Raw genomic sequence first — 220605 nt, 5'->3', positions numbered from 1 at the left:
GACTTGTCCTGGGGAGACCCCGGTCAGGGCGCGAAGCTCGTTAGCTAATGAGCTGCTGCCATCCTGGCCCGGGAGCAGTGAGTTATTGCTCCTCTATGGGATGGCAAAACCAGGGCTGTGATGTCCATCAAGACAATGGGCTCTAAGTCATCCCACTGGGATGGACCCATGGGGGACACCCCAACCCCCCATGAACATCACCTTTGGGAGCAGACCCCAAAACCTGCCCCATTTGGGTGGAAATCCCAAACTGGTCCCAAAGGGGAGACCCAAGGGGAGCCCCCTCCTGCCTCAATGGTGGCAGGAAGCCTGGACACGTTCCTGCAATGCATCCCAGGGACAAGCGGGCATTTTGGGGTACAACGGAGCTATTTGGCAATGCCCCAGCAAGGTCTTGATGCCAGCAGCTATTTTGCCCCTGGGTAGCAGCACAAGGGCTGGTGGGGGAGATCCCATCTCTGTCAGACCCCCTGGCACGATGCCTGTGCACCCCAATGCTCCCATTGTGTTGATACCAGCGTGTCCAGCATCACACATGGAGGGGATGTGCCAGGCTGGGGTTTGAGCTCACAGCAGAGATGGGAGAGTCCAATTAAGGGAAAAGCATGACTTGGCTTCTAATGGTCATTTAATTAGCAGAGAATTTCTGGCAAGGGAAGTGCCGAAGCACAGGGAGAGCAAGGGATCAGGATGGGAGAGATAGGGAGGGGACACTGCAGGACCTCAGGGGCTCCACAACAGCCCAGCCCAGCAAACCCCAGCCCCGGTCCCTCTCCTGCATTAATGGTGCCAGATCAGCAGCACCCAGTGCTGCCCACACCTCCTTGCCAAGGGCAAGGGAAGTCTGCCCATCTTGCCCTGTGCTCTTCAGGCATGGGTGTTTGTACCAGGCTGGGAAATGGGAGCTGGAGGCAGCATAGACAAGGTGGGTGAGTGATGGAGCAAGGATGCTCCAGTAGCAGCAAGTGGCTGCTGAGACATCACCCACACAGGGACATGTTCCCCTGTGCCCTCACCCCAGTATGAGCAAGCACCACTGGGCAGATCCTGCTGCCCACTGAGGGAAACTGAGGCACAAGACATGGGCAGCAGCATTGCCAAAGAGAAACCCCATGAGCAGGGATGAGCTGCCCGGCACAGAGGTGCACCACATCCTTCATCCGAGCTCAGAGCAGTGCCAGGACCCTACCTGAGCTAATGGCACAGCCACCAGTGCCCTCTGGGCCCTGGGTGCTGCTCCCCCACCATCCCACCAGCCGGGCTCCATCAGCATCCCTGGAATGAGACCAGAGCCCCCACCTCGCTCTGCTCCTGCCTCCCATCACCAGCACCCAGCTCCTCTAATGAGAGATAATGATGTGCTGGGGCCTGATGCTCCCCTGGGAGTGGAGTGACCGGGGGTCACCAGGGCAGAGCCTCACACAGGTGCTGTAAGAATGCAATGAGCTCCCCAGACAGTGGCGAGCGCATCTCCTGCACGTCCCCATGGGGTCACATCCAGCATCCCCACCCTCGCCCCGAGCTGGGGGTCCATGATGGGCTCTGGCCTCACTGCACCACATGCTGAGCTCTGGCTCCTCATCCTCAGCCTGGAGGAAGGGGACTCAGCCATGGGTTCCAAAGGGGAAACCTTGTGAAATGAAAGATCAGAAACTAAACGCAAGGAACGTTTTCAAGGCTGATGCTCGCCTTTGCCAGGGGACCCGCTCTCCTGTCGCAGCGGCAGCGCTATTTACAGTCAGCCCGAGTTAAAAGCAGTATTAAAAGCAGCCTTCATTCATCACTGGGGTACCAGATTAATGGCTTCTGATGCTCCCAAGGCAAAAAGCCCATCCCGCCAGGCTGCACAAAGGCCAATGCACCCACAGGGCTGGGATGCAACAAGCTGGGGAGGAGGTGATCCCATCCTGCCCTCCCTGCTCCCAAGCATCACCCCAGCAGCAAAGGGAGGACACAAGGATGCTGGTGCTGGAACAGGCACTCCCCACCGAGCCAACCGGTGTTCGGGTGCCAGCAGCCAAGGGGCTTCAGCACCCTTGGAAACAGCATCTGGAGATGCTGCAGAACACGGTCCCCTGAGCAGCGGGGATGCAACCATCCCCAAGGACACCAGAGCATCCCATGTGGAACCACCAGGCCCACCGCAACAGCAGCCAGCACCAACAGCCCACCCGTGGTGCCAGCGGCCAAAACCCCCTCCCAGTAAAAGGGGACATCCAGGATGCTGGGGGAGCCGTGCCCTGCTCCGCTGTTCAGACCAGCACAGCTAAATAGGGCAGCAGATGGTGATGGCTGAGTTATCCTGGCACTTCCAAGGCACCACACGGCCGAGAGCACCCGAGTCCTGCCTGCAGGGTGGGCACTGCCCTGCCTGCAGTGCTGCCTGCTGCCCACACGCCCCAGCGACTGCTCCTGATCAATAGTGGGGGAGAGAAGGAGCAGCCAACGAGCTCCTGGGGAAGAGCCAGAAGCTGCTCCAGGAGAGCTGAGGTGAGGTGGATCGATCCGAGACAGAGGCTGGGAGGGCACAGTCCTGAGCTCAGCCTACACGGGCTGCACGAGCAGACGTGAGCCAGGAGGTGCCCGTTCCAGGCAGGTGCTGCAGCCCCCAGTGAGATCTCCAAAGCACCCAGCCAAGCACAAGGAGGTGATGGGCTGGTGTCAGAAATGCAGCCAACACCAGCGATGCTCAGCCTTCAGCATCCTCCCTGCCAGCAGGGCTCAGCCCTGGGACTAGCTGTCTCTGGGAGTGATGCTGGGGGCTGCTTGACCGGCTCCAAGGCACAGAGAGCCTGGGGTGCAGAGCGTGATCCTATGTCCACAGGGCCACCCATCCTGGTGGCATCTGGAGTGAGAAAGCAGATGGAGGAGGCACAATGATGATGGCATCGGAGGGGACAACGGACCACGCACAGGCTTTCACTGCGATGCTTCCAACCATCAAGGCTGGGACACCAGGAAGTGACTCCCATGGATAAACCTTGTGCAGACGGAGAAAAGCCACCGCAAGATTGGGAGCCCAGCCAGAGCAATGGGCCCAGCCCATTGCACAAGGACGGGGTGCACAAGCACAGAGCACGTGCTTGTGCATCCAGGAAAGGCTTATCCCAGCCCTGGAATAGCGCAGAGATCTGCAAAGCACTGCAGCTCCCGGTGCCAGCACCCGCTCATGGAGCAGCACCAGCAGCCACCGTCCCACCCCTCTCCCCCCGAGGGTCCTAGGATCAGCCCCACACAATGGGGGTCTCTGAGAAGGCAGTGGCAGAGCCTGGCCCCGGCACAGTGCGGTCGCTGCGGCACAAGGCAGCGGCACAGGGCTCGTGTTTGGGCAGCAGCAGGCACTGAGTGACTGCCTCTTCCCAGGCTTTGGTCCCAAGAGAACACTGCCTGCATCTCCTGGGAGCAGAGTGAGACACTGTCAGAGCCCTGCAGGGCATCCCTGTGCATGCAAGTCCATGCATGGAACTGAAATTTGGGTTTGTTTTCCCCCTGGAACCATCTGCTCAAAGCTGGTGGGAGCAGTGGTGCTGCCTCAGGGATCCCCAGTGCCGGCAGCCCTCGGTCCCAGCGTGTCCAGAGCCAGACCAGTTTGTGTTGGAAAGAACCTTAAAGCTCCTCCAGCTCCACCCCCTGCCACGGGCAGGGACCCCTTCCATAGAGCAGCTTGCTCCAAGCCCCTGTGTCCAACCTGGCCTTGAACACTGCCAGGGATGGGGCAGCCACAGCTTCTCTGGGCACCCTGTGCCAGCGCCTCAGCACCCTCACAGGGAAGAGCTTCTGCCTAAGAGCTCATCTCAGTCTCCCCTCTGGCAGGTTAAAGCCATTCCCCTTGGCCTGTCCCTACATCCCTTGTCCCAAGCCCCTCTCCATGTTTCCTGCAGCCCCTTCAGGCACTGGAGCTGCTCTCAAGTCTCCCCTTCAGGAGCCTTCTCTTCTCCAGGCTGCCCCAGCCCAGCTCTCTCAGCCTGGCTCCAGAGCAGAGCTGCTCCAGCCCTTGCAGCATCTCCATGGCCTCCTCCGGCCTCTCTCCAACAGCTCCACGTCCCTCTTGTGCTGCTGCCCCAGAGCTGGATCAGGACTGCAGGGGGGTTCTCCCCAGAGCACAGCAGAGGGGCAGGATCCCCTCCCTGCCCTGTGCTCACGCAGTCACACAGCTGCCTGTGCTGGAGGAGCAGGGTGTGCATCCAGAGCCCAGCACAGCCACATGCAGCACTGGGGCCAGCTGTGGTTCCCCTCTCCCAAGCCCCAGCACAGGGGCTGCAGCACGAGCAGAACCACCCTTAGGTGACAGGGAGCATCCAGCCCCATGGTCCAACCAGCAGCACAATCCAGGGGACCCACGATTCCTCCTTCAGGCACCGGAGCAGATGGAGCATCTGGGTAGCAATGGAGCGGGTGGCCCCAGGGAACACTGGGATCCTGCATCCCAGGGCTGGCAGAGACGAGCCAGCGCCATTCCTGACTGTAGGATTATACCGGTATGGAGCATCTCAGATTCCAGCCACATGCTGCCTAATTTACAGTTTAATTAATAAATGGGGAATTATGCAGAGTTTATCCAATACTTTTGGACGCGTGATGTTATCAAAATCCCATTACTGACGAAGGAAGGCATGAGGAGCAAAATTAGCTCTGGCATCTGAAACGCTTCAGTCGATGTGATAACACAATTATTGGGGCTAATAATCAAAGCTTGCTTTGGGGAACGCAGGCTCCGGGAGGAGCTGAGCCGAGGGCAGCTGCAGCCGGTGCAGGGAAGAGCTGGGGAACCGCTGGGCTTCCACCCCAGGGGGAAAGGCTGGATGCAGCCAAGGGCAGAAGCATTGTGCCAGGCTGCACTTACCAGCTGGTCTGGACACTGGCACAGGCAGGCGCCGGTGGGGAGCAGAGCCAGGCCCAGCACCGAGCCCCTACCAAGAGGCAAGAGTAAACCAGGAGGTTTGAAGAGCAGCGGGCACTGTTCCTGTCTCTGTGCTTTGGGCATCGATCCTGCTGGAGGACATCACGGCTGCTGCTCACAGCTCTCCTGCGCAGCCCGGAGAAGGAGAAACTCAAGTCATCATTAGGAGCTGCAGTCATCCGGCTCCCAGAGCTGGGGCTTTGCCAAAACCACCGTGAGCTGGAGGAAGAGCTCCCAGCCCTCGGGGCGAGCTGGACTCCTGCCTTGCTTCGGTGGCCTTTAGCTCAAGCCCAGTGTCTCTCTCTCCAGAGCTCATGGAACAGGAGGCAGCTCCCCTGGGAGCACCCAGCAGCAAACGCTGCCACTGCGCCATCCCAACGGGCACAGCTTCGTGCCGGCAACCCGCCTGCAGAAAGGCAGCTACCTGCAACCCCCCCTCCCCTACCAGATAGATAAGGATATATACATCTATATCTGAGGATATATACGTCTATACATACAAGGATCTACGTGGATACATTCCTATGTCCTCCCTCCTCCCATGACTTGGGGCGCACCAGGCACTGTGCAGCAAAGGGATGCAGAGCTGGGGCTGCCACTGGCAATGCAGTGCAGCTGATGCTGGCTCAGTGCTGCTGCTACCTCCAGGGTAACGGGCAGCAAGGGATGTGTCCTTGCCCTGCAGAATCAGGGGCACCGGGGCTCTGGGACAGCTCATAGCAAACAGGGCACTAGTGCTCAGCACGGGGGGGCTGGGGGAGCTGGGGTCAGTAATGGGATAAGATCAGACCTGGTTCTGAGCTTCACCCAGATACAAGAAGAGGACAAATCATTGCCCCACGAGAGCTTTGGGACTGACTGGTGGGGGGCAGTGAGGCGTTTTGCTGTGTTGTGCTCTTCCTGAGTAGCGCAATTGACATCCCACTGCCACTGCTGGCCTCGATGACCTTGGCTGCATCCCCGCTGCCCCACTCCAGAGCACACAGACCACACAAGCCACGCTTCTTCCCACCAAAACCCTGCAGCCTAACGCACCCAGAGGTGCAGAGCAGCAGCGACCCCGAGGGTGCCCCGCAGCCCCCAGCAGCATGCAGCCAGGTGCTGCAGCAGCGAGCAGTAATGCAGCAGTAATGCAGCAGGCAGGAGATGCTCCGCACGGCGTGCACCAGTGACACTGCTGCAGCAGCACCTCAGTGTGCGCTAGATGGGAGAGCCCTCACGCCAGGACTGAAGTTTTTGCTGCAGCAGAGGAGCAGGCGGGGAGTCCTTCAGCTCCCTGATGCTGTCACGGCGCAGGGGGACTTTGCTGCAGGACACCCTGCAGTGGGTAGCATCCCACAGTGGGGGACATGCTGCGGTAGGTGACACCCTGCCATAGGTGACATCCCGCAGCAAGGGACACCCTGCAGTATGTGACACCCTGCCATAGGTGACATCCCACAGCAGGGGACACCCTGCAGTATGTGACACCCTGCCATAGGTGACATCCCACACTGCCCCAGCCACGATCAGACAGAGGGAGGACAGGAGAGCTCTGGGGACACACGGAGGCACCGGCACAGTTGGGGTCCCCCTCTTCCCCATGCCACAGTCACCTCGCAGCACTGTCTGGCTCCTGCGCAGGCTGCAGAGCTCTGTCGGGACCACTCCTCAGGAGGAGGCTGCAGGGGAGCAGCAAAGTGCTGGGCACCCCGAGGCTGCTGCACCCCGAGGCTGACACCCGGCGCTGGGGAGACACCCCCCCTTCCCCCCCGCACACCGCTGCACCCCGACGGCTCGCAGCAAGCACAGGAAGGGATGGAGGATCCCGGAGCTGCTGCAACCTCGGCGGGGAAATTCAGCCCGGAGCAGGGACAGCCCGGAGCTGGCTCCCGGCCAGGCCGCTACGGCGGAGCCGCTGGTGCAGAGCGGAGAGCCCGGCCCGAGCCGCTGCCGGGGGGACCGGGCACCGGGCAGCGTTCCTCGCCCCGCACCGGGGACAGCCCCGCGCCCCCGACACCCCCAGGGCAGCACCCCAAGGGCAACGCGTTCGGCTCCGTCTCACGCAGGGGTGCGGAGCTGGAGCATCCACCCGGCGGCTCGGCTCTGCACCCCGGGGGAAGCCCCGCACCCAGGGCGGGTCAACACCCCTTGGAGTCCCCCGCAAGGGCCCTGCACCCGCCTCCATCCCCACCGGCTCCGTCCCCGCTGCCTTCGGAGCGCAGCACCCCACGGGCAGCCCCAGGGCTCGCGTCCCGGGAGGGGACTCCGCGGGTAAGCGCCGGTCCCCGCCCCGCTCCCGGCACCGGGACACGGCGGGGAGGTCGCTGCCAACCGAGCGAGCCCCAGCCCAGCGGCTCCCACCGCGACGATCGCACCCCGGGACCGGCGCCGTCCCGCAGAGTCCGCACCGCTGCGGCAGCGAGAGAAAGTTCGGCGGGAGTGCGGGGGGGGCACTTACCGGGCGGTGCGGGGCGATGCGATGCGGGCAGCGCGGGCGGAGCGGGGCGCGATGCGGTGCGGTACGCGCGGTGCAGACGGTGCGGGCAGGGCGGTGGGAGCGGAGCGGGCAGGGCGGTGCTGGCGGTCGCTACGATGCGGTCGGTGCTGTCGGTGCGGTCGGTGCGGGGCGGCGGGGACCAGCGCGGCGCTGCGGCAGCCCCGGCCCCTCCGGGCTCGCGTGCGGCGGCTCCGCGTAGCTCCGCCCCCCCCCCCCCCCCGCCACGAGGCCCCGCCCTCCGCGGTGTCCTCGCACCGGTCACTCGGTACCGGTCGCTCGGACACTTCCAGGGGTGTCCAGAGGAGGCCACGGGGATGCTGCGGGGGCTGGAGCAGCTCTGCTCTGGAGCCAGGCTGAGAGAGCTGGGCTGGGGCAGCCTGGAGAAGAGAAGGCTCCTGAAGGGGAGACCTGAGAGCAGCTCCAGTGCCTGAAGGGGCTGCAGGAAAGCTGGAGAGGGGCTTGGGACAAGGGATGTAGGGACAGGCCAAGGGGAATGGCTTGAACCTGCCAGAGGGGAGACTGAGATGAGCTCTTAGGCAGAAGCTCTTCCCTGTGAGGGTGCTGAGGCGCTGGCACAGGGTGCCCAGAGAAGCTGTGGCTGCCCCATCCCTGGCAGTGTTCAAGGCCAGGTTGGACACAGGGGCTTGGAGCAAGTTGCTCTATGGAAGGGGTCCCTGGCCACTGGATGAGCTTTGAGGTCCTTTCCAACACAAAGCAGGCTGTGGGTCTATGAAAAAGGGCTGCACTTCCCGGGGAAGGGAGGTGTTGGCAAAAGGCTGTGGGTCACCTTGGGAGCTGCTGCTGTACCTAGGCTGGGTGCTGTAGCCAGGCGCTGTACCCGAGGGATGCTGTGCCTGATGGCTTGGGGTGCAGGTGCACGCGGTGAGGGAAGCAGCAGGTCCTACTTTTGGTCCTGGTGCTGTACGTACATGGTGGCCGTACCCACTGTGTCTGCTGCTGTGGGGTCCCTGTGCCCTTTCTCATCCCTCCCAGACCCATGAGTACAGGGCCATGGAGTGAGCATGCACAACATATCCCTCGGAACAAGGAGCCGTGGGTCCCCAAAGCCGGTCCCGTGCTCCCGGTTCAATGATTGCACTCACAGAACTCACCCTTGAACAGGAGCTCAGAGCCGATGGGAAGTGCCCTCTCCTGGCCTTGCATTCGCCACTGCAGCTTGTTACAGCTCAACACCATCCTGTGAGGAACTCATTGCTCCCGGAGCATCTGTCCCCGCTCCAGTATCGCTCTTGGGAGTGGAAAACAGCTCTGAGCCACCCTGGGAGGACGGGATCTCCCTTCCCTCCGCTGCTGTTGGCAGCCTCATCCTCCCCTCATGTCCTGCTGTGGGGCAGAGCCCCCTATCACTGCTCCAGGAACAGTCTCACCTCCGTCCCCCGGTGCTGAAGGTGGCATCTGTCACTGTAGCCCTCTCAAAGAGGAGGTGGGGACCCACCGTGGCAAGGTGAAAGGGGCTCAGGGGGTCCCACTCACCCTCTGCACACACAGGTACAACCTGCCCCCCCCAGGGACCCCCCAGCTTTCAGCATCTCCCAGATCCACCAGGAGCATTTCTGCACCCTCCAGACCCAACAGGAGCACAGAGAAGGGTTCCCCATCCCAAACCCACTCCCAGCATCTCACGAAAGAGCCACGATTTCCACCCAGGAGCATTTCCAAGCCCCGCACCTGGATTTTGGAGGCCAGCAGTGACTGCACAGGCACAACCATCCCATCCCTCCCCGCTCAGGGCTAGGCCGGACACAGGACCAGGAGCCAGGTGGAACAGGAGACAACTTTATTGAATCCAATGGTGTTAGACAGACGACCGAGAAGAGACATGCCAGTTGGTGCGGGCAGCGTGGGCAGCAGGAGCTGACTTGGTGCAGGGCTGGATTTGTTGCTGTCTTTCGGAATATCCTCAAAGCCTTTTCCTGGCTTCCTTTTAGACTTCTTTGAAAGGTTCTTGGAAGTAAAAAGAAGGAGCGGTGGGTTAAGAGTCCAGATGGTGTTTGTTCCCTATGATTGTTCCCGCAGCTATGTACAACGTGGGGTCGGGTCTCAACATCAGGTAGAAAATGGAGCAAGTTTACAAACGTGGAGGATGCGAGGGGAAAGCAAAGACAGGCGAGAGCAGTAGAAATCTGGACCAAAATCTTAAAGAGAAATTTAAAAAGTGCTATAAAACCCCTGGGCAGGAATACCATGCAGTTAGGAAACACAAACCCCGGTCAGTTACACAGATCATCTAAAACAGGAATTTGTCCTTTTCATCTTTTATTTAATTAAAAAAAGGCTGTTTGTTTTGAATAGAAAAAAGCTAAAATTGTAAGGTTCGGGCCACCAGGCAGCAGCAACTCGAGGGGGCAGGAGGGTGAGGTGCTGGCATCTCCCTGCTCCAGCCCCTCAGGAAGGCTCCTGGTGCACCCAGGGGCCATGGGCACCTTTGGAGGTGGCAGCACCCTCGGGGGCAGCAGGCACCATTGGGAGCAATGGGAGCCCTTGGGCACGTTGGGTACCCTTGGGGCAGCAGGCACCTTGGGGGTGACTGGCTCCTATGGGGGTGACAGGCACCCCCGGGGACAACAGGCACCTTTGGGGCTGGCAGGGGGATGAGTTGGTGCAACCCTTGGATGTGTTCCCCTGGGGACAGAGGGGCTCAGCCCATAGATGGGGCAGCACCGAGGGATGCTCAGTCCCCAGCTGCTGCACTGGGGGACACAGGGTGCTCAGCGTGAGGCAGGAGGAATCGACTGGGGCACGGTGCCATTGCCCTCACCCTTCCCTGCCCCTTGGGGATTGCTCCTGTACCACGGCCTCTGGGAAAGATGGGGCAAACCTGCAGGAGAGGGGCTGGGGGACATCCAGCAGCGCAGCCCCAGGTGAGCCAGTGATGGGGACAGTTTGGTCCATGTGGTTGTGGCTTTTCGGAGGTGTCAGGAAATAAAGTGGGGCTCTCCCCTGATGGGACCCTCAGGGCACGGCCCTGCCCAAGCAGGGGGCAGCCCCAAAGGTTTTTCTGCCCCATTCAAAGGCTTTCCATGCCCTTTCTTGCCCCAGGGAGGGCGAGAGGGGCTGGAGGGGAGAGCCGGGTCCTCAGCGCCAGCCTCGAGCGACTGCAGAGCCGGTGCCTCGTACAATCAGAACAGAAGTGAGCACAGCACAGTTATCACAGAGTACAAAAATGAAATCAAACCAAACCGGAGGAGGAAAGAGGCTCAGGGCCGGGCCCCACCAGCTCACGCAGGGCTTTGGGCTCCAGACCTATTTACAGCGAGTCCTTAGCCCACAGCAGCAACACAAGAGAAGGCGAACAGAGAGCCCAAGCGTCCAAGCCAGCGAGGGGAGAGGACATCCCACCCTGTGCAAGGGGCCGGGCTGGCGGCCCCGGGCAGCGCGGGGAGGCTGCCGGACAGACGGACAAGTGAGCACCACGGGGCGCATGGCGAGGCGCCCCGGCCGAGAGCACCAAGGGCAGAGGTGGCGGCTGCCACCGGCAGCAAGGCCGGGCCGTGGAGGAGATGTTGGGGTTTGGATGGGGTCCGGGGGGGGCTGAGGCTGCCCCGTGCCCAGCCTGGCAGGGCACAGGGACAGGATGGGCTTGGAGAACCAGCCCTGGGGTCACCTCTCTCCCCAAAAGGCTCTGCAGGGTGCGGGAGCCCAGCTGGGCAGCAGCAGAGAGGAGCGGGGGGATGCAGAGCTGAGCTGGGCTCAGGGATGGAGGTGCTGGCACAGCAGAGCATCCACTAGAGAGGTGAGCATTGGGTGCTGAAGGCAGCAGCTCCAGCTTAGCCATGCTCAAACCAGTGCCAGCACTCCTGTCCCATGCCAGCCAAGCCAGCTTTGGGGACAGCCATAGGGCACTGCAGCCAGGGCAGGCTGCAATAGCACCAGCCTGAAAGCCCATGTGCCCCCTTCCCGCATGGCCGGAGATTAAGGCACCACGGCAGCACCGGGGCTGATCCCCTCCGTGCCAGGCGCCTCCTGTGACACTGCACGGCAGGGCCAAGAGGACACGTGGCATCCCCGGAGCATAACATGGGGCACAGAGAGAGCCTGCCAGGGCCTTGGGGGGCCAGGGACACGAGGGACTGCACCAGCACCATGGGGACAGCAGCCAGGTTGTGCCCCCCCATGGCTGCCCAGGGAGGGGAGAGCAGCACCCGCTCCATGCCCCAGGTCCCTTGGGGATGGGATGCCCATGGGACCCTGGCCTGGTGGGAGACCCCATCCCCAGGGCCAGACCCTGCCTTGTGCTTTTGGGGAGCGGGGAGGCACCAGGCGAGGGGCTGCTCCGGAAGCATCCCACTGCCCCTGGCTGCCATGTCCCATCTCAGCCAAGCTGTGAGGCCTCGGGAGGTGGGTTCAGGGACTGGAGATTGTCCAGTGAGCACCAGTTTTGTGACAGAGGTGGTTTGAGTAGTGGAACCGGTAGCTGCAAAAGAATCCAAAGGGAAAGGGAGCTGCTTACAGGGAAGCGACGGGCACTGAGCCACAGGCTCCGGGCCGGGAGAGCAAAGAACCAGAACAAAAAAAGGGACCAAAGCAAAGTCTGGACTCGGCCAAAGGAAGATGGGACTGGGGGCGGGGGGGGGGGGACACACCAAATAAAATAACCAGGGTTTATTGGGCTGTCCTGGCCGCGGCGGCGCCATGGGGGGGTGAAACAGGGCACGGATGCGGCGCTTGCCCTCGGGTACCCAGGGCCGGGTGGATGGAGCGGGAGCCCCCCCCCTCCTGTCCTGTGGCCGCACGCTGCCCTGCGCCCCAGCTTCAGCTCCCGCGGGGGGCCTGCCCCACACGGAGCCCTCCCTGCGGCTCCCGGCCCCAGAGCCGAGAGCAGGCAAGAGACAGAACAAACCCAATGAGAAACCAGGATCCTCCTGCCCCCGGGCCGGGAGCGGGGATGCGCCTCGCGCCCTCCGGACCCAGCTCCCCCACGCACCAGCCCCGCGCTCCCGCACACCAAAGGGAAGGGAGAGCAGCCCGGCGGGAGCGGGGGCCGGCACGTCCCGGCCTCACAGAGTCGACTGCAGGTCGGGGTCCACCATGGTCTCACGGTCTGGAGACTCGATGTAGTTGGCGGCTTCCTGGAGCTTCAGCAGCATGGCCATCTGCGGGGACAGGAGCGCCACGGGGACAAGATGAGCCCTGGGGAAGCCGAGGCCACCTCACCCCCCCGTGCGAAGCAGCCACCCCAAGATGTGCCTTCAGAGGTGATGGAAAGCCTGGAGATGCTGCAAAATCCCTCCCAGACACCAGGATCTGGCCTTGGGCGCAGCCAGGATGCTCAAGGCAGTGTGGGGAGAAAGGCCCTGCCTTGCTGGCATCATGGGCAGCAGCCTCGCGGGGTGACACACGTGGGCCAGCCCCGGTCTGTGCGTGTGGACACGCCGCCTCATGGAGCACGATGCTGTGCCCATTCATTGGCACACCACAATGCGCCTCAGTGCGCAGCGTGCCTCCATCCCATCCCGCACCCTCTGCCCCTCACAGGAGGACAAAATGTTCCTGCATCCCCAGATCAGGCTTTTTACACTGAAAAATAACTGGCAAAGCGAAATTCCACCCAGCTCTCCCCTCTCCACCAGCCCATGCTGCAGTGCCTGGTGCAGCAGGGCTGCACCATAGAATGGTTGAGTATAAAGGGACCTTAAAGCTTCTCCAGCTCCAACCCCTGCCACGGGCAGGGACCCCTTCCATAGAGTAGCTTGCTCCAAGCCCCTGTGTCCAACCTGCCCTTGAACACTGCCAGGGATGGGGCAGCCACAGCTTCTCTGGGCACCCTGTGCCAGCGCCTCAGCACCCTCACAGGGAAGAGCTTCTGCCTTAGATCCAGCCTGAACTTGCTCTGTTTCAGTTTGAACCCATCACCACCTCTGCAACCCCTACAGTCCCTGATGAAGAGAACCGAGCGTACCAGAGGGTCCGAGTCCAGGGAGCTGGGCGTCGTGTCCTTGACAGTGCGCTCCTCGGGAGGGGAAACGGTGCTGTGGGGCCCGATGGTGGGGGGGGGCAGGTGGTACAGCTTGGACTGGTCCTGCTGCGCTGACGGCCAGGGCAGGGTGTCCCGCACCCACTCCACGGGGTCCTCCCAGGCTGCCTTCTGCCCATGGACCTGCAGGCAAGGAGCAAGTGGCACCTCAAGACCCCCCCCATCCCCAGGACAGTGCCCTGCTGCAGCCACAGGGCAGGGGCTGACAGAGATGCCACCTCTGCCCAAAACCCCAGTGCCTCCCCTCTCCCTGCACCATCAGACTCCCGCATCAGCATGTCCCCCAGCACATCTGGTTTGCATCCTCATGTGCTCTGAGTACCTTGAGCCCATCTTTTGCTCCCTCCTGCAGGTAAGGGATGATGGAGTTGTTCCACAGGTCGATGAACCAGGTCCGGAAATCCTCAATTCCAATGGGGCACGACAGGAAGAAGCAGGGACCTACAGGGAAAATGTGACCTGGGTCCCCTGCTCCAGCCACTGACACCAAGCCTGGCTGCACGGGGCGCCCTGGGGCTCCATCACCTCCTGGAAGCCACATCTGGACAGCATCTGCCTCACACCCAAGCAAGCTCCAAGGCAAGTTATGGGGCTGCCAAGCTCAATCTACCCCCAGAAAACACGGTGAAGCAACGGGAGACCTGCCTGGGAAAGCACAGCTCCTCCGTGCCCAAGGAAAGGTGCCGGTACAGCAGGAGCCATGGGCTCCCATGGGGCAAGGGAGCAAATGCCACCCAGGGAAGAGCGCGCATCACCCACCGGCTGCTGGTGATGTGGGATTGGGGATTGGGGAAGGTTTTGCCCCAGCCCCTGATGCTCCCAACAGCGCAGGGCAGGAGGTGGCCGGGCCGTACCGATGAGGAAGTCGGAGGTGCTGTGTTTCTCCAGGAAGGTGTGCAAGTGGTACCAGAGCTTGGGCACCCAGTCCAGCACGCGCAGCAGCTCCTCCTTGTTGGCGTTGACATCCGTGTCCGACTCCAGCAGCTTCCGCCGCAGGTAGCGCACCAGGAAGCCGTTGGCCGGCTCCACGTTGTTTGAGAAGGTCAGCATCCTATGGGGAAGACCTGGGTATTCAGGGCTGGGTGCCCGCTCCCGCTGCCCTGCTGCCCATCACTTTCAGGGGACCCCCAGCACCCCCATGCTGCACGTGCCCACAGATGGAATGGCAGGGCCAGACCTGCAGCTTGGTCCTCATCGGGGTCTCCACTCACAAGACGAGCCCCCAGGACTACCCAGGGCCTCTGCCCACCCCAACCCCATAGGGATGGTCCCCGGGGATGTAAGATTCTTACCTGAAGCTGAGATGGAGGCCGTGGTTTGGAGTCATCTTCACAGGCTGGTTGGTGGTCCCAATAATGTAGGGGCTGAGGGAGTGACAGAGAGAGACAGGACCCATGAGGAAAAGTCCCCAGCATCACCCCACCTGTGGCAGGGTTGAACCAAGCCCTGCAGCCAAGACAGCCTCATCTCCATGGTCCAGGTTTCTTCCTGAGGGCAGTAGGCACCATGTACATGCCCAGGAGACTGTGTCGGAGTGGGATGCAGCAGGATGCAGGGGTGCAGTGGGATACAGCAGGATGCAGGGGTGCAGTGGGACGCAGGGATGCACTGGGATGCAACAGGATGCACCGGTGCAGTGGGATGCAGCAGGATGCAGGGGTGCAGTGGGATGCAGCAGGATGCACCGGTGCAGTGGGATGCAGCAGGATGCAGGGGTGCAGTGGGCTGCAACAGGATGCAGGGGTGCAGAGGGGTACAGCAGGATGCTGGGAGGCACTGGGATGCAACAGGATGCAGGGATGCAGTGGGATTCAGCAGCATGTAGGGTTGCAGTGGGGTACAGAAGGATGCAGGGGTGCAGTGGGATGCAGGAGTGCAGTGGGATTCAGCAGGATGCAGTGGGATACAGCAGGATGCAAGGATGCAGTGGGATGCAGCAGGATGCAGTGGGATACAGCAGGATGCAGTGGGATTCAGCAGGATGCAGTGGGATTCAGCAGGATGCAAGGATGCAGCAGGATGCAGCACGATGCAGTGGGATGCAGCAGGATGCAAGGATGCAGTGGGATGCAGCAGGATGCAAGGATGCAGTGGGATACAGCAGGATGCAGTGGGATACAGCAGGATGCAAGGATGCAGCAGGATGCAGGAGGATGCAGGAGGGCTCTCACCATTTGTGGTACTTGCAGGTGAGTGCGCCATTGACGAGCTCACTGATGGAGCCCGCCTCGCTGAGGTCATCCAGGAGGATCACCAGCGGCACGTCCGCCGTGCCCGTCTCCCGGTCGATCTGGTTGGCCAGGTTGGAGAGGTACAGCTGCAGGTCCTGCAACAAAGCGGGCTGGGTGTCACACGCGGGGCCGCGGCACGGGCAGCAGCGACCGCAGCCCCAGCCCTGCCTGCTGCGTGCCCTCACCTTGCAGGACTGCTGGTGCATGTTGAAGGTGCTGACGATGCCCTCGGTGACGTCCCGACCCGAGCGCTCCACCAGGTACTCGGCCAGGCGGTTGGTCAGGTAGGTCTTGCCGGTGCCGCTGGGGCCCGAGAGGATGAGGCGCCGGTGCTTCAGCAGGAGGCTGATGTAATGCTGCATCATGGGCTTGGGGATGAGCGTCTCGAACACCAGGCTGTCCACACACTTCTCCTTCAAGCCTGCAAGCGGGGGGGGGGGGGTTGAGGGTCCTGCTCGCACCCCACAGCGCCACAAGGCAGAGGGAAGATAGGACAGGGATGGATGCTCTCCACCATACTGACCCTTGAGCGTCACCACGATGCTGGTCAGGCCCCGGCGGCACAGCGGCAGCTCTGGGGGCTCCGTGTCCAGCACCCGCTTGATGTGGCTGATGCTGTACCCATAGACAGACTCGGTGCTGAGCCCCAGCGTGGAAGCAGGATCCATCTTGGTGATGTAATCCTACAGGGACAAGGACAGGGCTGTCAGGGAGCAAGTGGTGCTCAAGCAGCTCCAGGAGACCCTCGTAAGGACGTGGGCCAGGGAGCATCAGGCATGGTGGAGCAGGGTAAAAGGACGGCTCTCAAAAGGGGTCCTCATGCTCCTACCTTGAAGACCTGGCAGACAGCTTCATCCAGCATCTTCCAGTCCACCTTCCCGCTCACCTTGGTCCAGCCCAGGAAAAACTCCTGCTGCTTGAGGTCCTAGGAGCCAAGACCGAGGTGCGCGGAGTTAGAGCACCACATCCAGCCCCGGAGAGGCATTTCTGCCCCTTGTCCCAGGCCACGGCTCCCCACAGAGCCCACACCTACCCCCTTGATGATGTGCTGGGGTGGCATGCGCACCACGATCCGCAGCATCAGCTCGTCCTTCTGGGTGCCGGCGCTGACGGCGTCCATGGGGGACACATCTGGGGGCAGAGCAGTGAGCGCTCGTGGGGAGACCCCCACCACCCTGCTCAGCTGAGCCAGACCCTGCTGCAGCTGATTGCGGTGCCGGCACCACCGCATTCCCATGCACGGCTCCCTCCTCCTCCGGGAGAGCAGCAGCACATTCCCACCCATCCACACGTCTTTGCGGCCTCCCCTGGCTGCCAGCAGCTCTGTCCCCCCCTACCTGAGTCCCCCAGGCTGGGGCTGAAGGCATGGCCAAGGGTGAGACCCAGGGAACGCCGCGGTGAGGAGGAGGCCGATGAGCTCGTGACATGGCCGGGAACGGAGCCTGGCACCGCCGAGGGTCCCGGAGCCACTTTGAGCCGGTCGTTCTCAGCCTTCAGGAGATCCACCTCCAGCTGGGGAGAACCAGCACGGCGTGAGGAGCAGCATCCCGGGGCACACAGCGCCTGCAGCCACCCCGGTCCTCCCTGCACGCTCCTCACCTGCATGTTGTGCATGGTCTCCCGGAGCTGCTCCAGCTGGTGGGCTGAGTTGAGGGCTTCCAGGCGGATGTCCGTCAGCTTCATCTCCTTCTCCCACAGCTCCGACCGCAGCTCCGACACCTCCTTCTTCTCGGGCTCGCCCTCCCCATGGGCCTGGAAAAGCCTGGACCAAGAGAGAGACAAGAGTGGTGCACATGTCCAGGGCAGGAGCCTGCAGCCCCTGTGCCCAGCCCTGCCCGGCCCCACATACTCCGTTGTGTCGATGCCCACGGAGGAGGATGTGGAGGATTTGATGGAGGGCGAGGCGGTCTCCGTGGAGCCGTGCTGCAGCTTGGGGGAAGAGGGGGCCGACGAGTCCGGCGTGGCGATCTCCTCGATGTCGGAGTAGGACGAGGCTGATTTTGGTCCCTTCTTGATGCTGAAGGCTTTGTTGAAGGAGCTGCGCAGCTATGGGAGACGAAAACGCTTTTGTTAGAGACAGCCCCACAGCACAGCAGCTTTGCAAGTCCTGCCCTGGAACCCCCAACTGCTCAGGACCCACAGACAGCCTGAACTGGGACCAGTAACCCCACATCCATCACCGAGCAGCACCGTGCCCTGTCGCTGACCTGGGGAAGGCACCGGCCTAACCCCACTCTGCTGGCAGAGCTGACGGACCGGGGTGCACCTCTGCTTGTGCAGCGTTCCGGCCCCACAGAGGGGGGCCCATGTCCTGGCCAGGCTCCCCCCAGCCCTGCTCCCCACCATCAGGGTGTTCAGGCACTGCACCAGCACCCTGGTCCCTCGGGAAGGGCCGGCTCCATCCTCACATTCACACAACCATCCCAGCAAGGGGTGTTTATAGGGACACCCCCCCTGCACCAGCCACTGCAGAGCTGGGGTCCTGGTGCAAAGGGACAACTTCAGCCCCACAGCACCCCCGTCTGCCCTCAGGGTGCCTCTGGAAGCACAGAGGGGCAGCCAGCCCTCCCCGAGATGTCCCTGGGGTGCTGGCCGGGCATGCAGCATGCACAGAGCACACAGCACAGGGGTGAGCAGCACAGCGAGGGCAGGAGGGTGATGGACACTGCACAGGGGGAGCAGCAGGATGGGCACCCTGGGCTCACACCGTGCCCCCCGGAGGGCCAGGGTCTGCTCCGAGGGGAGGAAGAGAAAGAGGGGGTGAAAACAGTCAGGATGTGGCCCGGTTCCCACAGGCACCAGGCAGGCTGCTCTAGGGTGCACCCAAAAGCAAAGCGATGCATTTCAGAGTGAAAACACAAAACCAGATGGGTGCCAGGCTGTACTGACAGCAGAACTGGGGAGCACCGGGACCCATGTGGGTCCCCCAGTGAGGATAACGCCACTTGGTGCCAGATCAGGCCAGCTCTGGCAATGCAGAGATGGGCAGCACCACAGGCAGGGCTGCAGAGAGGTCCTGATCCCAAAAGATCCAGCTCCCGGTAGTCAGGAGCGTGCCTGCCCTCCCCAGGCAAGAAGGGGACTGTCCCCACCCCGGGACACATCCCCATCCCAGCCCCAAAGGAAGCAGCCAAGGTGCAGCTGGGTCCCGGGGCAGCCCATGCAGGGGTCAGAGGCAGTGGGATGGATGGGATGCGCGGCGTCAATGAGCACCGTCCCGCGGGATGGAGCGCGGCCCCGGCCGGGCGGTGGAGGGGACAGTGCAGGACTTACCTCGTACACCTGGAAAAAAAGGGTTGAGGTCAGCATAGGGGGAGAGAAACAGAACAAAGCGAGACTTAATCACACGTCCAGCTCGGAGCTGCCCGGTGTGGGGTCGGGGCTGCCGGCCCCCCAATAGCCAGAGCCTGCACGGGCACGAGGGGGACATGTGGGAAAGACCAAAGGAGCAGGCATGCGGGGCTGGAGAACTCCAGAGGGGCTGGGGAAGTCCTGGCCAACACATCAAGACACAGATCCACAGATCCAGCACTGTCCCCAGGGGACAGAGGGGACCAACATCACAACGCCAAGGTAGCCAAGAGCAGGCAGTCTGTGGGGCTGACCCCAGCCAGACCCTGCCAAGCGCCATCCCTCCCGCCAGCACCCCATCCAACCCACCCAGCTCTTCTTCTTCTTCTTCTTGGCGTCGGCGTCCTTGCTGCTGCCGATGCTGGAGTGGCTGGTGATGCTGTTGAGGCTGGAGATGCTGTCAGAGGAGTTCTGCCGCTTGATACGCAGCTCTGTGGCCAGCAAGAGAAGCAGGAGAGATGGGGACAGGAGCTATCAGCAAACTGCATGTGCCCCAACACCAGAGCCACCCGCACCCTCCTCCCTGTGCCCCTTCCCTTCTCCCACCCAAACACCTTCTGAGCTCTCAGAGCCTCACCTTTGGGGGTGACATCAGTGCCATTCAGGGCACCCTGGATCACAGCTTGGGCCTCTGAGTTCTTCTTCTTCAGGAAGTCAATGGTCTCCCGCAGGTCCAGCAGCTCCGTGTCCTGGCGGGAGCAGACGGGAGCCATGGAGCACATCCCAACCGCGGAGCACCCACATCAGGGTGCTGGGCAGTGCTGCAGCAGGTCCACCCGAGTCCAGCACCCCCCCAGCCCCACGGGCACCCTCCAGCACCACCACTGCCTCCCGACGCCCACAGGGCACCCCACCAAGCACCCACCTTCTCTTCAGCGGTCTCAGCCAAGTGCCGCAGGCGGGATGTCATGCTCACCAGGCTCTGCTCAAAAGCCGCTACCAGGTTGGCCTGGGAGAAGGGGAGAGCAATGGGTGAGCAGCGATGCCCGGTGCAGAGGGGTAACCACGGCCGGGCCCTGCGCTGGGGACTCACGTTGGCCGAGAGCTGGGACGTCAGCGTGGCCACCTTCTCCTGCGAGGACTCCAGCTCGCGGCGCAGCTTGCGGATTTGCTGCGGGGAAACAGAGCGCAGGGGGTGAGGGCCCGGGCGCTGCCCCCCTCTCGCCCTGCGGCGGGCACGGAGCGGAGCGCGGGGCTCACCTCGGACTGCATCTTCTCCTCAGCCTGGCAGCGTGAGAGCAGAGAGAGACAGAGGCAGGCAGTCAGAGGGCAGCAGGCACGCACAGGCTGGGCGCGAAGCAGAGGCATGCACAGAGCCCTCCCCTGCCCGCCCCGGGCCCCCCCCAGCCATGCACGAAGCGCAGCGCAGAGGCGGCTCTTACAGAGGAGTAGGTGGAGGACGCGCTGGAGGCCAGGGACAGCACCGATCCGTGAACTGCAACAGAACAAAACCCGGGTCAGCGTGGCCCTGGCCAGCAGCGTCCCGGGGCTGCGGGTGCAGGACACAGCAGGGTGCAGGGGATGGAGCTCCTGGTGCAGGGGGGGGTCTGCAGGGGGCAAGAGGGTACAGGGGACGTGGGAGGGCAGCAGCTCGGCACTGCCCGTGCTGCTGTGAGCTCCCTGGGTCTGCGGTGTGCAGAGCATCCTCCTCCTGCACTCTCCCCTCTCGCTGCTTCGGTGCCCACCTCCCCAGTGCCACAACACCCGGTGCCGACACGGACACCAGGCACCCACAGAGGTCAGGTGCCAGTGCAGGGTCCACCAGGCTGCTGTCCCCTGCTCTGACACTGAGGACAGGATGCATCAACCCACCCGAGATTGCTCCAGCAGCACCAGGAGGAAGGGACAAGGGTGCGGGGAGCCCCAGCATCACCCCGGGAGGCCCCTCTGCCTAGGCAGGGTGCAGCTCACTCTCACCATCGTCCACAGGGTCCCGGAAGGAGCCCGAGCGGATCATGCCCTTGGGCTTGTCAGCCAGGGAGAGGGTGCTGCCCATCTGGGATGTGCTGTACAGCTCGAAGGTGGAGTCGTGGGTAGGGATGCTGTTGGAGCGGGTGATCCGCGGGGTTGCGGTGGCAGTGGGGCTCACTGCAAGGAGAAGGTGGGGAGAGGCAGGGTCAGAGTCGCACCAGGAAACTGGGACTGGGACGGGAAGCAAGGGCTGGGAGCAATCCATGAGAGCTGGGATGCAGAGAGGAAGCAGGGATGGCTGTACCAAAGCAGGGAAGGGCTGGGGGAAAGCTAAAACACAGATTTACACTGGGAAGACCCGGCCACCACCACCAAGGGCTGAGAAACAAACCCATCACCCCAGGGCAAAGCAGGCATCACCATGCCAGAGCCCATCACCTGCACATGCAAGAGGGCAGCACCTCATCACACCGCAACCCCAACCCATCTGCCTGGACCCCCCAAACCCTCCAGGAACATATAGGTTCCTGGGCACCCTCAGAGAAGCTGGGAGCTGTGGCCAGAGCCCTGAGGGTAGATGAGGTGCCCTGAAGCGGAGGTGATGGACACCCCTGGCCCCAACCCTGCACCTCAGTGAGCCAAAAGCACCAGGTGCTGGGTGTTAGGGCTGCTGGGGCGGGGGGTTGAGGAGAAAAGCAGCACCCATCAGCCAGTCCCACATGGGGCGATGGGGACGGGGGATATGGGGAGGGCACTGACCGATGCTGGTGAGCGGCCCCTTCCCAACCAGCGCCATGGGGAGGGATGGGGGTGAGGGCAGTTCCTGCTGATCGTCTGCCTCGGGCAGCCCGCTGCTGATGGCATGGGAATGGCGCCGCTCCTTGGCCTCCTCCTGGGAGTGGAGCTGGTACCTGCAGAGCAGAGCCATGGTGAGGGGGACCAGCACTGCCCTGGCTCCTGCCCGCTGCGGTGCAGCCCCCCCCCCCCGAAACCTCCACATGGGCCCTCCCCAGCACCATCCACAAGTGATACAGGCTCTTTTACCTCAACCCTTTCTTGGGCAGCGTGTTCCTGTCGCGGTTGGCACTGGAAGGGAAGGAAAGAGCAGTGACATCCCTGTGCGGACAAGGCAAGGTGCCACAGGGGCTGAGCTGCGGGGACAGGGAGCTGCTCCCCAGCAATGAGACAGGAAAAGCCTCCGGAGCAGACAGAGGTCATGGCAGGATGGCAGCGAGGGACCCGAGCCCACAGAGGTGCCCTGGCAGCCCCATGCCCTCCCTGCATCCTTACCTGTCCAGATGTGCGAGCCGGGGGCTCCCGCTCCAGCCCAGCTCTCCTGCCTCTTCCTCTTCCTCCGTGCTGGCGGGGGGAGCAGCAGCAGGGGCTGGGGTGGTGGTGCTGCCCCCGGAGAAGGCACTGGGCAGGCTCATGGGCATCTGCAGGGATTCCATGCTGCGGTGCAGGCTGGAGAGCTTGGGGTACATCCTGCCCTCCTTGGGGACGCTGAAGCCGCCCATGAGCTCCAGGCCCTGGGAGAAGCTGGCCGAGTTGATGTTGAGGATGGGCGCAGGACTGGGGCTGAAGCAGGGCGCAAGGTGCCCGCTGCCCGGGTGCAGGTCCTGCAGCTTGGCCGAGTGCGGCGGAGGCAGCTCGCTGGAGGAGGGCAAGTCCAGGCTGTTGGAGTTGACCTTGTCCAGGTTGGCCAACGACGGAGGCTTCGCGTAGGTCTTGGCAGCCGCTCTGGAGGGGGAAAACGGGCGAGGAAGCGGGTGAGGCTCTGGTGCTGGGCATGGATGAGCACTTGGGCACAGCCATGCCAGGCACGGGCTGCCCTTAGCGGCGTCAGGGTCATACCTGAGAGGTGTGGGGGGCAGCTCGGCCACCTTGGCCGCGGGTGGGACGTTGCCCTGCGCTTTCGGGGTGCTCTCAGGCGAGCCAACGCTCTTCAGCGTCCCGCACTCGGAGTCAAGCGCCACTGCCTTGGCCTTGGCCTTCTCCTTCTCACGGTCCGTCTGGTTCACGGGTGCTGGGGTGCCACGGCCGGTGCCGACCTTGGACGGCTCCTTGAGCCGTGACACTGAGATGCTGCCCTGCTTGGTGCTCAGCAGGCTGGGATCGATGCTGCTGCTGACCGGGCGGTTGGCACCGCGGCCACCGGTCACACTCATGGAGCTGGACTTGGCGGGCCGGGGCAGGCTGCGGTACTGGATGTTGGACCGAGCGCCGGGGGCCAGGAAGCCGGGCTCGGCTGCGTTGGAGACGTCCAGGCTCGTTTTCCTCCCGCTGACCGGCTTGACGGGGATGCTGGAGCTCTTCTGGATCTTGCCGAGCGTGGCCGAGCCCCCAGCCTGCATGACGGTGGCTGTGCCAGTGGCAGGAGCTGGTTTCTTGTAGCCAAAGGAGCTGGAGGCCGAGGGGCGCGTGAGACCCGAGGGTGGTTTCTTGGCATCAGCGGCGCGGTCACGGCCGGCATCAGAGGAGGAACGCTGCAGGCCTGTGCTCTTCACAGACAGCTTGCTCTTGTCCGTGGCTTTGGTCTCAGGCTTGCCTGCTGGGGACAAAAGCACAGGTTAGAGTCTTAGAAACCTTTGGGAGTGAACTGGGACAGTGGCATCAGTGACACCATCAAGGAGTCAGGGCAGAGGCATAGCCAGGCCCCCCCCATGCACCCAGCCAGCCTGCAGCCTGGTGCATGGCCACATTGCCATGGGGCAGGCACAGCCCTGGGCAAGCAGCACTTAGCGTGGAGCCAGACCCACAACCTGCCTGCAGGGATGGGCAACCCTGGACCCTCTCCAGACCCCATCCCTGAGCGCAGCCTCAGGGCACCCCACGGCCAAAGTGCTTGGGGAAGTCCATGAAGGCACCACCCAACCCTCTCCCCATCACTGGAGCTGGACCCTGCCCGACCTGGGCCTCACCTGCTACTTTGAGGGTGCTCTGCGCTGTGTGTGTGATGGGAGACGTCACAGCCACCGGAGGGGTCTTGCCCTTCTTGAGGGAGCCCGGCGTGCCCAGGCTGACGGGCTTCTTCAGCTCCCCACCCTTGGACCCCTCCTCGCCACCCTCCGAGGGCTCCCGCCGCCACTTGGAGGATCCGTGCTCCATCTTGAGGCTGCTGCTGTCGTAGTCCAGCTTCTTGGGCACCTTGTCCTCACCCTCGCAGTACCAGCTCAGCCCGCTCTCGGCCAGAGACCGCTTCTCTGAGTCCGTGCGTAGCTGTGGGCAGAGCGGGGTCAGTCTTGGCACCCACCCGCACCCATCACCAGGGAGCACCGATGCACTGGATATCCTCTGGTCTGGCACCCACCCGCACCCATCACCAGGGAGCACCGATGCACCAGACACCCTGTGCCCTGGCACCCACCCGCACCCATCACCAGGGAGCACCGATGCACCAGACACCCTGTGCCCTGGCACCCACCCACACCCACTGCCAGGGAGCACCGATGCACCGGGCACCCTGTGCCCTGGCACCCTCCATCCTCTCTTTCCCATAGAGGTGGTGTGGGCACCACGCCGGGTCTGGGTACCACAGGAACCTACCGCTATGGCCGAGTTCCTGCGCGAGGCGGTGGGAGTGGAGGGCAGGGAGTTGAGCGAGGAGCTGGCGTTGAACTCCTCGGAGCTGAGGTTGTCAGAGGCATCGCTGAGGCCGCTGCTGATGGAGCTGCTCTCGTCCCAGCTGCGAGGGCAGAGCCAGCGTCAGAGCCCCCTGCACGGGATCCCCTGGCACAAACTGCAGCCCCCTCGGCAGGCTCAGCCCAGTGCCCCGCTGGCACACCACACAAGTGAGCCCACATCTCCCCGTTATGGCCCCTGGGGGGTTTGCTGGGGGATGGAGGGTACCTGTGCCCCATGGGACATGCCCATTCCCAAACAGCAGGGCCACAGAGGAGCAGGAGGAGCCCAGCAAGCACCAAAGCCGCAGCAGCCGGTGAAGCATAGTGTCACCCAAGCGATGCTGTGACCCTCCTGAGCTGGGGACAGGACAACGTGGCAGAGGAGAAGGTGCCTGCATGTGCCTCTGCCACCCAGGGTGCCACGGCACAAGCAACAGGCACCACCGCTCCCTCCAGGGTACCATCCGATGACATGGATGATGGCATCCGAACCTCAGGATGGAGCTACACGGGCAGCTCCAGCACCCTCCAACACTCTCATGCATCCTGCTTTTCCCAGACACAGGGGACTGGTGCAAGCCAGGATGGACACAGCCCCTGCATCCCCACGGCAGCTTTTGGGACACAGCCCTGCAGGCACTGCTGCCCAGGCAGGGATTTAATCCCAACCACGCTCCCAGGACATGCTCCTGGGCCACCCAGCTCCAGGCATGCCCCACCATCAACCCCTGTGCTGGGGGTGACTTCTCACCACAACAGAAATCCCACCCCAGAGCACAAAGCAAAGCGCCTCTCCCGGGTCACCATCACCCTTGGAGCAGGAAGCACTGGGAGCAAGGCCAGGCTTCAGGGAGCTGCGTCCTGCAGGCACATGGCTGGGACCAGACGTGGTGCTGGGTCTCTTCAGCCTGGTTTTGAGTCCTGGCAGGAGAAACCCCACTCTCCCAGCCTCGCATGGGAAGCTGCTGCTGTCATGAAACAAGGTCAGGAAGGGACCCCAGACCCTCCTCAGCAACCCTATGCCAAGAAGGGTCAACACGGAAGGTCACAGGTAACATCCCAAAAGCACTCAAGCCATGGGGTGAGGCCTGGGGTCTGCTGTGGGGTGTCACTGGCTCCCATGAGACACACGACTGGCACAGAGGGGTCCCCAGAACTGGCACAGCAAGGACAGCCTCAACTCAGCTACTCACAGCACCAACAGCAAGCACAAGCTCTGGAGCACAGCCGACCCCAGCACCCCCACCAGACCCTAACCAGTCCTACTCCATGCTCTACAAGCCCCATATTACACTGACCCATTCCCCCCCTCCCTGCAGCCGGCACCGCACCAAACCAGCTATGGGCAGCAGCGGGCACACACTGCCTGGCCCAGGAGGGATACTCCAGGAGGGATGCCCCAGGAGGGATGCCCCCGGAAGGATGCTGCAGGAGGGATGCTCCAGGAGGAATGCCCCCGGAGGGATGCTGCAGGAGGGATGCTGCAGGGGGGATGCTGCAGGGGGAATGCCCCCGGAGGGATGCCCCTGGAAGGATGCTGCAGGAGGGATGCTCCAGGAGGGATGCCCCCGGAAGGATGCTGCAGGAGGGATGCCCCCGGAGGGACGCCCCCGGAGGGATGCCCCGGAGGGATGCTGCAGGAGGGATGCCCCCGGAGGGACGCCCCCGGAGGGATGCCCCGGAGGGATGCTGCAGGAGGGATGCCCCCGGAAGGATGCTGCAGGAGGGATGCCCCCGGAGGGATGCTGCAGGAGGGATGCTCCAGGAGGAATGCCCCCGGAGGGATGCTCAAGCACAGCGCGACCATGCCGCGGCGCTCCCCGACACCCGGAATCCTCCCGCCAGGCGGGTCCCGGCGCGGCCCCGGCGATGCGCACCCGGACCGGGGGAAGCGGGGCCGCTCCGCTCCCCTCGCAGCCGAGTCCCGGCGCCCAGGGCGCTGCAGGTGCGAGGTGGGGGGAGCCGCCCCGATGCTGCGGTGCCGGGCGGTGCCGCGCTGCCCGGGTCCCGTCCCCCCCCCCCCTCGCCGCGGCTCGGCCGAGACAAAGCAGCTCCCGCGGTGTGGACCCGGGGCGCGGGGCTTTGTCTGCCGGGACCGGGCTGCGCTGCGCGCTCGGTACCTGCTGGCCAGGCGCGGGGCGCGGCGCGGTCTCCCCACCCGCAGCATGGTGCTGCCCGCGGCGGCGCGGCCCCGACAGCGGGAACGGGAACGGGAACGGGAGCGGCGGCGGGACCGCCCCGTGCTGCCCGCGCCTTAAAGCGGCCGCAGCCCCGGCCCGGCTCCCCCCCCACCCCCGCCCCTGGTGCTGTCCCCCAGCCCCGCCCCGACCCCGCCGGGATGGGCCCGGACCAGGCTCCCTGCGCTCCCCCCTTCCCCTCCCTTGGCCGTGGCCCCCTACCCAGCTCCAGTGCCCCCCAGCCCACCACCCCTGCCCACGGTGCCCCCCAGCCTCAGCCCAGCACCCGCAGTCCCCAAACCCACCCCCGGGCTTCACAGGCAGCAGCAGTGCCCCCCAGCCCATCCACAATGCAGCCCCAGTGCCCCACTCCCAGCCCCAGTGCTCCCCAAACCCCCCACCCCAAAAGCACTACCCCGGCTGTGGGTCCCACAGGGGTCTGCTCCTGCCCGGCCCCACGGCGGGCTGCTCGGCGGCTCCCTACGCCTCATTGCTCCCCAAAAGCCCCTTTTTGTCCTTTTTATCTGTGTCAGAGCCAGAGCTGTGCCCCACTGCCGGGATGGGGGCGCGGGGGTCACCTTCACCAGCCCCACCGCGGCAGACAGAGTTAACTGCAGCCTGGGCAAAACAGACTCTGTCCCTGCGGGCTGGGAAATCAGCGGTTCCTTCCTCGAGCCTTCCTCGGCAACGCCTCTTGGCTCCCTCCTCGCTGCCCCGTGCTTGCCCCAGCGAGGCGAGACTCTGCAGCGTGGCACGGCCGGGATGCGACCATCCCCGTGCCTACTGAGCAGCCACTGCCCGCACCCACTGACACACGGCAGCGGCTCCCGGCCCTCGGCTGGGGCTCACAGTGCGGGACCCCAGGCTGGCAGCCAGCCCTGCGGTGGGGCAAAGGCTCCCCGTCGGTGTGCACCAGCACAGCACGTCCAGCATCGTATCCCTGTGGTCCCTTTGCCCTGGCACGACACCGGATTTATCCCCTCCTTCCCCTGCTCCTGGCATGGGGAGCCCAGGGTGGGATGGGGAGCTGGCGTGGCACGGCATAATGGATCCCAGGAAAGGCAGCTTTCAGCCTACCAGAGCCAGCAGAATGGTGGAGATGATGGCAGAGCATTGCTGCTGGCCACAGCAGCTCTCCCCAGGAGCAGCACCAGCACAGCCCCATGGCAGAGGAGCACCCACAGCCCATTGGTTGCTGCTGGAGCCACCCAGGTCTCCCAGCTTCACCCATCTCACACTGGCACCCACACCTTCCCACCAGCACCGGTCGGGGCTCTCGGCACTCGTGTCCCTGCCAAATCCCCACCATGGATTGAAGCAAACCCCCCACCCCGGGCTGCCCTGGCCCTTTCCTCCTGCTCTGCCTGGTGGCTGCAGGGGCAGGAAATAGGGGCCTTGCACCGGGAGGTCTCCACGCCCCACATCAGTGGGTCACGGGCACCAGGGCAGCTCTGCTGAGGTGCCACCAGTGTCCCCCATGCTGCTCTGGCAGGATCGGTGTGGAAGGCACGGCACAGCGGGGGCTCTGCCCTCCCCCCTTCTCCTCCACTTAATGGGGCAGAAAAACCAATTAGCTCCATAAATCACCAACGGGGGGTTGGGGACACCCTGCAGGCGCGGGCAGGGGGGCTCTGTCCCCCCCACATCCATCTTAGCGCATCACGACACCATGCTCCTGCCCTCCTGGCTCCCTTAGGATCCCCCCTGCACAGCCCCCATGCCCCTGTCACCCGGGGTACCCTGATCCCGGGTGCTTCCTGCCTGCATTTCCTGCACTGGGATCTGGCATCCTTCACTCAGAGGAGCCGGGGGCTGCAGAGACTTTGTAGGTGGGGAAACTGAGGCAGGGAAGAGAGCGGGGGGGTCGGATCCACGGGAGCTCACCCAGCAGGAGAGGATCAGCATCACATCCCAGGAGTCACCCGGTGCCCTATCACTGCAACGCAGAGGGGTGCCCTGGGGTGTCAAACAGCACCCACAGCATGAGATCAGCCACAGACCCTGCCACGGCCCTGGCCACCATGAGAGGGAACAACGCGGGGTCACCCCTGATCCCCCCCCCCCTCCAGCTGCTCCGGGCAGGCTGACACAAGGATGGTCCCGGAGCAGCGCCGGGTGGGGAGCGCTGTGACTCATCCCGCTTGCGAAATCCCTCTTTTCCCCATGTCTGGACACGCCGGTGGCCCCGGACAGCTCGGCCACAGCGGCCGGCACGTGGCTAAAGCAGGACTTGAGCCCACCGGGCGGTGCTGGGTGTCAGATCAGACCCCCCCCCCCCCCCCGGGCACATGGGTCTGCTCCATGTCCACATCCAGCCATGGAGGGCAGCAGCTTCCCAAACCCTGGGTCAGTGCTGGCCCCTCCGAGCCTCCCAGCCCTGAAATCCCCTTCCCAAACGTTCCCCATGTGGCTGTTGCCAGAGCTGGGGCTCAGCGCTGGGCACCTCCAGCCAAACCCCAGAGGAAGAAGCAGCACCGAGGAAGGGCACTTCAACCCTCCAAGGCCCGGCTGGACGGGGCTTGGAGCACCCTGCTCTAGTGGAAGGGGTCCCTGCCCGCGGCAGGGGTTGGAGCTGGAGGAGCTTTAAGGTCCCTTCAACCCAAACCATTCCATGGTTCAATGGCAGCGGTGCCCAGCAGGGTTATGGGGCCCCTTCCCGAGTCCATCCCCTTTCCCCCGCAGGAGCCCTGCCATGGGGTGCAGTGCAGCCCCGCATCCCTCCTGCCCCCCCCAGGGCAGGGGCCCCGCGCACACGGCAGGACACGTGCAGGGCCACGGCCGTGCCCCACGGGATGTCCCCGCTGAGGAATGAGCTCACGGGCGGGCCGGGGTCAGGCTGGACCGGCTGCAGGCGAGCGCCAGCGCCAATCCTGCTCGGAGCAGGAGAAGGGGGCGGCCGCTCCCCTGGCGCCCGCGGGGAGCTGAGCCAAACATCTGCTGCTCACAGAGCTCAAGGAGCTCCGAGGACGCGGGAGCCAGGCCAGCCGGAGCCAGCTCCACAGCATCCCTCCCGCAGGAACGCTGTTGGCAGCCCCCAGCTCCTCCAGTGCGGTCCCCAGCACCCGGCAGCGGCAGCACCATGGTGGCACAGGATGGTGCCGTGAGCTGGGCACACGTGTCCGCCCCTGAACCATGCAGCGCTCCACAGTCCCGATGCCAAAGGCTCCAGTTCCTGCCCCTGAACAGAGGCAGCTGCCCTCATAGGGGTGCGGATGCTGCCGGCACTGTGGCGGGATGCAATGGGATGCAATGGGACACAATGTAATGCAGTGGGACGCAACGGGACACAATGGGATCCAATGGGATGCAACACTACCTCCCTTTCCATCCAAAAAAAAACCCGAGGCCCCAAATCACAGGGTTGCACAAGGGCTTCCCCATGGCCCTGAACACCCCAGGGGACGTGCGCAGCCTCAGGGATCAGCTCCGAGCGATGCTCAAGGCCCTGCAGCACACGTGGATCATCTGCACTCCTGCAGCACCGCAGCAAAAAGGCGCTGACTCAGCAGCCAACCCCACTCGCTCCCTCTCTGCTCCCCCGGCTCTGTACTTAGGGATGGCAGGATCTGGCCCAGCAGCCCCTCTGCTTTGCCGGGGGGGAGGATGAGTCCTGCCTGAGTGTCCCCATGGGATTCTGCCACCATGGGGTACCTGAGCTACCCCAGTTTATCCCTGGGGAGCTGCCAGCCCACAGCATCACCTTGGGCCACACGGCTGAGCTGAGGTTTCATGTCCCCATAGGTCACCTTGTGCACCAGAGCCAGGGAAGGGTGATCTCCTCCTCTTCTGCCCACCCAGAGTGGCTCTGCCCTGGACCGAGGGATGCTGCAGCACAGCCAAGGCCACAGAGCAGGTCCCTTCAGCCCCCCTGTGCCCTGCACTGCTGGAAACATGAGGGGCACCTCGGGGAGATGCTTGGACCCTGCTGAGCCCTTTGCACTGGGGTCTGATGGACTCCCCTGGGGACATCCCAAGCAGCATCACCGCTTGTGGGGCAGCACCTGGGGAACGGGACCGGAGTCAACAGCGGCCAAGGAAGGGAGCAAAGGTATTTCAGTGCCAGCGAAACAGCCCAGGGCTGGGTGCTGCCCAGGCCCCAAGGATGGGCAGGACAGGGCAGGAGAGCAGCAGCACCCCAGCAAATGCTGCTGTTGAGCAGTGCTCGCTGCCTGCACCAGGCCCTTCAGACACCACAGTGCCACAGCGGTGCACACAGGATGCAGTGACAGCAGGAACAAAGGATGGGTCTTGCTGCCGAACAGGCAGAGCAAAGCCAGAGCCTTCCAGCCACCAACGCCAGCAGCAGGCTGCTGGAGGAGGGGACCCACTGCTGCCATCCCGATAGATGCAGGCAGGTGGGCACAGCGGGGCAAGGAGCCAGGAGCCAAACATTCACAGACACAGAAATGCTCCTGAGGACTGGGCTGTCCCGAGCTGCTCCCTGCCCTCACCACCACACCTGCCCATGCCACCCCTCTGCCGTCTCGGCTGGGCTCACCCCAACCACCCCCTGCCAAATCCACCCCGATACCGCACACCTCGACCTACCTCGGCCCTCTCTGCTTCCAGGCTGCTTCCCCAGGGAGCTCTGGGGATGCCGGGCCCCATCGCACGAGCCCAGTCTCCGAGGGGATGTGCCACCTTGTCCTCCTCGCTGGCTCTGACCTACTGCCCCACAAGCCGGGTGTGCGCCGGCGCGGTGCTGGGATGTGCTGCCCCACGGCCGGGGCTCGGGGCTGATGGTCCCATCTGCAGCACCCAGCTCCTGCCCGGTGCATTAGCGGCACCGGGAGATGGGGCCTGGGGCAGAATCTGCTTTCTAGGTCAGAGCCAGTGAGGGGGATGGATGAGGGGCTGCACGGATGAGGGGATGTGCTGGATGAGGGGCTGCAAGGATGAGGGGCTGCATGGAGGAGGGGATGTGCTGGATGAAGGGCTGCATGGATGAGGGGATGTGCTGGATGAGAAGATGTGCTGGATGAAGGGCTGCATGGATGAGGGGATGTGCTGGATGAGGGGCTGCAAGGATGAGGGGCTGCATGGAGGAGGGGATGTGCTGGATGAAGGGCTGCATGGATGAGGGGATGTGCTGGATGAGGGGCTGCATGGATGAGAGGATGTGCTGGATGAGGGGCTGCATGGATGAGAGGATGTGCTGGATGAGGGGATGTGCTGGATGAGGGGCTGCAAGGATGAGGGGCTGCATGGAGGAGGGGATGTGCTGGATGAGGGGCTGCATGGATGAGAGGATGTGCTGGATGAGGGGATGTGCTGGATGAGGGGCTGCATGGATGCGAGGATGTGCTGGATGAGGGGATGTGCTGGATGAGAGGATGTGCTGGATGAAGGGCTGCATGGATGAGGGGATGTGCTGGATGAGGGGATGTGCTGGATGAGAGGATGTGCTGGATGAGGGGCTGCATGGATGAGGGGATGTGCTGGATAAGGGGATGTGCTGGATGAGGGGATGTGCTGGATGAGAGGATGTGCTGGATGAGGGGCTGCATGGAGGAGGGGATGTGCTGGATGAGGGGCTGGGCTGGATGGATGGATGGATGATGAGGGTCTGCGTGGATGAGATGCGCTGGATGAGAGGATGTGCTGGATAAAGGGATGTGCTGGATGAGGGGCTGCATGGATGCGGGGCTGTCTGGATGATGAGGAGCTGTGCCGGGTGAAGGGCTGGATGGATAAGGAGGGGCTGCACTGGATGAGTGCTCCTGGACAAGGCACCTCCTCGCCCTGGCCAGTGCTGAGACAAAGGGATGGGATGTCCCTGCTCCCCTGCCCTGGCTCTGCACCCAGTGCCCAGGCTCTGCCCTCACTCTGCCTGCGCTCTGCCCGCCCAGTGCTGACAGAGGCAAAGGGATGCTCCAGCTCTCCCCTCCCAGCACTGCCTCTGCAGCCAAGGGCACACCAAGGTTACTCGCATGCATGAGCAGCTCTGAGACAAGACAAGGCGGAAGACAGGGAGCAGCAGAGCCCTTCATCCCCACAGCCAGATGCGGCCACACAGGGCAGCCCAAAGCCACCCCAGTGCCCAGCACACCCTGGAGCCCAGTGCCCGGTGGCAGAAGGTGGTGATGTGCAATGGGTTATAGCCCCCAGGAGGGGTCCATGCTGAGCCAGCACAGGGCACCCCTGCTCACAAACACAGGGCAGCCCCCCAGAGTAACCCTGTGTGCTCATGGGGAGGATGGGTTTTATGCTTGACACTGTCACCCCCGAGCTGGAGCATTGCAGGGGTCAGCACAGGCACCCCACGGTGTGTGCCCAGTGCACCCGTGGGCCTGGGGAGTGCTGGCTCCCAGGATGGGTGTGAAGCCATGGGCTGTGCTCTGTCCTGCAACCAGCTGATGTGACTACAGCCACCCCAGGAGGGCTGGAGCAGCAAATACCTCCTCCTGCTCTGGGACAGCTCAAATGCCTGTGCTCAAACAGGAAACCTCCAGCATGCTGCAACCCTGGACCCTGGCCAGAGCCGAGGGCACCTCAACAGTGCAGAGGGAGCTGAACACATCTGGGAGGAAACAGCAAACTCTGGATGTGCTGGGTTGTGCCCAACTGGCAGGAGATGGCCCTGGCCCCACAGAGTCCCTGATCACAGAGCACCCTGCTCCACCATGGTGCCACCCATCCACAGTGCCAGAGGGGAGACCGAGATGAGATCTTAGGCAGGGACAAGATCCACCCTGCCAGGTTGGCCATGATCTATGTGCTCCATTCATCCATCCATCCATCCATCCGTGCCCGAGGTGCCACCCACCCACAGTGCCAGAGGGGAGAATGAAATGAGATCTTAGGCAGGGACAAGATCCACCCTGCCAGGTTGGTCATGATCTATGTGCTCCATCCATCCATCTATCCGTCTGTCCATCCATCCATCATCCATCCATCATCCATCCATCATCCATCCATCCAACCATCCATCACGCATGCATCCATCCATCCATCTATCCACCCATCCATCATCCATCCATCTATCCATCCATCCACCCATCTATCCATCCATCCATCCATCCATCCATCATGCATCCATCCATTCATCCATCATCCATCCATCATCCATCCATCCATCTATCCACCCATCCATTCATCCATCCATCCATCCATCCATCCATCCATCCACCCACCCATCCATCCATCATCCATCCATCCATCTGTCCATCCACCCGTCCATTTATTCATCCATCCATCCACCCATCCATCCATCCATCCATCCATCCATCCATCCGTCCGCCCATCCATCCATCCACCCATCCATTCATTCATCCATCCATCCATCCATCCATCCATCCATCCATCCATCCATTCATCCATCCATCCATTCATCCATCCATCATCCATCCATCCATTCACCCATCATCCATCCATCCATCCATCCATCATCCATCCATCCATCCATCCATCCATCATCCATCCATCCATCATCCATCCATCCATCCATCCATCCATCCACTCATCCATCCATCCATTCATCCATCCATCCATCCATCATCCATCCATGCATCCATCATCCATCCATGCATCCATCATCCATCCATCCATCCATCCATCCATCCATCAATCCATCATCCATCCATCCATCCACCCATCCATCCATCCATCCACCCATCCATCCATCCATCCATCATCCATCCATCCACCCACCCACCCATCCATCCATCCATCCATCATCCATCCATCCATCCATCCATCCATCCATCATCCATCCATCCATCATCCATCCATCCATCCATCCATCCATCCACTCATCCATCCATCCATGCATCCATCATCCATCCATCCATCCATCCATCCATCAATCCATCATCCATCCATCCATCCACCCATCCATCCATCCATCCACCCATCCATCCATCCATCCATCATCCATCCATCCACCCATCCATCCATCCACCCATCCATCCATCCATCCATCCACCCATCCATCCATCCATCCATCCATCCATCCATCATCCATCCATCCATCCATCCATCCATCCATTCATCCATCCATCCATCCATCCATCCATCCATCATCCATCCATCCATCCATCCATCCATCCATCATCCATCCATCCATTCACCCATCATCCATCCATCCATCCATCCATCCATCCATCATCCATCCGTCCACTCATCCATCCATCCATCCATCCATCATCCATCCATGCATCCATCATCCATCCATGCATCCATCATCCATCCATCCATCCATCCATCCATCCATCCATCCACCCATCCATCCATCCACCCATCCATTCATCCCTCCATCCATCATCCATCCATCCATCCATCCACCCAGCCATCCATCCTTGCTGTGCCTGCTGCCCCTCCACTGCCAGCCAACCAGGAGGTGGAGAATCCAGCCCCGGCGCAGACACTCACCCCGTGGTGATGTCGTCATCCTCCGTCAGTGTCTTCCCCATCAGGTCACTGTCGCTCATGTAGCCCGACTTCAGCTCCACGTCGTCGGTGTCCAGCGCCTCGACCAGCTCCAGGCGGGAGATGTGGCTCAGCTTGCTGGGGCTGCGCATGGGCATGGTGTGCGAGTAGTGCGCCCGCTCGCCGTGCATGTACCAGCCCGGGGTGCCCTCGGAGCGGCACGTGCCCCCCACCGACGGCGCGTCCCCTGCCTGCAGGCGCGGGCTCGACTGCCCATAGCGCCAGGACAGCGGCGAGGAGCGGTTGGAGAGGCTGGAGACGCTGCGCGCGTTGGCCTCGTCGCTGTCGTAGCACGTCATCTCCAGCGAGCTACAAGGGTGCAGGGGGGTCAGGGCAGGGCATGGCTGGAGGCTCCCAGTGGGAGCAGGGACACTGTCCTGGACACCCTCCATCTAATAACAGGGTGCCCAGAGAAGCTGTGGCTGCCCCATCGCTGGCAGTGTTCAAGGCCAGGGGCTTGGAGCAAGCTGCTCTAGTGCAAGGTGTCCCTGCCCATGGCAGGGGTTGGAGCTGGAGGAGCCTTAAGGTCCCTTCCATCACAAACCAGTCTGTGGGTCTACAGCAATGCTTTAGCAGCAGTTACTCCAACAATCACTTTGACCTAAGTGGAAATCCCAGTCATGCTCCCCCATGCTCAGGCTGCTCTCCCTCGACCATTCCCCACCAGCACTTCAACATCTGCACCCCAGTATCACCCCAGACCCAGGACAGGACAAACTGGAGTGGTGGCACACTGACCCCTGGAGATGTGGCAGCGGATGCTGTGAGCAAAAAGATGACAAGGGCCAAACCAGGACCAGATCCCTGCACCAGCACCCCACACTGAACCCCTGCAAGTGAACCCCCATGTCTGGGCAGGGGGTGCAGCCTGAGATGGGGCTCCCCAGCCCCACAGAGCTGCTCTCCAGCCTGCCCAGAGCCACGAGTGCTTCAGGAATGGGGAGCCAGTTACTCCCCACACCCCTCGGGGTGTATTTTGGGCACACAGCAAGTTAGGGGGGGGAGCGATGCTGAGACTAAATTTAGACACCAAAAGTGATGAGTACTTGGGAACCCACAGCTTTCTCCTTGGCTCCAAACGTTACCATCAACGAGCTATTCCCCAGCCTGAATTAAATGTTCCTGCAGGGGCACTGAAAGCCAAACCCCGGCTGCAGAATCTAAAGCAGGGAACTACATAACCCCCCCAGGAAGTTTGCTAAAGCAGAACTCAAAGGGTTTCGTGTTGGGCAGCAGCACAAAGGCTGTTTGAGGAAGTTCTGCCCGCAGCTCGGAGCACATGTGAGCCATTGACCTCGGGCAGGACTAAAGGAAGCCCCTGAGGAAGCTCGTGCCAGGAGCACGGTGATGTCTTTCAGGAACAAAGTTGTGTCCTAGGAGAAAACAGCAAAGGCTGAGCCGCAGCCGATGGATGGGGGAATACGGAGAGGAGAACAAGAGGAGTTTTGAGGAATAATTTCTGGGAGGAACAAAGAAAGAGCCCAAAGCAGCTACAGGGACACCAGTGATGCCAGCTGACGTCCGTACCGCATGCACTTGCAGGGAGCGTTCCCGAGAGCAGAGTTAGTGGGCACGTGTGCAATTACAACGTGCCGGGGAAGAGCTGACCCAGCTTTGGTAAAGGATGCTCCTGGAGGGATGCAGGGAGCGAGCTGCGAGCAGGGTACCAGCGGTGGGGATGAGAGCCCCACCAAAGGCAGGTTAAGCTTCCAAACAAACTCAGCTGCCATGGGATAAGAGGGAAGATTCTCACATATTCAGGAGCTGCACGAGGGACAGAAGGCAGGGGCAGGCATCTCTGGCCTATCCAAAGTTGGTTTTCTCTGTGGCTGAGGCCTCCACCATGCACTGTTCTCATAACTCATCGGGAAAAGGAAGTGATGGCCAAGAGTCAAAACCCACCAGTGACGGCTCAGTGAATCCCCTGAATTTAATATCCTCATCCCACTTCCCTAAGGCCGGGGCTGATGGGGGATCTGCACAGGAGCCAAACACTGGGGCGAGACCACAGCAGGTGAGGTTTGACACAGAGGAATGAGAAGTGAACCCAAAGGGAACCCAAAGTGAACCCAAATCAGCCGACTCGGTGTGAGCAGCCCAGCTCCTGCACCGAGCAAAGGGACGGCAGAGCTGTGATGGGTAACTCCAGGATAAGGCCAGCCTGGGGAATGCCACCGTGAACAGATCGGAAGGGATTCAGGAAGTGCAGCAAGGACGAGCAAGGTCTGGCTGAGCTCCTGCGTTCAGAAGAACTAAATCACGGGAGCTACTTCACCTGATGGAGGGGACACGGGGGGGGGTCGCTAACGATGGGTGAAGGGGTTGGGGGGAGCTTCTGCTTCCTGCCCTTTACAGCAGAGAAACGAGGATCGAAGGAGACCGCGAGGTGGCAACAGACACCGGGAGAAGGATGCTCCGCGCATCCGCGGCTTCCACCCGAGAGCCGCTCCGCCGAGCCCTGCCTGCGCCATGCGGAGATGCCCCCTCCCCACACGCTGCTCCCCACCCCCGGCGCTGCAGGGTCCGGGCCCTTCATCCGGGATGAGGATGCTGGAGCCGGGGTGCAGCCCCCAGCACGTTCAGAGCACAGCAGAAACGCTGCACTGGGCTCCAGTGGGAGACCGGGGGGGAACAGTCCCAGGCATGCGTCAGAGAGCTCGGAACAGGGGTAGATGCTCTGTTGGGGTTCACCGGCCGATCCCAGCCCCTGGGGTGCTGCTAGCCCCGGTGTGGGCAGGGCACCCCACTCTGCCCATGGGCTGCAGGGCTTTTGTTCAGCTCTGTCTCCATCATCCCCTTGACACAGTGGAAGTGAGTCACAGATGGGGATGGAGGCTATGGTCCAAACCTGGGCAGGCACAGGGGATACGATACCTGCACCCCATACAGGGACACCCGACCATGGGGAACAGACCTCACCCCCTGCACAGGGCCTGGGGGCTCCTCTCAGCATCACCCCACAGCCCCACAGCACATGAGGCTGTGTTGAGCCCAGAGCTCTGCCAGAGATGGGGCTCTACCGCAGCCCCACACACGACACCCCATGGATTTGGGGGCACCTCTCCAGCCCCCATGTGTAGGCACCCAGGCTATGGACACAGCCGCTTCACCCCATCCCTGCCCCTCACCTTCTGCTGCCCCAGGAAGGACACTGGTTGTGGGGAAGGGGTGGTGGGGGTCTGGCACTGGGGCCTCACCTGTGAGACACCTGAGAGCCCCTCAGGCTGGACATGGTCTCCTCCAGGTTCTGCCGAAGGTCCAGCACGTTCTGCACCGTCCTCTTCCTCTGGGATTCGGGGTCTGCGGAGAGACAAGGGGTGAATGGCTCCTGTGCCCCTCTGCCCGTGCTGTGCGCACCAGCTCCTGCTCTGCCCACTGGAGGGGACGGGGCAGGGACCAGGCTGGAGCTGCACCACCACGAAATGCCACCCAACGGGGGCTGCGCTGTGATGGGGATGCCTGGTCCAGAAAGGACAAGCTGGTGGGGACCAAGGGGGCCACAGGAGCCACACAGGGAACAGCTACAGCCAGGTACACCTGAAGCTGCCCCATCCCCAGGCTCTGCTCACCCACCGGCCCGGGCACAAGCACCTCAAACCACTGAAGCAGCTCTGATTTATGCATGACCCTGGAAAGCGGTGACAAGCGGTAACAGCCCGATGAGACAGGTTAAATCAAGCAGGTTAAAGCCCGCTGTAGATGATGGTAAGAGGGTTGCTGAGCCCCCAGGGAAGCCAATGCAGCCAGCACACACCAGGACAACCAACCCTGAGTGTACGCGGTCACCCTGGTCCAGCTCCCAAAACAAGGCTTAGCAACAGGTTAAGTCATGAGCTCCTTACTAAACCTTCACGCAGGAGGAGTTAATCACAGGCACAGAGCACAGAATGGTGCCCCAAGCAATGGGGGCCTATAGGGATGCCAACAGAACACCCACCGGTGTCCCCTGCAGCGAGGACCCCCAGGGGACCCAAGAAGCAGCATCCAAAGGAGCTGCTCGTCCACCTCTTGCTCACATCCCCACCGCGCTGGGGTCAGTGCTGGGTCCAGCACAGGAAGGGGCCGAGGGGGGGGGTCTTGGGGCTGAGCCGAAACCGGAGCCGCTGGGAGAGGCCGGAGTGTGGGAACAGCGGGAGCGCGCTGGATTCCTCCCCGCAGCGATTTAGCGCGCTTGCTGCAGCCAGATGTTCCCAGCTGCTGGAGCGGGAGCAGCAGGGACGGCTCAGCCTGAGCGTGCCGGGGTCCGGGGACCCCGCGCCTGGGCCAGGTCAGTTCCCGCAGTGTCTCCATCCCCGCTCCAGCTCCCGCAGGCTCCATCCTGCTGTCACGGAAGGAAGGGGGGGCTGGCTCCGGCCCTGCGCTCCCCCAGCCCCAGGACGCTGTCCCCAAGCCCTGTGCAGGGAGCTCACAGGCAGCTCTCCCAGTCCCTGCCCTGCTCCTTTCTGAACTGAGCTCTCAGCGCTCTCTTCAACATGAGTTAACAGGATACGGCCCCGCTTCACGCATGGGGAAACTGGGACAGGCAACCCCGGGCACGCCATTGCCTGATGCTGTGTTGGGTAGCGTGCGCTGGCACAGCAAACAGGCACCGTGCCCGTGTGCTGCCCATCACCCCATCTCTGGCCTCGCACAACTGGGAAGCAGCAGGTACCACCAGCAGGGCGGGATGCGGGGCTGGAGGCAGACAAGGAGGAGGAAGCTGAGCTCAGGGCCAGGCGCTGCAGGGCTGACAGTGCCGAGCAGCACAGAGCCAGGGCTGGAGGAGACCGGGGAGCTCCAGGTCGTGCCACGTCCAGCCCTTCCCATCCCCTCCAAGAGCTCCTGCACCGCGGGCGCTGCCGACGTGGCCAAGGACGTCAAGGAACGAGGGAATCATCAACTCCAAACGCCTCGTGACAGCTCATTTCAAAGGAGCATGTGGCCAACAGCTCCCGCTGGGGCCAGGCAGAGCCGCGGCCACGGGACATGTGTGCCTCATGTGCCTTGGCACTGAAACCACGTGTGTGTATGTGTGTATGTATGTGTATATGTGTATGTGTGTGTGTATGTGTGTGTGCATGTGCGTGTGTGTATGTGCATGTATATGTGTATTTGCATGTATGTGCATGTGCATGTGTGTGTATGTGTATGTGCGTGTATGTGCATGTGTATATGTGTATGTGCATGTGTGTGTGCATGTGTGTGCATGTGTATACGTGTATGTGCGTGTGCATGTCTGTGTGTATGTGCATGTGCGTGTGTATGAGTGTGTGCACATGTGTGTATGTGTGTGTGCGCATGTGTATATGTGTATGTGCGTATGCGTATGTGCGTATGTGTGTGTGTATGTGCATGTGTGTGTGTGTGCGTGTGTGTATGTGTATGTGTATACATGTATGCATGTGTGTATGTGTATGTGTGTGTATGTGCATGTGCAGGTGCATGTGTATATGTGTATGTGCGTATGTGTGTGTGTATGTGCATGTGCGTGTACGTGTGTGTATGTGTATGTATGTGCATATGCATGTGTGTATGTGCATGTGTATGTGCATGTGTATGTGTGTATGTGTATATGTATGTACATGTGTACGTGTATGTGTACATACATGTATGTGTATGTGCATGTGCATGTGTATGTGCATGTGCATGTGTATGTGCATGTGTGTGTATGTGTATATGTATGCACATGTGTATGTGTATGTGCATGTGTATGTGTGTGTATGTGTATATGTATTTGCATGCGTATGTGCATGTGTATGTGTGTGTGTGTGTATGTGTACATGTACGTGTATGTGTACATGCATGTGTATGTGTATGTGCATGTATGTGCATGTGTACATGTACATGTACGTGCATGTGTATGTGTGTGTGCATGTGTACATGTACGTATATGTGTATGTGTACATGTACGTGCATGTGTATGTGTGCGTGCTGCCCAAGCCCCTCTTTGCATCAGGCACAGTTCATGTGGGGGCCACACGATGGCAAAGCCCTGCAGAAGGGGGGGGGGGGGGTGCATGCACACCCCTGTGCCCCTGCACGAACGCATGCAGGCGTGAGGACAGCGGCAGCCGACGCCAGCCCCGACACGTCCGTGCCCATGTTCACACGCGTGGCACCAGCACTCGGGTGGTCTCGCCCCCCACCACCCAACCGGTCCCATTTGCTTAGAGCAGCCTCCCGGTGACCCAGGACGGGGTTTGAACAGCAACCAGGAACGTGCTCCCAAAGGCCCCGCGGCGCTCCCGAGGCAGGGAATCGGGCCCCCATCGCACAGTAGCTCAATGAATTCCCCCCCCAAGCCGGGACACGTTGTTAACCCTTGCTCAATCCCTTCCAGCACACTGAAAGGCACCAATAAAGCACAATAAAAACCATCCCCTCGGGCCATGGGATGCCTCCAGCTCCAGAAGCCCCCTGCAGACACACGCTCCCCACGCCAGCGCCCTCAGCCCCTGCTCCCAGGGTTGATGCGAGACCCCCGGAGCCTGGCCCAGCCCCACTGAGCCCTGCAGGTTCCCAGCTACGCTCTGCGCCTGCGATGCGGTTACCGGCAGAGTCTTTCCATATGGAGTGAAACGGCTTCATCCGGCATTCCAGCCCCCCCCCTTCCAGCTCTGATCCACGCTCCCGGATGGTCGGGCAGGGGGATGGTCACAACCTGCAGTCCTTCTCTTTGTGGTTTCATCAACTCCCGTCCTCCCCACAGCAGCCTCCACACGGGCTAAACAAGGAGCAGCGATGGGGCTCTGCACGGTGCCTGCCCGACCCGTTGCGTTTCCTTCCACCACTGGCCTTGTTTTCCAGCCCATCCCTGCCATCCCTGTGTGCTCCAAGGGATGTACCAGGACGCCCCCAAACCACCCCTCTCCCTCCAGAGATGCCCCATGGGCAGAGCACATCCTCCCAGCTCAGTGGGAGCTCACTCATTTCACCCCTTCCTGCAAACCTCCTGCCCCACACCATCAGAAGGCAGCAGGTTCATTAGCACTCGGGTGTTAATTGCTCCCAGGCTTTCAGCTGAGGAGACCAAGCAGCAGGAGCTGGGGCAGGCGATGGGTTTCATGGTCCAACCCCTCCCAAGGAGCATCAATCCCTGTGGGGCACAGCGAGGGAAGAAGAGGGGTTCCCCAATGGCCCCAGGTCTCATTGCTGGACCCTCCTGGAACAGGGCTCTGCAGGAGGCTCCAAAGGTGGCTGCAGCAGGAAGGAAGCTCCCTCCCTGCCTGCACCCGCTGTCCCCATCACCGCAGCCACGCCATCCCCAGCAGGGACAGCCCCACACCCTCCATGGGGACAGCAGCTCCCCACTGCGGGGTGAGAGCAGAGAGGATGAGCAGCGGTGACAGGCAGGGACTTGTGCTGAATCAGCACTTGTGGGGCGATGGCTGCTGGTGACAAGGGGGGGCGGAGGGACCTGGAGCCTGGACCCGCTCTGGCTCCAGCCAGCCAAGCCTTTAAAAGGGATTCAGACTTTCTCAGGCTAAAGCAGCCATAAATCCACTTAATTGGGTCTCTCCCATACACACGTTTCCAAGCGGAGAGATCCAGACCGGGCCTCCAGCCCATTTGAGGGTTATTCTCTCAATGGATGCTGCGCTTGGCCTCAAACCACCCCACCTGCACATCCAGACCCCAGCTCCCCTTTCAGCAGCAGGAGCCTCGAGCTGCTCCATGTCCCCTGCATCCCACCTCCATGACCCCCTGCTCCTCTGCACTGATGAACCTCGAGAGCCCAAAATCCCTGCCCCAGGCAGACCCTGTACATCCCTGTACCACGGCTGCCTCCAACGCTGGTCCTGCAAAGTGCTGGAAGAGTTGGGAGCATCCCAACACCCCTGTCCCACTGCGGGTCTCCTGAATAACCTGGAGGAACACCCTGTGTCCCTTGGGAAGGAGGGAGCTCGGATCCTCAGGCTGGAACTGTGCCCGAGGATCTGACCTCTAAACACCAGCACACACGGAGCACGGTGACACCAACACCCAGGCTAACAGCCCCACAGCCTCAACATCACCAGCGCTCACTGCACGTGGGGTCTGTCCTACGCCAGGGCCCTGCACAGTGGGGCCAGGCTGCACACACTGCGCTCCGTGCCTCAGATTCCCCTCGGGGCTCTGCATTATGAGGGGTGCACCCCAATGCCCACCTTTAACGCAGCCACCAACAGGCTCTGACACTGCAGACCCCACGCTAAAAACACCCAATAGAAGCCAGAAAGTGGCAGGGGGGGGAGCAATAACCCCCCCAAAACCCAACACAACCCCTTGGCGAAGCAGAAGGAAGCAGCTTGGAGGCCCCGGAGCAGGCGGTGGCAGCGGGTTCACCCTCCCCACGCGTCACCAGGCGCAGGTTGGACATTGTGGAAATGCAGAATTCCAGATGGCTCTTTTTGGGTGGGTTTTTTTCTCCTCCTTGCCTCATTTCCAAGGCAACAAGACCCGCTGTCATCTGCTGGTTGCCATAGAGATTTCACCTGATTCTGCTTCAGCGGAAGAGAAAGCCCGGCTCGCCCGCTGCTGAGCCGCAACCGCCTTCGAACTTGCTGGGAAGAGCAGAGATAAATGGGGCTTTATACGGCAGAGGCAATGGGCTGATTCAGAGGATCAAAGGAAGGAACTGCGGGTTTCTGTAGCACAAATCAGCCCTTCACTTAACTGCTTCGGTGCCCTCCAGATGTGCCCTATATCTGGCGACATCGCCAGCCCCCACTCCGGGCTCTGCTGATGGAGGAAGGGATGGGGGCACACGGGGAACCCTGCACCCGCTTCTGCCAGGGTCTGCAGGACCCCTGCAGGGATCCCATAGCGTGATGGAGGCCGGTCCCTTCCAACCCCAACCATTCCATGACTGTGATTACTGCGGAGGATGCTCCATGTACCCCGTGTGGCTGTGTCCATGGCCCAGCTGCAGAGCGCAGCTCCCAGTCCTTCCCCCCAGACCCACGCTCATCCCATGGTCCCGTCACGGATTCACAACACACAACGGGATGCACAGGACCAGGCACAGCACCACGGCACCTCCAGCCATGGGCACCCTCCCCTTCCTTCTCCAGTGGGTTTGGGAATAAAGACACCAGTGGAAACCAGCACTGTGGGGATGCACAGGCTGTCCATGAACAGGGCGGCCGCCCAAGCTTGAGTATGGGGAGACACGATCCAAGAGCTCCCTGGTCTGCAATGGCACCCTTGGACTCATAGTCAGATGCCCCAAACCTGCAGATCTGATCAAGGGAGCCAGCTCACCCCACCCGGGGCTCCCTGTTACTGAGGAGGATGCCTTGGGAGAAGACCCTGGGCACTGGGAGGATGCTCGCTCACTGGGTACCACAGTCCCTGTGCTCGTCCCTCCCTGCTGCTCCCCACCAAGCACCCAGGCCTGGCTCAAAGGGTGATTTTCAGACTCAGGAGCACATCCCCTCCCCAGTCCATGTCCCCGTACCAGGGCTGGTCAGGGCAGCTCTTGGCTCAAGCTGGCTCCGTTCTGCAGGGAGAACAGTCATTAGCAGAGCCAAACTCCCCATTCCCAGCCAGAATAGAGCCACGCTTGGGGAAGCTTTATATTCCCAGAGACAAACAACTCACATTTGCTTTTTAACTGTTGGAATTGCACCCACTGGGACGGGGCGAACAGGGAGCCTTTTGTCCCCCTCGCCTTGTGACTGTGATCTTTGTGCAGAGCAATGCGTTGCAAACACAATTCTCCCCGGCCTCAGCTGGGCTCTGGTAGACACTTGGTCTGTCTGTCCATCACCAAAGAGCCCTCATGTGCCTCCAGCAGGACTGCAAAATGTCCTCCCTGGCTCCCCTGCCAGCCGCAGCCGGCAGAGCTGCTTCTCAGAGCCATCAGGATGGACCCAAAGCACAGCCAGCACGGGGGGCTCTGCACCTTGACCAGGAGCAGGGTGGGAAACCAAAGGTGCAGGAGGCTGCGGGCAGCAGAGCTGCTCGCTCAGGTCACAGCTCTCCCTGAGCATGGAAAGCCCCAGCACGGCAGCAGCACAAGGACCAGGCCATGGTGAACCCTTGGGGAAGGTGCTCCAGTCACCTCCTGCGCAGGTGCCCAGCTCCTGAGGGGCTGGCAAGGCTCCCACCGAGCTGCCACCCTGGGCAGGAGCAAGGATGTGTCCTCAGGGACCAGCAGCAGCACCCAGGGGTGAGCATCCTTCACTCCAGAAGAATGAGACCCCCGGGGCTCTGCTTTCCTAAAGCCCCAGCTGCAAGAAGGGGCTCAGCGCTGTGAGCTCACCCTGGGCTCTCTGCAAAGCCCATGAAGGTCTGGCCACAACGAGGACCAGACCCCAGGGATGCTCGGGAGCCATCGCAGGAGGCAGTAGCCAAAAGCACCCCGCGATGAGCCAGGAGGCAGAGCACCTCAGGCTGCCCCAGCTCCAACCAGCTCCAGGCTCCTCGTTACTGGATCTATTGTTGCAGCTCCCGCGGGAGGAGGGAAGGCTCCGAGGCTATTTTTGCTTCCATCTGGGGAACCATCTCCCTCCATCGTACGCAGCCACGATGCTAATTTTTTAGGCTGATGATTAATTGATGTCAGGCTCATTACGGGGCCAACGGCTCCCTCTTCCCCAGGAGCAGCAAGGACGGGGTGGGTGGAGGGGGGGACGGGACACATGCTTTGACAGATGTCGTTCGAGCCGTGCGTGAGTGACGTCCTCACAACGGAGAAAATAGGAGCCATTACCATGGAAAGCCCTGGAAATGGGAAGGGAAGTGCCTGCACGGGACCCCAGCGCCCTTCCCCACACATCCTCTAATCAGCCCTTCACGCTCTGCTCTGAAGGTTACCAGGGCTTTGCTCAATGGCCATTGTGCAAGCCCAGGGGGGTGGAATCTCCCGCCCGGGACCCACAGGAGGGGCAGGTGCCACATTCACACTGGCACCGGCATCACCAGGATCCCTCCGGGATCAGGGTGTCCCCCCTTACCTGCAGTCCCTGGCACTGGGGTGCCCGGGGGTGCTGCTCCAGGTGGGCACAGGACCATGGTGGCAGCATCTGCAATAGGAACCCCAGGCAGGGCACAGCACAGATTTAGGGTCCCTTCAGGCTGCCCTGGGGATGCTCACCCCAAGGCAAACCCCCTCTCCCAAAGACACAGTGCACAGTGCGGGGAAGGGGGGGGGGGGGGTGACACCCTCACATCCTGCACTCCCCCCCCAGGACCTCCTGCATCCCTCGGTGGGACCCACCAATGGGAAAGGGTTCTCTTGAGCAGCGGTCACGTTTTCCCCACTAAAGGTGGTTCGCAGAGAAGGAAGACCCCGCGTCCTTCGGGAAACCTGGGTGTGCCGCAGGAGGGAAGGGGATGCTCAGCATCAGAAAGCTCTGGGCCACCTCCATGGGGCCACCACGCTCCTCCCCGGAACCCCAAAGCTCACAGCAGCCCTGCCCAGGCACCCTGTGGGGCTGGGGGGACGGCATGGAGGAGTGCTCCTCACCCCAAATCCATCACCCCCATTACAGTGAGCAGAGGGACTCCTCAGGATTCAGCGCACAGAATGCGGACCCTGTGAGCTCAGCTTTTACTGCAGGGATGGGCAGGGTGGAAAAGGCATCAGCACCCACAGAAGGGATTTCCATGGAGCCCCCAGACTCTCCACCGTGTACCAGCTCCCACGCGCCCACCAACACCAAGGGCTGAGCGACGTGGGGTGACGGTGGCTGCAAGACCCCGCACACCAGCTCACTCCAGACCCCCAGAACCCCTCAAGCACCCGGGAAGCAGGAGTTACACCCCCAGCCTGGACAGTTTGGGATCCTCCCCCCCTGAGCTGCAATGAACGCCCTTCCCAAAGCGCCTGTCCCACAGGTAGCATCCTCCCAGGGATGTGACCCGGCTGAGGTTTCTCCCCACTAAAGCCCCTCTCGCCTGCGCCCCGCGAGCCATGGGAAGCAGCGCTGCGATGTGCTCTGAGCTCTTCTCCCCACATTTGTTTTGGGGGCCTGTCCAAGCACTGAGGCTGCAGAGCCCAGAGCCGCGACCGCTGCGGGAAGAGCGGAGCCAACGCTACAGCCTGGAGGGAAGCATCAGCCAAAAGTCATTCCAACAAGGAAGTGATTTGTCTTCTTCTGGCTACGCAGCAGCACGGTCATGCACCGAGCGAGCGGCCACCGGGCCGGCAATGGGGAATGCTCCCACCAGGAGCCCGAGATAGCCCAGAGCAGGGGGGAAAGGATGGGGAAAGAAACGCCATGTGCCCCCCCCCGCATCGCTCGCTCCAAGCCAAGGCATCGCATCCAACAACAGTCCTGAATGTGAACTGCACACAATGAGCTCCAGCGAGTAATTAATCCCTTCAGGAACGCTGTAAGTGATTGCAGACAGTTCACCAAGGAAAAAAAAACCATTGGAAAGTCATTGCAGACATTACCATAAGCTGTTTCCTTCCCCGCTCCGAACGACATCCAGCAAGATGCGCCTGGAGAGCTGCGCTCCGCAGGTCAGAGGTGATGGATTTAAGCTGCTTTCCTCCCAACACCCAAGCTACCTGCCAAGCCGACGCTGTGAGGAACCAGCCCAGCCCCAGCCGGAGCAGCTCGTCCCCCAGCATCCCCCATGCTGGTGGCTCACAGCAGGGATGGTCTCCATCCCCACGCTCCCTCTGTCCTCCTTCACCCACTCCAACATTTGTCCTCCAGCCGGACAGCAAAGAGCCAGGCGGCTCCGGTTTGGACTGAGTTCTGCCCCATTGCACCCCACACCTCTGCTCAGTGCCCTGCAGGACAGGCACATCTGCCCTCATACAAAGCCATTGCATGCAGGTGACCAACGCTACCATCCCCATGGACACACAGACAAGGGGGGGTCTGTCCCCACACCCAGAGACCCCATCCTGCAAGGGAGGAACGGAAGGGCGCAGCAGCTGCCTTTTGCTTCATAATTCCATGGTGTTTCTCAACCCACAGCCTCTCCCCGTGAAGCTGGGGTGCATCACGCAGCAAGGGAAAGGTTTTTTCCCCTGTCATTAAAGCGCCTTCAAATTAGTTGGGATTTTAAAACTAAGAACACACCCTAAGCTTCCCCTTGGAACCGCTCTGGGTTTGGGAACAGACTCTTCCCCCCTCCCATGCCCTCCCCTGGGATTTCCCCCTCTCCTCACCATGTTTTTGTTTAAAACTCCACCAGGCCACAGAGAAAACCCAGGGCAGGAGAAGAGGGAAGGGAAACAACAGAAGAAGGCGTTAGAAACTGGGGCTCTTGCAAACCCCCCTCGGCGCAGGGGGAGGCAGAGCTCGGAGCTGCCTTCCTCCTCCTGGAAGGTGAGAGGCGCTGGGAACGACGAGGGAATAGCAGATATTCCCCAACCACCCGCACAGGATGCGGCCTCTGCAGAGCCCTGAAGAGCTCATCACAGGGCTCTTGCTCCACTGAGCCAAGCGCCAGAGCGTGTCCGGCCACGGTGCGGCTCCGAGATGGACACAGGTTGATGGCAGGCACATCCCACGTGGATGTAGGGAAAGATTCGGACATACCCAGACACCGTCGCTCCATGCCAAAGTTACTCCCTACACCAGTGTGCTGTGCTCAGCAGCCAAACGTGGGGTGCTGCTAAGGGGCAGGGACATCCTGCATCCCTGAGCACCCCACAATGTCCCCCAGGTAGGGACTGCCCCTACCAAGGCTGATCCCACTCCACAGCCAAAGCCTCCCCGCTACAACATGGATCTTAAGGAGAAGCTGCACTGGACTCTCCACACAGGATATGTGCAATGTCTGCTTGCGAGGGAGAACACCCCACAAGGGGATGAGAAGCTATATGGAAATGGAAGATCATTACCATGATCTCCTTGGAAACATCCCATCGGAGCAAGTTTTCCTTCCTCCTCCTTCTCCTCTCTCCCCATGTGCATGAATTCTGGCACCCCATGCACTGCTTGGCATTGCCTCAGCGCTGTGGGTCCAAGACGCAGGCGTCTCATTTCTAAAGCCATTGTCTAAGATGTGCTATTGAGCTGCAAAACATGGATGGCTTGGGATGGAAACCAGGCATCTCCTGCGCTACAAAAAAAGAAGCTGGATTTGGTTTGGCTTTGAAGCCACAGAGAGCCTCAACCGAACAGAAACTGCTTTCTTTCCACAAAGGGAACCAGAGCCTTGGCAACGGAACGAGTCGGCACCTCTGCCCCTGAGCGCAGCGAGGAGCAGCCCAGGAGCAGAGCAAAGGCTGTGGGGAGCAGCACGGCATCCAAACGCGCTCCACTCGGGAACGCGAGGCCGGAAACGCTGCTTTGTGCATTTACTGTTGATCCCGAGCTCTGGGCTCCTCTCCTCACGTGCTGCAAGGTCCTCCCCCAGCCTGTGCCAGCAGCCAGCTTCCAGCAGCCCCAAAGCTTCACCACCTTTAGCACAATGCCTGTTTGCTCAGGAAATCACCCCGGAACGTTCAGCGCTTGCTATTTGCCTTCACAAGCGGAGCGGGAAGCAAAGATCTCCTGCCCCCAGGTTACTGAACTTCCCCCATCACTAAGAAGGGACCCGATGGGGAGCAGGCTCTCACCTCCGGCCACAGAGCTGCTTGCGAAGGGGATTTTGGAGCAGCTTTCAAACCCCAACCTCTGCACAGCCCCCAAAGCATCTCACAGGCTCCAGGAAGAGATTCCCTCCCTCATCCCCCCATGCTGCTTTATGAGCGGGGCTGTTCCTCTCCCTTTGCAGGAACCGGCCACATGTTCTCCATCTGGGAGCAGATGCCCACGAGCCAATAAGCTCAGCTTGGAAAACTCACTGCAAATAGCACAAAGTCTCTGAGCACTCTGCAGCCCGGGGCCGGATGATGCCTGTGAATGCTCCGGCAGCACCGGGACACGGCTGGCACAGCACAGACAACCACAGCCCAAGGGGCTCGGAGAGATGAGCATGAGATGGCTGAAGATGCTGCTGCCTCTTCCGGATTGCACTTGGGAATGGGGGCTGCCAGGCTTGGAGCAACCCGCTCCAGTGGAAGGCGTCCCTGCCCCTGGCAGGGGATGGACCCGGGTGAGCTTTAAGACCCTGACTCTACGAACCCCGCGCTGCGGAGCAGGTTTGGGCTGTGCCCTGGCTGCTGCTGTTCCCTGGGCAGCCGGGATGCAGCCAGCTTTTGGGAGCATTTAAGCACTTGACAGTGGGAGACAGGAGCCCAGGCAGTGACAGAGGCACCCACAAACACCCCAGGGTGAACACTCAAACACGCAGATGCTCTGCGAGCCCCCGGGGCACAAAGACTCCAGGCTGCAGCTGGGAGTCGGGCAAATGCTGGTGCTTCCCCTCGGCCAGCAGGTCCACAACACGCTCCCCAGTCCGAGCAGGACCCTATCTCCATGCCAAGCCCACATGCATGGTATTGGGACAGCATCTCCCACCACCAGGAGCCAGCGGGTCCTTTGCGCAGCAGCACCTCTGCTCCCAGAGCCCACCCCGAGGTGCAGCGGGTGGCCAATCCCACGGGAAGGGTTTTGTTATGGGTTGAAATGAAGCCGGGGTCTCTGGCAGATGCAGGGCAGTGACTGGAGAAGCCCATGGGCTTTTCCCACTGACTCCACATTGAGCTTCCCCTGCCCTGATCGGATGCAGTGGGATGGGAAAGGAAAACACCAAGCACCGACATAGGGAGACTCCATCCCTCAATTCACTCCCACCTTCGGGCCAGCAGCAGCATCACTCCCAGCAGAGCCTGGCTGTCGGGCTCACAGCAGTGACTCCCAGGATGCTGTCTGTGTCCTCCCTGATGGACTGGGGAGGAAGGAAGTCCTCTTGCTTTTGCTCTGCACATTGGGAGCCAAAGAATCATGGAACCGTCTGTGTTGGAAGGGACCTCAAAGCTCCTCCAGTCCCAACCCCCTGCCATGGGGCTCCAAGCCCTGACAGCACCCATTCCCAACCACAATCTGCCCCCCCCACACACACACAGCAGTGCTCCCCCCCTCCGAGCCTGCCAAAACACCACTGCCAGGCTGGTCCAGCATGAACTCGCCCTGGCAAAGCTGCCTCCAGCCTCTGAACCATCACGGCTGGGATAAGCCTCAGGATGTGGGAACCGGCTGGGGAGGGATGCGCCTGCCCCGTGGAGTGGCCCCCGCACGTTTCCTGCCAGCCCAGGCTCACCTCGGGGAGCTCCCAGTGCAATCAATGAGAATTAGCCACTATCTGTTCTTCCACTTGTTTGCATCAGCTTGGAAATACAATGCCAAGGCAGAGATAAAGGGAACTGGAAACACCCTGACAGCATCTAACGCTTCCAGCCCCAGGGGTCTGTTAAAGAGATGAGTTTCAACATTGCAGGACTCAGCCCGAACAGCAGGTTCCTTTGCCTTGCTCCCCAAGCACATCCCTCCCTGCCAGTGCCCACAGCTCCCCATACACTGGCTACCGAAGCGGGCTTTACAGAGCCCATGCTTGAAGGGGTCCCCACCATGCTCCCCGCAAAAGGCCAAGAGCATCCTGCCAAGGGCATGGCCATGGAGCTGTGCCGTGAGAAGCCAGCTCACCCCCAGGGCAGAAAAAACACCAGGGTAAAGCCCTTTTCATAGAACCCCAGCCTGGTTTGTGTTGGAAGGGACCTTAAAGCTCCTCCAGCTCCAACCCCTGCCACCGCCAGGGACACCTTCCATAGAGCAGCTTGCTCCAAGCCCCTGTGTCCAACCTGCCCTTGAACACTGCCAGGGATGGGGCAGCCACAGCTTCTCTGGGCACCCTGTGCCAGCACCTCAGCACCTTCACAGGGAAGAGCTTCCCCCCAAGAGCTCATCTCAGTCTCCCTCTGCCACAACCAAGCCATTCCCTACCCCGCCATGCGGGAAGCATGAGGCAAGAACGCTGCGCACGGGCAAGGGATGTGTGATTCCAAGTGTCTCATCAGGGAGCTCTTCGCAGTCCGTGGCGATGCTGAAATCTCACAGGGCTATAAATAACCAGCCACGGAGCCGTACCTGAGCTACGGCCTGGAACGTGCTTCACGCCTGCTCAGCCAGGATCCATCCTTCCAGGTCACTGGGCAGAAGAGGTTCCCATCCCGCAGGACCTGCTCCGCACACCTCTGCCCGTGCAGCACCCCCAGGGAGCTCACGCAGCGCTGGTCCCTGCACAGGGGACGCAAGGGTCTCCAGTCGTGGGTCAGGATAACCTCCTGCCCAGCTGTGCCACAGCGGGGCTGAGCCCCCCTGCGCGGGTTGCAGCAGGGAGGTGAATCCCAGCCCTTCCCCTGGATTAAGGGAACACACAGCACTGCCCCGATCGGACAAGCAGCGGGAGGAATGAAGGAACAAAACGTGGCAGGAATGGGTCAGAGGGAAGCCAAGCGGATCAGCGGGCACGGCTCCTCAGTGTCACACCCGCCCTGCCACAGGCACAGGCACAGCTCCATGTGCACAGCTCCTCATCTCAGCCCTGCAATGCAGCATCTTCTGCCTTCCCAGCTCCGCGCCGCTTGGCTCCCGGCTCCGAGCTGCAATGCAGCAGCTTGAGAGCCCCCCTCGCTCCTCGCCCCTCCAAGAGGCAGGGCCGAGCCCCTCTCAGGCTTTGCCATCGCCATCTCAACGCTTCCCAGCCCCAGAACCACCAACCCCTCCCCTGGTTCCCCCGGGAGCACCACTGGATGCGCCCAGAGGAGGATGCGGCTCTGCAGGGCAGGGGACAGGGCAGGACCGCACCGTGCCCCATCTCCCACACCCCACAGCCCCACACGAGACACCCGCAAGGCGTGAAACCCGGAGAGGACCGGGACTGAGGCACCGCTGAGGGATGGAGCCATCCCCGCTCCACCCAGTGCAGGGATGCAGACTCAGCAGCCTCACCCCTGGGCTCTAACCGCAGTGCCACCGTCACCAGAGGCAGGGCACACACAGAGCCCTGGGACACTGCTGCCACCACACACACGGGGCACCAAACGCCACGCGTGCGGTGCCACAGAGGATGCTCGGGGCTGGACAAGTGATGAGCTATTAACCTGAAGGAACACAAGAGGGTGAAGGCACAGGGGGTCGTGCTGTGGGCACAGGGACACGTGTGGCAATACGAGAAGCCAAAGACACAAAGCCAGGGACAGGGGCATCAAGCAGGAACTCTCCAGAAGGATCCAGAACTGCCATCAGCTCCCTGAGTGCCATCCAAGCGGGAAGAGCACTGCTCCCGAGGCACCCAGATCAGAGCAAACCACCCCAGGAGGGACATGGCCCAGGCCCCACCACGGTCACATCCCACCAGCAGACCCCCAACAGCCCCTCCAGAGCTGCACTGAAGTTCACATCCAGGTACATGTGTTCCCAGTGGACAAACGTTGGATGTGGGAGCCAGGCAGAGGCAGTCACTGGGAAACCCCCATTTTTCAGGTTTTCAGGCTCCTTGGGGCAGGATTTTGTTTCAGCAGAGCAGCCCCAATACTTCTGCCTTCAAGTGTTTGCTCTGCTACTTTCCTATGGGCAACTAAGCCAAACCTGGGTTATGTGGGGGTTTAGCACTGCCATTATCACCAGGAACATGGCACATCCCAAAGGGATGCAGCAGAAAGCTCTGGGGTCCAACCTTCCTCCCCGTTCCCTGCAGCCATCTCAGCCAGAGAGGAGACACCTGCTTCTCCCTGCCAGCTGCCAAGAGCAGGATGGAAGCTGCAACCTCTCCCCTTTCTCCTCAAACACGAGCCCATATCTGCTACCAGAAGGAAATAAATCCCCACCCCAAGGACCTCGTCACGCAGGAGCCCTAAGAGAGGAACAACGTTAGCGTGACAGTGGCATCAGGACAGCCACGCCGCTCCACGAGGCAGCAACCCACCCGTGTCACTGCGAAGAGCTGCTTGGTGTCCCACCTCCCCATGGCCTCCTGCCATGGCAGCAATGGGCCCGTTAGCACTTGATTACACAGCCAGTGGGGCAGAGGTGCTCCTTTTGATCCCATGCCCATCCCATCCTTTTAATCCCATGCTCCTTTTGATCCCAGTCCCTTGGCCGGCAGGGACAGCCCTCAGGAGGGTTTTCTCCTTGGGGCCACCTCAACCAGAGCCAGGAACGTGCTCACACAAGACACATCGGACACCATCCGAGCGGTTTCTTTCCTAAACCCACAGTCGGATGCAATGGGAAGCTCCAACCCTTCAAGGACCCCACCTGCAGGCACCGGCCCCTCGGCCTCCTGCAGTGAGCATTTTGGGGATCACCCATGTGTTCCAGCCCATGCACCACCCGCCTCCTCGCTGATGGGAATTAGCACCCACTCCAGAAGCACCAAACACAGCAAGAGTTGGCCAAGGAAATGGCTGCAGAAGAGGCTGCAGGACCTCGAGGCGCTCTGGGAGCTCTCGGGAAGCGCAGGAATGCTGCCGGCACCGCACCATGCTGTGCCACGAGCTCTTGCCTTCCACCCTCCATCCCATGGCTGGGCGCTGCGGTAATGAGCAGCCCCAGCTGCCAGCAAGCCCTGATGAGAAGCCTCTGTCTTTGCTTGATGTGAAGTGTGTAATTTGGACGATGGAAATAGCCTCTACAAAGCACATGCGGTGGCTGCGTGCCACTGACCTCTCCTGTCCTGAGCACGCTGCTCTGATTTAAGTGTGGTTACATCTCCAGCAGCTCTACAAAGGCTTCGGTGCCACCAAAGAGATGACACAGATGAGAGGCAGCATTTGGCCACCACTAAATAACCTGTATTTTGGGTCAGCAGAGGCCTGGGAGCACTCCTGGCACAAGTAGCACGAGGTGAGGATGAGAACTCAGTTGTGGAGATCAAAGACACACAAGGTCCCCACAAGCCACGGTGCCCAGTGCAGCAGGAAGCTTGGGTCAGGCAGAGGCAGCTTTGGCTGCTCAATACAGACCAACAGTTCAAGGACAAGAAGATGAGCAGAGGCTGAAAGGCTCTGCAGCTTCCCAGCCCAAACCGAGCCCACGGGTCTCCTCGTGCCGCCCCGGGGATGCTGTGCTCCATCCGCACAGCTCAGGGTGACGTTCCTTTTGCCAAAGGAACCCAAGGAAACAGCAGAGAAACCTCCCCTCCCTCCCAAGCACCTCCGGAGGCAACCAGGAGAAAGCATCTCTCCCGGCCTGACCCATCAGCCCTGGCAGGGGTTGAAGCCCACTCTCCTGAGCAGAGGGGTCCTTGTCCCTTCCGGGTCCATCCCCACTGCAGGAATAACCTCTCCCTCGAGCACTCGGGTTGTGGAAGGTACCCTCACCCCTGGGGAAGGTTTCATCTGCCTGGCTCACACCAGCCCACAAGCAAAGGGGTCAGGACCAGAAGCTCACTGAGCACAGAACCCCAGGCGCGGTTCTGCCGCCAGCGTGCATGAAGTGATGGAGCCACCACCGCTCCCTCTTCCACACATCCCCACGCTTCTGTTGGCATCCCCACCACACCGGCTGCCAAGGACATGCCAGGTCATGGGTGGCTTGGGTACGGAGGTTACGACTCAACAGCACAGCTCGGATGGACGCGAGCAGCACAGCCCCATGGAAGAAAGGCGAGGTCCCTGCAGGGTTAAGCCCCTGCCCTGTCCACCCCAGGCATTGTCCCCACCAGCCCAGCCCTGTGGCCCCTTCACAGGGTGCTTGGCACCCCTCACAGCATGGACAATCGCCTATTTCAGCACATACACAGAGCAGGGGGAGCAGAGCACAGATCCAGCAGTTTGGACCAGCTGACCAAGCCTTCAGGTACACGTGGAGTCCAAAGGGATGTTCCCAATGTCAAGGGCAGCCCTGGGGCCCTGAAGCAGGCTCCGAGGAAGACAGAAGCAAGGCAATCACCACAGAAACAAAGGTGTGGGCACAAATCCTTGTCCCTGCTGGCAGCATCTCTGGTACCACCACCGCAGTAGGGCTGAGCATGGATGTCCACGAGCCCCCCACTGCTGCGTGTCCAGCCTGTTCTTGCTCCCTGCCCACCCCTTGAGCTCACCCTGGGGCTGCCCATGAGCTGCTCGTGCAGCCCCAAGATGCTCCAGCAGCTGCCAGACCCCTGTCAGGGTGAGTACTACGGGGCCAGGCAAGCACAAGCCTGCTGACCCCAGGGCTGAGGGTGATGCTCTGGGAGGCTCCATGCCCATGTGCCAGCACTAGAGCACGGGCTGTGCCAACCCAAAGGCTCCTGTGTGTGCAGCAGGGAAGCAGGCACAGCCTTACAGATACCTCCCCTGGGCTCCTTACTCCACCTCCCAAACCTGCCCCACAGCCCCAGCCAGGCTGAATCTCACCCCTTGTCCCCACAGCAGAGCTCTGCTTGGTGCAGCCAGGAGAAGGCACCGCGAGCCAGCTCCCCAAGCACCAGAGAAGCTCCTGGACTCCTAAAAGGCAGGGAACCTGAAGGAAAGGACACACCAGGACCCCCAGCCCTGCCTATACCACTGCTCTCCCCCTCCCTCCCCACCAACCAGGGCTTTAACGCCGGCCAGCTCCGGCACTAATGGCTGTGCAGAGGCCATTTGCCACCTTCTCACACCAGTCCGTGACACCCAACAGAGCTCGCTGGAGCCACAAGCCCCCAGCGGCCCCTGCCCAGCCAAACCCACAGGCACTGCAATTGGGAGGCAGGGAAAGAACAGGCTTCAGCAGGACACAGAGGGCTCCCAAGGCTGCCACGGGTTCCAAGAGATCAGCACGAGGGAAGCACGAGGGCTGGATGCACCAGTACCAAGACCCAGCGCCATGCGCCATGACTGGGGCAGCGGGTCCCCAGACCAAGGGCACGGCCAGCGCTGGAGGCAGCGCTCAGTGCTCTCATGGAACCCCCCCCCATGCATTAACGTGTGGCTCAAGGATCAAACCCCCCCGGACAGCAAGATGCTGGCGGCCACGGGCTGAAACCAGCTCGAGCAACCCTGGTAGCAGCATCCTTGGAGAACCTTCCTCAGCCCAAGGCGCTGGAGGAGCTCTGGATTTGAAGCCTCCTGCTCAAAGCACAGACCCTGCGCACAGCACTTCCACCGCAGCCTCCCAGCGAGAGCAGCCAAGCTTAACCCACAGGGGCAGCCACACCGACAGCAACGGTGGGGAGCGGCAGTGGCACCTCCATTGTGCTTGGTGGGGCATCGAGACCAGGGTGACCAGATACATGTGGGGGAGAACGAGCTCACCCACCTCCTGCCATTGCCCCTCATGAGGAGGCTTGAGACAAGCCCAGAGGTGGACATGAGCTGGCCCTTGGGCTGGCTGGGGGCACCTTTGCCTTTCCCTGCTCCTCGCCCCTCGGCATCCCCGCTCCTCGCCCCTCGGCATCCCCGCTCCTCGCCCCTCGGCATCCCCGCTCCTCGCCCCTCGGCATCCCTGCTCCTCGCCCCTCGGCATCCCGGCTCCTCACCCCTCAGCATCCCTGCTCCTCGCCCCTCGGCATCCCTGCTCCTCGCCCCTCGGCATCCCGGCTCCTCACCCCTCAGCATCCCTGCTCCTCGCCCCTCCGCATCCCTGCTCCTCGCCCCTCCGCATCCCTGCTCCTCGCCCCCCGGCACCAGGACCAGGCCAACACAGCTTCCATCGGGCCCCTCCCGGGGGTGCCAGGGCTTCCCCCCTCCCCGACGCCTCGCGCAGCACTCACCCAGCATCTGGCTGAAGAGGAGCTGCTCCAGGTCGCCCAGCACCGTGACCACCAGCTCGGGGTCCACCTTCAGGTACGGTTTGTCCTCGGCGCCCGCCGCCACCGCCGGCCCCTTCCCTCCCAGCAGCTCATCATCGCACTTGCCGCCGCCCGCCTCGGGGGCCTTGCTGAGGGGCTTCACCTCCGCGTAGGGCCCGCGGGGGATGCGGCTGGGTTTGCCGGCGGGCGGCGGCTTGGCGGGGCCGGCGGGGCGCGGCGGCAGCAGCGAGTGCTCGGAGCGGGACAAGCTCCGCGACATGGCGGGCGCCTCCCGGCCCCGGGGACCGCCACCGCCCCGGCCGCCCCCCGCCGCCGCCGCCCCCGGGGCCGCCGCCTTGGCCATGTCGTCGCTCCAGCGGGGCTCGTAGAGCTGCCGCTTCTTCTCGGCGTCGGTGAGGAAGGCCAGGTTCGTGAGCGACTTCTGCTTGCGCAGGTTGGAGCCGGCCGGCAGCCGCCCCTCCGCGCTGCTCGCCTTGAAGACGCGCAGCTCCGCGCCCCGCGGCCCCGCCGCCGCCGCCGCCTTCGCCCGCTTCGGCATCACCGCGCCGCCGTCGGGACCCCGCCGGTAGCCGCGCTCCTCCTCGCCCAGCTCCACGTCGGGAAGGTTCTTGAGGTTGCTCCCCAGCATCCCCGCGCTGCAACCATTTAACCCGCCGGCTGCTGCCGCTGCGGCACCGACGAACACCGGGCGAGACAGAGAGAAGAGAGGGAGAGAGAGAAGCGCCGTTAGCGCCCGCCCCGCCGGGGCGGAGCGGGACGGGGAGGAGATGGGGCGGCTGTAAGGGGGGGGTGGCGGTGAGCAGCGCGGCCCCACCTCGCCGCTGCGCCGCCAGCGGGACACTGCGAACCAGCGGAATGTCGGGGGCAAACAAAAAGAGCCCGCCCTCCTCCGAGCCCCGCGGGCAGGGGGCGGAGCGCGGCGGGGACGCGCAGCAGCGAGCACGGCGGGGGGGGGGGGGGGGAGTGACCGAGCAGAGCCCCGATGGGGGGGGACGGGGACAAAACTTCCCCTTTTCACCCCAAACGGCGCTGGAAGGGGCGGCCCCGGGACCCCGCCCCCAGCGGGGCCCCTCCGGGGGGTGTGGGGGCTGAGGGGGAGCGGGGTCTGGTTATCATCAGTGTTCATTAATTACCCGTCCCCCGGGAGGGGTGAATTAAGTCTATTTGGTGACCTCACGCGCGCTGCCATGGCAACCGCCGGAAAATATCGCATTAGAGCCCATCACCGTGCTGCCGGGATGGGGAGAGGGCAGGGCGGGGGGGGGGGGGGGGGGGGGGAGCCCCCAGCCCAGCCCCCAGCCCGGGGGGGGGGGAGTCGGGGTCCAGCCCGTGGTGATGCTGAGGAGCCCCGAAATGCCCCGGCCCTGGATGGGACAGCAAAGGGTGGCCAAAGCCCCCGGTGTTACCATTGCTGGCATGGGGTGGGTGCAGGAGCTGCACCCCGAAGCCGCTCTCAGTGTGCGGGGCTGTCACGGCTATGGGCTGGGTGTGGGGCCCACTGCGGGGGGGCAGATCTGGGGGTGCCGTCTCATGGACCCCTGGGACCTCCCGGTGTTCCCGGTCCCCTCCAGCCCCGCGGGAGGTGTGGAGCCAGAGAAAGGATCCGGCCCCTTCCCCAGCCCCGCGGCTCTGACCGAGTTCTGTCCCTTCACATCACGCAGCGAAGCTCCCGGCTCCTTTTCTTCCCTTCCCCTGCACATCCCTGGAGCATCCCGCCATCCTCCGCTGCCGCTGCCCTGGCAACCGCCGCCCGGCATCTCCCCCAGCGGCTGCCCCCCAAAACCTGCCCCAGAGCAGGCGCCATCGGGGATCGGGTTGTCCCCAGCACCGCAGTGGGGAGCTCGCACTGGGCTCCCGAGAACGGGGGTGTCCCCGCGGTGGGTGCGGGGAGCCAGCGGCACCCGCCTCCGCCCGGCTCCGAGCCAGCTCCTTGGAAATGGGTCATTCCTGGAGCTCGCCTGGAAACTGGGAAGAGGAGGGAAAGGAGCCAAGCAGGGCCATGTCCCGGCGGCGCCACGGGACGGGACAGTCCCTCTGTACTGCACCATGGGGGATGCTGGACCATGGGGAATGCTGGACCATGGGGGATGCTGGACCATGGGGGACGCTGGACCATGGGGGACGCTGGACCATGGGATGCTGGACCATGGGATGCTGGACCATGGGGGATGCTGGACCATGGGGGATGCTGGACCATGTGGGACGCTGGACCATGGGGGACGCTGGACCATGGGATGCTGGACCATGGGATGCTGGACCATGGGGGATGCTGGACCATGAGGGATGCTGGACCATGGGGATGCTGGTACATGAGGGATGCTGGACCGTGAGGGATGCTGGACCGTGAGGAATGCTGGACCATGGAAGATGCTGGACCATGAGGGATGCTGGACCATGAGGGATGCTGGACCATGGGGGATGCTGGACCATGAGGGATGCTGGACCATGGAGGATGCTGGACCATGGAGGATGCCGGTCCATGGGGGATGCCAAGGTGGCTCCTGCACCTGGGTTTGGTGATGCCTCTGGTTGTAGGTTTTTAGCCGTGGGAGTCACTGGATACAGGAGCTGCAGCCGTGTCATTCCCAGAGGAATTGGGGCACAGCTTATGTGGGGGTTCCCCCTCGGATTCCATTCCAGCACATGCCCGTGGGGGTCTGAGCTCCACACGACCCCCTGCCCCCCCTGCAGGACCCCCCCCCCATCCCCAGCAAACCCCCCTGGACTCACTCGGGCCTCCAGGTCTGGGGTCGGGGTCAGGTCCAGGGCACTCGTCACCCTCCTCCCAGCGCTCCTGCAGCCTGGAGGGCAGAGCGGGGTCAGGGTGTGGGAGCAGGGGCACATTGTGGGGTGCAGCTGGCTGGGGACCCCCAGGAGATGGGAACGCGGTGCCTTGGGCTCTGCCAGGGCTAGGGGACACTGGCAAGGGGGGGTCCTGGTGCACTCCGTTGCCCACTGAGCCCATCTCCTGCCCCACACCTGCTCCCATGGGTGCCCCAAAACCCCCAGCACCCCAAACCCAGTTGGAACCCTCCCTGTGGGGCAGAGCCCCCAGACCCAACCCCACTATTCCCCATGACCACCCTCACCACGTCACCTGCCTCCCCATGTCCCCCTGTCCCCATAAGCCCCATCCCCGGGGACTCACCGGTACTGGAAGGGTGCCACGGTGGCAGTGACGGGGTGATTGTGTGGGGCACCCGAGGAGAAGGTGATGGCCCCCGACCCAAATACAGGACCCCTCCCCTGCGAGCCACTGTGGGGCTCATCCCCCATCCCTGCCACGGTCACCCCACTGCCCTTCCCAGGGCCAGCCCCCAGCCGCCCCCCAGCCCTACCCTGTGCTGGGGGAGCCTTGGGGAGCTCAGGGGGCTCCCTTGCCCTGCCTGCCCCTCTCCTCCCACTGCCCCCTGCTTCTGGCCACTTCCCGGGGGGCACCAGGGGTCTCGCTGGGACCTTCTGCCCCCCACGGCGGGGGACACCGGGGCTGCCCCCATTGCCCTCGGCAGCTCTGCCTTTGGGTTTGAGGGTTCTGGGGCCGGGGGCTGGCTGGGGGGACAGAGCCCTGGGGGACACGGGGGGGGCCGTGGTGCTGGGGGGGGCCGCAGCGTGTGGTTTGCCATGGGCCATAGCGCGGGGCACCGGGATGGCAGAGGCGAAGTGGCTGCGGGCGGCAGGGTTGACGTTGGCTGTCCCGTTCATCCCGGCGCTGGCGAGGCTGTGGGGAGAGAGCAGGGATGAGCAGGGCGAGGGGTGGCCATGGCGGCACCCACATCCCCGCAGACACAGTGGACCCCGGCCTTGACCCCTGCTGACTGTGGTGCTCAATGGCCTCATCCCGGGGGAGGCCGCTGCACCCCACAGAGGGAGGACACATGTGATGCCCCCCCCACAGGGATCCCCACAGCATTTGTGACATCCTCCCCCAGGGACCCTGTGCAGCCCCATCCCAGGCCCCTGTGGCAGGTCCCTGCAGCAAGGCCACATGGCACAGAGCCTCAGAAGACAGGGCTGCATCACAGGTGGGATGGGCGCCTCTTGGCCACCCAAAACCTTCTCCTTGTCCTTGGAACCACCTCCTGGTCCAACGAGACCATGTCCCAGACATCCGAGACCATCTCCTGGTCACAGAATCATCATAGAACCATGGAATGGTTTGGGTTGGAAAGGACCTTAAGATCACCCAGTTCCAACCCCTGCCATGAGCAGGGATGCCTCACTCTAAACCAGAGAAGTGGTGAATGCTCCATCCCTGGCGGTGTTCAAGGCCAGGTTGGACAGAGCCTTGGGTGACATGGTTTAGTGGGAGGTGTCCCTGCCCATGGCAGGGGTTGGATCTGGATGATGTTAAGCTCCTTTCCAACCCAAGCCATTCTATGGGTCTATGATTCTCCTTCCAAACTCGTCGTCTGCCTCGGGACTGATTCCTGCCCCATCTGAGCTCTGCCCCTGCAGCAGCAGGGGAGCACCGCATCACCTGCACCGCTTTGCCTGGCTAAAGCAGGTTACAGCTTGACCTACATAGGCACAGGCGGCTCCTCTGCAATCAGATCCAAAGGGAAACAACTTTCTCCTTTAATGCCACTGAGCACAGAGCTCCGTGTGCCCGGAGCAGCTCTTGGGAACCGGCTGCCACCATCACCGAGTGATGGGAGCACCAGGACTTTGCCCCAGATGCTTCAGTTTGGGGGTTTCAGCCTTGTCCCCTCACCAGGTACCAGAATATACACACAAGGTGTAAGAGCTCCAGAGTTCAGGCCCAGAGCACTGAGCCAACAGCTACCTGCTCCAGCGCTGAACTCCGGTTTTCCCTGAATTAAAGAGCTCTAAGCCCAGAGGTGAGGTGGTTTCAGATCCCTTCAGGTGATTCCTCCACAAAGACACGGGTGTTCACACTGAAGGAAAACGAAACAGCCTTGGCCGAGCGTGTCCTTCATCCCAGGGCAAGCACAACCCAGCACATCCCTGAAGGCATCTCTTTCAAAGAGGCATCTGTTGTGCTTGGAGCTGGAGCTATGTCCTCATCCCCGTGTCCAAATGCACCCCTCATGTGAGACTTTAGCAGCCAGAAACGAATACAGGGATCTAGAGTCTCATTTAATGTCCCCATTTCCTATGTGAGGGGTCACTGGAGCACCCCCAGCATTGAAACAGATGCGCTTTGGAGCCGTCCATCACCTGAGCACGTGTGATGGATGCCTCAGAGGGATCCAACCCCCATGGTCTCAAGAGCCAATGGCTCCGCAGCATTTCACTGCTCCTGAAACGTTTCAAGGTGACTTTTATAAACCAGATTAAATTTGCTCCTCTCTTATCTCTTGCAGTTTAGGGGTCCCTGATGGGGATGGAACTGCCCTGTGCCCCCGGGTAACTGTGCCAGGAGCCTGAGCACGGACGCTTGGTGCTGCACAAAGGCACGAAACCCATCAGCCTCTGCTGGCATCCTGCTGCCACTTCGTGCCTCAGTTTCCCCACCCTGCCACGGCCTCTGCTCAGGGTGAGGGAGCTGAAACCAGGCTGGGAAATAGGGATAAAGGAGGACAGATCCTGCAGAGCAGCTCCATGATCAGGAGCCACTCTTGAGACCGGCAGCAGAGGAGTGCCGGGGGCTGCAGCAGGGCCGGGTGAGGAGCTGAGCCCATCCTGGTGCCCCGACACGGCTGCCCCTCGAAGCAGCCCTGTGCTTCTTGCACGAGGAACCAGCCCCTTGGGAATGGCTCCAGCACGGCCGCCTCCCCGGCACACTCGGAAGAGGGACAAAGAAAAGGCTCCTTGTGGCACAAGGGACATCAAACTTCCCTAAGAGAAACAGAGGGAGCGGGGGCAGAGCAGAGCCTTCAGAGGAGAACAAGCTCCTGATTCAGACACCAGCCCCATCCCTCCGGCCCCGGTGCCCTGGCCGGGACCTGGCCAGCCCGTGGGACACTGCCAGTGCCTGGGACATCGCCACCACCACAGCGCTGAGCCCTGGCTGGACTCCTTGGCGCTCCGGAGGGGCAGGCTCCATGGCTGATGAGGGTGGGGGCAAGGGGGGCCCGGGCAGCGCTGCTCTGCGGGGCTGTTTCCCCACAGCTCGATGCTGGGGGCTCTGGGAGATGAGCTTCGGGCTGGGGCAGGAGGATGGAAACCGCCTGTGGTAGGAGCAGGGATGCGCAGCCCCTCAGGCCCGGCACCGGTCTCCGCTGCACAGCAATCCCATTATGCACTTAACCCACGCCAATACAACCTTGCTCCGAGCAGAGTCCAGCTCTCAGCGCACCGACTGCAGCAGCTCCTGCCCCCAGCAGCCCCGCGGACAGGACTGAAACCGAACCGTTCCCGGGATGGGCTTTGCCGGGCACAAATCCTGCTGGGACAGAGCCAGGAGCTGCGCCAGGATCTGTGCGAGGGGCTGTGCAAGGAGCCCCGGTGCCGAAGGCCTCTCGCTGGCCGGGGATGTCCCGGCTCCCTGTGGAGGTGCCTGCGGTCCCCACGGTCCCGCCGGACCCCTCACGGATCCCGCACCTCACCGGGGCTGAGCACGGCGGCTCTGACCCGCCCCGGGGCAGCAAAGGGGGGTACTAGGGGCCCGGGTGCCCCCCAGGGCCCAGCCCGCTGGGTTCCGCGGTGATGGGTGCCGGGGTGCGGGGGGGCAGCGGGGGAGCCCGTTCAGGAGGCGCCGGTGCTGGACAGCTCCGCCCCCGGCCATGCCGAGGGGGACACGGGAGCCACCGGTCACCGCGGAGCCCGGGGTGGCCTCATAGACCCACGGCCTGGTTTGTATTGGAAGGGACCTTAAAGCTCCTCCAGCTCCAACCCCTGCCACGGGCAGGGACCCCTTCCATAGAGCAGCTTGCTCCAAGCCCCTGTGTCCAACCTGGCCTTGAACACTGCCAGGGATGGGGCAGCCACAGCTTCTGTGGGCACCCTGTGCCAGCGCCTCAGCACCCTCACAGGGAAGAGCTTCTGCCTAAGAGCTCAGCTCAGTCTCCCCTCTGGCAGCTTAAAGCCATTCCCCCTTGCTTCAGCATCCAGCACTGTGGCCGAAAAGCAACATTTCCCATTCAGCTCCATGAAGCTTCAAACCTTTCTCAAACCCTCTCCAAAACCTGCCCCAAAATCTTCCCAAAACCTCTGTGCCCCCTACGGGGCTCAGGATCCCCCCGCCCCTTGTCCTGGCCGGACCGAGCCCTTGGCCAGGAGCCACCCCGCAGCCCCGGTGCAGGCACTTGGACACTCGGGTGAGCTTCCGCCTCTTCCCGAGCCCCCCCGCAGCCGATTGCATCATTCATGGAGCTCCCGCATCGCGGACCTGCCCTTTGCTCCCGGGAGCCTGGAGCAGGAGCAGATGTCGCAGCATCTGCGCTCGCCGGCACCGCGTGGAAACGGTGCCCCCCCGGTCCTGAGCACTCGATCCGGGACCCCCCTCGATCCGGGACACCCCCCCCCCCCCCCCCCGGCAAAACGCATCACCTCAGCAGATGCTGCTGCAGCCGCACGCAGACACATGCGGTGATGCTCGGGGGGGAGCTGGGCTTGACTTCCCACCCCAGCATGCACGGGTGAGCCCCCCGCTGCCTGTGCCTCCTCCCAACATTCATCTCTCCAAGCCCGCGGGCAGAGCGGGGCCTTCAGGCCACCCAAAAATGTCCTTTTTCCCCCCAAATTAAGTTACGGATTTGGAGGACGCTGCAGGGGGTGCGGGGTGGGGACACAGCAAAGGGGACACAGCAGGAGCTTGAATCCCAAGAGCAGAGCCACAGACTGGGCTGGGTTTGTGCCTTCGCTGAGCCCTGCAGAGCCACCGAGCTCCAGGCTGGGGCTGGATCTGCTCCGGGCAATGAACCAGGTGAGGGAAAATCAGCTCCCAGCTGCAATTCCCAACTGATCCCCCCGGTACGGGCTATTCCCAGCCCCCCTGCCAGGTCTTACCTGCGCAAGTGGGATGAATCTCTCTCCTCTCAGCCCAATAATCCCTCGTACAACAAATCAGTCCCTGTTCTGCAGCCAGGACTCTTCCTGGCAGAGCGCCGGTAGCACCCCAGGGCTGTTCCCTTGGGACAACCGGGTATCTGCGATGGAAAGCAAAAGCCACCGGGAGCCCTTAATGGGATGAGTGGATTTTCCAGTGAGCTGCAAATCCACAGCAGCTGCTGGCAAACAGCTCCCTGCTGAGGCCCTGGGGGCTGCAGCAGTGCCTGTGTCCCCCCCCACCTCTGCCAGCTTCCAGTGACAGTGACCCTGGGGCTCAGCAGAACAACCCCAGGTGCGTTCCTGATGCCAACATCCCCAAAGAGCTGGGGATGGCCACTTACACTGGAAGAGGCAGGCAGGGGCTGGCAATGCCACCCCGACCCCAGCACCCCCCATCAGCCACAGAGCAGGCAGCACCTCCAGTCCCACCATCCTCGTACAGCTAAAATCGAACCTTCCACCTCCAAGAGATGCAGATAACAGAGCCACCGTGGGGCCATCACACCCAGATGGGAGCCTGAGCATCCCTTGAGCATCCCTCCAGCATCCTTTGAGCATCCCTTGAGCATCCTGCAGCGAGCAGCCCATAGGAGGAAGGCAGCACTCGCGCCTGCCCCCTCGCCCACTCCATGGTGCATCCTCCCCATCCAGGAGCCAGAAGGGGTGGAGGGGAAGCCAGGACCCGGTGAGCTATCGCCCGGCCCCGGGCAGGGGGAGTTTCCGCTGCCGGCGGTGACAGCGCTCAGCCGCATCCGCACAGGCTCCATGGCCGTGTCCAGTGGGAGTCAAGGATGAGGGTGGGGGGACGAGAACAAACCCACCTCCTGCAGCTCCCACCTCCTCTCCTCCGCGAGAGGCAGGGAACCCATTGGATCCATAGCGGGAGGCATTAACTCGAGTGCTGGCTCCCGTCCTAAACCCACTTCCCCCAGCACGGCCGAGACCTTCACAGCCCAATTCCCACATCCTGGCAGTGAGGGGATGCCAGGACACCAGTCCCCCAGCCCTGGGGATGGGTGGCTTGTCCCCACCTGCCCCCTCCCCATGCGATGCCTTGGAGCACCCCAACCCCTGGTGCCTGCAGGGCAGCACCCGGGCTCCTGGCTCCATCCCCGCTGTGGCCCAATCCAGGCAGCGCTGGAGGCAGCTCCCGCAGCCGCTGGTTAAGGAAAACCCCGCAGTTTCTGTCGCTTCCCATGGCAGTGGCTGGCGCCGGGCCCCCTCCCGCTGAGCATCCCCTAATCCAGGCAGTTAATCCGGCACCAGCGCCCGATGTCCATAGCCCTGCCCAGACCCACGGCACGGCCACGCAAAGCTCGTTAGAGGCCCCTTGTTAAGGAGCAGGGCTCAGGCCGTGCCATCAAACACAGCAGGGAAGCCACCGGAGCCTGCCCAGGCTGGGGACACGGGGGGTGGTCCCAGTCACCCCATCCCTGGGGACACAACCCTGTCACTGCCCCCCTGCGGGGGGTACAAAGGGGCTGCCCCCCAAGGGACATCCCAGCAAGGGATCCCAAGGGCCTCCCATCCCCATCCCATGGGGTGGCCCCAGTCCCTTGGCTGGGGTCGAACCTCCCCAGGGGCAGTGAGGGGACGTCCCGCAGCAATGCGAGGTCGGAGTCACCTCGAGGGACCCCGCTCCCCGTCCCCCCCCCCCCCCCAGGCCCGGCTCCAGCTCTCCCAGCTCCACTTGGATCCCGCTCCAGCCAGGAAGCAGGAACACGGCCCCGGGCACGCGGGGGCACCGGGCACGTTCCCGGCCCCACCACGGCTCCAGCCCGGCCCAGAGGCTGCACCCCCAGCACCAGAGCCCGGGGTGGGGGGAAAACCTGACACCCCCCCCCCCCCCCATCTGCCCATGGCCTCAACCCGTGCCCCCATCCGGGCCCCGCTCCCGTCCACAGCGGAAACACCTTTTTCCTGTCCATGGGGCTGCAGCGCAGGGAGGGCAGCAGGAAAGAGCCTCGCGTCTCGGAGGGCTATTTATAACCTGCGGCCAGCCAGGCCGCCCCATTCCTGCCCCACGGCGTCCCCTCCTGCCCCACAGAGCCTCCCCCTGTGCCCCAAGCCCTGCTTCAGCCACCGCCAGCACCATCCCTGACCCCATCCCAGTCCAATCTCTGTCCACATTCCCATCCCGTCCCATTACCATTTCAAGTCTCATTCCCATCTCATCCCACACCTTGTCCCCATCCCCATCCTTGTTCCTGTCTTCATCCCCAATTCCAACCCCATCTCATCCCAATCCTCATCCTCATCCCTCTCCCGGTCCTTGTTCCCCTCCCCACACACCAACACTCAGCCTTGGGCCCCCCTCAGCAGAAGGAAGAGGCCCAAATCCTGCCTCAGGGACATCATTCCCATCACCCAGCCCCACACTCCCCATCCCACCCCATCTCCCCCTGTTCAGGCCCACCCTGGTCCCTCAGGAGCGGGTTCCCTATGCCGGGGATGTGCTGCATTGTGGGGAAACTGAGGCAGGGGGTGGGCAGGGCAGGCAGAGCCCAGCTCTTGTCCACCCATGGAGCGCAGTTACTCAGCTCCTGCAAATGACTCAGCCAGGATCCGGCCGGGACAACCGGGATTTCCTGACTCAGCTTCCCCAGCCACAGAACCGTGTTTGAGGGGCTCCAACCCCACCAGGCACCAACACATGGGACGTGGGGATGCTCCGGCACAGCAACGTAGCTCGGGCATCCCTGCACCTGAACATGGCCGAGCATCCCCGGCGTGTCAGAACATCCCCCAGGGTGGCTGAGCACCCATCGGACCCCTTTGCTACCAGTGGAAACAGCACTGAAATCCCAGCCAAAGTCCCCACAGCACCCACCCGTGGAGCACCCACAGGTGCCCGTGACCCTCCAGCATCCTCCCATGCTCAAAGCCGGGCTCAGACACCACGAGCTGCTCCGCCTGCAGAGGGAAGACGTGGGGCAGCACCACACACGCTCCCTAGAGAGCCAGCACCCATTTCAGCCGCTGCCGTGCCTCAGTTTCCCCACGTCACCCGCGTCACTGGGGATGCAAGGCAGGAACAGGCAGCCCCGGCTGCCACCTCCAGCTCCCCCCCCCCCCCCCCCCCCCAACCAGGGATGGGGGTCCAGGGGACACCGGGGGGGGCACTGGGACACGGGAATTTGCCCGCCGGGCCCCGCTGTGGGTCCCACTGCTGAGACAGGGTCCCCGTGGGGAGATGGGGACACTGCGGGGCACAGAGCAGGGGGGCTGCGCCGGGTGTGAGCCGGTGCCAGTCCCCGCAGCGGCTGCGGTCACCCCCGGGCGCTGCCACCGCCGCTCCCCGCAGCACGACCCCAGCACCTCGGTGCCCCCCCCCCCCATCCTTCGCCGTCCCCTCCCCGGTGCCGCCGCCGCCCCGGTCCCTGCCGCGCTCACCGCTCGCTGCGCCCCGTCCCGCCGCTGCCGAGGGACCCCGCGCTGACCGGGCCGGCCCCGGGGAGGAGTCGCGCAGGCCCGGGCCCGGCCCCCGGGACACGGCCCCGCCCGGCCCCCGGTGCCGCTGCTGCCGGGACGCGGAGCCCGGGATCCCCCCCCCCCCCCCCGGCCTGCACCCCCCCCGCATCCCCCTGAATGCCCCCCATGGGTTCCCCTCACCCGGATCCCGCCCGGGTCTCCCCATGGGTATCCCAAAGGGATCCCCCCCCGGATAGGTCTCCCCCATGGGTCTGTATCCACATCCCCCCTCCGCACCCCCCCGGATCCCTCTTGGATGTCCCTCATGGGCTCCCATGAATGATCCATGGATTCCCCCCCCCACCCCCCGATCCCCCATGGGGTTCCCATACGGATCCCTCAGTTTCCCTCCCTGATCCCGCTGGATTCCACACACACACACACACACACACACACTCCCCGCCCCACGACCTCTCCCCGCTTCTCCCCCGCATCCCTCCTGGGTGCCCCCCATGGATTCCCCCCCCGGACCCTACACTGGGTCTCCGGAATGGATCCCCCATGGGTCTCCCCCCAAGAACTCCCCCTCCGGTTCCCTCACCCATGTGCCCGCCTCCACCTCTGATCCCCCATGGGTCTCCCCCCAGAACTCCCCCTCCGGACCCCCCTGGGTTCCCTCACCCATGTGCCCGCCTCCCCCCCGATCCCCATCGTTCTCCCCCCAGAACTCCCCCTCCGGTTCCCCCTCCGGTTCCCTCACCCATGTTCCCACCTCCCCACTGATCCCCCATGGGTCTCCCCCCAGAACTCCCCCTCCGGACCCCCCTGGGTTCCCTCACCCATGTGCCCGCCTCCCCCCTGACCCCCCATGGGTCTCCCCTACGGACAGATCCCCCCTCTTTCCCCTCCCGGATGGATCTCCCCATCCCCGGCCTCGCCCCCTTTCCGCGGTAGCCCCGCCCCCTTCCCGCGGTAGCCACGCCCCCTTCCCGCGGTAGCCCCGCCCCCTTCCCGCGGTAGCCCCGCCCCCTTCCCCCCGCCCATTTCCCCATGACCACGCCCGTTTCCCCCCCTTGGCCCCGCCCCGCAGCGATGTCGGCGCGCGGCGGTGACGCGGCCTCCGCCAGCAGCGCGGGCTCGTGGTGCCTGCGGCACCTGCACCTGTCCCTGCGCGTGGCCTTCGCGGGCGCGGGGCGGCTGCGCGGGAGCGCGCGGCTCGAGCTGCGGCGCGCTCCCGGCGGCGGCGCGGAGGGGGCGGACGCGGGGGTGCTGCGGCTCGACGCGCACCGCAGCCTGAACGTGCTGGGGGCGGCGCTGCTGCCCGGCCATGGGGAGCCCTCCCCGGGCGCGCCGCGGCCGCTGCCCGTGCGGACCGAGCCCTTCGCCGGCTTCGGGCGGGCGCTGCTCATCACCGTGCCCCGCGCCGAGGAGCGCCTCTCGCTGCGCATCGACTACGAGGCGGGCGAAGGGCCCGGGGTGAGCGGAGGGGGGGGGGGGGGCACCCGTCTTCCCTCCGGGCAGGGAGCGGTGAGCCCCTCACCGCGGCCTCTGCTCTGCTCTGCCCATAGGTGTGCTGGCTGGCGCCCGAGCAGACGGCAGGGAAGCAGAAGCCCTTCATGTACACCCAAGGCCAGGCTGTCCTCAACAGGTCCTTCTTCCCCTGCTTTGACACCCCGTCCGTCAAATGCACCTACTCGGCCACCGTGAAGGTAAGAGGGGCCCCGGGGTGCACCCACACCCAGCGGAGCTGAGCCCACCCTGAGCTTACTCACGTGGGAGCCTGTTGGGATGCGCTGAATCCCTGCAGCGCACGCTCTCAAGTCCTCCGGCACTGGCATGCAGCAGGGAAGGCACCGAGCTATCATTCATACAGGCTCCTGTTTTCCTCCTCTGTTCCTCTCCAGAGGAACACAAGCGGACCCCAATGGGCCTCGTGCTGCTCCCCCCAGCACAGGCCCCATGCAATGCCTGCGAGCAGGCGCACGTGCTGCTGTCCCGCCAAGTTCTTCTCTCACAGCAGGAGGTGGCTGAAATACTCAGTGCTTGATGTCCGAATGCCAGCCAGGATCAACTCCGTGTAAACCTCTCTGCTCTCCTCTGCTGCTGCATTTCATAGCGTCACAGAGTCATGGGATGGTTTGGGTTGAAGGGACCTTAAAGCTCATCCAGTTCCACCCCTGCCATGTTAAGGGACACCTTCCACTAGAGCAGCTTGCTCCAAGCCCGGTCCAACCTGGTCTTGAACACTGCCATTTGCCTAAGTAATTCCTCTAACTACCACAGAGACCCCTGGGTTTGCCTCATAGCAGCCTGAGGGCAGCAGGGCATCTGCTCTTGGTGTGTGTAGCAGTGGGAGGGTGACAAGGACAAGCTGAGTGGGGGGACCAATTGCACCCAAATGGTGTTTGAGCCCCAGAGCTGAGCGATGCTGCTGCAGGGATGCCGCTGCGATCCCGAGTTGGAGCCCAGGGCATTGCTGCTCTGCTCAGCCCATCAAAACCTGCAGTGCCACAGACCTGGCCACCTTCAGCGTGCTGGGACACATTGAGCAGCAGACATCGCAGTGTCCCCAGGTGGGTTAGCTGACATCCCTCTCCATATGTCACGGATGTAATAGGTGTGTTTATCTCCATGGCCAGGTCCCTGAGGGTTTCGTGGCTGTGATGAGTGCCACAAGCTGGGAGAAGAAGGAAGACAACACCTTCGTCTTCAAGATGTCCCAGCCAATCCCCTCCTACCTGATCGCTCTGGCCGTTGGGGACATTGTGGCTGCTGACGTGGGCCCAAGGTACGTGGCTCTGTACTGAGCTCACCGAGCTGCAGGGTGAAGCTCCTGGGCCTGCCCTGCACCGCTGGGCTCTGCAGAGCATGACCCAATGCTGCATCCCCAGGGCCCAGCTGTGATGGGTGAGGATGCTCCTTGCTCTTGGTGCCGGTTACCTCAGCTCCTAGGGAGTCCCTGGCTCTGTTTCAGCCCTGTGCATGCTGGTGAGAGCAGTCCCCATTCGCAGAGGCCCCACGTCTCTCCAAGGCCGGGGATTTGCTCAGGTTCCAGCTGTCACAGCCACCATATAAAAGCCCTTTGACTTTCAGACAAGGAAAGGAATCAGAGCAGTTTGCGCTATCAATCAGTCTCATGAGCTTCCTTTATCAGCTGTTACTTTGCTGTGGAATAAACACGTGTGGGTTTTGGCTGAGGAAGCAATAGGGTGAAAGTCCACCAGTGCTTAAAGGTTCCTCTCTACACACTTGGCCAGGAGCCGTGTTTGGGCCGAGCCCTGCCTGATCGAGGCTGCGAAGAAGGAGTATGATGGGGTGATCGAGGAGTTCCTGGCGGTTGGAGAGAAGCTCTTTGGACCTTATGTTTGGGGCAGGTATGGCTCTGCTGCCAAAGGACCTTGTTCCTGGAGCATGGCTCCATCATCCCATTGCATCCGCAGGAAGAGGTGGGTCTGACCAGTCCGTTCCCCCCCCTGCAGGTATGACATCCTGTTCATGCCGCCCTCCTTCCCCTTTGGTGGGATGGAGAACCCCTGCCTCACCTTCGTGACGCCGTGCCTGCTGGCCGGGGACCGCTCCCTGGCCGATGTCATCATCCACGAGATCTCCCACAGCTGGTTTGGCAACCTGGTCACCAACGCCTCCTGGGGCGAGTTTTGGCTCAACGAGGGCTTCACAATGTACGCCCAGAGGCGCATTTCCACCGAGGTCTATGGTGCGTGGCCTCACCACGGGGCCCCATCCTTTTCCTCCTCTCCCAGCTCACGAGCTGACACTGTTTCCCTCCCATAGCAGCCCCCATTGGGTTCGCAGCGCACAGGGGTCTGGTTGGGGTCTCCAAACGCCTGCCTCTTGTCCCTGCCCAGGTCTGGCGTACACGTGCCTGGAGGCGGCGACGGGAAGGGCCCTCCTGCGCCAGCACATGGACAGCACCGGGGAGGAGCATCCGCTCAACAAGCTGCGCGTGGTCATTGAGCCAGGTCTGTGGGAGCGAGGTGTGGGGCTAGGGGCAGCCCTGCTGCTATGGGGCTTCCTGCCTGCAGTACAACCAGTGCTGGTGCCCGAGGCAGGCGATGGCTCCAGGAGGGATATGATGGATGCGCAGCCAGCACAGGAAGCGGAAATCTCAGCACATGAGGGCTGTTTTCTGTGCAGATTCCTGAGGGCTTTCCCTTGCTCCAGGTATCAATCCCGAGGACACATACAACGAAACGCCCTACGAGAAGGGGTTCTGCTTCGTGAGCTACCTGGCGCATCTGGTGGGGGACCAGAGCAAGTTTGATGCCTTCCTCCAGGTCGGTACAAGGAGGTGCCAAGTCACATGAAACTCTTTAGTGGGAGCACAATGGGACTGTGGGAAGGATGGGCTGGACAGGGCTGCTGGGGAGAGGAAGAGGAGATGAGAAACAGAGATGTTCATGTGGGGATGAGATGAGGGCAGAGCTTGGCCCCATGCCCATGGTAGCTGGTGGCAATGCCCAGAGGACTCCTGGGGGGTACAGGGGCTGGCGTGGGCTCAGCAAGGCTAAACCCCCATGAGACGGAGCAGCACCGTGGGGTGAGCACATGCAGCATCATGCCCTGGCCATCCCCGCAGGCCTACGTGAACCGGTTCAAGTTCCAGAGCATCACAGCAGACGATGCCCTCGGTTTTTTCCTTGAGTACTTCCCAGAGCTGAAGGAGAAAGGCGTGGACTCCATCCCAGGTCAGTGCCTTCCCGGCCAGGGGACCGGGCTCTGCTTTGCAAACCAGTACCCATGGGCGTCAGAGCCGTTGCGTGTCCCTCAGACCCCGTGCACGTTGGTTTGTGTGTCTCACTGGAGACGGCTGCCTTGTCCTGGCCTTGTCCCCGTCCCCAGGCAGGTTTTCTGGTGCTGGGGATGCCCTCAGAGGAGGCAGCTTGGGCTCAGCTCTCCTTCCCTGCAGGCTTCGAGTTCAGCCGCTGGTTGGACACGCCGGGCTGGCCGCCCTTCCTGCCTGACCTCTCGCCCGGGGATGTGCTGATGAAGCCAGCAGAGGAGCTGGCGTTGCTCTGGGCAGCCGATGGCTTGGACATGGAGGCGATTGAAGCCGTGGACATCACGGCCTGGAGGACGTACCAGCTGGTCTACTTCCTGGACCAGGTCCTGCAGAAGTCCCCCCTGCCACAAGGTGAGGGCCCTGGGGCTCTGCTGCCCAGAGGGGACACGGGGTGATGTCCTGGTCCAGCCAGGTGGCCAGGGACGTGAGACCACATCAGAAGGACTCATGGGTGCGTGGCCATCCACCCGTCTCCAGCGCAGTCCAGCAGTGTGGTTCCTGGTGTCTGGGAGGCCTCTGTCTGTGTGGTTGTGAAAGGAAAGCCAGGGAAGCATGTCCCTAAGATGTACGGGGACATCCCAGAGGGTTTGCAGCACAGCCGGGATGTGCTCGCTGGGTCTCTTCGGAGTAGGAGCAGGGCCAAAGCTGCCATGTGGATGGTGACCATCCCCTTCTTGCAGGCAATGTGGAAAGGCTGAGCAAGATGTACCCAAAGATCTCCAGGTCCCAGAACGCCGAGCTGCGACTCCGCTGGTGCCAGATAATCCTCAGGAACGACCTTGAGGCCGAGTACAGCAAGGTCAAGGACTTCCTCCAGAGCCAGGTTTGTCCCTGGGCAGTGGTGGTTGTGCCCAGCAGCGTGCACTGGGGCAGGGATGGGCAAGGGGCACAGGACCTTCAGTGCCAGATGGCCGGAGGTTGGCTCTTGCTATTGATAGAGCAACAGATTGGTTTGTGTTGAAAGGACCTTAAAGCTCATCCAGTTCCAGCCCCCAGCACAAGGGGGGTGCCCATTCCTCTGTGTTCTCTCTCTGGTCAAGAGCAGGGCGCTGCTGGGGGTGCTGTGCCCTGGGAGGGGAGATGTGGGGTTCCAGGGGCTTCACCCTGCTGGAGCCAGGGAGGAGGCTGGGCTGTGACCCCCGCTCTGTCTCCGCAGGGGAAGCAGAAGTACACCCTGCCCCTCTACCGCGCCATGTGGGCCGGGTCGGAGGCAGCCCGGGCCCTGGCCATGGAGACCTTCTCTGCTACAGCTCCCCAGCTCCATGTCAACGTCCAGAACTACGTCAAGAAGATCCTGGGCTTGGAGGTGGCCGAGGCCTAGTGGTGCTCCTTGGCAGGACCTCACTGCTGCCTCCTTCACTGCACGTTTCCTCATTAAAATCTGTTCTTTTTCCTCTGTTCCTGTTCCCAGTGAGCCTCAGCGGGACTCCTGCTCCTCCTGCCCAGGAGCCAGGCTCTCACCCCACATGGGGACCCTGCCAGCTCTGGTCAGGGTTGGGCAGGTTGCTCCAGGAGGCTGGTGGCTTCTCCTGGTGCTGGTATAGGAGGGATGGGTCTGGCGCTGGCATCTTCAGGGCTGGAGCAGCTGGAGGCTGGTCCTTGCTGGGCTCCTGCCAAGCCATCACCGATCCCATGTGTAAAGTAAAGGAGTAAAGCTCCTCTCCTTTCTGTGGCACGGGAAGCATCCAGCACCCAGGGAGCTGGGGAGCTGCTGCTGAACTGGCTGGGAAAGGCTCTGCCTCCATTCACCTTCCTGCAAAGGCAACGACTAATGAAGACACTTCAGCGTGAAATCAGTGACGAGATGTAGCACAGTTATTTTTAACAAAGTGACCTTCATCAAGCTCAGAGCTCTTTTTGCTTCTTTTTTTTCCAAAATGAAAGCCAAGTCAATCACGAAATGCCAGGGGAAGATGTTAACTCTTTATTAATAAATTGATTTAGAAAGGCTTACTGAGACAGGATTAATGGATTTGGTGTGCAGGATGGACCACTGTAATCTTCTAGTGTGAGCTGCTGCAGAGCAAGGCCTGGCCCTCCTGCAGCCCACCAGTGGAGGCAGCTGCAGAAGGGTTTATCTTTTAATCCACACCATGGAGAGGCTCTGACAAGTCCCTCCATCCTGCTCCAACAGTCACAGCCTCCCTGTGAGCACCACACACTGCTTCCAGTTTTATGTGACTTCCCCTGTGTCAGCTGAAGTTCTTTAAATAGCCTTGAAATCCTGTGTTTCCAAGTATTAACGCCGCCCTTCCTCACGACTGCTTTCTTTTACAGTATAAAAGTAATAATGGGCCTGATTCTGAACTTAGTTACTCCCCAAACCACATGGAATAAATTAATTCCTGCAATGGTTTCAATTTGACATTTGCGTAAGAGAGACCAAACCCTTCGCCACAAAGGTACAAACCAAGCAAATCCACAGGAGAGCACGTCAGCTGTCCATGCTCCTCGGGAGCCTGCTGTACTGCGTAGACACTGTGAGCAGCTCGGTATGGAATGGTAGAAGAGGGAGCCAGCCATAAAGTGCTAGTTTGTTTGAGGAACAAGGGAGAAGCTCGATTACCAAAGCGTGTCAAATGTCTGAGCCCAGCTCCGCGCACTGCTTGTCTGATATGTGGTTAGCTAACGACTCTATGATGTCAAGAAGGAGGAGCTGACTCAGGGAGCGGAGATTTGGCAACTTGGAGACCTTCAAGGAAAAGAAAAACAGAACAGAAAACAACAGAAAGGAATTAAAGCCCTCCCCAAATGGCAGCTGATGTCGCAGCAGTTCACCCCAGCCACCCCATGTGAAGCAGGTAGAGCCTGGGCACATACGGCATGAAATCGCAGCCCTGCGCTCCGCTCATGACTTCCTGCACTTGGAACCCAGTTTCAGGCTGCTGCATGGAGGGCATGGGATGGAGAACAGCAGAAACGCTGACCCCAGCACTGCCTCTCTGGGAAAGGAGGGTAATTACTGTTTATAGTGACAACTCTCCTGCTAATGGATGCCAGCTAAGCACTCCTGAAAGCAAAGCTGGGCACCAGCACAGCCGTGAACTTTGAAGTCTGTGTGTTTCTACTGAGAACGTGACTTAGGACCTGATCTCTTCACCCTGTCTGCTCCTATGGAGAGGCTGTGCTTAGTGTCCACGCTGGTGGTGCTGGCTTTCCTCCTGCAGTCAAGGCAGGTCACTGGAGTACCTGCCAACACAAACCTTCACCGCATCAGATATACGAGAATCTACAAGCTTTATGCTCTGAAGACTCTTCAGAAGCTCAGCTGTTACCAAAAAGGAGCTCTACACATTCCTTTCTTCTCCACAACCTCACAGTAATGAGCCAGGAATCCCTCTTTCTAGATTTATTAACATACATGCCCAGCCTTGAAGGCAGACTCTGCCTAAAAGCCTGAGTACTTGCCCAACCAGTACTCACTGATCTCCTCACTCTAAGCTTGACTGTGATAAAGAATAAAGATGTCCTAAGCATCTTTTGAAGCCCAGGAAGGAAATGGCTGAGATGCTTTCAGGAAGAGCTCAGGACACGTGCTTGAAGTAATAATATCCCCAAAGTAAAGGTCTGTGATGACTGGGAGGGAAAGGGACCCCCTTAACATGGGTGGGAAGCACTGAGGCATGCACTGTGGAGGAACAGATCAGGGTGTCAGTACAAACACTTCAGAACACCAGTTTTATTGGGCATTTTGCACAATACCGACACACAGGAGCCTAAACCCACGTTGCCCAAAGCAGCAAACCTCTGGGCACAGCTCTGCCATTAATGTTCTTACTGGGGGGGGAAACTCCTTGACAGTCGGCATTGAGAACAGCGTTAACCAAGCTGGAAGAACAGGAGATGCCAAGGGCCATCCACCCAGCCTGTCCAAGCCTCCATGACCTGCTGGGCTGGCACAGCTAGAACAGATCCCCCTTCAGAGCCTGCAGCTTGCCAAGGAGCCCAGCCACACACAGAGGCAGCCAGCACAGGGCCAAAACTCACACACTGAAGCCTCTCAAGGCAAAGAAAAACATTGCATAATGAAGGTTTCTTCATGCACATCTGCTTGACAGGCTTCCAGCCACAGTCTGAGCAAAACTCTTCTAGCAGGCAACAGTTTAAATAGAAAACATTTCCACATACTCTGGTGAGTGGAACACAATCGAGGAACGCCCTTTAGCTCCCATCTCTGCGATGGCGCAACGTTCGCTTCCCCCCAGCACGTTCTGCTGAGATTTGTGCCAACCTGTTTGTCTTCCTGGGGCCTCCACAGGAAGCTGAGACCATGAGAGCTCAGCTCTCAGGGACTGTAGCCCCAGGAGATGCCCCAACTGCCTGTAACTCACAGTGGGACCATTCTCCATCCCCTGCTGAAGCTGGGCCCCTCTGCAGGAGTCATGAGGCCAGAAGAAAATCCACCAGATGAAGGCAGGGGCTGTAACCTCATGCTAGGACCCTCCACTGGGAGTGCGATTCCTGGATGCTGGCTCCACTCTCAAAGCTTTTTATGCACTTTCAGCTATTTCTGGATGTAAAATGCCTTGCACTTGGGCAACTTAGGCATTTCATAAAGAGGCTTAATAGCTCCCTATGCATCTTCAGATACAGACTGGACTGAGCAGTGCTCTCCTTCCCCATGGGCAGCGGTGGAGGATTGTGAGTTTAGATACACAAAAAAGAGCAAGCTACCTGAATATTAACTTGGGAATTACTATCAGTAAGTGCATAGCATCCAGAAATCCCAGTTCCTGTGATTTATCAGCCGATTTCAACACTGCTGATACATTGTGCCATGAACTGGTGACACTCTGGGGAACTCCCATGAAGGGATCATATCTCACAAGAACAACTAAATGATAATACCCTTATTCTCTCAAGTGAGGACAGGAATATCAGCACATCAGGCTCTTGACCTTTCCTATCACTAATGCATCATCCCACGTATCAGAACATGGAAACTACAGAAAGCCCAGCCAGGACATGGTAATTTGCCTTCTGGGCACATGAGAGTGGAATATCTATGACAGAGAATAATTCAAGAGAAATATGAACAGCACATTCATGACTGCCAGTGAAAGAGAGATTTGTGCCCTCAATATATCACAAACTTATCTTGCTATACACATGAGAACCCAACAGTGGCATGGCACAAAATCAACAGCCGGAACAAGTGGAAATGGAAGCAGTTGTGGGTAACTTCTGTTCTGGAAGGTCTTCACATTTCCAGACCCTGCTGTTCTAGTCCTTCATTTATTTTTGGTGTTTAAACTATGCCTGGCAGACTTGTCAGGGAGTATCGGCAACACTCAGCCAGCTCTCAGCTGTCTCACATGAGAGAGAGTGAAATGGATTCCTATATTAATGTGTCTTTAACCAACGCAGTGACAGAGGACAGCAGCTCTCAAAAGCCCCAGAAAAGATGCAACCAACCTTGGTGAACTGGTGAACGATGATGTGCAGGCAGTGCCTCTTCATGTCCAGCGCCTGGGTCTTGTCAGCTGCCTCTAAAATCTAGAGCAAAAGCAATGATGTGATCTTCCTTCTGCATAGCTCAGAGGTACAGTGCACAAACACTGCTCTGACTCAGATGAGGCAATTCCTCTGAGCTAGGGAAACATCTCCAGTTTTCTGAACTATTGAAAACTAAAGTCTTGGATTTAAATGCATTGAGTCTCCAGGAGATAATCAGTAGGAAACTGCAGATCTGTTTCAGAGCCAGGTTCCCTGAAGTGCCTGGTGAGACTGGCAAGAGCCAAAAGCAGTTAATGCTGGAATTGATTCTGCTTGTGTTGCAGAGGGTTCGGGCTGCCTACCTAGTAGATGGCATTGTAGGCTTTCTTATCACAGAATATTCTTCGTTAGCTTAAACTTCATTGCCAGATCCTCTTAGCATTTACTGATAAAACAAGATTAATGTCACCTGCACATCACCATTTGCCCTGGTACAAATGTCTGCCAAAAAAAAAGGGTTTGGAGTTGAGTGCAGTGCACATGGTACCTCTTAAAAAGACCCTTAGAAACACTGGTCTACAATGGGGGGATGAGGAACATCCTGTTGGCCAGTTGAGCACTATCTACTAAACACTTCAGCCCAGGAGCACCGGTGACACAAAAAGCAGATAAGGAAACAAAACCACCTGAGCCTGTGCTCCTACAGTGGCCATGCAGGACCACTGGCATTAGAAGGGTTTTGCAGTCTCAGTGGATGTGAGTTTGGAGGTGACTCAGTGAACCTGGCACTAGGGGTACCCAGCTGACCAGACCCTTCCCTGTATCTAATTCAAACGACTAATGAAGGCTGCTTGGGGACAATTACCTGTAGTACGTTCTCCACTGTGACATTCATTTCTAGGTTCTGCTTACAATAGGCTTGCAGTCTGTTGTTGGAGAAGCCGTAATAGTAAGGTGCAGCAAAGAGGTAGCTATTCATCTCATTAAGGAAACAACTGTAAAGCAACCGTGGCAGACGTTAAAATGCATCCTTGAGCTGCAATCTTCCCAGGCTCTGCCTGGCAAGGAAAGCGAGCTGCTGTACGTGCACGTTAGGCAGATCCTTCAATTCCTTTAGATAGAAGGATACAGGGAGTCTTCAGGAGGCATGTTTACTTCTCCATAATAAATGTATCGAAGCATTGATTCAAATGCTTGCTTGCTGGGAACCATTTCACCTATAGAAATATTCACTTGCCCATCTTCTGGCATGAAGGAACGGAACATGGCTTCAAAGTAACTGGAAAAGGAAGTAAAACTGATGTACACATTCTGCAGACAGATTGTTTAACCCAGTATTGTTCAGAGGCTGCTGTTAAGCACTGCAGCTTCCAAAGAAGCAAATTCAGGTGACAACCTGGGCAAAACCACTGCTAAATGATTGGTTTTATATGTCTGCCTGTGAGAGAACTCCAAATATAATCCCCCTGATTTCCATCAGCACTACCCAAAATTTGCCTGTTTCTTGAAAATTAGGACACATAGTGCTTTGATTTTTGTCCAATTTGCATAAGACCCAGTAGAGAGCTTAAAGCATTATGAATTTCCTTGGTATCTGCAGGCTCCTAATCATGCAGGGGTGTTTTAAGAGCTGTGAAATGCTTCTAGTAAAATACCACGGTAACTAATACTGAATATTATTTCTGGGACTAGACAAAAATTGTGACAGGATTTGAAACAGCATGTGAACACTTCATGTTTTATGTGAACACTTCATGTTTTCCAGAACGTAAAGGTGCAGGTACACAGAACACACAAGCAAAGCACAGATTCCCTTCACTGCCATACTGAGGAGGGAGAACAGTCCCCACCATCAGAAAGGTGAACTTGCCTCCTCAACAAAGTACAGGCACAATCTAGTCTCTGTTATGCACCATTTTTTGCTGTGCTTGTTCATACCCAGTCTTAAATACCAGCAAGGGAGAAAGAGATTCAAACTTCAGGTGATGCAAAATGGATGTCCACCATCAAAAGACTCCTTCTGACCTCAGTGGACATTTGGTGCTTTCCACTTCACTGAACCACCTCTTTCCTTCCCTGTGACTGTACAGATTCTTTGTCTTGCACTGCAGCTTCTTACACATCCTCTAGAGAACCTCTCCAGTTTTAATTTCCTCCAGTCCTTCCCTGCTGGGTATCAAATTGAAAAAACCCGAACCATTTAACCACTGACGCTTAAAGGCTTATTACAGTTACTGAGCAAAGACGTGTCTTACGCTTTATGTGAATACAAAGTTCCTCCCTGTCTTCTAAAAGAGGTAGCTGCCCCACAGACTGCACAGCACTGCACTTTACACAGCCTCACCTGGAGCGGGCAGCCAGGATGGCTTTATGTGCTGGCCGTGGGTGGCCATCCAAGAGAAGGATGATATCACAGAACTCAGTCCCAGCTCCTTCCAGGTAAGCCTTCATGTCCTGAATTAAAGATGTTCCTGAAAGTTACCGTAATGAGATAGTTAAGGATGTGATAGTTGCAGATGAGCAGGTACTATCAAACTAATACATGGCAAAGCCATAGCTCCGGCCCCTCTTTCCTTTGTTTCCTAGACTAAGCAAACCATTAGCAATGCAAAACCAGCACAAATAATTAGGTTAAAAAGCAGGAAGGTTACCGATGTCAAGCGGCTGATCGGAATGCGTTCGAACAGGAGGCTGCTGCTTTCTTCGTACAATCTCCACTATGAGGGATGAAGAAAGATGCTCAAACTCCTTCATCATTATTACCTGGTTAAAATGGGATTCCTTCACCACAAAGTTCAGGCAATGTTCCTTAAAAAAAAACACCAATCCAGTATTAATAACAGATTGATGGTTTACCCTCTGAAGGCATCCCACAGCATCACATACATGTCACACGTGTGAACAACCATCGTTTTCTTACGACCCTCCACATGGGTCCTGCAGCTGGAGCTATCAAGCAGTGACCTCCTCAGTGACCTAAGGGACCATTTCAGCTCCTACTTGAACAGGAAATTCAGGACAACTTTAAGCATCTAGAAAAACCTGACTAAGAAATAATAACAAGGAAAAGATTCATTGCCCCTCATCTAGCTGCTCCGAAACAGGAGTCTCAGGAGATGCTGGAAACCTCATGGAGCCAACTAAGATTAGTTGCTATCTCATAATAATTCTTTATACAATAGAAACCAGAAGTTAATTAGAAGATTGACGAGGTCTCAACACTCTCCATTAAGAATACAATGTGCAGGATTTCCTTGCGTGGATTTTGCCTTAACTCTCTCTGTGAAGGCTGCAACAGTCTGGAAGAGTCTTGTAGGCTCCTGTATGACAAACCTGCTGTCACAGCAAAGCAGCCTGGAGGTATCTACCCTACCCTGACTTTCAGCAAAGCCCTTGACCCACTGCACAGAGAACTGCAGACACATTTTGGTTTTCAGTAGAGTGCTTTTCAGATCAAAGCCATGAAAACAGAATTTAGATCACACCCAGGTGAAAGAGCTTGTCTGCAGCATCTGTATAGAACAGTGGGAACAGAAAACGCACTCGTTCCATCCTGCTGCAGGGAGAGTGAATTGATGAAGAGGCAAAGTCACTCTGCCCTCTACATCCTGAAATACATCCTGAAATCCCTGCAGGGCAGATATGCACAAATATCACTTAGTGAAAAAACCTACCTAATATTGGTGAGCAACAGCAGGCCAGCCCACCCTAACATACACTCAAGCAACTACAATTATTGGAAAGAATTGAATTTGCAAAAGCCAACAGCTTTTGCAAAACATTTATTACATAAATTCTATTTGTTAAACTTCCTTATCAGTTCCTCTGTATGCAAACTGGGATCACCTTTAGCTGATCCAGCTGGAGCTTGTTGGCATTTTCACACACAATGAGCACGTTCTGCAGATCCACGGATGCTTCAATGTATTGGAGGCAGAGCTGTTCCAGTCGAGAGAGCTTGAAGTTTAAAGCTAGTTTGTAAACATCCATAATAAGTAACACATCCTGCACATGGCCTGAAATGACAAGAGAGAAAAATGCTGCAGAGCTCAATTTATCTTGACAATCTGGATTATGATTTTTTAAAACCCCAAAAAGAAAGGGAAGTCTCTAAAGCCACTGACAAGCTCCAAAGCCAGCAGCCCTGTGTTCCAAAGTGCTCAGCTGCTAACAGCCCCTGGGTTTGGATGCAGTATTAGCAATCAGTTCCCTCATTCTGACAGGCCCTTATGAAGGTGCTTTGCGCACGCCCAGACCTGAGGCTGGTCTAGAAGAAAGGGCTGAAGTAAGAGAGGGGCAGTGGGGACCCGTGCAGGCGACTGCAATGGGACTACTGGGACACCAACTCAAGGAATAATCCTCCACAGCCTTTGATTTCCTCACAGGAGATCTGTGGCCATCTGCTGTAACTACTTTTTGATAGAGAAAAGCCTTCTTGCTTGTCACATGCCTTCCTTGTGTCTAATTGGAAAATCCCATTTGATAAGCATGCCCAATTCTATTAGCTCAGCCTCTGGACAGATCCCCAAGGTGCTGCTCTCTGAACTGAGACGAGCAACTAGGAATACAAATGGTCAGGACAAGGCCATTGGAGGATCCAAGCAGAGGGGTGTTTGATGGGCTGGGGGAAGGGTAGCAGGCTTCCTGAGAAGCCTGTAACAAAGGGAAGAGCTCAGTATGTCCTTGGTCTGATCCTAAGGGATCAGTGAACTGGCTGAGAGCGGGATCTGGCAATGTCAGCAGACACCAATGAGAAGCTTCTCTCATTGCCATTAATGAGGCTTGCTCTCAAGACAGGCTGGCTTGCATGGAAAGCCTTGGAGCAACTGCATACATACCATTCTTTCCCTGGGAATTACCTTTTATAGAAAGGAAAGATTATGGACTGAAGCTCAAGCAAACCTTTCAGCGCTAGGATAGATGGACCTTGCTTTACCTTATTGTGCCACATGGCTACAGCTTCCCCAGCCCTTCCAGCTGCAGGTCCCCCCTGGGTATCCACTCTGAATCCCACAGCCAGACACACCTCATCACTCAAAGCATGGCCATTAGATTTGCTGCGTGGGAGCTGAGAGATCTCTGGCTATTACCTCCCAGCCTGCAAGTGTTTATAACCAGGGGATCTTCAGTGAATGCATCAAATTGATTTTTCCTTTCTTGAGGCGTTCTTTTGGATTGGCGCTTTGAAAAGATGATAAATCCTCACTTCTTTGCTTTGCTGTGTGGGCTCAGTTTGCAGTGGATCAAAACAACGCCAGAAAAAAGGAACAGGCCAACAAAGGATCCATGGTCCTTGCAGTGTTCTGCATGTGCAGAACAGCAGAATGCCTTTGGTTTTAGTTTGTGGTTTATTGATCATGTGCAAATGCTTGATCCTACTCTGGGTCAAAATAACTGTTTCCTGCCCAGCTGTGGCAGGTTCCTAACCCTCTGTCCTACCTTTGCGAGGGTACTTGATTTTATCTGTATACAGGAACTGCATGAGCACCTCGAAGGGCTGCGCCTCAGCCTCTCGGATGGGCACCTCCAGCAGCGGCTGCAGGCGGCACAACTTGACATTCCCACCAATCCCATCCCTCTGGCAAGTCGCATGTCCCTCGTCTTCAATGTCTTGCTTTGATTTCTAATGAGATGGAATAAACAAACATGGCAACAAGGCTGTGTCAGCTCACACACGTTACTGTCAAACCACAGGAAAGATCCTTCTCATGACTGCATTCTTCAAGATCCAAGATCTCATTATCTTCAAGATTATCCACACGAAGACAAGGAATTCATGCCTTAGACTTACCGTTCCATATCCAGCGACAAACATGGATCAGAACAAATGTGAGCTCCTGCATAAGGCTCAAAAGCAGGACCTCAGAAAAAGGGAGGAATGAATTCATCTTTCTGCCCTCAGCAGGAACAGCGTTTCTCCTTGGAGAAGAAAGATGGAGGAGCAGGTTCCACAGACCCCTGCTTTGCAAAGTCAGAGCTCAAAGTGCTGCACAGACATGTTGTAAGCCACGTTATTACTTCCAAGTTCCACTTTGATGACCTTTCCCTCCAGCCTTATCCAGTTAAGACGGAGGGCTTGGGGGGGCAAAGCAATTAACTAAGGGGCAATGAGGCACCTGTACGTCTTACTGCAGGTTATGTGCTACCAGTTCCTCAAGAGCACTCAGATATTTGCTGTTAAAAAGCTGTAAGGAACGCAGACACCAGACCTTCCACTCTGGAAGAAGTCAGGAAATGCTAAGGTAAAGGGAACAGAGCCAGCTCCAAACCTTGAAGCTGCCTTCCCACTGATCTGTCTGATCTTGCAGGCCACCCCCGAGGACGCGCAGCTCCTGCCCTCCCTAGAGGCAGGGGTATCCCCAGGGATACTCCACAAGATCAGAAGCTGACAGCTACGAGAGCTCCCAAGAACCATAGTGCCAAATCCAGATAACCGGATTAACTGTGGCTCCTCCATGTTATGCTCCTCACCCGGCCTGATACACATCCTGCAGCCTGTTAATGCCAATTATCCTCTTTCCTTCCCTTGCTCCAGGGCACCTCAGCATCAGGCTCCGCTCTGGTGCCACAGCTGTCTCAGCAGATACTACTTGTGTTTCCTGACAACCTGATTTCCAAAATGGGGCAGAATAAGCATCCCCTGCCATGAGACCTATTCTCTCTAAGACTCACCTGTTTCAGCCTCTCCCTTGCCTGCATGATCTTCTTCTTCAGCCACTTGCAGCGAGCTGTAACAATTGCAGTGTGCCCTCGGACTCGTTCCTCCTTCTGTCACAGGCAAAGGAAGGAAACACATTGAACTTCTAGACCCAAATCCCACAGTGGTGGTGGCAGATGGTGGAAGTCGTGGAAGGCTGGGCTGAGCTCCAGGTTACCATACATTTAGTTGAAGTTAGAATCTAAGGCAGCCTTGCATTTGCTCTGCACATATAGATGAAATCCAACACCCGCTTTCCTTAAAGCCTAATGGCAAACACCATTTGGAAAGAGTCTCTGTTATGTTCACTAAGTGGAAGCTGATACATAGGCTCAGTGTCACAGATATTGCTCTTATTGTTGCATCTGAGGTTTGGTTTCATTTTCTATTTTACTTTAGTCATTAAAACTGCTCTTGAAATGATCTGCAAAGCACTGACTGCTCCTTCCAAGGAACAGCTGGGACCTCAACTGAGTACAGAGGTCATTAGTACCATTTTCACATTACAACTCTATATACTATATATATATATTTGGTCGATGAGAAACTTAACATGAGCTGGCTTCAGTGTGCGCCTGCAGCCCAGAAAGCAACCGTGTCCTGGGCTGCATCAAGAGGAGTGTGACCAGGAGGTCGAAGGAGGTGATCCTGCCCCTCTGCTCTGTTCTTGTGAGACCTCACCTGGAGCATTGTGTGCAGTTCTGGTGTCCTCAACATAAAAAGGACATGGAACTGTTGGAACAAGTCCAGAGGAGGCCACGAGGATGAGCAGGGGCTGGAGCAGCTCCTGTATGAAGACAGGCTGAGAAAGTTGGAGCTGTTCAGCCTGGAGAAGAGAAGCTGCGTGGAGACCTCAGAGCAGCTTCCAGTGTCTGAAGGGAGCTACAAGGATGCTGGGGAGGGACTCTTCATTAGTGACTGCAGTGACAGGACAAGGGGTGATGGGTTCAAACTGAAACAGGGGAAGTTTAGGTTGGATCTAAGGAAGAAGTTCTTTCCTGTGAGGGTGCTGAGGCACTGGAATGGGTTGCCCAGGGAAGGTGTGAATGCTCCATCCCTGGCGGTGTTCAAGGCCAGGTTGGACAGAGCCTTGGGTGAGATGGTTTAGTGTGAGGTGTCCCTGCCCATGGCAGGGGGGTTGGAACTGGATGATCTTAAGGTCTTTTCCAACCCAAACTATTCTATGATCCTATGATACTGTGCTGTGACAAACTGGGGTTACCTCCCAGCGATCCACGGATCTTCTCAGTTGAAAAGCTTCTCATTTGCAGCTTTAGGAAGTTATCTGGATCAGTGTAATTTACTAAAGCAGAGACAGCAACTTTACCAGTGCCACTGCTCTTCAAACTTCACTCCCAGGGGTTCTGCCCCCCCCCTCTCTACAATCTGCCTTTCCCCAGGACACAATATACACACCAGAAACCCCCACTGGCACCTCTGCAGTAAAATCTACTCACCTCTCCCAGAACAAACTCCAGGTCACTGAACTGTCTGTTTTCCCACAGCCTTCCGTAGTCTTCATGGAGAGTGCATTTAGGGTAACAGGAAAACTGGGAAAAATAAAGCCCCACAGAAGACAGAATTCATTTCACATGGCCCTGCCCAAAAGCACTGTTACACATATGATCAATGGATTTCCTGATTAACTCAACCTCAAGGTAGTATATAAAGTAGAAAACAACAAGCAACCCAAACACCTGCAAGGGCTTGCTCTATGGGGAGGGTAATGAAAGATAACACAAGGCAAGATGGAAGAACTGGGTCTTGTCTGAACTGTGAAGGCTGTCTGCAGGAGCCAAACCAGAAACTGCCACGTCTGGAGGCAGAGGAGTCCCACAGAACTGGTGTGGATGGTTGAGCAGGTTGAGCAGTGACCTGGCAGTGATTACCTGGAACCTGTACATCTCTCCACTCCTGATGTTATTGTCCACCGTGCCACCAAAGATGTACATAGCATCCGAGATAACAGCTGCTGCGTGGAAGAGTCTCCCACTGGGTAACTGGGGAAAGAAGAGGACAAAACAGGGGAGGGAATAAATAAAAGCCTCTTTTTTTTTCCCCACACAAAAAAAAAAAGAACCTGCAACAGATCAATAGTGAGAAGGGAAAATCAAAGTAGACCAAAGTGACACAAATGCCTGCATCCTAAGATCAACATGTATTATCCTTTAGGATTGTTTCCTAGTGTACCTGGAACATACTTACACTCACATTTAAAGACACCTATTCATGGCACCTTGTAATCGGAATGGTACATACACAGGACCATCCACGTAACTGTAGTTACAAAATACATCAAATTCAGACTCAACACTGAGTTTTACATAGAAAAATACACCCCAATTCTAGAAATAAAGAGATTCTGTAAATCACTGTGAAACCCAGAGCTTATTCCAAATGCTGTCGAGAGCTCGAACAGTGAATGATCATCTAACTCAGCAGGACGCTCAATTGGAGGCCTGTAAGCACTCCCCTTGCCCGCAGCGGCTCACCCATCTGGCCAAGGCCCTCCAGCAGTGCCAAGTCATGCACAGAGCCCGGCGTTGGAGGCGTTTCCAGAGCTGGCACCACAGAGTCAATCCTGTCTCCATCACGCCAGGTCCACAGAGCATAAAGCCACCCCACGCTGCAGGAAGCCCCAGCTATTTATAGGGCTGAGGGATCACACCATTCCGTGCAACACACACTTCACCTTGGAACTGTAAAACGGGGTGACTTCTGAAGCAGGAAGGAGCCACTGCGAGTTGAAGCTGCTGTGACCCTCCTGCACGGGACAGACCTCATTGTTTTTACCTGTGTCTTCTGAGGTTACGCAAAGGTAGCTGATCACATTAGCCCATCTCACTGAGATATCTTACATCAAGTCGTCGAGTGGTGATAGGAACTACCTTCCCCCCTGCCCAGTTTGATCAGGCTTGTTTTGTCCTCCAGGCAGCAAAATCTCATTAAATCTCTGCCTACGAAATCAAAAGCCCTCTGGTATAAGAAATCTTCTCTTCTTGTACATATTTAGAGACACCACTAGAGTAAGCTCAGACACGAAACAAGATTATGTTTATCTGCAGAGCCACATTTTCCAGGAAGCCATGCTGACTGGCATTTCTCATTACCACTGACTTACCCCTTTCACCACAGCATCACACAACGGCCTCATTTAGCTCGTTACTCACCAGATTTTCCATGAGTTTCCCTTTTCTTCAGACTACAGCTTTCCAGGACACAACCCCCCTGCTTGCTTTTCTCCCTCAGATGTACAAACCACAGATGGGGTCACCTCAAAGGCCTGTTGAACAAGCCATCCAGATTCCCCTGGATAAACAAGAAACCTTCTGTCTCCAGCAAAACCTCATGGATACTTTAGCAAAGAAACTTTAAAGTTGGTGCTAATAAATACTGTAATAGGAAGATTATGGAATCATATTGATCTATTACATTCCTGTTCTGTGGCTCTCCAAAAGAGAATGAGATCATAGAATCATAAAAATTGCTTAGGTGGGAAGGGATGTTAGAGCTCATCCAGTTCCAACCCCTGCCATGGGCAGGGACAACTTCCATTAGACCAGGTTGCTCCAAGCCCCATCCAATCCAGAGATGTCTTTCCACACCACCAGAAGGGCTGATATCAGCTGTATTATACATAACCTTTTCACAACTAACTCTCCAGCCAAAAAAAACCCAAAGAAGAACTATTCTGCTGGAAACCAAACACAGCCACCTGGTTTGTCATTATTCAAGGGTCTTTTCAAGCCGGAGCCTTTGCTTTCCAAAGCAGATCTCACCAGTCACCTCTGCTTCCCTTTTAGTTCACCCTCCCACACTGCTGCCTTGCTTCGAGCCATCACCTTCAAAATCAAAGTATTTCAGAAGAGGTTTTGTATCATTTTGCATTTCTCATGCTCAGACTCACTCCGTATCCTGTCTAGACAGCACAGACCGAGTTTGTCCTGTGATGCTCATCAGGGTTCTGGTTTGACTTACAAAGCTGTGCATTAAGTGTTGCTGCTTCTGTGTCAGAGCACCAGCAATCATTCAAATAGTTGAGATTACAGCCCGGAGCACGACCTCTGGGGCTGAGTCCACATACCTTAAAATAAACTTAGTTCAACCTGTGCAAACCCTGTCACTGACCTTCCCAGGAATACATTCAGCTTCACTTGGAGTCCTTAATAAATGAAGTTGAATCAACGTAAAAGTAAAATGAAATGAAAAGAACAGTTTCCAGTCAGGGGTCAATACTAGTTTTCTATGTGCAATTTGGAACTCGCATGTGTACAGTCAAGGCTTAAATGATTCTTAGATTGCAGTTCAATCTGAAACAGCTCCAGATACATTTCAAGGAGAGAAGAAAAGAGTGGAGGAGGAAAAGCATTTGCAAAGCTGGAATTCACTTCTCCCTTCTGGAATAAATTGAATTTGCATTTTTGAAGCCTTCACTTCCAAGTGTTTCTTTATTTACCTCAGAGTCTGCTGTAGGTGGATGTTTAATTGCTGTTATGCTGAAATCTAAACCAAATACCACTGTGATTGAGCAATCCAACATATCAGTTGTGTAGTTCTCTTACAGTTTGTGCAATAACTGAGGTATACAGCAATTAAAATCTTATGCACTAATTGCTTCTTTTCTGCCCTCTTGTGCCCTTAGTTCTTCAAGAGAAGCTGAGGGGCTTGTTTCTGGCAGGTGGGAAGAACGCAGATGCTGAACAGAGATGGCCAGGATGCAGGATGCTCAGCTATTCCCACAGCTGGAGACCAGCTTCCCACCTCATGGCTTGACTGATGGTCTCCGACAACCTGCTCTCTGTGTCAAGGCTGACAATGCATGAGGAAGGTGATGCAGTAAAACCTTTGCTATGGCTGACAGGTTACACACGGTGTCAGGGCAGGCACTGCGTACAAGACACTGTGTGTTGTTTTCAACTCGTGCTGTTTCAGTGGGTGTCTTCTGCCTCCTACTCAGCCCTCAAAGCATTTCCAACTTGTTTTCAGTGCTTCTTCAGACTGAAAATTCAGCACTATGTGCAATACTAGGAAACAGGTAAAACCAAATCCACGGCAGTCATTCTCTCAGCTTCTTAGTACCCTTCTTATATTTACAGAATAAATTGGTAATTGTGTAAATTTTACCTCTCCTCACACTCAGATATGTATTAAGGAAGCTGATTGTTGTACTTCAAAGGCAGTAAAGATGTGCCCAGATCGCTTTCACATCTAGGAACATCGATGAGCCTCCCTGGCTTCCAACATCACTAAAAACTCTAAGCCAAAATGACATAAAAATACCTAAAGCCATCAACAAACCAATGTGGTGAACCAACATAAACTAGAAGGTAAAAACACTGGCACAAGGTGCCCAGAGAAGCTGTGGCTGCCCCATCCCTGGCAGTGCTCAAGGCCAGGCTGGACAGAGGGCCTTGGAGCAAGCTGCTCTAGTGGAAGGGGTCCCTGCCCATGCCAGGGGTTGGAGCTGGATGAGCTTTAAGCTCCCTCCCACCACAACCCAGGCTGTGGGTCTATGAAAAAAGAATCTATTCTTCCTCTGGAACTCGAAGAAAACCATAAGCTACAACAGGTTCAAATGATATGTCACTTCTGGTAGCTGTTTATACTCAAGAGATGCTTCTACGCTATCATACCAGGCAACAGCATGAAACTCTCTTAACAGATGGGCAGACAGAGCTTTGGATAGTCTTTAAGTTCAAGGAGGTTTAAGGACTTAAATGTTTTCACACACTGGGTGCAGAAAATCTATCTGCTTTTCAGACAATCAGAGCTGACTGTCTGGAGTAGCTGACATGCTGGAGGCTGCTGCTCGAAAGGGCTTACCTAGGCTGGAAACATGGGCTGATGGGCACCTCATGACGTTCTGCCAAGTCCTGCCCCTGCTCTGAGCACGAGGTTAGACTCAAAACCTCTGAAGTCCCTTCCAACCTCCTGCTGTTGTGATCCTAAGACTTCCTCCTGTTTGTTAACATACTCCAGGTGTGGAGGCCCAGCTCAGCTCTTGTTATGATGGAAATTTATGTCTAACGTGGAAATTCAGCCTTTCCTTTTCCCCTCTTATTTCCCATACACGAAGAAAGGGAATTAAAAATCTATCACAGACACCTGGAAAGGACCTGGCCAAAGGCTATTTCCATTCCTCTGCCCCAACCAGGGCCAACAATACCTATTTCATTCCTGAGAGGGGTTCATCGAGGCTGTTCTTAAAGACTTCCAGTGGTAGAGATTCTTCGAACCTCTCATGGAATCTTCAACTCTGCACTAGTGTCAGCAAGCCAACAGTGTAAAGCAAAGGATCACCTCAGTAAGCACCACCTCCTCATGTGAAGCAGTGAACACAGAACAGGGATTGCCATGGATCATGGCAGAGGATAGAAAGTTGAAGACCATGATGCAGAAACCTACAAAACAGGATAAATCACGAGATACAAGAGCAAAGTCATACAACAAAAGCTTGTTGCAGTATCAGCCTTTCTGGGGATTTTGCAGTTCTGGTTAGGGTCAGTACTAAGGGATGGGACAGTGGGCATCGTTTGATACTCTGCTCTACACTGAGGATGAGATTTTTCCATTTAATACTCACTGGAGAACACAGCCTGGGAAGTTGATTCTTTGACAATGACATTCAAACATGCGCTGTTATAACTGCAAAGGTCAGAACAGGAGCCAACCTGTAACTAACTTACAGCTGTAATAACAGTAAACACTCTTTCCTTTAACACAATTTCAATCTATCAGCTGGAGATTGAAATAGTAGTGTTAATGTACAATTTATTAGAGAGAATTAGGCAGTTTAAAGAGCAAGTATGGCCAAATCCAATGGATGTGTCTCAGAAGAACATATACTGAAAACTAACAACAGAGGACAAAAACCACGTGACTAGCAGTTGCTTCCTTGTGGCACCATGGTGTGTTTTCCAAAATCAAATTCCCATAGTAGTACTTTTGGGATCTTAATCTGACTTCCTGCATAAACCAGTCTACAAGAGATCCTGGAATAACTCTGAAATGGAGCCTTTCTGGTAGGAAAACTTTCTTTCTAGGAAATATCAAATCTGGTTTAGACACAGTGAAAAATCTACCCAAAGGCTCTGAGAAAACATCCCAAGGAATCATCACCCCCGTTCCTCACAATCTGTGAACTTTCATTTCCTTTTCTTTTTCAGTCTGGAGTATTTCTAGTTTCATCTTGAAGCTGCTGGACCTTACTTTATCCTTTACCAATAGACGAAACAGGCTCTGCTGCCCAGAGACTCCGTTTCACTGCTGGCCACTGGGTTTCTCCAATCATTCAGAGATTTCTTCTCTGAATAACCCTGATTTGTGAATACAACATGGTAAGACACGGGTCAGGAAGATCTACCTAATAAACATGGGGGTAACAGTTATGTTACTAAATGATACTACACCCTGTTGGCTTCTGGAGCCAAGAATATCGGCAGCACTTTGAGCCATTTTACACTACAGGGAGCTTGTCTCAGCTACCCACAATGACTAAAGGTTTTAAGTCATTGTTTCCAGGGGTACTGTGAAGGGAAACTATTAAGCATAGACCACACACCCTGTTCTCAGCTATTCTGCTTTACATACCCATGAAATACATACTGTTTCTGCCCAACTAAAGAATCATCACTCTGAGTGGACTGTTACTTTAATCATGAATTGGCAAAACTCTGGGCAATGAGCAGGCAGCAGGGGAAAGCCGAGACTTGCTCTTTTCTTTCAAGGTCATTGACAAAAGTTTCTAGTGGTGCAATGACAAGAACCAGTCTCTAAACTGCTTAAGCAGAGTAACTCCTCCTCGTTCAAACCCACATTTCCTATCTTCCAGTTATCCAACTTTATACCCACTTAACATGAGTCATCCTAACGCTGCTTTCTTCTAGTTTCTTACTGGTGAGCGAGCTACATAAGTGTATCCCTTCTGCTATCATCCACATAAGTGCACATTCTGCTTTCTCTGTGGGAGAACTCTGTAAAAGCACGTAATGAACATCCCTCAGGAAGGAGATGAAGGGAGAGCTGACAAACAGAAATCACTGTGTAACAACCTTGACTCTGATAACCAGGTTTTCACCAACTCCACCATTTCCAAGCTGTACCTCTCTGCACAACCTGAACTCATCACTGGTATGGAGATCCTGAAGGCTGGGCAAAAGACTTGCTGAAAAGGATGCAAGTCTCAGCACTACCTATTGCTTAGAAACATCAGTCTTCTCTTTGGACTGTGAAATCCTGGCAGAACATGAGACCCTGACAGCTAAACTCACCGCATTTGACAGCAGATCTTGTTAGGGACCTCACTGCAGGAATTCAGGGGTTTGTTCACATAATAACATGCTTCTTTTGCCTGAGGATAACTCAGCGGGTGTAACTGATCTCTGCACAGGGAGACTGTGGCAGACTCATCCACAGTGGGATGAGTAAGTCCTTTTAATCTTTCTTAGCTGCCCACAAACCACGTCACTGTAATCCATGTGAAAAACTCCAGAACTGTAGCTCACAGTAAGCCAGAGAAGGTTACCAAGGCATTCACCTCCCTTTTTGCTTATTAAAAGACAACTAAAGAGCTCTGAAAGTCAGAAATTCATATTGCTCTTTGAAAGGCTGCTCACTAGAGCCTGCACTGTGAGATGGTGGGAATCCACGTGGATTCATGGACAGCGTAACTGTCCCAGACCCTCTTAAAGCGCTGCAAGGAAGAAGAATTCTCTTCCTTCTCCTGTGGCACCTTCTATGAGGCAGTGGCTGTTTCTAAACATCTCTTCTGATTCTGTGGGGCTGTGTCCACAAATGGATGTGCAATCCCCTCCCAGGCCTCCAGCTCCTCTGTCATTCCCTGCAGAGCACTCCTCTACTGTAGCACAAACCACGGGTGCTGTGTGTACACCTCTGTCTGTCCATCTGCTGGGGAGCAACTGGGCAAGATGGAGTATTTTCCCTCTTTCTGCCTGCTGGTATTTGATGCTGTTCCAACCTTCTTCAGAAAGCCAAGGAGTTCTACAGGAAAACTTGAGGGCAATGAAAAAAATGTATTTAAATTATCTTTAAATCCTCTTCTAGCCCCATATAAAGGAAACCAAGCACCTCAGGAAGCTTTGGCACTGTTGTACAGGCAGCCATGGACTCAGATGCGATGCTCCTCTCCCTGCCTTAGAAAAGCAGAACAACCCCCAACTGTGAAGATCGTCTAACAGTAAAGATGGAGAACAGCTCTGTAAGACACAATATGTACATATATTATAGCACCAAGGCGAAGGTATGAGGAGCTACGGACTGTAACTGTGCAGATCAGAAAGCATGTTTGATATCCAGTTTGAAGACATCCTAAAAGCACAAAATAGAAGTTCCTTGTTTATTTGTGGAGCACTGACCTTTTCACTTTAGTTCTCCCTTTTCTACTTATTAAGTCATTTTCCCATCCTCCATGCAAGGCACCATCAACAAAGCTGAGGGACCTGGGCAGAGAAGAGGACCTAGAACAGGCCCATTGCCAGACTTGTTTCTAGGTGTTGTTCTACCTGTTTACCCAAAATGCAGGCAATACTGGACTGTCTCGGTGCACCCACAGTGCCTGAGACTTGGTTGCAGCCTAGTTCATGCAATACTCATCTCTTCCAGGTGTATCCTTCATTTCTGCAGTTCTCCATACAGCACACAGACATCTACTATTTCTTCCCACAGATCACACACACTAAACCCACTGTTACATCAGCCGAAGTATTTCTACATGTCTTAAGGTAAGGTAAAATCTATTAAAATTAACAAATGCAGCCAACATAACCATTCTCAATCCAGCAGATACAGATATTAGTACAGGCTTCTTCTCATTTGGGGTGCTCACTTGGCCCTTGGTGGTTACTGCCTCCTTATGCTCACGTAAAGAACCCAGGTGTTTTAATTTATATATCTTATTAATGCAACTATGGTCAAAAAAGCCATGTCTGAGTCTCCCTGTGATGCCTATCATTATTTTACAGTCATACCTTCATAAGCAAACCCTTCACACTTGACCTAAAAGGGAAATGCTACTCTGTGCAATTACAGAATTTCTAAGACATTACACACAGAGGCATTATTCCAGGGGAACAATCAAAACCTCATCTCTTTTGGAATTCTGCTTCAACAGCACCACACAGCCAACCACAGAACCACTGGTCCACACAGTGAATTCATTACTAGGCTCAGTCAAATAATGACTGACTCAACAATTACAAGTGTTTGATGGGATTTCTTTAAACAGCACTAAGCAAAGTTTTCAATGTGTCAACGCTGACCCATTTCTAAAGACTGTTGCCCACAGTATTTCAGCTGCTCAACCACTGGTGGGAAGGAGCTAAAAGTCAACGTCCTTGTCAAAAACACATCCTTGGCCTGACAGCAAAAAATGGGCCAAGGGTAAAAGGAAACACCAAGAGCTGAAGGTTTTACCTCACTGTCTGGGCTGGGCTGGATAACTTCCCAGGTCTGGGAGTCCACGTCGTAGCAGTGAAGCTCGTTGGGCAGCGTGTTATCTGCAGCCCCACCAAACACATAGAGATGCCGGTCGAAGGCAACCATCGTGTGGCCGTATCGTCGTTGTGGAGGAGGAGGGGAGCCTCGAAGCAAGTGCTCGGTAGGAATCCGGGTCCAACTGTAAGGATAAAGGAGCTCCATTACGGTACTTCCAGAACCTGCATGAGAATGGGCAACAGCTCATCCTGATCTCCGTCAGCTCCATGTTGATGAACTTCTAACTGAAAATGAGATAAAGCCAACGTGGTTCCCTCACCCAGATGTAAATCCCAGCAGCTCAAAGACCACAACTTGGCAAGGAATCCGTGATCTATGATCTACTTTAGCAGCTAACCCAGTACCATACCCCATTTTGATAGAGCACTGCTTATTCATTACAGTAGCATGATTTCAGCCAAGGTCTGGAGGTGATCAGCTATTGTTTCAGTTGTGGTTCCACTTCAGCCATCAACCAGACCAACCAGGCTGTCAGAACAGACCATAGGACAACTTCCAGGAAAGCAATATTTGGCATCCCATTCTGAATACACCAAGACTCACATTTACTGTTTAAAGTGAATCTACTGAATTTCTGTTCATCTGCTGAAAATGACCAATCTGATGCACATGGCAAATGGCAACATCTCATTAACATGGTCCATACCTTACTACCACTTCCTCACCATGAGATGCAGTATTCTTTCTCAATACCCTTAAGTCTGTGCATTTCTCAACTCAAGTAGTAAAAGATTATGTGGATTTTGTGTGATTTAACTGTCTCCACTTACATCTTTTCCTTGAACTCAAACTGAAAGAGATTATTGGTAATCTTTGCTCCACTCTGGCCCGAGAAAACAAACATCTTGTCTTTGCAAACAGCCACAGGAAAGTTACAGCACGAAGGAGGAATTTCACCACTTTGTTCAATCTGAAAGATAATGAAGTTCACAATGAAGAAGGTATTGCTGTGGTGCATCACTGCATGTGCTGAGGATGCTGCAGCACCATGCAGCTCACCAGATGCCATGGCAGCAACGTGTGCAGGCAACTGAGTCCAGGTGATCAACTAATGCTGAGGTTGCTCTGCACAGACTAACTTTACCATGGATAAAAAGGATGGGAGGCCACATTTCTAGAGCCCCAGCGCTGTCAGGATCAGGCATCTTGACAGCCAGCAAAGCTCCCAGCGGTTACAGTGAGAAATGCAGTCCCTTTTTCCAGGGGGCATGGCCAGCTCGTATTCACATTCCCAAACAAAGAGCAGAGCTAATGTACACTTGGCTTTCCAAATGCACAAGCACAATCATGTTGAGGGGTTTCTGCTCACCTGTGTGACAAACACAACCTGCAGAGAACAGTGCTGTCCAGCACAGGGCTTTTAAATAACTGCATATGAAAACCAAAGAAGAAATCCCATGTGTTAACTGCAACTAAAGCTTCTTACCTCTTCCCAGCACGTTAGCTCTCTATCCTGGAGGCCAATTGTCCACATATCATTTAACCTATGTTACAATACAAAAATGCTTGATTTAGAAAGAGTTTTTTTTTTTTTACAGTAATTTTTAGCTCCTACTTCCACTGGCAGGAAAAAAAAACTATTAAAATCTTTTTCTCCTATACCTAATTTAATATCACCACCCCAAGCCTGCTTCAGCACCTTTCTGGTTAGGAGTGTTACAAGTGTTCTACAGTTACACACAAGTTACAAGTGTTCTACAGTTACACACTGTTACAAGTGTTGTACAAGTTACAAGTGTTCTACAGTTACAAGTGTTACAAGTGTTACAAGTTACAAGTGTTCTGGTTACAAGTGATCTACAGTTACACACAGCAATTCTGCCTGGAGCTTAAGGATTTGACCTATTCACTCCTCAGGATTCAGGGGTATTTACAGAAATACCCCTTATTACCCTGCTACCTTCTACCTACCCCTACTAACCCCTAGCACGGACCACAGCAGTGATTTGTGTGGCTGAATCCCACCTTCACTGCGGAGAGGAGAACAGAGCAAGCAACTTGACACATCACTGACTGTTACCTTTTATACCTATGCTTTTCCCAGGACAAGTTACTCACAATAACTACAGATGATTCCTTTTGTCCTAATCTGCCTGAGGCTCCTGTGCCACAAAAAGCCATTTTTTTTAACGTGATTAGATGCATTTAACATAAATTAGACAGCTCCTCTCACCCAATCCCTCCTTCCAGCTACTCGAGGTCCTAAGGGAACTCCCTAAGCTGGAACTGAGCAGCTCCACACAGTCATGCATCCTTCTCCAATTCCTCCTCCAGAAATAAAGAAAAACGCTCATTTGCCAAATTTCAAAGATCTTTTAGTATCTTTACAACCAAGGCAAGGATGGCACATTACACATCCACAGTCTGAGTCACCAGGTGTCTAGGTTTTCAACACATACGGACTTGAATTTGGTGAAGTGCTAAAATGTGATGCTCAACAACAGGCAAAGCTTTTGCAGAGCTCCAGTTAAGGGCTTAAATCACTAGGGGTACAAAAACATGTTTACAGAGGTGAAAAGTGAGGGACCAGGACTTTACAGAAGCACCCCAGTGATCCCAGCACGTACCGTGCGTTGCCATCATATCCTGCAAAGATCCACAGCTTGTCACTGTACACTGTTGCACCGTGAGCTGACCTGGCAACCGGCAACCTGCAGTTGAGGAAAGCAATTGAAACACTCTCAGATCACCCGCTGTAAGGATCTAGGTGAGGGCTACAATGCACAAGTATGAAGCATAAAGTACCCAACACAAAACGGCTTCAAGGGGTGAGATTGAGAAGGCTCCCAAGATGCAAAGCCCACAAGAAGAGAGCAAACTTAGACTTCTTCCCCAATCTTTGTGGCTTTTCCTAAATCAGCCAAGAAGCATGAAACAAAACTGTGATGGCACAAGGCCATCAGCTTGTATGAGGCCATTTATGCAGTACCCACGCTTGTAACCATGGGGAAAGACAGGGACATGTGAGTTTGGAATACAGGAGTGAGACTTGCTCTCCAGAATGCCAAAAGTTGCTAAAACAACCAGAAAGAGAATTTACTGATGTGGTCTAAATGTGCACAAACTCAGCTCCGAGAAGTAACATGCTGCTAGGTCTGATTTTGCCTTAGAAGGCTGGATCTCAGGAACAGAGATCAACTCATTCATCTGCTTCTGAAAGCACTCATGTGCACACACGTCACAAGTGTGTGCATCTCAGGGCACTCCGGGAAGTCCAACTTTAGTCTGAGAAGCAGATTTAACTAAAGTAAGCTCCAAAGTGGTTTCTGATACAACTAAATCGAAATAGGTTTTGGTCACATTTCCAATATAGTCCCCTCTGGAATGGAGGCCATGTAAAAACCTTCATTTTCAGAACACTTGAATCAAGCAAGTAGTGCAGAAATCATCCTCCAGCCTTAACACCAGCACTGGCACCAACTGTGCCATTGTCTGCTGCGTTAAGCTCAAGGCCCCCTGAAGAAGGGGGCAGTGATGCCAGCTCCTTACCTCCCTTCAGTCTTCCATTCAGTCCACTGCCCAGTTGCAAACTTGTATTCAAAGAGATCGTTTTTATTCTTCAGGTTGGAATTGGAATAAATGTCTCCAGTGTAGCCACCTGGGCAACAAAATTCCATTGGGCTCAAATGCAATCAAGCACGTACACTTCTAGTTGTTATATTAGAAGAAAACTTAAGTTTAGTTCGCACAAAGAGAGGTATTTAGCTAATGGACAAGTGGGAGACTCCTCCTCCACTGCTACCCCTAAAGAAACAACGTGGGAATGATTTTCAAGTCTTTAGACAAAACAGGAGTGTTTCCAAGCCGAAGCTGGAATCAGTGTTAGACATGGAAAACAGTGGATTTGCTACAGAGATATTTTGACATTTCCTAAAAATATGTTATAAAAATATTCCTAAAAATTTGTGTGCTCACAGCCCAGAAAGCCAACCGTATTGTGGGCTGCAACAAAAGGAGTGGGACCAGGAGGTCAAAGGAGGTGATCCTGCCCCTCTACTCTCCTCTTGTGAGACCTCACTTGCAGTATTGTATGCAGTTCTGATGTCCTCAACATAAAAAGGACATGGAACTGTTGGAACAAGTCCAGAGGAGGCCACGAGGATGAGCAGGGACTGGAGCACCTCCTGTATGAAAATAGGCTGAGAAAGTTGGGGCTGTTCAGCCTGGAGAAGAGATGCTGCGTGCATCCAGCAGCTTCCAGTACCTGAAGGGGGCCTATAGGGATGCTGGGGAGGGACTCTTCATTAGTGACTGCAGTGACAGGACAAGGGGTGATGGGTTCAAACTGAAACAGGGGAAGTTTAGATTGGATCTAAGGAAGAAGTTCTTTACTGTGAGGGTGGTGAGGCACTGGAATGGGTTGCCCAGGGAAGGTGTGAATGCTCCATCCCTGGCAGTGTTCAAGGCCAGGTTGGACAGAGCCTTGGGTGAGATGGTTTAGTGTGAGGTGTCCCTGCCCATGGCAGGGGGGTTGGAACTGGATGATCTTAAGGTCCTTTCCAACCCTAACTATTCTGTGATATCTCATTCATTCTTCTAAACATCACTACCAGTGCATTTACTATCCCAAGCAGACACCATTGCAACCTGCCGCTGCCTTACCGAACACAAACATGCTGCTCCCATAGACCACAGCCGAGTGGTGATACCGCGGCGCTGGCGGGGTCCCCGTGGTGAAAGCCCTGCACAACAGGAGAACAGCAGCAATCAAACACCCTCATTGTGCTTCAGGGACTCACTGCTCTTGTGCAGAGTCAAAGAAGAAACAACTGCTCAAGCTTTTCCTGCTGCTCCTGAGGGTTTTCACTGGCTTTGGTCTCTTAATGAAACTGCCCCAGGTTTTACGACAGACGGAGCACTGTGAGCATGGTACAAACACGCCACTGCCGAAACCTGTTTGGCAGAGACAGCGAGCGAGGCACAAGGAGGCAGGGGTGAGATGACAGAGCCCGCACAGGCCAGAGCAAAGACAAGGCAACAGTAAGCCCCACTGGCACATTTCCTGCCCCAAGGGGCCGCAGCACCGCAGTCCCTTTGCCCCTGCACCCTTCCAGCACCCCGCAGGGTGTGCGGGCAGTGACACCCACCGCCCCCCGCAGGCAGGAGCTGCGTGCGGGAGCCCTGCTCAGCCCCGCAGCCCCTGGCAGGATGCGCTGGGAGAGTCCCCGAGGTGCTGAGGACGAACGAAGCGGCCACCCCCAGCCCTGGGGCCGGGGAGGGTCGCGCCCGGCGCCGCGCACCTACACCAGGAGCAGTCCTTCACGTCGAAGCGCAGCAGGTCGTTCAGCATCGTCTTTCTGCGCGGAGGAACGAGAGCAGCGGCTGAGCCGGGGAACGGCAACCCTGCGCTCCCCGGGCCCGCTCCCCTCAGCCCCGGCTCCGCTCCCCTCGGGCCCGCTCCCCTCAGCCCCGGGTCCGCTCCCCTCAGCCCCAGCCCCACTCCCCTCAGCCTCTGGCCCGCTCCCCTCAGCCCCGGGCCCGCTCCTTTCAGTCCCACTCCCCTCAGCCCCAGCCCCGCTCCCCTCAGCCCCGAGCCCGCTCCCCTCAGTCCCAGGTCCGCTCCCCTCAGCCCCGGGCCCGCTCCCTTCAGCCCCGCTCCCTTCAGCCCCATTCCCCTCAGCCCCAGCCCCGTTCCCCTCAGGCCCGGGCCCGCTCCCTTTAGTCCCGCTCCCCTCAGCCCCAGCCCCGCTCCCCTCAGCCCCGCCGTGGCCTCACCCGTTGTCCCCCCCGAACACGTAGATGGCGTCCCGGTAGGCCACCACAGTGTGCTTGCTGCGCCTGCGGGCGGCAGAGAGCGGGGTCAGGAGCCGCCGGGACCCCCCACACCCGCCCCCGCCCGCCGCCCCGCCGCTCACCGGGCCCCCACGAACTCGTCGCAGGGCGGGAGGCGGCGCCACCGGTGCACGGTCTCGAAGGGCCCGAAGTTGAGGGTGAGGTACTCGACGCTGTCGGAGCAGCTGTGATCGAAGTCCACGCTCGGCGCCACCTTGGAGCGCCCCGCGCCGCCCGCCGGGGCTCCGGCCGCCGCCATGGCGCGGCCCAGCCACCGCGGGGACACCGCGGGACTACAGCTCCCGGCGTGCACCGCGGCGGCCCCGCGCGGACTACAGTTCCCAGCATGCACCGCCAGGCGGGGAGGAGTGGAGGGGAGAGGGGACACACAGCCGCTACTGCGGACCGCAGGGTCGTGAGTTCGAGTCCCGGCCGTGGCGGGTGACCAAGGCTGTGCCTGTCCCCGGCTTCAGTGTTAATATAGATGGCAGGGAGCTTGTACATCCTAAGACGGCATTAGTAACCTTCCTGATTAGACTCCTCAACAGTGCACAAGAGGTGCACTGCACCTCAAAACCACACCATAGACCTATCTCCATAGAGTCCAGCGTGTTTCAGGCTGAGCAATGACCTTGGCACTGGTCAGGTTTCTCGCAGCAAACTGAGAGCCCTTCAGCAAACACAATTCTTGTTCAAAGTTCTGTTAGGAAGGAGGAGTCAGGAAGCAGAAAGGCAAAGCAGTTACATCAATGAGCACAAGCTGCACATGAGCTGGTGCTGCAGGAGGACAAGCGTGAGTCTCCAAAAGACACAGACTCCCAGACAGGTTTGGGTTGGAAGGGACCTTAAAACTCCTCCAGCTCCAAACCCCTGCCATGGCAGGGACACCTTCCACTAGAGCAGGATGCTCAAAGACCCTTCCAACCTTACCTCCCAACCTTTCCCTGTTCACCACAGCTACACTCCTGCAAACACCATCGATGCCAGCAGATCAAAGCCGTTTCTACCCAACACACTGACAAGCTCCAACAGGAACTCTACAAGACACTGGCTCATCTACTGTTTTGGACCTTGCAATGGCAAAGAAATCCCTGGATTTCTCCATTCACGATGAGGGACATTATCAGCAGTACGAGGTCAGTCTCGTTTTCCATTGTCATGTTTAAACCCACCATCTGACTCCACCAAAGCACCACCAAGGCACACAGCAGTTGCCCCCACCAGAAGCACATGGACCCCATCAGCCCATCTACTCCAGCCTTGACTCCCCAGACCTGAACTGACACCGAGGTGCTTCCACATGCTTGGCATTCACTTACCTCCAAGAATGGATGACTGGGTTTGAGCCTTGCTGCAAGCACATGGGGCAAAACCCACGGTCCTGCCTCTTCCCAGGGCTGGGACTGGTCCCTCCCTAGAGAGCTATCCGGATACGCCACCTCCTCCTAGTTGGGTTTCCCCACTGTGCAGTTTTCAGTGAAAGCAGAGCCACAGATGCCTCCCACATAATTCCTAATGGACTTTACAAAAGATGTATAAGAAGGTCTAGGCAGAAGGGGGAACCCCAGTGTTCCTTCCCCCTGAAAGGAGGTCATGGTTCACGTTTAATGGTATCAGACACCAGAGAACCCATAGGTAAGAAAGAGATCGCGACACAACTGCATTAATCAGAGCTTATACCTTAGGAGACACACACAGGGACACACACACACAAATCAGGCTTCAGATCCTGCCTCCCATGGTGCTGTTCACACAAACCCATGGAGAACCCAAGGATGGTTCAGATGAGGCTGCAGTGAAGGGTGGGGGATTACCCCCCCCCCCCAAGTCTGCCCCTTCTCAGGTCAGGGTGGGAGCAGGGAGCAAGCTCTGTCTTGGTATTCCGGAGTGTTTTTCCACCTTCCCCACACACACTAAACAAATTGTGCCATCTTTGTCTGTTAAAAAGTTAATTTATTATCCCTTCCTGGTAAAAAAGTGAAAAGCTAGACTGTGTTAGGTACAGAATGACTCCAGCTCTTTGGAGCTTTGTAGATACAACTGTGAAGCATATTATTCCACAAAGGAACAGCAAGTACCTTCCTTAAGAAAGGAAACTCTATAATGGGTCAGCCTTTTCTTTTAAGCAGAAGATGCAGCCATTACAGGACTCCCTTTCTGTCCAGGTGCCTCCTGTGACATCCCCCAACAACCTCTGGGCTGCACATGCACAAAGTTTCCTAAGGAGAAATGTGTCTCAGGAAGCAACTTCAGCAAAGAAGTGCAAATGCCTTTGAAATCTGTCTCGTAAGAAGGATACCAATGTGCATTTTAATAGTTTTATTTTCATTTTCCCCAAGGGGATCCAAAGGCAGAGAGGTGTTGTGAGATACATCACGCTGTTCTTAGGGATAAATCAATCTGCAAATGGTATTTACCACTCTATAAAAACACACACAGGAGTGTGAAGGAAGCAAAGTAGTTCAGAGTGGCTGCCATGGAGCAAGTAGGTTAAATACAATTAGGTTTTATTCCCCTGAAAATCATGGCTCCTTGTGTTCCATAAAACCAAAGTCTTTAGTAGCCACATGCCACAGGAAGAGAAATGCCAGTGGTAGCTTCCTCTGAGCATGTGCACACAAAGCATCAGCAAAGAGCTGCTCCCATGGGACTGGACAGAGACGTGAGTGACAAAGCCCCATCCACAACAGGAAAGAAGATATGCATTTGGGTTTATTGTCTCGGCCTCCCATCCAAACGCCTGTAAACAGGTTCCACACCATTCAGGCATCTCTGATTAAAGAGTCTATAGGTCTATAAAAAGAAGTCACACTGTGAGATCGAGATATTTACCCTGTGGCATCTGAGCATGAAGGGGAACAACCTCCTGACTTCTCAAGGTACATCCAAGCAACCTGTTAAGTGACCCAGTTCCTTTCTCTGTCCAGCTGTGCTGGGGGGGGCTCAGTTGTGTGCCTCTTCACAGGCAGAGACAGTTTGCTTTTAAAAATATTAAGGACACATTTTTGTATCTTTAAGAACTTCCTGGAAAGTTACTGTGGAAAATGAAAGTGCTCCCATGGTGAGACCAATGTGCAAAGCTCTACAGACTTCTGTCCTTGCTGCTTGCTTAGCATTCCTTCCCTTACCAGATTCACGTCAAGATGAGGCTCAATACATCACAACAAGGCCGGCATCCACCTGCAACAAGCAGGCAGACACTGGAAAATGTTTTATGTTCAATCATAAAACGTGGAATAAGCCTTGTTCAGATATGATCCGCGTGGTCTCTCGCGTGGGTTTATATCCCAATGGCCTGTAGCACTCGCTTTTCATTCTCATTGAGATGGTCTGAAAACATTGCATAGCAAGGCTGCTGTGCAAACTGGCAGAGGAAATCAGTGAGATAGGCCTGAAAGGAAGATGCAAAGAGCCAGTTAGCATCACGTCACTTTGGGAATTCTGTTTCTTACACACATTACAGGACAAAACTCAACATGCACCAACCGAGACAAAGGGATCGCAGGGAACAGGTCAGTGGTGCAAAAAGGACGAGCAGTAGCAAAGGGAAAGGCTAAAAGCAGCTGCCAGATAAAAAGCAGGAGCAAAGATTCAGACAGGGACTGACTGGAAGGGAACAGCTCTAATACAGTAAGAAATTCTATCATACTCAGTCTCCAATCTATTTCTGACTTCAGCAAACAGCTGTGAAGCTCATGGGTAGAAGAGTCTCATCTCCCTCTGTTCAAAACCTTTTGTTCAGTCCCATTTCCAAGTTATACACATTGATCCAGTAAGAAAAAATAGCTCCAGGCATTCTTGGGATACTCAGCACTTTCCAAAGTGATTTCAATGCACTGAGTACCTTTGGGATAACAATCAATAATAGCTGCTGTTTCCAGTGGTGTACAGTTTTGTTCAAGTACAACAGAGAAAAAAATCAGGTTTATAAGGAATAATAAACCCCTTATCTTAGAGCATCACCTGGAGATCTATTTGGTAAAGAGGGTCCTTTAATGCATCTGGATCATCCTCTTCATCATCTTCATAGTAATCCTCATCTGTCAGAGGCAAATCAGCAGGTTTTAACATCAAACAGAGCAAGACATCTTAGGAAGTATTCCCTGAGACTATTGTTGAAATCCAAGGGTCCAAAAATAAATAGTTCTAGTGCTGCTGGGTAAAACAAATAATATCCTATCTAGAACATTCACTCCTTAAAATGACATGATCAGGAAACACCAAATCCCAGAATGAGATGGGTCATGGTGGGAGTCTCAAAGACACACACAGGACACTGGACAGGCAGGTTTGTTAGTTACGTGCACTATTATCTTATGCCTTAATCTGATGTCAGGGTCACACATTTCCAATTCTGTGCTAATATGAGAGGTCTCCCTTACTGTATTCGCCTGTAAGGTTCTCCCTTTAGGACTATATGCAAACTGGAGGGCAGAGGAAAGGAGACGATGCACCTGCTCCATCTTTATGCAGCAATTATTTCTCCTGGTTACTCCACCAGCAAGCTCATCCACTTCTACAACACTGTCATTCCAAGGTCACATCTACATCTTTGAGCACCAATGTTCTCCTTAGAAGTACCTGCATGAACCTCACAGCAACATGCAGCTCGCTCAGCATGTGAACTCTCAGTTAGTTAATCATTGTGTTATTCAAAGACACATCCCTCTTACAGACAAGGCCCCTACTCAAAGCCCTGCTGTGGCATTTCCTTCCCCTTGCCTGCACCCTCTGTTGAGCTGCTCTCAAGGAAAGAAAACTGATTAGGATGTCATCTACTCCTTGTTTGCTTTGAGTAAGCACTTTAAAGCTGTTACTTACCATACTTGTTTGTGGAAAGAATATCTGATAAGAACTGTCCTGATAAGCCTTCATCTTCATCCTCATCCTCTTCCTGATCCTCCCACATGTCATTTGAATCATCTGTTTAGGAAAAAAACAGCTCTAGAACTAATCCAAACCCAAGAGCTCCAGCCTATCGATCACTGCAGGGACCGTGGCTGTCAGGCAAACACCTCTGCTTGTGGAGGTGGGTGAGGGGAAGCGCCTACAGCCTTTCTATCCCTTTGGAACGAGTGACTAGAGAACTGGAGAGGAGCAAAAAGCAGCAGCAAGAATGGATGAGTGAAGCAGGGAGGAAGAAAGGCAAAGCAGATACACCAAGAAAGGAGTGTTACTGGCACACGCTCAGCTCCCATCTTCCAAACTAGCCCCAGATGATTTTCAGATGTGAGAATACCCAACACTGACTGACCTTATATTCTGGATCACTATTTAATTTGTAATTACAGGTCTACTATTTACTATTGGGAGCTTCTTATTACTGTGAACGCTTCTGAAGAGATTACAAAGTAGATTTAAGCCATGCAAAGAGAGAAGCAAACCCGGTATTTTACCTTGGCTCCAATCTGCAGGTGTCTGCCTGGATGCATTTGCTTCCATTGCATTCGAGAGCTCATTTATTATCAATTTCAGGATTTTTACTAACAGAGGAATGTTTGTCCAGCGCTCAGGATCTGCAAGAGAATAAACAGATATATTCACACTGCTTTTAATATGAGGTTGTTAAAACCAGGCCTGGCTTTGTCGGGGTGGGGGGGGTTTGGGCGGTTGTTCTGGGGTTTTTTCATTCACTTTGATTTCTGTTTGAAGCCCAGCCCTGCCCAGGGCTCTCTCTGGTTTAATATTTCAATCTCTAAAGAGCAATCTCCAAAGATTTGGGGTTCAGCCAATTCAAAATAAGACAAATGTGTTTTCTAACCACACTTTCCACTCAGAGAAGCTACCAGGCATCATGAAATTATCAATTCTATCTCATTACATGGAACAGGATGATGCAAAATAGCAGTGAATAACGCCCTATCCCATAATCATCTCATCCATTTGTATTCAATTAGAGACATCAGGAGTCTTCCAAATCAGTCTTTGGCAGAATTAAGGCAAATTATGATGTTAAATACACGTTGTACAGATTAGCTCTAAATATCAACGCGCACCTTCTGTAGGAAATACCTCCCCAGCTTCCTGAGACCTGCAAGGTCTATTTTAAAGCCTTTTATACCATCTAACAGGAAAAAAATACAGCCAAATGATTACTTACTTTTGGCTGACTTTGACCGTGTCCGTATTCCCTCATCCATGTTAAAGATTTCTTCTCCCTTTACCCTAATGTCCTGAAGCCGCTTGTCATCTGTATTGATGCCATACTGGAGGAGTTTACACAATGCCACAGAGCTGGGGAGCAGGGAACAGGAGAATTAAGGATCAGAATTGCCCTGAACAGTCTGGCTTTCACAGTGAACACATCCCCAGAGCAGGCCTTCAGATGCCCTGTGTTCTATACTTTTTGCCAAGAACAAGAGTTAAGGAACCAGCCCTATTTCTCCTGCTTTATATCTGAAACTGGGCTCATCTCCTGACCTGCACAGCAAGCCAAAGACTGACAAAGCTTTGGATTTATCACCATTAAAGAGTGCATACATACATTAAAGGTTTTTCCAGTTCAGAAGGGCCATGAGGTTAAACACACTCCTGAAGCACCACACGCAGCTGAAGATGAAACTAAGAGGAAAGCACTGGCAAGAAAGTAGGGATGCAGTTGACCTGCAGCCATGAACATCTCATCTACTTTTCTCCAGTCTCAAGCTCTTTCTCACTTCTGGGCCTTCACAGCTCTGCTACACTCAGACCTTCTAATGTGCTCCTCAAAGAGTGCCTTCATGTGTTCTTTTCACTCTGCTGCTCAGGTTTCTACTCCACACATTCAAACCTTCTCCAGCTCCAGGCTGTTTTCCAGCCATACTGAGGATGACTTTGACTGAAGTGTGGGGCCCTGCCAAGCCATCTGGATGCAAACAAGTCCAACCTGGGACAATACAGAGGGAGCACTGAACAAAGTTGAACCTTGTTCTTCCTGGCAGTGTCAGCCTTGGCTTTTCCCTGTGGCCATAAGCAGTCTCAGGGGATCCTGCAGACAACCCCACTCTGGCACAGGGGGGATAAATCACTGCTCTTAAGGACAAAACAGACTGAGTGTGACTAGCACCAGATCCCCACATCAGACAGCCTCCTGTTCTGCATGATCACTCACAAATGCTATTTTACACATGCTTTTTCTTGTTATTTCACAGGCTATCTGACTGCCTTATAACAACACCACACCAATGCATACTATGAAGTGAGTTATTAGCTGGTGAGACCCCTAAGAGTGGTCTGTTGGGATTCACATTGCCAGAAAAATCAAAGACAGCAGCTGCAGCACAATTTAAACTACTACAGAGCATCTCATGCTTTGGAATACAGCACTCTGCCTCCATCAGAACACAAATGTGCTCCTACAGCAGAAAGGAGAGAAAACGGTTTCTGGTGATTTTTTTATTGACTTTTAAGAGATCATTAAATCAACAAGAAATCATCAAATTCTCCTAGGAAACCCTCTACAATGGCCCGAAACTCTACACTACTCTACAGAGGCAATTTCCTGTCTGGAAGCTCTTCTCATCCCATTCACCGAAGTTCAATCTCAGAAGCACTCCTGTGCCTGCAAGTGACACTGCTTCCCCCTTGGGTCTGCCTGTTCCAGCACGGAAACACCAGGCAGCAAGAGGAGCAATTGGAGGAGGATCAGAGATTGCTGCAGTTATCACAGCTCCCCTGAGCTGAGCTAACCCAACACTGACACACACAAACCTAAGTGTGATCCAGCTCCTCTTCCCCTCACACCCACTGCATTCAGCTGCAACAGGATGGTCAGTCATTAACATCAGCAGGAAGATCTGTGCATTAATTTGTTAATGCACAGATTATCAAACATCCTACCTGACTTTGCCTTCATACTGCCCATAGAATAAGTGCTGCCGGCTCATCCATTCGGCCATGACAAACTCCAAGGCAGGCTTGCCGGTTGGGCCGGGGAGACTACAGAGGAACTCCAGGAGTGGTTCCAGTTGTGAGTGAACCAAGTGAGCAAACACCATAATCAAGGACTACAGCAGGAGGAAGGAAGCAGTAGATGTGCATTATTTAACAGCTGAAAATGTTGTGCCAAGTATTTGAGTAACTGAGTTTCCTGCAGGATGGAGGCTGCGCTTACCAACCCCAAGAGGAACAGGAAATACAACCATCTGCAAGACACTGCTACAAAAGCAGGCAATAATCTACTGCAGTCAACAGCAGTATTTCATCACCCCCAAAGCCCCCAGTCTCAACTCCCAGGCATTTATCCTTCAAATACAGCACAAAACGACTTGAAAACATGTGCTGCCTTTGCCACAGCATCCGTACTTAGGCAACTCCTGTCTTCTCTGAAGGGTCACTGCTTGCAAGCACGTGGTCATGAGTGAATATTTAAGGTGTAGTAAAAGCTTACCCACAAGAACCTGTCTTACCCTGTAATCTGGACAACTGTTATGAGTAGAACAGGCATCTTCCTGACTACTTCAAGAAGATATGGAGACCCTCCAATTGCACTAACCATAAACAATCAGGTACACAGCTAGAAAAAGTGATGCCAATTTCTTTTGCTGATATTTCTTCTTCCTCTCCTGGGTACCCCACCCTGCTCTCCTGCACCACACTGAGCATCTCACCTGCATCACACCGAGCGTCTCACCTGCATCACACTGAGCATCTCACCTGCATCAACAGAGCATCTCACCTGCATCAACAGAGCATCTCACCTGCATCACACTGAGCGTCTCTGCCTGCTGCATCTTGCTCAGGATAGCTCTCAGGATCTGGTCCAGATTCTCTCCCAGCTCACTTCCTGCTTTTGAAATTAAAGTGGAGACCAATCTGCCCACGAAGGCAGCAGTGAATTCTGAGGTCCTTGGATCTAGAAGCTGGCTCACCACCTGCATCACATACCACAGTCCATTGTGGCCTTGCTCATCATGCCATTGGGCAATTTGCTCCAGCGCCACTGAGACGTATGCGCGCAAACACTCGCCACCATTCTGGACAAGAGAAGTACCGTGTTAGAACTTTCCTTTGTAGGCAAGGGAGTGGGGAGGCATGGGAAGACATCCCCTTTTATCACCTCAAACAGACCCTGAACCGAGATGAACACAGTTGAGGGTTTCAGATGGTCTTACAGATGGTGGCATCCGTAAGAGACCAGAGCTCTCTAATGCGCGGTACAATGAGTGCCTGTAAGAAGTAACTTCTACAGAATTCAGTTGCTTATCAAGTACAAAACTCTTCACTGCTGAGGCAGTTCTCAAAGAGATCACCTGGGAAATACAAAGCCCACCTGAAGCAGCTGCAGTTTTGTGCCAGTCTTGCTACCCATAGAAATTCCAAGAGATTCTAACCAGTGAATGATGGAGACAGCACCCATCGTGTTTTGTAGCACTGGTTGGGTAGCATGAACATTACACAACCCAGCAGCCAAGCTGCAATCCTTCTGAATTCTTCTTACAACAAAGATCCAGAGGAACAACCAGCACGCTGCTTTCCAAGCTCTTCTTGCTGGTCTCCAAACTATTCTTACTGGAATCTTGCTTAGGGAAAGCCATTTTCCTATGGGCTGTATTCACATTGCAAAGGGTAGCTGGTGCTATAGAACTCCTTAAGCAAGGAATGAAACCAGCTTTACTATTCATATGCCAGCTGGTAGCTGAAATGAAAAGGCACCCTGCACTTGTAGCCTCTGAATCTTTTTCTTTCTTGTTTAAATACTCTGAAGACATTACCAGGTAAGAGCAGAGCTGCCCAGCAAGTAGCTCAGGCACTACTGCTGATGGGGATGAGTCCTTGCTCTCCCTCCAGCCCATACCTGGCTCAGTTTAAAAGAAATCTCCCCTCCCCTTCCCACGTAAATGAGTACAGGAGAAAACTGCCAGAAGGAGAAGGTCTGGGAGGTCTTCAACACAGAAGGTCTTTTGCTTTCCTGTGCCTGAGTGTGCTCCTGAACACAACTTCTGCCATTCCTAGGTGTGATGAAAGTTATTGGGGGGGGGGGGGAGGGAGAAGAAAAGCTGCAGGGTTTGGTTTTTTTTCATGTTAGTTTTGGGCTTTGTTTTGTTTTTTTTTTAATGTGCTCCCTAAAACAGAAAAAAAGATCAAGGCTGCTGCTTCGCAAACTCCCAAATTAAGGAATGATCACTAGAAATCATTGCAGGCCCCTGAACAGCAGTACTCCGATGATAAACTGGAGAAAGCAGAGAGACTGAGAAGGTGCTGATACAGCTATCGGCAAGCAAAGCCTGGCCTCCCTTAAGACCTATGTCTTGGTTACCTCTCTTGGACTTGCATAGCCCTGCAATCCTTCCCACCCACCCCGTGTTACCTGCATTGTAGCATTGTCATCAGTGTTCAAGCTGCATTGAGCCACTGCAGGGAATGCTTGGCAGATCAGGAGCTGGGACAGAGGAGGCTTTGTATTCCTTACAACCGTGGTCAGTATATCAATAGAGGTCTGGAAGGAAAACAGGAACAAAAGCACTGTTACTGCAGCAGCCATAGCGTGCTAAGTCAGCAGCACTGCTGTAAGCATCAAAGGCATGAACTGCAGGGATGTGAACCAGTACCACATCCTGATTGTACAGTCCAGAATGCATTTAAGATCAGGGAACCCTGGAGTTGTGCATCCCAGCATCAGGGTGTCTGACACCACATGCAGGGCATGCTCTGAAAGCTCCCAACATAGTGCAAACATCAAAAGCAGTGGAAAAAAAGCCATGGCAAACACATTCACAGCAGGCTGATGCACGTGAATCAGTCCAGCAGAGAACTGTGCCAGCTGACTCGTTCCGCTTCATTTGTATCGATTTAAATTGATTTTAATTACCCATAAGCAATTGTTACAGTCATACCAATCAGTAAGCAGATTATAAGCATATTATAAAGATGTTTATGGGTTGAATTCTGTACAGTGATTCCACACAGTCGTTGCTTACTCATTTACAAGGGGACTTTTTATAGGAACTACAAACCTGCGGAATTTTATCTTCAGCAATTTACAGGTATCTGAGGCATAAATCAGAAAAAGCCTTAGAACAAAGCACAAGGAACAGTCGTGTGGCCTGCTGGAGAACATTCCACCAGAGAGAGGAGACTTAATGGTGAAAGGTGGCTATGTCAAAGCAACGTGACTCGGGATATACTGGAAGAAGATATGGGCTGGAAGAAGGCCAGAGGAGCAGTTTAAAGTTAGGGTTTGGAAGCATCTCCCCCCACCTGCAGTATGCCTTCTCTCCACAAAGAAGCTTCAACCAATGACCGAAGTTCCAAAGCAGTTCAAAAACAACCTTTCTGCTCTTTGCAGCCCAGCCATCCTACACATTAAAGAACAGGGAATCATCTCCAGCTAAGACCATGTACTACTGTAGCACTTACTGCACAAAGCCCTGCTGGGATCTTGTCAGCAGGGGCCTGCATGATGCTGACAAGAGTTGGTATTAGCCTCATCTGCATTGGACCCTGGCAGGCTTCTATCTGAGCTAGCTCCTTAAAGATATCTTGGGCAAGAGAAGCAACAACTGGATCTGGAGAGAGAAAGCACCATTTACTAAAACATGCTAACAAACACATCTCAAGTTTTGCTACCTCTATTTCTAACAGGCAAAGCAGCAAGTTTCCCTTCTAGCTTTACCATAATCAACCAACATTCACTCAATTATTGCAGATTAAATTTCCAGCACCAGGATTCAGTAGCAAAACCAACTGGACTTTGAGAGCGTAACTTGGACACATACCATTACTGTACTTCAAAAATATTGCAATGGTGAAAGGGCAGATTTTGTTCTCCACACTTGCTGTAAATGCTGGGTCTACAGTGCAGACAATGCACAGTGTCTCCATGACCAGGTTCAGGACCTCCGAGCTGAACTGAGTAGCCAAGTGGATCAGTCCATCAAGAATGCTAGGAAGGAAGGGCTGCAACACATGGGTGCTCTCAGAGATCTTCAGCTGGTCACAGTAGCTAGACAAGAAATTTGTGATACAAAAATATACACATAACATATTAAAGTGATTTATACATTAAACTCTAGGTGATGTATAAGGGATTAGCTCACCCCACCCATTCTTCTTCCTTAAGTTCACTCCTACAGGACTTTTCTGCTTCAGTCTACTATTCCTTGATCTCTCAACACCTCAGCTATCTTTCCTCCTCATTCCACCCCAACGAATGACAGAAGCAGAGTTGAAACAAGTGACGTTAAAAGCTTCCACCGCCTTCTAGTAAGTTCTCTCTTAAGGGCTGCCATCAATGGAGAAAATAAACCTTGAGGAAAGAAGATGTCTGAGACAGACACTTACTGCTTACAGGGTGTTTAATCACCATGTCTTGTAAGTGAGCTAAGGAATGATAAAAAACAACTTCACGAATAAGTAAGTTGTAAGTCTCTGCCTCTACTTTTTCATTAACATTTCAGTGCCAATGGAAGACAAAGTGGTTTGGGGACAGAGGAGAGAATGGGGAGGAGCAGTGGTCTGCAAGGGCTTTTTGTGGTTGGCTGTTTTCTGAACTGATGTTCATTTTTCATTGCAGAATCAATACAGCAGAGCCTCCCTTTTCCTTCTTGCAACTTATTCACAAAACCCCCCTTATTGCTGAGATGTGCTCCACAAACCCATCGACATCTATTTCAGTCAAAGCAAATACTTCCACAGCCTATACAGAAACGTTATTAACATTTCAACCTGCCAGTTTTGTAAGTGTAGTTTACACCACCAACCCCTGGGGCTTTGGAATACCTTGGGCTTTACTTACCCCCAGATAGCTCTGACTGCAGAGATCCGGACAGAAGGAGGCTGAGTTTCATGGAGACCACTGACAGTAGCTTGTAGGAACTGCTGGATGAGCTCTGGAGACATGGCCACTGTAAAACGGCTGGCAGCCCACAGAGCACGGCCCAGGAGGAAAGGAGACACTGAAGCAAAACACAAACCCCAGGGGTTTTAGAACTAAGTTTTATGAGTTTCAAGTGACAGCTGCTTCCATCCAATATCTGCAATCCTGTCAGCCCAGCAGGAAAATGCTAAGCTGTGACACACAAGACAAGCCAGCAGGCACACAAGTCATTTCTGTTCATAGGCAGAAGCCAGTTTATTTTCCCAGTTATTTCAAGGAACTTCTCACTTGCTTTAAAACAACCTTTTCCCCTCATCTAGTTCCACTGAATCTGTTCATCAATACTGCAGTACAGCTTTACTGACCTCCAGAACACCAGTAAAGGAAGAGAAAGAAGGCTTTTTCAGCAGTTCCTATTCATTGAGCTCAATATTCTTTCCCCAACAGCAGCAAATAGGAGCACATACACAGGGACCTTTCAGAGATTGCTTTTCTAGTTTCCAGCCATCACCTTGCAATTACGGAACATAATGTTCAACAGCACCAGAGAAACAGTGAACACTCAGCAGCTACTCACCTCTTCATACTTATCAAGGTATGATTCATCTTTATCCCACTCAATCCTTCTGCCTTTTCAGGCCCAAAGTATCCTCATCTATTTAGGCTATTCTCAAACAGATGATGCTCTCTATTTCTCAGCATCTTTACTGCCATTATATGTACTCTTGCAAGTATTAATTTTAACATGTGGCCATGAAGAACTCCATGCAAGATGTGCAGCAAGAGAAAAGCTTTGTTTTCTTAGCAAGCTTTAGAAAATAGAAGATTTCTTTGTTTTATTACCATTACTGAGCACTAAACGGATGTCCTTTGAGAACCATCTATATTCTGACCCCACGAGCTCTTTCTAGAGCACAACAGCTCATTTACAACCCAATACCCCATATGTACATGTATGTAAATGAAGCAGGTTTCACATGCCTTGTTCACTATGCACTTTGCACACTGTTTTCATTCAAAATTAACTCAAAAAAAATAAAAATAAAGAAAAAACCTTTCTTATAGATGAAATAAATGTTTCTTTGATGATAGTCCCACATTTAAGTGACTTACATCTGGTGGCATGGGTGCACTCACAAGTTAGGACTTACGCTCTTCCACATGCAGAGCTGCATTACGTGTATCACATGCATACAGCAACCTGGTTCATCAGACACTTTTGTCTGTAAGAGATTTCCAAGGTCTGGCACTCAGCATTTACTCTCAGTAACAGCAAGATCCAATATACCTGAAAGGTTGAGGTCTGCTAGAACAACATTTGTCAGGAAGCCGTGCATATCAAAATGTATTCGACCATTCTTCACACTGTCTGTAATAATAGACTTCACAGAGCCCAGGGCCAGCATACAAGCTTCATGTATCTTCCACCTGCAAAAGAATTCAGATGCTTTTAGGTGTTTCCTCTATCATCACCTCAAGAAACAACTACAGATTTTGAAGTGGAACTGTGGTTTTTTTGGTCTAAGCTATGATAATGATTTTCTTCATCCCAAAGCAGAAGAGAGATTCAGAGCAGCCCTGTGGAGAAGGACCTGAGGGTGTTGGTTGATGAGAAAATGAACATGAGCTGGCTTCACTGTGCGCTTGCAGAAAGCCAACTGCATCCTGGGCTGCATCAAAACAAGCGTGACCAGCAGGTCATGGAGGTGATCCTGCCCCTCTACTCTGCTCTGCTGAGACCTCACTTGGAGCATTGTGTGCAGTTCTGGTGTCCTCAACACAAAAAGGACATGGAACTGTTGGGACAAGTCCAGAGGAGGCCACGAGGATGCTCAGGGGCTGAAGCACCTCCTGTATGGAGACAGACTGAGGAAGTTGGGGCTGTTCAGCCTGGAGAAGAGAAGCTGTGTGGAGACCTCAGAGCAGCTTCCAGTATCTGAAGGGGGGCTATAGGGATGCTGAGGATGGACTCTTCATTAGGGACTGTAGTGATAGGACAAGGGGTGATGGGTTCAAACTGAAACAGGGGAAGTTTAGATTGGATCTAAGGAAGAAGTTCTTTACTGTGAGGGTGGTGAGGCACTGAAACGGGATGCCCAGGGAAGTTGTGAATGCTCCATCCAAGGTGGTGTTAAAGGCCAGGCTGGACAGAGCCTTGGGTGCCATGGTTTAGTGTGAGGTGCCCCTACCCCTGGCAGGGGGGTTGAAACTAGATATCTTCAGGTCCTTTCCAACTCAAACCATTCTATGATTCTATGAAAGCAGAGAACTTAAAAATCATGACACCCATCTCCTTACCAGTGCTCAGCACCACTGTTTTTAGCCTGCTCAGCTTCTTGTAAATGCCTTGTAGCTGCTGCAGCCAAGGCAGATGCACTCTCATTCTGGAAATCAGCAGCCACAGCCTGCACAGAAGGAAATGATAGCACTTATCTGTATAGACTTTTAACAGTTGGCCTTTTCTCCAAATCCCCTTCCTGAAGCTAGGTGTGTTCTTTGTGATTATTTTGGTTCCATCTAAATGTGGAACACATTTCATACCAGCAACAGATCCTGTGCAGCGATCCTCACTGTATAGGAAAAAGTATCATCATCTTCATCCTCCACAAACTGCTGTGGATTTGCAGTCCAAACTTTGATCTAAACCAGAAAGAAGACAAAAAGGGTCAAGGAGGTGATGAAACACCAAGGTTAAAGAGAAGCTTTTCTGTTTCCAGTAACCTCAGGCTTGTAAAGTACTGCCAGAATTTTCCTCTGCCACAAGAAGTCATCATCTTCAAGTGATTTTTCTTATATTCTATCAGAGGAACCTTTGAAAAGGAGAGACTCTCTGTTTCTTCTTGGCTCATCTTGCTCTTAGCTCCTCATTTGAGACCAGAATTTGACAGAACTAATGACCGACCTGGAATCAGTGCTACACAGTTTTATTTCTAGCTAAGGAATGAGAGAAGCAGGTGAACATTAACAGAGTGCCTGGTTTTATGCACGTCTACCTAAACAAAAAGACAAAGGCCCTAACTCCTGGGCACAGCAAAGTGACTGAACTGCCTCTCAGAGCAGCTTACCCACACTGAAACTCTCCCCAGGACATGAGCTGCTTTAACCTTCTCATTTCACTTGCTTCCTACACAAGACAAACATGCTCACCTGCTCTTCCGTGATCTGCATGTAAAGGAGGATGTAATAAATCAGCTCTGGCAAAGCCTTCTTCACTGTGCTCTTAAATTTATTGTTTTCCAGCAAGGCATGGACAAATTCAAATATGCTGAACACCAGATTTTCAAATCCCAAGACTTCACCTGCACAAAGAAGTGAGGAAAAAAGAACATATCTGAGTGTGCCAACACAAAGGCAGAAGTGAAATAAACCCCATCACTGAATATGCTGATATACACAAAGATAGAAGTGGCTGCCAAATATAATGACAAACCACCAGCTAGTCTGATGTTTATTCTTACTCCTGGACTAGCAAGGACAGCAGCAGCCCCAGGAGGATGCCTGACCTCATCCCACCTCACCACACCCCCCTCATTAAAACTCAACCTTAAACCTGTTTGGGATTTTTTGTCCTATTACTTTTACCTCAAAATTGTTAAAAAACTCACTCCTTGAGTCATTACAAAACTTAAATTAGGCAGCTTCATTGAGCACAACCACAGGTAACTCGCAAGGAAGTGATGGTCATTGTTCTAACACTATAAATATACCCTTAAGCACAATCTCCTACAGTTTTTCAGTCACTACTTTGACAACAGGAAGGTTTAGGTAAGTCCACTAGTTCCAAAGAGAAGGTAGAAGTGCAGTTTAACAAGTTTTTACCATCAGAATCCACAGGGTCCTCCACCTCTTCTGTGTAATTTACTTCGGTTCTCACATAAGTGGGCAGAGTTAAGGAAATAGAACTGTTTTTACAGAACTGCATCTATTTAGGAATTAACCTCTTCCCATCCTAAAATTCCTGATAAGCAGGGAAGTTTGTCTTAAAAAGAGAAGCAAACCTTTGACTTTCCACAGTCCTGTGTTTCAGACCAGCCTCAGGACATCCTGGCTTTGCGCATTACCCAGGTTCAAAGGCTATCTGATCACTCTTTGTGCTTGACTTTAACTTAATCTTTGATTAACTTAAACCAAGTCCACCAAGGTAACCAAAACTGCATCTACGTGACAGCTTTGCAAGAACCACTCAGACCCCTCTTGCCAGCAGCCAGTGAGAGCCAGTGCAACACCCCACTGCTGCCACCCCATGTGCCCACATGCTACCTGATGTTGGCTCTGCTCCCTGCCAGGCCCCTCCACGAGCCTCCAACCCTGAGAAGTGGCAGGAAAACCAACCTGTGGGTACAGAGGAGGGAGGTTTCTTTGGGGATGGCAAATTGAAGGCCTGAGAAGTGCCAGAACACAAGGAGAGGAAGGACAAGACTGCTCTTTTGCAAACAAACCCCTATTTTGTCACTGCCAGCAGGGCTGCAGTGGGAGTCAGGACACCAAGAATTTAACCACCAGCTCTCTGTATTTTAACAGGGGTCTATAAAAACCCTAAAAAGCACCTGACCTTGAAACTGCACAGCTTCTACCTGCTCCAGCATCAAGGGCTCCTTTATGGTCTCCCTGCCCATTTTCACTACACACAAACCTACACCTGCCACGCAGCAGGATTCTGAAACACAAGACTGTGCAAAGCAGCTTTGATATAAAGAGGTCCAGATCTGTGCTCTCTAGAACAGTCATTCACATCAAATTAGAGAGGAAAAGCTCAGTCAACCCTTCCGCTGCTATCCCAGCAGTGTCAGATCCTGGTGTTTGTAGTAGAGTCAGGAAAAGCTCCAAGGCAGCTCAGGGTTCTGTAATTGTTGTCCTCTTATCAAGGGCTGAAAAAAGCAACTTTTGCATTACCACCACAGTACGGTTTGACGTGTCAGATCGCAAGGACTGGGAAAGTGCCCAACAGAACAGCTCTAACAGGCTGGATGTGAAGCAGTAACTTATAAAAATCAAAGAGCAAATCAAACCGAACATGAGCTGGCGTCAGTGTGTGCTTGCAGCCCAGAAAGCCAACTGCATCCTGGGCTGCATCAAAAGGAGTGGGACCAGCAGGTCATGGAGGTGATCCTGCCCCTCTGCTCTGCTCTCATGAGACCTCATTTGGAGCATTGTGTGCAGTTCTGGTGTCCTCAACACAAAAAGGACATGGAACTGTTGGAACAAGTCCAGAGGAGGCCACGAGGGTGCTCAGGAGCTGGAGCAGCTCCTGTATGGAGACAGGCTGAGAAAGTTGGGGCTGTTCAGCCTGGAGAAGAGAAGCTGCGTGGAGACCTCAGAGCAACTTCCAGTGTCTGAAGGGGGCCTGTAAGGATGCTGGGGAGGGACTCTTCATCAGGGACTGTAGTGATAGGACAAGGGGTAACGGGTTCAAACTGAAACAGGGGAAGTTTAGATTGGATCTAAGGAGGAAGTTCTCTACTGTGAGGGTGCTGAGGCACTGGAATGGGTTGCCCAGGGAGCTGTGAATGCTCCATCCCTGGCGGTGTTCAAGGCCAGGTTGGACAGAACCTTGGGTGCCATGGTTTAGTGTGAGGTGTCCCTGGCCATGGCAGGGGGGTCGGAACTGGATGATCTTAAGGTACTTTCCAACCCAAACTATTCTAATTCTAACTTCACCTTCAGCAGCAAGCGCCAGCAGCCACTGCTACTCCTGCAGCAGGGGACACTGGAGATTCATCGATTCATCTTTACCTGAAGTCCTTTCAACGAGATTAGAGACATTAAGAAGACAATTTCCACCAAAAGTACCAGGACCACTGCAGAGCTCGGCTGCAGTTCCACAGCCAGTGTAACACAGGCACTTGCATCATTCATCAGATGTGGTTTTTAAGCTAGAAGAAACGGAATGGAGCTTACTGAAGTAACAACTACCCAACACATCTACACCACAGATGCCTACATTCTGTCTGTCATGGCAGAGTACTCCATGTATCATGCTCTTCAGCTCTGTTCAGGTCATTACTGTGTATGAAACAGTTTGTCTTGTTCTGTTCTAGTTAAAACCATTCCCCACAAAGGATATAAGGCAGCACTTTCTGTGAGGGTATTCCAGACAATGGGCAGGATCTGCTGCATGGATGAAATCATGTGCTTCGGATAGTTTTTCACAAGTGCTGTCACGGCCTGGAACAAAAAGGAAGAGCGATCAGAAGCAGGACTGGGGAAAACCCTCAACAAACATTTAAATCACAGGCTGCTGCTTCCTTAACAGTCAAAATAAAGCCAGTGTCTTCCTGCCACCAAGGTCTCCTGCTCTCCCTCCTGACCAGGCAGTCCCCTCTCTCGCACAAACAGACCCCTCACCTTATCTGCTCTTGTGCAGGGAGGCAAAGGAATAACACAGGATGTACAAGTCTGGAGTTGCAGCCTGTTCAAATCAAGGTAACACATTGGAAAGCATCCCTCTCATGTTGGTGTTCTGCCTGTTCCTGTCCCAGGAATCCCAGTGCGCAGCCAATGGAGAGATAAAAGGAAACCCACAAGTGATGCTCTCTCGACAGAACTTGCCAGCATCCTGCCCCAAGCTCCCCTCCACGTGGTGCTGCACAGTGAGAAATCAGCTCCTGCTGTACCCAGGGTCTGATACCCGCACCCCTCACTGAGCAGGCACAGGATGCCACAACCAGGGTACCGCAGCCTTTAGCAGGACCAAGAAAACAAGTTCCACAACACAGAACTCAGTAGGTGCTAATTTGAATAATACAATAGCATCCTCCCAGCAGTTATTTTCGTGCCTCCAGTGCAAAGCTGGTCATTATGAAAAACGTCTGATGCTTGTCTTCAATAACCCTTCCTTATCGTTTCCTTTCAGAGAGCTGGGCACTGTGATCCAGGTCTTGCTCACCCCAGCACACAGGCGAGTACATGAAAGACGTGGATTTGATTCTGCAGCTCATGGTTTTGAGTTCTTCTTTTCTTGCCCATGTTGGACCCTGCAACTCCAGTGCTTTCAGCTGTTGAAGGGATCTCCATACTCTAACCTCCAAACTTCTTTCTCCGGAAAACAAGGAGAATACAAAGACTTCCCAACTCTCTTTTGCAAAGATCATTTAGCATTAAAGAGCAGGCAAGGTCTAGAAAAGCACCTGCACACACCAAGCTTCTAAAACTACATTGCTGCAGAATTCCACATCATATTTAGAAATGACAGATACTTAACTACTGAGCATGATGTCTGAACAACATGCATCCAAGATGTCTTTAGATCCGCAAATGACAAGATAGATTGTTCTATGGATCGATTCCTATGGGTCATTTCATGGACAAATCCCTATGGATCTCATCATAGGTATCTTCAGTACAGGCAGAACAATTTATTTCAATGTTGTATAGCACTGGGATCCAAAATATTTCAACTCTCCATAACACGAGCAGTACCAGCAGAGCTGACACACACCCAAGTGTCCCTGCTTTCCAGCACAGCTGACAGGACGTTGGTATTCAATTCTTTATTTCATCTGCCATAAGTTACTTACCTTCAAGACTTCCATCTTAAACCCGCTGTCTGATGTAGGTCCATCAGGCATCTGCAGGGCCTGAACAAAGGCCTCTGTGAACTGCTGCACCACTGGAAAAATGAGGACTTTGGCCGCACCCTGGTGATAATCAATGCAAGCACAGGTGAATTCAACACAACTCCCCCCCAGCTGACAATAAAGCACCACAAGCAACAGAAATCACGCTTTTCTGCTCCAAACCCAAAGAGGCAACTGCAGAACACTGCAAAGTCACTTGTTTCAGGCATCACTCTGGCTCTCTCCTGCTGGGAAGGAAGCTCCACTGAATCCCACCCTTCCAAACCACACAGCACAGCCTGCTGCAAAACACACCCCTACTTCAGGCTCTAACTAGAGATCCAGACAGTCCCGTCCGGAGAGCCTCACAGTGCACATCCGCCTGAAGAGACACTTTAATCTGATGAGATGGATCATGCCCTGCACCTACCACCCACCCCGACCCCCAGGCTATGAAAGAAGTGGGGTGACTGCACCACACATGAGCAATGACACTGAACCCTGAGGCTGGCATTTACCTCCCTCCTGAGCTACCTTCTCCCAAACCAAACAAGCTCTTTGCAAGTATCAGCACCGGGCCTGAAAATCACCACGATGATTCCTCCCAGGAAAAATGCAGCAAGTACTTTTCCAGATGTCAAAGCACTCTGGAAACAGTGCTTGGCACAGCAAGTAAGTGGCCAAAAAGAGTTTTATGGAGACCATTGCTCCTAACTCCATAGCTAAGGAGCGCAGTTGTCTGCTTAAAGACTGCATGAGTAACCTTGTCAGTGCAGTACAGATAGGGTGTAATCATCACAACTTCCCAGAAGTATGCACGGAATTGCTCCATGTGCAAATAGGGCTGAAACAGCACATAGAGCCACTGGGCAACAAGCAGCCACCTTATTGAGTCACCCTTTCCTATCCTCACCACCCCAGAAGCTCAAAAGAACAATTTAGTTCCTGGGGAGTGCTGGGAAACCCACTGGTCAAAGGCCATATAAAATGCAGATGGGCTCAGAGCCAGGCAGGAGACTTGCCTGTAAACTGCACAACTCCTCCTCTAAAACGTTCCCTTTGGTTTCCAGCATCCCTTTAGGAACAAAAGGGTAACGTGGATGGTAAAGAACTCATGGAGCTCCAGGAGCCTGTAACTAACACCTCAGTCAAGGGCCACAAAACTGCCCATCATAACCCACATGGCCAAGGCCTGGCAGTGTATGAAGACACGTGGTTCACCTGGAGATGGAAGCTATGACAGGGATTTCCAACAAAGCGATTATACACTATCTCCTCCCCACACTGATTCCCCTTTGTCTGAGCTGCTACAAACACGTCTGTTGATATGTCACAAGTAACAATTATGGAAACCAAGTCACAGGATCCAGGCATGCAGGTAAAGGAGGGAGGCAGCCACTTTACATGTGTTAAATTACACCCTCTTCACCACAACTACAGCTGACAGGCTACAGAGTTCTCCAACACTTCATTTTCATCTTAACAGCTCTCTGGAACCTCGCTCGGTCTGCATTCAGTGCATGTTGTAAGTTAAACTCTTGCCTTTTCCAGTTCCTCCATGTTACAGATCATATGGGCACACGTGGTAAAGATCTCCACTGCACGCGACCTCGTGCGAATACCGTACACCTAGGAAACAGTTGAAATAACACATCAGGAACACGAGATGCTTTCATTTCCTTTATTTTTATTTTAATTGTGTTTATTTTTTGCTTTGATTCTCTGATTTTCTCATCGCTCCCAACAGTTCTGTTGAAGCATTCGCTGCCATCAACTACCACATCATCAAGGTAACTCTTTAAGTCTAACTCACGCTACAGTACAGCTTAGCCATTACATCTGGAGCTTCTCTGCTCCAAGCAACATCCCCATTAACGCCACTCAGTACCAGCTCCCTAGTGCAGATCATACCTCTGCCATTGTGAAGATTTTGTACATCTCTGGAAGAATAACAGGAGCAACAAGGGGCATCTGCGTGTCCGTCACTTCCCGTGTGAACTCTACAACGTGGAAAAAGAAGGAATGTTCTTGTAAGAAACAAATCTGTAGGCAACAGCATCAGCACCTTTGGGAGACGCTAAGCAATTTGGGAACATGCTGATCCATACTCAATTAGACCAGTGTCATCTGGCCTCCCCATGGCAACCCCTGAAGGCAAGCAGAGAAAGAGCACACTAAAAACTGCAGGTATCTGGAAAACAAGGTGTTGCAATCCAGTTTCCTTCTGAGCTATAACCTGCAGCACAGGACCTTGTTCCTTAGCTTTCGTGACCTGTACTGGGCATTCAATTCAGCAGGGCCCAGCACACCCAGGAGAAGCAGCAAATTCCAGTATCTTCCATTTGGAGTGCAAAGTGAGAGGATGTTAGCACAGGAAAAGACTAAACCACTTCCTACATCAGCCTTGCCAAAGCTCTCACATACACATACACATACCTGTAAGCACTCTCATGGCTCCATGCACTGCGTTCACGTCTCCACTAACCAGCATCTCCATCAAGAGACTGAAAAGCTCAGGCCAGGCCTCGGGCCAGTCCCAGTGGGCTATAGCTGAAACTGCATAAGCAACACTCGAGCGTACTTTGCTGATGGATTCTCTCAGCCCGTTGGGAAGGAGCTCCCTAATAGCAACTTTTGCCTGTGGAGAGGAACATTGTTCAACAAAGCAGATCCCCAGCCATAAAACAGTTCAATTAAAAACAAATATATCTATATGTGACTGTATCCTATATTGATTCAGCACTGGTTTCACAAAATGAACACTCAGGAGACAAAGAAACCTTGCACACTACAGCCCATAATTCTCCTCTGGGACAGTGCATGGTGTGTCTTAACGCAGCACTCCTCACACAGAGCACACAGTAAACAGCTCACAGCTGCACTTCCACAGGATGTAGATATCTGCATGGAAGACATCCAGAGTTAGCGAGATAAATCCCAGCTCCGGTCAGGGACTGTTTGCTTACTTTGGAAGATTTCAGTAAATGAGATTGAGTTCCCCTTAGAAGGGGCAGGAAATACACAGCTGCTTCTTCTGGGGTGTAATTCACAAGATCTGCTTCAAGCAATGATCTCTGATGGGATGAATCATACCCTCGATGGGAAAGATGCTCCAGTCAACAGGGCCAGAATCTGACCGTTTCAGCTGTGACACACGCCTACCGAATAGACTTCTAATGAAACTCAGCAGACCTTTAACCTGATACTTGCCATGGGAAAACAGCCTTTAAGTCCCAAGCTGAAAACCACGAGATTTAGCAAATCTCTGAAAAAGGGCTGCCAGAAGCAGTATTTGTACAACTTACAAAGCACTTTTCTTCCAGTCTTGCTCTTAGAGCAGCAGCAACATTATGGCTGAACCTTCCCTACAGAAATCAGCCCAAGCTTCTCAAGTTTGGTGTTGTTTTAAGCAACTGAAAACAGATTTTCAAAGTGGAAAACGTCAGAAAACCTTCACTGAAGCCATTAATCCTCAAAAGACACGAGGGCATTGGGACTTCTGAGACCACCTACAGAATTAATATCCTTGATGGATAACGTGTCCCAAAGGAGACAACATGAAACCAAACCTTACCCTTTCTGTGGTCTCTGGAGGTCTGAACTTCTCTGACTGAGAACACCAGTGAGTTTCCACATACTGCTTCAAAATGACAGATGCCAACTGGGGCAGGAGAGAGGGCAAGAATCAGTAACAGCCAAAGCAAGGTCACCCCTACCCCGTTCGCTCAGCCCCCATCCCTCTGTGCTGCTTTTACAGGGGCAACAGGGCTTGGCAAAATGAAAACTAACCTTTCTGACATGGAAAAAAGGTTGCATAATGCAAGATGAACGGATGTCCATCCACTGAGCAATGATGGCCTGTACAGCACGGACACACGGCAGGAGCTTTACTTCCTCACCTCCAAGAAGGCACAAGATATGGGCCCCATTGTAACTGAGGAAACACGGAACCTAAAGTTCCTTTTCCAGGAGGAAAACACCCGTAGGAAAAGCTGCCCCAAAGACAAGCCCCGCTTGTGCTTGCTGATGATGCCTTCCATCCACCTCATCAGCTGTGCCCAAGCACCAGGTTTAAGTCCACAAAGCCCTATTTTCAAACAAGGTAAGGGTGTAACACTTGATTTAGGGAAAGGAACAGCTCTAGAGGAGTGTAAAAGGAAACGAAGGAGCAGTCACAGATAGCTGCCTCCAACAGGACAGAGCACTTTGAAACCAAAGGGAAGTTCCATCCCAATTCCTTCTATGTTTCCAGGTATCCTCACCTGCCGGATGGCCAGAGCTCCCTGGGGATCCACAGTCAGCTCTGCTAAATGAACACCAAACTCTGCAAGGGAAGGAAAACAAGAAGTTGGTGTCAGAGCTTTTAGTCCCACACAGCAGAACTCATTGAGATTTCTGGAGAAAGGCATCATACCAATGGCATGACTCATACGTGGGACGGAGGAGACCATTCCAATGCTGAGCTACTCCAATGAATCAGGAGCATTCATTCCCCCCGTGTTCTCTGCACAAACTTCATTTATTTCCTCAGCATCTTATTTCTTTCTCTCATGGGCAAAAAAATAACTTCCAAGGCAGGTTAAGAACAAGTAAATTTACAACTTAACAACCCCCAAGAGGACAGAACGGAGCCTTATCAGTGACTCTGGTTTGAACAACCCAGGTTCATCCAGAGGGTGAGCTGAAAACATCATTTCAGCTGCCCCAAATGCCACCCTAAGACAGCTCAGAACACACCAAGCTCCCTGCTGAGCAGCCCCTGCCCAAGCCCACTGACACCAGGAATTGCCTCTACAATCATTCCAGCAAGAAACTGGTCCAGAAAATCAAGAGCTTCTTTCAGTTGCCAAGTAAGTCTATGACAAAAGGCAAAACCAAAATGCATGCACCAATTCTGTTGATGACTGAACACAGGAAATAAAACCCAGGCAGAGCAGCAGCTCTGGTCTGGTCAAACCATCTGCCTCCATCAGTTGGCTTAGAATTCATTCAAATTGTTCCAGGTAGCTGAGAACTGTACTGAACCCTCTCCTTAATTTTGCTGGTCTGCTTAAGAACTACATTTGTGGGGTTTTACTTCTAGGAACTGTAGGGCAGAAGGTACACACTGAGCACAACCTGGCTTCCAAGGACAGCAGATGCTGCCCACAGCATCCCCAGCAAGAATGTACTGAAACGCCTGCTCAAAAGCAGTTGTGCACATCCGAGTGCTTCACCAAGGTTGGTTATCTGTGCTCCTCCTCACATCCACTTCACTTGTAAGAGGCTTTTCTGGGTTGGAAGATAATTGCCTCCCACTTTTCCCATGGTCACACAGAACATGCCCAGTTCCTTCAATCCTTCTTCATAGATCATGCATTTAACAGTAAGAGGAGAGTAAGAGAAACCCCTCTTATCCTGGCTGCAGGAGCAGGAAGCCTCTTTCTCAGCTCTACTTAACATAATACCCCTCTTAACTGCAGCAGTAACTATTCCTCCAGCTGTCTGCAATGTTCCAGGCTCAAGGCCTTGCATCTCAGCTGCGTTTTTAAAAGGGACAAATGACCCAAGAAGCCACCATAAATGCAGCAAGCTCAGCACTGCAACTGACCTGCAATCTTCACATCTGTTTGGATACCCACGTTTGATTCCTTCCATTCTCACACATGGTACTTCCCACCTCATGTACAATATTCTGTTGCAATGATTTCAGGCCATCTCTCTGATTTTCCAACACTTTTAAGCCTGCTCTCCAAGCAGACTGCAGTGCTCTCGCTGCAAACCAGAGATGGGCTCACTCCTGCAGGGACCATGAGCTCTGGGTCTGAGAGGAACCCTGCTCAGTGCCCAGGGACAACGGTGCACCTTAAAAACATTACAGAACTGTTATCTTCTTAACTGCTAAATGTGGCAAATTCCTATCAGGAGTTCTATTCATGGCATTACTTGGACAGACCAGATAAAGGGGGAATGGAAACACCAATCCCCCCCTCACCAGGATCAAGTGGATGCTTGAGCTGTCAGCAGCCCCGCTCCACACCCCTGAGCCCTCACTGCCCCTTTGCCCGCCTGAACGTTGCTTTTCTTTATGTTCCATTAAAACCCAGAGACACCAAAGGTCACCAGGTAAACTTCCACCTTTCCAGGCACTGAGGACAATGCATTGCACATCCCAGAGCTGTCAAGGGGTGCCTATTCCCACACCTGCTCAGCACAGAGAAGATGCAGAAGCAGGCAAGAGATGGAGTCGCTGGGGATGTTTGGAAGTTGCTACAGGATGACATGGCAGGAAGAAACTGCCACCATGCCCTTACTGCAGAGCTGACATCCCATATTGTTTCAGAACAACCCTATCAATCAGACAGGAGACTCCTCTTGGACAGTTCAGCCGGTCCACTCCTGACTGTCCATTTCTACCCATCCCCTTGGACAAGCACTGACCAGATCCGTTATCAACCTGCTTCAGGGAGCTCGACTGCATCCTCTCAAAGACCTGAACCACCTCAAACTGGCTGAACCCCTCCTGACATCCAACAGCAATGAGCTCCACAGTTTGCACGCTGGGAGAAACAACCTGCTTCCTTCTGCTTGTTTCAGATTCATTTTCACCTGATTTTAGCTTGATGAGAAGGCACAAATAACCCTCACACCTCACTCACCACCTCTGGCGGTTACTATTTTAAAGCCTCCATCCCAAACTCTTTCCTAGGCAGAAAAGTGAATGTATTTGCTCCTCCTGAGAGCAGCAGCTTTTCCACCCCTCTGTGAAGGTCCCTGTGTGTGTTTTACTGCCCTGCTTCACCCCTCCAGAAAGCAGCAAGCCAGCTTCACTGCAGAAGCATGAAGAATTGATGTGGGGCTTTGTTCTCTGCTCCCTCCTTAACGGTCCATTTGGCTTTCAGAGCACGGCAGAGCAGTGAATGGGTGTTCTCAGGAAACTCTCCACCCTGACAATGGGATTCCTTCTCCCAGTGACAATAGTTAGGCCAGCCCCTTGCTTTTTAAGGTGTCTCCTCCTCCCGCAGCACTGCTTTGCTGACACAAACACCCCCCATCTGCACGCTCCACTGGCTCTGGTGAGATCCTTCTGTAGCTGTTGCCACCATTCTCCCTGGCCAGGCTCTGATTTGCTCTTTTCCACATCATTTATGGATGTGCTGAGCAATCAGGCTTCACACGTGGGACTTTTGATTCTCCCCCTGCAGAATGAAACAGAACCGGTCACTCTGTCCCTTGTCTTCATGCTTTTAACCAGTTAATCCAGGAGCTGTCTGCAGCTGTTTCCTTTCTTCACAGAGTTTCAGTAAGGGAACTTTCTAAGAGCTGTTTGGCAGTCCCAGGACTCTTGTCAGACACAGATCCACTCTGCCACAACCACCTCATTACTCTCCTTATCCCAACTCTTGTCATAACAACTGCAGGCAGAGCAGAAGCTGCCCTGACTCACCTGTAACAACCCCAACCTCAAGGTTTACCCTCTCCTCCCCTTACAGCCCTCACCAAAGCTGTCCCACTCATCTAAGTGACCTTAAGCACCAAGTTTACAGCCCAGTTTGCAGCAAGGTCATTTAACCTGTGAGTCCCTTTAAAACCCCTGGAGATCCATCCTGTAACCTGATGTGCTCCCTGCAGTGCGGCCAGTTCAGTGAAGCTCCTGGAAGGTACCTTGCACACTTCAGTCACCTCTGGCTATGAACACCTCTGAAACACGTTCTGCTTCTGCCCCATGTGAAAGCAGCCCAAGTTTTTATGTCTTTACCAAGTTCTTCCTCCATTTCTTTTGCTCTACCTCCATTTCTTTCTCTTAAAAGAGCCAACATTTGTGCTCTTTTCTACTGCTCTCACTTTTAGCATCTTCTTCACACTGCTTCACGACACATCTTGTGTTTCTCTAAAGTATTTCTGACACGCGTGATCTACACCTTCACCTCAGGGACAAGGTGTTGTCAAACACCGTATTCCTTTAGCTCCTTTTGGTTTCTGCAAGTTTCTCCATAGCAGGATATGGCTTATTCCTCCCGTGCTGCTTGACCAGAACAAGAGAGAAGGAATCACAGCAGCGCTAAATAATCCAGCTGAAAGAGACCACAGGCAGTCTCCATCCAGCCCTGTGAGCAAAGCAGCACCAGCAGCATCAAACCAGGCTGCTCAGGGCACTTTCTAAGCAGGTCTCGGAGATCCTCAAGGCTGGAAACAGCGCAGCTTCTACAACAATCTGCTCCAAAGCTTGGCTCTGCTGACAGGGAAAAATTCCTCCTTATATCCAGCCTGAACATCTTGTTCCAGTTTGTGCCTGGTTTCCTTCATCCTCTCCAACCCCCCAGTGTCCTGACAGCCTCCTCATAGCTACCAGAAGCTGCTGTCAGATCTACCCCCAAAACCCTCTTTGTCTCCGCACTGGAAAACCCCTCTCCTCCAGCAGCTCCTCAAGTGTCGAGGGCTGTAATGTTTCTGCCCTTTGCTGAACTCTCTCCCCTTCGTCGCTGCCTTTCCTGTACTGGGGGGGGGGTGGGAGCAAACCTGGACAAGTATTCCAGACGTGGTCAAACAAGCAGTGACCAGAGAGGGCTGATCATAGCCTCTGGTCCTGCTCACACAGCCCAGGATGCAGGTGGCCTCCAGGGCATGCTGCTGGCCCAGTCCAGCTCACTGGCCACCCGGATTTCCAGGCCACAAAGCTGCTCCCCACCCAGCCCAGTGGTGCCTGAGCCACATCCCTGTGCTGGGTTCTGCCATCCCAGGTGCCCAGTTTGGTATCTGTCCTTGCTGAATCTCAGGAGGTTCCTCTCAGTCCATCCTTGCAAGGCTCTCTAGATGCAGCCCTACCCTCAAGGACATCAACTGCCTGCCCTCCAGTCTGGTGTCACTTGGAAACTGCAGATAAAGGTATTCTGTAGCCTCCTCCAGGCCACGGGTACCAGATCTGTGTGCTTCTGGAACTGCAACCACAGAGCAGTGGTGGGTGACTTTAGGGTATCTGTTAACCAGTGGAAAACACAAGCATAGATTACTTCATTCCTCTTGCCCCCAGTGTTGCCCATCACATGTAATTCTGCTGCATCCCTGGGCTCTCAAAGGTACTTCAGGGACATCCATCAACTAAAGCCATCAACCAAGATCCTTTCCTGAAAACCTGTTACCCAAAGCATGGCACAACCTTGACTTCATCTCCTGTGGTAGGATTCAGGCTCTTTGGGATAAACACTTGCTGCTGAAGACACGCTGACTGCGGTGGCTTTGCAAGGCAAAGGCACTATGGGTCAAGGAACCTCACAGCACTTCCAGACTCTGCAATGCCAGGAATCACTCACTGAAAGCCCCAAGAGCTGCGGTGGCAACGCATATTTCCTCCTAATGCATCAAAGAAGACTTAACCTGAGAGTGTTACAAGCACATCCTAAGGGACCACATAAACCTTTTATCAAACCACGCTTCTCATTGCCCCCGTGGTGTTCCCAGAGTAAGGCAATCCCAACACTGCTCCTGACCCTCTCACACCCTTACACCTGCCTTTAACATCAACCTCCTTCAGGGTATTTCTGAGCTACAGTTAAGGAGCAGGAAAACTTTGAAGCAGTTCATGAAACACCTTCAGAATGGCTCTGTCAGACAAACATCAGGCGGAACTCGCAGGAGCATCCCTGAACAACCCATGGAGCTGCCACGGGCACAGCTCAGGGCCATGGGTGGCAGTGCTGCACCCTGCAGCACCCAGCTCCCATCACAACGACCACCACCAATCTTCCAGTGGTTCCTACAGATTCCAGCCCTTTGGGGTAGGTCACAGAATGAAGTGAAACAAAACGTTATCATCACTGGGGTTTTAAGTGGAGCTTCCACCCAGAAAAAAAGCAGCAAGAGCATGAATTAGCTTACTGCCACCAGAAAAAGGCTGTGTTGGTAATGGAATTAAAGACTACTTAAACTTGAGGTGCTTGCTCTTTCATAGAAACTTCTCACAGACTGGTTTGGGTTGGAAGGGACCTTAAAGCTCCTCCAGCTCCAACCCCTGCCACAGCAGGGACCCCTTCCATAGAGCAGCTTGCTCCAAGCCCCTGTGTCCAACCTGGCCTTGAACACTGCCAGGGATGGGGCAGCCACAGCTTCTCTGGGCACCCTGTGCCAGCGCCTCAGCACCCTCACAGGGAAGAGCTTCTGCCTAAGAGCTCCTCTCAGTCTCCCCTCTGGTTACAGCCGTTTCAAGCTCTGTCCTTTCTCGGCCCTAGGCGGGTCACCATCCCAGCCCTCCACAACAACGGAGCCCCAGCCTGGGCCTTCCACACAAGACGGGGGCACAGCCACGTCCTCACCACGCTGCGCAGCGATGCTGACCCGCAAGACACGGGCAGCACAAGGGGGTCACTGCGGGACAGGCCCTGCAGCGGGCAGGGTCCCCACGACCGCGCTGCGAGCGGCGCTGAGGACTCGGGCTCGCCTGGAAGGAGGCTCCTGGCGGGGTCCCACCGGCGGGGCTGCTGCAGCGCAGGCCCCGGTCGGGAGGGCCCCGCTCCCCCGCCTCCCCCCTGGCCCGACCGCTCCATCGGGAAGTTTTGGCCGAGCCCAACGCGCGGCCACGAGGCGCCAGCACCGGGAAAAAGAGGGGGGGGAACCCGGCGGCGGCCTCTCCCCACCCGGACACCGCCGCCCTGGCTCCGCTCGGCGCGGCCCTCACTCACCCTCCGTCACCTCCAGCACCTTCACCTGCTCCTCGGCGGCGGCGCGCACCGCCTGCACCGGGCACAGGATCCCCGTCAGCGTCTCTACCAGCGCCTCCTTCAGCCCCTGCGCCACCGGCCCCGGCCCCGCCGCGGCCCCCGCTCCTCCGCCGCCGCCTCCGCCTCCCGCCGCCGCCGCGCCCGCCATGGACCCCCCCCGGCCCCGCTCCGCTCCGCCGCCGCGCGCGCCAAACGTAGGGCACGCATGCGCGAGCGACGCCGAGAGCCCCGCCCCGACGAATGCGTCCCGCCCCCCCCGTCCGCGGGCCGCTCACAGCGCCCCCTGACGGCGCGGCGGTACCACCGGTGCGGGGACGGGAAAATGGCGGCGACCGGAGGGAGGGACGGGAGCGCTAAAGGCAAAGCCCTGCGCAAGGGCCCGGGCGATCCCAGACACGGGCTGCGTGGACAGCAGCGCCCCATGGCCTGGCTCTGGTGTGCGAGTGAGCCCTGAACCCCACCGTGAGCAGCAGGGCAGGGAGGGGATCCTGCCCCTCCAAGAGGAGGCCATGGGGATGCTGCGAGGGCTGGAGCAGCTCTGCTCTGGAGCCAGGCTGAGAGAGCTGGGCTGGGGCAGCCTGGAGAAGAGAAGGCTCCTGAAGGGGAGACCTGAGAGCAGCTCCAGTGCCTGAAGGGGCTGCAGGAAACCTGGAGAGGGGCTTGGGACAAGGGATGTAGGGACAGGCCAAGGGGAATGGCTTTAACCTGCCAGAGGGGAGACTGAGATGGGATCTTAAGAAGGATCCACGCTGCCCTATCCCTGGCAGTGTTCAAGGCCAGGTTTGACGGGGTTTGGAGCAACGCAAATGCCCCATCCCCGGATATCTTTGCTATGTTACTTCTTGTATAAAGGGAGTCTCCATCCCTTTTGTAGCCCCCTTTAGCTACCAACCAAACCCCAGCACCTCTTCATTCAGGACATAGCACTGTTTCTTTTCAACCATCTTTCAGCAACCCTTCCTCTCAGCACCCAGAATGCATCCCCGGGGTAAGGGCGTTTGTTACTGCACTGGGTATGGAGTCAGTGTCAGCCACCCCGCACCCCGTCCTCGGGTCAGGCTAACAACGGCCTTGCCAAGTCCCACAATGTACAAAAGACGACATTTTCAGTCTCATTTCCCCCTCTATGTGCCATTTAACATGCAAATGTGACTGCAGGGCTGTAAAAGGAGCATCCTCCCCCCCCCCCCCCCCCCCCATCTATTGTTTCTATACCCAAATTTCAACTGCATGTGAAGTTATTAGTGACTGAGGGGTCATCCCTCCACCATCACACCCTGTTCTGTACCTGGAACTCACTTTAATCCGAGAACAGGATTTCCTTCCTCCCTTCTCACTCCAAAAGCACAGAAGGTGCGGGGCAAGGGAAGCCCTGCATTAAAGTTTATACCAAGCCTTTGGCACTCTCATTTCTCCATTCCCCTTTTCTCTGCTGGTGGCTGCTCGCTGACCACTGATCACACGGAATCTGTAATCCCAGCCTCTGCCTGTGGAAAGGAAACCCTGCATGTGCATTATCTGTGTGCAAGCAGAGCAGGTGGATGGCAGATATGGGGGCACGAGCGTGAAGAAAACCTGCACCACTCCTGCTGCCTTCATCCAGCAAGCGCTGACCCAACTGCCTAAAAACCTCTTTCCCACCTCCAGGAGCAGCCTCCTGCAGAGATCCAGCCCATGCTGTGGATCCACACGGATCCCCAGCTGCTGCTGTGGATCACAGCAGTGACCACTTCCAACCTTCCTGCTGCACAACAGCCAGAGCACCGAGACCACCCTCCTGGAGAGGACAGGATGGCATCTCCCAGAGCTCCACAAGTTGAACCTCTGGCAGGCCAGGAGCCACCCCACTGCCACTGAGGCCCCTTGCAACACAGCAACAGCCAGGTCTCACGTTAGCAATTGCTCCCCAAAAGATTTGGGAGCAGCCCCACATGGGCTCCCTGTGGGCTTAAACAAACCACAGCTCCTCAACTCGTCCCCTCGGAGCAGTGCTGCTGCCATTGCCCTCACTGCCCCCCATTACCCATCAGGCCAAGGTCCCTCAACAGTCTTTGACACAATCACAACCAGTCCAGAAGTTGCCTTATTCCTCATGTTTTTAGCCTCAATGAAAGCAGAAGCAGCTGCAAGGGATCTGCCCTTGGGCCAGGCAGGGTGCTCTGTGGACCACACACACAAGCCTGGCAGAAGGAGCAGCCCCACACCTTTGCATCTTGCACAAGTTCCCCATTCCTGTCCCTGCCAAATCACAAATCCTTTGTATTCAATCATTTATTCACCCAACCTACAACTCATTTCTGTTTTGGAGAAGCTTTTGCAAGACTTGATGATAAAGGTTTTCCTTCTTTTTGGTGTGAACAACACTTAGATCAGTCTTCCCCTTCCCAACCTGAGTACATGAGTAAGGTAAGAGAATATCCCTGTATCCCTGTTCTGTTTCTTTTCTTAAAATGGATTTCTCCAGTGAAACTATCAATGCAATCATACAGAGCCAGAGGGAAATGAAACTGCATTTCAAGCTCTCTAAAAACACCAACCTTTAATTTTATAACATAACCAGGGGTTTATTCCACAATATAAACTGCAACATTTGATACAAGCTACCCAAAAAAGGAGAAAGCCAAAATACAGCTGTGGCAATTACTTTACAGACCTTTTTTTTTTCTTCCTGTCCCGTCTTCTACATCACCAGGCCATCAGTGACACTAGGATCTAACATTTGCTTTCTGTACACCAACCAATGCTAGAAGCGACACGCTGTTCAGAATCATTCCAGTCACTGAAACCAGACATAGAAGTTATTGCTCAGATAAATAAACCTAATCTACAAAAAACAAAGTGGAAAAAAAACCAAAACCAAACTAAAGTCTCCAAAGAGTTAACAGAGTAAACAGGGATTTCCTCACAAGAGGATTTATTGGAAAATTCATGGTGCAGGGCTTTTTTTGCACCTAAACCAAGCTGAATTAAATACGCCGGTAAATCCCAGAGAGGTAATTTAATGCTGTACAAGAAAAGGTGCGTGTTTCAAATGCCTTCCAAATCGGTGGAAACCCCTGCTAAACAGTCAGCATCTCGAACCTCAACAACCACAAACAGCTCAAGGGAAAATACAAAAGTGTCAAAAATTGGTTTGAGTTCTGGAAAATGATCCCATAAGGATAGAAGTAGCACCATTTGCAATCTGGCTTTTAAACCAGCCCCTGTGGCTTTATTGGAAAACTCTGAAAAACCTTCTTTACTCAAGTCCTGAACGGGTTATGGGCAGTTTTATTTCCGATAGGGAGAGTCCTTGCCAGTGCAGCTGGCGCAGATGTAGTCCTCCTTCTCGGCCATTTCGGGAGAGATGCCCACACAGACCTGGTGGAACCACTGGTTGCAGCTGCCGTCGCACTGGACCCAATCCACCTGAGAGGAACAGACACACCAGGGTTCAGAGCAGGACCAGGCAAAGACACACAGCGCTCATCAGTCATTCCTGGGCTCCTCATCTATCATGTATGGGAGCAGAAATGTCCCATTGTACAACTGCCTGCTGCTGGGTATTCAATTGTGTTCACTGTTATCTGGACTCCTGCAGTCCAGCTCCTCTGAAGCTGAGAGAAGGGCGCACTTCTCTCATCCCTCCTGTTGCTTTCCTACCTATTGCAAGGTTATGGATGGCAACACCACCACAGCCCTCCCAGGTATCTGGGGGTGCCCCTCTTCTCCCTTTCCCCATAGGGATGGACTGTGCAGAGCTCCAAGGCACTGCCCCATCCACAAAGCCAATCTGCATCCCTGTTCCAAGAGCAGAGATGAATGTGGTGTCTGCACAGCCCCATCTCCTCCTTCCAATTCCATGCAGATGTTTTGGTGTCCACCTGCCTCCCCCATTGCAGCCACACAGCCGCTCTTGGTAACCCAGAGGCAGCATCTGAGGCATCGAGTGCCTTGTGCTCACTCTGCAACTTGTGTTTGGGCAGCTGAAGGCCCTAGATCCCAGCACTCAGAGCCCCGCAGCGGATCTGCTCTACTGACCTCATCTCCCTCAGGCTGGAGGCAATTCACAGCAGGGCAGATGGCATCCTCATCCTCAGAGTCCTCCTGCTCAGAGAACGACATGTCTGAGGGAAGCAAGTGGCTCTCAGCAGAGCGCTGCATCTCCAGGAGACGCTCCCGCTCCCTCTCCAGTTTGTTAGTGCCAAGATCCTTTGAGTGATTCAGTTTCAGCTTCTTCTTTTTGGGTGTTCTCATCTTTTTTACTCTTGCTCTCTTCCCGTCGCAGAAGCTCTCTCTCTCCAAGCGACGCTTTAGTTTTCTCTCCATGTAACTCATTCCATCCTTTTTGCCTCGGCAACAATCATTCTATTGGGAAGATATTTTGGCACCTTTGTAAGAATGCAGCTAGCACTCATCATCCCGTTATTCCACACCCTGCTTTTAGCAATAGGCTTAAGTGAAAGTACAGCACTGGACAGAGTGCTGACGTTTCAGCAGAAAGGCAGTGTGAGGGGAGCAAGGGAAGGGGTCACACATCCCACGGACAGAATGTATAGAACAAAGGATCCTCATTTCCTGCCTCCGAGTCCACTGCTTCAGAGGCAGCGCTCTCAGAAAGCCTCAGCCCAGGGCAAGAGTCAAATTAGGAGAGATGGATTTTCCTGGAAGCAGAGCCACACACACAAACCTCCTTGTAAAGCTCTTGGGTGCAGGCAGAGCCTCTACTCCACCGTGACCCAAGCTCACTGCTCTGGTCAGGCACTTGCCTTTTCACTCGGCGCTCCAGCGGGTGACCTCTGCTCTGTTTGCAAAGCAGGGCTTTGCTTTGTGAAGAGGATCTGGTACAGCTCCTGTATTTCGGGCAGGGAAACCTGTAGCAGCTGGGCTTCCATCATGAGCTCGTCCAGCTCTGTGCTAATGACTGTGATGAAAGACAGGGAGAGGAGAAAAGGAATTCCTCAGTGTCAGCCCTGATGAGAACTGCACAGAGAATGAAAACCCTTCCCTGGTAGCATATTAAAAAGAAACCCACAGCAACTGTGAAAGACTTAAATCTGCAACGCTATGAACTCTTCTCTGTTCCCTCTTCACCGCTCAATTATAACAGCAGGTTGAAAAGAAAGAGGAAGGCTCACTCAGAAGTTATTGCACTGAGGTTCAGCACCCTTCCATATTTGCATTTCTTGCTGGATAAGCAATTGCCATCATTCTTGGCAATTTTGGCTGCTTCTGAAGCTACAAGCAGTGTGATGATCCCCTCACTACGTAACAATAGTAAGATGAACAAACTGGGTGAAGTCTGTAAGTGGAGCTGGGAGAGGAGAGGAAGGGAAGCTGAGAGGATGAGCCTGGAAACAGAGTCCTGCTGCACAGTCCCCATCCACTGCTGCTGCGACCTCCAAAACTGGGCTTTTGGAATAGTCACAGCTTTTGAATAGAGTATTCACTACAACTCAAATACGGCCTGAAAACCAACCTGGTGGTACAAAGGACTGCCTGGCTTGATTTTAACTCTAACATTGAAGTGTCTTGTGTAGTATTAATATGGATTAAACTGCACTGAGTCTTGAAGATGTGAACACCAGACCTTTGTCCCCACAGCATTATGCATTAGAAGGAAAGAAATGAAAAAACAACTTCTTTTACAGTTGTAAAATGATGCAATATACAGCATGTCTGTGGCAGTCCCATAAACACCAAGTCTGAGCAGGGAAGCATGCAGAGCCTGCAGCGGGGTCACCTGGAGCACAGCGCCAGCCAAGAAAGCTCGTCTCTGACTCTGTGCCTGTTGTGCTGCAGCAAAACGTATGTGGGCTCGTGTCCTATGGATTAACTACCCCATGGTCTCCAGCACTACTTCCCTATGTCATTCCCATCCATCTCCTACAACTTCAGGATCTCTACCCTCTGCCTTCCCCTCCTGTGGCCATCTTCAACTGACCAGGTCACCCTCTCTCCTCCACCAAGCACAGTGAGGAACAAAAGGGGGAAAAGGGAGAAAGAAGCAAAATCAAAGTGAAGATTACAAACCATGAAGTGGGATGCAGTGCTGTCCTGTCGAAAATGGAGAATGTAAATAGATGGTTCTGTTATCCCAGTCATGAGGCATGGAGAATGACATTGCTCCAATTGTCTGGGAAACCTAGAAAACAAAACAAACCACACAGTTTCACTAAAGGTGTAGTTCTGAGAGTGTCCAATAGCTGCAACAGACTCAATCCTTGTTTCTTCAAGTGCTTACATCTTGTACTCCTGGAAACCGTTCAATCTAATCCACCCAACCCCTTCCTCCGACACCTGGAAACAGGCAAAGGCAACTTTCTTGCCAGAACTCTTAGCTGTGAACTGTAATTTCTGCAGAGATCAGAACCGGGCCCCATGCATGCAGCAGCCACAGGCTCCATCAGAGCACAGCCAGCCTGTGGAGCAGAGACAACACTCTTCACCTCAGCACACACACAAGACGTGCCAAAGGCAAAGCATGCTCTGGCTTATGCAAGGCAGCAAGGGTCATGTTTGGCCTTGGGAATAACAGAAAGGCATCCAACAAAAGCCTTCCAAACTATCGCCTATCTCCCTAATGCAGGCTCAGACTCCAGCTCTCACCAATCCCTGCAGCTGTTTTGCAAGTGAAGTTTTCCAGCTCATCTGAATGTTCCCCATTCTTCACTTTGGCCAATGCCAAAGCAGCCCAACTCCAGTGGTTAGTGCTACAAGCTTCCCTGAGGGAAGCAGTGTTCAAAACCCCAGCTAAGAGTTCAGGACAGCAATGCTGAGACACTGCAGTCACCAAAACCCCACCTCAAATCCATTGGGACCAAAGCTTTAGCTCAATGCCCGTGCTGATGGCCTGAGGTCACCTCTGACCTCAGCGCTGCTGGCTCCAGGGAGAAGGACCCAAACCAGCTCTGTGAGAGCTCCCTCCACTTAGGAGGTTTCTTGACTTGAGCTCCAGCCCACCCAAAATTGTTGGGGTACTTTCAGGTCAGAGGAACCTCATGGTACCACACTGAGCTGCAAGCACTGTGATAATAAAACTAAGCTTCCTGTTGCCATTTCTAGCCCAAACATCAGCTTCTATGCCCAAATCTCACGCAGGTTTTTGCAGCTATACTGGCTGGTCCAGTAAAATGACACTTTCAAACAAATGATCAAAGAAATCCTCTTCAGATGCCTACACATGGGTTTGAATTTCTAAACCCAGGCTTGCCTACTTGAGCAATCTGGGCAACACCAGCACCTTGCTAGGGCTGAGTTACTCAAGAAGCAGCTACAAAACCTCTCAAGCACACGTGGCACGTTTTATGGTCTAACAAACTGAGTATGAAAACATAAACACACGGATTGTGACAGGGTCGGAGGAGCAAAATAAAGGTGTTCAGAGGAAAAGCAAAAGAGTGCATTTCATTTTGGGGTGGTTGATGCTCTTTATGCTGCACTTTCAGATTTTTTCTGCATTTATTATCTCCCTCATGTCCATACCTGAAACTGCTGAGCTTAACTCAAGTTAACAGCAGAATATCCATCAGCAGAACTGATGGATGGGGCAGAACAGCTGACGTCATCTACCTGGACTTGTGCAAAGAATTTGATGCTGTCCCACATGACAGCCTTGTCTCTAAATTGGAGAGACATCAATTTGATGGCTGGGCCACTGAGTGGATGAAGAACTGGCTGGATGACCGCATGCAAAGAGTTGTGGTCAATGGCTCAATGTCCAGCTGGAGATGGGTAACGAGTGGTGTCCCTCGGGGGTCAGTGTTGGGACCCATCCTGTTCAACATCTTTGTCGGTGACATGGGCAGTGGGATTGATGCGCCCTCAGCAGGTCTGTGATGACACCAAGCTGTGTGGTTCAGTTGACAGGCTGGAGGGAAGGGATGGGATCCAGAGGGACCTGGACACACTTGAGAGGTGGCCAATGCCAACCTCATGAAGTTCAATCAAGGCAAGTGCAAGGTCCTACACCTGGATCAGGGCAATCCCAGGCACAGCTACAGGTTGGGCAGAGAAGAGACTGAGAGCAGCCTGAGGAGAAGGACTTGGGGGTGTTGGTTGATGAGAAAATGAACATGAGCTGGCTTCAGTATGCACTTGAGCCCAACAACCATGTCCTGGGCTGCATCAAAATAAGCGTGAGCAGCAGGTCCAAGGAGATGATCCTGCCCCTCTACTCTACTCTTGTGAGACTTCACTTGGAGCATTGTGTGCAGTTCTGGTGTCCTCAACATAAAAAGGACATGGAACTGTTGGAACAAGTCCAGAGGAGGCCACCAGGATGCTCAGGGGCTGGAGCAGCTCCTGTATGGAGCCAGGCTGAGAACACTGGGGCTGCTCAGCCTGGAGAAGAGAAGCTGCGTGGAGACCTCAGAGAAGCTCCCAATATCTGAAGAGGGCTACAAGGATGCTGGAGAGGGACTCTTCATCAGGGACTGTAGCGACAGGACAAGGGGTAACAGGTTCAAACTTAAATAGGGGAAGTTTAGACTGGATCTAAGGAAGAAGTTCTTTACTGTGAGGGTGGTGAGGCACTGGACTGGGCTGCCCATGGAAGCTGTGAATGCTCCATCCCTGGCAGTGTTCAAGCCAGACTGGATGGAGGCTTGGGTGACATGGTTTAGTGTGTGGTGCCCCTGCTTATGGCAGGAGGGTGACACTGGATGATCTTAAGGTCCTTTCCAACCCAAACCATTCTGTGATTCTATATTCAGCTCAGGAGTTCTAGTGTGAGTGATAAGGAGGAGCAGCAATAATGAATGAAGGCACCCTGTTGAAAACAAGCTCATCTGAGAGCCATGCTGGTAACACTGTGGGCAGTGGTAACACTGTGGGCAGTGGTAACACTGGGGGCCTCTGTTACTATTTCTCAACACTTGAAACTACATTTAAATACTTGTAAGAACAGAATATAAAGACTAATTGAATACTAAGCACTCTAGGAACAATAGCTTCAGCAACTCTTGTCGTTAACAGCATCACATCAGAGCACAGGAGTTGGGAGGAGGAGAAGGGAAAATGGGCTTGTTAGGAGTAATTGTCCCCAGGACTCCAGCAGAAGGAAAACATGAAGCTGTTGCTGGAGGACACACATGTCCTGGATAAACGCCAAGGCAGAACCAGAACTCCTTAATCTGTAAAGCAACATATGAGCAGTCTGCTCTGCTGGTATTTGCATGCAAACACAATGAACCAAAACTACGGACCGTTTCTGCTGACCACACATCACCCACCGCCAGGAACCCCACCAGCACCTCAGCCTCACCTTGTTTGTCTCTGGCAATTGGCCTGACGTGGCTTGCCATCTGGTGTACAATAATCCTGAGCCAACTTTGTCTTGTATATGTTTTAGATTCCCTGAATACAACATTTGTTGTGCTCTGTGCTGCCAGTTCACAGTTCTCTCGATCATGTACCGCAAAGCATCCCCCTCAGGAAGCCTCACGCGGATGCGCTGCAGGGAGGCCAGCAAGGGCAAGATCTTTTCTAAAGGTGGCTTTTCTGATCGGTGACAGTGTGGGCAGAGCCACACGCGAGGTCCCTGCGAAACGTTGGGCACCGAAACGCAGCTGGTGTGGAAGAACCCTCGGCAGAGTTCACACTGGATCATGGGGGCAGCGGGCTCCTTCTGGCACAGACACACTTTCAGTTCCGTGTCCTCTTCACTGGACAGCACCTTCCCTTCGTTCGCTGCTCGCAGAGAACGCAACGCTTCCATCTCCTTCAACCGGGCTTCCCCAAGCGTGGCCATCTAAAAGGGAGTCCAAAGAAAGGGATGTCAGCTCGAAAGGAACATCACTCATTAGAAATGGGGTGACTCCGCACGGCCGCGCTTGTCAGATACACCAGCGAGGAGTGCGGATCGTTAAGAAGCTCCTCACCCCCATATGCCTTCACCTTGGAATGTTCAAAGTGAAGCACTTATGAGGACGTGCAACACCACTTCAGTTTCCTTCCATTTTCTCATAAGGCCCACAGATATAAAGCTTATTCCTTTGCAAAAAAACAACCTCCTAACTCCCTTCCTCTCTGGTCCAAGCCTGTCATGTTTGGTACTACAACCACATCACCTTCATTAAAGCAGCCTGCATTCTGAAACAAGTGCAGGTTTGGCTTGCAGGTACTTCTGGATGGACACGTCTCAAGTGTACAGCCTAACTCTGTGTACTTGTAAAACCTATCTGGGCAGTTTTCAGAAACACAAATTCACCTCTGGTACCCCCTCTTTGTACACACTGTCATGTGCACAGGGCCTTACCCTAGCCTACCTACTCCTTTGGGAGTTTGGAAACACTAAATGAAATTGAGGTGTGCTGCCCTTCCTACACCCAGTCATAGAATCATAGTTTGGGCTGGAAAGGACCTTAAGATCATCCAGTTCCAAACCCCCTGCCATGGGCAGGGACACCTCACACTAAACCATGGCACCCAAGGCTCTGTCCAACCTGGCCTTGAACACTGCCAGGGATGGAGCATTCACAACCTCCCTGGGCAACCCATTCCAGTGCCTCACCCTGAGCCTTTTTCTCAGGCATCTGCAAATCTAGCTGCCAACAGATTAAAACTTGAATGTCCCATACCTGAAGGGACAACTAAATTCAAACCCTACCAAATCAGTCTGCTGCTCCTCATTAACCATGGGACACTGTTTAATCTGACCATGGTGGAGGCTCTGAAATAGGGCTTTTGGGATGAAGCACTTCACCTACATCCGGAACTAGTATTTTCCTGACTTCACCATGCATGAGCTTTTCTCTAATTACGGTGTTTGTTCTAATTATAGATGGTGTAGGGTTACTGTGAAAGGATCAGACTTGGGAAAGCCCTATCCTATCTTTAATAAGGTTTTGGTAGGGAGGGTGAGAACAGATCTCAACAAGGATTCAGGGAACTCAGAAGAAACTGCAGTTCAAAGCAGCCCTGGGCCACGTACCGCAGATGCGGTGTCTTTGCTCTCGGAGAGCGCTCTTTCCAAGTCACTCAGAGTCTCCAGCTTGGTGCTTTTCTTCTTTCCACCTGGCACCGGCTCCTTCAACTTCTTCTGCTTTCTTTTCAGATTCAGCATGCCAATGTCACAGCGGGGACACAGCACCTGAGGGGCAGAAAAGCAGTGTTCCCTGCCGTGTTCGTAATGCGTTCATCCCGCCCTAGCACAGCCATGAATGAGTGCTTACAACAGGGATTCCTGCAGCTTTTTCCATCAAAGACTCAGGGGACTAGGATGAAGTTATATGGAAATTGGGGAGAGCTGGAAGGTTAAAAACACAGTTTTATTGAATGGGAGGAAACACCTGCGTGTTTCATTTGGATTGCTGATATGTACAGACAGCTGATACATGGACAGCCTCTGTGCCACTTGAACTGCAAGCCCTGAAATAGAGTATTCCAGGGGCTGCCCTGCATTCCCATCTGTATCAACAGACAGGAGGGCTGGGGGTCTTAAGAGGGGCTCAGCATAGGTGAGGGTGGACTGCCCAAGAACACACACAACAAGAGCTTCAGAAGGGCAGCAGCTACAGCCTCACCCTTATCGCAGCCAAGGTGGACAAAGTGAACCTGTGCTCCAGTGCCTGCACTGAAGTAACTTCAGTGCCATGAGTACATTAATATTCCCATAGCCACATTTGAAATGTCAGGCTATGGCACAGCATGCTCTTTAGCCATGGATTAGAAAGAATAGAGGAAGTTTGGCTAAACCTTCAGCATTTTACAAGTTTAACATGATCATTAAAAGTATAGGTCAATCTAATAAAAATTATGTTCAGCAATATAATCCTAAAACTGTTCTGCAAATATACTTGCTATTTATTGCTACTTCAGGAGTTAATACTGTAACCCTAACTGACGTGCTGCAGCTGTGCTGGGAATGGTGAGATCTCTTACCTCCAAAAGAGAGTAAGGGGAGTTCTCGCACAGGAATGTGTTAGCTGCACACTCCTTCCACGCTTGAACTTCTGACACCAAGGACTCCAGCCTTGGCAGGTAGTCCAGATGCACTGGAATGGATCGACCTCTCGTGACAAGCTCTGCTAGTGTGTCCAGCACAGGCACACGTCCTCCAACCTGCCAGATTACATAGTAAGAAACGCTGGATGCATCAAAGACATTCCACAAATCACAGCAAGTCGTCTAGACTACCTGAAGGTAGAGCTTGAAAAATCAAATCTACTGCTAAGCCACTTCAGTCACTTCCAGAGCTGTTCCAACACTTGTGCTTCTCATGCTGCAGTCATTAATTACACAGACACTACTACTAAAACCCTTGGAGAGGGAGAATACCCTCAACCAACTGACAGTTTAAATAAACAAACAAGAGACCAGTGACATAACCAACATAAGCAGACTCCAAACTAACAATCTGCATTCACAGCAGAAAATCAAAACCATTCTGAAGCAGACCCTGAAGGCAAGTCCAGCCCAGTCCCTGCCCTGCCAGCAGCAATGCACCATCCCAAGTACCCAGCGTGCTGGCTGAAAGTGACTGCTCACTCACTGCACAGCCCACGCCTCAGGCATCCCAGGCACATGAAGTCCAGCTGTAAAGCAGCACTGAGAGGCAATTTCTACAATAGGCAGGGCCATGGGACTCGAGAACTATTCATCCAGAGCAAGCCCAGCATCTCCAGCAGCAAAACTCGAAGTAGTGATGCCAGCTTCCACCTCCAGATTCAGACAGAGCTGCTGCAAAGTTACATGCATTTTAGTCCATGAAATTAAAGGCTGACCATAAGGGAACACAACAAGAAACAGCCTTCAGTCTGGCTTAATGGCTAACAGATGAGGGAATACCTCTCCATCTCAGGCTGGCTGATAACAACACTGACAATAGCACTAATGATACCACTGTGGAAATGGCAAATGAATTCTATGGGGCCTCAGAAGAAGTGATTCCACCACCAGTAATTACTAATATCCTTGTGCCATCAGGTCAGAAGTTCCTGCTTTAGTCAGGCAAATGAAGGATGTGAGAAAATATTACAGGTGACCTTTAAAGATCTTAGGGGATTTGTTTCTTCAGGAGTCAGCAAGCAGAACTTTGACTGGGTCACCCACTCCATAGTGTGTGTTACAGGAGTGCAGCAAGATGCACAATCCTAGAATCAATGGCACACGGAAATCCGAGTACCAGGTAACTGTTAAAATGCAGTGAAGCAAAACTTACCTTAAGGTAAAGTTCTGTAACATCTTTTTAACTTTAGATTTTTTGTAATAGCTCCTTTATAGATTTTATTGCACCCGGTTAATTGCAAAGGTGAAGGAATATGAATCAGCTCCAGGAAGTAAAACCAACAGCACCCAGAGCATAAGTACACCATGTCTAAGGCAACAAGATGAAGCATTCTTACTTCAGTGTGATCCTGAAGCACCAAAACGCCCATGATGGTGCCGAGCAGGGGTGATGGAGCTTACGTACCTGCAGAGCTTCCACCTCCTGCAGCCAGTCTTTGGCCTTCTGCACTGCGTCTTTCAGTGCAACACCGCTGGGGAGATAGGCTGGGATCTCCTCTATCTCCTTCACTGCTGCTACAAGACTGCTCAGTGACTGCCGGGGTCTACGTAAAGAACACAGCTCAGTGTCAAACACTGCAACACGAGTAGGGGGATCTGCTCATCTGGTTTATTAAAGCCCGAGGGTTACAGCAGATAATGATGTTATGTCAGTACTGGAGGTGCAGCCTGTACCACCAGAGCATTAGTAACGGAGGTGGGCTTCTGGAAATGTACATGTGTCTGCTATAGACTCCTACTCACACATGTGGGCTTAAGGAGGATTTAACATTTAGTCACTTTTGACTGATAAGAACCTCGGATCCTCAAATGCACACTGAACCTTAAAACCAGTATCAGCCAAGAGATCCTGCCCAAAGGTGGCTTTTCTGGACTTCACAATTGGATTCTGCTATCTTAGAAAGGCACAAACACAACTGCACCTCCAATCTGGAGGTTAATCCCAAACTTACTCCAGTTCTGAGCTCTCTGAAGTTACCATTTCAAACAGCAGCATTACTCAGGAGTAAGAACACTCCAGTGTGTTCAGAACTGGGAGGCTGCAGGGAATTCTCAAACGTAAAATTAAAAGTGAGGAATCCTCAGAGAAGAAACCTTGCACACAAGTTTATATCATCTTTCTAAGCTTGACGTGGACTGTGCTCTCCCCCATTTTACTTTATAAATCAGAAGGTCAAAGCAATGAGCAGAACCATTCTCCTTACTAAGGTTCTATCTGGCTGGTTTCCTTTCCCCCTGTACCAGCTCATCTGGAAAAACCTCCTCAGTGTTAGAAATAGTCCATCTCATGCAGTTTTACCAGTTGGTGGCATATATCCCAGCTCCATCTGGACATGCATCCTCCAGTCTAGTGCTGGGGGAGGGAAGAAGGTGGAAAGGAACGAAGAGGTGTCTTAAAACCCTTCCTGGTGTCAAATGGAGAATTCTCACAATGATTGTGGAGCACCACAAACACCAGGAACAAACAGCAATGTCTAAAATTGCTCAGGCAACTCCTCTCCCTCCTCCATCCTTTCCCCCTTTTGGATGGCAGAAGATTTGCCTTCATGTTGTGAACTGGGTGAACACAAGAGAGCCCCTTCAAAGCAAATCCAACTATTTCCACTTTAAACAGCTCCTGGAGCTACAAAACACAAAGATTTAGCCTCTCTACCTGGCCTTTATCAGGTTTCTGGCTTTGTCATCCCAGTGTTCGGACACAGTAAGCAGCTCCTGCAGCTTCGCCATCGCTTTCTCAACTGCTGGGTAGGGAGCAAGTCCAACACCTGAGTCTATGAGACGTCTCATATCATCTAGAGTGAGAGAGCTGTGGTCTGAGGAAGTGAGCTGCACGTCCTCCAGCCAGCGTGCCTGCTCCAGGCGGATCCGCAGTTCAGCCAGTTGGGGCAGGTCAACGTCAAAGTCAAAGCTGACGTCCAGCAGCTCCTGCAGGTCTGCAGCACTAGGCATCTCTTCAGAGAGGAGTTTTTGGCTTTGCTGCTGAAAAGCTTCCACACGATCAAGAAGATCCTGAAATACAGAAATGCAACAATACATCAGAGAAAAAAGCCCCCACTGCCAAGTTATCATGACAAAGAGTGTGTCAGTGCACGTATCAGCATCTCCTCATACATAATGGGTCTACAAGCCTGAGGATCACAGAACAAGGGGATTCCACTCTAAACCCCTTCTGAACCAAGAGACAGGTGTCAAAGCTCTTAGAAGAATAAAAAGGATCCAAAGGGACATTTTAAATGTTCCATTAGTGCTTTTTCTGGCTTTGTTCTGCAACGATTAAGGAGGCTGAAGAACAGCAAGGTTAAGGTTAAGAAGGCTTTGAAAAATGCTGGGGAGCACACGGAGCTTCTGGGGCTCATTTCTGCTGCACTGTTAAGGTTTTTGAGCTGCACCAAGTCCCAGTAAGCCACAGGCATTTCACTGTTTCATGCAGTGCAACACCTGCTCTCTCTGCATACATTTAACAGCCAGTTACCCCTAAAAGGTCCCTCTGTGGGTGTTTGCACTTCACCCAGCATCGCGGACAGCTAGTCAGAGTAACCTCACTGCAAAGGCTGGAGTTATTCTGTACCTAGCCATCCTGCCCAGTGCTCCTAGTACTGCCTGAAATGCTATTCCAGGAGCAAGTTCTTCCTTCACAGCTGATGTCTTGGTATACTGCCAAGAAGGTTGTTTGCCAGAATAGGCAATCTCACCCGTAATGGAAATAAAACCTATTTAGAGATATATTAAAGTGTGAACTGATCTCCAGGAACTGACATTTGTATTAACACCCTAATTTGCATGGCTACATATAACTTAGGACTGTTGAGGATGGTATAAAAGAATCCCCTGACCATATGTGTTTTGATATTTCCCTGTTCAAGAATGCCAGATGGAGAAGAACTGTTTGCATGTCTGGCATTGCTGAACTTCTGCTTTTTAAATAGGAAGATAACTTCAGAGTTACAATGCTATAAACAAATAACTGTAAATAGGATTACATAAAATCTGATTCACACATTCCAGACCCAATAAAGCTTCAAAGCAACAATCATAAAGCTGAGCTGGTCTATTCTGATTCAGAAGTTACACGACACTGGTCGCTCAGCATTGTGCAGACACTTAAGAGCCAGTTCGGGAGCTGGACACTGCATCTCCTGCTTCTCAGAGTCACAAATATGCAAAGCCCTTCTCCTTTAAGGCAGGAATTAGAGCTGCACATGATTATTTTCCTTTACAATATGCAACATTTTGGCAAATTCTGAAACCAAATCTTGACTTATTTGCAATTTGGCTGAGGGCTGAGCAGCTCGCAAGCAAATAACCAGCACTGGCTGCTGGTTGTGGGAGTCAAAGTGGTCTGACTCACCCTGAGCAGCAGGTACTCTGCTGGAACAAGCTCTTGGGGAGCCTGGCTGGCAGCTTTGTCTTAGGGCTATCTGTGCTTTTCCTGGCACATGGGTTGATGGCATGAGGAGGTATCTGTTTACAAGGCTATGAGAAAGCTGGTTCTTGAGTAACAAAGTGATCTGAACAGCAGAACTGTCACTCAGGGCACTTTGGAGTTTTGAATATTCTCAAACCCTGCTTCACTCTTAAGAGGAGACCAGCTAACTAGGCCCAAACTTTTAGTCTGGAGTTACACAAGTCACCCTGCTGCTTCTTTGCATTACTTCATACAGCATTTACCACTTTGATTGCCTTATGTAGTATAAAAACCTAGTGACCGTGGACACCAGCAGGACAGAGAGCTCCGTTCTTACACACCTCCTGTGCACAAGTTACCCAGACCTGCCAGTTCAATTGATTTCATTCTTGGAGCAACCAGTAAGACAGCAGATTAACACAGTGCAAATACATCACTAGGACAAACGCTCATGTTCGTCCCCTAGAATTATGCAGGTTACCTTCAGTAAGGGTGTCTGACTGAGGACACAGGGTAGAGCATACAGCTGCCTCACAAACAGCCTCAGCTCATTCACAGTCAGCTGATTTTGACACTTGCCTCCTCCGGAGCGGTACCTGCAATCACACAATTCAACTCTGTTGGGTGCCACTAAACAAGAAAATAAACTCTAAACTTCTCAGGCATCTGCTCATGATTTTGTGCAAGATGAGCTTTACTCACAAATAACACAATATTCCAAAGCATCCAGCAGCGCAGGGCATACGTACATGGGGAAGCTTCCTTTAACTATAGCAGAATGGGCTATTGTTGAAAACACTCTTCCATATTAAATAGTATTCTGGAATAACTCTTCATTCTTGGAAGAGCACTGGTTATTATGGAATAAAATTGAGCCTTTTTCCAGAACACAAAGTAACTGTGGATAAACTATTCAGTTATGTTGCAATAGCTATTGTAGCGCGCTCTCCCCATGCCCGTTCCAAAGGAGACCAAATCCCAACTGTGAATGGGTTTTATCTTTACAGGTCATGTAGGCACTTCTGACAAATCCTCTTTACGCTGAAATCACCATTCTCTTTTTTACCTACAAGCTCTGTATCAAACGAGTGGCTTAGAAGGGTTAACAAATTGGCTAATATTAAAAACCTCTCTGAACTCAAGCCAGTATTAACTGGGTCTGAGAACCCTGAACAGAAAAGGAAAGAAATCTCTTACAATGCTGGCTCCGATTTAACCCACAATGTGTCACTGAAACAAAAGAGGAAAGCAAGAGCCCAGTGGGATGTGCCAGCACGACTGCAATGTGAACACTAGGGAATTTTAATTCACCGTTTTATGGTAAAAATAGGTGGTTTTGAAGGCTATGCAAGGTCACATTGGGAGGTCCAAAACCCGTAGGTCCATAGTAAGGAGAATAAAATGAATTCCAAGCCTCAGGTACAACACAGGCTGGTTTGTGGTTTACAATGGTTTACTGGGCTTTGTGGAAGCTCTGCAGGATCAAGTTTGAAAAGGAGATATTCCTCTACATATTCACACATCTAAAGTGCAAGTCCAACTGTTACACACGCTTTTGATAACATGAAATTACATGAACCTAAAAAAGCAGTATTCCCAGAAGAGCCCATGCCCATCCTGTGTTATTAATCACAAAGATCTCTAAGCACAAGGTCTCCAAACTCTTGGAGACTAAGCATCAGAAAAGGTATCATCAGACCTAGAGAAGGAAGGGGATGGATAGTGAGAATATCCCTCTGTGCTTGCCCTGCTTTTCCCTTCCAGTGCCAGAGAGGAACAAGGGCTACACGGTCTTTGGGATCCCTTGGATCAAGGACTGAATTGGGATCAATTCAGAGAGCTGGTCACAGAACAATCTTCCAAGCAGCAACTGGTGAGACTGCTCATCCCTCACCACCACAAGAACCAAAGCAAACGGGGAAGTACAGCCCGTCCTTCTTCAGATACCACAGAGGTGGTAATGAGCTGGAGTCACAGGATTGACTCCAAGAGAACATCTATAACCTATCCCGGTCTTTTCTCCCCCGGAACTGTTGGGTGTATTATACAGGAGGAGATCCTTGAGTATCACTGACCACCACAATTAACAGGGATGACCTTTCCAGTAGAGTCAAGCCTACTGCTCCACTTCCCAAACTCGGAATCAGAACAAAACGCTTAGTCCATAAAGAAAAGTTTGTCAAAAGCATGAATCACATGCTAGGCAGAATCCACAGTCCTTCCTAACCAATACACAGCAGATGGTGTGATGAAGGTTACCCAAAATCCTACAGATATGTGAACTTCACGTAGATGAAACTGTATTTGATATAACAAGTATCAAGATTTTCAGCAGATTGTTCTTTATGTCTTCTAGATGTGCTGTGAGCACTCCCCCCTTCAATTGTTTAAGGGGGATAAAAGCCATCCATCAAATAACACAGGTTTTTACAACTCTAATTAGGAAGATTTGCAACTGGACTTTTCCCAGAAATACACCATAAAGATCAAAGGAGAAATAGTGAGAGAAAGGCTGAAACCAATTCTGGAGTAAATAAGAAACACAATCCAAGCACTACCTGCATCCTGTGCAGTGCAGCACTGGGTGGGTTACTCACCACAGACTGTAATGCTGAAGGAGCTGGCAAATACAGCTGTGAGAAAGGCTAACACACTGTCATAGTGACAGTGAGAACAGACCTGGTCAAGGAAATGAAGGTAAAAATTCCCCCTAGCTCTTCCCACACCAAGCAAAGATGGTACGGATACAGAGCAGGAAGGACTCTTGGAAGAGCTCATCTGGCACAGAACAGCTGGGAAAGGCCTGGCTGCTTCTCCAAGGTCATCATCAAGAGCAAATACCAAGTATGAGAGAACACAGACTGGGGATGCCAGAATGAGAAGAGATGCTTCAACACTCAATGAAGGAAGTGATTAGGAGTGGACAGGTCCTTCAATAACGGTGCCATGAATCTCTGTGTTAGGGATTACCTATCTGGCAGAGGCCATGCCTGTTGGAATGCTGGATCTTTTATTTCCTGATGTAATATTTTTACATTGCTGTGACAGAGGGTTCATCCTCTTGTGCTGGCAAGACAGTGAAGGCGAATTTTTATCAAGTGCTTGCTACAAAGCCTCATGCAAAGATCGCTACGAGGGCTAAGTGCAGCTACAAGAATGATGTCTAAACAGCAGCTGAACGTTTTACTACTGAAGTCCTTCAAAGCTGGCCTTAAAGTACTGCAAGAACACAGGGAGTGACAAGCTACAGGATGTCTTCTGAGGCAGGCAACATGCAGGAACCACACAGTGCAGTTTCACCAGCAAAAAAAGCAACTGCTCTGACAACCACCATGTTGGTCAAAGCAGCAGCAGGAGGTGAAAATCGTCCAGATAGGACAAAAGAGAAACAGTCTTTTCTCAACTACTTCACACTTTTAAGGTGGTTGGACCTAAGCAACGTTGTGCTCTACAGGAAGAAACCCAAGATTTTCCAAGAAACCTGCCACAGATGCAGCCATTTTAAGTCTGGGTGAAGAACTGGCAACAGATGATAATCTGTGATCCCCAGGAGAAAGGCTGGTACATCAATACAGCCACCATCAAACTGATGCAATGAGAAGATCTGCCTTCATCCTTCTGGATCTTTTGACTCCTCTCATTTCAGACATGGAAACTGCCAGCAGCACCAGGCAGCAGAAATCTAGTTCACAAATAATGTATTACCCAAACACTGCCGTACCTTCAAATTCCTTGAGCAAATAACCCATCTATAAAGATTTAATGCAAGTGCTGCCAAAGAAAGAGGAAGGATTTCTCAGAGATCTCATACAGTATTCCCAGCAGCACCAGCCTGGGAATTTAAGACACTATTTTTCCACAAGACAAAGCGTAATGCATATAATGACATACGCATCACTGACAGATTTCCAGCCCCCATGGCACAAAGACAAGTGGACTGGATCTTTTTGGGTGTTACTTGTCTGGAAATACCACACCAATATTTCCTTTCAGGGTATATTAGAGTGAATTTACTGCCCAGCTGTCAAACACAGAGGAAGAAGAGACCAAAATCTCAGGATGTTTGACTTCTTACATGCAGTAAAGGTGAACCTCTCTGTAACAGATGGCTCTCTAGAGAAGACAAAATGATTACTTGCATTTTTAAGTCTGCCTAGAACACTGGCATCTATCACTGGCCAGTGGCATCTACCCTCAGTGACTCCACTTTGAGCACACACACACAGAAGCATTTACCTGGTTTGCCTTTTGCCATTGAGAAGCTGCTGTGCAACCGAGGCACATTTGTCTGCATCCTGCGTAACCAGCCTGAGGTGTCGCAGAAGATCATTGTCTGGGAACTTCTTCATTTCCGATTCTTCTATCAAAGCCTTAAAGCTGATGAGACCTTTTGGGAAAGATGCTAAGTTAATAAAAGTCTCCCTTGGTGATGGATTTTAAATGGTGAAGCTGAGTAACACAACGCATTAAATGTATTTCTAGTTCAGCTTCAGTTACGTTTTGTAGCAAAGAGATTTGCAAGCTTCTCACACAGAGGCAGCTTAGTTACTTTAAACCATGAGATGATGTACGATTTCCTGACTGGCACATTAGAGGTGCTGAGGTTCAGAAAGCACAAACTGGCAAATTCCGTGCTGCAGACAACAGCAAGACAACTTACTTTTCTTGTTGTTAATTTTTGCCTCCAGAGCTTCATTAACATTGGAAGCCCACTCGTTGTACGATTCTGCGCGCATCTTCAATGCATTCATCATTGGGTAGAGTTCCTCCAGGGTGTAGCGGTACCTGCAAGTAGCACAGAGTTCAAACTCTTCAGCAGGAGGGTACAGAGGAGGTCCATACAACACAGAAATTATCTGCCTTGCACCTAGAGTGATCCTGTTAAGGCCTACATCCACAACATGCTCCATACAACACAGAAATGATCTACTTTGCACCTAGAGTGATCCTGTTGAGACCTACATCCACACCATGCTCCTCTTAAAACAAATTCAAGATTTCAATTGCTTCAAAAACAATTTAATATTGCTGTTGAAGCAATTGTGAAGTTGACTTAGGACATGCTACATTCATGCAGGGGGCAAAGATGCGACGAACAACAGCAAAGGAAATATGACAACAGGAAGCAAAGCTAACAAAAGCAAGAAATGTCACACATAAAGACTGGATATAAGGAATGATGACCTTACTGATGTAATAAAAAAGCAAACTAACTTATCCAGCAATTTTCACCATTATAGAGCAAGAGCAGCTGAATGCTGAAAAGAAAGAGTCTTTGTATTCAAGCACAAAAAAGACACTGTATTTGCAACGGACTGAGAGAAACAGAATACTGAGACTAGCACCACTGACAAAACAGAGCAGGCACTAGGTTATCAAACATGTACAACAAATAACTTAATAACAGTGTTATTTGCTATGTAAAGCTTACCCCAGTTTATACTTGTAGGTGGGACAAGAACAGAGATCCTCGACATGGTACAAGCATACCAGTAATCCAGGTTTACAGGGACAATAAACAGCAGACATGAAGCAGGTGGTTTTACACTTCAAGCACTGTCGCTCATCATCAGGAAACAGCTCAAAAGCCACCCTCTCCGAGTCAGTCACTCCCTGCAAAACAGTGTTAAATCACCTCGAAGTCTAATGAAGAGGTAATTACTCCAAGCTAAAACATCAGAAGCTGAAGTTATCAAAGGAATAATGACGTTTAGAAATAAGATATTAAAACCAGGTAGACACAAATCTAGGTCAGTGAAAAATCAGCTGTTCTGACTACATTACTGTAAGAACAAATCGTACTTTTAAAAAGAGGCATTCTGAACAATATTGAAGGGCGGATGTTAAAACAAGGTGCATGAGAAATGATTCTGTAGTCAAGTGGTCCTCTGAAATCAACAGTGCTCCTCAGGAAGGTACCACGCAGCTCTAAGCCAGTGACAGCAGAGCACAAGTCCCACTGCTCCAACTGTTCTCATTATGGTATTCCTTCCTACAACTCAAACTCACCAGTTTATCAACCTTCTCACGCAACCTCTTCTCCTCTTCGATCATAATAGCCATGTCTTTCTGAACTGTAGATGCTACCACCACATCAAGCACATCTGCTTTGGAAGCCATTTTACAGATCATCTCATCATGAGAAAACACACAGTAACGGTTCAGCAGACGGTAATGTTCCACACACTGGCGACCCAATGGCAGCTGCATTGAGAAACAGGAAATAAATGAAGAGTTCAACTTGAAAGTTACATTCAGATACTAAATTTTGTTCTATTAACCAAAATCTATCCAAATGGGAGGTTAAGATGAATCCTTCTTGCAAAATATTCCCAATTCAGAATGTAGGACTAGAGAAATCAAGACCCTGAGTTCTTGTAAACCAGATCTGCTTACAACCCTCCTGCAGCTGGCACTGTGGGTGGAAGCTGGTTAGCGCAGGTCACAGGGGGAATGACCTATCTGGAAGAGACCATAATTAGAAGTAACTAAATCATTAAACTACAGTAGTCTCAGGAAGACCCAAGCTAAAAATACACAGAGGCTGGCAAAGTGTCAAAGGGCAGAGTACATACACCTGCCCTATGCTCACCATTTGAGGGATGCCCCGTCAAGGGCAGGATTTAGGGCACACTGGACCCTCTTCTTGAATTATATGGCTGGTTTATGTGCTGCAGCATAAGAAATTGCTGACTCCACGAGGTCCCTAACTAACCCAAGGCAAAGTAAGCAATTCGTTATGAGCTGGGCAGGTTACTCATAGCTTTATTTTAGGACTGCCCAACAGTGAATGGCGCTCAGGTTACAGTGAGGTTATGTGTTAGATTGCAGTATGAAATCCGTGGAAGGACAAAAGGAAAACCAAAACGAAGCTAACCCAAACACAAAGCCACAGTCACAATGCAGAAACCTTGCTTCCAGCTTCACTGATCTCCTCCTTGTAAGTGAGGTTTTTTAAATCTGAGATGGGCTACGTTTCCAAATAGCTAAGACCGTTTCGGGGTGGGGGGGGTGAATTACAGCTGTGCATCAGGTAGGAACAACTTCAGAGCTGCACACTTCATTAAACCCTGGTTTGGGAACCTACCCAATCGACTGTGCAGAAGTTCACAGCTTCAGCAAAATTGAAACCCTGATTGAAGCCACTGTGATAAGCTCTCGGAAAGGTGATCACAAACTCCCCAGCACACTGATTGGTTCGATAAACCTAGGAGAAAGCAGAGGAGCATTAGGTGAAAGCTGAACAGAACTGAAGGCTCTGAAGAGAATATGGATACCCAGCTCCTAGAACTTCTGTAATGGTTTTGGATAGTTTTAAGCCCAAGAATTACAACTGGCATTTGGTAACTTATCATATAAAACCCCAGAAAGCAACTGGGTTTTGTGCAGCTCTACCCACATCCTAAGCAGTTTTAAGCCACCTGCCTGTGCCTTGTGCGCTTTACTCTGGGCACAGTTCCACAGGTGAAGCACAGGAAGGCTCTCTTCAACGTGCAGCTGAAGGGGAAGAGAAGTTTGGAACCTACTCCAAAGTTCACACCATTGTAAATCTACTGGCTTTTGGTGCTATGCAATCAGCACGAAAGCAGGCAGGGCTTCCTGCACCTTTCAATTTTGGAGTCTCTCAAAGCATAGCAAACATCACAAACTTTGCAACTTTTTCCAGATTTCCCTTTCAGTCCCAAGGTCAGCCAGCCAAAAGCTAATTCAGTTGTAAAGGGACATAATTCCCACGAATAATCTAACATGGAGTATGATGGAAACTGATGGAAAATGTTTTTAAACACCTAAGAACTTATCCAGGAAAAATAAGAGGATGTGGATGACAAATAAAGGAAGAATGGGGTCTGGCCCCTTGCCAGGATCTGCCAAAAAAAAATCTGTGTCTGATTAACCAGACATAGGAAGAGCTCCTGCCATTGTTTCAAAGGCCAAGACTAAACTTCACAGCTGAGGTACAGAAATAGAAATACACTAAAGGTGGATCTCCAGAGAAGAGTTTGCCAAGCAATTTTAAAAGCAATGATTCCATTGCCCATCTGTTCATCTGTACGGGCACATTACACTAGGCAAGGAAGATACCACACACATGGAAACTACCACACCACCTCTGTAATAAAAGTAGCTTCAATTAGCAGCTTTGAAGTAGAATTCAGTGTAAATGGCAGAGGGTTAGGTTTGGGGGAGTAGCACAGGAGTCCAACAACATACAGGCACTCCGTGGGCCATCAAAGTATTCGGGTTCATTATGGTGACAAGTTGGTGCAAGAGATCTGGCTGAGATTCAAATAGCTCTGGAGCAAGCTTCTTCATTACATCCTCCAGCTGTTCAGCTGCATACCCTGGGGCTCCATACCACGTTTTAGGCTCCCCCCTGCAAGATTATTAAAAAAAGTTAAATATAAGCAATCTTTAAGTTACATTTTCAGTCTTCTGCTTTAAAACACACCATGTCAAAAGAAGGGGTTATCACCAGGAAGGAATGCAAGGACTACGGACCTTCCTGAACTGTCACATGTTACACAGGTCCCTCCTCCAGACCTAAGATGCAATTGTCTGTATTTCTGAGCACATGCTTAAAATATTGGGGGCGTGGGGTGCAGGGCATGGGGGGAAGAGGGAAGACTGAAGAAGTCCTCAGTGAAGTTGTGCTGATTCCAGCACAACTTCAAAACATCAGCTGTTTGACTTGAACGACACAAACTCCCCATTGGATCTGACAACCAAAGCCTGTTCTTTCTGTCTAGTGGATAATTGCCATAAAAGCAGCATGAAGTCAGTAGAAATTAAAACTTCCAAGTTATGCAAAAGACATCAAGGAAAAAAAAAATGAATCCCATCCAGAGCAGGAACAAAAAACTTGCAGCAACAGCCTGACCCAGTGCAAGCTGGCTGAGAAAAAATAAGGTTATGCAGATGGGTTCCAATAAATACTGCTTCAAGTTTAGAATGAAGCTGGCTCGCTGCAGCACAGAGGTGAAAGCACCTTCCCATCCTGTATAAAGAACAACGTTAAGAAAGAAGATTAACAGACAAATCACTTTATCCCAAGACTCCTGAAGAGCTGGCAGGATAAAGCTGACCCAACAGTATGCTGGTTTGTCATGGGTTCCCCCCACCTCCCCCCATAAATCATGAAGCAACTGGGAGGATTCCAGAAGAAAAGAGTGAAGTATGAATCCAGAAGCATATCCCTCATACCTAGGAGGTATCCCTGTACTCAGACAGCACCTCTGCCATGGTGAAGAGGACAGCTAGCGGGAGGGACTGTGGGAAGGCAGTTACACTGGTGGTATGAGGGTTAGCACAAGTAGAATCATCACTATGCTCTGTTAATGACTATGCAGCCTTGGACCTGATCATCTTGGAACAACTCTATGAATTCCTGAAGACCAGCCATAGATGTAATCAAAAACTGTGCTGTGTCCTCACCCAGTACTGGGTTAGTCAAGAATTCTGCTCCTTGATGAGTGTCAGTGCCAAGGAACAGATGACAGCAGTTATGAACTATGTTAAACTTGGACCAGGATACTGGGACCAGGGGTCTCTGAACTTCAACAAAGCAGGTAACTGAGAAAGACACAATTCCTATGGACATGTTAAGGTGTCAGCTTTATGAAGGCAGCAAGCTGCAAACGGATGAGGGTAGCAGTTCGTTCTGCACTGCTACCTGACACATTCCTCCCTCTACAAATACTAGCATCGGTGATGGTAACTCTTCCTCTGACCAGGACTGACATTTAATTGCAAGCATCTTTAGAAGCAAAGATTTGGGTTTTTTCTCCTTTTCCCACTTCAAGAACTAACACAGGATTTAAAGTCAATTCAACCCCATGAAAGCTCTGCTGCTGTAGCCTGGTTCTCTTGGGACCATCTGCTCAAACTACTGTGCCAGAATACAAGCTCCTTCAAGACAAATGGGAACACTGGAAACAGACATTCATCCCTCCTATTTCACAAGATCAGTCCTGCCTTCTGAAGTCTCTTGAGAGTTTAGAGCATTGCCTCTTCAGCAGTAGGTCATTAAGATTGGCTGCTCTGCCCAAAACCAGTATTAACCTCAACTACACAGTGCTCTCCAATAGGCTAAAGCACCCAGACTTAAACCTCGAAGTTGCAGGGAAATACAGAAGAACATCTGCAAATGTAAAGACCATGTCAAGGACTTTCATGCTGGAGAAGCCACGCATTAAAAGCAGGTAGGACAACTTTCACATGTGTCTGTGATTGCATGCACATGTCTGCACATGCATGCACTTCCACATCATTTGGACCTTGACTGGAAACACTAAATGCAATATGGGACAAGTGATGGGGGACCTAACACCATTCTAGCAATAGCAAGGGAAGCTCTCCTAGAAGTAGTGCAGTTTCTATTGCAAACAAAGAACCTCCCCTCCTGCCCAGATCTAGCCTGACTGAAGACCCAGATGAAAAAACAAGGGGGAAAAATGACAAAAGAAGATCGTATTTACAATGTAAACCTGATCACTCATTTACTTAGCTTCACTCAATCGTTGTATCAAGTACTGAGAAAGCAACTGAAGTCACTGACTACCTGGACTGAGCTACAGCAGCAGCTACTTCAAGCAGCAGGAATTGCACAACTGACCAAAAAGATGATCTACTGCACAGCAGCTGGGACATGGTTTTCCTATTCTGCTGGAATATTTATGTGAACAAGGAAAGGGAAAGAGCTCGAGAGGCTTCAGGAGTGACACGAATAATTCAAACTCCAGAAAAGCTGCAAGGTGAAAAGTTGAAACAGCTCAATCTATTTAGACTATCAAAGAGATGGCAAAGATCTGTCCTGATTAGAGCTGACAAGTGTTTGCTTGATGAGAGGATTTATGATAGAATGATCTATTGAACACACACAAAATATGCAGGGTCCTAGGACTGTTGAAGCTAGATGATTAAAACAAAAGTTGTACATTGAGCATAATAAAACATTTGATGGAGTAACTGCTGCATCTCTCATGGATTTTAAACTGGGAATGGATGTCTCTTTCCAAAACATGACCTGTTATCCAAAAGCAAATCAATGCAGGAATTGCACTGTGTCAAATTGAACCCTGCTGCTACAGGATTGCAAGAGTTATTCTGACCTGAACAATGTGAAACTGGATTTAGTGCACTAATAAAAAAGGGGAAGGGGGAACGAAAGGGAGATTGCTTCTCAGGCTGGGTTCATTCCTCAAACTCACCAATGAAGATAGTTAATCGAATAGCTCCAGTGGTCTTCTATATGCCAACAAAATGAAGAAAAGCACATGCCTACATACAGCCAGGGTAATTTCATTCCACATATGTCTGCAGTGATGTGAGCAAGAACAGACTGCTCCATCACAGGCATGTTGTTTAAATTCCAGCCACTATCAAGGTATTCCTGAAAATTGAACAGAACAGTCGCAGGTTTATACAACATGAAGTAAAAAACCCAAGAACTTAAAACTGGAAAAGCCTCTTTCCCAACTGAAAAATGTCAGAAACACGTCAAAGAATAAACCCTCCATTGTCTTTGGACCTTTCACAAGCCTTACCTGACCGCCTTTGTAAAAATGAGAATTCTAAAGTTTGGAAGTTATTTATTAACTTCAAGGATAAATCTGTGGCTTTTAATGCCTGATCACAGCACATTTTATTTATCTGAATCTCTGATATAATTCTCCTCTTCAAATACTGTGCCATATACATAAAACAAACACTTTGCAACCCAGTTCTAGTATTGTGCTTTCAAGCAAAGAGACCTGTTTAATGAAGAGCTGCAATACAAATGGACACAGTGAACTAATGAAGACCTACCTCTTCTTCTGGTCTAACTTTAAATTTCCCACCCCTGACGGGGAAGCCACTGCCAAATTCCTTTGAAGCAATATCAGCTCCATATTCTACTGTCACATCCTCTTCAATGGTACTAACAAGTCTCCAGAACTCTTTTTCAACCAGCTCGGTGGGGACCATCTAGATATGAGAAGAATAAAACTAAGGAGCATATCCCAAGGAATCAGTATATAAGGAGCAAGTGAATCAAAGCTGTCGCAGGGAAGAACCTCCATTAGTTTGAAGCATTTCACCAGTTCAGAATCATTTCAACAAGAGAAAATAAAATGCAGCAGCACTTTATTACTCTTCACTTTAAGGTGGAACCTTGGTGGGTCCCCCAAGGACATGCTGCTGCATCCTCTTCCTTACAGACACTTCAAAAGTGGAACCCCCACCCCAAACCAAAACACCAACCAATCAACCCAGCAGGCAGTGCAACACGAAACCATGACACCAGCAAGAACACAGACCCACTGACGTAAATAAGAACCTGTGATTTCACCCCAGTCAAAGGCAGAATTCCTGTCTCCCCCTCAAAGTTATATACTTTAAGCACAAACTCCCAAATCTATAGCATGGCATCAGGATAAATACATGAACGTACATGGACTGGCATGTTAAAGTAGTCCGACTTGAATGCATCTGCCATTTCTCCAAACGTGCGAAGCGTATAGTCTCTTGCTGCTTGTTCAAAACCAAATGCCTCTTGAGGCTTATTACACTCCTGCAATTGAAGAGATCATCATTTCTATGATGCATTAATAAGACAATCTGTGCTCAGATTTTACATAAGCAAGCTACTATCACAGCATCTGGTAAGAAGGCAGGACCCCTGACTAAATGATTGTTTCAAGCCTCACTGAGTCAAAAGAAGAAACTACTCTGTTTAATTCACCAAATCACTGTTTAATTCACCAAATCACAAATCAATTTATTTATTGATAAATCTGTATTAACATCAGTGAAGTCTAATTTCTCCCTCCTCTAGTTGAGCTAAGAAATAAGAAGACCTCCATGCTGATGCACCCAGTGAGACTCAATTTTAAGTACAAAGACACCCATTAAAACCCAGTGTAGTTGTTAAAGGCACATCAGGTTTTGATTTCCAGCTTTCCAACTTGAAGCATGCCCAATCTTCATTTTAGTTTTACTCTTTAGCACATTGTTTGCACAACCTCAAATAATAACAAACTCTATTTTCAATCCCTAGGATTGAGTTTAAAAACACTACGAAAGAAGAAACAGCCTTCAGGCTGACTGCTATGGTTTGTTGGATTACCTGAGCCAAACACTGGGGACACCTCCAGTCCCCTTTGGGAACATCATGAAGGGGTGGAATTAAACAGAAAGTATGGTAACTGTCATCACAGCCATCGCACAACAGGAGACGGTCCTCATCGTTACCACTGCCACATAAGAGACATACATACAAATCCACCTGTAACAAGAAATTGGCACAGTGGGAATTTGAGCACTTCAGGTGAAAGAGCAGGTTGGTACCTCGGTCACCTGGTGAAGTTTAGTTTTACTTTCTCTCTGAAATGGAAATGAGACAAGTACACACAAAACACTTATGCCAAAGTTTAACCACTCCCCCCTGCTCTGTAGTTTAAAGGAAGGACCGCAAGAGTACCAAACCCTTTCATGTACTGGTTTTCAAGTGACTGGAGACCTGATTCAGTGGCCAGCCTAGTTTGAATCAGTTGTGCTGATTGGTGGGTACTGGTAACACCAGTTGGTTGCTCACAAACACTTTTTCTTGTTCTCACTTGTAGCATGTGTGCACAGTCTTCCAGTACCTGAAGGGGGCCTATAAGGATGCTGGGGAGGGACTCTTCATTAGGGACTGTAGTGACAGGACAAGGGGTAACAGGCCAAAACTGAAACAGGGGAAGTTTAGATTGGATCTAAGAAAGAAGGTCTTCACTGTGAGGGTGGTGAGGCACTGGAATGGGTTGCCCAGGGAGGTTGTGAATGCTCCATCCCTGGCAGTGTTCAAGGCCAGGTTGGACAGAGCCTTGGGTGCCGTGGTTTAGTGTGAGGTGTCCCTGCCCGTGGCAGGCGGGTTGGAACTGAGTGATCTTAAGGTCTTTTCCAACCCAAACTATTCTATGATTCTGTGTTTCATCCTTCTCCAAGACCAACTGTTGGGAGCCTCAGAAGAGGGGAAGTTCCTCTTGATGGCAGCACCCCTCTTTTTCCCCCAGAGATACTAGCCAAGACCTTCATTTTAATTTGGAAAGGCACCAGCTTCCTAGCAGAGCTGTGTGCTTTTGGGCTGATAAAGAATGGTGATGGAGGTTTCTCACAGCAGCTACCAAGCCCCAAGGAAAAGGGGCAGGTTGGCAATGGGCAGAGAAATCAGCTCACAAAAAAAAACATTTCTATTTGGACTCTTTCAAACTGCTTATTTTAACACTGTACCTTGGAGACAGAAAACAAATTACTTTAATTACAGTGAAACTTAACTAGCCCGTTAAGCTTCAGCATGAAGCTTTATGAGTATGTATGTTCTGCCAGGCACAGATACTGCTTTGTTTCAACCATAGGGTTACGTGAAGAATACAAGAGTCCTTAATGTCATAAAAGGGCCACATTTAACTGCATGCCCAGGAGAAACCCAGGAACACCAACGGGAAGCAGCAGGAAGCAGGGGTACTCACAGCATTAGTGGGCTTTTTAGACCGGACTTTGGATTTGTCTTTCTCTGGCTCCCCAGCATGTTCTCTCTTCTCGGGCAGTTTCACTGGGCTGTGCGTCTCCTTTTCTGCTGCAGCAGAACACCGAACAGTGAGGGCATTACAAGACGGTTTAGTGCTCAGAATACTTGTTACTATTTGTTATTACTTTCAGACTGCATCACTCCCAGTTATTTGTTGAATTCCTTGTTATCCTATACACACACTTGTTTCCGTTAGCTTAAGACAAGATTTGAACACCTGCAACTATCAGAAACACCAAGCATACCCCCACGAGCAAGCAATGACTATCCCAGCCCGCATTCTTCGAGTGGGTATTTTAAATCCTATTTAGATTATGAGCATCCTCATAAGCTAAGATTTTCTTTCCATGTGGTGGTAACAAATGTAGCTCCATCACTCCATTGATTTTACAGCAGCATGTCACATGGAGACATGAAACAACAAGAGCTTCCTACAACGACCTTCACGCTTCAGTTTCTTGTACCACTTCTGGTGCTGAAGACAAGCAGGCAATGAAGTTCTTGGCTGAAGTTACATGTGAGCTTTACACATGGGCATGAGACAATCTTGGAGTCTGAGAGCTAACACAGTTATTAAAGAGAAAAAAGTCTACATCCTTCAGACATTTAGGCATTAAAATGCTGTCTGGAGCCTTTGCTTCTACTCTTCAGGAGGAGAAAAAAGAAAGACCAAAATCTACACAAATTCTTGGAGGAAAAAACTCTTCTGAATGCACAAAGAGACTGAGAAGCTGCTTCGTTCATTTCAGTTAGCAGTAGTTACACAGGGTCCCTGTATTTGCTTTGCCAAATTAGCTCTCAACAAGCTCATTCTTTTGTTTGATGGCATTAAACATTTCTTCTCAATCTAAAATTATTATTTCTTAAGGATGCAACAGACTCAGGGCTATTGACAGAAGGAATTTAAAACAATTCTATGATGGGAACTTGATGATGAAGCTCCCAATCCTCTTAGATACTGAAGCTCACACGATCCTTTGCACTCGTGAGTTTCATTTCCTGATTTCAATTTCTTTCCTAAAACTATGTGAAATCTGATACAGACTTAAAAGAGTTTCCTTTATTTAAAGCCAGTGGATTGATGCTGGGCATTGAAAATACAGAACAGAAACGTGGCTCAAGTCTCGCTGCTGACTGCTCCCCAGCAGACACCGAGGTTTAAAAAACAAGGAGAAATTGTTGCTTCCACCAAAAGTATCTTCTCCAAGATAACCACGCACAAAACCAAAGAGATGTCACAGCCATGAATGGACCTTTCCAACAAATTCAACTCGCAAATGAAGTCTGGTTGGTTTGGGTTTTTTTTAATACTTTGTATTGTTCCAACTCCTGCATTTTAACTCTGGTCTTGAACCGTTTGCACAAAGGAACAGCAATTGCAATCCCATTTTGTTTCAGTCCCCACTCACCATTTTCACACTTGGGAGGTGCACATCCCATTCTCCGTCTCAGATTGTGAGTTCTTGCTTCTGGAGGGTCAGACTCACTTTTAATATTGGTTGCCTTAAAGAAAACCAAAACAAAATAATCAGTCATGAAGACACAACGCTTTGGTTTTAGGCTTGTATATGGGAAAAGGTTCACGTCCATCCATCCATCCCACTGCTGCCTGCCCAAGTGCGGACCCATGATCCTGGAACATCCCGGTGGGCAGAGCTGCAGGAAGGCTGTGTACCCAAGGGATCCAATGCTCACCCCCTCCTGGCCACTCTGGTAAATGCCAAGAGAGGGCTGCAGAGGTTCAGGGAACAAGCTCATGTGAGACCGGAGCACCTCCCTGAGGTACAGTGGAGGTCTGCAAACTTGTCACCTGACTTGTCCTAGGGAAAAGCCAGGCAGATGGAAGTCAGATGAAGGCTCTGACGACTTCATTTAAAATCAAAGAACCATTTTAGACTTACAAATGAGTAAATCTAAAGAGGCAACCTGAATTTCTGAAATACCTGTATTTAATTATTGAAAAAAAGAGAAAGAGTTCAGAGAGAGGGAATAACCTGGAGAGATTTGAAAGGAAATCCTACAAAGAGCCTGTGCCAGTCATGATACCACGTTTTTAGTATGACTTCAGCAAAGGAGCAAGGACTTTGGGCTTTCAGAGATTCTGACCCTTGACAAGCAGAACATCCTCCAGCCAAAGCTGGAGCACTGAGGGCACTCAGTGGACTGTGGAGATTTCAACACAGAATAATGTTTTCCAGTTCTTGTATTTCTTCCCTGAAGTTTTGAGACTCTGGGAGAACAACTCCCAAATCCCTCGGCATAAAGATGCATTTCTCCAACACTGTGTTTTTTAAGCCTGATTTCTTAAGGAAATGAGGTCATGCAACCACTATCTTGCTACTCACACAATCAACCGCTCCCTGAACTTCGAATTCTAGGACTTATTGGCCCAGCTTTCAAAGCGTGACTTCCACCACTGCATTATGGCTGCAAACTCGGTCACCACAGAGCACTTGCCCATACAAAGATTCTCTCACCTCTGCTCTGAGGCGCTTTGCTCGACGAGCAGGAGGACAGGTTTCCGACGGCTGAACAGACTGTCTCTGGGGGATATCATGGGGCTTATACTCCTTGTCCTTTGTGTCACTGGTGAGATCTGGTTTTTGCAAGCACTGAAGAAAGACAATTTGATTACTTCATTTCTGCCTCCACCTCGCATCCAAACTTTGTGCTGAACAATTTCCTGGCTAATGTGAAAGAATGCAGACAGGGCTTCCACAATCACTGTGCTGAGTTAATAGAAACAGCATTCATGACAACTGTAACACGACCGATTTGAGTAAGTCACAAAATCGCTTTTTTCTGTCCTTTAACTGATTGCAGTAACTATAATAAAGGATCTTAAATAGAGCTGAAGTCATCCTTTAAGTGTTATGAGCACCAAACACCTCTCTATAGGAATACTAACACCCATTCTTCTAGTAGATTGTGCTTTTGGAGTCTGTATCAACAGCATACTGGAAACTGCTGTACTGCCCTCAGGTTGCATTACTGCAATGCTAACATACAGAGCAATATAAAAGTAAATTACAGCCCATCATACATCCCAGTCTTCAAGGAGTACAGTTTTGTCTGCAGAACATTGCATTCTTTATATGGTTTGGAGAGGACAACTCTGCTGCATGAATTAAGGACAGAAGGAGAGAAGCTGCAAGAACAGTTTTAGTTCTTTCAAGTTGCTGAATGAACACAGAATCACAGAAGGCCCCAGGATGGAACACATTAAGTTGCTGTAAACTGTACATATACTTGGCAAGAAAAATAATAATTAATGATAATTCCAAGTTTGACAAAACCAGTCAGCAACAGCAGACAAAATACAACAGACTAAAGAGCAAACAACAAATCCTAAAGGAAGAAAAAGTCTTATGCTGTTAGGAAGTATTTCACATGAACTGCCGGATCCACATGCCCCCAGTTCTGTTAATCTGTTCTCATCACAAGCATTTTCTCAGCTCGACTGAAAGAGGACAGGAACTGCAAGAGAGCCACCACGGAGGTGGAAGGACTAAAGCAGACAGCACAGGAATCAGACTTTCCAAAACAAATGCTATCAGAAGGGGCAGTGGAAAAGGAGAAAGTGGTATTTCAGAAGACAAGGTCATGCTGAAAGGAATATTAACCAAAACAGGAAGTATCAGTCAAGGGTAGCAGGGTATCATTAACTCTCACCCACAGCCAGTCCACAACACTGCTCTAAGAAACCTCCAGAAAATAGGAAAACCATGAGAGAACTAAAGCAAGCGGCATTAATGCTCCCCAGAACATTGCCACATTTCATGGTTCCTATAAAAACTGGTTCCTTGAATCTTGTTCTCATATGAAACAGATTTTTCCACTTCAAGTTTCGACTTCTGATAACAGAGGCCACATGAGCCTTGAAAGCAAATATCTAGAAAGCTTTTCCTAAACAAAAGGATAATGAAACCTTGAAAGAGAAAACCAGCAAATCATGGAACTTGCCTCCCTGCAGTGGTGGCCAAGGGGAAAAAGAGAAAGAACATCCCCTGAAAAACAGCCCAGAAGACATTTCCTAAACACTGAGGTTTCAACAACTGTTTACACAGAAACATTTCCAGTGCCTCAGTAAGCCCAAGGCAAAGCAGTAATATGAAATAGATGTGAATTAACATCTTCAGCTGTACCTAAGAACTAGAAATGTGAGTCCTGTCTGAAGGATGGGAATTCCCCTCAACCTAGTTTATTCCCAGACTGACTTGATCAACTGCAAGCAGTGTCTTTAAGCAAGGACACTAGGTGCCATTCCTTCAGTCCTTTCCTCTCTCACCCAGCAGAGCCCTTCTGGTAAGGTTCAGCCTCCATCAGTAATTTACCATAAGCTCATCCTACGCACTATGATCTAGCCTGTGATCAGGATCTCATTATATTCTGAGAAGATGGTTCCTCATATAATCCTCCAGCTCCAAATGGTGGCAGAGAGTGAACTCAAATCCCATCATCTCAAAGCATTAAGGAGCAGCTCCTTCAGCAGGCAGGCAAAGGACACAGGGGGAATGTTCACAAGGCCTCCAGGATGTCAAGAAGATGAGGGAGAAAAGGTTGGGATACACTTAATCTCCTCCAGATTTAGGAGGCAATTTAAAAAGCTCATCACCCAGGCTGCCTGTACTTGCAGGATATAACCCCAGTTATGTATTCACTTGAGGGTAAGAACGACCCAACTCCAGGGGTCCTTAATTGCTCCAGTAAAAACAAAGGATCCTAGGAAACCATCTCACAAAACATCTTTACTAAAGGCATATACACATAAACCTTTGGACATATGAATCCCACTCAGGATATTAAAGCCTTAGCTTGGTAAAGAGACCAGACCCAGAATTATTAATCCAGTTGCATTCACTGAAAAGCACACCACCATGAGACCATCACTAGCCCCCCCAACTGCAGCTGTACTTTAAATCATGCAACTATCTGGGCAATGCATCCCAGAAGATGCACTGACAGAAGATTCTGGACACCTCCATTCACGTAGGGGGGTATTTATCTCTCTGGCACACAGCATGACTGTTATCATACCAATGGTTATTATGGCTCACAGTACAAGTGAGGTACAGAGAGTAAGAGCCAGTACCCCAACAGCTTTACTGTAACTGCTCTGGAGACAAACACCCAAGACCTGCCTAGTTCAGTGTTTCAAGATAAGAATAAGCTATATAAATCCCTGTGGAGAGCTACCTGGAGTATTACATTGTCTGATTTAAGGGATTTTTGCTGTTTGACTGAACGGGAGCTTTAATAAAAACATGCTATCTGTTCACCCCTCCGGAGCTCCAGCCAGATTCACTATTTGAGTATGGACACAGAAGTATCTTCAGCTGGGATCTCCAGTCAAAGAACTCCTGAAGCTAGTTTAACATGTATTTAAGCCACACATAAACAATTAATGCTATACACAGATCTGGATGAGATTTAAGTTATGGCACGGTCATCAATGGAAATCACTGTGTTATTTTCAGCTTTTGCAGAAAGAAGCCAATGGATATTCCAAGTACTACCAATTAAAAAGTTAATAATAATTAAAAGTAAGCAGTGAATGGCCCTTCCAGGTGCCCATCCTGCCTGCATGAAAAGCTTCTCTCAGAAGGCTTGCTGAACTATTGCAAGAAGGAAGCACACACCTTACACTGACAGCTGTCAAATGGAATAGCTACATCTCCCTCAAAACCCAGAATCACAGACGCTTGGATTCCCAGGAAAGCACTGAGCAGACATACAATAAAACGGACACCTACACAAGAAGCATCTGGGAAAGCACCACACTTCCAGAGAAGACATGGAGGAAAGCCAAAAGGAGTCTCAGTTGACATTCTTCCTCAAAAAGAAACTGTACTGCAAAACAAACTCAGCTGGAAGACAACATTGTCAGGAAGGAAGTCAAGCCTTAGAGTGAAAAGTGAGCTGAAGCCAACAGATTTCTGTGGATTCTCTCAGTTCACTGAAAACACACATCTCTGCCATGTATGGGAGGGGAATATTTTAACAGCTCTGAGGGAGGTCAGGGGAGGTGTTTGGAAAAGGAAGTTAACCTCACCTACATCTCCAGATCTGCACCCACCAAGCATCAGTCTGCAACAAACGTTATGTGCCCTTTGCAAGAGAGTGCTTGGGAAATTAAATGGAAAAGGAAGCACGTTCTCTTCTTTTGAGAAGAGTTTTCCTCTTCTAAGAGGGTCCACTCCTGAGAAAACCATGAATGAAAGGATGTTCCCTCTTTTACAACTTGTAATTAGGTCTTTCCCTGTGCAACTGCACCTTAAAAACACCAGAGCAAAGCTCGTCCCCAAACACACCAGCTTCAAAAAGAACAACAGAGAAGAGAATCAGCAGTTTTCAGACCTAATAAATCCACACAAGGTTATCAAAGGTCTTGCTTTCCATTGCTAAACATGAATGTGTCTGAGGGAAGGCAAAATAGTTTTGACACAGCACTTTCCCCAGCACAAAGCTTTATATTTTCAATTGTATTCTGTTCTTATCTGCCATTTAATACTCAAACCTACCACAGGTCAATTATTTCTTCTGAAGGGTCTGCAGAATCTCAGATTTTCACTGAAGAGTCATCAGCACTAGCTAAGTAAAAAGCCTTCAACCTTCAATGCCAACCTTTCCTGGTGTATGTCAAGAAGCTCCCCTATTTTGGTAGTTTTATGTAAAAGGCCAGTGTTGACTTCTGCAGACAGAGACATACTTGTCACAGGATTAGGGCTTTTATTGCTTAAAAAAGGTCAACACTCCTCTGCTTGAAAGATCATCATGGAAAGAGCACTTCAAATAAAAGCTGGATGTTGGTAACTGCAGCCTATTTTGGTTTTCTGAATAAATGGCTACTGCTCAAAAAGAAAAGCCCTATTCTTCATTAGAGATGCTGCTTCCACTCTCAACCAACCCTGAGTTTTGTTTTAAGGGCCAAATCTAAGCAGAAAGGATGAAGATTTAAGCTTGACAAAAAGTCCCAAGCCATCCTGTTAACTGCACTGCAATATGCATGAAGAATTCTTCAATGTGGACATCCTTAGTGAAAGCAAAATGAGTTACTGCCACAGAACTCCCATAGTGTGATGTAGCTCCCCAGTCACTCTATGTGCAAGTGATCCAGACTCACAGCACTCTTGTTCTGTCAGACATGGACTGTAATGACCTCTGAATACAGCACTATTTTGCATTTCACAAAGCCACACTAAAAGGAAATCCTTACAGGAAGTCTGAAACTTCATTATCATGAGGCTTCTGTGGAGAGAGAAAATACAAAAAGGCAGCATTCAAAGCAGTCAGGGAGAAGTTACTTTTTGGATGTCAAGTCTGCCCATGGCTTTCTGAACTGCCTACATCACCACCACAGACGGCATCTTGTCCTCTGCGTGCCATAACGCATAAAATGCAGGCTTCAGAAATGTGCCATTAATTAAAAGAACAGAACAGACTGGCTGCTAAATGAACGTGACTTCAGTTAGCTTCAGTATAGCTTACCAGTAGGCTTGCTCCAGACTGGAATAAGTTGTAAGGATAGAGAATGCGCTCGTAATGCGCGCGGATGTGCGAGCCCACGGCTTTGCCAGGAGCAAATCCCATCCTAGTGGCTATTTTGGTCCATTTTCTCTCCTTGCAAATGACATCAAACCCTCCTTCTTCTGCAACCAGCTAAAAAGCGAAAACACAAAAAGGTCATGTATTTAGTACTAAAGCTCTCAGTGGTTAAGGGAAGCACTGCTTGTGTAGAAGCAAGACACCACCACAACTGCTGTTTTAAATCAGAGTGGACAGATTAAAAGAAAAAAGCCAAACCCAAATGTGAAAGTTGTTTCAAAGCTGTAACTGAAATACTTCACATATATCCTACTGTTAGGAACCCTAAGCTTGTTACTTTGCAGTTACTTTGCAAGTCAGCACCTGTACTACACGACCAAGCAGTAATTCAGCCTACTTGTGAGAATTACTCTGGCTGCAATTTGTCCACTTTGTATTCCTCCATGATTTGCTAGCACAGCCCAATCACTTCTTCTCACTGGAACAAGTATTCTATTTTACAGAATAGGCTCAAAAGCAATCACATAAAATCCATGCTAAACATAACCTTGGGATCAGCGAACCAAAGCCCTTACTATCAGAATACATAAACTTCTCCAGAAGCTTAACAAGCTTCAGCCTAAAAATAATTGTTTTTTTTTTTCCTCCCATATTTCTAATGGAAAACGCTTTTTCTCACTGCTGTCATTGTTCAGAAGCTTTCTTCAGTTAAGCCTAAGTTTACTCTTGACCGGTTAGTATCCAAGTTAGCTCTAAAGAAGACCTGGAAATTTCATCTGACCTCCTAGCTCACAAGAAAACTGCCAATGATATTATATTTGTTACGATTTTGTCACATTGGCTATGTTAGGTTAACAAAATACTTTTTATTCAGATTAAATATACCCCCAAATCTCCCTTGAACAACTGTGATACCATCCCAGAAACTGAGATAACACAAGATCTTTTTAGGACAAGTTTCTCCCCTGTAACAGTCTTACTCTATTAAGCTGAAATAAATCCAAGATCTTCCTCTCCACATGTGGTATTTTCAGCGTACATCCTTGGAGCTCCCAAAACTTCGCAATCTGGTCCAGAAAATTCAGCTTTACACGAGTTTGGGCCTGAAAAACCAACAAGCAAACAATCAAATGATCTGCACGCTAGAGGCAGATGAAGCTTTTGTATCCCAGGGTTTTTAATGCTGCAGCCTCAGCTGCCTGCCTCACTTTTCCCTCTGCAATGGCATTTGGTATTTTTCCCCTCTGTCACATGCAGGAAAAAGGAATTCAAACCTATACAGACACCACCAGTCCTTCCCCAAGTCACTCTCTCTTAACTTTTACTGCATTTAGAAAAGTGCTTTCTGAGAAGAGACAAGCAATGCATTATTACTGCTAAATACCACCTAAACGAGCTGCATTGCTAGGATTGATTACACTTATGACGTTAATAAATGTGTATTATAATTTATTACAATTTGGCTTTTAACAGCCCAAATATAAAGCAGCATTTATGGCTTATTATGAGAAAAATCAGGGAAGCAAAGAGTCCTCGTCATTCCGCTCATACCAGTGGTGAGCTAAGCAGGACTCCTTGCTGCTCCCTTCTTCTAGGCTGAATTCATGACAGCAGTGAATGAATGTGCTTGCGAACAGCAAATTTCCACCAACTGAATCCAGATTTTGCAATTGTTTCTTCCAAATGGCTTGTTATTTTTAAAGCACTTTAAGTGTTTCATCTCTTCTACAAGATGCTGTGCATGTGCAAAATGCAGACGCAAATCTATGGTGCTTGAGAATGTGAGTTTAACCTCTTATAAGCACCTCTGTGTGGAAAAGGCCTAAATTATGTTCCTTTAATGAGCACTAACTTGACTTGTTATGCTTGGTATGTTTTTAACTAGGCTCTGAAACAGATGAATTTCTCTGCTAATTAAAAACTGACGTTCAGAGGTCCCAAGTGATGCCAGCTCAAGTCAAACACAGCCCACTCGTAAAACAATACTTCAACATTCTGGAGCAGAAATGATGTTCAGCTTTCCAGTTTACCTCCAGTTCATTCAGCCTCTGGATCCTTGGGGTAAAGTGAAGCTTATCGACATCACATGCAAATGGTGGCTGCCAGTCCTGCAAAAAACAGAAGAGCTTCATCAAAAGACAAGGAAAATGAAGGAAGCTTCTCTACGTGTCTGTCAAAAGCATGGGAGAGGTCTCCATGGCTCCCAAACCCTGCTCAGCTCCAATGGCACAGCCCTGCACATGGCAGGAGCCCAGCACAGAGCTGCCTGGAAGCGAGGGCTGCACCCAACCTGTCAGGTATCACACCCCACCATGGCAAGATCTGCTTCCCAGTTACTCCATGTCCAACAAGCCTGAACTGCCTGGGAAGCGCTGCTGCTGAGCAGGTCCAACCCTCCCAGCAGGAGGAATAAACCCGCTCTGAGATGGGACATCACTTCCATGCGTAAATCCAGTATTGGCACCACGCAAAGCACAGAACAAAGTCAAGTTTCATAACCCATGATCCTGCCTCAGTCGGGAAGACTAACATCTGATAGCAGAGACTGTAAGGGAAGGACAAACGCAGCAGTTTGTGTTCATAAGTGCTGGTCTCCAAAACAAACAGCAGCTGCACTAAAAACAGGGGAAAAAGCTGCTTCTTTTAATTCCTTGTCTGCAAACATTCCGAACAGCTGGAATATGGCCAATTACCAAAAGATGATCACTTCTTTGACGGACTACCTGCAACTGGCAGTGTTATTTATAAATACAACTCTAAAGCAATTTTATCCTTCAGATCTCTGACATCTCTCACATGCAGTTGGTTTGGCAATACCCAGCTTCACTAAACCAAATGAGATTTGATTTGAACTTGACAGTAATTTATTATCTATAAAATTATCTTATTATCACTAATTACAGAATGGAGATAATGCACGAGAGCTACTGACAGCAGAGTGAGACAAGAGCTTTCTACCAGGACAAGGAAAATGCTTCCTCAACACTGGCAGACTACAGCAACTGAAGTAAGACCAGCAGCATAAGCAGAAGATTTGTTGGTTTAGCAAACGTATTTAATAGAAAAACTAGTGTCTAATACAAGCATAGAGGATTTGCAAAGCAGTTTTCTTACTACAACCATCCAGGCTCAGCTCTGTATTATGACAACCTCATCCTGCCACCAGAACAGAAGCAGGTACGTTCGCAACTACAGAAAAGGGATGCAAGAGTCACTGAGAGCACAGGAAAACTGAAGAGCAAAGTGGAACACCAATCTGTGTGTTTTATCAAACATACATTGACTAATCCAGACCTCCACATTAGTAATATGGGAGTTTTCTGAGCCTACAAAGCATTTTCAGCACATCAAAACTTACCAAGGCCAGGCTGAAATTAAAAGATGAACCGGAAATTAGATGACCATCTAACAGGAGTCAGGATGACAAGGGATGCTCAGTCCTTAACCAGGGGGCCTTGCTTCTCAACCATTCTTGTTCTTTTAACACCACCACAAAGACCGGTGTCCAACTGAATGATGTCCCTAAACTAGATAAACTTAACCCTTCTTTAACTGACTATCTTGTTTGCCAGAACACCAAATGCAATGAAAATAGTAAGTGTGATGAAGAAAATGTTTGACACTCCTTTCTAACATCCTGCTATCTGGTGAATCATTTGAGACCCCAAACTGAGATGAGAAACATGACTGGGAGCATTTAGGACCCAATTTGAAAGCGCTGCACTTCGATGCAACAAATGGGGCTTCCGAGCCGAACCAAATGGTTTCATCATTAGTCAAAACTCTGGAGTTCGCTCTGTGTGCAGAGACAGACAGAAGACAGGCAACCAAAGCAGGAGAGGACAGACAGTAGTAACGACACACAGCACCCTTGGGACATGCTGGTGACAACAGTAAATTGCCAAAGGGCAAACTGCAAGATCCTAAACGCTTTGCTTAGGCTGAGAGAGTAAATGAAAGCAAAGAGGCATATGCTGACTGACTGCTTAGCTGAGTAGTAAGCCAAGGATGCCAAGTGGATGCCAAGTCTCCAGGCGGGCCATGCACTACCCTATAACAGGATCCTGCAGTAAGGAGCTGCAGAGGATGAGAAACAGGAATAAAAAGAAGAGGAGCAGGAGTTCAGCTCCCGAAGGCAATGGCACAGCCACTGGGCTTCAGGGCTAGTGCTTGCAGGCCATCAGCAAAGTCAAAGAGGTGGGACTGAGCACAGACGACTCTTCTGGTTGGGCTACATCCCCCGGCACAGTCTGCTGCTCTGGGGAGAAGCCCAGAGGAAAGCTGGCATGCCACTGGGCCACAACAGGAGGAACAGGATCCCCACCTGTGCCTACAAGTTCCAGCTCAGGCTCAGCCTTAAAGAAATAAAGATAGGAGGGTTCCCAGGACAGACAGAGACTTCGAAGCCACTGCTAAAAAGCAGCCTGTCTTCAGGCAGGACAGAAGCAAGCTCGTCCACTCCATTTCTGAAAGCAAATGAAGAGGTTTATGTGCATTATCTTACAGAAAACCTCATTCACAGCATGGCATACGGAAACACACCACTCCAGTGACCGGTTAGCTCCACACAGCTCCTATGTGCTAATGACTGGTATTCGTTTTTGGCCAAAAAGTGATGAATTTCCTAAGACCCTTGCTCTAGCAAGGAACCATGAATCTTGTCCATTGGGACAAGTAACGTGACTGCAGAGAACAGAAGCTTCCACAACAGGTATTTTCTGCACCTTGCGGTTCTGAGGTTTAATGTCACTAATGAACAACCTGCACACCAGCACACTTCAATGCTACTTCAGCTCTTTTACAAGCAGCAGCTTTGGAAGCTCCATTTATTCAACAGGACTCTGACAGTTTTTCAGTCTATCAGGCAGATGGGTCCATCCACTACAAACAAACATTTAACAGCCTTAAGTGCTCAATTCTTAAGCAAGGAGAAAGTCATTGCAATAACTTCTGCTAAGAGACAGTAAATTGGCTTAATTCCTAAACAAGACTCTTCCAACCCTTCTTTAATAACTGTATTATTTCCTCAACAAAAAGCCTGCAAACACTTTGAAGCACAACTTACTAAGATACGGAGTATTAAGAGACGTATGTGCTTTGCAGGAACTGCCTTCATGCACCTTGGAAATGCAGCAGCACCACGAGAGGGAGCTTTTTAGTGCAATGTTCATTTGCAAAGCTGCTCATCCACAAGAGGAGCTGCAGTGTGGAAGAGCAGAGCACACACAGAGCAACTCTACAGGCCCACATCCCCTTAGGTGCATGTCTGAGGCAAGCCACCTCCATCCAGCACACACCTCCAAGGTCCTTCTACCTTAAGAAGATAAAATCCCAGACTGGTTTGGGCTGGAGAGGACGTTAAAGCTCATCCAGTTCCAACCCCCTGCCATGGGAAGGGATGCCTCACACTAAACCATGGCACCCAAGGTCCAGCCTGGTCTTGAACACTGTCAGGGATGGAGCATTCAGCACTTGTTTGGGCACCTTGTGCCAGCACCTCAGCACCCTCACAGGGGAGAACTTCTTCCTTATGTCCAACCTGAACTTCCCCTGCTTCAGTTTGCACCCATCACCCCTTGTCCTATCACTACAGTCCCTGCCTTTGTTAGCGTGTGTCTGTTATCCAGAGCTGGCAGAGCAAACCTGAACACAAATCCAGGCAAAAAATGAGACTGACACCAACATTTCCAAGTTGCATTGCTCCTCCCAGAGCCGTGTTACAGGAAAGGCCTCCTGTAACTGCGGCTGTAAACCCCGCACCTCATCCAAACTCACTCTCTAATTAAGATTTAACCACCCCCACTCCCTTGAATTCAAGTGAACAAGAAATTACCACTGTCACTGCTAAGCTGCTCTACAGGTTAGCTCGCTTCAACTTCTTCCCTCATCTCCATCTCATTTGAACCAAGTATCTCCTTGCTTACTGGCCAAGAAGCTATTCATGAACGCTTCCTGGAAGCGATGGGTCAAGTCATTTTTCAATAAGCAAATACCTTTTTGCTTCTCTTTCCAGCCCTGCAAATAAAGATTTTCCTCAGGCTTTTTCCTGAGGTCTCTCCTGCTTTTTCAACATCCTTTGAAAACTGCAAGGAGCATTTGAGTTGCAATCTCTCCAATGCCAGACACACACACAAAAAGATGTCCCTTTCATTATGCTGCCAGACAGCATCTCCTAGTAAGCACCAAAGGAATATCTTGGTCATCCTTGCCAGAGAAACCCTTATTCATTCAGTTAACTATCTCGGTTCCCTGCTTCCCAGGATGCCCACCCTGCGAGCATGACCTACATTCTGCGTTCCCAGATCTATGATCTTGCCTGTGCCATGGTGTTAGATGATTGCTGCCTCCACGAGGGAGGGAGCAGACTCGGTGACTCAGGAGGTCCCTTTTCCTCTCGTACTTTTATGACTACTTTAAAACCACACTTGAAACACAGATGGCACAATCTGGGCCCAACCGATGAGCGCCGCCATTTATCGCCCCAGCAGCGGGGTCATCCACAAAGCTTCCTTTGGAACAGGAACTAATCCCTCTCTGACCCTGTTAAAAGGCTAACATTAGTTGGTACCTCCAATCACCAGCTAACCCAGTTTGTGGCGACACGGTCCTTGCTTGGTCGTTTTGAGCACGGGTGATTTTCCCAACAAAAACATTGAATTACTCCTTGCTAAGAAGGGACCCCGCACAGAGTAACATAACTTACATACAGGACTCATCAATGATACAAGCTTGGGGAGTATTTCTCATTTGAGACTGAACTGGGCTCTGCTATGCACTGCAGACTAGCAAGGGAGAACAAATGCAACCCCAAAACCTTCCCAGCTGAGAACCACAGCCAAAGACGACTTTGCCATGGGAATCACCTCTCCAGATCCCAGCATTTCTGTGCCTGCTCCACACTTGGGAGAGAAACAAAAGAGAGAAGTAAGGTAACCTGGAAATGATTCTCAAGTGTCAGGTCCTGCTCCATGAGACCCAAAGGTAGAGGACAGAAACTATACATGAGCTTTAAACATCAAAACAAAATAGGTCACAGGGTTTACATGTAAGAGACACCCATCTCCTCTCCATGGAAGGGACTGCATGGAGGAACAGATACCGAGGCACCAGGCAAGAACAAGCAATGTGCTAGCAGCCCTGCACAATCAGACACATGGGGTGCTGCACTCTGAGCACGAGCAGCGAATCCAAGATCCCCAATTCCCTTTGGAAGTGTTGACCAGCCCTTGAAGCAGAGCATCCATCAGCATGGGGCCAGGCTCAGCTGTCAGTGTCCAGCATGCCTCAAGAGCTATGCCACCTTCACTCAAGGCACAGTATGCTGTGGACAGACCTTTGCTCTGATCCCACAACACACTCCCGGCATGGACAGCACAGACTGTTGCTGGAGCCCTCTGGAGGTGGTGTGAACCCTCTCCAGAGCTGTAACTGGCAGCTTTCAGACCCAGACTTTAATCCCAGGGTAATTTGGATTAAGAACAAATGTAACAGCCACCCCAGAACAGCAGCAGACCAACTATGGACCATGCTGCTGGCTCCATCCTCCAGCAGCTGCAACAGCAACCACCCACTGCCCCAGCAGCCCCGGCTATTGACACTCTCGTTTGATCTGCTCAGATTCATTTTCACCTGTAAACCTCCTGTCAGTGAGGAGGATTTACTCACACACACGTAAGGGTGGGGGGCTGTATGACCCCAAAGTTCTCCCTGCCTTTTAAAAACACCCAACCTGGTCTCCTGAACATGCACCCCATGTCCCCCAGCAATGCCCATACATTGATTCCATTCACGGCCAGGGGAAGGGAGTTGTGTTTAGTTTGAAACTCTCCTTTCAGCTAACACTGTCCACCTCAAGTCAAACGAAACCCAACAAAACCTCCCCAAACCTGTCACTACTGTTGTCTGATAGAGTTTGGACTAAATAGTTTCATCTTAAGTTTTCAGTAAGCTTAACAGAGTGAGTGTTGAAACCCCCTCACTAGAGGAGACTGAGTCAAGGAGAGCATTTTCTCATCCTCCTTCGAGCACACTCCAATGTTTCAGGGTTTCAGAAGAGCAGCAAACACTAATACCTTAATTAAAGATCAGAGGAGACCAGCAAAGAGCCTGCTCTGAATCTACCCCATTTCACAGGATGACCCTGCACTGAACACAGCAAATGCCTCATTTAAAGTCCACATTTCCTAAAGAGCTTCCATGACTGGGCTCTTTCTTCACAAGAATCTGACAGGAACCTCAGCACTCAAACATTTCTTCCCCAAAACTGCACCCATTTGTGGTCCCAAAGCACCAGAAAGTGGCAACCCCACCTCCATCCTTCAGTTTTTCCTTAACAGCTGCTCACATTCTCAGTTCAAAGCTGTGGGCCCTGTTATCTAATTCAGTGGACCTGGCTTATGGACAGGAGCCTGTGGCTCCCCACTGAGCCTGAGGCAGTATGTGTGATGTGCTTCCAATGAAGCTCACTCACGTACTATCACTGAGTCCTCTCTGTCTTCTTTTTGACAGATCAACTGACAGAGCCCCTCTGCGTTGTGTCAAAGCAGAGGGACCACCACGACCAGCTTCCTGTTTAGGATGGAGTATAACAAGTCCTGCTTTGGTGATGGTCTGTTTTACAACTCCAGGTCCAGGAGACCACCAGAACCCTCAAGGTTGCTCCATAAGTGAACTGGGTTTTGTTCATAGTTGAATGGAGGAGTTTTGGCTTGTTTTGTGCTTTCGTTTTTCTCTCTCCATTAAAATGAAAGTAAATCAAGCCAAGGGCTGCACAAGCAGCCTCAACAGCCACTGGCTGGACCACTGTGGCTCCTCAGAGCCCATTGCTGGAGCAGCAGCCTTGCTTCTCAGAAGCCTTCAGGTTTCACCTGAACCTGTGTTTTAGGTTAACTCCCCCAAAACCCATTCTTTCATGTGCAGACCTCTTTCAGCACCCCTCTGCACCCTCTCCAGTTGTCAGATCGCTTTAAAATCCTCCAAAGAGTGCAGTATTTTCTACTCTCGTGCTGCCACACAGGTAAAATCACCCCATTTTTTCACTGAGAAACTCAAGAGCTGCACTCCCTAGTTTAGCCAAAGCGTCCATTCCACCACTCCACTGGTTTCCACAAGGATCCACAGTTGTTTTCCTACAATCCTCTCTTCTACGACTAAACTATGCTCCTTTGCTCCTAAATGTAAAACCTCACATTGAGTCCTACTTCAGCGAACACTGTTTCATAACACTCACTGTTCATTAGGCAATTGGGATCCCTCTGTAATGAGTTACCCACTGGAAACCTGCAAAATACATGGAAGAGTTGCTTTTGTTCTTTTAGCCTTCTAATGAAAATTAGATCCCCTCAGCTTGAGGTTCCAAAAGACCATTAGAAACATATTCCTCATTCCAGTCTCATTACTAGTTAAAATCATTTGTGATTCCTTCAGCACAGCATCAATTGTGCACAAAACCAATTATTATAATTAGAATACTGGAACACACTACATCAATTTATAGATGTCAGATCATGGCAACACAACTGACCTAACCAAGCAGAGAGGCTCGCAGAAAACAATGACACTGATTTGACAATGCCAGTTTCCATACAAGGCTACTTCATGCTATCACCTTTTGAGTTCAGGCTGCAGGAGCCAGTCCTCTACCCTGGAGTGAGATGTGGTCAGCAACTCCATAAAGAATTTAAACCCATAAAGAAGTTAATTCCTTCTGTCCTCTTGAAAGTTTCACAATATTCCAGGATCCACTGAAAAATGTGAGCCAGTGACTTTGAGATCTCCAGTATCAATTCCTTTAAGACTTCAGGTACATTAATACAGATTTTCTAATCTTCAAACACTTAGTTTTATCATGGTAGACTTCAGGTTACTTGGAGGCCTCAACTGCACTTCTCCACATTCACATTATTTAAAGCAAAGAAATTTAACCCAGATTTTCAGTTTTCATTTTTGGCCATGGGGAAATGCTGATGGTTTTAGTATACTGTACGATGCTGTATAATTTGAAATGGATTCATATGGTAAGCAAGGCTCAAGTAATTGTTATTAGCTATTTCTTCACGGCAGCAAAGCAGCAACACAACAAAGCAGAAGGAAGAGTCCATTCTCAAGAAGAACCTGGAGCAGGAACGGTACCAAATGCTCTAGGTTTTCCCTTTCACCCTTGAAGCTAGACTTCAAATTCATTAGACTGTTTGCTTTCATTAATTGCTATTAACTACCTACTTTGAACAATGACACCATCCTCAAGCAACACTTCATTTCATTCCTTTAAATGCCCCCAGTCATTTGCAGAGCCATCTTAACATCTTCCAGAACATCAGGCCACCCTTGAGATGCCACGTTTCCGAACAAAGCACTGTTCCAGATTACCATTTCAATACAGAAATCCTAATAAAGGATGTTCTGAGCTCGCAGAAAAAAACCCTAACCACAAATGAGCACACGATGGACTGCACACAAGTTGCGCCCCATCATCTGCTGCATCCATCATGCAGTTCCTCACTGCCACTTCCACAGCAAAGAGCCAAAGCATCTCTAATGTATGTAGCACGTCAACTACCAGAAGCAATCACCACTGGTAGAGTCTCAAACCTTGCCTGAACACGTTGCTGCCAACGACGCTGCCTACTTGTGCTCAAGTCTGCTGCGACAAAGCCTTTGCTTCACTGTTCCATACAGTGAATATAGTTATTGTTGCACCCTTCACAAGACAGTGCAGTATCCCGGAATCATCCAAACAAGAGCCAAACTAAGTCATCAGTGATGACTGGAACAAACTGCACTGTAACAAAGAGGAAGAAATCTTCTTTCGAGCGCCCAACTGCAAACTGCTACGCAGAAATACACCTCCTGTCGTATTCTCCATGTTCTTTCATCCTGTAAAATGTGCAATGATCACCCAGAATCCACTGTCTTCCACCCAGATGTCTACAGTACATCAGATGCCTCGATACCCCCATCATAGAACAGTTCACTGCCTTCAAAGCCTGCCACACAACACAAGCCATGACAGATGTGCTTTTCTCCACATTTATCTGGTGCCCAGCTAACGCCAGAAGAAAGGTACCCAGGAAGATGACCCTGGCCCTTTGGAGATGAGGGAGCAAGTCCCTTTGTGGTCTGGTGCTGAAACATCAAAGCTAGCTTAGGCGTAAGGACTTCTCCATGAGCACACTGTGAAGCTACAGCTGGGCACCACTAGGCTTGCACTTTATTACTCCACATTAGAGTTCAGATACAAAAGCACAAATTCATCTGCTGATAATTATCCAGCAGAGTTTAAGCTAAAATAACGTGAGCCCAGCAACCAAATGTTTTATCAGCAGTGATCCTGGCAGCTCGCAGTGCTGCTGCCTGCTCACCAGCACGTACCCACATTGACAACATGGGCACAAGATTCCCTTGGATGCACGAAGGTTTCAACCCTTGGCCATTGCTGAGCAATGCTTTCAGCTGGAAGGGGTACGATTTTGAGAAGAGGTCGGTGTAGTTTGTAGCTCTCAGTATACGAAACCGCTTGTCTACACTGACAAGAGCAATAACTGAAGATTTACTGCATCTTCTGCCTTCAGGAACTACATCAACTTCACAGCTTTGCCTGGTGGATGGAAGAGCTCCCTCTACGCTCTAGGTTGGAGAAGGAGCAACTGCACTTGCATAAGGCATCCAAGTCATTACGTAGGGTCTATAGAAGCCAGGGCAGCTGAGCTCTCCTGAAAGCCAGGCTCCACACAGCTGCGAGGTGTGCAGCTTCCACAACTCCAACTATTCTCATCCTACTTCTAAATACCTTCAGGATGATCATAAATACAGACAGATATTAGCTCTTTAGTAAGTGAAGATGAGTGTGCCAAAAATGCAGTTGTAATAAGTAAGTCATTCCTTCAGAGAGCTGTTCATTTACAGCTCTCTAGCAGATAATATGGCTTATGAGAAGCCCTTATTACAGGGTTTTGGCTTTTTACACAAGCAGCCAAGAAACACAGATGAGGGTTTCTTTTTGTCAAACAAATCACAAAAGAAAAAACCTTCATAAAAACTCTGTTCTGCTCAGAGCTGCTGGAATATTGTTGACAATATACAAGCCCAAAAGATTACCCTACTCAAAAATATGATGTAAGTCCACGGTTGACTGTATAATAAAAACCATCTCAGCCCCCTGTGTCAGCATTTGGCCAGCATATTCTACCTCAACATGAATTCAAGAGTGTTCTTGTGTGTGTTCACACCACTGCAAACTGCCCTCTTCTTACAGAGAACAGAAACATCTTCCTCTCCGATGAGATTCACTTTGTTCAGTTTGCTACAAACATTTCTATCATCTCACAGAGTCACGCAGCGAGTCGCTTCTATTTTAATTTGGAAGGAAAAGGATGGTAACCAACAGGAGTCCCAGCAACGATCAAAACACGAAACTGAGCAGCATGTGTTCCTGAATGCTATTTCTCTGAACTCAAAGTCTCACTGACAAAACTTAAGTCTGCAGCAATGTTTTTGTCAGCTTTGCCTCTGGCTGGATGAGACTCTGGGCTCTCGCTGCGGTTCAGCAGTCTGGTTGTTGCCACCACGTTAACCACCTCCATCCAGCCGCACCACCCCAGACCTGCACACCCTCCACTTGGAGAAAGAGCAAATCCTTTAAAGTCGAGGTGATTCACATCTGTTTCTTAATGAGATTTTGACCCCAAGCAGCCCATCTCCTCACCAGAGCGGCTGTTTATCCCTTTAAACAAACTAACAATTTTGACTACGCAAACTATGGCTCCAAGATGCTCACAGTATTTCTCCGCACACTGAGTGGACCAACAAAAGGAAATCAGAATTCACAGCCCAATTCTGAGCTTACTACACCATCCATGGAGATGATGATGATGAAGAGGAAGGCTTATTACTCTCCCCACTGTGTGTTGCATTCTAAAATGGTGGCCATGTCTGTCTAGGCTTCAGCTCGCAGAGGCTCCAACCAAACTCCCAGCTGCGGAGTTTGGTGGTGCTCAACTTGAGGAGCCAGTTACCTGCGTTAAAACTGCGCCGGGCCGGACCGAGGGAAGCCCCCGCGGGTCCGGGCCAGCCGAGCAGAGCTCTCCCCAGCCCCGCACCACCACAATGCCAACATGGAGGGCAACACCCAGCAGCTGCCTCCGACGGGGCTCGGCGCGGGGACCGCTCACCCCCAGCAGCCGCTTCAAGGCTCCGGCCAACTTGCAACTACCTGGGCCGAGCCCCGGGGCCCGAGGAGGGGAAGGCCGGGCCCGAGGGGCGGCGCGGCCGGGGTCAACCGCTGCCCCGCTCACCCCCGGCGGCCGCTCCGGCCACTTTCCGACCGGGCAGCCCCGGTACTTGGGAGCGACTTGGCGGGGGAGCCGGGGGGCGGCCGCCGTCCAGCCCCGCGGGCGCTCAAACTTCGAGGCGGCCGCAAAGCCCCGGAGTCACCTGCGCGCCCGCGGGGAGCGGAGCGGCCGCCGTTGTGAGGGGTTGGGGGGGGGAAAAGGGGTGGTCGCCGGTGCGGGCCGGGCCGGGCCGCCACACAAAGGCCGTTCCCCGGCGGCGCCATGCGGGCACTCACCGGCGGCGGCCGCACCTTGCAGATGCCGGTCTGCTCGGCGATGGGCCGGATCTTGTGGATGAAGGCGAAGGGGTCGGCGAACTCCTCCCAGCTGGGCTCGAAGACGGGGCACTCGGGCGGGGGCAGGAACTCGGCCATGGCCCGGGCCAGGGGCCGCTCCGCCGGCGCGGCCGCTCCGAACGATCCTGCAAGCACCGCGGGTTGGCCGAAAACCGCTGGAACGGGACGTGCTCCTCCGCCGGGAGGGGGGCGGAGGGGAGGGGGGGGGGGGGGCAGGGAGATGGAGAGCGAGAGAAAAAGAGTCCGCCCCGGCCTGGGCGGGGGGAGGGGGCGGTGGCCGCCCCGCCCCGTCACGCGCCTTTGTGAGGGGGCGCCGGGGCCGGGCAGCGCCCGGTGCCCCCGGGGGCAGCGCTGGGCCGGGCTTGGGGAGAGCCGGTGGCGGCTCCGCTCACCGGGGACCCGGCCTGGTCACAGCTTGAAGCCGCCCAGGCCCCCCCCGCGGCTCTCTGGGGCCGCTGCCTGGGCTTCGGCGCTGGGGGGCCGCGGCTCCCCTGCAGCGCCCGGCGCAACCACGGCTCCGCACTGCCCCGCTCCCGGCCGCCTTTGTGCGCGGCCTCAAAGCCCACCCGGCCCTTCCAGTGCCCGATCCTCCAGCACCGCTGGTCCGGGCAGGCCCCTCAGCGCTGCACCGCGGGGCTCCGGGCCCAGCGCCCCGAGCGGCGCCGTTAAACCCGCTGAGGGCCGCCCCTCCCGCACGGGAGAGGGGTGAGAGGGGGGGGGGTGGAGTTACCGTGCACGGGGCGCATTCACCCGCCCCGCGCCGGCACATGGGCCGCAGCGCCGCCGCCGCCGCTCTGTTTACATGCGCGGAGGGATCCGCCACAGCTGACAGCGCCGCCGGCCGGCCCTTCTTTTTTTAAAGAGCCTCTCCGCTCGCTCCTATTGGTCGAGCCGCGGACGCGTCACCAGCGGGGGGCGGGCCCGCGCGGACGCATTGTCTGGGGCCGTTCGCCGAGCCCCCGGCGGGCCCCGCCGGCCCCTTTGTTCCGTGCCCCCATTGTCCAGAACGCACCGGGGGCACCGGGAGCGGCCCCGCCGCTAAGGGGGGGGGGAGCGCGGGGCGGACCTTCCGCCGGCAGTGGGGATAACAACACACACACACACATCCCACCCCCATCCCGCGGGAGCTCGGCGAGGTGCCCCCCCCTCCCCCCCGGTTTAACCGCGCTCCCCCCCGTCCCCCATCCCGCGGAGCCCGGCCCCGTTCACCGGAGCGCGGTGCCCATCCCCCGCGATGCGGGGGGAGGGGGGGGGGGGGGGGCGGCCGCAGCAGCAGGAGCCGCACGTAGCGCACGTGCGTGGCCGGGCAGCCCCGCCCCCTTTTCCTCCCCCCCCCCCCCCGCCGCCATTTGCAGACCCCGGCTGGGCACAGCGCGCAGTGCCCGGGGCCCTCGGTGCCGTGGGGCAGCGGGGTCTGGGGGTTGGTGAGCGGGAAGGGGCCTTCCAGCCCCATTGAGCCGGCATTAACGGCACTGGGGAAGGCCCAGCTCTGCTTTGCTGGTGGCAAACGCACCCTGAGAGCCATCCTAGCCCCGAGGTGCTCCCCACGGCCAAGCTCTCCACATGGGGTGTCCGGGGGAAGACGCCGGTTCCCTGGCCTCCTGCGTGCTGTTGGGGCACGTAATGATGGACAAAGCCCTGGGTGCCAGCGTGAGGTGGTGAACGTCGTTGTCCTCGCTTGAAAATGGAGCGGGGGAAAGGGCTTTGGTGAAGTGTTTGTGTGCAGACATGGGCGAAGGCAGCCATCATCACCGGAGCCTCCCTCAGTGGGAACCAGCGGGTGACAGAGCTGAGCGGGGCTGAAACAGCCCCATTGCACTGCATCACAGATTGGGTTGGGTTGGAAGGGACCTTAAAGCTCCTCCAGCTCCAGCCCCTGCCACGGGCAGGGACCCCTTCCATAGAGCAGCTTGCTCCAAGCCCCTGTGTCCAACCTGGCCTTGAACACTGCCAGGGATGGGGCAGCCACAGCTTCTCTGGGCACCCTGTGCCAGCGCCTCAGCACCCTCCCAGGGAAGAGCTTCTGCCTAAGAGCTCATCTCAGTCTCCCCTCTGGCAGGTTAAAGCCATTCCCCTTGGCCTGTCCCTACATCCCTTGTCCCAAGCCCCTCTCCAGCTTTCCTGCAGCCCCTTCAGGCACTGGAGCTGCTCTCAGGTCTCCCCTTCAGGAGCCTTCTCTTCTCCAGGCTGCCCCAGCCCAGCTCTCTCAGCCTGGCTCCAGAGCAGAGCTGCTCCAGCCCTCGCAGCATCTCCACGGCCTCCTCTGGCCTCGCTCCAACAGCTCCACGTCCCTCTTGTGCTGCTGCCCCAGAGCTGGATGAGGACCACAGTGGGGGGTCACCCCAGAGCACAGCAGAGGGGCAGGATCCCCTCCCTGCCCTGCTGCTCGCTCTGGGGCCCAGCACATGGGGTGGGTTCTGGGCTTGGGTGCACACTGCTGGGTTATGGGGAGCTCCTCATCAGCCAACACCCTGCTCAGTTCAGGTCTGTCACAGCAAGAGCTGGTGCTGCAGGCAGTTCCCATGAGTGCCGGCTGCATCTGCCTGGGACAACAGGAACACTGAGGGGAGCTTTGGGCCTCCACGCAGAGAGGGGATGCCTGCACCGTGGGCTCTGGTAAAGCAAACCAAACAGCTCCCAGGTGCTCCACAAATGGCAGTGCTTAAGAACAGACACTAACAGGACACAGGCTTCACTCCAGAATTACCCAGAAGCAAGCTGGAGGAGATCCTGCCCATGAGAGTGCAGAGGCAAGCTAAGTGAAACTCCACTGAAGCCAAAGCACTCATTTCATCAGTAGGGAGTGTGGCCTAATTAAAATCCTCCCTGTTTAGGTGATTACAATAGAGGGCAGGGAGGGAAATACGCTGAGCCTCTCAGCTCTGTCAGGACCCAGGCTCCTGGGAACAAACAGATGCAGTAAGCAGGGGCTGTGACAGCTCAAACCAGTTCTCCTGGGCAGCCCAGCAGCCTGTACAAACCTGCACGGCAGTGGTTGTGTGTGTTTCCTCATCGAGGCCACAAGAGTTCTACGTCTCCGGAACGCCGACTGCTCCCAGAGATGCTGATGCCTGTCAGTCCTTGAGCCAGTCGGGTGTCAAGCTACTGCAGTCTCAGAATCCTGGTTGGAAACACAGTGTCCTCAACATACCAGACCCCACACACTTCATAAGCGCAGCTTCCAGCTCACAGCTTCCTACTGATTCGGAGAAAACGCCAGGAACAAACTCGCCAACAGTTTCAAGTTGACAAGCAGGTATTCTTTATTGCAGCACTGGGAGGCACGGGGGAGAGCTCCTCCTAACGTGTGTCCCCGAATTGCTCTACAGGTCATCCTTATGCGGTCACTGAGCATATTACATCATTTTCCAAAAGGTTTCCGGCACGCATACAAAATGTGGTGGTCTTTTCCCAACAAGCTTAATTAACATTACAGACATGGCAATCATCCTGGCCTCCTACTTATCAGTGAGTTTAACTGCTCTCATCCTGGGCATCTGCTAGTCCCTGATACTCCTCATCCCAGGTCCTGTCCTTCTATTCTGCTTTTCTCACACCTTTTGTATTGAGGCCCTGAGGGCCTGAAACTTTGTCTACCTGCAAGCACCGCAGTTATTTTCCATTACAAAGCCCTCAAACTTAACATTACTTAGAACTGATTACATTTGGTACTTTTGTGCCTCCTTGTCTCAAATCCCCCCTTTTTTTCTGTCCTTTTGCAAATTCTTTTGCAACATTTTATATACTGCCATTACCATCTAGAGTCTTTTTGAAATAGTTTCCTGTTTCTACTTGATGCTTGACTTCATTTCTTTTCCAATCTTCATAACTTATTACAAATCGTTTACAATACCGGAAAGAAAATTATATCATAGCACAAGTAATCAATATTAAAACAATTAATATTAATATTCCTGCAACCAGTTGCCTTAACCAGGAGAGATTAGGTAACCATGAGGTTAACTTTTTCCATATCTCTTCAACCCCCCAGGAGGTATCATCCTTGGCCAGTTCATGAAATATCTTAGTTTGTTTCCAAATTTCCTCCAGATCTGTTTCAATCCTGCCACTTTGATCTATATAGGAACAGCAACTTTCATTGATTATGGAACAGACCCCTCCTTGTGAGGCCAATAACATGTCTAGGGCCATTCGGTTCTGCAGTAACATTTTAGATAGTTATCTCTTCTTGTTCAGCTTGGGTTATATCAATGGTTCTCTTTTCCATTTCCTCTATAGTTGCTATTTACGATTGTCCTCTTTAATTGACTTACTCCCAAAGATGGAATTAGCCATCTCACAAAACTATGAAATGCAGTGTTTCGTTCAGCAATAGGGCTAACCCCTCGCTTAATCCGTTTAGCAAAACTTCTAACCCAGGTTCCAGGAGGATGCGTGTCAATAATAGCAAGATTTGGTATCACAGCACCTAAGGTGCATGCCCCCTTCCAGCTGGGGGGTAGGGTCTTATAAGCATTTTTCCCACATGACCAGTACCATCCTCTCCCTTCAGGAAGGGGCCACCACTGAGCCACGATACCATCTATATTAATAGTATGATTACAATGGGAGTAGTGACCTGCACCTGTGGCATTTAAACAAGCATAGTCTCCTACCCTGGTTCCTGGTGTGATACAACTTTGTATACAGGTATAATATTCTTTACTTGGACTAGGATCAGCTATCCCAAATTTTAACCTTTCCCTTGGATATAGGTTGCTGGTGTTTGCCCACAAATTAGTCCATGAGACAGCATTGGGAATTGGAACACCAATTAAAGGTAGGTCTGGATTTTCCCCTGATTTAGGCAGCTGTGCACACACCCAGCAGTCACCACTACGATTAAAAACATTAGTAACATTCTGCATTAACTTCAGGTATAAGTTTTGGTCCCAAGCTGGTACACCAGTTATCATGTAAGTCCAAATTATGACCAGTACAATTTCATACGTAAGGGTCCTGAAGGTTCGATCCGCCATGTCTTCTCAGGTTCTGATGCTTGCTTTATTCTTGAATAATGTATCCAAGCAGGTTGTTCCTTTATCTTCACTGCTCAAAGGTGGTCAGTAATATCTGGTACGGTCTGCTCCACTTCTCCTGTAGAGGATATCCTGAAAAATTCTTAACATAATCCCAGTCTCCGGATCTAAAAGGGTGAATTGGGTAATCCAAACCTCTTGCTCTTGTCCCTAATATTCTCTTATTTATTTCTTCTAATTGTTTTCCCAGATTGACCAGAAACTGTTGGAGATAGCCTTCTCCCACTTCCTGAAGGCTCTCTCCTTTAAACTGGGACTGATATGGTCTTCCATATAAAATTTTACATGGGATAGCCTCTTCTTCTGACCGAGGTGTGGTTCAAATTCTCAATAGAGCCAGTGGTAAAGCTTAGTATCAATATCTTGACATATTTTACTAGTTTGATCATCTTTTCTACTTGCCCACTGGCCTGAGGCCTGTAAGGAACATGTCGTTGCCAATCAATTTCTAATTTTTGTTAATTTCTTGTAACTATTTTGCACTAAAGGGCGAGCCTGGGTCAGAAGAAATTGCCTCTGGTACTCCAAAACAAGGTATTATACTGTTTAACAGTGTTCCAATTCCGTGTCTTGCATTATTTATTCTACAGGGGAATGCTTCTGGCCACCCTGAAAAAGTATTCGTTAACACCAACAAATATTGGTCTCGGTAATTCAGAAAAATTTATTTGCCAGTGCTGTCCCGGATAACTTCCTCCCAGTTGTACCAATTTGATTTCTATTTTCAATTTTAGGATTATTCTTGAGACAGAGCTGACATTGTCACTAATTAAACTGTGTTATATAGATTCCTTCCTGCAATTTGTTCATCTAAGAATTTATACAAGGAGTTGCTACCCCAATGAGCTTTGTTACGTTTCTCCTGAATTAGCTTCCAGAGTTGGTTATAGGGGATCACAATTCACCCATCAGGTATCTGAACCCAATCTTTGTTTTCCTCTCCTTTGAGATCTCCAATCAATTTTCTATCCTCCTTTGAATATCTAGGTTTAGATTTCTCAATCGTTAGTTTGCCGTCAGGGATTAAAGGAATGAGTTTGGATTGTTCAGGTTCTCCTTTGGCTTCAGAATCGGCCAAATTTCACCTTGTTGATGCCCTCGACAATACATAATAGCTACTTCCTCAGGTAGCTGAACAGCTTTCAGTAGTCTCTTGTGTGTTCAATGGTCCTCGTTCTTTCCAGATGGCACCATGTGCATGGACCACACCAAATGCATCAAATATTTATCCTTTTGTCTTTAGCCAATTCCAGGGCACGTTCCAGAGGTTTCTTTCAAATCTGGTTGACTTGACTATACAGTTTCATATAGTGGCTAAGCAGTCCTGTGTTAACAGTTCTGTTGGCTGTTCCTGCAAAAGGATGCTGGGTTGGCAACATTAGTGATCACAATTTCTATATCATCATGTTGCACAGGGGTGGCCTGGTATTTTTAAAAAACATGAAGGAGATAACCAGTGGGCTTCTTTCTGTTCCAGGAATGCTGGTACACCATGGGACACTAGTACAGTAATTCTGGTCCCAAGGTAAATATGAGGGCCTCTTCAATATTCATGACAACTCCCACATCTGTAACAAATTCTTTTCCCTCCGAATTAACGCTGAATAAGTTGCTCCTGTATCCACTAAAATTCCACTTTATTCCCTCTAGTCCCTAGTTTTAATTTAACCAGTGGATCTGCTAGGGTAGATTCCCCAGGTCCCTTGTCAAGTCTTGTTCCAATTCAGCCACTGGAGCCACCCCATGGCACTCTCCCCCCCCAGGGCAGTCTCACTTCCAACGTCCAAAACTCCCTACAGCACACGCACACCCCGATTCGGTCCCATAGGAGAAAAACCCACTCCCCCTGCGCCCGACATCCCTCCACCTCTGCCTCCCCAGCACTCATCCCACGCTCAAACACGGGAGCTGCCCGAGCTCCCCTCCTTTCCCCCTTGGTTTTCCTTAACTTTAAGCATCTTTCCCCGGTACCACAATCTGAAAATCTCTCCAGCTTAGCTTTCAGGTTTGTTTTTTTTTTTTTTATATTTTTTTTTCTGTCCTTTTCCAAAGCCAAAATTAAGGGATCTGTCGGAGCTATGTTAATTTCTCATTCCGTCTGTCACATGGGGCGGTTTCTTAAAGTGAAAAACGTATCTGCATACATTACTTCATCCCATTTTCCTTGCCCCCTCAACAACAACATTAATTGTAACAAGGTATCACAGTTCAGAATCTCATTTTTAGGCTATTTTTCCTGATCTTCCAAAGTATACAACGGCCATCATTGGTTACAATATTTTATCAACGTTTTCTCATGTACCGAGCCCCAGTGTTCTTTCCCAGTGTGCCAAAACGCACTCTAAAGGACTTCTTTTCAAGCTCTCTCCACTCTGCTGATTTCCTAGTATCAGTCTCGCATTCACACACACACAGGATCCCACAGACACACTCCACGCAGTTACAGCACTCGAGACAGATACTAACATTGTATCAAACTAACAATTAACAGTTCTGTCACCAACACCAAAATCACAAGAACATACTTGAAACAAAGACAACAATTAATAATGCATTTAGAACAGTCTGTCACCAATACCAAAATCCTAAGTATAACAAGTCGCAACACAAGTCGTATACCAGTAAAATCCAAAACTTTTTCTACAAGACGCCCACTGCGTCTTGCAGGACCCAAACCACAAGATACCCACTGCTTCTTACGCGTATATACCAATAAAAAGTAAAACCTTTAGTGCAAGACGCCCACTGCGTCTTGTCGGACCCAAACCACAAGATGCCCCCTGCTTCTTGTGGGTGTATACCAAACGGATGCTAGCAGCCGGGTATACGCCTTTACCCACGAGATTTCCTATCTCGATTTACCGTGCATACGCTTACCAAACCGATTTACCAAACCGAGATGCCCCCTGCATCTTAACGACTATATAAAAGAAAAGAATACCTTTTATGAGATGGTCCTTGTCTGCTCCCGCAGCGATCCGAATGAGTCGAGGGGTCCCTCCGGGAAAAACTCCCGCGGGCCCTAGGGAGCCCTGTCCTCAGCGGGTCCTGCAGCCGAGCAGAGAGGGTCCCACCTGGGTCGCCAAATTGATTCGGAGAAAACTCCAGGAACAAACTCGCCAACAGTTTCAAACTGACAAGCAGGTATTCTTTATTGCAGCACTGGGAGGCACGGGGGAGAGCTCCTCCTAACGTGTGTCCCCGAATTGCTCTACAGGTCATCCTTATGCGGTCACTGAGCATATTACATCATTTTCCAAAAGGTTTCCGGCACGCATACAAAATGTGGTGGTCTTTAAGGGTCGTTTACTTTTCCCAACAAGCTTAATTAACATTACAGACATGGCAATCATCCTGGCCTTCTACTTATCAGTGAGTTTAACTGCTCTCATCCTGGACATCTGCTAGTCCGCGATACTCCCCATCCCCAGGTCCTGTCCTATTCTGTTTTTCTCACACCTTTTGTACTGAGGTCCTGAGGGCCTGAAACTGTCAACTACCTGCAAGCACCGCAGTTATCAAACTTAACATTACTTAGAACTGATTACATTTGGTACTTTTGTGCCTCCTCCTCTCACTACTGATGCTCCCTTTGATGCTTGGCACCCACTGCTTGTCTCGCACTGAGTCCTGACTAAATGGGTCTCAGCAGAAATGTTCTCAAATGGAGAATGAGGGACTTTGCTGCCAACTTTTGCTACGTCAGAACCATGGAGTTCAATGCAGAGATGCCCTGGTGCTTTCTTCCTTTCTTCCAGCGCTCCGTGCCACCTCACACGCCTGCTCCCCAGCTCCATGATGGCTTCTACGCTCTGGGGCAGCTGGACAAGCAGAACCAGCTCTCCGCTCTTCAGGCTGAAGATGGCAGCTACAGGAAACCATGCAGAGGGGCCACGCTGCAGGGGGAGGCAGGAAATCTGAGCCTGGGCTGTGGGCTCCAATGGAGCTGGCGGAGGACGGAAGGCCCCCAGCTGCACACAGCTCCCGGTGGGGACAGTGTCAATAGGCAGGTAAAAGCAGCTGGGGACCATGTGGCGGACTGGAGGACCTCTGCAGTTGTGCAACCACCTCCAGCACGGCTTTTATTCATCAGATGAGAAAGTCTGAGAAGCCCGTACCCTGTCATTAGCTCCTGTTAAAGGCTGAGTGAAGTCTTACCCCAAATCCTTGGCCAGCCTGCCATAAAAACAAGGATAAGCAAACCGCAGCCCTAGGAAGCGCTGGCAAGGCAGAGCGGAGGTGCTCTTTCACACGCTTCACTCGCTCTCGGGCAGCTGCTGATTCATGCTCAACAAATTCGGGTTGAACCTTCTTGCTCTTCATCCCGCTGACAGCCAGCGGCAGCAGGGCTGCTTCCAGGCAGGACGTGCAGAGAGAGGGTGGGATTCTTCCGGTTAAGTGTGGAGGCTGATACGGGACCAGTCATCAACGCAGCACTCGGAGAGGCAGAGGGTGCGGCTTGAAGGTTCGTTATCCTAAAGCAGGTGGCTAACACAGGTCAGAGTGAGCTCACCCTAAAATCCCCTTACTTCCCTTTACCGACTGCACAAGGGAGCCTTGAGTGACCGGTTCAGCTCCAGACCCTGATGCTTTGGGAAGCGAACCCCACTACAAACCCCTGGCAACACTAAAGCACCGTGGGGAATACAACTCGCCACGATGCATAAACCCCAGAGCAGCTCTCTCTTTTCCTTAGGGAAAACCTCTTTCAGAAACGTGGATGCAGCTCCTCCACCGCTGGCCCCTTGGCTGCAGTGGAACAGAAGTACCATCACAGTCCCAACACCATCTGACCTCACTGTGGTTTCTGCATAGGGTAAGGAGAAGCAGCACTAAAAAACCCAAACCCTGTGAGACTGCACCTTGTGCCCTGTCCCAAGGAGGGAAGCGGCCTTTGCAGCGAGTGTTGAACAAACCTTGTTGCCAGCCAAGCTTCCACCTCTGCTGTGGCTGAGACCCCTCTTGGTTACCCAGACACATGCAACAGGAGCCACCTGCTTTTAGACACAAAAACCATTAAAGAGGCAATAAGGAGACACTAAGGTTCCAAACAGCACGTATGCACCAAGTCATCTAAGCCCTTGTAGGGCACTTAAGATACACAGAAAATGTATGGGCTGAACAGACAAGGAGTCAGACCAGAAGGAAATAGCTGGGGTTTAACCACTATAGTAAACTGATGAAGAGCCACAGCAAAAATTGCTTCTAGAAAGGATTTAAACACACAGAAATAGCTGCAGGTCACTCAGACGGGAGAATGGGTGAGAACTACATGAATGAAGGCAGAGAAAACCACTTCAGACAACAGTGATGAGAAAGGTGCCAGCGTGAGCCAAGCAGAGGTGGTGCAGAGACTGCATGAACCAGACAAGGCTGACTGATACAGAATGGGGTGGATGGCACACGGGTTTAAAAGCAGCTGGGGAGCCAGAAGGCACTCAAAAGGGAAAGAGTGTGATTAAACAAGCTGGCAATGGCAAGGACTCGGGAGTTCTATGGTCAAACTACCAAACTGAAGAGAGAGCAGGCTCTGGGCATGCTGAGTTCCGAGGCACCTGTGCAAAGGAAACTCTGTGGCTCGTTGTGCTGGTCCCTGGAACCACACACAGCCCGTGGAGATGTACAAAGTCTCCGACAGAACTCGGAGCATCTTTCGCAAGGAAGTACAAGACTGAACAAGAGCTTTCGAGTGACCACAAGTACAACAGGGAGGCTCTGCAGCACCTACAATTACCAGCAAATGGGCGTAGCAGCACATGGGCTCTTTAAAGTGCCTGCAATAAACACAGATGAGTATTTAATACATCTAATCAAAAGAAAACAGGGTCTGAATCAATATGTAGCCAAGCTGCCCCCCTGAGCTTTATCAGGCCAATCTAACACGTGAAGACACACTTGCGAGACGTTCAATACTTGTAGGCAGTGAAGATAAGGGAGGCAGCGCACATCTGCTGTAACAGACAAAGCTGGAACTTAAACTGTTGGTATCTGCAACCGCGATGAATGAGAAACAGACCCAGAATTTGAGAACAGAGAGAGGAAGACAAACACTAAACCTAGCAAAAGTAAAACCCGGTGACTGGTGCCCGAATGATGAAGTTGGAGGCAAGGAAACCTCTGTTTCTGGGTGCCATATGTGCTTACTGCAAGCCATTAACACCATTCTCAAAAGCACTTACGGCCAATGGCAGAAACTGTTCTCTAGCACCCTCGGAGACGTGACTGGGACACTTCCACACATGCACATGCTTTTGCCTTCCACATAAACGCTCCATATAGGCTGTGAAGAACAAAGGCAGAACCCATTTCGCCCCAGTCAGCAGAGAACAGTCGAGCCTGTGGCTCAGCAGCAGCTGTGGCTGACCCGTGGTATCCCACGCTTCCCTGATCCCTGCTCCAGCTGATCCCACACGGAGCCATCCGAGGTTGTGACAGCAAAGAACGCTGTGTGCTTCTTCCCACGGGAAGGGGTAAGGGGCTTTTGCCAATGTAACACAAAACTTAGAGGCAGCATAAGAGCAAAAACATGATTGTATGGGACAGAGACAGCAGCTACAGCCGTGAAACTGAGAGTAACTGCAGGGGACACAGCTCTGACAACGCATGCAGAACTGCACAAGATCTAGAACTACTGGAAAGCAATGCAAGACTGAACACAGTACATTTACATTGAGCATCCCTCTGAAACAACACTTGCAGCATTCAGCCAAGGCAGGTTCTACAAGCTGGATTTTGAAATAACTGAAAAGCCACAAAGATCTCTACTGTCAGCAGAGCTGACCAAAAAGTAGCTTTTGCAAGGAGAAATGATGTAAGACGATGAAATGCGTGACGGTTGGAGCCATAGAGCTCAAAGAAAATGACACGAAGATGCTTAAGGTCTTTGCAGCCTTCTTGAAGAACCACTGCTTGCAATTCATCCCTAACTTGAAGCACTGCAACAGGCATTCACAGCAGTGCCTCTGAAACAGGAACTCCAACACAGAGAGCTGATAACCCCAGAGAAGTCACAGGAACGACGAAAGCCCTGCAGGGTAAGAACAGATCCTCAGAAAGTCTGAGCCTCTTTGGGGAGAGGAATTTCTCCGGTCCAAGCTGCCTTCACCATCTAGAATAGTTACCTTCGGCTCCCCTATCCCTTGAGATTGCACGAGAACCACAGTGCACCTTGCTCAGAGTACGGGTAACTCACTTCCAGGTATGATGCTTGGAAGAGTGACTCTTACCCACCCAACATAAGGGACACAGTCTGGGAGAGGTATGAAGTGGCTCAGTACCTCCTTCACTCAGCTCTGTTCAATGAAGTAGCAGGATGCAGCTACAGACCAGCAACAGCACCTCACAGTTCCAATCCTAAGAGAGGAAAGAGCTGCAGCTCTTTAGGAAGAGCTGCAAACAGGCCCTCAACACAGCGCAATGGCAGTTAAACATCACTCGTCACCTCCCAAAGGAACAAAGCTGAGGTGGGAGAAACACCAAAGCAGTATTAATGCAACACCTCCAGGCCAGGCAGCCCAGAGCTCAGATCAGATCCATATGGACGCAACCTCGAGCCTGTAAAGTCATCCTGAATGCTTTTTTCAGCTTCTCCAAACCCATCTGATCTCCAGTCCCAACCTTACAAAGTGAATTTAAATACCCCAGCCCATGAACAGGCCTGCCCATGTTCTGAAGCCCACAGAAAGGCTGAAACCCTTGTTCTTGCCTCAGCCTCAAACTGCTCCGCGTTGCAGATGTTGCGGTTACTGCTGCACATATGGGACCAAAACTGAGAGACCACTCAAAGAAACACAGGCTGTGGCACAGGGGAAGCCTGGGGTAGACCTTAAAGCAGAACTGAGCTCACCGAGCGGGTCAGTACTTCGTATTAAAGGAACCAAGGTGCACTTTCTTCCTCAAAAAAGAGAAACAAAACACTTCCAGAGCATGAGAAATGCAGGAAGTCCACGGTAACCATCAGAAAAAGTATTTCCTAAATGTGATCTTGATGCAGACGAGGGGAATCCAGACAATCCCGCAGAGAAACTGAAAGATGCTCCTGAAAGATGACTGCAAGGGTCACCCATCACTGGGCAACCAGGATAGCACCGCAGGAACCCACGAACATCACCAACCAAGTTTGGTGCCACAGGAAGCTGGCCATGGGAAGCAGGGTCTGCAGAAAGCCAAGGGACAGGGCCATGGCATCCCAAAGGGGCAGGGTTTTACCAGCCTCGGGTCACTGAAGGGCTCCACAGAAGGCACCGCTCCTCATGAGACTCTGACCCTTGCTGCAATTCTCAGTCTCCTGGTGTTCCTCAGCCTCTTGTCAGCCAGCACCTAGGGTACCTTCAGAGCAATGTCACTTCGACCTCTTCATCATGCTCCTGCTCCATTAACAGCTGAGACTAGGGATGTGGAATCCTCTTGCCCAACTCTGAGAAGAAATCTGTGGATCAAAGCCTTGGCACAGGCTGGAAGTTCCATACTTAGCACTCCTCTAGCTAGAGGGAAGGGATTAATCAGTCTCACCTTGCCAGTGCACAAAGAAAATCCCTACAGCACTTGCAGTGGAGCTCCACACCACCATGGAAGATGGATCTTCAGCTCTTTACCACTGAATCTGTTCCTGAGCCCAGCCTGTTTCCAGAGTTCAAACAAACCCAGCTTTTCCTTTGAAGCAATTCCTTATAAAGGTGACACAAGAACACGTGTGATCAGGAGGCACCTAATCCAGCATCCCCCTCCTGACAGGAGCCTCAATTACACTTCCTCTATACTTTCCCAACCTTTGGTAATTCCCACGTCCTGCACAAGCCAGGGTGTCTCTGTATTTCATACCATGGCTGATTTTCCTTCCCAAGCTGGAATTCAGAGCTACAACTGCATTGAACAATACGCACAATAATTTGACTCTTGGGTTGTTACAGAACTGCAGCAAAGAGCATGAGAAAGAGCCATCCCATTGCACTAAAATAGCTCTGCCTAGTGACAACTGCAGTTTGGCTTATGGGAACCATCTCCTTACATGAAGGAAAACATGACCTTGTACAACGGCAAACAACGTTTCATTTGGCAGGAACACAGGCACTTAGAAACATCAGCAGCACTGGGTTTCAGAGGGCAGGATCTCCACTGTCAGTGTTCCTGCAGGTCTGACCAAAAAGCAGAGTCCAGCATAGGATGACCTCTTCCCTGCTTGTCTTGGGCACCTGAAAGCAGCATGTCCACAGAAGGCTTGCACAAGGCAATCGAACCCTATGTGCCCATTTACAGCAGTGTACTGGCAAAGCAGTGAATGGACACTGCTGTTCCCTCTGAATTTTCCCAAGTGACAACTTGGAGCTGCCCATGAGCCGTTGCTCTGACTCCTCACTAACACACTGTGGAGCAAAGGAAAAGGTAAGGCCAGAGAACCCTCACTGCCAAGTTTATGATCCAGTTTCTCAGACATGTTTTTCTAAGCAGTGTGGTTTGCAGCCTTACCTTCATGGTTTCCATCAGAACCATGGAGGCACCCCGTTCTTCCTTTACTTGCTCACCTTCAGTTAAAACCTCACTTCCCAATTCTAACTCCAAATAGCTACGCTCTCCCGAACAAGTCCATGCTTTCCAGCAGCAGGCTGCTAGGGCCAGTGTCATTTGCTGGATGGGGTTTCAGGTATGTGAGGCACTGAAGCTCTTTCTGAACTTTATTTGAGAGCATTTTGCTCTGTAGGAAGAAGGTGGCAGCATGTGTGGGCTATGCCTGTATTCCCTACACTGCTCGTAAAGCTAAACCTGAGATTTTCATCACACAATTACACCATGGCATGCTTACTATAGAAACCAGAAATGGATAGTTATATATATATTAACATTAACACATTAAAAGGTATTCATGTTGCTTATTCAGAAGGCAGAGTGGGTGGAAACCAGATTCTGCTTCACTGCGTTCCCCTGGAATGCCACCAGAACCATCTTAGACCAGATCTTCCAGATAAGCCCAGCCATTTACACCAAAGTTCACAGGAACCACCATGGGCTCCAGCTCACTTCCTCCTCCTCCTCCACTTTGTGAGTCACAGAAGTTATTCTCTATCAGGTGATAGCTGTTAATTGCCAAGCTCAACACCGGAGAAAGCTGTGTCACCACACAGGTAAAGATATATTTAGTTACCACTAGGTAATGCCTCCACTTCTGCCAGTGCAAACAGGCACATGACTTCTCAGAGCAGAAGTGTGGGGACTTCTTACCAAAGAAACAGGCATTTGAAGTCTCGCATTAAACACTTCCAGCACTTTCTGTTACGTGACAGCTCTCCTCAACCACTGCGAGTCTCAGGTATTCATGCATACACTCAAATGTTAATTGAGTGTAGGATCTCTCCTCTCCAGTTCAGGAAACAGCTGAACCCCACATTTGTTAATGCAAGCATCCAGCCAGTAATTAGAACACGCTTAAGGAGTTCTGCAGTTAGCTGAAGCAAGAGCAGTTTTAGCAGGATTTTCCTGCTGTAATTATCTTGGCTTCATAGCTGAGAAAAACACCATCTTATCTCAGCTCTGGATGCAGATGCCTACACCAAGAGCTCACTGCCCACTGGCTACTGCACCAGCGTTTCCCAATAGCGAAAGCAAGAAAATCTCAGTCTGGAGGCTGAGAACGTACAATGTATTTTCAGCATCAGTCCAACAGCTCACAAGTGACGTGGCATCTCTTACCAAACCTCCCACCAGTGGGTGCTCACCATACTGCAGGTGACCATCTTCAGGAAGCAGCATTACAATGTTAGCTTTAACAAGGAAGAGCACAACGCATCTCAGATCTACTGCCTGCACCGAGAATCCCCAGGCAGCCCAGGCACAGCATTCAACATGCCCACACCTTTGACAAGGATGCTGCAGAGCGTGGTGCCCTGCAGGCTTGGCATTGTGCACGCCCACATAAAGCATTGACACATTGCAAACCACATCCCATCACATAAATGGTGTCCTAAATAAGAATAAACCCCATGTACAGTAAAGAAAACCCCAGAAAGTATAGCAGGAAATGGAGCATGTCAGCCTCAAATAATGACACACAAGGAATTCCAGGTAAGAGTCAAATCATTGCTATAGGATCACAGTGAAGGCCAGCTGAGAAACCCACTCCTACACAACCCCCAGTACACAGCTTTTAAGGGAAGTTATGGTGCACTTGTAGCCACACAGCATTCCTTGTGCTCTGCTAGTAGTGCAGCATTTCACAAAGCTCTAGATACCTGCAAGGTATGGGACATTCCTTTGCATATTCCTCTTGGAGGCACTGCCACTACATTAAAAATCTGAATGCATGCACTGAAGTCAATCTTCCTTGCAATGAGCACGACCATCCTTGGGTTATGCCTTGCACATTTGCTTAATCATCCAGTAAGTAGGAAAATGAGTTAGCTGGAAATTCTTTACACTTACATCTACCCTGGAACATAAAAACATAAGCAGAAGCCAGTGACAAACTCACTGCAACTCTGGACATGCCCAGGGGTGATTCACACAGCACTTGTATATTCTGCACAATGACCATGGCTGACCAGAGAGTCTGAAGCACTCCTCTAGGTTATAAAGCCTTGAAGTTGTTCTACCCATCTATATAAAGCTGGTAACTTCCAGCTCCAGTAAGTCAGATTAATTTCAAATCAGACTGACTCAACCCAATGGCTGCAAGAACACAAGCACAGTAATTCTTAGACTGGATCTAAGGAAGAAGTTCTTTACTGTAAGGGTGGTGAGGCACTGGAATGGGTTGCCCAGGGAGGTTGTGAATGCTCCATCCCTGGCAGTGTTCAAGGCCAGGCTGGACAGAGCCTTGGGTGAGATGGTTTAGTGTGAGGTGTCCCTGCCCATGGCAGGGGGGTTGGAACTGGGTGATCTTAGGGTCCTTTCCAGCCCTAACTATTCTATGACTAATTCAGGACAACAAGCTTTCAGCCTAAGCAAATGGCCAGTCAGCCCTTACAGACTGGGCTGTTCTGTCAGACCTCCAATCAACAGCAGCAGCCTGTTAATGTAAGAGTGATACCCCCATCTAGAAGAACAAGTACACCCAAGTCAGTTAAAACTTTATGACTTGATGCCAAATACCGCAGTGTTACTTGAGTACAGGAGGTTCCCATACAGCAGGAAGTTAAGGCATTTTTCATACCACAGCTAAGACTCCTGTTCAGTAGGTATGCATATCTCCAGCTTCAAGACTTGGCCCCAGTCATGGTCTGATATTAAATCAGAAGGAATATAAGTAAGGTTGAAATAGGACATGGAAGAATTCTCCAGCTCAAAGTCTAGCCTTGGAGTCAGACTTTGGTGTTTTGTAATCACATGCAGTAGTCAATCATCATCTCAATGTATTTGACTATTCCACCTTCACTACTTCCGTGGGAGAGATTCCTCAGTCACCCAGCTCCAAGACAAGAGTTGGAAATAGTCAGGTTATCTGGTTTGTGGATCACTGCCCTGTGTCCCCAAGCCCCACTCAGACAGTTTCAGACACAGGATGTCCACACCTGTAGATAACCTGATTAGCCAAAGCCTCTCCTCTAACATCCCCTTACAATGCAGACAGAAGAAAGGCAGCTTTCCTACCTGAAGCCATGAACTAATCTTCAAAAAGAATTAGTTTTAGGGGAAGCTAGTGTTAAACCATGGCCAGCTAATGCAGATCCCACCCCAGACAGCTTCAGGCAAAAGGCAACTCAATAGAAGCTGGCAGACAAGGACTGCAGGTCCTTTTGCAGAACAAAACACCACCAGGGCAATGGCCACACAGGTTCTGACAGTGAAGTGGCACATTCCTCATGCTATGGCACACCCTTTCCAGACACCCTCCCCTTCAAGGTTACTGCATCTAAGGTATCAGCCCATGCTAAGTCTAAGTATAGGAGAAAACTAAACTCAAATAGCCTTTGGTTTTAAAGGTGTTGCATCCTTAAGGGTAACAAGGTTAGTTCCCATTGTCTCATCACACCAGCTTTAGAGCCTTGAAAAAAAAGTAGCTAAATCTTCCAGCAAAAACTCAAGCACATTCTGGTCTTGTATTCTGGGAGGAAATATGCACTATTAGCTCCTCAAATAGCAATGCCACAAGGACAAGAACTCATCTAATTAGAGCATGGCTATTTTATTCAGCTATCTTTCCCAGAAAGAAATTCTATCTCCCAGATTACCGACTACTTGCAGACAATGAACGTACATAGTGTTTGGAGACTATCAAATGCCTTGATTAAAGAAGTTTATTCCAATTACATGACATGATTTACACCACTTCTGAAGAGGCAGTAAAATGGCAAAGACTTGCAATTGGCTTTTGTTGCATTTAATACTCTTCACCTTCATCTTCTCCATCCACTGAATCTGTGCCCACTTCTTCATAGTCTTTCTCCAGTGCAGCCAAATCTTCCCGAGCCTCCGAGAACTCCCCTTCCTCCATCCCTTCTCCAACATACCAGTGAACAAAGGCACGTTTGGCATACATCAGGTCAAACTTGTGGTCTAGACGAGCCCAGGCCTCGGCGATGGCTGTAGTGTTGCTCAGCATGCACACTGCACGCTGGACTTTGGCCAAGTCACCACCAGGAACCACTGTTGGTGGCTGGTAGTTAATGCCAACCTATATGAAAAGCAGAAGAGACCATGAGTTCCACTGTAGTATTTGCCAGTGACTGCAATCAAACAAGTCAGAGAGCAGCAGTTGAATAAACTGTTTCACTTCCAAGGAAAGAGCTCTGTGTAAGGACTGAAAATACAAATCAGGCACCTACAGAGCATCTCAGGGAGAAAATACAAGTTAATAACCCCTGACAGCGCATGAGAAGTCCAGAAAAAGAAAACCAGGATGTAACTGAGACTTACCTTAAACCCAGTTGGGCACCAGTCCACAAACTGGATTGTGCGCTTGGTTTTGATAGCGGCGATAGCAGCGTTGACATCCTTGGGGACAACATCCCCACGATACAGCATACAACAGGCCATGTACTTGCCATGGCGAGGGTCACACTTCACCATCTGGTTGGATGGCTCAAAGCAAGCATTGGTTATCTCGGACACAGAGAGCTGCTCATGATAGGCTTTCTCTGCCGAAATAATTGGGGAATAGGTTACCAAGGGGAAGTGGATGCGAGGGTAAGGCACCAAGTTAGTTTGAAACTCAGTAAGATCCACGTTTAAGGCACCATCAAATCTGAGGGAAGCAGTAATGGAAGACACTATCTGCCCAATGAGGCGATTGAGATTGGTATAGGTTGGGCGTTCAATGTCCAGATTCCTCCGGCAAATGTCATAGATGGCCTCGTTGTCAACCATAAAGGCACAATCGGAATGCTCGAGGGTGGTGTGGGTAGTGAGGATGGAGTTGTACGGCTCAACAACCGCTGTCGAGACCTGTGGTGCAGGGTAGATGGCAAATTCCAGTTTTGATTTTTTCCCGTAGTCAACCGAGAGGCGCTCCATGAGCAGGGAAGTGAATCCTGAGCCAGTGCCTCCCCCAAAGCTGTGGAAAATCAGGAAACCCTGCAAGCCAGTGCACTGATCCGACTGAAAGAGAAAACAGGAGTTTAAACAGCTGTCAGTATCAAGCCCAAAACAAGACTCTGAATTGTGACACACACACACACCAGAGGGACACCCTGCACTTCCGTGCAATGAGAATCCCTTACCTTTGTGACAGGGATTTGGTCAAATACATCCATAGCAGCCCTAAATGGGAACTCTAACCTTCTAAACTGACCTCTTCATAGATCTGTCACATGATCAAAGTACTGGGGAGCCCAAGACATCCCTTACTGACAACTTACTGAGATTTATTCCTTTTCTACTGTTATTACCATAAAATTAATTCAGAAATTATAACATCAGGAAATGGAAATAAATCTAAACCACAGAAGCAAATACTCCTGCTTAAAATTCCTTGCAAGAGCCACAGCCAGAGACCAATCCTTTTCCATCAGGAACTATGCAAATCCCAACTCTCAGTCCTGGCTTTCTGAAGTTGGACATCAAACTATAGATCTGGGTGCCTCATCAGCGTTTTAGGCCACTTGAAAGTTGCATCTGAAAGGAATAATCCAACCTTTCTCAGCAGGCCAAGAATAAAACCAGATGCAGACTAAGGCCACAGATTCTCCTACCATGGAATAAATTAAGGCACAACTTACATAATTTTTAAGAAACCAGTTTCCAAATCCTGTAAAACAGGACAAAGAAAGATGCTTCAAGAGTCTCCCATAAAGAAAAGGCTTACCAGCTTCCTGATCCGCTCTAGAACCAGATCAATTATCTCTTTCCCAACTGTGTAATGACCTCGAGCATAGTTGTTTGCAGCATCTTCTTTACCAGATATGAGTTGCTCCGGATGAAAGAGTTGCTTGTATGTCCCATTCCTAACTTCATCTGGGGAGACAAGATGAATTTTACAGGTTACTTTTCTACCCAGACTGGGTTTTTCAGACTTCTCAGGGTGTCCAGAATAAGGTCCCTAAACCCTTCGAGAGAAAATGCAGCCAGACCTCTACCTATCAGTAAGTGTCAAAGGACTTAGTATAATCTAAATCTTGAATACCTGACAAAAATGAAGTTAATGCTTAAGAAATTGTCTCATTGTACTGATCAGTTTAAGTTTTTGACCTGCCAGAGCAATTTAAGACTGAACTGTAGCAGCAGAATCATTCTTTCACAGCTGAAGACAACTTAAGGACCACTTTGCAGATCAGCAGCTGAAATACTGCTTTCCCTCTTATTTTCCAAACCCTTCAGGATGCTGCCTTATTGCTTCTGCAGCTGCAGGCTGTCAGAACCTACAGTGCTTGCTTGTCCTCTTCTTTCCCTTGATTGTACTTTCTGCCAAGGGTAGAGAAGAAGGTTCAAAAGGAACAGGAGATGCTGTTGTAGAGCTATTCAGTTATTCAAATACTGAGCTGTAAAAGCTCCAGCACCAATGGCTGCATTATAAAGAAACTGTGCAAATGCACACACAGCATCCCCCAGCAGTTACAGATCTGGAGAATGGTTCAGAGTTATGATCTCCAACAGTTATCAGAAATATGCACTTACATCTAGCAGGCTAAAGCTCTGTCCTACCAGAAAGGTACAAAGACAGTCAGCATTGCTGTGTCTCTGGTTTAGCTCAAGCCATTCTTGAGTTGTATGCTAATACAGCACTGCATCCTTTAATTAAAGCCAGGTGTGTCCTGGGTTCAGCAGTAGCAGTCATTTTAGCAAAGATCTTTATTAGCTACAGGGAAAGTTGCTGTTTGCATGTATTCCTTTTAATCTGCAAAAGGACAAGCAAGACAAAGTCAAGATCTGAAAATACATCTCCTGTTTGAACCAAGTCAGACTGAGCAGCTGCCCCTGCAAGCCATAGATTTTAACCTATTTCCAAGGCTGCACAAAAAAAAAAATCCCATCTGGAAAAAAGTCTCCCATTCAAAATACATGTGCTTATGACTTTCTGCATTCCCACTCCAAGTCATCACAGACAACTAGGAACAAAAGGGGAAAATACAGAACCTGAAGAAAAACATTGCTGTTAGGGGCAAGGTGAGTCAAGGTGGTCCTAGGGAAGTAACAAAACTTGAGGAGTTCAGAGGATCAGTCACTGGACTATGAAAGTGAGCTGGAACAAAGTGTCCCAACCAAGCTCGCCCCTTCATGCTTCTCAGTCTGTCTGGGGGAGATTTTTAATGAGAGTTGTGTGGAACTGATTTTACCACCATATCCACCAAGTTGGTGCACATGTACAGCACAGCTGCTGCTTTCACCACCAGCAGCACTCACCTAGAAACTCCAGAAATCCCTGGTGTACCCATGGCAGCTACGGAGCTGCCGTATTCACAATAGATGGGGTTTTTCCATAACCTCAGCGCAGAGGGACATGCTGCATGAATGGGAAGAATCATGCTAACCCTGCCCAGAAAACTGATCCATAACTTTCAAATAGGGCAGAAATAAAGAAAGAAGGCTCCCTCCCTGGAAGGGGAACATTTATCAGTTTTAGTGTCACCAGGTGTTTATAAGACAGCCTTGTGCCCATCTCCCCATACTACGCTTGCATCATTAGCAGGAGCTGGAACTCTACCAGCTACACAACAGCTCCTCACCTCCAGAGGCACAGTGAGAGCTCTGCTCTCCCTCACCTCATCTCTCAGCCTTTTCTGGTTGCTCAGAGCCACCACCTGGCCAGCAGCAGAGGAAGCACCAGCCATGGGGCTCAGGGAAACAAAGTCAGGCTTGCAACTGCTCCTGGCAACATTAGTGTATGGCTCCTTTCAGAGTTCAGTCCAGCACCACCATCCCGATCTGCCCAACAGCCTCCTGCAGGATTTCATTCTATTGTATCAACCACAAAAAGTGGTTTGGGGTGTTACAATGAACATAAGTTACAAGGGACCCACATTTGAGTGCATCAGAGTAGCTTAAGTCTATTCACTCATCTTCCCTTCCCAATGCTCTATGTACTGCAGAAAGATCACCACCACAACTATAAAAGCAACACAGGCCTCTTCTATGGGAGCCTCGCATCACCACTTAAAGCAAAAACCACAATACCAGCTCCAGCAGAATTACTTCAGGCACACACACTGTCGAGAGCAAAATCAAGATTTGTGACCCAAGGAACAAGGGTCTTGTTAATGTGGGGAGCTCACACTGGGCTGGCAGTGGGGCTAATGTCACAGAATGTGGCACTGGTCAGTGGCTGATGCATGGATCACGTTGGAACAGTAAACCAGTGTTGCCAGAGCCTGGGATACAACTGACTTTGAGGATAAGAGTCAATTGTTATTCAAAGATAAGGCAGCAGGAAGCTGCAGTGCATGTATGGAAGTCCCTCAATTTAGGCTAGCAACTGAGACTCTTTTCTGCAAGCACTATTCAAGCTACAGAGTACAGAGGATTGTTTGGGGAACAGGAATCATTTCAACATTCAAGAAGAAATCTGCTTAATGATATGTATTATCTTTCAAAAAGGTTCCCATTGACAGCTGTACCCATTATACCGCATTGTTCAAGAAGCTGTAATTAGTTCCCTGCATAGCAAAAGCATGGGGCACATCCAGAAGACCCATTTAATTTCACAGGCTGGCAGAAGGTAATATTTAAATTCTTTAGAGCTCCAGAGAGCGCATTTGCCAGTCTCGATGAGCATAAAGCCAAGTATCTCCCATCACTAGGAAGACATAGGCAAGCTTTATGTAGTAAAAAGAAAGGCCCAAAGCATTTTGCAGGACTAAGCAGATCCCATAGTCAAAATCCATGGAAGGTAAATCCAGTCCTACAGCATGTTCTACAGTCCCTTGCACAGGTCACCGCATTTACCTATTACTGCTGGTTCAAGGTCCACAAACACAGCACGAGGGACGTGTTTTCCTGCGCCGGTCTCGCTGAAGAAGGTGTTAAAGGAGTCGTCTCCCCCGCCGAGGGCTCTCTCGCTGGGCATGGTGCCATCAGGCTGGATGCCGTGCTCCAGGCAGTACAGCTCCCAGCAGGCATTGCCCATCTGCACGCCCGCTTGGCCAACATGGACTGAGATGCACTCACGCTGCGAGGAGAAACAGTGGATCAGCTCAGCAGAAACAGCAGCTTCCTTGTTTAGAAAACATTCAGCATGCACAGCTTGAGCTCCTATACTGCACAGCTATTAAAACATTAACCTTATTGTCTTGGTGTTTGGGGCATTTGGCACAAAGCACAACAGAACACAAAAGCCTCTTTCAGCCATCACCCAGCTCCACCTAGAAAGACCCTTTTAGACACTGTCATTTTTACAAACTCATTTCTGCTTGTTGCTCCTCACCCAGACAGGAAGAGCTTGATCAACTCCTCCAAAGCCTTCAGCCAACTCCTCTCTTTAGAATATCTAAATACATAGGAAACCTGATGACTCCACCTGTCCCTGGCCTCCGTGTCAAGGGAAGCATCACCCCAGGAGCACCTAAGGAAGCCATCAGAGGAGGCAGAGCCTGCTGTAAGAGTAAGAGCCATTTTGTTTAATAGACATAAAATGGGAGGGGGGGAAATATTCTCCCTATCACTTTAGGGAACTTGGCTATCCTGTAAGAAAGTCTGAGCAAAGGCCCTCATAGGGTTAGGGTAAGCTATGGACATTAGGCCTCACACCACACTGCTGGATGCAGAGTACCAAAATCCTAAATACTGGACAAACCTCACTTCAGCTATGTAGGAAATAGTTCATGTCAGCAAAAGGATCCACTCACATCAACTGATGGATTCCGAAGTTGCTTTTGATGTCCAGAGCATCAACCCAGCTCCTTAGTATTTCAGCACAGGGTTTTGAGTATTAAAAGCCAAGCCACAATGGAAGCATCTCTAAATCCTGGCCCATCCATGGCATCTAAGATATCTGCCATGTGGGCTTGAGCAAGTTAAACACATCCTAGAAGAGCCTGCATGTGGGGCCGTTTTGCGTTGTCACATTTATGTTCAAGCCCTATGATTGGGGATACAATTAATTTTGTCCCTGAATAAGCAAGCTATAAAGCAGGACCTGGAACTGCCCAGTCCATGGACAAGTCAGTGCAGAAAGCAGAATAGTCCTTTTGACTTCTTTGGAAACCCCAAGAAATTGAGCACTGTATTTGCTAAAAGCAAATCTTCTTCTCAACCACAGCACTGAAGAGCTGAGAAGTGCTGTTCTGCAGCTCTCCATCCAAGCTGGGTATGCAGACACACAGCTCCCAGAAGAGCTAGCCACATCCCCCTGCAACCAAAGCTTGCTGGAGGCTGCTGCCACACTACTCCTCTCCAAGGCCATTGCTCCATTGCTCTCCAGGCTGACGGCTGTGGCTTGGCAAGGTACTGCAATGGTAGAGGACAGCCAACCTCCACACTGTGACCTGGGCAAGAACAGCAGCTGAGCATGCAGCCCACTGCGGCTGCACTGCTGCAGAGCAGGCGGGCCATGCAATGAATTAGGCCTTCCAGGAATGCAGGACAGCCTGCCACTCCTTACAGCAACAGGAGAGAGTAGAGAGGTGATAGCACCACTTTGGTCTGAATCCTCAGCTGTACTGAGGTCCTACCAGTGATCTAAGCCTTGTCAGTGAAGCTTCTAAGCACTTCGGGGAGGTTACTGAAAGGAAGCATGCATGGACTAGCATGCCCAAGCAAGGTGAATGCATGGACCATGTCATGCTTTCCAGCATCAAATGAACTGGCCCCACTCCATCAAACTACACAAAGCAGCAGCAATCATTCATATTCCAAAGAGCATTTAAGGCTTTGAAAGTACAACTTGGGCAACACAGCCCCCAACCAGGTCCTGCCTGTGCAACACTGCAACCACAGCACGTTTACTCTAACAAAGTACAAAGTTCAACCCTTGGGGCAGAGTAACTCCCTGCATCAGTACAAAGCAGCAGTGAACTGAGAAGCAGCCCTGCTGAAGAGATCCTGGGGGTTACCACAGAAACCCCTCCCCGAGTGTTCAGCAGGGCATTCTCATCCAAATACACCAGTCTCCAAAACCTCTCCAGACTCTATTTGTCTCTGTCTCCTTCTGCTATAGGATGTGTCCAACCCAAGAGCACTGGCTCCTCTTCTGTAGCTGCCACTCCTGCAGCGGCAGGCTGCAGCCCAGGTCCCTCAGCCACACTGATCATGCTCTAGGTCCCTCACACTCTCCAGCATCATACGGAAAGCACTGATGCATCCGTGTGAAGCTGGAGGAAAGCCAGGTTTGATGAGAGCGGCTGTACCAGCTCTGACCACGTTCAACAACGTGCCATAACGAGGAAGATGGTTCCCTCAGGAGGAACCTGAGGGAAGCTGCCTCCTCTGCAGAGGTGAGGGGCTGCACTTACCACCAGACTGGGCTGAATTTTAACAACGTGAGCAATGAAGAACCCCCACAGAAGAGTAAGAGCAAGGAGAGGCCATCAGCACCCTCCAGTATCTGAGCTCCTAAGCATTTGCTGTTCAGCAAATACTTTCTGTGCATTCACAACCCTCCAGGAGCATCTGCTTCGTGCCCTCCTGACATCCACAATCTCCTTCCAAAGAGATCTACACGGCAAACACGCACATGGATCAGGACCTCACGCTGCTCCCATGCTCCCAACTGACAGCTCCTGCTTGGGCCGCACAGCTCAACAGCTGAACTCTGCCCTGTTTATGATGTCCCAGCTCCTTATCGTGCCTTTCAGATCCCCCTCCAAGGCCGACTCCTGCCTTACAAGGTCATTTCCCCTCCGCTTTATTACCAGCCAGCCTCACAAAGTCCTCTAGGAAGCCTCCACCACCAGCCCCACTCCCTGACCTCTGCAACCACCCCAGACCACAGCCGAGGGAAGCTGCCGCTGCCACGACAGATCGCGTGTGGTCCCCCCGTCTTGGGATACTCCAGAGGTCCCCGTGAGCGCACCCCAGCAGCTCACCCCCTGCGCTGCCCGCTCCGAGGACCCCGGCACATGGAGCCGCGGACCCAGGGCGCTAGCGCTGCCCCAGGCCCAGACGGCGGCTCCCTAAGGCCCGGCCCGGAGCCACCTCTGCGGGAGCCGCCAGGTCAGACCCGGCCGGGGGCTGAGGGTCCCGCCGCGGGCCGCCATGTTCTCGGAGGAGCCGCCACCATTTTGGGACAAGACCGCGCTGCGGGCCACGACCCGGCAGGGACAGCGCGGCTCGGGGCCCGTCCCGCCCGCCCCTCGTCCTCCTCCCCTCCGCTGGCACGGCCGGGCCGCCCCGCTCTCCCCACCCCGCAGTGCCTCAGCGTGCGGAGCGGCACCGGGAGCCCCCTCCCCGGGTCCCCGCTCACCATGGCTGGGGCCGCGGGGGGAGCTGCAGACGCGCGACGGGTCCGGGCAGCGCCACAAAAGCGACGGCTCTTCCTGGGCCGGCTTTATATAGCGAGGGGCGGTGCTGTTGGCTCCCCGCGCCTCGCTCATTGGGTACGTCTCTCTCGGAGGTGTAAGCTATTGGGTGCCTCTACCGTCTATATCTTCCGCTCTCCCAATCAGAACCGGGCAGGGCCGCGTGGAAGGCGCCCCGCTGCGCGCTATTGGACCGCAGGTATGAATTTCACCTTTCTTCGCTAGCTATTGGTTGATTCGTAAACAGGGGCGGGGAGGAGGCGGGGCTTAGTCTTCCCGCCAACGGCGGCCCGCGCCTGCCTCCTCAGAGGCCGCGTCGTGACTCCGCCCCGCGGGCTCTCTGAGGGCTGGGGAGGGAACCGAGGGCGAGGACCCCAACAGCGAGCGGGGGGTGAGGGAAGGGGTCTCCGAATGAGGACCCAGTGCTTCCCGGGGATAGAAGAATTTCGCCTTGACCGTGATCTCATTAATTTTTTTATTACAATTGATTAATACGGAGAGGCAATGAGCAAGCAGCGCTGGGTGCGCCGCGGAGTCTCCGCTGCACCCAAGACGCACACCGACATTCCTGGGGTACGGTCTCTTCTACTCCTCGGTCTTGGGTTTCAGCCAATCCTGTCGTCTCCTTCACCCGAATATCGCCGTGGGTCCTTTTCATTGTTCTCCTCCTGGTGCTGGGGTCTTGTTTTCGGGTGAAGAAACTTCTTAAAGAGTTATTGAATTCCTTGGTAATGCATTAACGGGGTTGTCTATCACAAGCTAAACCACCATCTTAGCCCCCCTAAATTCCATTTCTTCTATAGTTACTTATTCAATACACAAGTTTCACCTCATCCTGTGGCAGGATGTCTCTCTTGATTACCTAACCCCCTTAAGGCATTCAAGCAGTTAAACAAAGTACCCCTTAAAGTAACAAAGTTTGATTAAGAAGGATTATTCCTTTGTTTCTTCTCTTTCATCATTTTATTGACAGGAAAATCTAATCAGTGTTATACATTCTACACATGATACAACGATTTCAAGGATTTTCGATTCCACCCAAAGTACAATGATGACGAGGACTCAAGTTGCGGACACGAATCATTCCTATATACCTCACAGCAGTGCTGTGGGATGGGCTCTTTGGCTGGGTTAGCACTGCCTGTGGTCGGCACTGCTATCAGCCCGTCGAGGTGAGGATGGCACTGAGGGACCACAGCGCGCAGCGGCATGAGCACAGGGCGCTGGGCCCTTTCCCTTCTGAACACATCGATGTGAACCAAATGAATCGCGACATCCACTGACGACAACCGGAGCGGAGCAGTCCTTTGCAGATTGGGGTAAACCAGCACTCTGTAGACCTCTCCCTGCCCCATGTCCACGACACAGAAGAGTCACCGTGGGGCGGAAGGTGTGCATACAGTAGGTTCCCATCTCCTCAGTGAGCTGGTATCAACGAGCTGGGCCAGGGAAGGGGGGCAGAGGCAGGGCCCTGCGGAGGAGCTGGTTGTGCCATCGGGGTGCGGACACTGCAGGTCTTGCCACAAGCCAGTTCACGTCACTGGGCTGTTCATCCCATCACACTTACCTGCACGCAGCAAAGAGGAACCATATGGGGAGAACGGACAACGTGGAAATGCTTAACCGCTGATCTCGGGCCAAACCTGCATGGGAGGACATGGATCCTCCATGAGGGTTTTGGGAATGTTTGCTGGGTGCCGCGAAAACCCTTTCATTGAGACCTGCAAATGATCCAATTAGACAGGGCTGAATTAATTTCTAACCTAAACACTCCCCATTCCAGATGGGCTGGAAATCCTTAAACATGGGAATGATGAGGGGTTGCCGGAGTCGGTTGTACCAGGGAAGACGTCATTCCTCTCCTGAGCATAGAACATGTGCCATAGGCCTGTCTCTCATTATATGATTATAGCCTGTTCCTACCTGGTCCTCCTCCTACAGGGAGTGTTAAGTGGAAGGATGTGCTTGAGTTGGAACCCCAAGGGGCTGGGCTCTCCTCTTGTTTACGTGATAGCAGAACGTGTGCACACAGGACATTAAGGTTTCAGCATTCTCTACCTTGACTGTCTGACTTTGTAGCCATAATGTGCTATTAGCAGGTAATCCTTAAATAAAATCTGCTTTTAATGGCCTTAAATACATTCCCTGGTTTGAAATCTTCCATTCTTTGTTCTCCCAGCTGTTTTAATCCTGCTCCTGCAAGCACAGACTTGACTATCTGCCCTATTCTTTTGTTCTCTGCACGTGCACAATGCAGGGGCTCTTTCCATTCTCTGCTTGTTATAAATGCCACTTCTTCCCTGCTGCTCTGTGGTAACACACCTCTGTCTGACATTTGTCAAAGTTGAAACAGCTTCTCCATCAAGGCCATGAGTTTTTTCTTTACAATTAAAAGCCTTTCTGCATTACCTGTTCACACCTCTGCACCATGAGTTTTGGGTTCCTGTGCTGCACCCCTGTGTCAAGTTATGTCAGACCTTGGGAACTGCATTGCCTGTGTTGGTCATACTTCTTGGACCAGGCTCTGTCTGTTACCTGGGAGTAAACTGACCCCAGCCTACCAATTCTATTGTGTTCTCCACCATTAACTTTTGGGTTAGATGCTGAAAACATAGCTTGTCCTGTCCTGCTACAATAATTGGCCTCTCTGTGTGTAACTAAAATCACCCATTAGACCAGCTTTCTCATGGTGAAGTTAACCTCTCCTGGTCAAGTGGGAGCACTTACTCAGCAGTACCAACTATTCCTATTTCCAGTGTGTGGACCTTCCTACCTCTACCGATTCTCTACTGGTCCTTTTGACCAGGAAACCACTCAGCTGATGGTGCAGGTGGCAAGTGTGGCAAAAAAGCAGCCTCCAAATCACTGCTGAACCCAGGACACACCCCCACCTACATTCCTCACTGCTGGTGACTCCTTATCCCACCAGAGCCTGTAGCTGCTCCTTTCTCCAGGCATCCTTTCTCCTCAGGAGATGGGTCCTGTGTTTGCTGAGCCCCAGCACTTCAGGCTGCCTGCCCTTCGTGGTGCTCCCTCTTGGACCTGCCACACTTTAACAGAGAACTGAGTCCTTCTGCCTGTTCCAGAGGAGTCACAAAGTGCTCCCACCCCAGGACAGCACAAGGCAACAAGTTCTTGAAGCCGCCCTCATGCTCCATTGCCAGAGATTCCAGATTAACCAGGCATTCTGCAACGAGCTGTGGTCTGGATGTTTGCCACGGAAATAGCACGCTGTTAACAGTGCTCGGCAGCGTGCAGAGCCAGCTGCTCGGGGAGGGGAAGGAGACCTGTGCTGACATGGCTTTGCTTATTCTCCCTTGCTCTCAGGGCATCTCTTCCAGATGCGTTTGAACAAAGGCAGGGGGTGGCTCCTGGCAGCACTCAGAGAGGAGCACTCTGCCTCTGCACAGCCATTAAGGCTAGAAACCAACTCCCTTCCTCCAGGGAATCCAGAGACTCCTGGAAGGTAAGGAAGAGCAGAAACTCCTCTGAGTGCACACACACTTCCCAATGATCCTAGTGAGGAGGAGAGGGATCAACATATCCATGCAGGGATTGACACATCCATGCAAGGTTCTCTCCCAAATGCAGCTTCTCACATGGCTCCTACTGATGCCACAAATTGCCCTGAAAGTCTTGCCCAGGACAGGCTCTGCTGGAAACCCCACAGCTCCGGCTCTTCTGCTTTGGCCTTCTCTGGTGGCTGAGCGGCCACTGCCTTGGTCAGAACCTGCCTTTGTGAGATGAGAGCCTGCCTTGGGCTGCTCTCCTCCACACCTGATGGACTGTGCCGAGGAGGGGAGGGTGACCGAGGGCTCCTCCATGCTGAAGCTGTATCCGGAGAGTTTCTATTTTAACCTACGACACAACTGAAGCCCTTAGGAAATGCCTGTGTGCTTGTGAAGAGGGAAATCCTCTGCCACAAGCTGCTTCCACCCGTGTAGCTCATGCACTACAGTCCCTACTCTGGACTCTGTGCCTTTGCATTCAGTTTTAGGAAAGATGCAAGAAATCATTTCTCCAGAGCCTGCTTCCCCCTCTCAGGGCATGAAGTGTTATCCCAGTGACCCAGGAACCACCTCACTTCCTCAGTGACTGCGTTTAGGGAGCAGAGCACTGTGCATGGTCAGGCAAGTTTCAGATGCCAACACGCATCCTCTGAAGCACACTCTTGTGAGCACAGCCTTGGCTTCTCCCACTCCTCTGGGGCCATGCTACCACCTCCCTCTTCCCCATTGACACAGAAAAGTCCGGCTGCACTTGTGCAAAAGCTGCACTTGAGGAACCTGACTCAGCACAGAAGTGGTTCTGCTGAAGCGCACAACAGAAATTGCTGGTTAAAAGCAGCAGAAAGCTGCCTTTTATCTAAGCCCTTATTTTATGGCAAGTTCCACTCATCTGCGGTGGTTTCCTTCCCTGTCCCCCAGCAGCTGCAAAATATTTGGTGGTTTTAGGCAAAATACTTGGTGGTTTAGTGTTCCTTTGATTCTAGGGTTTAGCCCTTCCTAACCTGGCTTTGCAGGAGGCAGGGAATTATTTTCCTCCATCATTTACTGAAGTACCCCAAAGCTATTTCCTCTCGTTTCCTTTCCTCCTGCTTTTCTTGTTCCTCTCAGGGAGTGTAAAGTGACCTTCAGAGAATACTCATAATACACCGCAGATAGGCCTCTTCTCCCAAACACCCACGCTGCGTGCTGATACGGCAGTCTCAATTCAGAGTTAATAGTCCTGTTCTCAAGTGCTGCTGGGTTTAGGGTAATAAGCAAAGCAAGATATGTAGGAGGTGTAACGCCAAAAAATACCTCTCCTAGTGCAACTGGCCTTGTTTTTATCAATCCACAGCTGTTTTCTGAACCCTGCTGAGCTCGTTTCCACACACGGTGGCAAGAGGCTCTGCAGACACATGGAGGAGCTGCAGGTATCACTAAGATGCACCTCCAGCCCTCCTGGCTGCCTGCATGAGGCCTTGCCCAGCAGCAGAGCTCTGGAACACAGCAGGGAGGCAAACAGCAAAGTCCTCCAAGCTTCAAAGTCCATATTGTCCTAACTGCTCTGCCAAAGGTTTCTTGTGTGTTTCTTGTGAGGCCTTGGGTGTTGTCAGGCCCAGAAACCAAGCTCTTTCTATGCCTCATGGAGCTGGGGAAGGCAGGAGTCTTGAATTCCAGTCCCTGCTCCAAGCACCACTGACCTACTCCAATGAAATGTGCTTAATTTAGGTAAGAAGGAGCATGAATGTCACCTCTTCAAGGGAGGAGGACCCTACCCAGGACCCTACCAAGGTCAGCTCAGCTGGTCTCACAGCCTCCTCCGGCCACTGCCTCCTGGTTCTCTCTGCAGAGCTCCAAGTCCCGTGTGTCAACTGAGACAAGGAGGCAAAAAAGCACAAAATGTAATCAGTTCTAAGTAATGTTAAGTTTGAGGGCTTTGTAATGGAAAATAACTTGGTGCTTGAAGGTAGTTGGCATAGTTTCAGGTCCTTAGGACCTTAGTACAAAAGGTGTAAGTAAAGCAGAACAGAAAAACGGGACCTGGGGATGGGGAATATCTGGGACTAGCAGATGTCCAGGGTGGGCACAGCAAAACTAACTGAGAAGTAGAAGGCCAGGATGATTGCCATGTCTGTAAAGTTAATTAAGCTGGTTATAAAGATTGTTGGGAAAAGTAAACGACCCTTAAGGACCATCACATTTTGTATGCATGCCAGAAACTCTTGGAAAATGATGTAATATGCCCAGTGACCATGGATGGCCTGCATGGCAACACGGGGACACACGTTAGGGGGAGCTCTCCCCCGTGTCTCCCAGTGCTGCAATAAAGAATACCTGCTTGTCAGCTTGGAACTCCGTTGGCGAGTTTGTTCCTGGAGTTTTCTCCAAATCACAACCCAGCAGCCCAAGAAAAGCAGCTTTAGACTAAAGGAGCAAACTGAGCTGCCCAGCAAAGGGTTCCGAAGGGTTATGGGGGAGAGAAGAGAGCAGGGAAGTGAAGGTGTCAGACGTGTCAATGCCAGCCTAAGCCCAGACCATAGTTTTGGGATCTGAATGAGTCTCAACAGCTGAGTCAGAATGGAGCGACATCTGTTTTTAACTATCCTAAATACATTTCTATTTATAAGCAATCAAACAGGAATGCCTTAAACCCCAGCTGGGAAGCAATAGCCAAAATCAGTCCTATTGGTCCCCTCCCAAAAGCAGCCTTGAGGCAAGGCCCCAAGGGCTAGAGGGTTTGTGTCCTGCCCTGCACAGCCCTCACCACCTTGGGGACGGGATCACACTGCACAAGGGCTGCAGGCCTGTTGCTATTCCCTCTTGGCAGTGCTACAGCTTAGCACCAAATGGGCCAGTAGAGTATATGCCACTCCTGTGGAAAAAATCCAGTTTCAAATTCATTTTAAAGCAACCTACACGTGGAAATGAAGGTTTCTTCTTGTTGATGCTAAAGAAAGATGGGCTGCAAGATGAGCATTAACAGGTCTTGTTTCAGCTCCTCCCATACCTTAAGGCTGGCTCTCGCCTCCTTTCTGCAGGCAGCTGGAAAAGCTTCACACACTAGATAAGAACAGACAGAAGAGGCAGGAGGTAGGTAAGCAGCAGTGAAAAGATGATTTGCAAGACCATCCAGATTTTTATTAGCTGTCACAACACTAGAACTGTTCAGGGCTTCATTAGATGCTCCCCTTGTTGCCTGTTGCACAAACACAGCACAACCCCCCCCCCCCCCCAAGGCGTGGTTTGCTGACTGCAGACATTCTGCCTCTCAGTAACATCCCAGTGGAATTGTCTGGGCTGGAATTCCACCAACTAATGTCACCTTTTTCCTCTCTGCCATTTCCTTCCTCCTCTCGTAATTCTCAGTCAACTCTTGGGATACGGATTAACTCAGGAGGGGGATCCTGAGCATCAGCAGTTGAACTGCAGAGCTCTGCAGCTTCCTTCACCAGCACCAGGTCCCTGCTGATGCTACTTGGACTTCACGGGTGCCTCTCGTGGCTTCTCCAAGCTGCAGGAAGCCAAGATCTTACCCAAGACTAAAAGATCCCAAGATCTCATAGTACAAAAGCTTCCTCCCATGGATTCCCAACAGACTGTACATTTCTTCTTGGCATTTCCACCATCTGTGAGATCCTACTTTATATTTAAGAGCCAGCAAAACCCAAACCTGGATCCAGTGGAGGATGCATCCATCCAGCACATCTGCTCACTGAAGGGCAAGAGTTTTCATTACCCACCATCACTGCACCAGAGTCCAATATCTGCAGTAATGATGTGAAGGCCTGTGACCCAAGATCTTTCACCACCATCTCAGCTCCATCCCAGTGCCACCCACTGACTGCTCCCCAGTATCAGGAATCCACATGTACCATGTGTTTGAGAAGTGTCATTTACTCAGCATTAATCAAGCCGATACCCACAAACCTCTTCCGCACAGTGGTGTTTTCAAACAGAAACTACTGTGCAGCACACTTCATATGAGTACCACTATAATGTAGGTGCTACAGGTCAAAACCTTCCCCAACACACAACAATCCAAGTGAAATGTGAAATTTAAGCAACGTGATCCCCCTGTTTCGCTGTGCCTGTGCAGAACCCAAAGGAAGCTCTCCGGCCCTTCTATGTACATGTCCTTAATGGGTATGTTCAGTTACTGGGCTTAGGGATAAGGACAAGGAGGGCAGGAGGAAAGCAGCATGGTTTTCATGTCAAATGTGCACGTGACACGTTTAGTAAGGATACAGCACAGGACGGGCCTCCGACCCAAGTTGGCAGCCTCAGTCTCCACCCTATGGAGCTACCTCTCTTCCTCCCCTGCCCACAGCATGGCTCCAGAACAGCCAGCATCCTGGGGTTCTGCATTAAGGCATTAACTTCGAAGTGCACTGGGAGAAGGAAGGATTCATTTCTCCCTCACCCGCCCTGCAGATGCCTGTCTGGAAAACCTACCTGGGGCTGCGCCTGCCTTACAGACTCCTGCCAGCAAAGCTGAGTTGTGAAGTGAAAAGGCTGTTGCCTCAGCCCTGTGCCAACAACACTGTTAATCTTTAAGTACAACCATTCTCCATTCTGGGGACAAGAACGACTTCACCATCCCAGCGCAATGACAGCTGTGCCTCTACAGTGGCACTGGTACTGACAGTGTTTATTGAACAGGGTACTGCTGCACCTCCTGCAGTAAGGCATGGCCTGACTCAGGGCGATCACTGGGAAGCTCCTGCATTATTCACATGGGGGGAGGGCTGCAAATGGAGAATGGACCACAATCACCAAAAGATAAATACAGTGAGAACCATGGCTCCTTCAGCCTCCTTCGATCTGCAATTAGCTTTGTGTCCCTATTAAAAGGCAGAGACCAGAACTGGACACAACACCCCAGCACTGCTCCTACGGCTGGT

General features: G+C 52.5%; 8 protein-coding genes across 10 annotated transcripts; 2 read left to right on the top strand and 6 right to left on the bottom strand.

Moving 5' to 3' along the window:
* Window positions 1–12085: 12085 nt before the first annotated feature.
* On the bottom strand, window positions 12086–58317 carry NAV1 (neuron navigator 1). 2 transcript variants are annotated; one of them, XM_061442852.1, is made up of 27 exons: window positions 57586–58317; window positions 38292–38394; window positions 35038–35403; window positions 24414–24552; window positions 23789–24086; window positions 22722–23418; window positions 22158–22607; window positions 21912–21953; window positions 21627–21778; window positions 20874–21044; window positions 20339–20391; window positions 19990–20067; window positions 19822–19905; window positions 19534–19645; window positions 19266–19387; window positions 17205–17651; window positions 16943–17117; window positions 16639–16736; window positions 16435–16530; window positions 16129–16288; window positions 15791–16026; window positions 15546–15700; window positions 14667–14738; window positions 14229–14425; window positions 13697–13815; window positions 13300–13497; window positions 12086–12493 (listed from the first exon to the last, which is right to left on the bottom strand). In XM_061442852.1, exons 1-27 carry the CDS (start codon window positions 58250–58252, stop codon window positions 12398–12400), a joined length of 5583 nt encoding a protein of 1860 aa, XP_061298836.1. In that variant the 5' UTR covers window positions 58253–58317; the 3' UTR covers window positions 12086–12397. The 2 variants fall into 2 exon arrangements, with proteins under 2 accessions (XP_061298836.1, XP_061298838.1); XM_061442854.1 differs by lacking the exons at window positions 35038–35403; window positions 38292–38394; window positions 57586–58317 and adding exons at window positions 20157–20180; window positions 26611–26685 and having other exon boundaries at window positions 22722–23415.
* A 1790-nt stretch (window positions 58318–60107) lies between these two features.
* LOC133263178 (uncharacterized protein ENSP00000471857-like) lies at window positions 60108–69015 on the bottom strand. 2 transcript variants are annotated; one of them, XM_061442856.1, is made up of 3 exons: window positions 68971–69015; window positions 60773–61342; window positions 60108–60425 (listed from the first exon to the last, which is right to left on the bottom strand). In XM_061442856.1, exons 2-3 carry the CDS (start codon window positions 61324–61326, stop codon window positions 60164–60166), a joined length of 816 nt encoding a protein of 271 aa, XP_061298840.1. In that variant the 5' UTR covers window positions 61327–61342; window positions 68971–69015; the 3' UTR covers window positions 60108–60163. The 2 variants fall into 2 exon arrangements, with proteins under 2 accessions (XP_061298840.1, XP_061298839.1); XM_061442855.1 differs by lacking the exon at window positions 68971–69015 and adding an exon at window positions 67994–68191.
* A 1065-nt stretch (window positions 69016–70080) lies between these two features.
* On the top strand, window positions 70081–75187 carry RNPEP (arginyl aminopeptidase). The gene is made up of 11 exons (XM_061442835.1): window positions 70081–70464; window positions 70557–70697; window positions 71628–71776; window positions 72246–72362; window positions 72468–72703; window positions 72855–72968; window positions 73171–73283; window positions 73586–73694; window positions 73916–74140; window positions 74470–74612; window positions 74946–75187. Exons 1-11 carry the CDS (start codon window positions 70081–70083, stop codon window positions 75108–75110), a joined length of 1896 nt encoding a protein of 631 aa, XP_061298819.1. The 3' UTR covers window positions 75111–75187.
* A 503-nt stretch (window positions 75188–75690) lies between these two features.
* Window positions 75691–102503, bottom strand: LZTR1 (leucine zipper like post translational regulator 1). The gene is made up of 20 exons (XM_061442834.1): window positions 102290–102503; window positions 102150–102212; window positions 101675–101731; window positions 101037–101116; window positions 99924–100032; window positions 99002–99085; window positions 97861–97918; window positions 97205–97344; window positions 96354–96555; window positions 87812–87922; window positions 87380–87472; window positions 85898–85993; window positions 84665–84848; window positions 83072–83241; window positions 81877–82033; window positions 81570–81696; window positions 80355–80504; window positions 80091–80196; window positions 79205–79285; window positions 75691–76481 (listed from the first exon to the last, which is right to left on the bottom strand). The coding sequence occupies exons 1-20, from the start codon at window positions 102463–102465 to the stop codon at window positions 76365–76367; spliced, it is 2361 nt and encodes a 786-aa protein (XP_061298818.1). The 5' UTR covers window positions 102466–102503; the 3' UTR covers window positions 75691–76364.
* Window positions 102504–104510: 2007 nt separating this feature from the next.
* IPO9 (importin 9) lies at window positions 104511–133400 on the bottom strand. Its single transcript, XM_061442840.1, has 24 exons — window positions 133214–133400; window positions 126821–126882; window positions 126133–126219; window positions 124995–125196; window positions 124470–124558; window positions 124101–124187; window positions 122520–122639; window positions 121058–121167; window positions 118822–118871; window positions 118150–118301; window positions 117544–117642; window positions 117301–117407; window positions 116291–116430; window positions 114922–115081; window positions 113903–114129; window positions 113544–113692; window positions 112495–112623; window positions 110885–111160; window positions 110025–110191; window positions 108307–108440; window positions 107603–107722; window positions 107028–107129; window positions 106170–106246; window positions 104511–105597 (listed from the first exon to the last, which is right to left on the bottom strand). Exons 1-24 carry the CDS (start codon window positions 133398–133400, stop codon window positions 105487–105489), a joined length of 3144 nt encoding a protein of 1047 aa, XP_061298824.1. The 3' UTR covers window positions 104511–105486.
* Window positions 133401–135776: 2376 nt separating this feature from the next.
* KDM5B (lysine demethylase 5B) lies at window positions 135777–185567 on the bottom strand. Its single transcript, XM_061442839.1, has 27 exons — window positions 185303–185567; window positions 173769–173846; window positions 172719–172841; window positions 171682–171852; window positions 166671–166805; window positions 165603–165696; window positions 164135–164238; window positions 162751–162909; window positions 162076–162195; window positions 161451–161609; window positions 160853–161034; window positions 157857–158019; window positions 156733–156852; window positions 155655–155849; window positions 155077–155258; window positions 154306–154430; window positions 153882–154032; window positions 150127–150241; window positions 147894–148249; window positions 146646–146784; window positions 145115–145294; window positions 144165–144323; window positions 142497–142982; window positions 139265–139376; window positions 138001–138155; window positions 137273–137599; window positions 135777–136660 (listed from the first exon to the last, which is right to left on the bottom strand). The coding sequence occupies exons 1-27, from the start codon at window positions 185438–185440 to the stop codon at window positions 136523–136525; spliced, it is 4566 nt and encodes a 1521-aa protein (XP_061298823.1). The 5' UTR covers window positions 185441–185567; the 3' UTR covers window positions 135777–136522.
* An 8455-nt stretch (window positions 185568–194022) lies between these two features.
* On the top strand, window positions 194023–195763 carry LOC133263167 (uncharacterized). The gene is made up of 2 exons (XM_061442837.1): window positions 194023–194411; window positions 195098–195763. Exons 1-2 carry the CDS (start codon window positions 194040–194042, stop codon window positions 195353–195355), a joined length of 630 nt encoding a protein of 209 aa, XP_061298821.1. The 5' UTR covers window positions 194023–194039; the 3' UTR covers window positions 195356–195763.
* Window positions 195764–203609: 7846 nt separating this feature from the next.
* On the bottom strand, window positions 203610–212230 carry LOC133263128 (tubulin alpha-8 chain). The gene is made up of 5 exons (XM_061442776.1): window positions 212162–212230; window positions 208708–208930; window positions 205634–205782; window positions 204247–204927; window positions 203610–204004 (listed from the first exon to the last, which is right to left on the bottom strand). Exons 1-5 carry the CDS (start codon window positions 212162–212164, stop codon window positions 203711–203713), a joined length of 1350 nt encoding a protein of 449 aa, XP_061298760.1. The 5' UTR covers window positions 212165–212230; the 3' UTR covers window positions 203610–203710.
* Between the last annotated feature and the right edge of the window lie 8375 nt (window positions 212231–220605).

This window comes from Pezoporus flaviventris, unplaced genomic scaffold (genome assembly GCF_033815535.1).
Source record: "Pezoporus flaviventris isolate CSIRO_AGI_PZ_B2104156 unplaced genomic scaffold, CSIRO_AGI_Pfla_v1 ptg000253l, whole genome shotgun sequence".
NCBI lineage: Eukaryota > Metazoa > Chordata > Aves > Psittaciformes > Psittacidae > Pezoporus > Pezoporus flaviventris.
This window is presented reverse-complemented; position numbering and strand designations above follow the sequence as displayed.

Coding starts and splice junctions, on each gene's coding strand:
- NAV1 (XM_061442852.1), bottom strand. CDS start 58,252: ATGCTGGGGAGCAACCTCAAGAACCTTCCCGACGTGGAGCTGGGCGAG. Junction 21,045..21,626: donor GGGGCCGCTCACCAGCATCG/GTCAGTGCCCTC, acceptor TTCTCCTTGCAG/TGAGCCCCACTGCCACCGCA. Junction 17,652..19,265: donor AGAAGAAGAAGAAGAGCTGG/GTGGGTTGGATG, acceptor CGTCTCCCATAG/CTGCGCAGCTCCTTCAACAA.
- LOC133263178 (XM_061442855.1), bottom strand. CDS start 68,100: ATGGGTGGACAAGAGCTGGGCTCTGCCTGCCCTGCCCACCCCCTGCCT. Junction 61,343..67,993: donor CCCGCTCCTGAGGGACCAGG/GTGGGCCTGAAC, acceptor CTCTCCCCACAG/CCTCGCCAGCGCCGGGATGA. Junction 60,426..60,772: donor GTGGCACCCTTCCAGTACCG/GTGAGTCCCCGG, acceptor TCTGCCCTCCAG/GCTGCAGGAGCGCTGGGAGG.
- RNPEP (XM_061442835.1), top strand. CDS start 70,081: ATGTCGGCGCGCGGCGGTGACGCGGCCTCCGCCAGCAGCGCGGGCTCG. Junction 71,777..72,245: donor GCTGCTGACGTGGGCCCAAG/GTACGTGGCTCT, acceptor ACACTTGGCCAG/GAGCCGTGTTTGGGCCGAGC. Junction 72,363..72,467: donor GGACCTTATGTTTGGGGCAG/GTATGGCTCTGC, acceptor CCCCCCCTGCAG/GTATGACATCCTGTTCATGC.
- LZTR1 (XM_061442834.1), bottom strand. CDS start 102,465: ATGGCGGCGGCCGGAGCCCCGGCGGGCGGCGCGGGGCGCTCCAAGGTG. Junction 100,033..101,036: donor GAGCAGCATGTTTGTGTTCG/GTAAGGCAGCGG, acceptor TTTGTTGCCCAG/GTGGCTACACTGGAGACATT. Junction 85,994..87,379: donor TGGAGTTTGTTCTGGGAGAG/GTGAGTAGATTT, acceptor TGCCTGTGACAG/AAGGAGGAACGAGTCCGAGG.
- IPO9 (XM_061442840.1), bottom strand. CDS start 133,400: ATGGCGGGCGCGGCGGCGGCGGGAGGCGGAGGCGGCGGCGGAGGAGCG. Junction 117,408..117,543: donor CTGCACAGGATCTGTTGCTG/GTATGAAATGTG, acceptor CCTTCTGTGCAG/GCTGTGGCTGCTGATTTCCA. Junction 111,161..112,494: donor ATGACAATGCTACAATGCAG/GTAACACGGGGT, acceptor TCTCTTGTCCAG/AATGGTGGCGAGTGTTTGCG.
- KDM5B (XM_061442839.1), bottom strand. CDS start 185,440: ATGGCCGAGTTCCTGCCCCCGCCCGAGTGCCCCGTCTTCGAGCCCAGC. Junction 173,847..185,302: donor GCAAGGTGCGGCCGCCGCCG/GTGAGTGCCCGC, acceptor TGTTTTTTGCAG/GACTGGCAGCCACCATTTGC. Junction 150,242..153,881: donor AATGGCAAAAGGCAAACCAG/GTAAATGCTTCT, acceptor GTGTGATTGCAG/GTACCGCTCCGGAGGAGGCA.
- LOC133263167 (XM_061442837.1), top strand. CDS start 194,040: ATGGGTCTCAGCAGAAATGTTCTCAAATGGAGAATGAGGGACTTTGCT. Junction 194,412..195,097: donor GGGACAGTGTCAATAGGCAG/GTAAAAGCAGCT, acceptor TCTTTTCCTTAG/GGAAAACCTCTTTCAGAAAC.
- LOC133263128 (XM_061442776.1), bottom strand. Junction 204,928..205,633: donor TAGAGCGGATCAGGAAGCTG/GTAAGCCTTTTC, acceptor TTTCTCTTTCAG/TCGGATCAGTGCACTGGCTT. Junction 204,005..204,246: donor GGTGCCCAACTGGGTTTAAG/GTAAGTCTCAGT, acceptor CTTTTCATATAG/GTTGGCATTAACTACCAGCC.